The sequence below is a fragment of the Hippopotamus amphibius genome, chromosome 9 (genome assembly GCF_030028045.1).
Source record: "Hippopotamus amphibius kiboko isolate mHipAmp2 chromosome 9, mHipAmp2.hap2, whole genome shotgun sequence".
Lineage (NCBI taxonomy): Eukaryota > Metazoa > Chordata > Mammalia > Artiodactyla > Hippopotamidae > Hippopotamus > Hippopotamus amphibius.
This window is the reverse complement of record NC_080194.1, coordinates 22,234,528-22,522,885: the sequence shown is the minus strand read 5'-3', so window position 1 is coordinate 22,522,885 and position 288,358 is coordinate 22,234,528. Positions and strand designations below refer to the sequence as shown.

Below are 288,358 nucleotides of genomic sequence, written 5' to 3'. Positions count from 1 at the left end.
TTTGATGAATCTTCTATGGATTTTTACAAGAATGTTTTATGCATTTACAAGTAACTATACAACGCTCTGCACTTTAATTTTTACACAAACACATAGAGAGCTTTCTCATTATTTTTTACGACTTTATAGTTCCATTGTATAGATGTGACATAACTGATGGATATGTAGGTTGATTATAAAATTTTAAAAATTATATATAAGTTGTATCACATAGATGTGACTATATCTGCAACATAGTTCCTAGGAGTACAGTTGCTGGATCAAATGATATCTCTACATTTGTAAATGAGTATAATATTTTGAGGAGGAATTTTGGAGATAGCTTTAAAATTTTAAATTGTTATGCCATGGGGCCCAGATGCTATCTTGCAGAAATATTTTAATATTATAAAATAATGTCTGCAAAAGGATGCATACTAAAGTATTTTGATAGCACTAAACTGAAAATCTAAATGTCCTTACTATGGGAATATTTATATAATATATATATATAATGATATATTCACATTACACAATACCATGCAGTGATTAGAAGGAATGAGTAAGGTCCATATAAATAAAGATGGAAATACCTCCAAGATGTATATAATTAAGTGAAAAAAGCAAGTGACTGGACAATATGTATCACACGATTTATGTTTAAAAAAAAAAAAAAAGACATCTTTTCTGTATGAAAGGGTACACACCAAATTGTTAAAAGGGGTTGTCTCTGAAAAATGAAGAGAGACTGAGTATAAGTAATGGAGCAATGTGAAGGGGAATTTTATTATTTTTGCTGTTTGTATGGATTTAAATTATTTTTAAAATTTAAAAAATGAAAATATTAAGAACATCACCTGAGATGTGAGAGGCAGGGACATAGGTGAACTGGCTAGAAAAGGTCAGCCTCTGAAATCCCATGCATGGCCACACTCTGAGACCCTAAGGCAGAGAGTGCCTATTGCAGTGGATGAAAGGGTGTGTCAACAGGGATGACAGTCAGCCAAGGCCAGCATGAGCAGGAACACAGCCTACCTTCTCTGGGACATATGGTATCCCCATTGTGAAAGTGCCTTTTCAGCTAAAAGTAATAAATCTCATTTTAAACTAAAAAACAAAGAAAGCATAGCCACAATCTTTGCAATTTTTAAATGATAAAATGCGATAACTTTGGCAAAATATATAAAATGCATTTTATATAAAAAGGAAAATGTGGAACTAATATAAATAAATCATGTTTTATAAGTTATTTGCAATCGACTGCTTTTTATGGACCTACCATATGAGCCTACACTTACACCTTATAAACCTGAAAAGTAACTAAATCAGCGGGAGGGATTTCTCTCCCTCAATAAAGAACCATATGCCAGGTAAAAAATAAAATAATCACATCCACCAGTGTTGTTTCTGAATCATTGTCCCTGCTCAGTCACAGCTCTAGCCCAACCATACCAACTATTTTATGTAATGATATAGAGTGATCTTTACTTATGATGTGAGTCAGTGGAACTAAGCTAAGGACAGAGACTTTCTGTCACTGATTTGATCATCACAGAAATATTAGTGAAAATTTAGATGCAGCCCACGTTAAATACCTGTATACATGCTTCTACTCCGTCATCGCAGTGGAGTAATCAGCAAATACTGAGCCCCGAGGCAGTCTCAGAATCCTCAACTCAGCACTTCAGGCAGCAGTTATTGTCAAAGAGAATTATCACCAATCCAGGTGAAAGTCAAAAAATTCAGTTTTCTATTTCAATTTTTCCATTACAATACTTCCTATAGATCAAGATATTTGGTTCTGCTGTTGATTTTGAGAATTTAACAGTTTTGTTACTTTTGATAGTTTATGAGAGTAATGAGAGAATCACATTTAATAGAAAAATACTTTCATTGTAATCCTCACATGATTTTTTGTTCTCAGTATGAGTTAAATGGAATGTAAAGAATTTAATGATTCACCCAGTACTTTTTTAGCTTCTACATTAAAAAAAAGCTTATCTTAAAGTTAAATAAAAATTCTTTTGATTTATACTTTCAAAGCCAGAAAGATGTCTTTTTCTCACTATATTGAAACTAGTCATTAGTAAATATTTACCATATAAGATCATTTTCTTTCCAAGGCTCTTGACAGGAAAGCATCCTTTGTAAATACTTCAACACAAAAGGCAAAGTTTAACATGAAATTTCATCCTCTTCTGGCTTTTATCATTTTAGAGCTAGCTTTTAAGTTCTTCTCCTTTCTTTTTTGGTTTGCCTTTCTTTTATTTTCAGTACTTAGAGATAGGGAAAAATAACTTTATTGATATTTCCATGCATTCTATTTATTATTTATGCAATTAGAAATATATTAATAAATAGAATCTTAAGAAAAGAAATAATTTAAACAAGTAAAAGTTTACTTGACATAAAACTAAACACTTAGCAAATAGATAGCTTAGGGTCCTAGTTAAATTTCCATTGTCAAACTAATTATCTATTAATTTCTATTAACCTGCTTAGTTTTAAAACCTCATAGTTATGAATGGATGAAATTGCTTTTTATAACTTTCTATAACAAGAAACTCTAAATTTTATAATTTCATATTCCATTGTTGGAATTTAATGTAATTTAAGTGTTAGCATAGTTTTTATAAGTAAATGTCTTAACCTATACAATAAATGTGTTTATAGTAAACATTTGTTAATTTCTTTTTATGTTCAGAGCCTTATGTAGTAAGAGTTTTGGTAAGGTGTTGACCGACTGAATGAAGAACTAAGTGCATGAGTGACAAATGAATAAGGAAGACTGGGTTCTTTGGACAAATAGATGTTATGTATTGGTGTACTCATTTAATTTAAAGAAAGATTAATTGTAGCATATTATGCACTGACATAAAATTTATTGTGTGTACTTGTTGGGCCTATTTATAATGGACTCATACTCTGTTTTCATTCTGTGTTACCAGCGCAGACGCTCAACAGTTTAGAGACTCAACTGTTTTACAAGGGTGAGTCAAAAATTATCCGCACTCCAGTTGTACTAAAAGTCCTATAAATTCTACAGCCAGAGTGCAGATAATTTTTGACTCACCCTCATACTAGTGAAATATATACTATAATAAAGTTAATTATAAATATATTTTAGGAAATACGATTTCCTTGATTTAAAGTCACGTGTTTGCCGTGTTTAATGAGGTGGTAAACTTTTCAATAACTGGCTTCGTGTAGTTCAGGAAATAGAATAGTTGCAGAACCTGTATCTAACTTAAACAGTCCTCACAAATTCTTCTCTAGCCACCTCTTTATTCTAGAAACATGAAGATGTAGCCAGAATTACGTGTAAACAACACTCACATTCAGCATTGAATCATAGTGATGAATGATCTGCGTGGCTTTACCAAAAAGCTGTTTCAGCAGTTAAAATATGAAGAGATTTGACAAGTAGCATACAACACTGGAAATTTGGGACCAAAAAGTTTTCTTAAATCCTACACTCTGTATTACTCATACCTACTCAGTAAAAATATGTCATCTCTCACATAATCATTGTTCTTCCCTAGAAAAATAGATGTATTGACCAGAAAAATTACTCTAAAGCGAAATATATATAGAATAGAAAACACTTTTTGTGAATTATACCTTTAAAAATTAGAACCTGTAGTCCAAATGATCTATTATGTTGAGTATATTTTAATATGCCCTCAGGTTTTATTTTAACTGTTATTATTTGCATTGCTAAATGGCTTGGTGAGCTTTTCCCACTGATAGGTACATTAGGAGCACAATTAAACCAATGCTGTGGAAATTCACTGCCATTAATTTAAGTAAAAATGTTATCAAAAGTATAGTTTAAGAGATAATATATCAAGCTACAGAAATGTGCTTCATATATAATCTAGGATACTTACCATATTAAGATAAACAAATGTGTTAATTAACAAATATATATAATCACTAAAAGATTGGAGAATCAGTCATTCTTTCTCTTGAAAATGGCCTAGAGAAATGTGATTTGATTCAATTATGATTGAGTTAGTATTACATATTTATTATATTATATATAGTCTGCATAATAAAATATGTAATATATATTAATATATTCTAACAAAATTTTGCATTATGTTTCTTGTTGGAATTTACTCATGACTTCAGTAAAACTGTATTTTATTACAGCTAGAAACCAAAAAGCAAAAAACCTTATATCTCAAAGTTCTCAAGTTCATTACCGCAATTGTTTTATATGACCACAAAAATATCAGAGCACTCAGAACACAGAAATCTTTGCCCCATTAAGAAAGGAATTATATTTAAGAAGATGTTACTTATTAGTCACAAAAGGTAAATGTGTTGAATCACACAAAGAAAAAATGACCAGATTAGGAAATTTGTTATCCAAATCTACCCTTGTGTTCCTAAAAAAATGATTGTGTAGTCTTATTTGGGGGAAATCCCACATTTTCTTTTTGTGTATTGTTTGCGTCTATGTATGTTTACCTATGTATGTGTGTTTGTGTGTTCATTTCATATCTGTCTTCCCCATTAGTCCATAAATTTCATGATGATGGTATTCATGCTTATTATATTCAGCCGAACTGCTAAAGATTCTCTCCTTGCACAAATTTACTCAGGCTCCTCTAAACTCTCTTCTCAACTTGGCCCTGACTTTCAGGCCTTTTTGTTTGTCTCTGCATAGTTCAATTTGAGCAAGGGTCCTGTTAAGTCAGTTTAACCAGAATACCCCACTCTTGATATCTAATCACCCACAATATCTGGTTTGGGTCCTCATCTTCCTATCGTTGCTCAGGTGATGCATGGTCGCCCTGGCCTACATTCAGAAGCCTGCTGCTTGGTTAGCCAGAATCCCCCTTACCCCTGATATTTACTCAGTGATTTGCCATCTACCAACCATCGCCCCCCCAACCTGCTTCTTGACTATAAAATCCTCCCTTTTCCTTGTTGTATTCAGAGCTGAGTTCAATCTCTCTCCTACTACAAAAAGTCCATTGCAGTGGTCCCTACACCTGTCATGATGATGTTGAATAAAGCTTGCTGACTGTCTTTAACAAATGCCATGAATAACAAAGGGTAAGCCCTCCACAACACCTTTTTGTAAAAACTTTTAATAGAATTAAAGTGTTTTTCAGTTGGAAATCAATGATGTGTGCTAGCATATTAATAGTTCTAACTAGTTCTTCGTATAGGAAAATTAATTTTTAAACTTTAATATTTTGTAAGTTGTTGACCTCCTTTGAAATCAGTGTTCATGGAATTCATTTTGAGGAATTGAAATGCTAAACTAATTGCAGCTTTCCAACTCTGGTAACTAATGTAGTCAATATGAAATATAAAAGTAAAAGAAAAAAATGGCTACGAGAATAGATATCCAAATCAAATATATTTTTAGGGCAGAACTCATTTTGTAATCTGTGTAGGCATTAAGCAAGCTTTGCTGAATATGGTTATAACACTGGAGGATTTAACTTAGTTTTTAGTTACTTGACTCCCATACACATATTGCTACCTATAAATGAGTAAAGTACTGCCTTAACACTGTTCTTTACTTACATGTTTTTCTCATACGTATTTTAACCTAAGGTATATCTAAATTCTACACGAGCCACATTAAGTACTATGCTCTCCTTGATATTAGTAATATCTGTATGATTACTGATAAATAAGTATGATGCTAGCTTTCTTTTTTAAAGTTAACACATCCATATTATTAAAGCAAGTTACACTTATCACTTCACAAGTTATTTTTATGTAGATTTAGCTGCAGGTTTAATTGTCTAGATTTTGAGGTAAAGCCATTCCAAATAAATTATCTGTATATAATTTAAATATATTTTATAAAATGTGTGTAATGTATATGATATTTTGCTTTCTAATTTTCCACACCAGCATGTGCCTTTTATACATTTTTCTGTTATTGTTATAGCCCAAACTACCAATAGTAATAAATATATGTATTTGTGCTGCTTAAAGTATAAACTCTAGGAGCAAAATTCTTAGTGATAAAGCAAAGTATAATTTCAACATTTCATCAAAATCTATTCAGTGGATCAGTAAATCCTCCAAAAATGAGTCAATCATTTCCTCCCAAAATTGATATGTGTAAGTTAAGTAAAAGTGAATTTTAAAACATTCTCTTGTAACTGTCAAAAGTTTCCCACTTGCATGAAAAGTATTACAGATGCAGAAAATATGTATTTTGCATGTTGATAAGCTACTTATTTATGCATTGTGAAGCCTCTCATAAGAAATTACATCTTTGATTTTTTTCTTTTTGTGTAACTAAGAAATTGGAAGTTAATGGACTACTTAAATAGTCCTTGTGCATGTGAATCTCAGAAGATATGAATTCTTATTTCCCATATTTTATAATTCTAGCATAATAACTCATATAATACCTACGTGGTCAGGAACAGATCTTTCTGTCCATTACTTAAAATTTTATTAGGATGTCCCAGATTGAATTAATACTTTCATGTACCTCCTTTACTATTCTACCTTAAAATTGCTTATGCTATCTCTCTCATTTGATTGTGTATTTCTGAAAGCAGAGAAATCAGTCTCAAAGGTTGTAGTTGCATTTCTAGGTATACGAAACAGGATAGAAATATCTGAATAGTGTCCTCAGATCCCTGATATTTTATACTGGAACTACTCCTTAAACATTAATACATACTGTACAATTTTCAAAAAATATTATATATGTTTTAAATTTATCTTTTGTGATTATAATGGTTTTGATAATAGTTGTCTTCTTTAATTTAGAATTTAGAGATTTATTTTCCTTTCAGCTTAAACTGGAAATATGTGACAGCATTAGTATATGTGACAAAAATTAGTACTCCTTTTGCAAACAATTAAAACTATGAGGGTGAGTCAAAAATTATCTGCACTCTGGTTATAATAAAACTTCTATACATTCTACAGCCAGAGTGCGGGTAATTTTTGACTCACCCTCATATAATCAGATCCTAGCTATTTTAGCTGTTCTTGATTATTACCTATACCATCCATTTGGATTATTCTTGGATATCACATATATAATTTTAGAATATTGGTAGATGAATAAGATATGGTTTAGAGCTGTGCTGTTCAATACAGTAACCACTTAGTCACATGTGACTATTTAAATTTACCTTAATTATAATTAATTTTAACAAAATTAAAAATTCAGTATCTCAGGTACACTAGTATATTTCAAATACTCACTTGGCATATGTGGCTACCATATTGGATAGCACATGTTATATGTGTTACAATTACCTTTGTCATTATAAGACATTTCATCATCACAAAAGTTCTATTGCTCAGCTCTGGACTAGAAAGTTGAGACAAAATCAGCTACAAGAATTAAAAGATATTTTTCCTGGAGTCACAGTTTTGCATATAAATAATTCAAGTTTTTTCTTTTAATCTCTCAATATTTCAATGACAGAGGCTGCCATTAGGTAATAAATAATGTTTCCAGCACCTTTCTGACAGAAGTGACATGGATGTGATTATTTTTCTGTTTCTTTAGGGCACAACATGCTGTGAGTTCACTGTGGTACCATGCCACTAATTCAAAAGATTCCATCAGTCTTTTAGATGCATTTTACTGTAACTGAAAATCTAATTTTTCAACTTGTTTGATGTGAACTAATTACTTTTCATCATTACTTGCTGCTAAAGAACAAGGAACTTGGATTAGATAAGGCTTACGGATATTGGATGGTTTTATCATGAGAAAAAAATACATACATTTGCATATTCAGTGCTTTTTCCCCTGTAATTTATATGAATTTGTCCTGCCAACGCCTGAAAAATCCTTCTGGTTTTATGAGTTCTCTTTGAGGATGACCCCTCATTATGGTTATTTCATACCTTCTTTCTTCTTAAGGTCCCACTTCTTTCCCACAATCCTTACTTAGAGTGAATGACTATGTAACATTTTTCTTTCCTGGGATCAAAGCAATCTACCTGTGCTTTCACATATAAGTTCTCTAATACTTATTGCTTCAACATGTTCTTGTCTTCTGTTCTCTCTTCTTGTCTTCTGTCATTCTTCTCTCTGTGCTCTCCCCTCCCTGATGTTGTAATCTTAGATGAAAGAGAGCTTATCATCTATTCCAAAATAATTTTTTGAGAGAAAAGATGGCGGCGAAGTAGAGAGATGTGGAGTGCATCCCTCTCCACAGATGCATTGGGAATGCATGGAAGGACGCAGTCATTCCCACAGAGAACCAGCTGAACACCAGCAGACGGCCTTGGACACCAGAAAGGGCTGTCAAAAGGGCTGCGGGGAGCCCGACATAGCCAGTAGGGAGGCATCTACGAGGGCTCAAAGAGGGTGAAGCGGCGGAGCTGTGGCAGACGGGAGGGAGTGAGAAACATACGGAGGGTCCGCAGTGCAGCTCAGCGTTCCCGGACCCAGACATCGATCCGCGGCTGAACGGAGGGTCCAGGAGCGGGAGCGTGGGAACCGGAGAGCTGGCTCAGGGTGAGAAACATTGTTGCCGGTAGGGTGACGGACCGAGAGGACAGGAGGGAGGAGGTCCGCGCCCGTCCCTGAGAGCTGCCCGGCCATGATGGCGGCTGGAGGCTGCAGGCTCACAGGCAGCGGGGAGGAGCCCCGCACGTAGCCTCTCCCTCTCTTTCGGCGCCTCTGCAACAGGCAGTAGAGAGACGCCCTGTGGGCCACCTAAGGCGCTCAGGGATAACAAGCACCCTCAGGCACTCGGGCGGGGCTAGATTAAAACCCCTTGCAATGCCAGCAACAGGGAGGCTGCCGAGAGGAAAAAAAAAAAAAAAAAAACAACAGCATCAAAAAGAAAAAAACCCGGAGAGAGGCCCAACTCTAAGACTTTCTGTTTACGCCTGAGCCACCAGCGCCCTCTGCAACAGGCACCTCCAAGCCTGACTGAAACAACAGTGCGCCACTGCTCACTCACTCCCAGGAGAAGGAGCCACTATTGTACCCTCTCCCTCCCCACACACCGAGGCTTACAGAAGAACAATAAAGGAACCTCTGCTGGTCACAGAATAACGCAAAAAAAAAAAACCCAAGGCAAGGAGAAGGACACTTACAGCTGAGACGCTAAGGAAACAGAAATAGTAGTATCAATACCTATTGAACTGGTCCATTCGGGGATCAGTTCTGGATTTTTTTTTTTTCTTTCTCTCTCTCTCTCTCTTTTTTTTTTTTTTTTTTTTTTGATTTATTAAATACAATCTTAGCCCTAAGGGATCTACAAGTTTTACAACATAATTTTTTAATGATATTTTTTATCCTTTTTTTTTTTTTTTGCCTTTTTATATACTTCTATATCTAGCTAAGTTTTTGGTAGTACGGACAAAATACCTCTCATACTTTCCTTTCATCCCTATCTTTTATACATTTCTATTCCTTTCTTTTTATTTCCATATTTCCAACCACATTACACTCTTCTGTTCCCCTTTCTTCCAGCCTTTTTAAGTTTATTTTATCTTAACATACTTATAAGCAACACTATCGGTCTGCTCAGACTCCTTGCTCTATTCTCCAGATGACGCACTGCCTTGGTATTTAATATTAGGCTTTTGTCTTTATCTTAGTTCTTAATACAGTTATCTAATTACATTCTGAGAATCTCCATTCTCTCTGGTGGTACTCCAGCTCTTTTCTATATTTGATCCTAGCTTACAAAATCTCCCTGGATTAATGTTTGTATGTGTAGGGTGTTATTTGTTGTTTGTTTGCTTTTGCTTTTGTCTCTGATTTGTTCTGTTTCAGTTGTCAATTTCTGCTGGGTTTCTCTTTGAATATCTGATAGCACACTGGGGTTCTGTCAGGTCTTTCTAGAGCCTTATGTCCTAATGGATTCAGTAATTGTGTGTCTTATACATGTATGTGTTTCCTAGACTTAATATTCATTTAATCCAATACTTGGACATTAGTCTGAGGCTTGGACACTCTTCTGTGAACACCTCTATCACCAGGACAAGCAACCCCAAAAGTTTGGACAACCATGAGGAAACAAAGAAACACCATGCAGGCAAAGGAGCAGGAAAAAACCCACAAGACCAAATAAATGAGGAGGAAATAGGAAAAATGCCTGAAAAAGAATTCAGAGTAATGATGGTAAAAATGATACAAAATCTCGATAACAAAATAGAGAAAGTACAATAAACAGTTCATAAGAACTCAGAAAAACAAACATCAATGGATAACAAAATAACTGAAATTAAAAATACTCTAGATGCTATAACCAGCAGAATGACTGAGGTAGAAGAACGAATAAGTAAGTTGGAAGATAGAATGGGGGAAATAACTGCCACAGAGCAGGAAAAAGAAAAAAGAATAAAAAGATTAGAAGACAGTCTCAGAGACCTCAGTGATAACATTAAGCGTACCAACATTTGAATTATAGGCATCTCAGAAGAAGAAGAAAACAAGAAAGGGTCTGAGAAAATATTTGAAGAGGTTCTAGTGGAAAACTTCCCCAACGTGGGTAAGGAAATAATTAACCAAGTCCAAGAAGCACAGAGAGTCCCATACAGAATAAACCCAAGGAGAAATACACCAAGACACATATTAATCAAACTAACGACAATTAAACACAAAGAAAAAATATTAAAAGCAGCAAGAGAAAAGCAACAAACAACATATAAGGGAAAACCCATCAGGATAACAGCTGACCTTTCTACAGAAACTCTGCAGTCCAGAAGGGAATGGCAGGATATACTGAAAGTCCTGAAAGAGAGACACCTACAGCCAAGAATACTCTACCCAGCAAGAATCTCATTCAGATTTGAGGGAGAAATCAAAAGCTTTCCAGACAAGCAAAAGTTAAGAGAATTCAGCACCACCAAACCAGCCTTACAACAAGTGCTAAAGGAACTTCTCTAAGTAGCAAACACAAGAAAAGGAAAACACCTACAAATACAAACCCAAAACAATTCAGAAAATGGTCATTGGAACACACATGTCAATAATCACTTTAAATGTCAATAGATTAAATGCTCCAACCAAAAGACACAGACTGGCTGAATGGATACAAAAACAAGACCCTTCTATATGCTGCCTACAAGAAACCCACTTCAGACCACGGGATACATATAGACTGAAAGGAAAGGGATGGAAAAAGATATTCCATGCAAATGGAAGTCAAAAGAAAGCTGGAGTAGCAATCCTCATATCAGACAAATTAGACTTGAAAGTAAAGACTATTACAAGAGACAAGGAAGGACACTACATAATGATCAAGGGATCCATTCAAGAAGAACATATCACAATGGTAAATATCTATGCCCCCAATATAGGAGCACCTCAATACATAAGGCAAATGTTAACAGCTATAAAAGGGGACATCGACAGGAACACAATAATAGTGGGAGACTTGAACACCCCACTTACATCCATGGACAGATCATCCAAACAGAAAATAAATAAAGACACACAAGCTTTAAATGACACATTAGACTATCTCGACTTAATTGATATTTTTAGGACATTCCATCCAAAAACGACAGACTACACTTTCTTCTCAAGAACACACAGAACATTTTCCAGAATAGATCACATCTTGGGTCACAAATCAAACCTTGGCAAATTCAAGAAAATTGAAATCATATCAAGCATCTTCTCAGACCACAACGCCATGAGACTAGATATCAATTACAGGAAAAACACTGCAAAAAATACAAACACATGGAGGCTAAACAATTCACTATTAAACAACCAAGGAATCACTAAAGAAATCAAAGAGGAAATCAAAAAATATCTAGAAACAAATGACAATGAAAACACAACAACCCAAAACCTATGGGACGCAGCAAAAGCAGTTCTAAGAGGGAAGTTTATAGCAATACAGTCCTACCTTAAGAAACAAGAAAATGATCGAATAAACAACCTAACCTTACACCTAAAACAACTAGAGAAAGAAGAACAAAGAAACCCCAAAGTGAGCAGAAGGAAAGAAATCATAAAGATCAGAGCAGAAATAAATGAAAAAGAAAGGAAAGAAACCATAGCAAAAATAAATAAAACTAAAAGCTGGTTCTTTGAGAAGATTAACAAAATTGATAAACCATTAGCCAGACTCATCAAGAAAAAAAGGGAGAAGATGCAAATCAACAGAATTAGAAATGAAAAAGGAGAAGTCACAACGGACACCTCAGAAATACAAAACATCATGAGAGACTACTACAAGCAATTATATGCCAATCAATTGGATAACCTGGAAGAAATGGATACATTCTTAGAAAAATACAATCTTCCAAGACTGAACCAGGAAGAAATAGAAACCATGAACAGACCAATCACAAGTACGGAAATTGAGGCAGTGATTAAAAATCTCCCAACACACAAAAGCCCAGGACCAGATGGGTTCACGGGCGAATTCTATCAAACATTTAGAGAAGAGTTAACACCTATCCTTCTCAAACTCTTCCAAAATATTGCAGAAGGCGGAGCACTCCCAAACTCACTCTACGAGGCCACCATCACTCAGATACCAAAACCAGGCAAAGATGTCACAAAAAAAGAAAACTACAGACCAATATCACTGATGAATATAGAAGCAAAAATCCTCAACAAAATACTAGCTAACAGACTGCAACAGCACATTAAAAAAATCATACACCACGATCAAGTGGGGTTTATCCCTGGGATGCAAGGATTCTTCAATATATGCAAATCAATCAACGTCATACATCATATCAACAACTTGAAGGATAAAAACCATATGATCATTTCAATAGATGCAGAAAAAGCTTTTGACAAAGTTCAACATCCATTTATGATAAAAGCTCTCCAGAAAATGGGCATAGAAGGAAATTACCTCAACATAATAAAAGCCATATATGAAAAACCAAAAGCCAACATCGTTCTCAATGGGGAAAAACTGGAAGAATTCCCTCTAAGAACAGGAACAAGACAAGGGTGTCCACTCTCACCACTATTATTCAACATAGTTTTGGAAGTTTTAGCCACAGCAATTAGAGAAGAAAAAGAAATCAAAGGAATCCAAATTGGAAAAGAAGAAGTAAAATTGTCACTCTTTGCAGATGACATGATATTATATATAGAAAACCCTAAAGACTCTACCAGAAAACTGCTAGCACTCATTGATGAGTTTAGTCAAGTAGCAGGATACAAAATTAATGCACAGAAATCTCTTGCATTCCTATACACTAACAACAGAAGAGCAGAAAGAGAAATTAAGGAAACTCTCCCATTCACCATTGCAACAAAAAGAATAAAATACCTAGGAATAAACCTGCCTAAGGAGGCAAAAGATCTGTATGCAGAAAACTTTAAGACATTGATGAAAGAAATCCAAGACGACACAAACAGATGGAGGGACATACAATGTTCCTGGATTGGAAGAATCAACATCATGAAAATGTCTGTACTACCCAAAGCAATTTACAGATTCAATGCAATCCCGATCAAATTACCAATGGCATTTTTCACAGAACTAGAGCAAGAAATCTTATGATTTGTATGGAAACGCAAAAGACCCCGAATAGCCAAAGCAATCTTGAGAAGGAAAAATGGAGTTGGTGGCATCAGGCTTCCTGACTTCAAACTATACTACAAAGCCATAGTGATCAAGACAGTATGGGACTGGCACAAAAATAGAAAGGAAGATCAATGGAATAGAATAGAGAACTCAGAAGTAAGCCCAAACACATATGAGCACCTTATCTTTGACAAAGGAGGCACGAGTATACAATGGAAAAAAGACAGCCTCTTCAATAAGTGGTGCTGGGAAAATTGGACAGCAACATGTAAAAGAATGAAATGAGAACACTTCCTAACACCATACACAAAAATAAACTCCAAATGGATTCAAGACCTACATGTAAGCCCAGACACTCTAAAACTCCTAGAGGAAAACATAGGCAGAACACTCTTTGACATACATCAAAGCAACATCCTTTTTGACCCACCCCCTAGAATCATGGAAATAAAATCAAGAATAAATGAATGGGATCTCATGAAACTTAAAAGCTTTTGCACAGCAAAAGAAACCATAAACAAGACTAAAAGGCAACCCTCAGAATGGGAAAAAATAATTGCCTATGAAACAACGGACAAAGGATTAACCTCCAAAATATACAAGCAGCTCATGTTTTAATACCAAAACAGCAAATAACCCAATCCACAAATGGGCAGAAGACCTAAATAGACATTTCTCCAAAGAAGACATACAGATGGCCAACAAACACATGAAAAGATGCTCAACATCACTCATCATCAGAGAAATGCAAGTCAAAGCCACAATGAGGTATCACCTCACACCAGTCAGAATGGCCATCATCACAAAGTCTGGAAACAACAAATGTTGGAGAGGGTGTGGAGAAAAGGGAACTCTCCTGCACTGTTGGTGGGACTGTAAGTTGGTACAGCCACTATGGAAAACAATTTGGAGGTTCCTTAAAAAACTACACATAGAACTACCATATGATCCAGTAATCCCACTCCTGGGCATATACCCAAAGAAAACCATAATCCCAAAAGAAACTTGTACCATAATGTTTATTGCAGCACTATTTACAATAGCCAGGACATGGAAGCAACCTAAATGCCCATCAACAAATGAATGGATACAGAAGATGTGGCATATATATATACAATGGAATATTACTCAGCTATAAAAAGGGATGAGATGGAGCTATATGTAATGAGGTGGATAGAACTACAATCTGTCATACAGAGTGAAGTAAGTCAGAAAGAGAAGGACAAATATTGTATGCTAACTCACATATACGGAATCTAAAAATGGTACTGATGAACTCAGTGACAAGAACAAGGATGCAGATACAGAGAATGGACTGGAGAACTCGAGGTATGGGAGGGGGCGGGGGGTGAAGGGGAAACTGAGACGAAGCGAGAGAGTAGCACAGACATATATATACTACCAACTGTAAAATAGTCAGTGGGAAGTTGTTGTATAACAAAGGGAGTCCAACTCGAGGATGGAAGATGCCTTAGAGGACTGGGGCGGGGAGGGTGGGGGGGACTCGAGGGGGGGGCGTCAAGGAAGGGAGGGAATATGGGGATATGTGTATAAAAACAGATGATTGAACCTGGTGTACCCCAAAAAAATAAAAAAAATAAAAAATAAAAAAAAAAAACCCGAAAAACAAACAAACAAAAAATAGGACTACCAAATGATCCAGCAATATCAATGCTGGGTGTATATCCAAAGAAAATGAAATCAGTATCTCAAAGAGATATTTGTACTCCCATATTCATTGCAGCATCATTCATAAAAATAGCCAAAATATGGATGTCCTTTGATGTATGAATCCATAAAAGAAATGTGGTACATACGTGTATAAAAACAGTTGATTGAACTTGGTGTACCCCCAAAAAAATAATAAATAAATAAATAAAATTAAAAAAATATATAATTTTTCATCCACAGCCTTGAATTCTCTCCACTCTTATTCTTTCCCTAACATCTTAAATCTCTAACTCCTTCCTGGTCCCTCTTCATATCAGATAGGATTATATGGTCACAAATAACAGAGATTGTCCTTGCTCAACCTATGAAAGAGAAAACACTGGAAGCTTATGAATTTCCCACAGACTTCAAGAAATAGTTGGAAAACAACAACAACAGCAACCAAAAAAAAAAAAAAACACACAAGGAAGGGCTAAAAACCAGGGAAGCTCTAAAGATGCAGGTGATGATCTCAAGTCTGTCAGGAGACTATAATTAAGGTGAATTGACTCCAACCACTTTTTTCATATTTTAGCCTAGAAGAGAGCAGAGTATCTTAACCAGAGCCCCACTAGACTTTGTACAAAATGAAAGTGTAATTTTCCTAAAGCAAAAAGAGGGTGCTGTTACTTGAAGAGATACTGCATTCTAGAAGGCATAAACTACAAATCTCCATTATACTCCCCCTTCAAATATACACAAAACCATTTTAAATGCACACATATACACAAACACACATGCTAAAATACTGTCACTTGCCTCCTACAACTATGGTTCCATGATAATATACATCATTCATTGAGCATTTATCATATGTAAACACTGTCCTAAATATTTTCTACACACTATACCATTTATCCTTACAAGGACTCAGTAGTTACTATTATAATCCTCATTTTTTTCAGATAAAGAATCGTCTGTTCCAGTAGGGTTCTAATCTGTTCCAATCTGCACCTGCCTGACTCGGAATACTAGGTTCTTATCAAGTAGTCTGTAATATTTCTGTTTTTAATAAGTCAGTCAGTGATCTGTGGTCTGTTTCCTACTTTTTTGATTCATTGACACATTCTCTTTTGTCTTCTAAAAACGGTCTTCTGTTCCTCTCAATCCCTGAGAAACTACTGCTTTTCAGTTTGTCAAAAACCTTCTTTTAGTCACATCCAAGGCAGTTCCATTCCTTTCAACCTTCTGTTTCCAGATGACACCATGGTCCATCCTCTTCTTAAAATACTCTTTCCAGTTTTCACGACATCATACCCCTTTTGTCCTCTCATCTTTCTATACATCAACTCCTAAGATCTTTCTTCTTTCATTCGTATCATAACTCTTATAGACTTTCTCAGCATATAACATATAAATGCTGAAGACCAAAATCCCAAATCCAAGACCAGAACTTTTATACCAACTTTCTTAGAGAACTAATCCAGTCTTACACCCATCATTTCTCAGTGCTAATTATGTCAAACACTATATATCTATTTCTAATGCTTTAAATTCTAATTTCATATTTTCAGCTGTCTGCAGAACATTAACCTCTTAAACTTATATATAAAATATATCTTAATTGACTGCCTTTTAGAACATATCTATTTCTATATTAGCACCATTAAGCCACTAAATCATGTCAACTATTTAAATTATTTCATGAATTTTACCTAGATCATTGAAATTGCTTTTTAAATAATGAAATGATGATTGTTTAATTAACATTAGTCCTAGATTTTCCCCAGTTACTTTGATCTCCAGGACTGAATATGTCTAAACAGCATACTTCACTCAGCTCACTCCCCCAGGAAATCCTTACCATTGAGTGGAGCCTAGAATTTAAGTCATAAGTCCAGTATCTGGTATGAACATCCACCTATATGCCAATAAAAACTCATCATCTTTAATCCCTGGTGAGAAAGTTGGTACCATGCAGTAACCATAGATGTATAACCTTGACTAAGTTTTTTAACTTTCTATTCCTCAGTTTTTTATCCATCATATGAAGAGGATAATGGCACCTACTTTATATAGTGCTGTGAAAAAATAAATAAGTGGATAATCAAATAAATGAATAAGTAATCTCAAATAATGATAAATGCTATTATTAAAGTAAAACAGACATGTAGCAGAGTAAATCTAGTGTGCAGAGGGTAGGTCACGGAGGGAGGTCTACTTCATACAATCAACAGACCCAATCAACAATCAACCAGCTCATATTCCTCTTTCTGGCACACAAAAATACTATGAAATATTTTGTCAAGTATCTTGCCCAAATCATACGTTTTGTTGATGGCATTGCCAAGAATATTACTCTAGTAAACCTCACATGAATCAGATAATCTTTTTTTCATGACTTGTTCTCAGTGAATCTTTGTTGGCTGCCACTGGTTACTTTGTCCTTTGGCAAGTGCTTACCAAACCATTTGTTCAGTGATTGGTTATGAACTTCAAAGTAGAAAGCATAATACTTGTTTTCTGTATTCTTCTACCTGTGCTCAGATTATATAGAAAACCCTGGAAAGCTACTTCTTTGAGTTTTATCTTGCTAGTATGATTCAAAGAAAACCTTATTCTGATATTTGTTAAAATGGTAAGGAATACTTTATTCAAGGCTATCACAATAGGGGTATTACATTGCGGAGAGAGATCGGATTCAACTTTGCATACAGCAAAGACAGCTGGGGATTCATGGGCAACTAGAAGAATGAGAGGGAAGTGAATGGAAAATTACTAAGAGGAGACATCAAAGACAGGGGGATTCTTGCTAAACTGGCCTTACAGGATTCTTGCTATAGGCAAGCCAAGGGCTTAGACATCAAAAGTGGGGGATGAAGAACTTGATCAGGTATCCAGGGTGATCAAATAGCAAGGGTGGGGCGATGACTTAGCAGGATTATTTGCTAAGACTGGGCTGAGCAGGCCAAAGACAGGACTGGGCAGGGGCAAGACTGAGGGTTGGTTGACAGGATTCAGAGGAACTTAACTAAAGTTTAGTCCAAGGGAGAGTCTTGGTCAACTTGAAGTCACCCATTTTAGGCTGTTAATTTCTATCTGACATGGTATGGGATCAAAATTAAAAACAAAAAGAAACCAAAAAGAATGATGACTGACTATGAACTGAATGAATGGCAGTATTGCCAAAGATTTCTTTTTTTTAATTCCTCCTTAGCAATTTCCAGACTCTGTTAAAGCTTAGCAGCATGCCTCCTTTGAAGAAATAGTTATGGGGACAAACACTCAAATAACATCATTTCTTCAAAGTGTTATGAGTGACCATTTCTTGAAAGCTATTCTGTAACTTATTGTTTAAATTATTCACTATATATAATTATATCTCCAAGAAGCCATTGTAAATCAGATATTTTTGTTTATATCAGGGTTTCAGAATATAATATTTAAGTGTATAAGATTTCTATGTATTTAATTTAATGCAAAATAGGACATTTTGGTAATTGTTACACTTTTATTTCTTCCTTCTAATCTTAACACTGTGTTTATGTATTTAACCAGAATTAGGACATCAAAAAAGGTAGAGATTTATTTGATAACTAATAGACATTGTTACCAATATGTAATCTTCAAAGACAAGCCAATAATTTACAACTGCCAGTTGCAGAAAGGCCACAGTCATTTCTACGCTGTCTCAGTCTTTCCTGACTCCAAAGAAAGTTTGAAAGGAACTTGGTTTGGTATCTCTATCTCAAAGTCACAGACAAATCATTTTCAATTAATAGATCTAATTATTAAAAAAATGTCATTCCTTTTAACTTTTTAAAAAGAAAAACAACTTCTAGCAAAATAAGTAAAAATATATGTGTGTGTAATGTATATGTATATATATAAAAGTTTGGTTGTCAATTATATATAATTGTTAATAGCAACATAAGCAGATTTTGTTTTCATCATTTATCTAATTGTCTTTTTTTTTTTTTGGCTCTTCTCATCTTTGTGCCTTCTGCTGTTATAATATATATGAGTGGTCCAGGGAGGAAATGTATCTGATTGCTGTGCAACTGCTCTCAAAGTAGACATAAATCAGTTCCGTAGGGGCTATAGATTCACATTTTAAATTAATCAAATGAATGCTGATGAGTATAAAAATTAATGTGTCTAGTCACCTTGACAGTAGTTACCAAATCAATTAAATGGTGGTGATATTGACATATTTTTATTTGTTTTATTTTGGGAAGATCCCAAAATAATTTGATACTCCAAGGACATCAAATACCCTTCTATTAAACTATCCTTATCCTCCACATTATCGTCTCTCTTATTTCATTAATGTTTTTATCTCACATCAAACCTTTCTCTGTATCAGTAAATTAAAATTTTCTTTATTATAATTTTATTTTCTTATTAATAGTAATCTATTATTACTTCTATAATAGTAGATTTATTTGGTTCACAAGTTATTTCTTTAGTTTTGCATCTCTCTTCATTTCCATCTTTTGTCTTTGAGCTCTGTTTTCATTGAATTCATCAGCTCATTATGTTTTCTACAGCATGAAGAATCACTGGAGAATTTTCACTTTTCCTTGAGTTAAGTTTTCTTCAAGAATAATTTTGTCCTTTTTTATTACATACCTTTCTCTCTTTCTTTCTTCTTTCTCCCTTCTTTCTTTCTTTCTTTCCCCTTTCTTCGTTTCTCTCTTTTTTTTCTTTCTTTCTTTTTGTTGTTTTGCCTTTGTATACTGTCCAAACCACTTCTTTTCATCTTATTCCTACTTAATATAGGCATCTCGGTCTAGACTTTCTGCTTGCTTTCATTAAGGAGTCTTATTATTAGAATCAATGAGTTAGGGATATGTATAAGGAAATATAAAATTCAAGGACTCTATAAATGTTTTTTTCATGAACTCTGGGTCATTGGCCCAAGTGTTATAAATCAGTGTAGTAGAGAAAAAAACTAAGTTTTGGAAAGAATGGAGTTATAATACTCTCTTACTTACTAACTTAATGACCTTGGAAAAGTGCTTTAACTTCCTTGAACTTCCATTTCATTATTTATAAAATTAACAAATAACAATGTTATTTATTTTGCAGGGCTATTTTGGTGATTAAATAAAATAATGTAAGTAAAAAGCCTAGAAAAGTATCTGGCAGAGAATAGATGCTCAGTAAAAGTTAATCTCTCTCCCTGCAGGTCCCAGAACTCCCTACTCAATACTCAAATGCTTTGTTCATTTAACTAGAAACTGCTATTTCCATAGAAGTATTGCCACTCTTTTAAGAAGTAATTGGTGAATGTATGAGGCACAAGAAGTTATGAAGAATGCTCATTTTTAATCTCAGTCCCAAGAATAACTGTACTTTCTTTCCCTTCTCTTCCCCTCCCCATCAAAAATAAAGGTAAATCTATATGGGCTTTTTCTGTTTTTAAAAGATACACTCTAAAACCTCTTTATTTGTGTTTTTTTTTTAACCTAACTCTATCCTACTGTGACACTATAATATTTTGACAGCCAATACTGCTTGTAACCTCATTTACCCTCTCCACCAGTGAGCAAGAAATGCTTGTTTCCTTAAGGAAAGGGAGGATACAACTTTGAACAATTATATAAAACGGGATCTGAGACATATTTTTCAAAGTGATTATTGTGGTTGTTTGTCTGTTTTTTAATTCTGAGAACATGCATATTAAGAGTGCACATCTGGAGGACTCAGACCATAGGATTATACAATGAGCTATATAATGAAGGAAGGTTATGCAATGTTAGACAAGTCTTTCCATAGAAAAGAGATGAAAATTATTTTCTGGGATAATAAGAAAGAATAAGGAAGACAGAATAAGGGAATTTAGATATGAGTGTAGAAGTTTGCTCCCAACTTTGCCTCCTTCCCTGCCCCTCCTTCCCCCACCCCGACCCCACTATCAAAACCATAGACAAATCATGGGAAGCTCTCAATAGATTTGGCTAAACAAAAGCTGAAGGAACTCGCAGACATTTGCAGCACCTCTCATTTTGAACTCTGGAGACAAATTTGAGACATTCTTGCAGAGTGAACCCATGTGACCATATAGATACAGCAGGTCCCAAAAGAATAAGGGCTTCAGAGTCCTCATCTCTCTCCCCTTTGAGTTTTACTTAGCTTCCACAGGACATTGACAAGGTGAGAAAATTATTTGCATGCCTGAGAACTGAAAACCTGTACCTAAACCTAATGAGGTGGCAGGTACATGTGGGACCACTAGTGTTAGCTGGGAAATGAACAGCCCAAACTGCAGTCTGTATGGAAAATGTGACTACTTTTCATGACATCAGTACTGCCAGAGGCAGCTGAGTTGTGGACATAGTCATCAAGAAGTGACCATGAAGTTCTCTACCCACTACCCAAGTGGAAAGAACAAAAAAGCTACATCAGTAGAGTGCACATGTCAGAAGCTCTTCTCTGAAGGATGCCAGGATGACATAAGAGGCCCTCCTGAGCTGAGATCAGCTACAGAATACAGGGACAGAAGGGGGAGTATCTATCCAAAGAAGACCGAGATTTAAATCACAAGAAATGTTATTATCTTAAACTGGAAAAATCAAAATTTCTGCCATTAGCAGAAATTAGGATTTGAGAGCTAAATTCAGTAGGAAAATAAAACAATCATCCTCAACATATTATGGTGTAATGTGAAATTTTAAAGGCTACACTACCAGAGCATTTCTCAAGAAAGAAAAGCTTCATAATTTCCATAGAAACTCTTAAAAAATGGAAAAATATTAGTAACCCACCTCAGAGAGTTGTTATGAAGATTGAATGCATTAGTATATGCAAAAGGAATAATTAAAGAAGATTAGCTATTTTATTATAATTGCTGATTATGTCCAGGATCGAGTTGATTTTGATACAGAAATTTGCTTTGTACATCCTGGTACTGCCTGGGACAGCATGAGTCAGAAAACTTTTGGTATCATTTACCCATTTGAGAATCTGATGATCTTCTCCATAAAATGAACATGTGGACACCAAATTTTGCATGTAATTTCAGGATCTCAAACATAACTCAGGGCCATTCTTTGAGGCTCTAAAGTATGGTGGACCCTATGCTGAAAGCCCCTGATCTTAACATTGGAAATAATGCTTTCTACTGTGGCAGTAAATCTTCAAGGAGCTAAGTTTTTCCTTCTCATTTTTGATTAAAAAAGATAAAATTGTCCCATCAAAATTTTTTCTTGGAGAATGAGAACAGACAATGAACAGACACTAACACCAAAACAACATGAATGTTGGAATTATCTGACAAGGATTTTAAAGCAACTATCACATAAATGATATAATGAGCAATTACAAACACACTTGAAACAAATGAAAAAGAAACGGAAAGTTTCAGTAAAGAAATAAAAGATGTAAAGAAGAACCAAGTGAAAATTTTAAAATTGAAAAACATAATAACAGAAATGAAAATTCAGTGGAAAGACACAACCATAGAATGGAGAGGACTGAGGCAGGAATCAGTGAACTCAAAGATAGGACAGTAGAAATGATCCAACATGAACAAAAGAGTGAAAATTGACTGGGGGAAAAACGTGACAGAAACTCAGTAACTTGTTGGACTAAAAAAAAATATTTAATGTCATCAGACTCTAAGAGAGAGAGCAGAAAGAGAGTGGGCTGAAAAATATTCTAGGAAGTAAGGCTGAAAATCTTCCAAATTTGGCAAAAGACATGTCTATTTCTCAAGAACTTGATCAGTTCCCAAATGGGATAAACCCAAAGAAATCTACACCAAGGTACATCATAATTAATCTTCTGGAAACTACAGACAAAGAAAAAAAAATCTTAAATCAGAAAGAGAAACGACTTTTTGCCTATAGAGAAAAAAAACATTCAAATGACAGATTTGTCATCATAAACCATGAATACCAGAGGGAAGTGGCATATTTTCAAATACTGAAAGAAAAGATATGTCAGCCCCAAATTCTATATTTGGCTGAATTATCCTTCAGGAATGAAGGGAGAAATGAAGACATTCTCAGAAGAAGGAAAATTAGGAGAATGTGGCACCAATAAACCTATTCTAAGACAACTAAAAGTTCTTGAATATTCATGCTCTAAATTATTTTACTAAAGAAGAATATAGTTATTATTCTCATCCAAATTGTATAAATAATGAGAGCTTAGAGCTATGAAAGAATTTATTCAAGGATATCCAGAGATAATATTGTATTATAAAAATTAGTTATAAAAGAAAGTTATTTAACAAGATTTTTTATTTATTTCCCTCCTTTTGTCTCCTCATTTAAACTTTAGTTCCCCCATCGTAAAAAAAAATTGTTTTTTAAAACATCTTTAACTGTTAAATGGAATTATAATGCCTTTTAATTGTAATATTATAATAGTAAGTATAATATTCCATTCACAGAACTAGACTATAAAATGGTATAATACCTTTAACAAATTGCAGAAACTGTATTCTTCAAATATCCTGCTTTTGCTAACGTCTATAATGACAAACAGTGAAATCATTTTGAATCCACCGGGACCAATTTGCTGGTACGGTGCACAAGGTCCAGTGCTTCTAGCTATAATTAGAAGACGGCGCCTGCTCTCCATTAGTTTTGGTTACTATAGTAATTCCATATGCCCGCTGACTAGTGAACTAGATCGTGTATCTTCTGTAAATTGCTCTTGTTAGTCACTTGTAATTTATTTTATGTTTCTAGCAACAATTTCAAAGCAGCAGTGTCAGGAACACATGTTTTTGCAATTATTGGAAAAACAAACCAGGGAACGTGTACCTCCAACTTCATCCCACTCTTGGCTATTAATGTTTACATAGACTACTGAATATTTCTGAAGATTATCAAAGATCGTCAGCATGATTTTTTTAAAATAAAAGATGAGAAAACATCCTCTCTTGCTGCCAAGAATATTTATTACAAAACTTTATCTCTAGGAAAGGCTATAAAATAATTTATAATTTGCATTGTTTTTCCTATCTGCATTTTAGTAGTCAATTTATTAGTGATAGATTATTTGAAATCAAATCTTGACATCCATTGTGGATTCAAATTCAGTTAACATTTTTTAAGGTACCTGATGTGTCTGAGATTAGCAAAGAACATTTATCCATTCTTGTCCATGGGTGCTTCTGTATTCAGTGAAAGCTAACAGTGTGCTATATTCTTATTCTGTTTTGGCACGTTGTCAATGCTCATAAATACATTCATAGCCTCAAACAGAATATCTTACCAAATAAGTATTGATAATGTGTTAAATGCTTGGTATAATAATGATTATTTCAACAGCTATCCCACAGAGCTTTGAGCAATTAAGGAGGGTAAAATATTGATCTACACATATATCTAGACCTCACGTATTGCTTTCCAGATGCATTTTTTTAAAGAAATAAGAGATGTTGTTCATAACATAAAAATATATATGTTAAATAAATTGGTTTGTGTCGTTTTAGTGCATTAAATCAGTCTGACATACAAATAGCTTATTGAATAAATAAGTAAAATTTTGCAACACAAATATCAAACTGAAGGGATATGTCAAATGAGCATTTTTGTAGTGATAAACAAATTTCCCTCTAGAATAAATTTATTTTAAATATTGATGTATAAAACCCAAATATCAAATATATGCCTGACATTGAGATTATCATAGACTTCATTTGGAATGTGATAATACTATTTGTATTATATGTATAAATATAAAATATAAACTGATTATTCACATTTTATACCCCATGTTTATACTTCTGAATACTGCATCTAAAAAATTTCTAAGACTTAAGTCCTGGTCATTCATGAAATGAAAGGGAAAAACCACAACAAGACTTTAAAACACTGCAAGCTCTTTTGAACTCAAACCTTTACCCCAATATTAAGAGTAATGAAGCTTCAAGAGACGGTTGTATACATATTAATGGTTGTAATTATTCAAGCTACTTTCCCTTAGGGATACCATATTTCTAAGCCAAAAGGGTATTCTTGGTCCACTATGACAATTAGCATCTAATAAGTGATGCTACTGCCACACTTCTAATATAGAGATTGATCATTTCCAATTAATTCCTGACAGAAATCAATGGTTGCTTCCTAGAGCATTTGCATTAACTAATTTATGTTAATATGAGTACCTTATATCCACAATTTGCTAGGGAAGATGGGCCATTCTATTTATAAACTGGTTATTACTTTAGAACTTTGGTATACTATTTCAGAGCTCAAAAAAAAAAATGCATAAAAGAGCTATAACTGGATAACTTAACCACAGCAACTAAATCTTGACATTGATGAATGTTAATCCGATTCAAATGCAGCAAGGAAGCTTTGGAAGATCTTTCCATTTGATTGGTTGTAGTTTGGAAATGTTACCATATATTGGGGACCCCACTCTCGTTCTTTGGATTTATATTGTACTTCTTGTTGCCACTACTAAAATGATTTATATTTCTTAATGATATGACCCAAAGGGTGATGCTCTAATCAAATGTTTGCTCCATTCCTATATATTCATAAATAGGTACCAACTACATAATATAGGCCACTACAGTGTGAGGGCCTTGGATGTTCAAGCAAAACAGCTTTATCCTTACTGAATTTATACTCTAGTAGAAAAGACAGACACACATGAACAGCACAGCTATATTTAATAGGAAAATGGGTGGTCTGAAGGAAAATAACAGGGTGAAACATATCTAGATAGAGGCATTATGGTGAGAGAATGAAATTAAGTTGAGAAGTGAAAGACTGGGTGAGAACATTCTTGGCTGAAGGAATAATGTAAGCAAAGTTTCTAAGACAGGCAAAAGCTCACCTATCTACTCCAAGAACTGAAAGAATTCCTGTATTGCTGGAGTGTATAGAAATTGGCTTAATATATCATAGCTTATCACTGAAAACAACAGAAGGTAAAGTATGTGGGTATAGATGTAAAATAGATATATGTAGTAGTAAAAGTCTGGGTAAGTTCTCTTCCATTGATTTTAAATTTCTCAGTGAACATAACTGACAGTTGACTGCTTGAGCTGTTAGGCGGAATATGGATTGTAAGAGGTGCAAAAAGGCAAGCAGAGAAACCAGCTAATGGCAGTGCTCTGGCAGAGATGTGATAGATGGGTGAACATATGAATTATCAGCCAAACCAGGGCATTTTAGAGAATGAAAAAGGATACTGTACTTGTGCCAGGACAACAGGCATAACCCAAATCGATCCTGGGAAAACAAGAATCTATGGTCGCCCTATCCCATATAGGGTAATGAGTAGAAATTTAGATAAGGGGAAATATATTGATGAATTGAGTATGAGGGTTAGGAGAGAGAAAGAATTCAATAATAACTCCTAGGTTTCTGGCTATTTACTGAGAAATATATGGGATAAGCAGGCTTTTGTGGATATGAAGAATTCTGTTTTGCATATATTTGGTTTGAGAGGTTTGTGAGATATTTAAGTGAGGATATTTGTCCTGAAGCTCTGATGAGAACTCTGGATTGCAGATGTAAATTGGGTGGTTGAAAGCATACAAGTAGTAGTTAAAGCTGTGGAAAAGGGATGAGATCACCTGGGATGAGAGCATACACAAAAGAGGAAATAGACTATTAAACTCTGAGAAATCCTAGGAAAGATTGATTATGGGAGGAAGAGCCAGAAAGTCAGACTGAGAAAAAATAGCTAGAAATGTAACAGGAAATCAGGGTAGAGTAGTGTCACACAAATTTTGAGACTAGAATTTCAAAAAGAAGAAAGTGGTCAAAATGTCTAATGCTACTGAGAGGTCAAGTAACTTGAGATCAGAAAGGTGTCCTTTGAATTTGGGATCAGAGAGATGATTGGTAACCTTGACAAGAGTTCTTTCAGAGGAATATTGAGGGCAAAAGTTAGGTCAGTATGGGTTAAAGGGAAAATGAGGACTTCCACTTTTGGCAAAGCCCCGACTGTATGTTCAGTAGGACCCAACTGCTATAAACATTTAGATTCTCAATAGTATATGCTTCTTTTTTTGTTTGTTTGTTTTTTGTTTTACTTTTTATTTTTTTTTTATTTTTTATTTTTTATTTTTTTTATTTTTTGGGGGTACACCAGGTTCAATCATCTGTTTTTATACACATATCCCCGTATTCCCTCCCTTCCTTGACTCCCCCTCCTCGAGTCCCCCCCACCCTCCCCGCCCCAGTCCTCTAAGGCATCTTCCATCCTCGAGTTGGACTCCCTTTGTTATACAACAACTTCCCACTGACTATTTTACAGTTGGTAGTATATATATGTCTGTGCTACTCTCTCGCTTCGTCTCAGTTTCCCCTTCACCCCCCGCCCCCTCCCATACCTCGAGTTCTCCAGTCCATTCTCTGTATCTGCATCCTTGTTCTTGTCACTGAGTTCATCAGTACCATTTTTAGATTCCGTATATGTGAGTTAGCATACAATATTTGTCCTTCTCTTTCTGACTTACTTCACTCTGTATGACAGATTGTAGTTCTATCCACCTCATTACATATAGCTCCATCTCATCCCTTTTTATAGCTGAGTAATATTCCATTGTATATATATGCCACATCTTCTATATCCATTCATTTGTTGATGGGCATTTAGGTTGCTTCCATGTCCTGGCTATTGTAAATAGTGCTGCAATAAACATGATGGTACAAGTTTCTTTTGGGATTATGGTTTTCTTTGGGTATATGCCCAGGAGTGGGATTACTGGATCATATGGTAGTTCTATGTGTAGTTTTTTAAGGAACCTCCAAATTGTTTTCCATAGTGGCTGTACCAACTTACAGTCCCACCAACAGTGCAGGAGAGTTCCCTTTTCTCCACACCCTCTCCAACATTTGTTGTTTCCAGACTTTGTGATGATGGCCATTCTGACTGGTGTGAGGTGATACCTCATTGTAGCTTTAACTTGCATTTCTCTGATGATGAGTGATGTTGAGCATCTTTTCATGTGTGTGTAATAGTATATGCTTCTAATGCTTTGTTGAAATTTAGGAAATAAAGGAAATTTCCAGGCTATCTCTCTCCACCAAACATACATATCTCCAGAAACAAAGAGGTGTGAGTAGTATGCAAGTCAGATTTGGAACCTATTTTTTGAGCAAGCCACAAGGTAGGGAAACTGAAGCCAAAGCTCTTGCATCCAACCAGGAACCTTGCCAAAGTGGCTTTAAGTTACAGGTGTTCACTATTTCTGACAGAAATTATTGAAAATGCCCTCATAGGAAAAGTATACCCTATTCAGATGCCTAGGTTTCCATAGACTAAATCAAATAAATGTGAGCTCACAATATACGTAAAGAAATATGTAAAGAAACAAATTGCTGTGCGTGAGAATCACAGAAACAACAAACAGGTTTAGATCCCCAGGGACTTCAGGTTTTGACATTATTACTACAGAATATATTGACAAAATAACAATGTAAAAAAAATAAAAATGGGATCACAAAAAATAAACATGTAATATGAGGCTATAAAAAATGACCAGGCAGAGTTGAGGGGGAAAAAAGCCAAATAAAACTTTTAGGAAAAAAAATATTGTTGAAATTTAAAACCCAGTGGATTGCTTAAACATCAGATAGATACGAGTGAATTAACAAGAATATACCAATATATTTACTAAGGATATAGGCAAAGTTGATGTGACAACTACACCTCAAAACAGTGATTTGGATCAGAGGGAAGGGTAAAGAGAAATGTATTTCCCTCCCACATAACAAGACAAATGGGGCAAGTGAGCTCTGCTCTGCTGTCCTGAACATTGGCCTGACGTTTCTCAGCAGTTGTTCTGATCTTTCTCAGCCATGTTGTTCAGGGTAGCTCACCAGCACCACAGTGACTTTCCAGCCATTTTGAAGTGACAAACAGAACATTAAGGGAAAATGATTTCACACTTCAGGAGGGTGAACCCTCAGTGGTGCATATCAACTCTGCTTAACACAAGTGGTCAAAATCTAGTGTTATGGCCACATGCAAGTAACTGCAAGAGAGACTGGGAAATATACTCTCTAGCTGGATGGCCACTTCTAGCTGAAACTTGGGGCTGAGATATTATTACTAAACTGAAGATAGGGAAATGTATCCTAGAAGGTAACAGCAGTTTCCATACCAGCATAGAGTGGTAAGGAAATAAAAACTATGAAAGAGAGGCTGTAGGATATAAGGGGTAGTATGAGAAGATCTAATATAGGCCTGATCAGAGTCACAGGAGACGTTAGAAAAAGTGGAGGAGACATTAGAAAAAAACTAAACAGAGAAAACCATAAATTCACAGGTAAATGAAATACAACACATAACAAGCAAGAAAAACAGAGAAATTCACAATTAGATATATTATAGTGACTGCAGATATTGAAGCAAGGATTATCTCCAAAGAAACCAGAAATCGATAACTTACAAAAAATCATGAGAAGACTGACAACACCTTTCTGAATATCAACAATGGAAAACAGAGAAGAGTGAATTACTATCTTTAACATGTTAACCTAGAATCCTGTACTCAGCAGCTCTCTAATAGATGCATATTTTATCTTTAAAGAATAAACCTAAAAATATTTGATAACGATAAAATCTGGAGATGTCATGTACATTTTTTATAGCTATGGAAATAGCAGACACGTGACCAAAAGATGGCTAGAAATACACAAAAATGAAAATAGTGCCAAGGTGATAGGATATTCCTTTAGTATTGTTACTGTAATATTTATCCAATAAAAATGTATTTAAAATATTAAACCCCTCATTTTATTTTAAATTGATTTTAATGGTCAAATCTTAATGATGAGTCTTGTTCTTAGTTCTTATTATACCTTCATGTATGGTGGTTTTTCATAAATACTAATTCATTAAGTGTGAATCATATTTTATATTTAGTTATATGTTTATCAATGTAAAGAACAGAAAATAGATTAATCTGCCTGTTTATAATTTCTGACATTGTTTTCAAATGCATTATCATTTTATCCTTTAATTATGCTAAGCAGTTCAAGGTGGAGTTCTTCCATTTTATAGATGAGTAAACTCCGATTCTGAGAGTGAAATAACCAGGTAAAAGTTATAGTAGTAGATAATAACCCAAACTTAAACAATATTTGATAAATACAAATATTGTATACACTGATGATACAGACCTTTTAAACTTTTTAATTTAGTATTGGTTTTCAAATCACCTTCTACCTCCCTAAAAAAAGATTTGTGGAGTGACTATAAGTTAGAAAAGATCCAGATCCTTGTTGACTTTACTATTTAAGAGTCATATAATACAGGACAAATCACTACCTGTAGTCTCAACTCCTTGATCAATAAAATTTGAAGTTCACAGCACATTACCCTGTCTTACTATTATATTAAGAGGTTCTGCTATGACGATTTAATTGTAGTACTTTGTATACTATACGACACCATCCAAATGCAAAGCCTTATTTATTTACTCAAAGTCAAATCTTACTTTTCCATTAGAATTAGAACTTTAATAAGTAGCCAGCACATAGACAACAGCATTTAGATTTAAAGCATTATAATACACCCAATAAATATACAACCAGCCCAAGGGAAGCTCTACAAGAGCACTGAGATACCTGTCCTTAACTAACACTAACAAGAAACAACAGACACATACAGTCAATTTATCTGCTGGCTCACATGAATCTTGAATTTATTTATTCAGTTTCCCATTCCTTCTCACTTTTTCTCCCTTCCTAGATATAGATTCTAGAGTGATAACAAGATTACTATATTCAATAACATCAAGTCTTTAACTTTGTTTAAAATAAGATAAAGAATACAGATTAAGGGAAATTCCCTGGCAGTCCAGTGGTTAGGACTCAAGAGCTTTCACTGACTGGGACCCTGGGTTCAATCCCTGAATCCCTGGTCTGGGAACTAAGATTCCACAAGTCATAGGGTGTGGCCAGGAATGAATGAATGAATAAATAAATAAATAAATAAATAAATAAATAAATAAAATTGTTGTTAAGAATACAGATTACGGTTCTAATTCTGGCTTCATTTATTCAAACATTTGGAGTACTTATCACATGCCAGGCACTGTGCTTAGCTCTGGGGGAAAAAAATAACAGATTGGCTTCTCCTCTCATGTTGTTTATTTTCTGTGTGCTCTTGGGCATTGTAGTCAATCTTCTTTGGACTATATCTGGATTTATAATAATACAGTCTTGATGTAAAGATTAAATATGGTTATCTACATAATGAACATAGCATGGAGCCTAAAATAAGATATGGTTAAGCATAAAAATATTGACAGATTTGGGCTTCCTAGGTGGTGCAGTGGTTAAGGATCCGCCTGCCAATGCAGGGGACACAGGTTTGACGAATGCCTGCTCCAGGAAGATCCCACATGCCGCGGAGCAACTAAGCCCATGCGCCACAACTATTGTGCCTGCAATTTAGAGCCCATGCGCCACAACAGTTGAGCCCATGTGCCACAACCACTGAAGCCCACAGACCTAGAGCCCGTGCTCTGCAATAAGAGAAGCCATGGTAATGAGGAGCCCGCACTACAAAGAAGAGCAGCCCCTGCTAGCCGCAACTAAAGAAAAGCCCGCGTGCAGCAACGAAGACCCCACACAGCCAATAAATAAATAAATAAATACGTTTATTTTAAAAAAACTGATAGATTAAAATTTTTTCTTTACTGAGGTCTGTAACAATTTTTATCATTTTATCTTAAATAAGTGTGCAATGTAGCAGCAGAAATAAGGAAATAAGTTTACAAACTGTCATTCTTTAACACTAAAGCTTAGGGTTATGGGACTTAGGGTTATGCGTCAATATTATGACTTATGTGGGTAGAACTCTTCATTGGATTATGTTTCCTGAAAAAAAGACTTTCAGGTAACTAACAGAAGGAATTGCCTTTCTTCTTGCATTAATGGCAAATTAAACCTAAAACATGGTCTACATGGATTAGAGCTAGAAAAAAGAATCAAACGAGGGGATATACAAACTTTCCAGGATCATCTGGAAAAATATACTTGCTAGTGGAACAGTAGTTTACTCCAGGTTTCACTACAGCATAAAAAATTCTACAAGATTATACACCTCCTTTCTCTCTAATTCCACTTCCGGAATTAGAAATCAACTTTGGGAATATCAGTTATGTTTCCTGAAGAATCTTGCAACTAATTTGGATAAAGGAAAAAACACCTTGATGAACAGAAAGTTATATTTCCACTAATAAAAATGAATAAATCATTCTTAAGTTTGGTGATTGGGAATCATACCGCTAGTTGTGGAGCATCTGGGTAAACTCACAAAATTAGGTTCCTACACACACTAAAAATACTCTAAAATGTCCCCATAGGGCAGCCACCAAGGGAAAAGTGGGAAAATTTAACTATTTTAGTCTCAACACTTCATTTAACATGAGTAAAACCAAGGCTGTGGTTTATTAACCTAGCCAGTGGCAGAAGCAGCACTAATTCAGAAGTTTGTTTTGATTCTTTTACCATCAAATGCTGTTAATCTACAAAGGCATACATTTGTATTTACTATGCTTTAAAAAATTTTTCTTGTCTTTAAGTCAATGCTTTGAAGTACTGTTTAGTCTTTCAATTTGCAGAAATGAAACAAACTTTCTGAGTAACAATTTTAATACATGTTGAGGCTGTTTAATTGGTTAGAAATGTGAGGTTAACAAGGTCAAAGTCCAGGGTTTAAAGTCCAACCAGGCCAGTTGGCTTTCCAAACCATTTCTGACAACAGATGCTATTGGTTAAAAAAATCTCTTCATTTCTGGAGATAAAAAAAAAACAAGAAAAACCTACAAAAGTAATGCATTAACAATATTCAAAAGGTGTCTTGTCACTTTAAAGCTGCTTTTTCTTTGACAAGAACAAATCTTTTCAGCATTATTAGAAATGTGCCTTCTAAAATGCGAACTATGGTTAATTTTATGGCTTTAGGTAGGATACTTCCACTGTTACCTCCTCTATCCAGAAAATCCATGGCAATACAAGCCAGTTACTATACATATTTGTAACTAAGTTACAATCACACCTATTATATATTAGGACTTAAAATAATATTTTGGACACATGAAAGTACAGGAGATTTGGTGAGAAGACTGGAATTTTAATTTTGTAAACCATATATTCAAGTAATCAATAACAGAATGTTGCCCATAGAGAATTGGGGCCTGGGCTGAGAACTTGTCTCTGCCCAAATGCAGTATCATGCACTACTCCCAAGAGCTAACAACAGGTCTGTCCAGATGCTAAGACCAGGGACTTCGAAGTCTCCATCTTGAGCCTTACAGGAAGTCAGGGCAGTTAGAATTTCATCTTTCAGAGGTGGAGGGGCCCGACAGAGGCTTTGAAACCGGCTGAACAACTCCTCCCAGGGCACAGCCTGGGACTCAGTTCCAATCCAAAGGCCTTTCTGAAGGTCGTAGTGCAGTTGTCGACCCCAGTCTGTTAGCAGAGCCAGATAGACCCGGGAGAGCTCTGGATGACGCCCCGCCACCAAAGTTAAAAGCCCGGCTGGGAGGCTGCGGCAAAAGGCAACCATGACATCCGATCTCCCCAGAAGCCAACGAAGCAGCTCTTCACCCCTCTTACTCGGTGTTTCGCGGCCGCCCCGTTCCAATTCCTTTTCTTGGAGCCGGGGAGACGACGGCGGCGGCAGCAACAGCGCGGCCGCTACCACCTCCAGGAAGTTGTTCTGGGACAAGCGCCCCCACAGGCTACTCAGAAGCCTGCCGGGGCCCTCGGCCTCGGCCTCCCCCACCTCCTGCAGACGCCTCAGCAGCAGCTCCGCCTGGGTCTTCCTCAGTGGGTCCTCCTGAACGTCCGAGTTCTCTCTACAGGCGTTGAAGTGCAGCAGGTGGATAGCGGCCCGCCGGCGGGAGAGGCGGGCCAGGCTGCCTTGGAGCATCTCCCCCTCGGCGTCCCGGACGCCAGGGCCGGGAAAGAGCTGCTGCAGCAGGTAGTGAAAGGAGGCATCCCCCAGGGCCGGGTTCGCCAGCAGTCGCAGAGACAGCAGCTGGTCGCAGTGCCCCAAGGCCTGGAAGTCCGCCAGCGCCGGGGCTGGAGAGGACCCAGCGTTGCCCTCCTGCTTCCACTGGTTTTGCAGTCGCCGCTCCAGAGCCTTGCGAATGAGGGCATGGCGGCCAAAGCGCCTGTGGATGTGGCGCAGGTAGGCAGCCCACTGTAAGGCCCTGCGCACGGTCGCGGGCTCCCAGGTGCGGACGTGAGTCGTGCGGGAGGCAGCCAGAACCTCAGAGAAACGGTCTAGGTGCTGCAGGAGCGACTCCATGGGGCGCGGTAGAGCCTTACTTCCGCCTTCACCCTGGAGACGGCGACTCTCTGCTTGCTGATTGGCGCGCCGATAAAAATGATACGCCTCTCTGCAATGCTATTGGGTAAAATCCATGTCAATCTGACAACGGCTTTAATCCGGGTACCTGCACTCCGGGACATTTAAGCCCAAGCAGAGACCTCTCGGTTTTACTTTCGCCATAGGTATAGAGGAGGCTCTTAAGCGAGAGAGAGTAATTGAAGGATCGGACAGTTCCCGGAGCTACGTGCGAGATGCTGGTAGTTACGGAGGTCTCCGTGCTTCCTTTCGCTTTAGAAATAATGTGGTAGAAATTTCCTGAGTTTTGTCTGAGTGAATCTGTGTTAAGGCTTATCATAATTGGGGAAAGTCAGTTGCATATAAGAAAATGTTATTAAATGAAATTTTTAGTTCAATTCAGTTTAGTAGAAAGGTATTTCCCTCCAGTTAGTTAATACCAGACGCTATGCCAAAGTCTGGGCCTTGAGCTTGTCCTTTCATTGTTAGAACTTGAATCCCAGGTTAAGTGAAACTTAAAGATTAATACTTGATTAAAATATTAAGGGAACTTGAAATTTTATTTCTAAGTTGCACTATTTTTTTGTTTGTTTTTTGTTTTGTTTTGTTTTTGTAATTTCCAGGGCAGAATAGCTTGACTCTTATTTCACACAAACAACTAATTGAACTAAGTGGCATTTAACAGCATATAACAAAAACAAACGCTTGTCTACAGGTTGTGGGAAGGGGGAGGGGGGAGAAGGACCCATTTCTGGAATGTCATCTGGATTATTCACTCATCTATGTGTTCTACAAATATTTATCTGCCAAGTTTAGGGGTTTTGTCCCAAAACCCACAACAATTTCTAATTACTGAAGTTGATGACATAATAAGTCATTTGAGCTGAATTTGTTTTCAGTCGTAAGACACCAAGTAAAATTATTCTAATAAGTAGTCAGAACTGATATTTTGTTTCCTTTTGCTTTAACAAACAGGAGAAAAGATACAAATTTAACAGAGGGAGAGTGATTTTTCATTTATTACATTTTTTAAAAAAATGAATAAATAAAGCAGTGGTGCCTATGCTGTTAATTCAGTTTTAGTATTTGATATTTATCAGTTAACCTAAACTCCTAGTTGGTCTGAAGTGGTCACTTGATTTTATCTTTGTCTTGGCTACTAGGAACTTTGAGGCAAAGGTGCAGTCTTCTTTTAGCAAATGCACAGGCTTCACTAGTTCATTTATTTATTCTTATATTGAGCACTTATGTCATGTAGCATAAGATACCAGGGATTTAGTGGTAAATGAATAAGTGTTGTCCTTGTCTTGGTGAAGGAGTTCATTTCCTAGAATTTAAGAGCGAAATTAAACAAATAACCTCCAATGTGATAGGAGGAAAGCCCAAAGATGAGTGTTGAAGAAAGTTTTCAGTGTCAAGGGAACAGTTAATTTGCAGGTACCTGAGTTGAGAGAGCCCAGTCCTTTCAAGGAGGTGAAAAAAGTCCAAAAAAACTGCCTTCAGTTAGGGATGGGAGTGAGACCTTATGCCAAGAACTGTGCAGATTAGCTTCAGATCTTTCCACTTATTTAAAATTCTATCTAAAATCCCTGCTTGGGCATTATTATATGTAAATCTATACATATTTCACATTTGCTTATTTTCATTAAATGAACACAACGTCTGTGAAATTTTCCCCTTTCGAAGAAAGAAAAGCCTAGGGTTTGCAGCTTCTCAGTGTTCCATTTAATCAACAAAATTCAATGATTATTTATTAAATCTACTACATGTAGATTGAAAGATGATTATAACAAGGTCCTTCACTTCAAGAAATCTACATTCTTGAGGCAGGTGGAAGGAGCACAAAAACACTGAACTATAATGTAAATCAGATTTTGTGTGTTTAAAAAATTCTAAGAATGATGCTATGAGAGACCAGATAAAAATTGACAGGAGAGTTTAAGGAAGGCTTTACAAAGGACTGATACTTTGTTTAGGCCTTAAACTGTTTGAACAGTCATGGAATATAGGAAAATGCAAGTAAGAAAAATAACATGAAGATGTTAACCTATATAGTGTGTGCTATAAATATCAGTACCAACCTCCCGTGTCTTCATTATGATTCCTAAATTTCTGGGATATGGTAAATTAGGACAGAGATTGAAAGGCCAAATTTGGGGGAAATTTCATTAAAATATGATAACAATCAAACCCTGGGAATTAAGCATCATAAACAACTAAGCATCGGGAAAAAGAGGCATTCACAAAAAGGCTACCTCATAGGGTCCTGGTGAGGAGTAAATGAAATAATAAATGTGAAATGCCATCCTTGGTATCTTGGCTGTCTTTTAATATCCATTCTATCATTACCCTCACCCTCTTTGCATAATAAAGATGCAATTTGGAGTACTGACTCCAGCTCAGCTCAACGGGTAGGCCAATTTGAGCCAATCATGTTAACCCACCCCTCTCTTAATTCAGTGATTGATTTAGGAACCCTGTCTTAAGCCTACCAATGTATAGCATTTCCTAATGATAAAAATTTGTTCAGAAATGGCCAGATGAATCAATTCCAATCAGTTAGGCCTAGATGATTACTTTTTACTTTTCAAAGTTGGTAAATCATGAACATTGACCAATATGTAGAGATAGTCCTGTTAGACAGTGTAGGTGTATACAAGCTGAATATCAAGCATGCTTGAGAGATTGTTTCTTCCTCTTGATGTTGTTGTATATTTATATAAAGCCCAAAGCTACCAGAGCCATATCCTTCCCTGAGCCAACAGAATCTCAGAATCACCAAGAATACATTGTATTAAGACAACTCTCAAACTAACTCTAAGATTGTAACTCTATATATATCCCCAGTTTTTTTTGTTGCCAATTTCATTTTCTATTGCTTTCAACTAAATGCACCCAACTAATACCAGCCCTTCAAAACATTGTGTGGTATGTGGTGCATATAAACATTCAATAAACATTGACTATTGTTGGTGGTGTTCATATTATATATGCCTCAGAAGTGTACATCTTCCCATGTCTTCTCCAAATTCCACTCCTCCCTAATATAAAAGAGCAACCACCAACAACCTATGGTCAGATGTAGAGAAAATTTTAACAAAGAAGCATGCAGCTTGATACTGCAATATTTAGTGTTGGTCCTGAGAGATTTCTAATAGTCTTTTCCGATGGACTATTAAGACTTGAAAAATCGAGTTGATTCCATGCTCTAGGTTAGGTGTAATTTTTTGGTTATTTTAAGATATGCACTGAGTCAAAAATTATAGGCACTATGGAACAGGGAAACCAATGAAAACAAAGTATTCTGATGTCCCTTTATATTACTCTGAACAATATTATATTCGCAAAGTGACACCCGTATTTCAGCTCTCTGATTGTTGAAATAATATTTTTCTGTATGAACAAGCAGACCTGAACTCTACATCTTCAGACGGGGCAGAGCTAGAGGGATTTTCGCTCATCCCAAAATCTGCTTCATGGAAGGAAAGTGCTTTGACTTTTTCACAATTACTCTGAGGGCAAATACTTTGGGCAATGATTACACCTGATCCTGACTCTGTCACCTTATTTAAGACTGGGGTATGGGTAGGTCTCTCTATGTTCTTTAGTAACAACAATAAATAGCAAGCTGGCACAACTTTTTTTTTTTTTAATTAATTAATTAATTAATTTATTTATTTATTTATTTTATTGGCTGTGTTGTGTCTTCGTTGCTGCACATGGGCTTTCTCTAGTTGCAGCAAGCGGGGGCTACTCTTCATTGTGGTGCACGGGCTCCTTACTGTGGTGGCCTCTCCTGTTGCTGAGCACGGCCTCCAGGCACGTGGGCTTCAATAGTTGTGGCACATGAGCTCAATAGTTGTGGCTCATGGACTCTAGAGCGCAGGCTCAATAGTTGTGGTACACGGGCAAGCTGGCACAACTTTTGAAGAGAGATTTCTTATAGAAAATTTGCAAATATATTTGCCATTTTTTTGTGACAATGCAAACTGTATTTCTCAAAGTTGACTATAGATCTTTGTGGGAGTTACTTCTGCAAAATCAAAATTTCTTTGTTTTACTTGTTTCCATTACAAAGGGGGAAATCATCAAATGGATTATAAAGAACAGAGGACATTAGACATGTATAGGGAAATTTTACAATTAAGTTTCCTGGAACAAATGGCCTTGTCTTGCATCCTATGTTATTATGACTAGTCCCTAATTAGACTGTAGAACCTCATACCAAATCTCAAAAATATTACATTTATATGCCAAATATAGGGAAAAAAAAGTGTTGATCTTTTTACACTTTAGAATTGTTTTCAGAAAGGTAACTGATTGTAACTAAGCAAATGTTTTTCTGGGTCTTGAGCTTCCCAATCAGTGTATAGTAGGAAAGGTTACAACTGTATGTCTGAAATGTAGATCTCCTTTGGCCTTGGGGCACATGAATGAAGTCTGGGAGGGTGGAGTCCTTACTGAAATAGTGAGAGATCTGATAACCCATTATTCAGTCCTTCTTTGGACACGCTCTGCCACCTGGGCATCTACTCAGTGTCCTACTCAGTGTCTAGAGTGAGTGCACATTGCAGCCCATCAAGAAGTTAATGGAGGAGTTCTAGGTGTCCAGAAGGATAGGGCAAAGCCTAGTGAGTTCAGAGGAAGGTGTTGGAGGAAGGATTAGAGGATGAGGTCTCCTTGTGTGCACAGATCTAGGTGATGGCTCCAAATGTTTCCACAAATTTGAGACACTCATTTCCATTTGCAGTGGATGTGACTTTAAGTGGCTTCAAGCCAGCAGCAGAAAGATTGCCCTGACAATGCGTGTGTATTCTGAAAATTAGAACTTCATTAAAACTTTGGAACACCTGATTTGAATTCTGGGGGGCTTGAAATTGAGTTCCATCGTCATAGTGTATGTTTAAGATTATATTGCCTTCATAAGAAAAGAGTTTTTCTTTAAATATAATCTCATTCCTTATAAATTTTAAAAGGCTATAAAAATAGTTTTACCTATTTTATCACCAACATTTCTAGTCACTGGTGACTGAAGAATATGAAGAGAACTTTGTTAAGGTCTCAATCAGGAACTGTGACTGACCATTTCAAGCATAAAAAACAATACTAAAAAAAATTATGAAAGCAAGCTTAATTTTCCTATTTAAAAAATTCAGTTTTAAACATTGTTGGGAAGTTTCATATAAATTTAGCATGTAGAATCATGTCTATTCATAGTATCATACAAAGAGTGCAAAAAAATATTTTTTTCACCAAACCTTTTACATATAGATCTTCCTCAGCTTACGATGGGGTTGTCCCATTAAACCCATCATAAGCTAAAAATATCATAAGTCAAAAATGGATTTAATACTTCTAACCTGCCAGACATTATGGCTTAGCCTCACTTACCTTAAATGTGCTCAGAACACTTACAGTAGCCTACAGTTGAGCAATATCATATAACACAAAGCCTATTTTATAATAAAGCGTTGACTATCTCAGGCCATTTATTGAACACTATACTAAAACAACAACAACAACAACAACAACAAAAACCCAAAATGGTTGAATGGATACAGAGTGGTTGTCAGTGCATTGGTGGCTGACCCTCGTGATCCCTTGGCTGACTGGGAGCTGTCACTCACTGCCCCTGCCAGCATCATAAGATGTATCAGACCACATACCTCTAGCCTGTGAAAAGATCAAAATTCAAAGTTCAAAGTATGAATCTACTGAATGCATACCACTTTTGCAGCCATTGTAAAGTCGAAAAATCATAAGTAGAACCATTGTAAATCGGGGAGTGTATGCACACCAAATCCCCTTTGGTTGACTGACGAGCCATAACGTAAAAAAGATTGGAAAGCGCTGCTCTAACATAAGCGTTTTAACACAATTAGCTAAAGAAAGGGGCAAAGTAAAAGGCACTGCAATTCAAATTAAGCTTGCCTTAAATTTCTGCAAATAGGACAGGAAGAAAATTAGTTGGCTAGTTATTCTCCATTTGTCCTTCCCAAGTTACCCCATCCATTTTCTCCTTTCTTTTCCCTGTGCTGCACAGAGGACTGGCCTGATTCTTATTGACTCTGTCAGCCTTATTCCCTTGCCCTCTGACTTGCTGCTGAATCAACCAATGAGAGGCGTTAGCAATCAGAAGAAGGAGAGGGATATAGGGTTTTCTTTCTCTGCTCTCTGCTAAGGCATCAGGATTCTGGTTCTTTCATTTGAAAATTCCATGAGGCCTCCCTGAGCTTCTGATACCACCTATTATTCCCTGCAGCTCTAGGGACTTCTTGCTGTTGCTAATCCCTGGATGTCCTAACATACCTTGTTGATTTCCTTAACCCTGGCCTTGCTTCTGCAAATATCACAAATTATCTTCAAAATCCCTGCTGACTGTGCTGGTTTCCTGCCAAAACCTTGACTGACATAGTCGTCTGAGTTTTCAACCATTCTCATAATTAATATGTCTGTGAGTCATAATATTATCAATCAGTATGTGTTTAGGGAACGTTGACTAGTCTAGTGCAGTGATTCCCAAATACCTGTCATTGCCAGACACTCTTGCCAATCTATGACCAAGTCATCCTTATTACAGTGATATATGAAAAATAGATGACAGAACAATGTGAAGTGTTTCATATTTAAGTGAAGGGAAGAAGTATTTTTTTAATAAAGTAAAGGTGATGTTAAATGACAATTTTGTGTTTTCTTAATTTGGAAAAATTTTAAAGTTTGCAATCATTATCTTAGATACCTACTTTAGAAAATATATGTGTTTATAGGTACACATATATAGATACATGCATATATCTATAGCTAGATAAAAGATAGATTATAAGTCTATGAAATCTATAATTCTGAAAACCTCCTGTCTCGTGTGGAAAATGGTAAAAGTGTTTGTAGATGGACCTAGATTGTGAAGACCTTGGAATACTATAGTGAGGAATAGGGTCTGTGTTCAGTTGACATGCAGATAGTATTGATAATTTTGGAGCACAAAAAATGACATGATCATCTTTGTTATAAAGCAGTGTGGAGAACGGGTTGCAGCCAGCTGAGACAAATGGCTAGAGATGGAGGTCCACTAGAGAAATGTTGTAATAGTCCAGGTGCACAGAATGACAGTTTCTCTAAGGAAGTGGCAGAGGAAGGGGTGGGGAGTGAGTGGTGCTCACACTTAAATTCCTTCTGAAGAAGAATCATTAGATCTTAATGGAGAAAAGAATCAAAATTACTCTGCATATTCTCATTGAAGGGATTGAGTGAAGTCTTTTTACCTTTGGAATGGGACGTAGATTGGTATTGATTTCAAGTAATGCCTGCAATTGGAAAAGAGGGAAAAAAATCTCAGAGCAAATCACGGCTCCATGGAAAGTCTTATGCATTTGTTTTTTAATCCCAAATTACTGTCTTTCCTCACACTCTTCAGGATCCCCTAGGTTAGCAAATGAGGTAATAAAATATTTTACGAGTAATTAGTTATTAGTGAATACGTGGTAACTACAGAAGACATCTTGGTTGCATCAGAATTATTAAAAATATGGGTTAAATTATTCAAAGGGAAGAATTTAAACAAGAATTTCTCCCCTTCCTTAAATAATCTCTAATTCAATTCCCAAAATCTTAACATTTAACTTAATACCTCTTGGATTGCTAATAATTAGAAACTGCTTAAATACTTGAATTTATCCCACTGAAGAAACTCCTGTGACTTATTTTTATATTTCTTCCACTGCTTGGGTACTTATGGAAAAAAAATCTCTATATAAGGGACAGTAAAGAGATTCATATTGACATAAATTGAATATATAATATATAGTTTTGACATTATATATCAATACACAGATTATATATCCTCATCTGTGTATATGTGTGTATTTGCATAAAAGTAAATGGGATGAAATTCCTAAGAAGATACTTGAACTAAATAATTGAACTAAATTTATTTTTAATATTTCATTGTTCTTTTACAATTGGTAATTTTTTTCTAATGTCTCAAACAGAAAGAAAAAATATGAATCAGAATCTCTCTTTACCTTTGAATTAGAAATTTGATTTCATGGAGGAGAACTCTGGGTACCTTTATTTTTATCCCACTTTTATCAGTATATTGCTGTATAAGTACCTGCCAGGAAGGCCTTTTTTTTTTTGGTTCAATAACTTTGTGTCTGCTGTTCCCATTTTCAAGTCTCCAAAACTTTTATATGAATTCTTTCAGCACATTTTTTTCATTATTTCCCGACCTTCTTTTTTTCTAGATGGCTGAAGTTTCCAGACATATAACCAGAAATGTCCTAAGAGAATTAATATATAAAAAAATAAAGCTAAGGAAATGGAAAGCAAAGAAAAATAGGCATGCATATGTGCATGTAAACTCATTTTAAACTTTCCTTAAAAAAGTGATAGGTGAATTGATTTTCCTAATATTCTCTCACTGAGTAGCAAATATGGTGGAAAAGTTATCAAGAAGCTTTTTTTGTTTTTAATAACTTCCAGACCTAATCTAAATTCTTAGATTGGGCTGGTCTGTTAATATCATTAATGTCATGGAGTATTTTCCCCAGAGATTCCTAGCATTTCAAACTAAATTGGCTGAAATACGCCAAATAAGTGATTAAAACAAAATTCACAATGTTACAGGACATTTTATGGATGTGTAAAAATTCTTTTTGGTAATGTTTTTATCAGTTAGTTACCAAATTTTAAGCATAAAGGAAGGCTTTAAAGGGAATATTCCATCAGGTTTGAGGGAAACACTCCACTTAAGGGGCGAGAGGGGTGTTTAAAGCAAAAGTGCCAGAGCTGATATTTCTGTTCCCTTTTTTCTTTTGAGTGGATTAATGAATTTTGTAATTTTCTAACAGTTTGCATATCCCTACTTAAAGAGATCCAGTGGGTAAAAACCCCTATTTCTGGTTATCTTAGAATATGATGTATCTTCACCTTTCCCCTAGTTTGTATAATTTTTATATTCATCTGTTTTATTGATGCTGGACATAGAGGAAGGACTGTACACAACCAAGCAACATCTCTGTTATCAGGATGTTGGTAGAACCTGGATCCATTTAAACACATTTCAGTATCCTGTGGCCAATTTGGCATGTTAGAAAATGCCAAGAGTTCAGAACAAGACAAAATTACAGGGAGGATTGTAGGGTAGAAAGAGGAAGCTAGTGATAATATTAAAGGCAAGATTAAAGTGTATATATACATATATATACATGTAGCAGATTAAATTTGACTGTGTAATGGGAAGTATTGAGAAAGTTCTCAGAGAAATATTTTTCTAAATAATAATGTTATTGGAATATTACAAAATTAGGGATGGCAATCAACAATATACTTTAAGCAAATCAAGAATGCCAAACTTTATAGTAAAAAATTCTGTTAGTAAAAATTATAATTTTTAAAGTGTAACACTCTTAACTTTTTCTAGTTCAAATAAAGTTTTCTGTTCCTGGTATTCTTGGTTGTTACAAACAGTATTCGTTCTATTTTGTTCATTTAGTGAGAAAAAACAGTTTAGTGTTCTTATCCTCTGCCCAACCAGAATATCAGTTAAAATCTGCAATTCTGCATAGTGAGAAATGATTAAAGTGGACATAATGTTCTTCTCTAGCTCTCTGATGTGATGATTTACTTTGTTTACAGATTTTAATAAAAGGTGGTGGTGGGCTTAATTTAATTTTAACAGGATGACTGAATACCTCTACAGTGTGCTTTAAGATCAATTTGCCTTTTATCGCCCGCACTAGCTGCCAAGTTTCCCCTTATTCTTCTCTACTTTTTATAGCCTAGAGGACACTAAATCTAGCACTCAACTGCTAGCAGTCCAAGTATTTCAACTTTAAATCTATGTATTCTTGAATTTTGTAATCTCATTAGGTATATGGTTGAGGAACATAAACTATGAATACTAATCTGATACCCAGATGACAGACCAGAGAAAGGACTGCCAGCACAGCATTAAAAACATAGGCAACCGAAACTGCCAGAAGAAAATTCTATTTTGAGGAAGGCGGGGTATTTGGAAGCAGGGGTCAAAAGACATTTGACTAACTATGCTAAATTGTTTTTGTATGGCATCTCTTTTAGACAATAACCCAGAAATCAAAAACCTACTTTATGCACCACCCATGGTAAATTAAGTAGTATTTGCATACTGCCAAGTTTGCTTTCTAATTCTAAAATTTCCCTCCCTTCCTTCCTTCTTTCTTCTTCCTTCCCTCCTTCCTTCCCTCCCTCCTTCCTTCCTTCCTTCCTTTTGTCTTCCTTCCTTCTTTCTTTCTCCGTTTCACTTCTGCTCACTCATTTGTTTCTATAAATGGCCAAAATAAGACTCACCATCTTCGCATAGTACAAAACACTCAGTGAAAAGGAGCTAATATTATTTTGTGTGGTATAGCAACTCAAAAATACTCAGAAGTATATTTAGGCTTTATTTTATGATGTTTCCTTAAAAAATGCACCTTACCTCTAATTTTAGTAAACTAGTCTTATTTCTAGCCCAGAATAGTCTTGTTCTTTTCTTGCCCAATTGCTGCGCCTAATGTTTCTTGCACCTGGAATCACTATCTTCCCTTCTGCTTCACATGAAACACTTCCTCCTATGCTACAAAACCCAAGTCAAATCCTACCTCTTTTATGAGCCTTTCCTAATCATTCCAGCTGAAAGTAATCTGTTTCACTTCCAGAATCTTTTAACACTTGTGATTAGATTAATTTATCATTTACTCTTTACTGCATTTCAGTAGAAGTTAGGCTCCTTTTATGATCCAAGTGTTTAATGAGATGAACCAACTGGACCCATCCCCAAGCTGGGCATATTGCTACCACAAGGATTGAATTCAATAGTCCAGGTTCACTGTTCAGGGTCCCTCCTCCATAAAAGGGGCAAGAATACACAGGCCAATTACATTTTCAAGTGGATTTCTGCATCTTAGCTCCAGCTTAATCTTTTTGAATGGAATGACTGTCTCTTTTTTTTTGTTTCTTTCCTTTTTATTTAATTTTTTATTGGGGTACAGTTGCTTTACAATGTTGTGTTAGTTTCTGTTGTGCAACGAAGTGAATCAGCTATATGTTTACATATATCCCTTCCCTGTTGGACCTCCCTCCCCGCTGCATCCCACCCATCTAGGTGACCATGGTGCACTGAGCTGAGCTCCCTGCACTGTACATCAGGTTCCCACTTGCTATCTGTTTTACACATGGTAATGTGTATATGTCAATGCCAATCTCCCAATTCATCCCATCGCATCCCCCCATATCTTTCCCACCCTGTGTCCACATGTTCATTCTCTACGTCTGCATCTCTATTCCTGCCCTGAAAATAGGTTCATCTGTACCATTTTTCTAGATTCCACATATACGCATTAATATACAATATTTGTTTTTCTTCTTTCTGACTTATTTCAGTCTGTATGACAGACAACTACCATATGACCCAGCAGTTCCACTACTGGGCATATACCCTGAGAAAACCATAATTCAAAAAGACACACGCACCATATACCCTGAGAAAACCATAATTCAAAAAGACACACGCACCCCTTATTGCGGAACTATTTACCATAGCCAGGACATGGAAGCAACCTAAATGTCCATCAACAGATGAATGGATAAAGAAGATATGGTATATATACACAAAGGAATATAACTCAGCCATAAAAAGGAATGAAATTGGGATGACTGTCTCTTAATGGTATTTTTAATGTACACAGTACTTTCTATAGTACCTTACAAGACAGAAGAATGCAAGGTGATGGAGTGGAAAAAAATACGCACTTTCTTTGATGGTGAGACTTCTTTTCATTAGGCTTTGAGCTCCTAAAAAGGAGGGGCTAATACACCATGAATACATGGTTGGTGTTCAGTAAATGTTTTTTAAGCTCAACAAAATTTTGGAATCAGACACACCTGGGATTAATACTTCAGTTGCTTTTAAGTTTACCTCAGGCAAGTTACTTAAACTTTTGAGTCTATTCCTTCATTCATAAATAGAAGATAATAATATTTGTCATAAAGTTGTTATGAGTACTCAATAAAATCATGTTTGCAGGGCACCTAGAACAGCTACTATATACAATTGATATTAGAGAGTTCTTCTTTCTCATTCAAATACTATATATATATATACACGAATTGGTAGATAGAGGAATGAAAAAGATATTCTACCTATCAGGACTGGCAAGACAAAAAAAAAAAGATGCCGGCAAGATACGTTTGGGAAATAGTTTATTCATTTTTTCAATTAATACTTTTTGAACCCATACTATGTACCATATTATGTCCTAGGGATAAAATAATGAATAAAATAGAATCTGCATCAGCAAGACCCAGTCTAAGAGAGAATAAAACTTCAGATAGCCAACAGTCTGAGTTAGGATTAAGAGACTAGGTATGGCAATTTTAAACATGGCCCAGAAATATTTGACACCCCTCCCACTGAAAAGATGGACTCATGGGCCAATTTGACTAATAATGCATGACAGAAGGGATGTTATGTGACTCCTGAGGCTAGGTCCTAAAAGGCCATGCATCTTCCATCTGGTTCTCTTGGACTGCTTGCTCTCAGGACATTTCTCTAACAGCACTCCCTCTAGGAATCTGATCATCATGCTGTGAGAAGGCCAGTTCACAAGGAGAAGCATTCATTCATCCAAGCCCAGGCACCAGATATGAGAGTGACAAAGCCTGCACATTATTCCAATCCTGAACTATTTGAGTTTTCCTACCTGAATCCCCAGACACTGTGGGACAGAGATGAGCCATCCCTGCAGTGCTCTGTCTAATATTTTCTATAGAGTTCATTAGCAAAATCACATGGTGATTGTTTTATATCACTAAATGTGGGGTGGTTTGTTATACAGCAGTTGTAACTGGAGCACTAGGTGATACCTGGGCGAAGGTGCTTAATTCAAAATCTGGCCAAACACTATGAGGTTATTATCGCTTAATGGTCCAATAATATTTTAAACCCCTCTAATTGAAATTATTTAAATAGTTTTCTAAGGACATGTGAAATAACCTGTAAGAACTTGTAGGTCTACATAATGAGAAGTAATTAATAAATAACATAAAATTTACCTATTTTTTTCTGGTAAAGGAGATTGCTTCCCAATGTAAAATGCATCCCTGAATCTTTATTATGGAGCTAAAATACAGACCATAAAGAGTTATGGTTAACGTAGAGCTAATCTCTAGTGGTTAGAAAATGAAAATTTTCATCAAAGGAAAAATGTAGCTGTGTGATGTTTACCCCCAAATTAATAACCTCATATGTTAGAAAGTTAATTGAATTCAAACTTGAGTTATGCTGTTTAGAGTCTAAACTTCTTCGTATGGTATTCAAGACCATCTCACATCTGCTCAGAGCCTCATCCCCATTACTACCCTCTATCATCTGAATCCCCAGCCTCTCCAAACTGCCTCTCATTCCCTGAAGACTGTACACTTTCACACCTCCATGCCTGGGCTCAACTTCCCTGCCTTATCCTGGGGTCACCCAGGTGGGTGGAGTCACCCCACAACTTCAGCTACCCGGTTCCAGAGACATGCTAATCTTGCTTCTGTTTGCTCTTCTCAACGTTGTTTGTATTAACTAATTCTTCATTTGTCTGTTTCCTTCACCAGTGGAAAATTCTTCAAGGGAAATGGTCTAATTCATCTTTGTATTTCCATGGTATCTAGCTTAGGTACTTAATAAAGATTTCCTAATAGTTAAAAAATGTATAGGAAACACTCTGAGTTAAGTTTGCGATGTGGCAAGAAGCATTCCAAAAACATTATCAGTCTCCATCCACTCTTTAATTCCAAAACTGAAAAACAAGAACAAAAACAAAAACTGCTGTACTTTGTTGAAATCATAAACTTCCCCAAACTGTGGAAATCAGCAGTTTGTTTTGGAAAAAATTAGTGTCTCTATTTGTGAGGACTTCTGTATAATTCCCATACATAATTTGGTTCCACTTGTAAACTCTGCTTCAGTGAAAAAAATTAATGTATGTTCTGGCAGCCCTCATAATGTCTCTTCTGCTGGCTCAGCAAAGAAATTAAACCAAACCAGAAGTTGTAAATCATTTACTTTCTTGTTACAGAGCCTAGCATAATTTCTTTACTTTCTATGTCTCTAGCTTATGTATTTAAGACTAAATATTAAAATTTAATTAGCAAAATTAGTGCAATATTTAAGACAGTATATGAGAGGATTTATAAATTATTTAGTAATTCTGAGGAAGAGTATTAAGCAAACATTATGTCTATTGCATATCTTTGTACTTCCAGTGCTTCTTGGATCATACTTTCTTCCTGTTTCATAAAAATATTCTTATTTACTAAAAAGTAAAAATATCTTTATGTGGTATCATATTATCTGAATAAAACTGAAGGTCAAAGTTATTTATGAACAAGGAAATAAACATGTTCCAAAACAAATAGGAAATTTTTTATTTCAATGACACCTATAATTTCTACAAACTATAAAACCATAGCATATACTAGTTGCTGATATCTCTTCTGATTCTTGGCTTAGATTTTTTGGGTCTTAAACTTGGCTGTATTTTCTGAAACTTGAAGCTTTTCATCATCTCCTTATGAGTTGCAGCAACACATGTCATTAATGAAGAGAGTTGAGTAACCTCCCTCGCTATTGTTCTTAATTAGGCACATGACAGACACCAGCACCAATTAGAAAGATTTGCCTAAGGCATAGAACATTGAAAATAATATCTGATGATGCAAAGAGGATTATGTGAAAAAAAAAAAGAAAGAAAAGACAGAACAGAATTGTGTAAAGGAGAAATTGAATGTAAAAAGAGTGTTTATATATTGGAGGAAATAAAGAACAATATGTAATCCAGGTAAACTATAAAGAATTACTGGGATTTAAAAAAACAAATAAAAAGCATCTAGAAGTAAACTTGATGCTTTGACAAATCCACAACCAAGTGGTAAAGCAGTATTAACAAATAAAAACCAGCTCCACACTTTATTCCTAAGCCATAAGATGAATGAGCTAGAGAAAAGTGCTGATGGTGGTAACAGTCAAAGGTAGTTCAAGTTATAATGGATATCATGCAAAGGTATTGCTTATTATTCTCCAATAATGGTATCTATCATTATTGTGTGTGTGTTATAGCACTTCCAAGCTTTTATACTCTATGCCTGACATTTTCATTTTTACTCTATTAAATATTGTTTTAATATTTTACTCATATCTTTTTTTTTTAGTTTTAACTTTTACAACGTATTTTGAGATGACTCACATAAATTAATGAGCACAGGGAATTATGATCATTGTATTTCTATAGAGAGAGAGAGTGAGAAGGAACATTTTAAGAGTGAAGGACAAGGAAGCAGAAAGAATCTAGAAATCATATAAAAGGAGAGGGAGTCTAGAAGTGCGGATGAGGTGAAGAAAGGGAAGTAGTCAGGATAAAAACAGAGTTCTCCATCCCTATCTTCCTGTTTTATAAAACGTAAGAATTCTTTTCATGGGAGGACACATCAAAACACACTGACACTTGGATGGATGAAAGTGAGAACTCTGTTGCAGCTCCAAATGAGAGAAGGTTGCCAGGCAGAGCCACGTAAGCAGTTTCACCCTGGGACTGGGTACCAGCAGGTTGGAGCTGCAGGGGGCAGCCTCTGTATGGCAAACTGCTGGGGATTAGTTAAGTTTTTGCTCCCTGTGAATTGGCTAATTTGAAATCTTTTGTGGACCCCCAGGGCATTGGGGGTTGGGGGGTTTCCCTGGTTCTGATTTCAGGCCCCATGGAGATTAGGGTAAGTGTACTGTGGTTCAGAGTATGAGAGCCCAATAAGGGAAGTGGTCAGGGTGCAGACTTAATTGATTGCTTCAGACTCTACCCAGGGCCTGAAAACTGGGTCAAGACAGCATAAAAACAAACAATCAAAGGCTGGTATATTATACTTACCTGGACCAGAAAGAGAAATATATATACACATATATATGTATATATATATTTATTTATATTTATACATTTATAAACATAAATACACACACACACACACACAAAGAGAGTGGATTAAACTCTAAATACGAGGAAGGCAAAGGAGAATGGAGAAAGTATTAATAGTAGGGAAGGGAAAAACAGTAGGTTGTCTCCTGAGCCAGAGATTCTTTATGAGCTTATATTCTTCCTCAACCGTTCAGGGTCCTGAGTACTGTTTCCTCATGGGTATTGGTTGTTAAACAGGGCAGCTCAATTATGTGAGCATCATATCTTGGCCCATAATCATCCATTGCTCCTCATACATTTTATTAGGATTTAAATTCACAATTTAGTAACGAGCTGGGTCTCCGCCAGAATTCCAAAGCAACCAGTAGCTGAACTACCCATCCATCAGTGATAAAATTTAAATCATAATTTAAAATAGTCATAGTGAAATATGTCATGGATGATGTTGTATTGTAGAGTAGGAGTTGATGCTCACATAATTCAACTGCCTCATTACAAAATGAATGAACTGGGGGGGAAAAAGTGTGACGCAAAGAGAAGACTAACCATTCAGAAGATATCCAGAGCCAATTCCTTACTCTAATTCCATTGCTAAACCTCTCATCCAAGTCACTGTCACCTCTCATCTGGATTATTACAACAGCCTTTGAACTGCTTTCCCTGCACTTAATCAGTGTCCTCCTGCAGTCTATTGTCTACCCAGGAGTCAGAGGGACAGCTTTAAACTATCAATCTGATCATGTCACCCCTCTGCTCAAACTAGAGAGAAAAGCAAGTTCTTACAAAGGTTTACAAGGCCCCATGGGATCTGGACTCTCCCCTCCCCCCAATCTCTCTGACTTTATCTCCTACTTCCCCTTTACTCACCTCTGCCATAGGAGCCTTTTTTATCCTCTGGAACATTTGATATGTGGCATTCCCCTGCCTCAGTGACTTTGCACTAGCTGTTCCTCTGTCTGCAGTGGTCCTTAGGGATCCTGCATAGTGCACTTACTTCCTTTGAATTTCTGCTCAGATGTCACTTTCTTGGCGAGGCCTTCCATGACCACCTATAACATCTGCCATCTCTCAGCACTTTCTATCACATTTACCCTTATTTTACTTTTCTGAAGAACCCATTTATTATCACTTGATATGTTGTGTATTAATTTTATTGGATTATTTGTTTACTTTCTGTCTCACTCCGGTAAAATATAAGTTCCATAAAGTTAGGGACTTTGCCTTGGAAAAAACAAGGCATGCCTCATTTTATTAATTTATTGCTAGCAGAATAAATTGTACTTTAAAAGGAAAGATGTTTCTAGAAAAAAGATTCTTCTTGATTTTCTATTTAATATATGTAAAGAGATAAAGATCCTATTCAACATATGTAAAGGAACAATTAGTGGCTACATTTGTCATACAAGATTAGTTGAACATTTACATTTATTGTGTATTCATAAGCAGCTTTTGATGCATAAGCGCTACTGTGGTCCTAAAGGAGCACATCGGAACCTCAGTTATATTTTATTTCAACTGGAATACAGTGCAAACCCTTCCTACTTTCATTTTTTCTTTTTCTTTTCAAGCTAATACATGTATATTTTCATCCTAGCATCTTAACTTGCATGGAACTTGATGAAACTTAGACAGCTGAAAAGTCATAAGGATTACTAACTGTTTAAGTCAGCACCAGTGCTTCCTTTCACCTATTTCCCATGCGATGATTAATTTTATGTGCCCCCCTCCTTTTTTTTCAAATGCAGCAACGAGCTTTATTTTAATAATTCAGCAAGTGTGAACAGGTAGTGCAATCATATGGCAAAAAACCAAAAGATCATGTGTTCCAGCACTGGTTCTCAGCCACCCAGTCGTGTCCCTGCCTCAGTTATGGTCACTTCTTACCAGAGTTTGACGGTCAAACTTTTAGGACAGCCTTGAATGCAGCTGTTGAGATTTACTAATCAATGGAAACAGCTAGGTTCTCACTAGCAAAGGCAAAGGCCCGCGCTTTGCTTTATAGCTTTTCAGGGGCGTGACGGTCCTACCAGATCTGTGGAGCGAATGCCTCCTGGGCTTTGAAGACGCAGGTTGTCATAGTATCATGTTAATTAAGTGTGGCTGTTTTAAAAATTGTTAAATTACATTTCCAGTTAAAATGTTGAACTGAGTTGGTAAGTGATAGCATTTGAAAGATTGTATCGCAAGAGCTCTTTCTCTTTTTTCCAGTAGAAGTAGAAATGGGGGAAACTATCTCGCCCTCACTGAGAAGTGAGCGGCCACCACAAACCCAGCAGCGGCTTGCAGGGCAGGCTCAGAACTGTACATTTAAAATCATTTCTGTAGTTCATTGGTAAAGAAGTGTCTCTGAATGTGTAGAGCATTGGGAACTACAAAATAAAAATTGCAGCGTTTTTTCTGAGCCTAAAGCCGATTTCTGGTGTTAATTTTGTGGTTATCGTTAGCCATTGATGATAGCTGTTTTCTTACTTTGTGAGATGAAGAGTGAGAGAATTCTACCTGAATGGATTTCTTTATACTAACGTTTTTCTGAAATTAGTGTGTGGGGAATTTTTGTGTTTCGAGGATTTGGTTGGTTTATGTTTGCTCACAGGTATGTTGATCGTGCAATCGTAGTATTATTTTATCACCGGAGAGAGAATTGTTTCCTACTAATTCTGTCAAAATCAGCTACATTTTAAAGTTTTTGCATAAATTCCGTGCATTACTTCTTACTTTCTCTTATTCTGCCTAATTTTCAAGTCTTTTTTTTTTTTTTTTAATTTTTGAGTGTCTGTACTCTCTTTGGGAGAATGAAAGGGAGACGATGCTGTCCGAGTGGTTTAGTTTATAATCACGTTTTGCCGAAAGTGTTTTTTATTATTTCAGTGGCTGAATTTCATCTTTCATTATTTAGAGTATTTTATCGTGTGTCATTTTGACTGGGCCACAGGATGCCCGGATGTTTTCTCAAAGCTTACTCTGTGTTTCTGTGGGAATGTTTCTGGATGAGGTTAACATTCAAGTTGGTAGACGGAGTGAAGCAAATTGACCTCCCTAATGTGGGTGGGCCTCATCCAATCAGTTGAAGACTTTCATAAAAAGGCTGAATTTCCCCAGAGTAAGAGAGAATTCCTCCTACCTGACTGACTTTGAACATGACCCTTTTCCTGCCTTCCGATTCAAACTGAAACCGTGGCTCTTGCTGGTTCTTGAACCTGCTGACCTTCAGAATGGAACTACATCACTGGATCTCCTGGGACTCCAGGTTGCCGACTTACCCTGCAGATCTTGGGACTGGTCAGCGTCCATAATCACTGGAGCCAATTCTGTATAATAAATGTCTTTCCGTCTCTGGGCTATTCAGTCTGCTCAGACTGCAGGAGCCAATTAAAAAGATGCCTTCCTTGACTCCCTTCTGTCCTCTCCTGCAGGTAAAGCCAGAAGAAAAGAGACAATTTTATGTGGAGTTTTAAACTTTTTCTTGACTTTTCCTGCTCAGAAGCTTTTTCTCAGTGTCTTCTGCCGTGTTCTTTGTGTGAGTTCTTTCTCATACAGCTGTAAGGGATTTAACTTAGTTTTGTGTGATGTGGAACCCTCAGCACCAGGGGCAGCTCATCCAGCTGAGTGAGGATATCTGACAGAAATAGTCTTCTCTTTTTGAAAATGATTCCACTTTTTTTCAGAGTATTTTATTATTACATTTAAACACTTGAACATACATTTATTTAACGTGTAGACTCTTCCTCCTCTTTAAAAAGAAAGAGAGAAGGAAAGAAGGAAGGAAGGATTGGTGGGAGGAAATGAACACAGACTTTCAAGTCAGTCAAACTCAGATGTGAATCTGACTTCTACTTGTGCAGTTTAACAGTTCATTTTTCCTATTAACCTATAATCTGGTCCTGCAACTTCATCTTTATATAAAAATTACACAAAGGAAGTAGGAGAATGAATGATTAAAGAATGAATGAAAAGAACATGGATTTCTAAAAGGGTATAAAATGGAATGTCATAAAGTCGGGAGGAGAAAAAGATTCAGAGAAAGGACACATAAAATTCTCTGATCTTCTGTATTTTTAATGATGAGAATTTCCTTATCCCAGGGAATTATTATAATGAGTCAGTAAGATGATTTAGATCCTCAATTAAAAATTAAATATCTTACCTTAATTTCACACTTGCTATATGTCAGAAAGTAAACTAAATATTTTACATGTATTATTTTATATAATGCTCTAGACATGCCTATGAGAGGGACTGTTTGTTAACCCTACTTCATAGGTGTGGAAACGTATAGTTAGAAAGGGTAACTAATTTGCCTATAATTTTCACCAAGTAAGTGAAGAAGCTAGAACTTGACCCTGGTTTTGTCTGTCTTCAGCTCTGGACTCTTAGTTATTATTTTAACTGCAGTGACTAAAACGAAATACAGACCGCCCCCCCCCGCCAAATAAAATCTAATATGTCATTCCTTGGCAGCTTGGGTGGGAATAATGATTGGTGAAATCTCTTTGCAAATGGCTCTAGAGTCCCAGTGGCTATGGTGACAGTAGCAGGATGGCAACATTTCCTTCTGCCAAGAGAAGGCCCCCTGACCCTGATCCCTCCCTGCACAGTTCTCTCACATTGAGTTAGGTGTGCTACCTTTCTTGGCACATTGCCTGGTCTACTACTTGGTACTGGAAAATCCCTTCGCTAAGTTTAAGAGCCATCTCTCTTGTGAACTAAGTTGTAGCTTCAATAATGGAAATTTCAGCAACTTTTCTCACCCTTTAACAAAATACAGATGGTCCTCAGCTTATGATGGATCAAATTATGATTTTTCAACTTTAAGATGGTGCCAAAGTGAAACGCATTCAGGTGAAACCAGACTTCAAACTTCGAATTTTTACCTTTTCCCAGGCTAGAGATACACAGTGTATTACTCTCTCATGATGCCGGGCAGCCACGTGATCACCAGTGTAAACAACTGATACATTTACAACCGCTCTGGACTCACACAGCCATTCTGTTTTTCACTTTCAGCATGGTATTCAATAAATGTCATGAGATATTTAATACTTTATTATAAAATAGGCTTTGTGTTAGATGATTTTGTCCACCTGTAGGCTAATGTAAGTGTTCTGAGCACGTTTAAGGTAGGTTAGGCTAAACTGTGATATTTGGTAGGTTAGATATATTCAATGTATTTTTGACTTATGATCTTTTCAACTTACAATGATGTATTTATTCAGGATGTAACCACATTGTAAGTGGAGGATGATCCATAATCCTAAATTTATCATTATCAAGGTTGAAAATAAATTGATAACTGGACCAAGGTCTACCTGCAATAGAGTCCCAAGAATTGTGACAGTAAAATTTCACTTCTAATGTAAATTCTTCTGTCCACAATGATGCAAAATTAATACCTGGTGGCATCTTTACAGAGGGATTTCCATTTAGTTCCCTTTTGATGGGCACAGTCCTTCCTTCCTGTATCTGTCCCATCACCCAGTGACACCTGCTTTTTCCCTTTCAGATATCCAGTGGTTATATGGTTCATTTATTTATTCATTCAATCATTTGACACCCTTAGCTTCAGTGCTGTTAGGTAACTAGTTCCTGCTCTCTAGGGACTCACAGTTTAGTAGAGGAGATACATGCATAAGAAAATAATCGTGATACTACATCCTAAATGACATATAAAAGAAATGGAAAAATTCCCAGAGCACTGGACCTGGAGGCACAGCAATATTCTGTCAGGGAGATCAAGAGAACAACAAAGAGGATGATGATTAAGCTGGTCCTGGAAGAATGAATCTGATTTCTTCAAAGGGAGAAAGTAAAAGGTAAAGATCATTCAAGTCAGCATGGGTAAAGACATGGAGGTGTGAGGTGTACAATGTTTGGGATATTGTGACGGACATTATGTCATGTCGTCTACCGCTGAGAATATATATGCACATCTGTTTTATTCTTTATAATGAAACCATCTGTTCATTGATGCCCTACCTCAATTTTGATTGATTTTCTCCCTAGCTTAGTTTCTAAGTCAGATTTTTTTTCCCAATGGTGGGTTGTGAAATAGATTTAGCTGTTCCTCAACAACATTTCTTTTCCACTGAATGGCATAGAAAAGATTAGAATAAAGCCAAACAGAAAAATAACAGAGCACATTAACTGAGGAAGGTAAGTACTGTTTTGTGAAACATGTTTTGGTTGTGTGTCAGAGTGTGTTTTTATGTGTCTGTTCCATAATGTATTTCTTATTGTGGGTCACAATTAAAAAAGTTTGAAAGCCACTGAAGTAGTAATATTTTCTATTACTTTTCATTGCACTCATAGTATTGGTTATGATTAAACCTTGAGTCCAAATCAACCTTGGTTTTTAATGAAGTGACAAGTGACACAGACTGACCTCATTTATAAGCCTGGCACACAGGCGAGCATCTGTTTTACTGAACTCTAGTTGCATTTAACCAGATGAAATGATTCTAACTTGGGAATGAAACCATCGTTTATAATGTTATTTTAACATTGTTTTTCTATTCCAAGTTCCAAACTGCTAAATTAAAGACAATATATAAAAATCTAACCAGTTAGTAGTAAGCTTCCTAAGAGATTGGCTTCTTCTATAATGGTCATTTATTCATTCAACAGTTATCTATTGAGTGCCTACTCTATGCTCCATGGTATTTTAGATGCTGGAGATGACAGTGGTGTAAAAGAAAGACAAGGTTCTAAAAATAAAAATACTTTATCTTAAACATTCATGTCAAATTTGAGCTTCTTGCAATTAGGATGGCATGATATTTTAATAAAAGACTTAGAAACAAACCACACAAATATTTGCAAAAATGACATAACAGTATATATTGCATAGCATATTTTAAAACTAGACAACTGGCATATTTCATGAAATGATTTCAGTCTGTCCCCTGTGTAAAAATTAGAAGACATATGCTCATATATAACACACATTTTGCAAAAATATGAGTCTTGCCCAGTAGGGAACGGATATCTGTGCTACTGTTGTGTGGTACTCATAAAGTTTAAAGTTCTCCATTGAGAGTAAAGCAACGGATTTTTTAAAGTTGCGTATCACACTGAGAGTAAATCTTGAACTTTTCCCATGAAATTTCTTCCATTTAATTTATTCTTTGTAGTTTTATATATGAATAGTGATGAAAAGGAATATCATTGACTTTTTAATCCCTAACAGTATTTGGAATTTCCATACTAGGACTTATAAAATCCATTTTGTTTGCCTTATGACATATAAAAACTTTTATTTCAATGTAAATCAATTGAAAACCTATATCATGGGCCAAGATGCTAGCTAGGTAGGGAAATATAAACAATTTTACATCACTGATAAACTATTTCAATAAAATATAAATGAATGTTTTCACTTATTACATTGCTTTATACATGTCTTCATACTGCTTTCTGTATCATTATTCTCACTCGCTTCTAAAGCTGTCCCTTGCCATCTTTAAGTGCCCTTTTGAAGCTATGTAGGGATATAAGAATGTATTAGTCACCTTTGGAAATTTATTTTACTTTAATCCAGTGTCTCTTCCCACATTATTTAATTTATTTCAAAATTTCCAGTAATCTCCATCATCTATTGAAGGTTTGTCCCACTTTTCAGAATAAATGAGTATATATTATTTCCATGAGTGGGGGTGAGGGGTAAGGAGTGAGGGGAGACTAACACATAGATAAGGAAAAAATTCATTTTATTACTCATTTTAACCACACACACACACACACACACACACACACACACACACACTTACATTTAGAGAAAAGGTGCAGTTCATATTCAATACAATGTTGAAGGTTTAGAACACCTGAAAAGCATAGTAACCCAGGAATTCTTAATATTAGTCTTCCAAACTGTGATAACTTAAAAAGGAAAACAAAACTATGTTTTCTTTAAATTTGGCTTGATTTTCCTTTTTTATGTCATTACGTTTCAAGAATGTATTTAGACATGTTTCATCCCATTAGGTGAGGCATTCGCTTCCTTCACCTTCACATCAGGGAGGTTATCATTGAGTCAGCTGCACTATGGTTTCCTAAGACAAATATGTTTAGGTTGAGACCAAGGCAAGAACACTTTTGGATGAAAGATTTTCTGACAAATTTTTATAAATGACTGATTGGAATACATAAGTAGAAATTTGATTTTCAAAAACACAAAATAAAGATCAAATGGAAATTGTTACACAGGCTGAAAAAAATGAAAACACTAGTTTGCTTCCTCTTCAGAAATGCTTTGTCTTACTTCTCTTTGTCACCCAAAGAATATTCAGCACAGCTCTTAGACGCTAAGGGAGAAAATACATATTTCTTCTAGTATTTTCCTTCTGGCTTTTGCTAAAAGGACAGAGGATCTGCTATAATGCAGAATTTAAAAATACCTGGAAGAAAGGGTCATGAAAGGGCATTATTTGAATGATTATGCTTTCCCAGTGCTTCTGAAAGCCTCCTTATTTTCCCAAACTGGGTTTAACATTGTTCATTAATCAACAAAAATATTGTCTTTACACTTTGCTTTTTATAATATCAATATTAAATGATGCAACAAGAATATTTATGTATAGAGAAGAAGAGAATATGAGCTTTTGAAAATCTAGGTGTTAAACTTTTTGAACTCTTATTATATACCCTGAAGACACTTAAATTAACATTTATTGGCTGATGATGTTTTGATCATGAAAAATTATCAAGGATGTTTGATTTTACTTAACTTTTATAGGTTCAGAAACAAACAGTTCTTTGTTGGGGCTCTAGCAACACTCAGATCTATCTCATTAAATTTTGAAAAAAATTATTATCAGAATTACTCAAATTCATTAGTAACCTGCTCTGTGTGTTCTGTTGTTCTGGTTGATGTATATCTAAGTAGTAAGATAGGGCTTTTTATAATGCTGTTTCTCCTTAAAATGAGGAATGGCCCTTTCCCCTTTCTTCTGGGAAGCCCAAGGAGGAATATGGAGCTAACTGCAATACCCAACTGAACTAAAATAAAAAGCTTGGAGTTCAATGCCACCAAACTTTTCCATCTGTTTTCTCCTCTTTCTTCATTATTTGTACTGCTACTACAACCAAAGAACTGATGCAGTTTCTAGACGTTTTAGAGCAAATAATCATTTCCAGATGAAAGCAATAATAAGTGCAAAATGCATTTTTCAATTATATCTAAAATTACCCACATCACTTTGCTAATGTCCATCTACAGGTAATTTCTTTCTTTCTTTCTTTCTTTCTTTCTTTCTTTCTTTCTTTCTTTCTTTTCTTTCTTTCTTCCTTTCTTTTTTTTTTTTTTTTTTGCGGGGCGGGTGGAAGGGTTTAGGGTGCTGGGTGGTGGTACATTACTCACCATTTTAAACATGTTATCTGAGAGAGAATTAGAATACCCGTGCCACACCATCATTGGATGGAGATGGCTTGTGAAACTGATGAACGTGGAAACGACAACAAAAAAGTGTGGTCCTTTTCAACTACACGGAAAGTAGTAACTTGAGGCGATTAGGACACTCAGCAAGAGGTCACATGTCTGTTAGAGGTGAAGCAGGCACTTGAACATCTGTCTGCTTCATAGGAAGACTTTTCATCTCTGAATACATGCCCTAATAAACAACAGTTGGAGAAAATGGTCTATGACATTCAACATAATACTGAGCTGAGGCTGAGAGAAGGAAGGGTGGAATTGTATTTCCTTTTGTAAAGCGAAAACAGCCATGAGTACAGCCTCTTCTAAAATCTGATATTTGAAAGGAATTGTAAGAAATCAAATTGTTCAATTTGGAACGAAGAGTGGCCGAAGTTACTGGAAAGCTCATGCCTCCGAGTCTGCAAAATCACTGGCCAGGAAAGCAAAACTTTTCCAACACCCAATTTTAATATTGTGCTAAAGCCATTGACTCTGTTAAAACCCCCGAGTTAAATATGATCCCCTCCCCATCCCCCCTCCCCCGCCCGTTCTCTCGTAGGTTAGTGTTTGGGGGACCAGGAGGGGGCTGGATCTTGGCCCCAACCTCGGAATCGCTGCCAAGGGCTTGTAACACAATCTCTCCCCGTTTGAAGGGTAAATCAGCGTCAATTGCGTTTGCTGTCCACCAGGAAAAGTAAGCATTTTACTTCCGCTCGGTCTATGTGGACTGATGAAATGTAGGAAATCTGTTTCTGGCAGGGGGAAAAAAATCGTTTTCCCAAACAGCACGGAGAGGAGCCATCAGAGAAGTATGAAGAGGGGCAGTGCGGCTGCAGCTGCCGCCGCCGCTGCTGCTGGGCTGGTGGGGTGCGGAGAGCGGCTGCTGCAGGACCCGCGCCGGGAGGGGGCCGGCCCCGAGACGCCGCGGGAGCCGAGCCGGGATCCCCGGCGCCCCTGAGAGCCGCCTGCAGCCCAGCTCCGGACGCGGGGGTGAGCCGGAGGGCGGGCCCCGCTCTCCGCCGCCGCTGCAGCCACGACGCGCGCGCCCTGCAGCCGGGCTGGCGGAGCCCAGCCTCTGCCGCACGGCCGGCGGCCGCGGTGGGGGAGGAGGGTGGGGGGGCGTCGTTGCAAATCACCTCGGGGACGCGGCTGGGGAGGCTGGAGACCGCGGACTGCGGGACGGGCTCTGGCGCTGGGTGGGTGGTCACGGCAGGGGGTGACTCTCTGACTCGCTGGAAGCGACCATGCGTTCCTCGTCCCTATTGTGGAACAGTCCAAATGACCGCCGCGACGAGAAGCCCGCTGCGGCGGCTCAGCCAACCAGGGACAGAAGGGAGGATTTCTAATTAGCACAACGATTGTCAATACGCACTTATGCATTCTTGCAGAAGGGTCTCTGTCTGCATGCTCCGCGTCGTGTCTGACGGAGGAGAGGAGCGCGGAGGGGGGATGGTCTTAATGGCTGGATGCCGAATGTTTTACTTGAGTCAGGGAGGCCGGGATGGGAGGAGAGAGCGCGACGCGCGTGATTTGGGGTGATGCTGTGTTCCACTGATGAGTTTGACAGAGTTGAGCTTTTTTTATCTGAATAAACAGACGCTAGGCTAGCTTATGAAGCAACCCCCTCGGGGAGATTTTTGCATGGTATTGTTCTCGTCCAAAGAGCAAGGTTTCAGAATCTGAAATTGTCTGGGGAGCAGAGGAGCCAACTTGGCTTTGGAGGCATTAACTATTCTGGCAAGATTAAATTCTATCAGCCTCATAAATTGCCATTAGCCTAGTTCAGACATCCGAAGTTTCTACTGTCTTGAATACAGAGGAAGCAAAGGCAGAGGTTAATAGATTCTGTTTTCTACCTTTCAATACAATTGGGGTGGGTGTGTGTGTGGCGGGGGGCGGTGAGGGGAATGTTATCCACTTTGCTGCAGTTAACCTTTTTGGAAATCAAAACCTTTCCTCTCTCCCACCTTCTTCATCTTCATCCTCTCAGCCCCTTCCTCTTCATCGACTTACAATCAATAGTTTGCAAAACTTTACTGTCTCTCTTGTAAACTCCTTCCTCTCCCCAAGAACCCTCTTCAACAAAGCTAGATCAACTGTGGGAGCTCTCATGCCCAGGAAATAAGATCTGAATGTGCACAGGAACACCCATTAGGCCTCCTAGTGTTAAATAATGGCTCAGACAGGTCGGAGGTGCCAGCCAGGCAGAGGAAGTCCACCTTTCCTCCTCACCTATCCCCTGAGATTCACAGAGGCAAGGCTGAGAACCAGCCCTCGTGCTCACTGCTTTTCTTCCCCAACATCTTAGCAGTGTGGACACTGATTAACTCCAGCTGGAATCTGGTTTGCCCAGCCTGTCTTTGAAATTGATCAATGAGTTCCTTCTCAAGGAATGCTCCCCCCTAACTGTGGAGGAGGAGGAGGTGGTGACTGTGGTGGTCCTCTCCAACATGGGCATCCTGGTTCTCAGTGCCTAAGACAAGGTAAGGGACAGATATCTGAGGCATGGGACAGGCAGCCTTTGCAGTGCACATTGTAACCTTCATACACGGCTCCCTGAGTGGGCTCCGAAGGGAAAGGTAGCTTGCATTTCAGCCTGTGCTGCTAAACTTGGGGCTTAGTTCTTCATTTTAGTGCTAAACACCATACTTCTGTGATGTGGACTGCTTTGCTGGGAAATAAATTCACAAGGCAAAATTTATTTCATCTGGTGCAAAAGGTCGTGTGATTGCCACTGAGTTTCCTAGTATCTTGATAAGAAATCTTAGTTAAACTTGCAGGTATGGCAGAATGTCAGGTCTTATATGAATCCTAAGTATGTTATGCATAATTTTAGAATTTTGCTTCAAGCTTGCAAGCCTGCTTTATATTTATAGATTTTTGGAGCCTTTGGAAGGCCAGAGTTACCTTGGTTGAAATCAAATAATGAGGCTCTAAAAATTTGTTTGCAGAGGGAGTTGTTAAAACTGGAGCTGATGTTAAGGGTTTTTTGTTGTTGTTATTTTTGTGGTTTTGATATGGTGGCACAGAGATCCCACTGTTTCTCTTACTTTCTCTGGGACAACTATGAAGATTTTCCACTCAGTGTTTTCTGACTAGAGAAAAGAACTGGAGTAAAAGTAGAAAATATCTCTTGGCAAAAAAAGTAAGGTGTTTGTGTAATTTTTCTCTCCTAAATGTTTTCAGAGTCAAATCAATTGGGTTTTTGCTAATGCTCTCCCCTTACATGAGACTACATATATATTCAACAGCATATAGAACTCTGCTAGCTCTCAACTACATTATAGTTACGTAAAACAGAAATCTTTTTATTGCAAACAACACATACACAGACACACAACAACATCTTCTTATGAATTAAGGTTTACTTAGATTAAATTTTGATGTAAGTCCTCAAATATCCTAATTGATTAATGACTTTTAGATGATCTATTCAAATGAAGTTTCAAGTTAATCTGGTAGAGATCCAAAAACCTGAGCTAAATTATTTGGAAGAAGAGTGGAATTAAAAAAAAAAAAAAACCTTAAAAAATCTCTAGTGCCAAGAAAATATAATTAGTTCCCATTCAGTCTTAATTTTTTGGTCATGATTTGAGAAGGAATTATTACTGTAGGTATACCATCATTTGGTTCAAGACAAATCATCATGGGGCTGCAAAATAGGAGAGAGAGTCCTGGAAGAAACTTAGCATTCCTTGAGTTTGGGCACCAGGACGACTGAGTAGGGTATTTTTAATGACTGTGACTAGACTTGTTACTTTGGCCAAAACGTCTTACTAATAACCAGGAATTTGGCTGGCAGATCTTCTTCTAAGGTCCATTTTAGTTTAAAGATTTTATTACAAAATTTGAAAAACTGGTAATGAGTGTCATTTTGCCTTTATGTTTGGCGCGTTTTAATTTCGGACAGATTGCTTCCCTCAACCAGAAACGAAGATCCATTTACAAGATCTAGAATTACCTTTTTGATTAAATTTTGGGCTTTTATTTTCTGTTTGGATACACAAGTTAAGATTTTGCATTCATGACATTGGTTGAGAATATATAGCTTTCTAGAGATATTATTGGTCAGCCAAAACGAATCACATAGGCGTAAAGAACTCAGAATGGTGAACGAGCCATCTAGAGCTATCCTTGTTGTTAATTCTTTGAGTCTAGCTTGAAAGATAGCATTTTCTCCTTCCAGATTATGGAATGGTGTTTGGCTTAAGGTGTTTTTATTTGTTTTAATTTTAAAAGAGAGTGTTATTGTTCTATAAAGTTTATTTTCTTCATTGTTTCACACCCATAGCACACAAACCTGACTAGATAGAAGGGAGGTCAATGCTCTAAATCAGAACAAAGTTCTGGCCTTTAGTGAAGGGACTGAACCTTGACTGTGGGTTCATTAGCACTCTGTTTTAAATGGCCACAGTTAGGTGTCTTTGTGGAGGGTGGAGGGGTGTGGTGACATCCTTTCACATTTATTTTGAGAGGCATGGCATTCTCCGATCTTAATAGCTTATGAGTCTTTGATGCCAAAATGAACTATAAAATGTTACCAAAATTTGTTTTTAAAAACATGTAAACTACTCATCTTTGAGCTCAACATTTCATTATCATCTTGGGAACTTCATCCCTCTCCATATGAAGAAAACTTGGGGTTTTCCATGATGTATGTGTTTATTTCATCAATTCTTTATCTGCTTTCATTTCTCCCCCTTGTCCCTTATCTTTTCTTAGTGACTTAGAGTTTTACAAAATACTCCAATTTTATTACAGAATTTCTTTTCTTTTTAAAATAAATCAGTGGAAGCTTTATGTTGGCATATTTCCTACGGTGATGATTTCAGTTTAGCTAGTATTTGTTGACTATAAAATATATGCTAAATACTGACACAAATAGTTCATCTTCACAAGTATATGTGAGGTGTCAGCCTCCATTATACGTACTGGAGAACTCAAGTACAAAGAGAAAAAGTCATATAACTAGAATAGCACAACTACTAAATTGCCAGGTAGTAGACAGTATTTGACCCCGGGACTTCTGATTCCAGCTCTAATATTCTATTAATCATGCTTCTTAGCAGAATTTCATCTCGGACAGTAGTGAGATAATGTTTATCATCTTATTCTTATTTTTCTTTCTTTCCAATTTATTTTCCAAGCGATATTGTGATACATTTTTTTTTCAGCTTCAATTCGGACTTTATTCAAAGAAGGGGTTCCAATGGTTTAAAGTTTGAAAACCACCCATCTAGCTCTATGGTTTTTATAACATGTCAACAAAGCCTAGAGATAAACCAGAAATCATCTTGGTCATAATCAAAGCACACCTCTAGGTGGCGAAAAAGAATACTTTTTCTTCAGAGTCAAACTGCGATGTCTTCAACTGGGATTCTGGAACAACAGACTAAACAGAGTCTTTAAACATGTGATATTTTACTTACGGAGTCATTAATTTTTTTCTTCTTCCCCTGGGCTAGTTCAAGTCTCATCATATTCATAATGGTTATTCCAGAATCGCTTCTATGGAAAGAAAGAAAAAAAATACACATACACACATTCTTTAATAATTCTGTATTAAGTTTCTGCATGTTTTTCCCTTTAAGTTTTATTTTTCTGAATTCCAAATCCTGAGGATTGAGTTATCCATTTTTAGATAGACCCATAAAACTTGGAGAAGCCACAGTTTGGAGAAGACATAGAAGTATTTGAATCCTTACTCCTTTTTCAAAGTGATTAGCTTTGCTTAGTAATTACCGACGTTACTTATCAAGCTTTTTAAATATTTAGGTTATATGAATTTTAACAGTAACATTTTTCAGTATTTAGGTATCTTATACAAAAAAAGTTTTTCTTTCTCCAAAGCCTTATTTTTTTTTTCTTTAAGTCAGTGTATCATTAATCATTTCATTTCCTGTCTTTTAATGCTACCCCTTAGCATCTCTGGTGGTTTTCAAAAACTTTTGAAAGAATTCAAAAGATCAGAAGTGACCTTTTTCTTATAATTTGTTCTTTGTGATCTAATTCAACTCATTCAGACAGATTAAACATTTGTTGAAAAATTATAAACAGTCTGTAATCCTGTAGTGATCTTTTTATCTGGGTAATATAAATTTAGTTGACCTTTCTTCACCCCAATTAAATCATTTCATTTGGAAACTGCTTCAACATGGGGTAATTCTTTCACACTCCAAATTTTGATCCTGCTAGCAGACCCCATTTCCATCTTTCCTGTTCATATCCAGCCATATTTAAATCCAAGACCACCATGTAGCGACTTTCAGCTAAACCATAGAGTCATGCCAAGTTTAATGGTGATTTAAAATGTGAAAAAAGAATTAGAAGAGTTGGAATCACAATCCTAAATTTTTTTCAAAACCTAAACAGAAGAGTCCCTTAAACAGAAGAGTCCCTCTCTATGACAGTGACTTTAGGTGTCTACGTATTTGGCATATGTTTAATTGTTTAACTTCTATCAGATGCCAAGTACCCACTAAGCCTTCTTTTTCCTACCTTTGCCTCCTGGGAAAATATAACTCTGCTCTTTCTTTTTTTTCACTTTGCATGTAATTTTGATGATACACAAGACAGCATAACAAACATTACTTAATTATTCTTATTGTTTTAACTTAATGATCATCTGTAAATATTAGAAGATAGTTTGAATTACATTTCTGGCAAAATACAGGACAGACTACATGAGAAATAAATGTGCCACTGTCAAGGAAAATAAAAACTTCACTGTTTAGAAGCATTGAGGGGACAGATTGTGTCCCTCTGGCTCATTGAAACTGTTACATGCCATTAGACTTACTGTAAACTATCCCTTGATGAATTCTTTGCTGGACAATGAGCTTAAGAATCTGAGGTGTCTTCTTGCTTTTACAAAGCAAAATAGGACTCTGATGCTTAAATGGAAGTTGCAGAGCACATAATAGGATGTAGGTAAAGTTACTGAACTACCACATCTCACTTTCAGGAAAGTAGTGGGAGAGATTGTGTCTTGAGAAGAAAGGCATTTTAGAGGTAACCCTTTTAAGATTTCAATTAGTTATTTAAATGTATGAATCATGTGCTTAAATGTATTATCACTTAAATGTTTGTTTCTGAGGCTAGCCAGCCTGTAGGAATCCTAACCAGCTACTGGGAGATGTTTTATTTTCCTGGGATTGGACCTATATTTTAAAGAACCGGGGCAAAAAATATTTTGGGCTTCTGGTTTAATCACAGGGTTTGGAGAAAACTTTAGGACTTTATATGAATAATGTCATGATTAATGCAAGAGAAAATAGATAATTGTGATCTTCTGGTCCCTGTAATGACAATTTAGTAGCATATGACAAAGTATATTAAAATATTTCACATTTTCCCTAGTTATTATTTTAGATAACTAGATTTGTAGAGATTTATAGAAGATGTTTCCAAAGGAAACTTACAGTATTTTTTTTTTGCAAAAATTACTTCAGAGCATAATTTCTTTGGCAATTAAATTGTCTGTGCTTTTAAATTATATATTTATGACACTTTTTAGGTGTTTACTCATGCTCCCAGCAGTCTCTGCTAATGCTACAGCAAAATGTTTGGGAGACTGTCACATTTTACATTTTTCTGAGCACCAATGTCTTATTTTTTTAAAAGCTGTCTTTAAAAGACAAAAATTAACCTAGGCTAAGAGAAGTAGAGTCTGAGATTAATTGGAAAAGAATGCTATGTAAGGTTTCAAATGATAAAACTGACAAGGGTATATACAACTTATATTGGTAAACTTAAAATACTGTTAGTAATAAATATAGCTGAAAACCCCATTACATCATATAAATCTTACTTCTTGCCTGTTGCAAACATTTTCATTTTCATTTCATTGAGTCATAACGCATTTGGTTATTTTATAGGCGCTATTTGCATTTAGAATGGAATTCTGCACATAAACTTATGAGTTTATTACCCTACTGTTCTAATATTACATCTGTAGTCTTAGGTCCTATAAGTAATGCATACAAAAGTGCTACATTCATGGCCAAGTATATATTCATACATAATTTCTGTAACCCACATAGAGGACTATGTTACTTATAGGTTAGTGAAATCATCCCTTATTGTGTAGGTATAAGATATGTAATCACTTCTGTGCTGAAGATGATTACAAACCCTAGTATGTAAAACATATAAAGTGGGAAGGTACAAAGTATGACAAAAGAAAACGTGTGATGATATTTATTAGAATTACAGTGTAATTCCTGGGTTGTAATATGGGATCTTGATGACACTATTTTGTAAAATGTGTCATTCTGAAAACAGTAATGGTCTTAGAGTATGAAGACCCAAGTTCAAGCGTGACTCTGCCGTGATCTAGCTATATGATCTTGGTTGAGTCACCCTTCCTTTTTGGTTTTGTTTTCATTAGCTGTAAAATAAGAGAAGTGTAGTAGGGACTCTTTAAAAGGACACTCCCCCACGTCCCACCCAATTCTCTGAAGTGTAAGTACATGAATGCTTGGCCATCTGCAGAGAACCAAGTGCTGTGCTTAATCTCATAGGTTTTAAGAGTAGTTTTAAGAGTAATGATTATATGTTTATAAGAAAACTTGCAAATACTGTCATTGCTAGTATTCAGTCCCCAAATTCTGTGGAAATCTATGCCTTCAAAAATTAACCCAAGCAATGGGAGTTTACAATTTGAACACCAAAATTTCAATCAACCGCTTTTCATTGTTTTTGAGTAAGTGGAATTTCTTGCCTTAGAAACTGACATTTTTCCAAATATGTTGTTTTGTACAAACTTAGAGCTTACTGTTTGATTTTCTGTTTGACCTTTGATTGCTGCTGTTGACTACCAAATAGTTGGTCAAAAGTGGCAGGGCCAGTACAGATAAAGTGAACAGAGTTTCATGGGGGTTTAATAATTAATAACCTGACTTGTCATCCAAATGTCCACAGATCCTGCTCCTTACTGTGTCATTAGCACCAACATTTTAACAAGAGAAGTCTGTGTAAAAAGCAGTTGCTCTTTTGTTTCCAAAACAGGTATTACAAGTGGCTGAATAATGTGCACTGCTCTGAGCCCAAAGGTACGCAGTGGACCTGGCCTCTCTGATATGCATCAGTATAGCCAGTGGCTGGCCAGCAGACATGAAGCTAATTTGCTACCGATGAAAGAAGATCTGGCCTTGTGGTTAACCAATCTGTTAGGTAAGGTTATAAGATCTCATTTCGTCAGCAAAGATAACAGGTTTATTCTGCCTGCTCATGTAGTGTCCTTCTCCTAAGCATATGACAACACTTTAGAAAGACTTTCATTATTTGCATTTTGCCTCTGAGAGACCTGAGGCATATGGAAAATTTAAATGAGTTTCTCAATGTCTCTCACATTAACTCTGCTTAGTAATTCCAATATCATGCATTGCAACCATGTGGTTGAATTGCTCTTTTCATCTATACATTTGCTGATCTGATTTATTTTGACTTTTCTTTCACGCAACTGACCAGTTTGGCCTATTCTTTTGACAATGCACTTGGGCCACATTCTGTGAAATCTGGCTTCTAAAACTAAACCTCTTTGCCCTACTTTTGTAGCATACCTTCTAAAATTGCTGAATACCTAGACTCTGGAACAATAATATCTATCCTTTGTCCAAATGAGCTGACTGGAGTTGTCCAATCTTGAACTAAAATTTTTCCTTTCATTACACTTTTGTTTTTAAGTACTCTTCCAAAAGGACAGTCTTTGAGAAAAATGCTACCTCACGCTGCGGCTGCCTCTTTTTTTGTTTCTATTGTGCTGTCGTATTCAGAGCTTGCAATTTTAACCATGTGCAAAATAGAATCATACATTCAAAGGATCATCATACAAAGCAATGCTTTTCTACCAGTAATTTTTCACAGAGAACAAAATTAAGACCTGAGAAAAGGATCCTTGTAGAGTTTATAAGATTTGAATATTGAGTAAACATAGAATTTGCGTGGTGCTTTATCATTTACAGAAAGGATTTCACCAACATTATTTTATTATTGAAAGGATTCCTTCAAGGTAAGTATTGTTATCCTCACTTTCCAGTTGCTGAAACTAAATAAAGAGTTTAGTGAAGAGCACCCTGTGCATCTGAAATTTTAGCAAGGTTTGACAAGGTTTTAGCACATTTTAGCAAGATTTTTGTTTTTGCCCACCATGGCTTTGGATTTTTTACATTGCTTTTGCATTTTTTAAGCCTTTATCTTAGAGTTAGATATTTCCTTTTTCTTCACTGTGTGCACATGCTTTTGACAATTCTGTGTAGTCTGACCAGGGCTGCCGCATATGGAAATGCAGGTGGTGCCCTTTGCAAGGGAGCCCAGTTAAAGGGTAGGGGAAGAAAGGCAGAAGGCATTCTTCATGTCCATCACTCCCCAGAAAGATCCTTTGCTGTGCTATAGAGTGGTATCCACCAGAAGGAAGGGCTACCTTTCATTTATGCCAAGGGAAGAGCATTTATCTCCATTATATAGAGGATGCCAATTTAGCCTAAAGAGATGGGTTTCCGCTCTCTTGGGTGTTCACTAATTATTGTTATATTAGTATTTTATTAGCATTGAGCTGTTTTCAGATATGGGCTATCACAAGCATGGCAGTATAGAAGTTAAGGCAAAAACTTGGAATACGCTGCCTGTGTTTGAACCCCAGATCTGCCACTTACTAGCAGTATGATCTTGGGCAAGGTATTTAACCTCTCTGTGCTTCAGTTTCCTTATCTGTGAAGTGGTAATGATAGTAGGGTTTGCTGTGAGGTTAAATAATTAAAATATTTATATTATTTAGTGCCTGACATATTATAAACTCTATATGTGGTGGTGTTATTCCATTTATATAGTTCGGTAATATGATTAATTTGATTTGTTGGGTAAGTTCATTTATTTATTCAACAAATACTTGAATGTACGGCAGCATAATGTATTATTTGACTAAAATGGACTCTGAAATCAGAATGCTTGAATTCAAATCTCAGTTCCATCACTTATGTTCCATCACTTGTGAGACTGGGCACGTGTCTGTATGCGCTGTGCCTGGGTTTCGTCATCTGTGAAATATGTATGATACTAGTACCAGCCTCATGGGATTGTTGGAGAGTCAAGTGAGATCATCAGCTTTAGAACAAGGTTTGGCACATAGTAATCAGCTAACTGTAGTAAATATACTAGCTATTGTGTTTATCGTGTTCCAGCACAGTCTGCTAAGTACTAGAGGGTAGAGTGGTGACTAAGAAGAGACAGAGTGCCTGTTCTTTTAGAGCTTGGAATAGACTGATCAAAAAATTAATATTAAATAAGTGACTGAGTAAATAATTCATTAATTGGACACTAAAAGACATAGGTTACATTAAGAATGTAAAAACAAGGAGGTGGAAATGGGGCAAATGATCAGAGGACTTGGGGAAATCCTTTTTAAGAGGTCTTATATTTAAAACTGAGATCTGAAGAATCATCGATAGCTAGCCAGACACAGCTGTGGGAAAAGAGCCTGAGTGGAAGGAATGGCATGTGTGGGATTGGAAGGAGTTTGGTGCCTTAGAAGAACTGAACAAAGGTAGTGTCAACAGTGTAGATCAAGAAGGGGAGACTTTCATAAGATTTGTTGGGGCTGGATCGTATACTGCTCTGAAGACCATGTTAAGGAACTTATAATTTATTGCATGCTCAACAAGGAGTCCTTGAGATGTTCTAGGCAAGGGGAAATCATGATTAATTAGAGTATAGCCTGATTACACAGGTGTGTTCCAGGGTCCCATGACTTGTCATCAAAAGCATTTTATTTGGTGAATGTGATCATTTAGAAAGTAGCTTTATCAGTGTGAGCAGCCCAAGACAGCCTCAAAGAATAGAGAGTCAGTGTATGTGTAATGGAAATATCCTTGGACTAAAAGTCAGGAGACCTGGCTCCTAACTGGGTGTCAGGAGACCTGGCTTCTGGTTCTGGCTCTGTCACTTGGTAGGAAACTTGCCCAAAGTCACTCAGCTATCTTTTCTGGGCTCAGTGTCCTCAACCATAAAACGAAGGGGTTGGAGTAGATGATCTCTAATGTCCATTCCAGTTCCAAAAGTCTAGGTTTCCAAGAAATCCATCTCTTGAGACCCAGTTCAAAATCATCTATATGTATAAACAAGAAGAAAACAGTTTACATAAATGAATAACCTTTATTTTAAAAATTAAGAAGGCTAATGTTTTTAATGCCAGTTGTTGGTAACACAAAAGCAACCTATGGTTTGTGAAATTTTCTCAGAAATCTTAAAAGAAACTCAAAATATAGTAAAGTGTCACCTTCTGTTAACTTGAATTCATAAAAGAAGGTAGATGATAGATTTCAAGTAAATATCCTTGTGGTAACTGGGAAAGTAGAACAATAGCTGGAGGTTATTTAAAGTGATAAAACATTCAGAGGTAAGAAAATATGTCATGTCCTAGAATGTATAGTAAGGAAGAGAGAAAAAATGTATTGCTGTGTTACAAGGTATTTTTATTACACATAATAGATACATTTAGTATTCACATATTTTAGAGATGTAATTATTAAAGTAAATTTTAAAAATCTTACTGGTCATTTTGTTGCCTCAGAAATATTTCCAAATTTATGATATACAGCTCTATTTCAATTCTCGATTTTTATCTACTTGAAGGTTAGAGATATCTTGAAGGTAGTTTCAAAGTTGATCTGGTCTCCAGATAAAGTATTTGAATTTTTTGGTGAGGTAGAAATTCGCATACTAAATTAAAGCTTTTAACTCGATTTTGCCATTGTGGTGTGGACCTTACTTATGGAAGGATTTCCTATTTCTTTCTAGCAATACTTGACTAAAATGTAACTTCTTTTCCTTTTTTTGTCTTTCAAAAAAAGTAGTAATGATATTCTAAATTCAGGTATTTATGGTCCTACATATAAAATGCCAATTGAAAGGTGGAATTTGTTAAAGTATGCTCACTTTGTATTCAGATTTCTTGGTGGATAAAAATTATTTGATAGAGAAGAAAACTATTTCATTGGTTCATAGACCAGTATTCACATTCATGCCAGATATGTAGGCATAATACTGTAATTTTCAAGTACTATATACTTACTTAATCAGTAACAATAACAATACCACTTTAGCTTCCTCAGCATAAAATTAAAGCAGCAATAGCAAATTTGCATGAGCAATTTTTTAGACTAAAATGTATATATTAGAATATAAAAGATATAAATTAACTAGTTAAATAAATTGTCATGATGGTTGGGATTTGTTTATGGGGTAGCATACCAGTCTGATTCATGAGAAAATCTTCATGTGATATTTACTGACTACTTGCATATCTTTGTAGTCCAAGTATGTTTTCTATTGACAATAGCTGACACTGTGGAGTTTTATGACCAACATTCAGAAAAGACAGCAAAAGAAATATGAATCAAAAGAATCTCACCTCTAAAACACTTCTCTGGCCATTGTCCCCTGCTATACATTAAATATATACCTTTCATTTTTATTAACAGTTCCAGATTATAACAACTACCCATCATTCAAATAGATGAGGCCCATTCTACAAATTTCAGGATTGTTGAAGGACTACGGAAGACTGTTGTTGGCTTAGTTTTAAAATGAATATACTAACATAAATGTTCTCAAGTTGTTTATTTATTTAATGTGTTTCGTAATCATTTGAAAATGACCTTTATCTTCAATTAGTATTTGTTAATAACACTGCATGAATCACACGGGAGCATAATTTTGAGAAAAGATTGTAGTTTTTAGGCATCACAGAAATTGATGTCGTTCTTAAGGATTTTAGATCATTAGGATGTAGGCATATGTGTTTGGATATATGCAGGGACTTTGAGTAAGTAAAAAAAATATCATAAATCAAGTTCAGCTAAATCGATTTTACTTATATTTAGAAACGCATTATGACAATTGATGCTAGGCAATTGTCCCTTTCTCTGACTTCCTACATATACATAAAAGAAAGTTCAGTTGTTATGTGCTTAATATGATCAATATGTAATGTTTTCATTATTTTAGTTATTTCTAAAAAACCTATTTTTAGCATTAAAAAGTTAAGCACCTGTTTATTGGAGTTGCTGCTGTCTAATGAGTTTGGAACAGCTCTCTTTTCTTTTTTCTTAAAGCCCTTTTTCTATACCTATCCTGCAGAGTTCTCATATTCTTGACGTAGTCAATAAAAATTCCTTAGGAAAAGGTGGTGTCTTATGCAAGTTCAAAAGTTTAAAGAATCAAGTTTATGTTCACAAGTTGACACCTTTCAGAGCAGTTACTCCCTAATTTTTTTACCCAGGTTTTTCCACAGAACCGACTTTGTTTTTTCTTGCTACAAATGCGGGGTAGACTCTGAATCAGTGCAGAGCAGGTGCTGGCCTAGGGTTTCTGGATATAATCAAGGTTATATTTAAGTCTCAAACACTGACTAATCTGAGGTAATATAGCAGATGAGTTGCTTTGAGTTTCTAATTGGAGTAATAGACTGTGATTGAGAGGTGCCGTGGAGATTGGAGTAGAGTTTGATCATATCTAGATCATCCTCGCAGATAAAATATACTAATTTTCTTATGCAATGAATGAGGCCACATTAACAGAGCATGCCTGAATGGTACTCTTGGTCATTCTCCAATCTGCTAGGTGGCTTGCTATTCATTTCTCAGCACTACTATCTTCAGCCCCACACTGGTTTTTTTCTGAAGGAGTTTCTAGAGAGAAAAATTCTGTAGACCTTCTACAAAGAAAAAGGCAACTGCATTCGAGAGGATAGATTGTTGTAGGAAATAATCATTTGTGTATCCAGCAAATATTTATGTAACTAACCAAGAGTGATGGCTAAGAATATAGACTCTAAACCTAGACTTCTTGGGTTAAAGAGCCAGATTCACTGTGCGAGCTTAAGCAAGTTATGTAACCTAAATACATCAGTTTCATCATCTGTAAAATGGATATAATAGAAGCACTCACTTCTCAGTTTTGTGAAAAGATTAAAAACATGAATACCTGTGAAGTTGTTGACATATAGTAAGAACTCAAATGTTAAATATCATTATTAGATGTTATATCTTTAGGAAACTGAGTGTAGTACTGCCTACTTACTAGGAGGAAAACAATCTTCCCTAGCAGAATGGAAGATGAAAGGGGTAATCTTTATGGAAATTATGGCAAGCACACATTTCTGGGAGGAATACACTTGTATGTACAAGTATGTGTGTCGGTTTTAGTTACCTGACAACATATTTCAGGTATATGATTATTTCATATCATTGTGCCCTCATATTTTAAGAGGAAGTGACTAATCACAATGTTTAATCAAACCCCCTTGTCTTTGTCTACTGGCAAGCTGTCATTCACATTCATGACTGAATTGATGATGTGAAGGTCAAAATTCACAATTATGAACCCAGGAAGTAAAGATATTCCTTCTAGACTTGGCTCTTTTGGGTGTAACCTTCCAGTCAATAATAGAGACCACCCAGTGTGGGTCGGTACTCCAAAGTGATTTAATTATATCTGTTCATTGCCCCTTCTTTCCCTAAATATACCAAAAATGTGGAAAGATGGGGTTGGGGAAGGAATGATTCTATGATACTAGAATCCTACTTTTTCTAGCATTTATAGTCTAATGTTTCAAACCAGCTATACAATTTATATTAAAGAAGATCTGTTTCTGTCTAACAGAGATTTAACTTTGTATAGCTTTTACTTGAGAAATTGTAATTAGTAATTCCTAACCTATTCTGATGGATTTGTCATGATTAAATTCAGCCAACTTTATATTCTGTTTTTATATACTTTTGGTAATATTAATGCAATAAAGAGTATGATATATCATCTCATAAGGATTATAACTGATTTCTTAAAATTATACAGTACATTTAAAATGTATATTTTATGATTCTTAATCATTGGATGGAAAATATGTTACATGTGAAGGTTTAAAAAAATTCTCTGTCTTGCATTTTTCCTTCATTCGAGTCAGTACATTTAAACTGTAAAGTATGTAATAGTGTCTGCTTTAGCCAAAAAAAAAAAATCCCACCTTTTGGAGCTATAAAATATACAGAATTGAAAGCTGACACCTAATATATTTTTCATTAGATACAGATGTTCAATGTAAAATTCCTCAAGTATTCATGAAAAGCAGGGTAGCAAAAATTTTTTCAGGTATAATGCAGAAAAAGTAAAAATCATTCCTTTTGGTAAATTGCTAATGACTTTTTAATGAAAGCCATTTTTCTTTTTATAAAAAAAATTTATGGTAATCATCTTGTCTCTTGATGTTAACAGAATCTTTAAATTTTCTATAGCTTAATGAAAAAGCAATACCTAAAGACCTCTTCCAAATGTAGAAAATCTTATAAGTAATTTATAAAGGAGTCATTTAACAATTTAGGTAAAGTTTACCTTCTTTACCTTGAAATGTAATTGATAATTTAAAAAATGTTTCTGTTATTTATTTTTATGCTTGCTTGTAACATATTGGGTTGGCCAAAAAGTTCGTTCGAACCCAAAACTTTCTTGCTATTGTTAGAAAATGCAAGCGCATATGGTGAAATCATAATACAAATTCTGTTGTGCTGGCTTTTTGTGTCTTGAGACTATTACTTACATTCCCTAATTGAGTTGAGCTGCATGCAATTTTGAAATCATAATAGTTCGGAATAGGCTACCTCTGCTGTGAGTACTTAGAGCTACTGATGTTTTGCCACCTGCAGAAGTCATTATCCTAACTAAGGGCTAAAATGTGAACTATCCAGTAGGGAAAAAGAACATAAAAAAAGTAATTCTTTTTCCTCCTTCACCTGCCCTTCCCCCCAAACTGTAAAAAAAAATCATTTCAAACAGATGTTTCTTAAAAACCAAATATATTAGATATTGCGAGTTTAAGCCAGTAGTTTATCTGCTGTTCCAGTTGGTTTATATTTATCTTAAGTGTTCATGGAATTGAGCTGCATGCATTTTTCTTAAGATAAAAGGTAATCCTATGACTCTCAGTATAAAACTTTAAAATACCTCCTTTTTTTTTGTTTTTTGCTTTAACTTGACTACTTCTTGCAAATAACACCCAACATTTTCTCAGTTTTCCTGGAGTTTGTGTCTTCATTTGTCAATTCACGTGCTCAATGAACACATGTACTAAGTGCCTTCTGTGTAAGTAACGTCATGCTTACCTGTGTAGTAACACACACAAAACAATATACCTCATGAGGTTTATAATGTACTGATGACGACAGGAACTTTATACAAAATGTTATTAGCCATAGAAGAAGTTTGATGAGTGCCACACTGAGTGATACTCATCAGTATGACCATATAGAAAGGAGATCGATGTACACTGGGAGAATCTCTTTCTGGATTTCTGATTAAAGGGAAAGTAGAACTTGGCCAGGCAGATAGAGGATAGGAGGAGGCTGTTGCAGGCAGGGGCCATGCCTAGAACAAGGGCATGAGAGTGGAAATGGGAAGATCTGCTAATGGAACTGGGAAGGCAGGGTGCAGACTAAGGAGCAGGGTATAAGGAAGTTACAATAGAAAGGTGGACTAGCGGCATATGAGAGGACTTTGGATACTGCGTTAAAGTGGATATGTTTCATCTTTTAGGTAGAGGAGAAGATTAGGGACTATGCAGTAAAGGTGACAATTGACTCAGTGAGGGTGGTGTTCAGCAGTGTTAATTTTAGCAGTGATTATGGTACGTCCTGGGGACAGAAGTTGAGGATATGAGCACTAGCCATTGTTCTTCTGCTAAAGTATAGGTATCAGATCATGCATTTTTTATTAAGATTATAGAAACAGAAGGAAGCATGAATCTATAGGACTGGTGACTAATAAGTTACAGGAAATTTAAGACAGGGAAATAATATATTCTGAAACTTAGAGAATTACAAAACCAGGAAAAGGAGAGAGCTTTGGGACAGGAGTTTGAGGAACGTATGAGAAAGAAATGAATGATTTTATAGAGCTGGGGGGATGGAGCAATCAGGAGTGATAGTTAAAGGGTACAGTTTCTTTGGGGGGTGGTAAAAATGTGCTAACATTGACTGTGGTGGTGATTGCACTACTCAGTGAATATACTAAAAGTCATTGAAGTATACACTTTAAAGGGGTGAATTGTAAGGGATGTGAATTATAGTCCAATAAAGCTGTTACAAAGTAAAAGAAAAAAAGAAGAAAGAAAATATACTTTGGGACCATATAAGAAAGAAAAAAGTAACTTTTAACCAGTAAAATCGTCAGGGATAGACAACTGCAAGTCATGTTCATAAGAGCAGAAGTTGAAGGTGTGAATGGTTGTGAGGAGAGAGAAAAAAGCAGAGATCTGAACCTAATAATTCCACAGTTCAAGCACTGAGTCAGGAAGGGGAAGAATGGGTAGTGTAGTATTTTCTTATAGAGAGTTTAGAGGGGTAGTGTTTCCTTATAGAGGGTTTATCACTTGCATTAATTTTACCCGTTATTATCTTAATCAGGAGAACAAACTCAATGGAATTTAGAGATGTGGCTTTATGCATTGGCCACACTCTTAAAATTGCCAGTGGTAGTTGATTTTTTATACACTTTGGCTTTATTTTTAATTAAAAGAGAGCTATGGAGTTCTTGCGATGAAGGATGCATACACAACACAAAATACCAGTTTTGCTTTACGCTCTTGCCTTGCAGCCCAAAGTGTTTGAAGAGGCCACTGAGGATGAGACTCAAACGAATCTGAGGCCAAATTGTATAATCATTGAAGGCTGGTTCTTTGAGTTTCACTGACTGGTCATTGCTAAGTGGTGGGATTCTTTCACCCAGGCCATTCTTTTGCTACTTTTAATGTCAAATAAAACGTCTATGCAGTTAAACCTATATTATGAAAAGATAAAATGTTGAGATTCTTGGGACCAAAGGAAAACATAAAATTCCCAAGGAAACCATTCTTTCCAGTGATTTCCTATCCTAGATATGTAATTCAGCCGGAATTGGAATTTTGGTGATAAAAACAGCATCAAATATCTTGGCATGAGTGTCACATTTGGGTTGGAGAATGATTGTGCTTTTATAATACTTTTTGTTATTGCAGGGAAGGAGATTACGGCAGACACTTTTATGGAGAAATTGGATAATGGTGCCTTGCTCTGTCAACTTGCGGAAACTGTGCAGGAGAAATTCAAAGAGAGCATGGATGCTAACAAGCCCGCCAAGGTAAAAGATCCCAAGGCAAAACCTCTCACTGTCAGATGGTGGATTACATTTGTAGTAGCTGATGAATTGAGTTTAATTTGAGGATTGTGTTGTGAATGGATGCATTAATTCCTCTATTAACAATGAAACACAGAGGGTGCTCTTTTTAATTAGGTAATGTGTTATTTGCACTCATTACATAAATTATATAATCCTTTCAGTAAGTCTAAATAGAAGGTTATGGAAATTGATGGTATTAACACAAAACAAATACTGTATTTAAACTGGTTGAATCTGATATATTGATTAAAATTTTAACAGAGAAATAACTTATGTCATCAGGCAATGAACAAAATCTGGCCAAGAAAGATTTACTGAATAGGGCTTTGTTTCCAAATAGATTATTATGGCTGAATACTGGAACAAAAAATCTGGAGTGTGTAAATTTTATGCTCATTTTTAAGTAGGTAGTATACTGAACTAAGTAACTTTGGACCAATTATTTTCTTTCTGACTTCTTAGGTAGAGGAGAAGTTCTTTCTGACTGCTCAGATTTCTTTCCTGCACATTGTTCTAATATTTTCCTGGTTATTATAAACACATAATAAAAGTGTGGTGTTCGATATGTTTTGAAAGAAACAAGGTAGATGACACTTTTCCTAATTTTAAACAGAGAAGAAAAAGAGGCAAGAAAAAATGAGGTTAAAATAATGTTGTAGACACTTAAAAGAAAAAGGAAAAACTGTTAACCTTCCTGCAACTCTGGCAAAAGAAAAAAAAGTAAAACTGATTACTTATGTAAAGTTTCTTTATGGTTATTGAACCAAAATCTAAACAAAAGATCAAGCTTCCTGAAACAATGGGTTTCTTTTTATAGTGCTGTAATTAGTTTGGGGATAATATTTTATATTGCTCTATAAATTACTACATAATACACAAAGCCTCTTAATTTTTTGTTTGTTTGTTTCATCTTAAAAGCAGCTCTGTGAAAATGTTCATTAATTCAGTGGCTCCCAGACCTTGCTGCGCAGAGGAATCTCCTGAAGATCTTTAAAAACCACAGGGCCCGGCTCCTTCACCTGAACATTCCAACCTAATCCCTGCGGAGTGGGACCTGGGGGTTGGGATGTCTGAAAAGCTCTGCAGGTGATTCTGATGTGCAGCAAAGTTTGGGAACCACTGAGATCATTTCCACCCCTGCATTTAGATGCAGACTTTTTGAAAGATCACCCAGCTAGTAAGTGACCAAGCAGGAACTTGACATAGACTTCCTCTTTCCAACCCTAGTACTCTCTCATTTTGGTTCACTATTTGTAGCTTAGACATGAAGAGATCACTTATGAAAATGCAAACTTAACGTTAGGACTGTTAAGAAACTGGTTTTTCTTCTGCTGTGTCTTCCATTGTAATGTGACTGGCCTTTACTTCAGTTCACTAATGAGAAAACATAATGTGTAGTAAGAGGACAATTTGTAGAGAAAATTCACTCGAAAATAATTAACGGAGGAAAAAGAAGCATTGTGTCCAGACTTCTTTGAAAGCATTATCTTAATATTGTATAGGCCCTGCAACCTCTGTTTGTATCATTTATTGCTGGGGAAAGAGAGCTCATTGCCTCCATATTAAGATCTTGAATCCTCCCTAGTAACAAAGAATAAAAAACTCTACAGTTTTCTGATTTTGTTTATTTTGTAAACTGTTGCTTTTTAAAACAGAAGCTAAGAACCCTGAATAGAATTATAACTGTCAGGTGTAAGACAGCCCCGAAAGCACTAGTCTATTGCATAAAGTCTTTGATGTTGAACATATTTTGCTTGGGTTCTAGTTTTATTGTTTGTTGAGTGGATGTGTCTGAGCCTTAGTTTTATTATCTATAAAATAGAATTAATAATTATGCATCTATGCCTGCCAAAGAGCATTATACACAAAAAGGCTCTTGATAACCATTACCTCTCTTCCCCGTTTGAGAGAGAGATCCTGATGAGAGTTTTAGATTAACTAGAGGAAACTAGAAGAAAAAAATAAGTACTTTGTAAAAGTTTATAGTGTGTGATAGCTACCATATGCAAATATATGTATTGATATATTTGCCCCAAATCTCCATAATAATATGTAATATTGAGGATGTCAGGAGTTTGCTAGCTGTTTGCTTTGAAACATTTATTTCAAATTATATTACTTTTATAATAAAACTATGCAATATAAAAAGAAACAAAGGAAATTTTCCTTTCAAAGTGAATAAACTACAGCAAGGTTTTTTGTTAAACTTGGAGTACTTTCTTGACCCTAAGCCATTTGTTTAATTGAGTAAAATACTCAAGTGTATTTTGATAATGATAAATACATTTTAGTAGAAAAATTCAACCATCATAATTAAACAAGTGTAGGTTTAAAAAAACCCATTATGACCTAACTTTCAGTGCTCAAAAAATCAAATTTACTCTGAGTTAGAAGTTGACACAATTACTCTTGACTGAAATGCCTTCTGTGTCCTTGGCAAAATTCATGTATTTCACAACTCACTTCCAATGCAGCTTAAATCAAAATAGCATGTGCTTAACTTTATGAAAAATGCAAAGACAGCTAGTTTTTCTTTTTTTGCATTTTATGAGAAATTTTTCAAAAGACGAAAAGCCAAATGGCTAATATCTTCCTGGCTATTATTGTTCATAAATATAATTTTGTCAAGATTCATGGTTTTCAATCCGTCTTTGTCTATAAATTGAAGTAGTTGTTATATGAGATTCTATAATATTTTTTATTATTAAATCTAAATTTAAACCAGAATAGATTTACTAAAATCCAGGTATTTGCGTTTGCATTGACTATTTATTTCCCTTAGGAAAAAAGGAGACTTTCAAATTGGAGGTTACAATATTAAGGTCACAATATTAAGTTTGCTTACGTGTGTGTGTATAATTATTTTCCACCTTGGCATTTTGAAATTTAGGGATAATAGTGGTGAAGATAGATGAGTTGGCCAATTGCTTTGCTGAATTAGTGAAACTGTTATGTTTAGAAACATGTTAAAACAAAATTACTTAAAAAAAAACAACAGACTTGATCTCATCTAAAGTCATGTTATAGGAAGTCCTTTGTAATTTTTTGCCAACTGCTTAAATCTCATGTTCTTGTTCTCATAGCAGTATTTTTACTTTTCCTGGTTGATAGTTAATTTGAGGCTATTACAGCTGTGTAAACACATTAGACTAAGTAAGTTATGTCTGGTATGTGTGAAGTATGTCTGTGTTAAGAATGATTTAAACACTATTAATATTTGCAAGTAAATTTAATAAATATGTTAGTTTACATATTTAATACTTTAGTTATAAATGCATGACTCATAGCTTATTCTGACTTGATAAAATACCCTGAATGAAAATAAATTATATCCTGTGATTCTTTCTCTCTAAGCATCAAGGGATCAACTTAAAAAATAGCCTCTCTGTGTTTTTAGCTTTAAGTGGTTAATCTTAGCCTGTGCATTTTCTCATTTTGCATGGAAACAATGTAGAGATTTCACAGAGTTAGGCCGTAGTTGGGTAGAAGCATTTGAGACCAGCGTGCAGCAATTTAATGTATAATTTGATTTTGATTACTTTATATGTATCATGATATGATCAATTCATTATAAATATAAATGTTAATATTCCAAGAGCTGAGGAACTTTAAAGGCCAAAATCTAAAGAATTAATCTTTCCAGTATCCTACTGGGATGAGAAAACCAAAACAAATGATAAGTCTAAGGTTAGGTTTTATGCCTTTTGATCCTGTTACCTGACTCAACTTGGCATCTCCGATGAAGACAAAATAATTGGTACATTGTTGTATGAACTTTCACATCCTGGGCTAGAGAGTTCAATTGCAGGAACCCATTCCTGTTGTGTATTTACTCTGTTCTTTTTCCCAGTCTTACTTGCTGATTTGTGTACATGATTCTCTGAACCACTGAGACATCAACGCGGTGCAAAATACTCAAAGGATTCAACCTCTCTTTTTCTCCTAACATCCCTTTCTGTTTGTCTCATTTATCTTTAGAGTCTCTAGCCCAGACATCAGAGTTTCCCAGGGTTCAAGAGTTTCCTTTGACTTCAAAGAGCCCTGGATGGTTAGATCAGGTTTGAAGTACATGAATACATGAAGGGAGAAAAAAAAAAAAAGAAGTTCTGTTACTTAGTAGAATGCTACATTATGCTCTAAGGAAGGAACTGAACATTCACCATCTAAATGTAGAATCCAGCCCTTGTTTGTGGGAAAGAACATCCTAGGCAGATAGAAGGCCTGTAGTACGGTTGCCCATCAAGAGTACCTAATTCTCTGAGCTGTGAGACAGAAATACCTCAGGATGTTGTGCCATCCAGGAGTTAAATAAGACATAAAGATTAGATTTTTTCCCCTCAAAAATCAATAGCACATTTTGTTTAGAGGACATCTTATCAAGATTGAATTCAGAGAAATCAGAAATTTGTGTATACTGCTGATATCTCTGACAGAACAAGAAAGTATGGTAGAAGTGGTAAAAGGTTTTTATTGAAAGGAAAATCTCAGCTGTGATTAATCTACAGGTATTTGTATCTAGCTATACAGCTAAAATAATTGTATATTCCTTAAGAAATCCATGATTTCAAAATGCAAATGGATTGTATGGATTAAATCAACAGAGTGAATCATGATGACAGGGAGGGAATGTAGGTGGAATGATATGAAAATAAATGATTTTTTTTGGTGGGTTATTTCTCTGCCTGGGATTGAGGAGAGAATAAAAAAATAGAAGAGTTAGTGATAAAGTCCAATTCCTTGGAATTAAAAGAAATAAATATAAATATCTTCAAGTTTTAAATATATTAAAGTAAATTATTTCCACTATAAAATTAAATTCTCTTATCCTTATTTCTCTAAGTCCTTGGTCACCTGGCGAATTTTGTATCTCTAGCTCAGAGAGAATGAAATGTCTTGCTTAATGTTTTTATTGTTGGGAGTTTTTTGTTTTATACCATCTTACAGGAATATACCTGAATGGGGCTTAAATGCTATAGCAGTGAGTATTGGTGTGTAATGTAATGTAATATGAAAAGGTTCTTAACTTTTTTTTTCACCCTTGGTAAACTAGTCATAGGGGACATGATGTGGACTATATGTGCAGGCTGAGAAAAAAAAGTAGTGTGAAAAGTGCACATGATAGGGAGTGAATGATGTGTTTATGGAATTTACCTGGATCTTCAGGCCTAATTGAACTAATTCCATAGGTGACACTTCTACTCCATGACAGAGCATTGCTGTGCACAACTAAAAATATGGTCAAGTTGATTATCTGGTGCTAAGTTCATTTTAAACCGTTCCAATTTCATGGTCATTAGTATCCTGAGACAGAGATTCAGCCTCCGTTAGACAACCATAGTAAGCTAGGAACAGTTACATGATGTCCTTTATAAAAAAGGCAATGTTTCTACATGGCCTCCACCACTGGACCCAGAAACTTTACTTAGTTGGCAAATTCCCCTTCCTGGATTCTCATGGGATTTATCTTACATCCTCTAGAATGCATGTATTTTATGAAATCATCTAGTTTGCCTACTTTTCCTGCTCCTCAATATCGAGTCAGCAAAATATCATGATATAGTAGAAGAGGTTGGTATCTTGTGAGATGCTGAAATCCCCATGTTCCCTATAGGTTATGTCACAGAGCTGGAGCTGATGTGCAGGATAGTAAGTGTTCTGTTATTTTTGTCAAGTATATGTACACTGGTTCTGGAGTTTTCTATTTATCAGGATTAAAAAAAATTACATTTTCCATACCAGTAGATGCATGCCAAGTACCAGGATATTTGTTCATATACTTCAGTGACAAGACCACATCTGGAACAACAACTATGATTGAAAGTGTTACTTTGTTATAATTTCCCCACTGTTCTTTGTGTCCCATCTGTCTTATGTATTGGCTTGAATGGAATGGAGATGTAATGGAAATCACTTTCTTTGCAAAGTTTGAGTCATTGATAGTAGTGTGAATCTCTGATTTTTTCAAAATTGTGATATTTTATTTGATCCTTCTATCAAATATGAATTTATTCCCTGTATCAAGGAATAAAAATTCTGATAGTGGCTGAGAATATCCATGCCAAATACACATTCAGGAGAAAATATAAAATTAACCTCTGATATGTTCAAAGGCACAATGGTCATAGTATAACATGGATTTAGGTCATATATCCATCTATCATCTGATCCCCACAAGGCATTTCCCTTTCCCTAATGCATAGTAAACAGTTGCGGTCTCTTTTATTAGAAGGAAGCTTTATAGTAAAGACTTGAGATCAGCACTCCTTTCATTCACTGGGTTCGGGGTCTACAAATTGGCTTTCATCTCTCAGAGCACCTGCAGTCTATCGTTATATTGAGTTGTTTTCTTGTCTTGTTCTTTCTTTATTCCTTTACTAGACTTTAAGATCCTTGAGGACATGATTTGTGTTTTATTCATATATAGGTCCATAATAATAGTGGCATATCGATGCTCAGTTGACATGTTTTGGATGAATGAATAAATGAATGAGTGAATAAATGGACCAATGCAGACATTTACTTGTAGATCCAGATATTATTATGAGATGATTTTTAATCTTGAAGACTTTTATTCTTACCAAGTTGGAAATTCTTCCCTCTGATGGTTTTGCTTAGCCCAAAAAGTCTTTGATGTGCAAAATCGTATGGAACAAAGTTGATTTTTTAAGTAATGGAGAAAACAGAAGATTAGAGAATTTTAGGGTGGTGCAAGGGAAGAACAAGGATCTGAGGGCATTAAAAGTACTGACAAGAGATTGGCTGAAGCAATAGACCATGGAGGTCTAAACTAGTTAGTAAGTGAATGCTGGAGGAGGTCGGTCATTTAGGTAATTGTAGATGTTATTATATAGTCACATGATACATTTATTATTTGAGTTCAGAGGACTATCTGAAGGTAAAAATGATGATAGAAACGAGCATATTAATATCCAAATGTTTTATTCAGTTTGGGGATTATTTTTCAAGGCCTGTTTATGATGTTTGCGGTAGTTCCTGTAAAATAAGGATGAGATGTGTGATAACCAGTAGTTTTATGAATTGGCTCATCATTGAGAAGTAGGAAGAAGAATTGTAATAGGTTCTCAAGAGATATTTTTGACCTGAAATAAAGTATTGTTACAGCAGTTAAGGGTTGTGTTTTTCAGTTACTGAAGGAGCCATAAAGACAAAATCACCACGTTTTTCTCTTTTTTCCCCTTTGCATCTTTTTCGCAATAATTGCCTCTTGTATCCAATCAAACAGTTGGTGAGTGAAATGGGAATATAAGAACTGTTGTTTCTTCTCAGCCCCTAATTAGCCACCTACCAAAACACTATTTAACAACCAAGGTAGAAGTACAGTTTCTGTAAAACTGCAGGAGAGAATCAGAGAATCCCAGTGTTTAGGAACAATGAACAATGAACAAAGAACAATAAGCTATTAACTTTTCAGAAAAGCTGTTATTTTATTCACCAATGGATAACTCAAAAAGAAAGAAAATAAAAATGATCATGAAGGATAGCAAGTTCATCATTTTATCAATCTTTAATAATATAGGATATTATGAACTACACATATTTCATGATGAGTCCTACTTATATATGTCATTTTGAAATTTGATAGATGATTGATGAGTATATGCTAGGAACAGGAGATGATGTTATTTACTGTGTATATTTATGTGCATATCTGTTGGTGGTGAGAAAGGGTATGACAAAAACATAGTCTACTCAAGGAATTTACTCCCTATCAGGGAGAATGTATGTATGTGGTAGTACACAGATTTTTAGATCAAGCTTACAAAATGATTTGGGAAAAAAAGGAATTTGAAGCAGTCACAGGTTAAGAGAAAGGCAATATTTTGTGATATGTCTGAATTTAGAGTAGAACTTAAAACATGTAGTAATATACACTGAAAAGTCCCATCTAATTCCTCGATCAGAAGGTATACCAATTAAAAAGTAATAATATCTGCTTTATAAAATAATGGCTGTGCACACGCTGGAATGCCCAATGTGCACTTATATGGGCCTATTGCAATGGTTTTTAAGTGGATTTCAGTACATTCATTTGACCATCTCTAGTACCCATACATTATTATGTTCTTTAATTTTACTTTTTATTACTACAGAGTCAGAATTGGAATTATTCTCATTTGATTGTTCTCAATGAATCATAGGAGAATTGCCAATCTTCTTCTTCTTGTATAATTCTTTTGGTGGGTGGCAAAGAAAGCCAGTGTCTAGGAAGGTGGGCTGAGATTCTTTGGGAAAATTACTGAAAACAATATGAAGTTTGTTCAATTATCTGTAGATGGAATTAGAAGTTCAACTACATTTTGGCTTTACATACTTGTGATTATTTAGACAAGTGTATAGATCCTAGCCAAATGGAAAATAACCTTGTGCAAAGCATGGAATTAACCTTTGTGACAAGCACTTGTGTTTGAGACAGCTTTCTTTTTGCATAAAAGAAGCAAATGACAAGAACCAGGATTATTTCAAAATTTCCCTCAAATTACAAAAGAGTAAAATATAATTTATTATTATTATGTTTACCTTCTTTTTTATTTGTTGTTGTTCACCAGTAGCTGCTGACCTTTTTATCTAAGCAAAAGCAAGCCATGTTTTCCCCAAGTTATAATGTTCTTTTCACATTGGAGTTTGCTTCTGATGAGCTCTTTGTGCTAAGAGATGTGAGAGAGGGTATTTCTAGCCCTGTCCTAATGCTCTGCTGAGAATCCCCAAAATCCAGAGTGAGGAGGAGGAGAAAGGCCAGGTGGCAGCATTTAACCTAGGAATTTGCCAAGTTTGAGAGCCTACAAGTTTATGTGGATCTGCTGATAAAGGACTCTACTTCAAAAGTGTTTTTGAAAACTGTTTCAAAAGTTCAAAGTGTAAGCTATTGTTCAGTAGTGTAAATGATGGCTGCATTAAAGACATATGAAACATAAGACTAAAAATAAAACGTTGAATTGAAATTCCAGAAAACGTGAAAAAAATTAAAACAAATTCTGCATTAGAAGAAGGAGGCACACACACACACACACACACACACACACACACATTTTTCATCTACATAATTTCATAGCACCAGCAGAACATTGCCGCCTGAGGGTAAAAGCAAACCTGATCAGATTTTTCCATGATGACATCATCTCTTCCACTTACACACTTACATCCTGCATTTAACTTCAGGCACGCACATGGGTAAGACAAGATTGTAAAAGGAGTATAATTGGGGAACTGTTTTCATGATATTTGATAGCACTAATTGTGGTCACTGTGTTTTCAAAGCACTGCGGATATAGAATATTATGTCAAGAAAAGTCACTCTCACCATATGGAAAATAGAAAATTAATTATTTTAAAATGAGCTGTTACTAAATGTTTTGGAGAAATTCAGGTCATTTAAACAAATCAATAATGATTATGCATGCCATTTCTTAATGGAAAACATTCACAGATTTTATAACGAGAGCCTTTTTTAAGGGACTGAAAATCAGGGGAAGAGTTTCTTTTTAATTTAAACATGTCTGGGGATTGCTAGGTGGTTTAAAATATAAGTACTCACCATATTGATGTGTGTGTGGTCCAAGGTATGTGGTACTGGTATATTACAGGCTAATGGCATAATGTTTTTTAGATGAGGTAATTGAGTTTACAGTATATAGAGCTTTCCAACTGTATCTTAAGCTTTTAAGGACTGACTACATGAATACCTTCCATTGTTTCAGTTACAGTTTGAAAATGCATTACATATCATGCATGAAGCTGTCTAGTATGTATTCGATGTTTATATTACTTTGCTAGTCATGTCTAATTTCACACCAGTGTAGGCTGCTTGTCTAATGAATGCCTTGCTGGCATCACTGCTCCCTATAAGAAATAATTTAACAATTCATGTACACATTTACATATGTATAAATATATGTATCAATTATATTATAAATTATAAAAGAGCAACAATACCACATTTTGTTCTATGTTGTCATATTTGCTATATTTAAGCATTGTTTAAAGATTGAAAAGTAGATGCCTGAACTTTTTTCTTAGACTCATTGAATACCATGTGATATGATAAAAAAGCAAACTTACTAAGTACTTACTATGGATCAGTAAGTAAGCTTTTTACATGGATTAAATCATCAGATAATTTAAAACTTAAGTCATATCATATCAACTCCTAGCTCAAAATTCTCCAATGGCACCTTGACTCACTTGGAGTAAAAGCCAAAATCTTTCTAACAGTCTATAAGGCACTGTGTACTCCATTCCCCAGCTATCTATCTGATATAATTTTCTACGACTTTCCCATCACCCCACTTTGATGCAGCCATATTAACTTCCTTTCTGTTCTTTGAACCCAACAGGCAGTTTCCACTCACCACAGGGCCTTTGCACTTGCTTTTCTATCTCCTTAGGGTAGTGCTTCCTCACATGTATGTATGACTTGTTCCTCACTCCCTTCACATCTCTGTTCAAACGTCACCCCTTGGCTGAAGCCATTCCTAACTACCCTATATAAAGTGTCTTTTAAGGTTGCTCTTCTAGATTTTTACAAACAGATATTTATTGAGTGGTAACTGTGTTCAAGATGCTGATAACTAAAAAGAAAGAGTAAAGTATTACTGTCGCCTCTCAAAAGGCTTGCAGTCTAGTTAAGAAAATAAAATATGAACATATAAAAATATATCAATGGTAAGTGCTCAATAGATTATATATAGCAATGGTTCTCAAACTTTGTATCACATATATTCCATTGATGACATTTTATTAATTATTCAATAAATATCTATTGAACACCTAAAATATGCAGGACAAGGTAACCTGTGGAGTAGCAGGGAAGGCAGGATAACGTTAAGCTAATAATTAAGCCAACAGTGAATTACAGCTGTGTTATGTCTAAGTATGGAAAAGTTCAAGTAAGTGAGCAAGTAAGAGGAAGACCTAACTTCGTTCTGTAGAAAGATTTTTCTATTATTCTGAAGTAAGAATGAGCATCAGCCAGAGAGAGAGGCAATACTGAGTATTTCGAATATAGACAATAGCACAAATGAAAGCCCTCAAATGTGGAGGTGCAGGATGACTTTGAGGAACTAAAGGAAAATGAGTGTCTGGATACTAGAATGTAATACTAGAGCATCAAGAGATGAGGCTAGAACTAAGTGTTGTTGGATGTTGTCATCTATTTTAAGGGCAAGATTATACCATTAAACTGTTTTAAGTAGGAGCATGCTCAAATCTTTCAAAAAGATAACATTAGCAGTGTGGAGAACAAATTAGAAGTGAAAATGGAACTGAGGACCCACTTAGGAAGCTATTGTCCAGGTCAGATGAGAGATTATGACCATTTAGCCTAGGATGGTAGCAGTGGGACTGGAAAGAAGTAGAAAATTTTGAGATATACCCTTGGCAGGCTTGGGTGATGAATTAGATAGAATGGGTAGGGAGATTGGTCCAGGATTTCGTACATGAAGAAATGGGTAGAGGATAGTGCTTCATTTTACCATTGAAAAGTCAGGGGAAGGGTCAGATTGAGGAAAGATCATGGGTTCCTACATACTGTGCAATATACTCCCTATGAGTACCCAAGGGTTATGGGCGCTATGGGCTCCCTGTCACACGAATCCTTTCATTTCTGTTCAAAAAATATATATAAGCAAATGAGTAAGATTGGGGGTGGGGCGGAACTCTACAGTTAACCTTGAATATGCCTTCATTGCCATAGTCCTTAAAAGATATTCAGTTTTAAACTGTTAGATCAGTAGTTTCGTCTTTTTTTTTTTTTAAATCAGAAACATCTATAGACAACTCTTAAGCAATTGAAACACATCATGGTACGTGGACATCTACTGATATAGATAGTAGTTTCTGTAGAGGTTCAGGAAACAAGTCAGTTTGTCAGAGTGCTTAGAGAAGTTTCCATGAAGCAGTAGAATTTGAATTGCTCAGACCTGGAGCAAATAGATAGACAGAAAAGGCAAATACAATGTAAATTCATAGTTAATGAACCACATATTGAAGTTGGAAACATATAAGCATATTCTAGGGATAGCGAGTAGACCGACTTGATTAATGTGAAGAGTTCATGGGGAGAACTTCTGGCACATGGACTGATTAAGTTGATGAGCCTTATAGCTGTGAGGCTTAAGCATTTGAATCCTTGTTTTGTAGGCAGTGAGCTGGAGACTGAAAATATTAGATTGAGAAAGATTAAGATGATGATGACGTGCAGAGCGTGTTAGAAAGATCTGAAGCTAAAGATAGGAAGGATATTTTATGAAGTGTCTGCATTTGTTCATACATGAGCTATTAAAGGATTTAAAGTAAGAGTATCAATACTACATTGAAAGGGGCAAGATATTTGAATACATATTTATGAGAAAATAAGTGAGCTGGATTGGTGACTTATTGGCCACAGTAGGAAGAGGTGAGGAAAGAATAAAAGCAATACTATGCTTTTTTTAAGCTCTTTATTGGAATATAATTTATACCATGCTTTTTGAAGTTTGAAAAACTACAATGATGAGGGGACAGAACTGAAAAAAAGAAAGTTCTGTTTGGGGGAGAAATATAATAAGTTGATAGTTATCCCAGAGGGCAAGATATGTAAGTGGAAATGAAGATTTTTGAGACTGTGCCTATGTGTTTCAGTGACCATTAAAATCCCCAACAGGTCATTGACGCCACAGACTGTACTTTATACCATTTTTTTAAAACTTCCCTTTGTTTCAGTTTTCTAACAAACATATATTTATACCTTGCTACATGCCAGGCATTATTTCAGGAACTTTCCATATAAATTCATACATCCCTTGCAGCAACCCTGTGATGTAGACACTGAAATTCATTTATGTGCCTGAAGTCACATAACTAGTAAATCAAGATCCAGGATTCAAACCCAGGCAGTCTGGCTCCAAAGTTTGTGCTTGTAACCACTCCATTCTGCTGCCGCTTGCTGGACCTATGCTTTAGCTACACTCAGAATTGAATTTATCCAACAAATATTCCCTAAATACTATTCGATATGTGCTGGGGATAAAATGGTGAACAAAACCAGACACTGTTCCATTCCTCATGGAACTAAACCGTCTGGAGGGATATAGTAGCTAATCAGTTCATCTCACACAGGAACATGGCAGCAGGAGCACTTGAACATTGTGGATTTTAAGCAATTATAAAGAAGTATTAAGGGGTGGTGATCTATCATCTGGGATTGGAAGGTAATAGGGCAAAGAGGTAAGGGAAGGGCAGAGAGAACAGTTCTGTATAAGGGCTGTGTGGTGGGATGGAGGATGGAGAGGGTGCAGGAGTGGGAAGCTACTGTAGCTACAGGAGAGAGTGTATGGCCATGGTGCTAGGTCAGTGAGTAGGAGTCAGGCCAATACAAACTGTGGAAGCCATGTTATAAGGCGTTTTGTCTTTATCCTAAAAGCATTGGGAAGCTAAATTGGCCTTTCAAAAAGTCCACTGTGATTAGAGTGTGGAGAACAAAGATGAACGCACAGCATGATGAACAAAATTAGAGGGTGGATAAATACAAATTGGAATTAAATCACCATATGAATATAAAGCATCTCTTTTAATTTTTTCCTATGTATTTGTGGGCTTATACTAATTACAGATGTGATGATGAAACTATTTTTCAACCCTTATCAGGTATTTCTTGTAAATAGACTGAAAGTAGGCATGTGTTTGAAAAAAATTAACATTAATTGGAGATAAGCTATGGTCTAGGATTGGTATTGGGCACTTTCCAAAACATCTTATTTAGTTTTCATGACAAGTTACAAATGATGGACCTGAGGTTCCAAAAGGTTAAATAAATTAAATAGCCATTCTTGGTCACCATCTTATTGCTAGTGATTTGCAGTTTCAAGGCTTAACCTTTCCTCTTTGAATTACTAAGAGTTTAACATCCCTACATTTCAAACTTACTGAGCATCTAGGGAGATATCATTAGTCAATTGGTGGACATTTACACTGTGCCCCAAATCTGTGGTCCTATGCAGTTACAAAAAAAAAAAAAAAAAAAGTCTGCTTAAAACATGTTTAGAAATCAGTTAACCACTAAAATAAATTGAGTTTCCTGGAATCCATCCATAAGGCAATCTTTGGACTTTTTTTTTTTTCTTCAATCTTTGAACTTTTGAAAATGCTTTTCTTTATTGGATATTATACAGATGGGTACTAAAAAGTAGTTTTAACTATAATATTAGAATCAGTGACCCAGTGAACTGAAAATTTGCTGCCAATAATCATAAATTATTATACCTTAGAATATACAAAATGTTGCAAAGGAAAAAAAAATTATGATACATTTTACATGAATTTTCCTGACTGTTTCCTTAGGTAATTTCTTGATTGTAGAAAGGTCGCAGAAAAAGGACATACACTCTCAAAAACATTGTTTTAAATTATCATCAATTTGTTTGAGTTCCTATAGTTAATTAATAATTAATAATTATTGTTAATTTTGTTGAGACTCTGAGGGGCTATCACACCTGCTATCCAACAATCCTTTCTCTAAGAAATGTTTCATATTCAGAGAATGAGTTTCTCTTCCTTCCATTCAAACCTCACTCTTTCAGTCTGTCTACTAGAGCTGTGATTTAGAGATGTTCCAATATGGAAGTAGCAGAAGAAAAAGAAATCACTGTTTTTTACTTCTGTAGAATTATCTAAAAAGATTTTTTTTTAATTCCTTCAATCCACCTTTGACAACAAAGACCTAGTTAATTTTCCAAAGTGCACGTATAATTGAGTTACTTCTTAGTTTAAAATGTTAAATATTTTTTATTACTCCCCATTGTGAACACTGAGATTGTAAACTGGCAACCATGTAGAGTTGCCTCTGATTGTTCAAATACAGGGGATTTTCACATTAAAATATCCAAATATCCAAATTCTTCTGAAAAATTGGAAGATCTAACAACATTGGGACTGCATTTCTTTATGGAAACAATGAGTTAGAACTAAATAAATATGGCTGCCCCTCCTGGACACGGCTTGAGCTCTTTGGTTTCCCACAACCTCCACCACTCCTTATAGTCCCCTAGAGCTAGCCACTTCATTCTGTTATTTAATCTGCCTGACTTCTTCTGGGCCTTTGAGTTTATAACTTCTGGTTGAGATTACAGTATTAGTAACTCTTGTTAGGCAAAAAAAATACCCTTTGTGATCCTGACCTAATTGACTTTCCTGGCCTCATTTTCTCCTCCACATGCATTCTGTACTCATCCATAACACCCATGCCTCTGTCAGATGTTTCAGTTTATGGAATGCACTGCTCTTCATTTTTTATGCTTGGTTAGCACTTAAGATCCTTCAGTTTTGTAAAGTGTCGCTCCTTTGTGAGGCTTTTTTATAATGATGCCCAATCAACCCCTCCCCAAAGTTAAAGACACACCCTTAAATTTTCCAAAGAACTAAATTTAAACTTCTGTTTAAATGCTTAAACTTCTATTGTAATTCTTACCATACAATATCATGATTTTTAAGCCTGTTCTCAAAGACACAGATGGTCTCCAGAAATGAACCCCGGCCTTGTCTGTCTCTGCTACCTAGAGTTAGAACTCATGTAGAGTTGGTATTTAATAATGATTGGTTGAATTGAATAAGATTAAATTTCTATTTAAAATTTTTAGAGAGCCTCACCAATTAACTGAATTTTCATGTGTAGGACAAGACTTCGGGAATTTTTAAGCTGATCTCTGTCTAGTCGTATGTAAACCATTAGTTGGGAGAACAGAAGCTTTTTATAGTAGCATAGCCTTTAGCTAATGATTCCCATGTGGATGTATGTGTAAAATTAGGCACAATGCATATAAAAATGGAAAGAATGCATTTGTTGTTGAACTTCCTACATTTTCTCCTTTGTAAAGCATTTGGTTCTTCTTAAACAACTATCAATGACATAATAACTTTTTCATAGAATTTAAGTTTTAGTTTTAGGTTCATAGCAAAATTGAGCAAAAAGTGTAGAAGAATGGTGCATTTGTTATAATCAGTGAACCTACACTGACATGTCATTATCACCTAAAGTGCATAGTTACTTTAGGTTTCACTCTTGGTATTGTACGTTTTATGGGGTTTGACAAATGTATGATGGCATGTATCTGCCATATAGTATTATTCGAAATTGTTTCACTGCCCTAAAAACCCTGTGTGATGAATCTTATGATGAATCACCTGTTCACACCTCCCTCCTCCTAAACCCCTAATTATTTTACTGTCTCTATATTTTTACCTTTTCCAGATTGTCATATAGTTGGAATCATACACTATATAACCTTTTTAGATTGGCTTCTTTCACTTAGTCATATACATTTAAGATTCGACTATGTCTTTTCATGGCTTGATAGCTCATTTCTTTTTAGCACTGAAAAATATTCCATTTTATGGATATTTAGCAGTTTATCCATTCCCCTGCTGAAAGACATCTTGGTTGCTTCCAAGTTCTGGCAGTTATGAATAAAGCTGCTGTAAATATCTGTGTGCAGGTTGTTGTTTGGACATACGTTTTCAACTCATTTACATCTTAATGTTTTATTGTCCATCTCATCTTTTAAGCCTGAAGTTTGAGTTCTAGACCTTCATTTCCAACATCTTTTTATATTATGCCAGAGATAATTTCAGATAATTCAAAATACTTAATGTATTTTCTAGCTTTACTATTTAAATAATTTCTTTATGATTTTATAGGGTATATCAGAATTCTACTGAGAAATCTTACTTTAATAATTGTTTTTTTATTTATGTAAATATGTTATTACAGCATGAAGATTACATCAATTTTTGCTATAGGACCGATTCTCTATAGAGTGGAATGTATCTTGGAGAGGGAAAGGATGGGAAAGGTTGATTTTGAATTCAATACCAGTGAGTTAAATTGCTACTGTACTAAACCATAGCTCACTCTACTGAGGCATGAGGTCTATTACAGAATCCCCAGAAGAGGTCGATGGTACAAGAAATAATTTTTCCCCTGTTTTTAATTTCAGTAATTTTGATCTTGAAGAATATATTTTCATCCTTTCTAAAGCTACTTGTTAGTTATCTTCAGATACTTTGATACTATGAATGTTCAATGAAATAATTCTATTGGGAGATATATTTTTCAATAAAATATATGGCAAAACTAAAAGGAGCAAGGGGATACAGTGGAAGCATTGATTCCATCATGGAAAGAGTGACTTCATTGCCTGTATATTTGAAAGTACATTCTATATACCCTTTGGAAAAGAAAAGATATTAATTCTTGGCAATTTCCATTTCTTCTTTTATATATCTCTTCTGTTTTATATCTGAAACGTCTACTTGATATAATCAAGGGGAATATTTTGTCTCCAGCCTTTGTGAAGAATGGATTATTTAAACTACTAGTAAAATAAAAAAATAAAATAAACTACTAGTACTACATTTCCAGTTCACTGCCTATGGAGAACTAAGATACCATTCTCTCCATTTTTTCTAGGTTTAATAGGTGAAAGAAAATACATAATTCTTTATTTTAATGTTCACTGGCTAAAACCTTGGGAAATAAATCAAATGCTGAAATATATTAAATTCCAGGCAATGGTGAGCTTTCATGGAACATTTAGAAGTGTGCGGGTATAAGAGACTGAATGATTTGATTTCAACTATGTATGAGCTCAGTTTTTTCGTCTTGAAAATGGAGACTATTATCTACCTAATTCATGGCATCATTTTTTGAATTAAAGAGGATAATCTAAATGAAATTGTATGTTTTGTGTACCTAGAGAGTGGTAGGCACTCACAATGTTAATTCATGCCTTCCCTACCTACCATATGATTCAGAAAACAAGAAGTCAGGACTGCTGATGAGTGAAGCACTGTATTTGGCACTGTGGCAGTATAATGATAAATTATATCCTGGTGCTCTAGGTATAGATCATTTTATGTATGACAAATAGAATAAGTTCCTCACTACTGCCTTTCTGAAGCTGTAATACCCACAACACCATAACTAGGACATACACACGTTGTACTCCGCAGCACATAAGTAATCTCTTTCTAAATGACCAACGTAGTTGTTTGTCTCAGTAACTATGTCCAGGGGAACTATTGGATTTGAGGGGACTTGAAAGACATGGGGAAAATTTTAGGTGGAGGGAAAGTAGAGTGGTCAAATATTGGATTCTCTAAACCCCCAAGTAATGGCTTTACTGTCCCTATTATGAATGCCCTGTCTAACATGATAGCTGCCACAGGTGGCTATGTAAGTGTAAATTGATTAAAAGGAAACAAAATTTCAAAATTAGTCTCCAGTCACACTCACCACAGTTCAAGTCCTCAATAGCCACGTGCCACTAGTGGTTACTATCAATATATAATGGGCAGCACAGACATAGAGCATTTCTAGACTCACAGAAAGTTCTATTGGAAACTATTTTAAAGGTGAGGTTCAAGTTTAGGACAAAGATAGAAATTAATTGTTTGCCATTTTTTCCTGAGTTCTTATATCCAAAAGCAGGAAAAAAATGTTTGTAAGAAAATGTAAGAGAAAGAAATCATAGGTAAGTCAATATATTTTTACTTGCGTTGATGGCAGTAATAATAACCTTTATTGAACACTTACTTCTACACTTGAATTATATTATTTAATTTGCATTCACACACACGTAGTCAATGAGATGCATTTTTTTTCTCTGTGTATTAAATAGCAGAGGAGACTGAGGCACAGAAACATTAAGTAATCTGTCCAAAGTATCATAGCAAGAAGGTGACCTAGCTGAGTTTGAGCTCAGGTAGTTGGACTCCAAAGCCCTAGTAGGTGATTAACCTAAGAGGTAGTGGATTGAATTAAGAGACTTTAGAAGTAAATTAAAAAAAAAAATTTTGTTGCAAACTAACTTGGTTGTTGCTCTGAGGGAATGAGGAGGACACTTTTGGAATTCAAACCATCCATTATCTTTTGTGTTTATTATTCAATACTTAAGTATTATAGAGGCTGAGAATATATAACTTGGGTTAATCCCATTGAGAGATAAAAGGATAAACATTAGACTATCAATATTAGAAAAATCAACATAAAATCTAAAAATACTGATACAAGTGAACTTGTTTGCAAGTCAGAAATAGACCCACAGACAAACTTGTGATTACCAGCAGGGAAGAGGGGAAAGGGATGAATTGGGAATTTGGGATTAACATTTACACACTGCTATACATAGACTAGGTAACCAACAGGTTACCTAGTCTATGTATAGCACCGGGAACTATACTCAATATTTTGTAATAACCTATAAGGGAAAAGAGTCTGAAAAAGAAATGTGTGTGTGTGTGTGTATGTGTGTGTGTAACTGAATCACCTGAAACTAACAACATTGTAAATCAACTACATTTCAATTAAAAAGAAAGAAAAATTAACATACATCCTACTTGCATATGATCCCAATGTTTTATTGGTAGTCATTTCTCCTTTTGCTACCACAAAATATTGAAACCTATACCATAGAGGCTGGAGGACAGTAGCATGACTCTTGCTAGTGAGTAAGTGAGCCTAAATTTCTACCCTGTCTCAGCTCAGCTTGGCTACAATTCTCAACTCATTCTATATTCAGTAACTTTCAAAAAATGTTCAAAGGTTTTACTTATATTTTTCAGTTATACTTTTCTTAGTTTATGGGAAGCATTTTATGTATAGCTGTGCTATAAATTTAGTGAATTTTGAAGGCCCTGGAAACATATCCCTTGGGCTGTAAAATCTCGTTTGCTCCTGCCCTCACATTGATTACACTCTAGCGTGAGGAGTCAAGTCTAACCATTCATTCAAGTATTCATCAGTCACGTTTTGAGGACATGATGTAAAACAGCATTGTCTGGAAAAACTCAGTCTGAGTAAATAATTAGAGATGGTATATAATTTAAATGCCATAGGAGTTGTTTGGAGAATTAAGCAGTAAAGGGAAAACTAATATGGAAGATGAGCTGTGTGTGGAGGTTCTCTTTTGAATCCCCAGTTCTTTAGATCTGAAGTGTTCCTCTATCTGTGGTCAATTTTTTAACTATCAAGTAGACACGCTCATAATTACTCAACAGTTCTCTATTATAAACCTCTTCAAGAGTTTTTTGGCACGGTGAAAGTCAATTTTATTCAGTGCATCAATTTGTTTTTATTTTATTTATTGACAGTAAAGAAGAGATCCAGAGCTGTCATTTTTCCTAGGATTTTCATGAGAACCTAGAGAAATTAATAAATTTTTTTAAAAATAAAAGCACTCAGAGAGATATAATTGCTAAAGTTTTTGGAACCTTATGAATATTTTTGTGTAAAGAATGTCAAAAATATGTTTAAGTTCCAAAGGTATTGAGTACTGATATTACTGAATCATTTGTTCTTTAATTCAGGTGAAATAGGACATCTGCTCTAAGACTCTTATTTATAAATGGCACAGCAATCTTGGGAAGGCTGTTGACCCTTTGATTTTTTGGTTGGTATGCAGCCAGGAAGAATATTAGATTCTACAAGCTGTGAGCTACTGCTTTCCACTAATGAGCAGAGATACTCCTGTTTATATGTGATAGACTTTATAGGTGCTGTATGTGAAGGTTCATTAGTCATTTGGACTAATGAGGTTGACTTTTAAAAATTTTATCAAATAAAAGATTTCATCTGGATGAAGATTGGAAACTTTCATTCTCACTGTTTACAGTTTTCTAATCTGCTCATGTGGAAGCACTGAATCCGACAGCTCCAGAACAGAGACAGATATCCTAAGAATCACTTACAAGCCAGGTTGTAAGATAGATTGTTATTACCACTGAATTCCTCTTCATTGGGAATTCCCAAGTTATCAGATATCAATGGCTAGCTTCCAATTTATTTGTCCTAAAATAACTTTCATGTGAATGTTTTAAATAAATATTTAGACTTTGGTACATGATATGTAGATGACTTTATAAGGACCACAAGCTTGTAGGGGAAAAATGCTCTTTTCATTTATATGCCTAGTGCTTGTCCTTGTAAGTTCTCAAAGAGTAGGCTGAATGTATTTGGAGGGCTTGTCACTTGTGGTTATTCTCTCAAAATATGTCCCTTGGTGACTTAAGTGTCAAATCAATCTCTAGCTTCTCTGGTGCAGTCTGGATATTGTATTCCTTTTTGCTATACAAACCATGCACCTCATGTCCTTTGGCATGCCCTTATATATGTCAAGTATATTATAGTTCCTAGGTTATCGTTCCTGTGTGTAAACTCATACATTAGTTTGAAGTGATTTCACAAGTTTTTTTTTTTCCCACCCAGGGATAGAGGTGGTAGATTTTAAAATGGCTTAGTGTTTGACTCTTTATATTCTTTTCCTATTTGCATCATAAAGAAGCTTTACAGTCACCTCCTGAAGACTTTTTTTCAGCAGATCTTTTTTTTTATGTTTTGGCTGACATGGTTTACCTTATTTGATGATTTAATTGGAAAATATTGATAAAATGTAAAAGTCACAAAAAATCCTACTACATGTTTTGGAATAAGATGTAAATGATCCTTTATGAAGCAATCACCTTCCTCAAAGGTAATTGCTATCAATTTGATGGATGTCCTTCTTGAATTTTTTCTAAATTAATGTTATATAAATAAATAAAACATTGTATTTATAATATGACATATTTATATGTTATTTAACCTTATATACGGCCATCTGTACTGGGGGTGTGTGTGTGTGTGTGTTTACACACACATCATAAAATGAAATTGTGGTGTACATATGTGTTTGCAAAGTATTGGTTTCTGCCTACGAGTATGTACTGAACATCTTTATGGCTCAGTACATATACATTTATCTTATTCTTTTAAAATTATTGCACAGAGTTCCATTGTATTCGTGTACTATATATTGTACTCAACCAGCCCTTTCTTGACGCATTCTTGTGTCTGTTTTTTTCCTATTCAGTCAGTGTTGCAACAAATACACTTGTCCATATATTTTAAAGCACTAATACTATTATATTTGCAAGACATATTCTTAGGAGTAAATTGCCAGATTCAAAGATACATGTATTTTAATTTTAATAACTATTGACTAATTGTTCATGAATATTTTATAAAGGTGACATTGTACTATGCTATTGCTTATTGTTTTTAAAATTCATATAGGAAAGCATTTCTTTGAAAACCATTACTTAGCCAAATTGGTTAAGGGGTATTGTTATATGCATCTATATAAACATATGTGTATTCATGCAAAAATTTTATTATATCTAAACCTAAAACAAATTCAGTCAGCAACAAAGAGATGGATCTTTGATATTGGACAGACACAGTCTTTGAGTGATGTAGTAACTGAATATTTTAGCTATGTAGCCATAACATCCCTAGACAGGAAAAACTCTAGTAATAGTTTGAAGTTAGCAGGCTTCACCAATACGCTAAGACCACTATTTCCTTTTTTAATAACCATCTTTGTAAATGACCTCAACAATCAGCAACATTTTGTTTATATTTTCTTGTTCACGGAGAATAGAGGAAATAACCCTATTTGTGAATTGAAAGCACGAAGTGCTTCCCCCTTGATCTTTTTGCTCTCAGAGGCAAAGGTCTATCTAGCCCAGATATCCAAATACTTGTCTCAGTCTTTCACATCACATAGAATCACATTCTGTGACTTCATGGAATGCCGTGAAAACTGGTTATATTCTATTAAAGGAAAAAACCTCACACAACTCTTTATAACATTTGGTATGGTAAGGGAGATCTCCAGGGCTAAAATTTGTGAGGTTAATAATAGAAAAGTCTGTCCATGTTCGCACGCTCCCTTATCTTAAGTATTTTCTTATCCTGGAAGAGAAATGATGCAGAATATAAGTATGTTGCAAGGTCAGATAGCAGAAATCCAACCAGAATTATTTTTATATTACATAATAGAACAATAATCTATGGTTTAAAAGGAAATGTCTGGAAGAATGATGGTAGAATGTTGTTAAAAGAATAAGATTTTTAATGTTTCCTTTCCTTGGTATTGGTGATAGAGACAATGGATGTTAGATAATTCTGCAGCTTTCTTTTGACTTTATAATTCTTGTGTAATTTTTATTGCGTGTGCATATATATGTACATAAGAATGCAGGTGTGTGTGTGTTACATTTTATCTATATTCATATGCGGTATTTGTGTTTCATTCTTCTTTCACTAGTGAGAAATACATTTATATATACTTTCTGAGAAATAGTGACAGAATACTTAGATGAACGAGAAGGCCAAAAAAATAGGAGAAAAAGAAAAGAGGCAATCTGAGCCAGGGAAGGGATTTATGTATGTTTACTTCTAGATACGAAAAAGGCAAGTATGTGTTTACAGGCGCAGATTTTCACAGCCTCTTAATTACCAACTAAATTTCATTTGTGTTACATGTCCTTTCCTGTAGTTCTTCACAAACCTATTTATTGACATGGGGGCGTACCAAAGTGTTTTGTTGAAAATATAAATGTACATTTAATGTGTCGCTGTGATGACTGCCAGATATTCCACCAGAGTGAGATCTCTTTGTTTTTCAGAATCTGCCCTTGAAGAAGATTCCATGCAAAGCTAGTGCACCCTCAGGCTCCTTTTTTGCCAGAGACAATACAGCAAATTTCTTATCCTGGTGCCGAGATCTAGGGGTAGATGAAACATGTCTGTTTGAATCGGAAGGTTTGGGTATGTATATTTCCTTCAGAATTTTAGCTGATTTAATATTAAAATTATTGTTTGTCAGTGTAACTCTTAAGCCTAACTTTTTTGTGTGATGTCATTTCACAGTTTGTTGACTTTAAAAAAAACCTGTCATTTGTTGTAAACTTGTAGGTTTTTTGTAAACTTGAGTCTTTGAGGGTAGGAAAATCCACCCTCTTACTCTTGGCCACCTTGTGTGTAAAGTAATAGGAACATAAGTAGCAGAATCCTTTCCTGGTTAAAAAATAAGTATATACAATGCAAAATTGGCGAATATTTGGAAAATGCAGCGTTAAATTTTACCACCAGGCTCTTACCTGGATTAGAAGACTGGCTTATATATGTTCCAGCCATCCATCAGGAGCACTTTCATCGTTTCACCTCTACAAAAGTATGAAAACACCATCTCTCATAAGCTCTATCTTTGTTGAAACTGACTTTTTAGTTAGTTAAGCTTATTTTTAGTTAATGAAAGGTTTTTTAGCTAGTTAAAAATCAGGCAAGCAAGCGAGAGATTAGGATAATTGAAGATGGTGGAATAAAAGACAGATACCTTAGTGCCTAGGCCTACCCAAATAATTGTGGGGTTTTTGTTTTGTTTTATGATTGAATTTTGGCAAATCCACTTCCAGACCATAGAGCCTGGTTTTGTATTGTCTTGGGAGAAAACATACATTGGACCGTTCAGTGTTTTGACATTACTTGATACCCTTAAATATTCAAACCTTCTGTATAAAATCTACCCCAGTAGAACTCTACTATGGAAAATATTGGAATTAAATTCCAATTTTAGTAAGGTGGAACTAAGTGAAGAAAGGAGACATTTAGGGGGCAGATGCCTTGGTTCTTTTGCCTGGAGGCTTTAAAAAATCAATTCACAAAATCACGATACCAAATATTAACATCAAAGTAAGCTGAGCATCCTTCAGAGAGAACAAGTGTACAAATTGCCTTCTGAACAATGAGAATACCCTTTGCCCCAAAGCCTCTCAGAACACTGCTCCCCTCTTGAACCTAGGAAATTGATGGTATAGCTGCTAAAGTCTTACACATTTTCCGTGCTTAAAGAAATTTGTGTTTGTGCTAAAAAGAGTTGATGTGATACAGAAAAGACTGTGATCAAATTTCTAAGAAGTCTCTCAGCAGAGAAGAGAATAACAAGAACTTAGCCCAGGAGAACATTTTATACCTGAAAGAAAAAGTAAACCAGAAGAATTGCACAGTAGCATACTATAGACAGCAGTGTGCTTTATGAGTGCTCATTGTGTAAATGAGCTTTGAGTGTTCTCACCATTTCCTCATATCAAAGTTAAAAAAAAAAAAACACTTGGTGGAAGATATGTATGGGTATAATTCTTTTTCAGTGCAGTGGTAATTTTACAAATAGATTTTAACTTTCAGGTTTACAGGTTTATGCAAGTGGAGGATTATAGGAGGGGAGTGAGGCAAAATTATTTGTGGAAAAAACCCTTGAAAGATCTAGTAAATGTCTCTGTGTGTGAGACACACACACACACACACACACACACACACACACACTCATATATACACATTTTTAAAAATCAAATCTTAGTCACAAGAAGCACACTCTTTACGTGTGGACAAATAACATGATTTAAAATTCTGGAGTGTCCTTGCATTGCTAAAGAACTGCTACGTGGGGAAACTGCTTTATTGTTTGTTAATTTGTTCATTGCACAGGTTTCCATTAAAAAAAGCATTTTTCAGTGACTGCTGTAAGGCCAAGTGGTTTACTAGGAACTATGAATGTAAATATGATCTTTTCTCAATTTTCTTACTATCCATAAGTTCTTTTGTTAATTGAACTAATAAAACTTGCAGTTGGACTCCAAGAAGCTTGAATGGCTTTTTAAAACCCCATTCAGATACTAAATAATATATTTTGTCTTAAAACAATAAAGCATAAAGCAACTTATATAATAGTGGTCCTAGTATATAAATACATACTCTGTAGCATATAAAATTATGTCAAGAAGAATTTTTAGATGATCGAGTTCTTCACTCTGTTAGAAAAAAGCTGACTTTATAAAAAAGAAAATTTTATATAAAAATTAAATACACCATAATATATATGTAATAACTGTTGAGTATTTTGTTGGAATATCTTTGATTCTGATTATCTTCTATAGTATAACTTCACTTATACCTTGCAGTTAAAATGTATTTATATGGCCAAGAAAGTTTAATAAGACCAAATTTTCAAGGCTATAAATATTTTAAATAATTTTGAATCCTCTCAGTGCCAAAATAAATCAAATAGTTAAGCCTTCTAGTTTGCTACTCAGTGAAAAGATAAATCTGAAATTTCTGTTGCTCAGAATGGGACATGAGGTGATGTACAATAGACCCTGTGGAGGCTGAAGAAGGGAGCCAATACTGTAGCATTGACTTTAGGATTATTCAGAGAAAGGAAACAGCTGTGCCCATAGATGTTAATGATAATCAGGAGGAAAAACAATGAGAAATTCCATTTCCCCAAGTGGAACCCGTTCTCCTTGGGTTTTTCTTATTTATTCACTGTGGGTGAGGAAGTGATTGAGCTGCTGCTGATAGCCTTGGACTCTGCACTTGCAGAATTGACTTTCTTGCAACAATAACACTGTGTACTCTGCTTGATGTCTTTTCACACTTCACTTTTGAAAGGGAATTTAGGGCAAGGGTTTTTTCTTTTTTCCCTACCTCAAGATTTCATTTCAGTAGCACACAAGATGAAGAGCATCCTTTGTGTCCCAGTGTTTTGAACAGCAAATAAAATGAAAAGATGCCCTGATGAAGGGGAAAAATCTGTTTGAATGAATGATAAAGTAGATCACTGTACTGAGTGTGTATCAAGAGGCTTCTGTCTTTAGCTGTTCAAAGGTCTCCGCCTGCATAAAGCATTCTTATCTTTGTGGCAACTGATACGTTACCCTCTGTTGCAGTGCTTTTTTGTATGATTATTTGCGAGAGGATCTTAATTCACGACTCACTCTGTTCTCTTTTCACAACAGCTAATGACAAGAAATCTCAGTGGGTGGGGGAGGGATGCCAGGGATGAACTGGGGAGTATAGACAGCATCTTATTCCATATGCTTCTCTAGTGCTTGTCGTTTTGATTTTTGGCAGATAACTTTCTGTGCCACGTGATGCAATCACACACAGAGCATAACCTGCCATTTATCTTCTAAGACGTTCTTCAGAGAGAATTTTTCCTCTGTCAAATGTCAGTTCTCAGATTATAATTTTACAAATATCCCAGAATAGTGTTTCAGAAATGAGCCAATAGAAAATGGATAAATGTCATGAATAGCTTATTCATAAAAGACTTATAAAAGCCCAAAACAGAGATAAAAATGTTCGACACCTTAGTAATAAGGCAAATGCAAATAAAAACTATGGAAAATTAGTGAGGATTAAGAACTATACATTTAGTGTTGATAATAGAGGAAAATGGGATCTTCTACACATTGCTGAAAAAAATTGGAAATTGTCATGCCTTCTTTGGAGGGCAATTTGACATTATATATTAAAGACCTCAGAAGTGCTCATATTCTTTTATCACGTTGTTCTACTTCTAAAAGTTTATTTGAAGGAAGTAAGTAGAGATAGGCAATAGAATGTGCATTTTTTTATGAGTAAAAAAAAAATGGATGAACTGAATCTATTTGATGGTAGCTTAAACAAACTGTAGTCATTCATAGATACCAAGCAAAAATAATATTCATAATATTTTTGAGACTATTTAAGAATATGGGAAAATGATGATATAATATGAATATGAGGTTTCAGCATTTATATCTAGTAAATAACAATAAATACTATATTTAGAATTTGAAAGTAAGATAAACGGTAATTGGGTTGTAAGTAATATCATTTTCTTCTTCAATTCTCTGTTACCACTTCAGACAGTAAACAGGTATGGCATGTAATCTGAAACATGAACAATTTTATTTATATTAAGATAATTTGAACCCAGTTACATAGAGAACTATTTACTGACATCAGTATGTTATATATCAGTGTATTTTATACATCAGTATAGTGTAAGGGCTATTTTACATTAGGACCAGAAATCTATGACTTATTCTCAATTTAAAAAAAAATTTTGTCATGAGTCCTAAAATTAATGCTCTTATATGAATTTTTCTAAGGTATTTTAAGCAGAAACTATTTCCTTAAATTAGTGCTATTCTTACATGGAGGATTTATTATTTGTAATTTACTTTAGCCACTGATTTAGAAATTGTTAAGTTGGCTTAATTTTTTCCCCAGAGCTTTGTTTATTTTGCTTTACTTATGTACATTATGGTGAGCTGGAAGATAGAAAAGATAAAAGGATGGGGGAGGGAATATTTGAAAAATGCACAATTTTTTGCTTGCCGTGATTGTGTCAATATCATTATGTTATTGGATGATTATAGGATTTGGAGGCCAGTGACTATTCTTCATCTATTTCTCTGAGAAAGAATCTACTCAGCAAGAAAAGGGTTTGCTATCTGCTGTGCTAGCATGCAAATGTGTGTGATGTGTTTTTTATTTTTATTTTCTGTATTTGTGTTTGCTGTGTGGCACTGTCTTCTTTTGATGCATGACTCTGAAGAGTAGTTTTATACAATTCTTTGTTCTATTGAACATTGGTCAAGCACTGACCTACCTACAGTATTGGTTTGATGTTTCTGCACAAAAGTGAAAAGAATTGTGTGTGGATTTTTAAACATTAACATTTTCTGTTTTATACCTATTGCATCAGAAAAAGAATCTATGCCTGCCTTCCAGTGTTTGATAAATCATCCCTTGTGGTTGTGGTTGTTGCTGTCTGTACTGAGGGCTATAAAAGTATTTTTGTAGAAAAAGCTATATTACTTTTATTAATATTAATGTAGAATAACAATTGCAGGATACCACATCAGCTCTGAGTCTTCATTTTCACATTATTTCTCCCCCAAGAACAATATATTTTAGACTTGGGGTTTTTTTTGACACCTGTTCTTGACTTTATTAGCATCTTAATTCTGAGTTTGAGCTCAGAAACTCCAAATTGAGTTATTTGCCCATATGTCAGAAAAAATGTAGAAGACAGTACAGTGTGGAACCTGGTAGAGAGAACTAAATGTCTCCCAGTATCAAGGACTTGATGGAGTCAGGGTTGAATTAGGAAAGTGGACAGACTTCTAGCTTTTCCAAAATCAAATTTTCACTGTGCAATATTAAATAACAATAGATACATGCTCAATAATGGTAGCCAAGCAGTGCACGTGTGCTATTATATCTACTCTCCCAACAACCACCTTTTTACAATGAAAATCCAGATTAGGACCGAGAGAATTACATAACTTGCCCAATATTAAACAGCTTCTCAATGACCCAGCTAGGGTTTGAATTCAGTTTCATTACCTCCAAAGAGCATGTCCCTGTGCTACGGAATGTTATGCTTTGTATGAATTAATTTTAGAAGTTCATATGATAATTTCAAGTAAAAGGAAAAATGAAATGTAAATGAAAACCAAATTAGAAGAGTCTCTTGACTCCTATTGCTGATCTGAGCAACAGTGACTTAATCCATTAATTTCACAGAAGGTCTGGGTGCTTCAGAGAGACAAAGGGCACTTCTTGCTCTGGGACATTTTTTGACTTAGTGGCAAAGGCAATTAACTACATTTTATTCTATACATCTTTCATCACTGATGAGATTATGAACGAATTCTCCTTGTTTATATGAATTTTATGGATGCTGTATCCTGTTGTAACTGTGAACAGCGATTCTGAGAAATTCGGATACACACGCACACTAAGCATTCATGAGTTTGTGAGGTTTATTTGCGTTCGCCTTCTCTTCTCTTTAGCTTCCCTCAGATCCAGTTTTAAGGCACCTAAATGGCTTTGCTATTTCTAATTGCCTCCTACCTCTAAATGCAAAGATTTCTGCATATGACTTACTGGGAGTAACATGACGTGGAGAGCCATCCCTTCACTTTCGTGGGAGGCATCTTTTGTACCCTGTAGATTCTGGCAAGTAATAAATGCCTGTGATACTGATTAAGGGTTAACCCAATGCACAAATTATTTTTTCTACCATTCATCGTCATCACCACCATCATCACTGTTATCCTCAACATTTCTGGAGCATGTTCCTTATATCAAATCACATTTGAATATTTTAAACCAAAGTAGATATAGAATTATAACTAATATTTATTGTAATAATCACAACATTAATTAATATAATCATTCTCAAGCTTTAATGTGCACATTCATCACCTAGAGAGCTTGTCTAAATGTAAATTTTACTTGATACATCTGGGGTGGGACCCAATAATTTGCATTTTTATCAAGCTCCCAGCTGATACCAATGCTACTGGTCTGTGGGCCATCACTTAAGCAGCAGAGAAGTAAAATTGTTGAGTGCTTATCGTATACCAAATGCCCTTAACCATAAAATTACTTCATAAGAAAGAGCAAGTAGAAGGCAAGTTTTAGAGATGAGAAAATTATGTAACCTGGCCTAGAACCCAGTTCTTCTGATGTCTAGTTTACTGTATCTTCTACTATGTCACTCTTTCTGAGTCTGAGAAACTGTTCTCTGCTCTGGGAAGCTATTAATTTATGATATTTTCACAATTTAATATTCAGTCAAAGTACAGTTTTTTCAAATTTCTTTTAAAATATAAATTTAAAGTACAGTTTCCTTCAAAACCAACATGAATATTATTGCCTCTTATGTATATAAACCAAATAGGTAATGAAATGTTCATGTTTTCATTTTTTGTCCATCTGTTAAAACTTAATATATGTAGCTAAACTGTACATTCATGGTCTAATGCATTTTATCTTTGCAGATTCTATGACATTGAAACTCTACCCCTTGCTTTAGCGGAAGACCTCATTTTCTATTCCTGGAGCTAACAGCATTCCATCTGACATTTGATGCCCATGAGATTTTTATAGAATCTAGGTTATAAGATTGAGTCTCTTGCCACATATTTTTGAATAGGGATCTGTGTTGCTTTTCCCGGAGGTGTTCTGCCTTATACTTTTCTTCCAAACGGTTTTGATTATTTAAAAAGAAGCCTCCAATGATAAAACCTTTTACATAATAATCACCAGTGACTAGACAGCTGTTTATTTGTTTTAAAGAGAATTTGTTCAGAGGAAAGAAAGCAATAGTGATCCCCTCTTCTAACCATAACTCAAAGCAAAAGACCATATTAATGTTGCAATGATAGAGTGAAAAAAGTGTTTCCTACTGTAAACCTCAGTATAAGTAGAAATTTCCTTATATTTTTGAAAAGACAGATCAGTAAAATGTCTTTGAAGGGAGTAGTACATACGACTCAACATAAAGGCTTTAGTTCAAATGCAATACACTAAAAGTTGTCTTTCTAATCATCTTGACAAACACATGCATCCGTATGTGTAGTATATAATCAGCTTAGGTAATTTATTGAAAATGGGCTCATCTAAATTATTTTACTCCCAGAGATGCAGGAAAATTAATGGTAAGATGTTTAGTGTTTCATAAAGTGACATGTTCTAATGTAATTGTTACTTAAGTTTTATACTTAGTACCAACCCATAATAATGATGGGATATTTGCTTTATATCTATCTATATATGCTGGCCAAATTGACCTACTTAACCTTGAATTTGATTAAATTTAGAATTAACTATTTCCGATGTAATATAAATGACAAAATATTCAAAATGCACTCAATATAATTACTGCTTTAAATTATACACATCTATCAATACTAGTTTTTTTAAATTCTGAAATTTCTTCCACGCTTAGTATGGTGTCTTATACATGATAGGTGCACAGGATTAAAATGCTTATAGCAAAAAAAATGAATGTATTAATATTAACTAAGCCAAATGAAGAAAATCTTTAAGCAAATAATTCTCAACAAAAATAATAATAAAGAAAGAAAACTAACCTTGGGAAGTCTTTCCTATGTGCCAAGCACTGGCTAAGAATAACAGTGAATAATATGTTGTTAAATCCACATAAGAAAATTGCAAGATACACACCTTTATTATCCCTCAGAAAACTGAGATTTTATAATCTCCCAGAATAACAGGCTAGTAAATTTTAGAGCTCACACTCAGACATAGATCTTTGTGGCTCGAATCCCATGGCCACTATATTCTTTGCATCTGTTAACTTTAGTTTAGAACTTGCTTGAGTGCAGAAACCAAACACAGTCACCTCTTTTGTATAATGTAGATACTACTTAAAGACTCTTGAATTTAACTCTGTAATAAGGTAAGAGTGTTTGCTTTTACAATTAAATAAACTTTGACAATTTAAATTCTTGCCTTTTCTAAAGACAAGACTAGGTAAGATTTTAGCCTTTATTCAGTTTGTTTATTGTCACACCACTATCATCACAACACAATTGTCATCATCCTTGATATTTTGAGACGTAGTGTTTACTGAGTAATTACTCTGTTCTTGTCATTGTGCTAAGTTATACCCCTCTGCAGATTTAACGCATTCATTACTTACTGGTCATCAAACATGATATTTTTGGCCATTATGGACCAGGCACAATATGCCCAATATTAAAAATGCCATTAACATGTGAGACAATATTATAGGTGTGTTTTTAAGCAATAAAGCAATTGTTTTATTAAAGATAACATTTCCAAGACAACTGGGAAGTAAAACATCATCTTTCTATTATCATTTTCCTAAGAAATGTTTATCTGTCTTAAATTTTATAAGCTGGTTCTGTTAAGGATATAAAAAAGAATCATGCAGTTGCTTTTCAGTTTGCCAAATTGATTTTCTAATGGTTCACGGTAGATTCGATATTTGAGTTTTGGCATGCAAAGGCAGTTCTAAATTGATAGCTGAATACACAATAGCAATACACCTTACATATCACATTGTCTTTCTTATATTACCCACATTATTGTTTTTCTTCAGAATGAATTTTATCTTCCATTGAATCTATCAATATTTACTTCCAATTCTTACATAGTCCTTCCAATTCTTACATAGTATAAGTTGGCTAAAGAATTGTGATAGTTGAGTCAGGTGTTGATTTTTACAGTTGGTGTTGACTGCACATTGGCACAGTTTGGTCAGTTCACTAAAAAATTTCATATTTTAATACTGTTTCCATCACAAAATGCATGAGGTTATATGCAAATCTCCTGGCGCTTTAGCTACTTGCTTCACCCAGCTTTCACTGAAGATGAGAGTATTAGTAGGGCCTTAAACATCTTCCTCTCCTCAGCTTTCATGTACTCCTTTTTCCTGTTTGTTATTTTGTGCCATGGACAGGATTGAAAAAAAAAGTCCAAATCAGAAGAAATTGATCATCTAGACAGGAAGATTGATTTTCATTTGTTTGCTTTTGTTTTGTGATGTTTGTTATTGTTCTCTGAAATTGATGCCTATGTTATATTACTGTCCATAAGTTTCATTGCACTGAAGTTGATTTAATATATCAAAAGTTGTATCATTCAGCCAGAGTTGACTAATGGTACACTTGAAATTGGAGGTAGTAAATATCTTTGTTTTAAGTCCCTTTAGTTAGGAGTAATTTTAGACTTCCCCAACCTAGATTTTATGACAATTCACTAAGCGTTAGCTGAAACTCAAATTTATATTACCAAGAATGGAAATATTCTGTAATTCAGATTTCCCATAACCAATTCTATTTTAATGAGCATTGTCAATGATATTAGAACTTATTTTAAAAGCTTTAAAAGGACATTTTATAACAAGATAATACATTTTTGTTTGTTTAAAGCCAAGTGAAATCATATATTTTTACAATCCAAGTAAATGTATTTTTCTACTCACCACACACTCCCAACAAATTCCATTCTGGTGTCAGTGGCAAATATTGCCATTGCCATAACCTGTGGAGAGAAGGAATTAGATATTTAAGTGGGGGGATAGAATAATGCTGGGAAATTCAATTATTATAAAATTCTATGTTTAAGAATTGAAGCAATATTCCTATTTTTCTTAAAGTTTATCAATAAGCTAGTATTTTCTTTTCTCAGGATATTATATCTATGTAAAGACCATTCTCAATGCAATCTTTTTCCCCCAATATCTGTTGTCTTTATTAGGTACTATATATAATAACATTTTTAAAATTCTCTAATCTTAGTTTAAAAAGAAAAAAGTATAAGCAGTACATACTCTTCTGGTAGGCTCAACAAATGCAAGTATGATTTTCCAACGTTACTGAATGTGTCCAAAGCAACTGGTAATGCAGCTCTATTAAGTAATCAGGTTATATTAGAAAAGAAATGTCAATGCAAAAAACTGTCTTCTAATTCACTCATTTTATGGGCAAAACTGGCTGATGGTATTTATTTGTACATATTTACAAAATTCAGTCAGTTGAAAGTTTTCCTTTCTAAAGTATCATTTAATCAAATTTAATTAGGAGAAGATCAAGTTTCAGAGGGCTCACTTGACATTATTGTTTGGAGGATAACGAAGGACTGTGATGTGTAATTCTTCAATGCTTATTCATTGCATTATTTCTGCTAAAATCTCTGGTGAAGATAAAGTCAGGATTTTTAAAAGACCAGTCTTTGTTTCATAGTCTTATGTTTGCTGTCTGTTTTTAAGTATTCATGATTTATATTGTAATTATAGCTACATGTGTTTCCAGTATTGACTCACAAATATTAACTAATTGAAGAAAATATTTTCAGGGTGGGATGCCTGAGACTCATGGTTTTTGGGAGGGAAGCTGGGCAAAGAGTTTTGAAAACCGCATTAGGATTTTGGTAGAGCTAAGTGTGCTGTGTGATAGGATGGTTTCTGTAAATGTCAGAATGAAGACTAGCTTACTTACTGGGACCATAGAGGTTGAGGGGATCAAGCCTGTTCCCCACTGAGCTGCTTTACAATCCTTTCTATTGTAAAGGTGTCCACCTTTGTCTTGTCTTTCAGTCCTCCACAAGCAACCCAGAGAAGTGTGTCTCTGTTTGCTAGAGCTTGGCCGGATTGCAGCCAGGTAAGTGGTACTACTGCCACTATGTAATACGTGGGCCGTCTCAGCATCGAAGCAGCTGAGAAGCTTGCTGGCTTTTCACTGCTGATATTTAAGCTAGGTGTTGAGAAGCAACTCCTTCAAATATGATCAGTACGAGCATCTCAAGAGCAATTGTTCGAACTAAAAGTGGGCTACCAATATTCTTAACATCATGGCCTTATTGTCAAAGTCACTATGTTTAAGCATTTTCTAAATACCCCTCAGTTGAATACATTTTCCTTTCAACTCTTTCTTGAGAGGCTGGGGAGGACCTTGTACATGAAGTTGTATGTGACAATTACGCTTTCCTTAGGGGAAAGTCTATGCCCGTTACGCTCTCTCTTTCCCAACTCCTTCACTCCTCTCTTCCTGTTTAGTCTTTAATAATTTTCAGCCTCCTCTTTTGTTCCTTTTCCCTCATTTTCCCCCTTTAACAGCTCATTCCTCAACTGTTTAGGTTTCCACTCCTGAGTGGATGGCTAGTTTTAAAATTATTCTCCAAATAGTTATCCAAAATTTAAAATTATTGGAAAAAGACATAGAATATTGTCCTTCATATGTAGAGACATCTTTAGAATCTTCTTGTAGAAAAGAAAAACAAGTAATCATAGAAATCATAATCGTAGCTAAATAAGCAGGCGAAGGGACTTTATTAGCTCAGCTGACTTGATTTGGTGTCATGTCTTCTTTATTATATTGGAAATCATCAGACAAGGCTTCTGACAGTTTTATAAAGCCCAAAGAATTATAAATGAAGATATAAATGTTTGAATAAGTCTTGATGCAAAATAAAACTTTGTAATTAATTAGAAGATGTTTTCTCATCCAGATCTAGGTTTACTTCTAGCATTGAGAGCAGATGAATCAATAAGATAAAGTACGAGCTTGCTCTGAATGTTAATTCTCAAAGGGAAAGCTATAAAGAAAATTAAAAGAAAATACAAGGTGTGCATATCAGCAAATTATAGCAATGGGTAGAAAACTTGCTGCCAATGAACAGGCCTTTTTTTGATCCAATGGAAAATTAACCGTAATAAGAAGAAGTAACCCCAAGCTTTTTAAACATCATAGTCAACATAATCTTAACATATTGTTCATCAGGTGTGAATTTTATTTTATCGTAATAATTGGATGAGGGAAAGATTGTTTTAATTTAAAAAATGGAATTAAATAAGGATGAGGCTCCACTCAATAAGGAGTAAAAAAATCAATTTGAGACGTTTAGGGATGTCGCCACTTTCTCCCACACCTTTCCCAGATGTATTGTGTGAGAGCCGCTAGAGAGGGTCCCCTCGTCTTCTGACCACTCGGGTCTGTGCTACTCAGGCATAGTTCCTAGTATCTGCCTGTTTCTTAGGACCCTGTTCCCCTTCAATGCTGTCACTTTCTTGGGGTTCTGAGAGGGAGCAAGACACAGGTACCTGTTGCTTCTAGGACTCTGCTAAGCCACTCCTCTACCATGCTCACACCATCTGGCCTGCAGGACAAACAGCTCTGAGTCAAAGGACTCAGCCTTAAGTCCTTGGGTTCAGCAGATACGCCCTAAGACAGGTGGCATTTAAAATACAAGAGGGAGGAATACACACAAAGTAAAATCTCTGTAAATGAGCTGCTGCCCCTGAAATGCTAGAGTAGAAGAAAGATTGTCTAGAGTTCCCACGTAATAGAAGATTAGGCAGAAGACTTTTTGTTTACTTGTTTATTTTAATTATATCATTAGAATATTTTGAAATGCCAGATTCCATTTTGGTGCTTTGATAACCTAAATATGTGGATCAAATAGGCATCATGATTCTGATCGTGATTCTGAAAGTTGTGATACAGAGAAAAAGAAGGAGGAGCACTATCTACAGAATTAGCTGGAGCTGTCATTTTCCTCTTGTTTAGTGTACATTATTTGCCTATTTTCTGGATTTATTTTATTTTTTGTGATCATACTCTCTATTACCTGAACACCCTGTTAGGAATCCTGCTGAACTAAACATTTTAACTATGACCGAGTCATCAAAGGAGAAGGCATGCTACCCAATGACAAAATCCCCTTAGAATCACCTTTCCTCCAGCTCTGAGTCTGGCATGAATTGCCCTTTGCCATGGTATATGAAATAAATTAATGTCTTGGTTAATGAAGGGGAATCATAATGCCCTGGTCAATTTGCAGGTGAAGGATTATATAAAGAGTTTTGTGTGTGTTTTTCCCAAAATGTTTTAAAATTGAGATTCTGGGTTGCTCCATTTCTTTTTTTCTTTAAGCCACTTTATTGAGATATGATTGACATACAAAAAGCTGTACATATTTAATGCAAACAACTTGATGAGTCTGGATATAAGTGTACATCTATGAAACCATCACCACGATCTGTAAACATATCTATCACGTCCAGAATTTTCCTCTGCCTTCTTCATTGCCATCATCATTATTATTGATAAGAATAGGTGGCTCTATTTCTGACCACGCTCTATGACCATGTGTACTGATAAAAGCAGAAATTATTCACATTACAAAAAGAAAATTGCTGATTTCACAAAGCAGTGATCTAAGGATTAAGACAACACATTACAATATTCAATTTGTAAATTTTGCTTTTTATCTTCTTCACCTACTTGAGTGATGTGAAGTGTGGCACACTTAACCACGAAAAAGAAAAAATATGCTAAGAGATTATTCATGGCATTACTTTTGTGTGCAGCATAAGGTGAAACAGGTGAATACCAAATGGATAGGTTGACCATTTATGTATAAATGTCTACTTAAGTTTCTCTCTGTACACAATTGAAGATTTTATTAAAATTTTAATGGAAGTTAAATTATACTTTAGAAACAGTAACCCAGTAAACCCAAACATCACTACCTTAACCCTGTGTTGAAGTGTAATTGGTGAAGGAAAGAAGAGAAATTCATCATTCCCATCTTATTTTACTCCTAAATTTTTCTTTAGATATGTTAAACCTTTATCTACATCATTGCATGTGTGCTTCCTCCTCCCTGTACTCTCCTATGGAGTTGAATTAAGACAGTGTTATTAAATTATTGAATTGACAGCATTAGCCAAAACCAGGAGTGACATTTGGAGAACTCTCAAGAATCACAACATTAATTTGTACACACAACAGATGAGGTTTGACCAAAACAAAATCCCAATACAACCTTGTGAATTTTGTGTTTTTCCCACTGATAGATGATGCTTCTTTATATTTGATTCTAAACACTTATTTCTCAAAATTACATAAATGTCATCTTAAAAGCATCAACATCACTTTAGAAATGACTCACTAAATGTTTCTAATTCTCTGCCATATTCTCTTGCCTGGGAACACTCTGTGAAGCTCCTTTGAGAGCTGTGGGCTTCTCTGAGTTCTGAGATGGGAGAAGGAGACCATTTATTTTTGTTCTCATGGGTAAAACTTCCTTTTATTTTCAACCAAATAGAGCCATCATCACTGGAGAGTGAAATCCCTCTGTTAACATTTCAGAAAGGATGTCAGTTTCTGTGTGTGAAATATGCATGTTTGCCTTCTGCAAAATAGAACACTTAGCAAAAACAGGTCAATAAAACCTCAAAGATCTTTTTTAATGAGAGTGCTTTGATATTCATTGTTTAAAAAAAAGTTACTATGAATTCAACCTTTTTTAAGACTGCAGAATTGATTAGCTTTATGATAAAAGTGAAAAAAAACCTTGATATTTTGCTTTGGGGCTATGGTGACTAGTCAACATCAGAGGGAAGCTTTTTATATTTTTATTTTTGAGTGCTTTCTTCATTTCAAACAAAATTTATGACCATTCTAAAGAAATAAACTTTGTGAATATTTTTGTTAGTCTCCTGTTTTAATCCATGCCCTAATGAAATGTTACTTAAAAGAAAATATTCTTATACAAAGCTTATTAATAACTCATTCTATTTAAAGAGCTTAACTCTGACTGCCAAGAATAAAATTTATTTTCATATGGGTGAAATTTCCATCCAAATTTAAATCTATCTTTAAATAACTTTAAAACAGAATTAAAAATGGCACAAAATCTATCTTTCAAGAATCTGTAAGCTATCTGTTATATGCCTTAACAAGAGGGAATTTCTAACCTTATCCCTCCAACTCTAGTAAAATAGGCCCCAGATGTCTTTCTTTGAAAATTATAGTCTAGTAAATAGTTTGAGTAAATTTTCTAGTTCAGGGCTTAGTTTGGGGGCTCAATTATTTCATCTAGACCAATCTCAAAAGTTACCTCCTGTGCTAGAAAAATGAAAAGTCCATTTCTAAGATCTCATCATAAAGTTATTAACCATAAGACCCTTTCCCTAGCACTTTGCATTTTTTAAATGAGACCAAAAAAAAAATGATAATCTGACATTGTCCTTTCAGTGTTCTCCCTACTTTCATATTACTGGGGTATGCAGATGCAAAGATTTGGTTTTAGCAGATTCAACTTTCTTCCTACATTTAGTTGACCCTTATTTAGTCTGAAAACAGCAGTTGCCCCTTCTCTCGCAAAGCTTTGAAATCTTGTAGTTGGACAAGAAGAGAAAACAGTATAATTTTTTGAAAACCTCAGAGACAAAATCAAAGTGTAGAGTAGTATAGAGTTAATCATGGAAACCAGAATGAAGCAGCCTTTTGGAGAGCAGAAAAAAAGACCTATTGGTGACTAAGTTGGCTTTAGGTGCCAGCCCCCAACTCAAGGGGAATTTCATGATTTACAGCCTGTTGACATCTCCAGACAGACAGGAAACCAATGAATCGTATTTAAGTGTGTATTTCAGGATTGGCTGACTGTACCTTAGGCAGCTTGAAGTATTCAAAAGCCAATGTAAGCAGAGATTTGGGGCTTAGTGTTGATTTTCTATGTTCAGTGGCATAGCTAATTTTCAGCATTCCCAGATAAAGAAAAATCTCCAGGGCAAAATTTTCCACGAATGACTTTGTTACTAACTTCATTCAAACTTTGTTTTGTATCAGACGTGGAGTGGAGCCTGTTGTTACCTTAATAACGTACTTATTATTATTTCACTTTGTTAAAAAAACAAGAAAAAAATTGTGCAACTCAACCAACCTGTTCCTGAAAGGTGGCATGAATCCAGCTACCATTACAAATGAAGTCATATTTTCCATTTCACCTAATTTATACTTTCAAATATGATGTTTTCATTTATGATTGACTTTTAATTGGCTGTGAATTTTAGTGTGTTAAATTCCTCTAGCTGTACTTCCCAGTTTATGTTATTCTCTTAAGAATATTAAATGTAACAAAATGTTATACCTTGTTGGAACTAAGAATTTAAATAAATCTAGAGGGATTAAAAAGGGTTGCCTGTTGAAATTCATCCAGCAAGTTAGTAGCAAAGGTGATTTTATAACCTGTTCTGCTATGCTCTAACACTGAGATATTCCTGCCATCCTACAATTCTAGGAAAATTAATTAAAGAAAGCCTATAGTGAGTTTTTTGTAAAGGGTACAAACAATAGTAATAATATAACAGTAGTAATAAATAAGACTACATATTAATTTTGAGGCTGTTTCATTATTTCATTGAGTGGTATAATGTATTTTAAAAAATTAAAACTTTGGCAAAAGGACCTCAGTGCTGCAGTTCCCTGGTTGTGTAAGCTTTGTTACATCAGTTATCAACAACCATCTCAGAGGTGGTGCCCTGTGACAGACACTGTACTGGGTGTGTGACGGATACTGTTTTGGGTTTTCTTTTTAAACATTTAGTTAATTAATTAATTAATTTTTGGCTGTGTTGGGTCTTCGTTGCTGCACATGAGCTTTCTCTAGTTGCGGTGAGCAGGGGATACTCTTCACTGCGATGTACGGACTTCTCATGGCGGTGGCTTCTCTGGTTGCAGAGCATGGGCTCTAGGCGCGACGGCTTCAGTAGTTGTGGCACGTGGGCTCAGTAGTTGTGGCGCACGGGCTTAGTTGCTCCATGGCTTGTAGGATCTTTCCGGACCAGGGCTCGAACCCATGTCCCCTGCATTGGCAGGCGAATTCTTAACCACTGCGCCACCAGGGAAGTCTCAGATACTGTTTTAATTCCTTCTAACTATATTAAAACACAGGGATCAGAATTTCCATTTTACAGTGAAATAAAACTGCAGCTCAGAAATAATGTACATCAAGATGTGCAAATGTTCCAGACACATGGAAGACGTTCAGTAACAGTTGCCCTTTTAACTTTCTTCTTCCTCCTTCCTTCCCTCCCTCCCTCTCTCTCTCTCCCTCGCCTGCTCCATCAGGCCTCTAGGGCAGGCCACTTTCATCTCTGTTTTCCTGATAGAAAACAGACTCGTAGAGGTTAAGTGATTTGTTAAATTTAAAGAGTAGGTTAATGGCATAGTTAGCTGTCTGCCTCAAGGAAGAATGATACCCAAATCTCCAGGTGAATATTGTTGGTACTTGTCAACAGTAATGAGATGCTGGGTTAAGTGTAATTAATGAGTACTAGAAAGTTAAAAATGTATTTTAGTTTTGAATAGGGTTTAAAGTCTTCTAGAAAACCATTTTTGGGGGGTAAAGGATTTATTTACATTAAATGTTGATATGTTTTGTTAAAGTGATATGCATTGAAAGATCCAAAACACTGAAATCTAATTTATCTTTGGAACTGGAATTCATTGTTATATGAGAATACAGAAATTTTTATTTTCTTTCAAACAGTAGCTATTAAGTATCTGTTGTGTACCAGGATCTACACTAGCTGCTGGAGTTGCTGTGAATCAAACAGTGGTCCCTACTGTTGTAGAATCTGCAGTCTATTGCATGTTTCTACAAATGTCCTGTTAACTGGCTAATCTGTATAAAAGGTTTGAAATGTGACAAATAGCGCCTAAAGTCTTTTAGCTAATGATTTATGTCACTAAAAATTACTCTGTTCACTAGAGGCAGTTATCAAAACAGCAATTATTATTTGAGTTGTGCCAGCTTAAACTGTTTTGTACTGAATTCTGATATAAATTTTCCAGCTCGCAAAGGGTGCCTGACGTGTGTGACAGTGTCAGTTAAAATAAGAAACCATTAGGACAGGATGACTACAATCTAAGCATTTACATTTAATGATGTTTTAATATACTATCCACTCACTCTAAAGTAGTAGACATATTGCCAACATATTTATTCTCTCTATATAGATTGTGTACTTTGTAGGTAATCCATAGCCTATTTTTTTAAATTTCCAAGTGACTTTTCCTCTTCTTTCTAACATGATCACCTGATTAAAATGGCAGAGAAAATCTGAAGTCAGAAAACCTTTATTTGCATCTTTGTCCTATTCCTAGCTAATTCTATATTTCCTCTGGATCTGTTTTATTTATTCTGTAAAAATGAAAGGGTATAACTACATGAACCCAAAGATCCTTCCCAATTCTCAAATTCTGGAATTATCTTTGGCCTCCTTCACCTAGGTACAATTGATATACATCTAGGAAATCAAACCAAACTTAAATTTAGCCTAAGAAAAATATGGGAGATTAGAATGCTCTTAACAACTACATCTCTGTCTTTGAACTGCTGTGGCTTTTATAATTTACAACACAATTTTTAACATATTGTCATTCTAAATTATTTTTGTTTATTCATTTTCTTTCTCAGTAATACTGTGCATGCTTTCATTATGTTGTTCTTAAGAGAATAACCTATGATACTGTATTACCCATTCTACATTTTTTCTGGGTCCATAAAGATATACGGTTGAGTGAATTTCTTCTCTGTTAATTCATTTAAGGATATTTATTTGGGGAAATTGCTGTTTTCAACTTGACTCTGACTCTCTGATTTTATTTCCATTTTTAACAAGCTTATATTCAAAATAGGAGCTCAATTACAGCACTGATATCATTAAAGCTAGTAAATCTGAAAGCTGAAGATGAAATTAACATGGTAATTCATGTTATTGACTCTAATATATTACATGGAGTATTTTAATTTATTTTTAGTATGTTATTATGTATCTATTCATTTATATGTTCTTTTAGAGATATAAACATATATGTGTCTACGTATGTAACTGTATATATTTATATGTATGGGGGTATGTGTGTGTGTGTGTGTGTGTGTTTCCCTGCTTAAAAGCATGCCAGTTTAAGAACATACTATTTCAATGCCAGAAAAAAGTTAATGTTTTTTTGAAAAGTTAGCAGTTTTGTCCTATGGCGTTCATAATTGAATGCAACATATGGCAAGTGTATCATTATTACAACTTATGTATATGTATTGACCTGGTGTCTTTTAAAAAGGTATGGTGTGGAGCCTCCTGGTTTGATAAAATTGGAAAAAGAAATTGAACAAGAAGAAACACTCTCTGCCCCTTCTCCTTCACCTTCTCCTTCATCAAAGTCTTCTGGAAAAAAGAGTACGGGCAACTTACTGGATGATGCGGTAAGTAAAATTGGTCAGGTTTCTTATCAGCACTTGGTCTTTTTTGAACTTCAAAACTCATACTGTACAATCTCCTATCAGTCTAACATTTACCTATTCCAATATTATTGAAATTTATTTTAAAATCCTATGAGGAATTTTATAGTCCTGCAATTCATTTTGAGATTCAGAACCGAGTCACTTACTTAAAATGTGTCACTGAATTCTGCTGAGTAGTATCTAAAACTTTAGGATAATAAGTCCACCTCCTAAGAACTGTCTTCGAAAACACTTAAGCCTTGATAATATTGGTTCCTGTTTCCTTATTCATTAGTAAGGAGCCTGAGGCATGGGACTTGAGGGCTTTTAAGGACAGAAAAGCAAAATACCATGGAGAAGATAGCTGCCCTTTACTGACTGCCTGCTCTGGGCTGGGGTCTACCAGTATTGTTCAAGTTCTCTTGTTATCTGTAGGGCAGGTTTCTTATTCAGGAAGCTGAGACTTGAAGTTGAATTACCTGCTGAGAGGACTAGAGGAACTTAGATTCCAACCTAATTTTGTCTAACTCTCTGAGGTCACCATCCCTCAGAGTCCTTGAGTCACTGTCTTTGGCAGATTAGGACATATTTTCATTATACCCTCATAATTACAGAAAGTGGATTCTGGGTATAACAGCACACAGGATGAAATAAAATTCTCTGGCTACTTCTGTTCTCTCTTAAGTAGTTCTTGGTTATAAGTACTGTGCTATGTGTGTGCATTTACTTCCCAGGACATATGTTTTGAGTGTAAATGTCAAAACTGCCTATGGATTTAAAAAAAATGGAAACCTTGGGGATGTCAGACTGAAGTATGTCTCACACACACAGGGAGAGTTCTTAGAAACTAACACCAACCATAGTACCATTTACAAGGAACAGGCCAGACTGAAAAGGACAGCTGGACTGTAGCTGAGAGTTTCTTTCCCAAAGGTCTGAGCTGAAAAGAGTGAGGGAAATGGCCGATTGGTACTGTAGGATGCAGAAAGAAAGATTCCTCCATCTTTTGCTTTCTTCCATGTGACATTATAACCTATATTGCAAATTTAGAAGATCAGAAATATAACAATTTGTCTGACAGATTGAGAATTCCCATTTCTCTAAGGGCAACACATAAATTTAGCCCATCAAGATATCTTATTTAATACCAATTTAATTTATTTTCATAAATTTAATTTATTTCTGAGTTCAATCCACTCAGAAATAAAAGGATAGGCAGGGCATTTTAATATAATGCACCTAAAAGGATTTTAAAGTCACAGGAACGTTTTTAAGTGTTGTCACATGCCTTATGTCCTACAATTTTATTTTTATTTTGTAAGAAAATTGAATAACACTGTATTAATATTATAGTAGATAATGGTGCATTATTTATATATTGATGAGAACAATTTTTTCTTCTCTCTCAATTATACTTTTTTGATTAGGCTTACTTTAGAGTAAGAACTTCCTTTTAGTCTTTCTCTTCAAAAAGTGTTTTTCTGGGGCTACTGTGCTTGATCTTAGTCCTTGTTCTCTCAGCTGTTACCTCCATTCACTTTCTTTAATGCATTAGAATCAGAGGTCTGGCCAGCGTCCCCTTAACCTCCTAATGAATGAAGTACTGAATCAAATTAATTTCTTTAGTCCTCAAATTATGAGACCACTTTCTGGTGTTTGACACCATTGACCACTCTGTTCTTGAAATTCTTCTCCACGAACATTATTGCTACCAGAATGATCAACCCAAATGCAACTCAGAACTGATTAAAGTTACACAGGGTCTCTCTATAACATCCAGGGTAAAGCCCAAACTCATGTATGTGTCACCTAAGCCCTCCATGTTCTGGTCCATTTTGTCTTTCCCATCCTTTTTGCCCTCTGGATTCATTCTTGTATTGTGATATATCTATTGTAAATCTGTCCTCTAATCCCAGACCCCCAAGGATATTTTATATCATGTTTTTCCTCGCTTGCTTTCCTTACCCTACCTCTGCCTACTCATCTTGAAATCTGCTTTTAGACACCTGTTCATCTTCTAAAATTCAGGTTGTGTGGCCTTCTATAGAAAGCTTTTCTTGGCATCTCTCATCCCAGGTAAAATTGACAAATTTGTCCTTGGTACCTCAAGTATTTTTATATATTTAATGAAGTGTTTACTGTATTGGGCAAAAATACCTTTTCTTCTCTAGGTACTGTCCTTGTTCTCAAAGACAAGGACCATGTTTTATTCAGCTGTATCTAGTGCCATGCTTATTGGATAATTATTAATGTGGGTAATCAAAGTTTTAAAAAGAGTCTCCTTTTTTCTCTTTATCTGGAATGTCCATGTGCTCTGGAAATATGTGCACTTCTCAACTCTGCTATAGCTTTGCAGAGAGTGGAGACATTGCCCCTTGAAGCCTGGGAAAAGTAGCTAGAATGGTTCCCTTTCTTCACCAGCTTGTCTTGCATATGGCCATCCCTCATCCTTGAGAAGGGGAGGAAAAGGACAGGAGGGAGAAGGTGGTGAAACAACTATGAATGGGATTTTGGAAAAGTTTTACCAATACTCCGGTTCAGAAGAGGTAGATGAGATAGGGACTCTCTTCAAAATGGCAAGACTGTCACTCTGTGGTTGCTCTTCCCTACTCCAAGTTCTGTTCTCTCAGCTGGAAACAATGAAGGGGATTTCAGAGAAGCTTGAAACTCCCTTTAAAGTTAATCAGAGTTTGGGAACATAACCATCTGTATAGGGAAGGGGTTTTCATTGAATGCAGGAAATGTGCTAAGTGGATATTTCTGTACTGCTGCCAGCTAGAGTACTATGTTCACAGTCTTCAAAGCAGCGTTTCTCAAAGAATGTTTAATCAAACACTCACATCACCAGATGGCCCACGGGAAAAAGAATTCCACGGTTAGGCTAGTTTGAGAAATACAGCTTACTGCAGTCCCTACCTAGAGTTTGGCAATGCATTCTGGCATACCAAAGGCACTAGTGAGTTCCATAAAAAAATTGTGTTTAGCCTGGAATTTTCCATACTTATTTGGCCACAGAAGCCTCTTACAGTCGCCTTCATTCTACATTGGGGAAATTGCACTGAAATATTTGCATTCTGTTTAAGTGATAGTTTTTCACTGAGTGTTTTATTTCAGGGGCAGTGGAACAGAGAGAAAAACCATTTGAACCTCACTAATGGTTTACATCAGAGCTTCATATGTCAAATATAAAAGGAAATAGTTCCTATGGCAACAGCTTTACTGCATATGAGGCCTATACAGCCGTTAGGGAGTTGAAATTCATATACTCCAACATGTGCTTTAGAATAGGGATATAAAATATTGCTTGCAAAGTGCTTGTGTTTAGTTAATACCATTGGCAATTTCTACTCTAGCAAAGTTATTATTTATATCACAAAAAAACAGAAAAGAAAAGAAGGAGAATAAAGAAGAGGAGTAAAGAAGAAAAAGAAAAAATGGAGAATAAAGAAAAAAGAAAGAGATGCAGACCTATGCTAAGATGTCACATTTGAGTGAACAGTTTCAGCAGTAACTGCCAGTTCTGAAACTTTCAATGCATCCTCACATTTCTTTGTTTGCTAGTTAGGAGAACTGTGGAAAATTGAAAAAAATAGGTGACCTTTTATGTGGATAATACATCCCACCTTCTTTTATCAAGCAAGACACCATAAGAGAAACACAGTGGAGTCCATTCGGATTAACTTATTCCCCAGATGTCCTGATGGAGTGATTCAGCTGTGATAAAATGGTGGGGTCAGCTTTAGTTCCCTCGTGTTGAGCCTGTTCCCACACAATGAGTTGAATACAGTTCTAAGAAACCATTCTTACTTTCTTCCTCTTCTCCATCAACTTCCTCAGTCTGAGGATGAGCGATAGTATAATTCTGAGTAATCAGGCTCCTCTTGAAATCCCATTTTAGCAGAAAGCTGGCTGGGTTCCTGGCCAAAAAACAGAACACCTGCCAGACTGACTTATCCCAAGGTAATGTAAGAAGCACAGATGTCATCAGTCTCTGTTTACTTAACAATATATTTCCACTACCCACAGTCTGGCCTTGTCTCTTCCATTTCGGCCTCCACCTCTCACACAACTACACAAAAGCCCTTGATTTTAAAAAACAGGTATATTTTTAAAGCTTAGGGAGGCATTAGAGAAGGACAGGCCACTTGAGAAAGTGTTTCTTGTATTTTATTTCATTTGATACCAGTAGTTTCTGTATTTTGTCTAAAAACACTTCAAGATGGAAATACTTTCCATACATACTTGTGATTGTCATTTCTTAGCAGAGGAACCACTTGAACACCAATTTACCGTCTGCTCAATGACTATGTCACGGTAAAGCTGTGCCAGGCACGACTCTCCTAAAGTTTGGGCCATGTGCTTTTATGATGTTGATTGATGAATTCATCTTCAGCATAACCAAAGTCCTTCTCCCTCCTTCCCTCCCTCCTTCCTTCATTCCTTCTTTTCTCATGCGATTGTTGTGGTATTAAGGAAGACTGTATAGCTTCTAGCAATGATATGCAATAAACACAATTTATATATGTACACATTTATATTTTTAAAATATATTTATAAATACATATAGAAAGAGACACACAAAGGAATACTTACAACACTTTTTTTTTTTTAATTGGCTGCACTGGGCCTTTGTTGCTGCATGTGGGCTTTCTCTAGCTGCGGCAAGCGGGGTCTACTCTTTGTTGCAGTGTGCAGGCTTCACTTGTTGCGGGAGCACAGGCTCTAGGCACATGGGCTTCAGTAGTTGTGGCTCGTGGGCTCTAGAGAATAGGCTCAATAGTTGTGGCGCATGGGCTTAGTTGCTCCGTGGCATGCAGAATCTTCATGGAGCAGGGATCAAACCCATGTCCCCTGCACTGGCAGGCGGATTCTTAACCACTGCACCACCAGGGAAGTCCCAACACCTTTAACACTTAAAATAGCACACCTTCATTGGTCCTGTGACGTCCCCCCCACCCCAGAATGTGGTTCTGCATTATGGAAGGGAATTTTATACTTCTATTATCACCATCTTGTTCAAGAATATCCCTTCAAAAAATTCCTAGGTATAGAATCCTATTAATACTGGGGGGTGGGTGGATATATCTATGGCCCAAATGTCATATGGTAGGAAAAATTCAGAATTCAAAGACATGGGCCTAATCACTAATGTAACGATGTTAGGCATTTTCCTCACTTTTTCAATGGAAGCCATCTCTAAAATTCTTTAAATCCGGTCTTAATCTGTCACACTAATTCCCTCCTGTGTTCTGTTTAGGCCCCTGTGCTTATTTATCCATTTATTTATTCAATGTATGTTTATCGAACACATTATATGACATTAAGGCATTGTGTTTAATTTCAAGGCTTTAAAACTGTAATGAAGTACTATCTTAATACTTAAGTATTGATAATTCACATTCTAGCAAAGAGACATTAACGTTGACCAACAACTGAGATACAGTGTGCTATGACACAAATAAGTAGCAAGAATTACAGGCTTATATGTTGGCAGAATTGGGAATTCTAGAGGGGACGGATGAAAATATGTATCCTGAAATTGGTTCTCTTTTTCCCAGCAATAGTACTGGTTATCCTTTCTAGTCTTCACTGAGGCATAATTGTATAATTCTTAATATAAGTTTTGCTTCAGGATTCCCCCACTCTTTCTAGCTTTCCTCTCTAGTGTCTTATGCTTCTTTACTTTCTGGAACCTTACTTATTCCAGGGAAACCAAGCTGTTTCAGTCCTTTACTCCAAAATGCAAGTGAGTTCCGTGTTACTCTTCCCACAGTTTTTGCTTAGTGGAAGGCTTATTGAAGTCAGACATTGACTTATTTGAAGAAATGATTGAATTTCTCTGATGACAAAACTCTAGGAATCATATCTTTGTGCAAGAAAGAATTAGGGTGAAGGGTGTTCAAGCCAATCCCTTCAGCATCTAACAGTCTATCTAGCTTCTCAGATGTAGGCTGTACATTATTTAGATCTGTCTTCCATGGAAACTTTGACTCAAAATACAAGATATTATTCTTCTGGGTTGTTTGGCTGGTTAGTTGAAAAGAGGACAGTTATGAGATGCAGCATGCCAAGTTCCCAACCAAGGAAAACATAAATAAACCTTATTCCTAAACTCATGGACTATACATTGTCTTTAATAGTCACAACTTTATAAGCATTAGTCACTTATCATTTAGTGTATGTATTTTTTAAAAAGTAGAGAGATAGATACAATAGTGAGAATCTGATATTCAGAAATGGATTCTATAAAATACATATAAATTGTAAGGTACCGCTTCAGAAGTAGATTTTGGCAGGTGGGAATTATTGAGGAGTGAATTGCTGAATTAGTCTGGGTGAATTAGAGATGACTCATAAAAGAAAGCCTCTGAGTTCAAACTGAAGTTAAACAGTAGTCTCATTTTAAGATAATACTAATTTTGAAATTCTCATTTATTTTGAAAATGGGTAAAATTAATATTGAAATTTTGATGAGGAAACATATACAGTATGTTAACATAGATGCTGCTCTAGTTTTCAGTATACTTATCTTGACCATCCAGTGTACACGATCTTTTTAACCCTCCAGACATGAGAACCCAGCTAATCATCCCTGTGCTGCCGGTTGATTTGCTCGTGACTGTCCTCCAGCATCGTTATCATTGTCAGTATCTAGCCGGTGCCTTAGTGCAGTTACTGGCCTTCACAAAGTGCTGCCAGGGCCTGACCTTTACGTAGTTGAGATTTAATGCGATGTGTCTGTGCTCACATCATGTCCGTAGTCTGATACAGAACAAATTTAAAAGCATTTAATGGTTGAGGAGCCTTTGAACCCGTGGAACAAGTTAATCTAAATGGAACTTGATTAAGGAGAATGAACTTGCCTGCTCTTCTCTTTCAGGTGAAACGGATTTCTGAAGATCCTCCTTGTAAATGCCCCAGCAAGTTCTGTGTGGAGAGGCTGTCTCAAGGAAGATACCGAGTGGGAGAAAAGATCCTCTTCATTAGGGTAACGTTTTACTTTTCACTTGACAGCTTGTCCTTTCAGAGCACATACTGGACTTAAGTTGCAGGTTACAGGGAAAATATGACCAGTATCTAAGCAGGAACTTCTCTTATGGTGCTTACAATTGGATTTGAAGACATGAGGTATGAAAATTTTTATTATCATACATAACTACTACTGAGGGCTAAATAAACAGAACTTTATCTTTTTACCTATATACAAATGTACACCAAACAGATCATAGAAATCACATAGAATGAGGAAAAGGAGAGAAAACAAATCCCTTTTTTGTCTATGCATTTAGTTTTAAAGGAAGTAAATCTTCCTCCATGGGTAATAAAAACAGTACTCTGCCCTGGTTTTCCATACTTCAAGTTTGGGAAATGATCAACCCATAGATCCTGAATGCTTTCAAATTATTTGAACATGATTTTTGAAAAAGTTTGGACTGTGAACCAAGGTGAGGAGAGTCAAAGCTCATTACAACATTGTGGTTAAGTGATGATTACCATTTTTTTTTTTTTTTTACTAGTTTTCTGGGTTAGGATAAAGAAATGTGGGCCTGTGCTGATGAATGATTTGGTGGTCTCTATCCATTTTTACAATCATCCTAAATAAAAATCTGACTAGATGTCATGAAAAATTTTGGGTTGTAATGATTTGCTCAATAAAGTAACAGTGCAGGCTGTGACATATTTTGTTAATAATCAAGAGAATTTAGTCTCAAAATAAGTTTGTGGCTTTTCCTAAGACCCAGAATTCTTTTCAAAAATAAGAAAGTGAAAAATAAAGCACTGATATACTCCTAGAAATCTGTGGTAAATAAGTATAATTATTTTTCTACCTTATTTGTAGTCATTTCCTAAAGAACGGAGGTTATGATTCAGAGGTGCTGTATTCTCTTCTCATTTGAATAAGTTAAAATTTTGTCTTTTTATTTTCTTTTGTAGAGCTGAATAATTTGCATGTGTACATCTAGTGCAATCAATGAACATTCTTAACATACTCAGATCGGTGATGACCCAGTAGAAATTTTGTCCAGTGTAAAGTTTTAATTTCCACTTTTGACTGAACATTTTTTGTATAACAAATTTTTAAGATTCTGAGATGTACTTTAAAGAAAATTTTAATCATAATTATCCTTCAAAATAATGTCAGTCATCTTGTATTTCAATCTAACATTAGGTCAATGTTTATTGATTTTTTAAAAAAATGTCCAGGTAATGATTGCTATTTTGCTTTGGAATGGCAATGAAAGAGATATAATGAGATGTTATTATGAGGGGCTTGAGAACAAATTTAGAATGTCCTCACTAGCGTAGACAGTTGCCTCAATGATCACTTATTGTTCTTTGTTGTAAGGATAATATATATGTTTATTTTAGCCAACCAGCCTGCTTTCACTTTAACACATTAAAAAATAGTGATTTAATAGTACCTCCACAGATGTGTTTAAATTTTACTAAGTTGGCCTTTCTCAATTGAGATTCAGGCTCCTTGAGAATATTAAGCCCAAGAGCCTAGCATCACAACATAGGGTTTATTTGTTTAAACAATTATTCATTTTTATAATGGAAGTGTTGACAAAACACATGATTAATAAATTAGATGGTTTCCCTCTAATGTAACCTAATATCTTTAGGCAAAAATATATATTACATACATTTATTTGTAGCTGGTCTTCCATATTTAGTCAACTGTCAAAGAACTTGATGTCTATTTGTGAATAACATAAATATATTTAACATTTAAAATACTTTTTGATGTTCCATTTTTCTTTTCAGAAAATGGTTTCTTTTTGGTGAAGTCTATGCATGTATTGTTTATAGAGGAATTGAGACTTACTTTATTGAAAAAAAGTGCGTCAGATTCCTTAGTGATAACATTTGAATTTAATGTCAGTTACCACAGTAGAAAACAGTATGCAGCATAGAGTGCTTCTAACATTCCAGGCAAGCCTGCCATAAGAGAACTAACGGTAATGTGGTTATTCACTCTTTGGTCCAACAAGTTATAACATCATGTTGCTGTGACACATATTTTAAAATAGTGTTTTAATGAATTTTAGTCATTCATTTTTTCTCATTTGCACCGTCCACATATAATTTGCACTATATTTTACAACAGATTTCACTTTAAAATTGACCCATTTTTTCAAATCTTAATTTTTTGAAAAGAAACTATTACTTTCTAAATTGCAACCAAAAGTATTTGTCAAAATAGGAAAATATCCATTAGTATATATTCAATGAAATGCTTATCTTTTGGCTTGCCGGGGGTCCATTTCCACCTTGATGAAGACAAGGGATTCTACCAAAACTTTTCTTGTATCTGGTTATTCCTAGAGACTTTTTACCTCTCATTCCCTGGAGTTCAGGAATTGAAATTTCACAGGCAGGCCATGTGCACCTTTCAGCACACATTTTCTCCCTATTTCCTTCTGTACACGGAATGGATGGACTAGAAGCATCTCATTGATGTGTGCACATTTTGGTTAGTACTTTTTGATTTGTGGCAGGGACTATATTTAATTAATTGTCATTCTGCACTAACATAGTAAGGAATTGGCACTTATTACTCAAAAAAACTCAGAGGTATTGATTTTCAAATGATGGTTAGATGGTTGTTACTGCTAATATCTTAATGTTAAGTTTCTTTGAACACCTGAATGTAACTTTGCCTTTGGTCAAATTCTTAGACACACTAGGGGAATGATCACCTCACAGGGTCTGCATTGCTGTTCTGGGTTTCTTATGTTTGCATTTTTAACACTGGCATATTTTAAGCTTTGTCCTCTGTTTTGAGGCTGCCAAATATAGTCACATTTACTACATAGTACCTAATAAGTAGATACATTTATGCATATTATTTTATAAAATGAAATATACATGGTATCTTAGCATCTGTCTCCTAGCTTTCCATCCATCCTGAAAGCAACCATGTCCTCATATGGCCATAATGAACCTATCCATGCAGAAACCAAATTAGGGTCTTTTCAGGCTGTTAAGACTGTTGAGTTACTTGAGAGCACAATCACCAAAATACTGACATAGAAAATGCTGTTCCTTAGAAAGTCATAAATACATGATTCTCTTAATAAGTCGGTATCTAACACATTTACTTCGGATTTACTCTTCTCAACGTAAGCCATAGTTAACCGTTTTATGGCTAACCAAAGTCCAAGTGTTCCCAACTCCAAGCTCGCTCTGCTCACTGCACAACAGACCAATAAATTGGAGATGAGGTGTTGAGGCAAGGAATACCACTTGATTTGGAAAGCCAGCAGATGGAGAAGATGGCAGACTAGTGTCTCCAAAAACCATCTTATCAGGGTTTGGATGCTGGTTTCTTTTATAGCATGGAAAGGGGGAGTAGATGAGGAAGTAACATAAAAAGGCCATAAGTTTTGCAGATATCCCCTGGAATGGCCAGCCTCAGGGAGGGGATATGTTAATTTCTTTTTCCTTGCAACCATCCACACGTGGACAGGGTCTGGATATTTCCTTGAACAAAGGCACTTTGGTTTAACATTCAGGCAGAGGGGCAGGGTTCCCCAGGGCAGGCCTTTGTGTATAGACAGTATTCTTTTAGTGAACGAATGTAATGGGAAGCAAAGCTTAAAGTAAAAGAAACAGATCCAACATATAGTCGGATTTGGCTCTTCCCTGTTACGCAAGGTTTGTTGACAACACCCAATGTCTTGACTTATATATGGTTTTGCAGTTATTATGTATATGAACACATCTCGTTATGCATTCAAGTTGATACAATAACAACAAATAAGAATGAAAAAATTAAGAATGTGTGCAGATTACAGAGAAAGAGCCCAGAGGACATTTCTTCTGAGGATATCTTTGCTAAGCATATGTTTTATCTCTGAGTTTCTAGAAACCAATGTATGAATAACTACTTTGCATTCATGCCTATCTGATGCTTACTTGTGTAGATGCATCTATATGCTTATGTAGACATGTTGGTTTATGTGCACAGGTCTCCATTTAAAGATGAGGGATTAATCTCTACCCAATATAAAGAATCCTTTAGTACAAGGGGAAACCTCCCCCAGGTTTTTCCTGTGGCTTTTAGGCAAATATGCTAATTTATCTAAAACAATTTCTCTACGCCAGATTTTTATTCTACACCTTCCAATGAGAAATGTTGTTTTTGAACTATCTAGTGGACAAACAAAGCTAAATGCAGCTAATTTCAATCTGTGTGGTACAGATACAAATTTATTCTCTTCCAAGTTTTAAATATCAGTTATTTTTCACTGACTTCTGAGTGATGATAAAACCTGCTCACTAATTTCTATAGTAACAGAGGTTTAGATATTACCATTTAGCCATGCTGTGTATGTTTGAAATGTAAATAGGTGGATCTCAGGCCTAATGTTATGATTTTGAGGAGGAGAGAAGTAAGAATTTTCCTTTGTTCTTTTGTTCATTCAGTTACTTGGTATCTACTCAGGCTTCAGCTATCAAGAAGTCAGTTGGCAATATAAAGCTGTATAAGCTTGTGGGAAAGTTTTCAGAAATATGTCTTAGATTGGGATTGCCGTATATACATTACCAGTAAGAAAAAATCAAATTGTACACTCTAAATATATGAAGTTTATTGTATGTCAATTATATCTCAATAAAAGTCCTTAAAAAATAAAATGACAAAAAAAAGAAATGTCTTAGATGCCATAAAAATATCTATAGTATTTGATTTGTCAACCCCAATGCAACAATAATATTCTATTTAAATAATCTAATAGTAATTTTTAAAAGTGGTCCTCAGAGAAGCAGCATCAGCATCACCTGGGAACTTGTTAGAAATGCAGATTCTTGGACCTCACCCCAAACCTATTGAATCAGACGCTCTGAGGGTGGGGCCTAGGCACCTATGCTTTAAGCCTTCCAAGTGATTCTGATGTATACTAAAGTTTGAAATCACTAACCTAAAAGAAAGAACTAATTTTTTTTAAATTTTCAAAGGGCATTAGATTATTATGAGTGAATTATTTTTTTCCTCTTCTGCATTTATTTCTGATGATGACATTAAAGATATGAACTCTTTAAAAGAAAAGTCAGCAACCTGATACAGTTGCAAATGTGAGAATAAATAAAAGGACTTCTAAAAGGTGTCAGATTAATTAGTTGGCTGCTCATTTTTCTATTTTTTTGCCTAAGCTTCTGATCTTTTGGAAAAGGGATGTTCATTGAAGCCATGGTGTTGTTTAGACCAGGGAAGTCTTTGCATTTTAATGTGAACTTGTAGCCTATTTTTCCTTGGATGAAGCTCTCACCATTCCTTATCACCCTTTAATATTTTATTTCCCCATTTTGAAAACTCACTCAAATTGTTTTGGGTTAGCACTAGGAAATATATAAACTTCTTAATAGTGTCCCTTCCCTTTGCAGACCCCATCAGTAAGCCATATGCTGTGTTCTCTCCCCTGGTCATTAAGGCTTTAATCAATTGATATTGCTTTCCTTTAAGGCTCAATTTTCTGTGACAGGCAAATAATCTAATACAGTAAACTGATCTGTGCTAATGCATGAAATGGATGTAAATGGCTCTAGTGAATAGAACATCCGTGGGGGTAAGCTCTTTACACTTAACACAGTTGCTCTTGTGTTCTGAGAGTAGAACATGAGAGCGAGTCAGTGGGGTCACATGTGAGGTAGCTGACATTTTTGGTGCTACTTGATTTGGGTGCTAATATGATGAATGATTTTTTCCTTAATTACAGTTTACCACTGCCCTAACTTTAGCGTTGTTCAGAGTGTGTTCCAAAAAATTATAGTTCCAAAAGATATTCAAAACTATTATTCATAAAGAAGAAGCATCATGATAATGGGTTTAAACAGGCTTCTTTAATAATTCATATTGTTGGTAACTGACTCTGTTAGCCTCTGTCTGAGCACGTGATATGCCTCGCTTTAATCTCTCATTCCAATGTGGGAAACACTGCTGCCATTCCCATTTTACAGCTGAGAAACATAAAGATTGAGTAATTTCCCAGGTTGTAAGTGAATAAGTGATGAAAGTGGGATTCACAGGCCTAACTCCTGAATTTATACTCTTTATCACGAAGCAATACTGATTTATTTATCTGGGATTATCTGGGATTCCTTGAAAAATATGATCTATTCATCACTAGAGTGAAATGTACTATGTAGCATTTTCCAAATGTATCTGACTGTAGAAATGGTCCCTCACACCTTTTTTCCCCCAGAGCATTATCCTGGGCTAGGTCATGAAAATCTACTTTGGGAAAGACATTATCAATCAAATCAATTAAAAAATAATTTGTAATGTAGAATTATGTGGAAATGAAAGTTTTCCACATTTTGCCAGAGTTAAAATCCATATATATCAAATACTGCTAAGAAATATTGAATTTATACTCACTTTTACCTATAAGTTTCATTTGGAAATTATGATTCAAGGAAATTGCTGGAAAACTTTAAAGGAAAGGTAGCTAAAATTGAATAAGTATCATCTGTGCCAGGCATTGTAACAGGTGCTTTATACATATTGTCTCACTGAATCCTCTACCACTCAGCTGGGAAAATGTATTTATGCTTTCGTTACAGGTGAAAAGACAAAGACAGGTTAAGGTCTCAAGTAAACAGTATGATACACAAAATCTAGGTCCTGGCTCCTGAACCCATAACACACTCCATTTCAAACTGCCTCCCTATGGCATGTCCATTAGATGCAGATTTTTATTCACAAGGTTAGTCTTCTAAAAAGGACTCGCACCTTTTTACAATATAGTTAAAGCTCAACTATATAGTAGTGTATTCCTTATACCATTTTTATTTTACAGATATTCAGAATACGAAGGGCATTGCAATTGAATCATCAATAGTGCTATGTAATATAAGGAAAAGAATATAATTTGTTTGCTTGACTGTATTTTGATAGTAATAAAAATTATAACAACATTTATTAGGTGTTTACCTCTATGTCAAGCACTATTCAGAATGGTTTATATGGCCTATATAAGAAAATAAGATACATTATTTTCTGTCCTGATATTGTTTTAGTAGAAGTCAGAAGATAATTTTTTATATTGCCAGTATGGTCTTCTTGAATCTTCTTACTAATTGTTGATATTTTTAAGTGGATTAAAGTTACTTCAAGACATTTAAATGGCAGATTTTCATAGTTGGGTAAAACCATATGAGGTTCCATGCTAACACTCTAAAGGGTATGGATATTTTTTTTCCTTCACGTTTTAAGAAATCTGACTACTTAAGAACCTAAAGAAGAGGCAATGAATAATTTAATTAGAAATCAGCAAAGGGATTTGAAATGTTATGGAGTCACCTTCTTTATACTAGTTTTGAATTAAATCATCACAGATCAATGGAAAGGTCACACACATTGTTATTGATTCTTTGTAATTTCTTCTTTACCTTAAAAATTCTTCAGGGTTATACCTGTATGGTAAAAATCAACTCACTGTAACAAGCCAAGCAAGAGAGGTACCAGAGCTCTGTTGCTATAGCAACCCAACCTGGCAATGTCTTCTGGGACTTGCTCTAAGGGAAGGTCCAATGATAGTGAGTAATATGACTTTCTTTTCTGCTTTTATGACACACATTGATTTACTGCGAATAAAAAGTAGCATGGTTCAAATTGCATACCTTTCCTGGTAATGAAAAATGGGCTCTTGTGTAAAAATGCAAAGGAGTCTTAAACAAGTAGCAAGGAGTAAAACTTTCATTTATCTTAGTGGAAACATAGCACAAATAGCCATTCCTCAGCAGTTGGATGTTGAAAATTCATTTTTTTGAATAACAAGGATATAAATATTTCATCTAATTTAGCATTTTATGAGAGCAGTGATTATGATTTCAAAACTATCTAATGGCTTATATTCATTTCTAGGAAAAAAATGTGGCCCTGTATGCCTCTGATTTACGTAAAATCTCAAAACATTTATAGTGCTCTAATCCATGATGAGAGAAACATGGCTATAATTAGCACATGAACATTTCCAAACTGGAGTACCTTGCTTTGCCCAACTGCCTCAAAACTGAACACTTATTCAGGAAAGCAAGCAAGAACATTATAAATGTATTCAAACACTTGAATTTCAGATTTCTTTTTAATAATATCTCTGCTCCATTAGTGACACTCCCATTTCTTTGTAATTTATTCATGTTCAATAAGGCTGGGCTAATAGGATATAATTTACACCTTGGTAACACATCTCTCAAAGGACTTTGCAAATGTTAATGTCTTCTTAACCTCTTCTTTCCGGAGAAAGGTATATATCTTGGATGAATGTAAAATAAACAAATAGTGATTAACCAAAGTGAGACAGTAGCATTGACATATATGCACTACCAAATGTAAAATAGATAGCTAGTGGGAAGCTGCTGCATAACACAGGGAGATCAACTCGATGATGGGTGATGACTTAGAGGGCTGGGATAGGGAGGGTGGGAAGGAATCGCAGGAGGGAGGGGATATGGGGATATATGTATAAATACAGCTGTCTCACTTTGTTGTACAGCAGAAACTGGCACAACAGTGTAAAGCAATTATCTTCCAATAAAGAGCTTAAAAAAAGACAGAGACATATCCCTGCCCCCCCAAAAAATCAGCTGATGGGATATTGTCCTTTCTGAGATTTATTCCTTGAGAATGAAAACCTTTAAACATAGAAAAGTTAAAACTAGACTTTGTCCAAGATTGCACCCAACACTACATTTGACACCAAACTTGAAAGCAAGAAAAAAATGCAATTTGATATCTCTTGCAAGAATGGAAAGACTAATGTATCTGGGCCATTCTCTATATTCCTATTTAAGTTAGAGGATTCACTTATTCTCTTTCCATTGAATTTGTTAGGAAATATATCAAGTGTGAAGAACAATAAATAAATGAGAGCTCAAAACTAAAGATCCTTTTTTGCTGAGAATTTGCCCCTATTGGCCATTTAGCAATGAGTAGATTTTTTAATATTGTGTCTGCTTTTTACCTGAACTGATAAGCATTCTTACTCCTCTCCAACTGGATTAGCAAGGTTTATCTGCCTTTAAGTTGTGCAATACATGTGTGACTCTATTTCACCTTGAATCATTTTCGTTTGCCATTCCACTGCATCTAGAATAAAAGGACAATTTTTTTCACTAGCCACAAATCAAAATTATTTAAACTTACAAAAGCATTGAAAATTAAATGGCTTCATTGAGAAAATGCACAGCTTCTATGATCTGCATTCCCAATTTCTGCATTGCTATACCCTTCGTGCCATTGAGATAAATTTGTTGCATATATATATGTGTTTTATATAGTGGTATATGCATGTATGTGTGTATGTACACGTGCGTGTGTATGTGTGTGTAGTGAAAAGGCACAATTTAGAGAGTTGAATTAGTTCAATGATTTGGCATTTTTGGTTTTAAAAGAGAGCTCAAGTTGATTTTTCTGTGCCAGAAATTTAAATTCCTTATCAAGAATTTTATGAGAAAAATAAATCTTTTATCTTGTTTACATTTCTTTACGTGTATGATTTAACACTCACAGAATGTTTTCTGTGTGTCAGGTGCTTTTCTAAGTACTTTCCTTGGATTCTTTTATTTAGCCCTCACAATTCTTTGAGATAGATACAATTATTATCTCTATTTTAACAATCAGGAAACCAAGTATTAGGAAGTTAATTACTTGCCAAACATCACACAGCTGTAGGAGTCAAAACCTTTCTTTGAATTCAACATATCTGATTTCAGAACCCATGATTTTAACTATATGCTATTCATTCTATTTCAGACTGTCTAGTCTTTGGCATGTCGTGTTGTGAGTATTGCTGTTCAACCTTTCAACGTCCGCTAATAATTGACCTGTACTTAATATGCAGCTCCTAATTTGCTTATTCCTTTGCTGCTATGGGTTTGGTAAAACATGGAATGTAATAGCCAATCCCTGTTAGAGAGCCAGAAGAAAGTACCCAGGAAACAGTCTTATAAAACAATAACAACCTCCCCCCCCAAAAAAAAATTGAGAAAAACGAGGATGGTTTTCACGTTGTTTGACATAGTTATTGATTTTTTTTCAATATATTGACCAGACTTGAAAAGTTTTCCTGAAGCAACAATTTTTTTTGGCGAATGAACAAACAAAGGAATATTCTCAATTTACTGCAATTATATATTTCCATTTCCCGTTTGCTTTTATGTTATTCAGATTGAATCCCCTTATTTTGATTATATATGAAAGGATTTTCTGAACATGCTATGGTGGGGTGCGGAGGTGAAATTGCCTTCTGTACCTTTTAGTATTTTTATTAAAAGGTCTAAATTAGATTTGTGACCAAGTATGAACTGAAAACTTTTGGGATAGCAATTAATGCTTTTGAAAGCAAGTTCCCTAAAAATAATTTTTTAGTAATTTTTAAATAACATTTTTTCCCTATCATGTTACTTGATGGAGGGTAGAGTATTTCTTACTTTTATATGTTTTGTAAAGTATACTTACTTATACATTATGTCATTTTTTTATCACTAGTTTTTGAAAAAAATCAGTGTGATTGTTAATTTACACATCTTATTGATGAGGAAACTGCAGATAATAGAGATTTAACAACTTTCCCAAGATAATCCAGCTAGTAAGTGGTTAACCCAGGATTAAATCATATTATAATTTTTAATATTTTAAATTCCATATATTTAAAATGTCACACAATGAAATTTCCCTTTGAAATATTTTTTTAAATTTTAGCATAAATGAAAACCCTTTGTTTTTCCTTATGGTTTTGATTTAAGGATCATTTGCCTTGCATTACATAATAATGTGAAATTGTAAGGTTTATAAAATTTTTCTTTCTTTCTTTTGTAGTCTTCCCAACAAGAACATTTCTTGGTTTATGTGTTCTATGCTGATATAAATATGAATGATTTTTTAATGATTGAAATCTGAATGATTGCAAAAAGAACAGAAATGAAACAATTATACAGAAAGGGTGTTGTGTTCTTGAATTATTGATGAGTCTTCTAACAGCCAAAGAACAAACCTGTGAAATATCTGTCATTATAAATTGTATGTAATCCTTCCGAGGGCTCAAGTTGCATAAACAGGATGCAGCCAGATTCATTAAAGAAATATACGTTGCTACTGTGGCCATCTTGAGTTTGTACTGAATGTAGTCAAGCATGGTAGCAATTTTGTCATTACCACATTGACTATAAGAAATTAGAGTTTATTTATTTAGTGGTATCTTTTTCATAAAATCAGTGAGTTAAGTTTCTGCAGACTTGGTCACGTTAGACCTTGCCTTGTCTTTCTCTTCTAATACCTGACGTTTTGAATTTCAGTTCCTGAGTAGAAACATGGAATCTTGGTTCTGGACCTAGCAGGTGCCTTTATCACCTAACTGTCAAGACTGATTCATGTCAAATTTTCATTTGCTGGAATGGTGTGTTCCACTTTTATTAGTATTAACATTTTCATTTGAAGCTTGGTTGTATGTTGTTTAGGATATATTCTGTCATTTCCTGCCATCTTGTTAGAAGCATACTAAGAGCTTGAGGAAAGCTTTGGGTAGATTTTGGGAGGAAGAAGGTATAAGAGTTTGGGTTTAATATTAGCCTTAGGATATATACTCAATCTGCCTTACTCTAATGAAAATCCTGATATTATTAAAAAAATCAAATTCACAGTGAGTTATTTAGATATATTTGCCCTGTTTCCCTAAAAGAACAAGAGCAAGAGATCACTACATTATATGACTTTTCTCCTAGCTGCATTCATCCCCTTTTACGTACTAGCTTCTCTTGCCAACTTCTAATCTTCCTGCACTATACTCACATCTTGTCTTTCCAACACTCTTGGCTGTTATGGAGAAATGCCTTCTCTCTAGTCCTGAGGTTTTGTGATCTAGCTTGTATTACAGCCACACTTTAGGGCACTATAAACTCCATGTAAAAATCATAATTATTTGAGATATCACCATGTAAAGGGCTTTCTCATTCTCTCTCTCTTTTTAAACTAACTCTACAATTTTTTTTGTTGTTTCATATTCACAGAAACTGACACCTAAGTTAACAGTCTTTAACTTTCACTCTAAACATGGTCATTTTTCCTATTTTTCTTGAAATTCAGCCTCATAGAACATGTGGGGCAGAGATGATTGGATAGTCTCTCTGAGGCCTCCTTTGAAGGCAGGTAATGGGCAGACCTGGGATTTCAAATTCTCTTCTAACTTTGGCATTAGGCATAAGGTCTCCAAGTATCCCATTCCCAAACGGCAAAACCCAGACAAATAGTAACACATTAATTTGTCATCATCCACCAGTGTATTAGCTGTGATCATGTTACCCAGTCTGGGCCTCTTCTTTTGATAATCATGGTCTCTTGAAGTCCTGGGTTAATAGGAAAATTATGGGAAGTCAAATGGCACACAGAACCTTTGGAGTTTTATTGGCCTATCCACCTAAGGCTAAGGTAGGCTTCAGCTTTGCACAGAGGCACTTTGGACCACAATGTATATGTCACAAAGTCCCTCTTCCCATGGTGATGTTTACAAAATATCTTTCTACCTTCTTCTAAGTTCCCTAACAATCTACAGCCAACATGATGAAGAGTTGAAAGTGTTCTCAGAAGCCAAGAGGAATGTGTCTTAGATACAACCTTGGATAGCTCATCTATCTCCCGTATTTACTTAACATCTTATAACAAAAAGAAATCCTCCAATGAGCACTGAAAGAATCCCAAAGAAGCCTGAGTTTTTTTAATTGACATCTTGGCACCAAGGATTGAGTAGGATCTTTCTTCACACACAGCACCCATAGATCTGGTGGATATTAATATTATCAGCTAGCGGAAAGGTAAAGATGAAATATTCTAAGGATAAAATGGAAGATAGCCTTGAATAGTGAGAAGTTACAGCCATAATAGTATCTAATCATGGGAAGGGAAACAAATGTTTCCCGAGGATAACTTTTCTTTGGAATCCTGATGCTTAGGCAGAGAATCTGGGATATGTCCTTCAATTCTGATTGAAGGACTTTCAACCAATCACCTTTCAGGTAAACTAGGCATCTCCCTGTGGGTATGTGAGCATTGTGAGATTAGAACACTGTATAAATACATTTTTAATTACAACAGAAGGAAGTAGTGTACCCATGTGTCACACAGTTTTCTGAGTGGAAATATAATGGTAAGGCCTTAAATAAAAGCAAGAGGTCAAGTATGTGAGGGAAGTCAGAACAAGATGGCAGGATATTCTCCTAAAAGAGGAAGTTTCATGCAACTTCATTTACTTAACAATTTTCTCTACAGTTTCACGAAACATTCTCTAGAGCCTGGTGTATTTCACTTGTGGAATCAAGACACAGATGTCTATTTTTAGAGAAAAATTATTTCCTTACATGTATCTCTTATTGTTATAGTAAGAAGTCAGCAAGGAAGAGGAGACCAAAGGACCCCAGAAAATGAATAGTTTTAAACATTTGTGTTTTAAAATGTGAACAACCAACACAGTCTACAATTCTCAGACTATGTATGCTTTAGTTATCACTTAATGTAGATAACTAAACAATAAAACTTCCCTTGACTATAGGATATGAAGAAATATAGAAATAGTCATAACTTGAAAATAAAGGTTTTCTTTAATCTCATCACAAAAGATCACAGTTTGCATTTTCAGGTATCATTCGTGTTCCTTTCTGCAGTGGAGATGGAGGACGTTTTATGAACTTCATATCTTCTTGTTTCAGTAGGGTCTTCATGGTTGTTACTATGTCTCCACAGCCAAAGCAAAGCAGACGTTTAAGGTAATTACTTAGATCACTTAAGTAACGATTTAGTAATTTAAAAACTTAGGGGAAAATCTCTCCACTTTGCTTTCCCTGTGGAGCCTTGGCCTCCCATCAAATGAGGGAAGTTGGACATCGAAAAGTGAATCTTTTACTTGTTTTTTTCTTTCTTCTTTCTCCTTCTTTCTTTCCTTCTTTCTTTCTTTCTTTCTTTCTTTCTTTCTTTCTTTCTTTCTTTCTTTCTTTCTTTCTTTTTCTTCTCTTTCTTTCTTCTTTCTTTCTTTCTCTTTTTCAGGGAGGTATTAAAATGCTGCTTCTCCTTTGGTGTTCGCAAAACAGTGTAAAAATGGCAATCTGGGGCTTCTTGTGGATGGGCGGCAGGCAGTAACCCAGTAACGTTTGTCTTTTCTTAGCGCAGTTCCCATGCTGCAGTGTGTTCCTTCATTGAACTTATTATTAAAATTATTTGAAAGTATAAACCTGGATTTAGCTTTTGTAAGCAATATCATTTTAGCCTTTGCCTTGCACTACTTAAAATAATACACTTGTGGAATAAAAATGAAACACCATGTAATTTCAGAATATTTCCATTCTACTCCCATAGCACCAATTGCCCTTTGTGGTTGAACACATGGAATCCACGGACCTTTGCCAAATTTCTGCTCCTGACACTATCTCATCTCCAGATATATCATCAGTACTTTAACGAACATGTGTGATTTATTACTTTAGTACAACAAAAGTTACAGAGGATGGCAATGGGATAGGACTCGAATTTGAGGCCCTGAGGTTGCCAGTGTAGATAGAATTATTAGCTCATTTTTAGTTTTTAAGTATTAACAATTATGATCTAGAAAGAATAGCTTACTTGAGTAAGTCTTGTCTATTTCACATAAATAATAATTATTAGAAAAGACCCATTTTGTAATTCTTCCTTAAACTGAATGAATATAGCTTGAAACTACATTATGAGAACTAGCTTAAATTTCAAAAAAAAAGTGTTGTTAAATGTATTTATTTATCCATGACCTATTCCTGCACTCATTCGCCAAATACATGTGTGTGGCATATACAAAGAACTTTTCGAAATCTCAAGGATATAGTTTCTCTGTAAGCTGTGTTTCTTCATCAAGATCATGCTTAACTATATAAATAATTGATCACACACTACTGATAATTCTGACAATGAAATATAACTTAATTGGTTATCCACATTAATAATTGACAAGGTGGAGAAGGAGATGAGTTCCCTTAGAACCACTTCCAAAATCTCCTCAACGAACCTGAAAATGTTATAGAACATCAGAGTGCATGACTGTGCCGGGTGGCAGAAAGACACCAGACATAACTTTCCTTGGACCTGTTGAAAGTTGTTGCATAATGACTTATGAAGCAAGTTACTGCTAAATGAATGTGAAACCTAAATCCATTGCTCTGATCTGGCTATGACAGCCTTGACCCCCATCTATCACCAAAATTGATTGAACCACTCCTGCTAGCTGAATGTGAAGTTTCCCTTTTCACTCTTCAGATGTCACTTAGTTCAAGAAGAAGACGTTGCCTGACAGGTTTTCTTTGCTCAAAGAGTATGAATGTCTGTGTTCTTTTCACAGCTTAAATTACCACACCTCTCTTTGCTTTTCTCTCTTTTTTAAAAAATTTTTCATAAGTGTCTTTTAAAAGGGCAGGGGTATTGAACTAGAAAGTCAGGAATGTAGTTATCTGATAACCCTAGTCACAGTACTGCACATTTTAGACTGAGTCTCTATAGAAAATATTTGAAGTTGGTTTGATTTCAGTAGGCGTTGTGGATTTTATAAGAGAGGTTTGCGGTGGAGCTGGCAGGCTAGTTCTTTTGGGGGCAGTTCACGTCTCCTTTGGGAAGGCTAAAAACAGTTCAGAAGTCTCTTCTCTCCTTTTTCTTTACCTTCCCTCTTTCCCCTAAGAAGATGCGCAGAGGAAGGGAGCATAGTTTGCTAAGCTTTGGGGGGGTGGGATCACCATTCTGGTCTCTTGTTTTTCTTTCAAATACAGACATAGAATGACAACAGGGACATTGTCTTAATTGAAGTGAAATGCACTAAAATTAAGATCAAGACTTGCTTCCTGGAGGCATTTCTCAGAGACCCCCCACCATAATGCCCAAAGTTTAGAGCTGAGCTTTATCATTTGGTGGGTATAGCCCCTCTTGGGAGTTCTCTCCTTTCACCCTTGAATGCAGGAGATTCTGGAAGAACAGTAAGAACGTCCTCGGCTATGACCAGCACAGTTTAGAAAGCTTTGCTGTACCTTGGACCTGTGGGCTGAAATACTTGGAGGCCAGCAGAGGCCAAGCCCCTAGTCCTTCCTCCTCCTGGGGGCTGCAGTCTGGGCTTGTGGTCCCACTCTGCTCTCACACTGTTCCCTGCAGGAATCCCAGCCCTGTGGCCCCTCCACTTCTTGCCAGGGAGGCTTGTCAAGCTGTCTTCGTTCCGGAGTCTCATCACCCAATTCTGTTCCCAGTTTTCAGTTCTCCCTGCCTCATCCAAACCCCTCTCCACAGGTGGGACTCACGCTCTCGTCATCTTTGCTCCTTATACCCAATGCCACACCTCAATCTTAGTTTCTCAAATCTACATCCCCTTTGGATCTGGCCAGGTCTGTACAGGCGTGGCGTTGGGCGCCTGCTTTGGGACGTGTTTGGTATGAACTATTGTTCTCTCTGAAGCAAGATTACCTCTTCTGCTTACTGTCGTTGGCACTTCTGAGATCAATTCTCTTCCCTCTCAAGATACCACTTTTTGACCTTCTGCCCACAGGAGGTTATAAAAAAAGGTGGCAAGCATCATTTTAAACACTGAGATTACAGCAATACCCACATAACCAGAGGCTAGTGAGGCAGGTGTTGTACTTAAAATGCTTCCACCCAGTGTTTGCCGCCCAGACATTTCCAGTTAAAAATACAACGCGCCATTTTTATTTCACATGGAACTTCATGTTGTTATCTGCAAGCCTGTTTGCTCTGTTACAAGTATTTCTCCAGAATAACAGGTGTTTTCTCATATTACTAGGCGTTGGAGCTATTTATTACAAGTGGCTTGCCTTCATCCATGTGCTGTCTTTGATTTCCATAAAGTGAAGGGCTTTCAAAAAAAGTCTTATTATGTCTTTGATTAAAATACATTTAGTGTGGGCTTCCTAGGTGGCGCAGTGGTTAAGAATCCACCTGCCAATGCAGAGGTCACAGGTTCGATTCCAGCTCCAGGAAGATCCCACATGCCGCGGAGCAACTAAGCTCGTGTGCCAAAAAAAAAAAATTAAAACAAAACAAAACAAAAAATACATTTAGTGTGTCATTTTAAACACAGCACTTTTTCCATAGTTTAAAAGAACAATTCCTGGTTTTTGTTTTTTTGATAGTAAAGCATTTAAAGATTTCTCCAAGTTAAATTGCTTGGGAGAGCTGAGAGAGTACTTAAAGCTGTACTTAGTACATTGATTTGAAGAATTTAGATCTTGTTGGGGGAGACATCACAATTAAGTTAGAGCTCTGCCTTTCATTACTCTGTCCTTTTGGGGAGTTAGATTTGGGGGTGGTGTTCCAAGTAGAATGTCACCTATCATAGGGTTTCTCTATTAATGTGGACTTCAGGAATAAAGAAAAGCAATCAGGAGAAAGAAGAGTCTGAGATGAGACTCAAATAATAAGCAGAGGTTAGCCAAAAAAGAATAGAAAAGAAAGTGTTTTAATCAGAATCAGGAAGGAAACAGCATGCACAAAGGCTCAGAAGCACCAGAGAAAAGGGATAGGGAGAAAGATAGAGAGGGATGAAGGGGAGCCAGAGATAGAATGAGACATTATCAAAACTCTTAGAAGTGCAGTCTTCAGAGCAGAGGGCAAGGGGGGAGGGGTGATGAGAGGCTTGTGGCAAGGGGAGACAGGCAGGCAGAAGTAGAGACAACTCATCAACCACTGGTATGATGAGTGCTTTAGCTCCTGAAGGCAGTGTGGAGATAATGAATTCTTCAAAGCAGAGAGATGTGAGTAGACTCCACTTTCAATCGCTAAGGCTATAGGGTAGAGAACGAATTGAAATGATGTACAATTGGAAGAATACCATCCAGTCATATTGGCCTGAGGGTGGGTATGGGTCATGACAGCGGCAGCTCAACCTGGAGACCTGTCTGATAAAATGACCAGATATAGTACACAGTATGATCTGCTGGGCAAGGCTCTCTGTCTTGCTGTGTGGGTTAGTTAACACTGAGACACTGTGAAGTTCCTCTTTGTCCCTTAAACAGAATATTGAAAAACCGTCACGTTGGTGTTGGCTTGTTCTGACACATCTGCTTGGCAGAGAGGAATTGGCTGTTCTTCAATAGTTCAGAATTTCCACTTGTTAATACGGACTTTCTTTGGTGAGAATTTTACATAGAATAAAATCGTAAGTTACTCATAGAAACTAGAAAAGAATGATGGGAAATGGTGTTTTTTATATTTTACAGCTGTTTGTGTGTGTGTGTGTGTGTCTTAAAACCTCTGGGTAATATCAATTGACAAGAGTCAAATAAATTAATTAAAAGGCACAGGCTGGTACTCCTATCAATAAGTTTTTAGAAATGTGTTACCCTAAACTCTTATTCTCCAAATGTTACCCAGATTCTCAGTTCTAGGCCTGCCTGGTGATTTAGTACATGTTTCGTTTAACATAGCAGGGGTATAAAAAATACAGTGTTCTGCTCACAGTAAGCCCAGCAGTGAGACCAAGGCATTTTCTATAAAAACTGTTTCTTGGGCCAAGAATCCTCCCCGGAGTATTCTTTGGCCATTTACAAATTTCTTTACATGAGTTCATTACATATATACCTAGAAAGCAGTGATTCCAGATGTGCAGCTGAGTTCAGAGCTTTGGGTCCATGTTAATACAATTTACCCTCCTCCCATTAAGCCTCCAAGAGTGGTCAGCAAGAGGCATGAAGTACCTGTATGTTCCAGGTACAAATGTCATGGTCAATGCAGTAAACAAAAAAGTCTCTTTTCATGTTCTGGGAGTGAGGAGACAGGCCAGAAACTCATAGGCCAAGGGTAAGATAGTAAAAAGCCAGATATAAATATTTTAGGCTTTGTGAGCCATACAGTTTCTGTCACAACTACTTAACTCTGTTGTGTTAGCACAAAAGCAGCCTTAGACAGTATGTAATGAGTGAACATGACTGTGTCCCAATACAACTTTATTTATGAAAGTAGAATGAGGGTCATATTTGTTTTATGTGCTATATTTTGGCAACCCCTGACATAGGTCAGTAAATAAATTAGCTGTTCTCATGGACTAAAAAGAAATGGGGCAGAATAGGATAATGTGGAAGAGAGGTACTGGGTGGGTGTAGCTGCTTTGGCTACAGTGGTTGGGAAGACCTCTTTGTGATTGGGTTAAATCAATGTCCAAGTGATTAAAGAGCAAGTTGTCAATATCGCCTACTTGTCTTTCTCTTAAAAACATATGTAAAGCTATTAAAGTTAAATTGTAGATTACATATTTATAGGAGGTAGGAACCATATAGAAAAGGATGACATGTACATGGACTCAATAATTATTGCACTGTTGTTGAAGAGGGTTTCAGGTATCTTTCTGTAATGCCCCAGCATTCATTGATTCATACTTCCTTTGAATTTCCATGACGTTTATTAACTGACAATACTCACATGGTGTTGAGAAGAAGTAACATTGGTCAGTATGTCTTTTGTGTTTGCTGTCTTTTGTGTGTGCTGCTCTGAACTATATGGACCTGGTGTTATATGAGTTTCTGTCTTGGGTGTCCAGTTTGGTGTCCTTACATTGTTGATACACCATAACTATTAGGTTATCATTTCGTGAGGATCAGAAAAGTTAAAAAAAAAAAAGAATGCAGCTAGAATTCCAACAAGAAATGGCTCAGATTGATCATTTCTTTCATAATGCATCAGTGATGGTAAAATATTCACTGAAGAAAAAGGAGGGTATACTTTGAATCTCAAGTGTCTCTCTGATAAGATCTGTAGGGTCAGTTCTTTTATGTGTAGCAGTTATTAAATCCTGAGCCATAAAACAAATCAGAGTGTGTAAGTTTATCAAGAACACAGTGTGACATTTGGCTCACTTGGTTAAAGCACGTGGGATAATCTGTCAAACAAGACACGTTACTTCCTGTGTGTAAGGAGCTGAATAGGAACCATGGCCTCAGATCTCAAAGATCCAGTTGGAAAGGGACCTGAGAGTTAATAACATGGATAAAATAAAATGCTACAAAGTAAAAGCTGCCATAAGACAGAGCATGATTTCAACTACAGATTCAGTAATTCACTGGACAGAGATTTGCTGAGCACCTACAATGAGCTGGGCACTGTTGTAGGCACTGATGAATGTAGAGACAGGTACATTGGAGTTATCTGGAAAACTTTCCAAGAGAAGGTGGGAATTCTCCAGTGTCTTGAGAAATAAATGCAATTGGAATGTGGCAAAGCATTTTTTTTGGAGAATAATAGGGTAAGTGTGGTTGAAGAATAGGAAGAACTCGAGATGTTTGAATAGTGAGTGGACCAGTTTGGCTGGGGATCATGTAGAGAGTTGAAGGAGAGGATAATGTGAGAAAGGTAGGTTGGCGGCAGCTGTGGAGGGCCTTGAATATAAAGCAAAAAAATGTACATTTTAACCTGATGGCAACAGACAGCAACTGGAGATGCTGATTGATAGCATGATAACATTGAAGTTTAGGGCAATTAATCTGGGAGAGACATGTATAGAATTATAGATTGGAGCAGGGAGAAACTAAAGGCAATAGAACTAATTAGGAGGCTGTTCCAATTTTTCATAGGATGTGACCATTGATTAAAATGGTTGGTGGGAGAGAGAATAGAGAGAAAAAGGATGGACAACATAAACAGTAGTTTGAGAGTAGACTTGATCAGATATTAATAGAATAGAGGGAAGAGGCAAAGAAGAAACTAGAATTTTGAAAATGATGATTTTCTTAAGGTGCATTACTTTTTTCCCCAAAATATTTAAGAGAAGAAACATTTATAGCTTAAAATAGTCCCTGAGGTCAAGTGATGCTGCCATCAACTTGCTGTATAACCTTGATTGAGGTATTTAAAATCTCTGTGAGTCATCTGTAATGTGAATTATGATAATACTCACTTTAAAGGACTGACCATTCTTTCATTCATTCACCAGATACTCTACAAATTCTTTTCTAGCTCCTGAGAGTAGAGTAGTGAGTAAGACAAGTTCACTGCCTTTAAGGAGTATACTTTCTCGAAGAGACAGATACATTTTAAGTAAGCAAATATAACAAGGCAATTTTGGGTTTGGTAAACGTTAGAAAGAAACATTTGATGTAACATAAAGCAGTGAGATTCAGGAGGGGTTATTTTAGGAGAAGCTCTAAGGGATGGCCTCTCCTAGGAGGTGAGAGTCTCCTAGGAAGTGAGACTTAAATGCTGAGAAGGAGCCAGGATTGAGAAATGCAGGGAAAGGAGTTTAGAGGTGACAGGAAGAGCAAGTGCAAAGCTTGGCTTATTTGAGAAGCAGAGTAGCAAAGTTTATACCTTATATTTGAAAAATTCTGGGAAAATGGGACCCCTCTAGGTGTGCCTGCCTACAATGGTAGCAGTTGACTGTTAGTCTATGGGTGGACATAGCAGCGGATTTAAAAGAGACACCTGCCCTCTAGTGTCCTCTGTGGATTATTTAATCCTTTTAATAGGCTTTCCCAACTCTTCTCAGTACCATGGAGGATGTTAAAAGGGTGTACGCATACATTGGTTCAGTGAAATGCATTAATATTTTCTTACATGGAAAACAAAAAATCCTGAGAAGCCAGCTTCTGTCAAAGAGGAGAGTTGCATTTATTTATTTATTTATTTTTGTAAATGAGAAGGACTGGAAACAGAGGGGAACAAGCAGGGTTCTGTTGAGAGGGATGACTTGCATATTTGAGTTTGGTCTGTTCATTCTTATATAAACTAGGGCAAAACAATGATCCCATTAAGTGTTATCTTTTCTTACTTCAGTGTTTTTCCTTTTGGGGAAAAAAAATCAAAAAACTAGAATCAGGGAATACTTTGATTCTATGGTGTGGGTTTAAATTCTGTCTCCTCACCCACAAGAAAATTCTGAAAAACAGGCCCTAGAATTTTCTTCTTTATGAATTGTAGTCATTTTTTTCATTTTCTTGGGTCCATCCTTGTAGTTTAGAAGGTGATGGAGAGACAGAAAGGAATAGAGTGAGAAGTTTTAGACCTTGCCTCCCTCTACACTTGCATCTGGTGTCTTCCTTATTCTGCTCTAACTATATTGGCCTCTCTTCTTCAACACACTATGCTGTTTCCTGCTCAAAGGCCCTTGGAAATACAATTCCTTTTTCTGGAATGCACCTCCTCTCACTGCCCGTTGCCTAACATCTCCTTTTTTAGTTGTCACTTCTAATGTCTCATCCTCCAACAAACCTTCCCTCCTTCCCACACTGGGCCCCTGATAGATTAGATTTCCCTGTTGAGAGGTACTGATGCTGAGCTCCCTGTAACTTCTCCTTCTTTCACCCTTAAGGATTTTAGGGGTGTGACGTGTGTTGGAGTTGCTCACTGATTCTCTCAGTACAACATACTCTCCAGCACTGAGCCTTGCCTATGAAAATTACATAACAAATATTTGTCAAATGTATTGCACTAAAGGAAATACTGTTAAGGCACAGTGTAGGATTTTTGACAGTCGAGGGACTCTGGAAACAAAGCTATGGAGACATAATTTCATAAGTTTGCTGTGAGTGACAGAAACAAGCAAAACATCAATGACTTAAAGAATATAGATGTTTATTTCTCCATCATGAAAGTCCAGTGCTGCTTTGATGACTCTGATCCTCAGAGTTCTCAGGGACTCAGTTTCTCCAGCTCAGCACTCTGCTATCACTAGTGGTAGGTCTCAGACATGTGGTCCAAGGTGGCTCTGTGTCCCAGGCAGAAACACAGAGGGAAGGAGGAAGATGGGACCCTTAAGGAAAGTTCCTGACTCACTTGACTCTTCTGCCTGCATCTCATTGGCTATAACTTAGATATGTGGCCATATCTACCTGCACGGGAGGCTAGGAAAATAGCCTTTATTCTCATTAGCTGTCTGCCCAACTAAGATTTCTACTGCTTTGGAGGTAAATAAGAGATTCTAGGGGTCTTCCGTGTCCTTCCCAGGAGGTCAGGGTACACATCACAGAGATCAGGCATATCTGAATGACCACTTAGCAGATCATCATGTGGCCTTGGGTTTAAGGCTCTGATTATATAATTTGTAATAAAAATTAAAGGCACAAGAGTTACTTTTTACTGATACTAAAAATGATCTGTTATTTTGAGTAGTGGTTCTTGTTTTTGTTTTGCTACTTTGGTGAAATCCATACAGGAGACTAACAGCTAGGGTGGTTGTAATGAGGAATAGCATGCTTTTCTCATGAAATGTATTGACTTGTAAGCAGTTTAATTCTAACAAAATCAAAGTTAAACTCAATCATCCATATAAGTCTTTAACTTTCAGTAAGTATGGTAAAAGAGAGTAAGTGTGATTTAGAAATAAAAGGGAAAATAGTCACAGCATCTTATATTTATTTAATGCTTGACTATTTACCAAGCACTTTGAATTAAGGGCATTTGACTTATAATAAATAGCCCCCAAGCCTAGCTGGATTTGTAGATGAGAACCTGAGAAATTAACAGACCAGAGTCAGACAATTTATAAGTGCTGGAGTCAAGATGGAACCATGTTCATGTCGTATTAAGTTCGAGTTCTTCCTCCTATCCCCCAAAGCATGTCAAAACCTGGTGAGTGAACATGTGAAGCGTGGATAAGAAAAGATGCATCTCCTAGATGGGTAGCTGGTATTCTTTAATCCTAGTTCTTAGAGAGGTTTCATACGGAATTTTCCATGGTCAGGGCTTTTAGTTACTGAATTACTGCAGCAAGCAGTGCAGCATGTCAGGGCATACTGTCCTTTGACAAGCAAGGGACAACACACACACACACACACACACATACACGAAAGACATGCTATGGTCTACACTCTGGTGTCACTAAGCAACCAAGAGTCAATTTCTTTGTTTTCTGACTTATTCTCTGAGCTATGGAGGTCTCCCAAAAGGCCCTTCAGAGCTAGACCTTATGGAGAGCCAGATGAAATGAAATTCAAGGATAGTATGGCTGTTCTCACAGGATATCTATTTCCTGACACGTGTCCCCGCCTCTGCTGTTGTAGCAGGTCATGTCTGAGTGCAGCTGCTACTGGCCTGATTCAGAATTTTTCACTCACAGGTTTAATTAAAATTTCTAGCAAGCCCCATCTATCATTTCTCTTTTGTAATTTTTCTCAGAGATAAAGCTCTTGCGGATTTATAGTGCCTTTGTTTCTACAGGAAGAGATTTGTAACCCTTTAGTAACTCATAGATTTTCATTGGGAACCTTAGTGGAAAGCAAATCATAATTGTTGGTCTATGCTTTTAGCTAAAAATGTGCGAGTAAAGTCCTTGAAGTTTATAATTTAATGCAATGTAATATAAAGTCCAAAAATATAAAATCAGCTGGAATTATTTTTAATAATAATATGTAACAAAGTGGTTCTCAACTTGAGATATCGAGATTCCTCAAGTCTTGTACTTACAGAAATGGGGGTTCATAGGCTAATTTCAGTACTCAGAGAGCAAAATGGAACTTGTACCTTCACCAATGGCAAGGGTGCATGAGCTCACCAAAATATTAGGCTTTAGGTCAAATTAGTATAATAATTGTTTCTTTATACTAATCAATGGATGTTCTACATAACATTTTTGGTTTGTTTTTGATTAGTTAAAATGGGGAATAAGTTATTTCTTAATGAATAAGTTTTTCAGACAAATTGTCGCAGCATGACATGTAAAAAGAATGCAGATTTTAGAATAAAATATAAGCTGGAGCCCTGATGCTGTTTGGTCACTTTGAGTAAGTCATGCAACTACTGTGAGAATGAATTTTCTCCTCTACATGTAGGGGATTAATGAGATCTCTGGCAGATTCATTGTGAGAGCTAGAGAGGATAGCTAGCTCAGTAACAGGCACATAATCACTTACAGGATGGTTATCAAAAGTTATCTCATTCCATGAAAACATGAGGGTTTAAAAGAAGAATAAAGTAAGACAGTTCCTTAGTTGAAAACCAATTGGGTAGCACTGTTTGAAGATCCAAAAGAGATAAGACTTAACTGATCTGGGCAAAACCAGCTTGAGTAAGTCATGGTCTTGTTAAAGGGTCCTCGTCACCATCTGTGAAAAGGAAGGTATTGGATGCTGATCTGTAAGGTACCTTGTAGCTTAGATCATTTGTACTCCTCACCACCAAACCAAGACTTCCCCTCGCCGGCTCTGCCTTACACGGACAGTGCTGTCTTGCAAGTCACTGCCTTTCAGTGAACCTAAGCTTCCTTATCTACAGAATGGATATAGAAATGTCCGTCTTCTGTATTGTTGCATGAAGAGCCTGGAATATAGTAGAAATTGCTTAAAATGTAAGCGGCAGCTGATCGCTCGGAGGAGTCCATTCAGCCCTTCTCACAGCTGGGGCTTGCTAGGCTCTTCACCACCTTGGCCTCACTCTCTGGGTGCACTTGAGACTGGCTCTGCCCTTCCTCCACTAGGCCTGGGCATCAAACCCAGCCCTGCACACATATTCTCATAAGGGCTCTAGGTCCTCTGCCTATCTTCCATCTCTACTCTGCCAGGAGGGCATTTAACCTTCATTTCTGAGACATCTGTCTTGACACTCCTTCTCAACTAGTTGTGGGCTCTGACTGTAAGGTCTGAGATCACGGGTCAGTCATTTGCAGACCATATGTCTTATCTGGCCTGGCCACTGAAGCCTCTAGGTAATCCGACCCAGGCAAAAAGCCTGTGGCTAAATTGCGAGGACATCCTCACTCTTGGAGAACAGAAAGGGGGGGGGGGGGAGGGGGGGCGGGGGGCGGGGATAGAAAAAACTCTAAAATTCTTCTATCACACTCTAAATGCTTCCTCTTCATAATTCTGAATGCCAAGGACAGCTTGTTTGGCCTGCGTGAGTTGTGGCTGTTTCATCGTCTAAGTCCAACCTACGCTGTGTATCACAGACTCACACTTCACAACATCCTTGCTGATGGGGAGAAAAGAAAAAGCCAAACGAGCCACACACTCAGAAAGGACATCCTTGCAGGCTGTGTGGACAAAGAAGGTCAGTGGCACAAGGCATCTAGTGCCCTCCCACCCCCTCTTTTCCTGTTAATCCTGGGTGGGTGGGTATTCTGTCCTCTCTCACATACGCAGCCTCTCTGATTCACCCTGACATGGTATCCTCGTTGGAAACTGTCTTTCCTTACTCCTGACACATTCCTGCTGATTCAGAGCTGCCAGATGGCACTGAATCACCAGCTGCTTAATATTTAAGAACAATATTACATACAGAACAGAACAATATTCATGCTGATTAAGGGACTTCACTGATGTCTTGGGAATCAGGGAATGAATGCCCCAGTCTCCTCCACCGCTGTGCCTTGACACTTTCTATGGATTAGAAGGTTCTTTGGGGACTCTGCTAAGTGTGTCTCCACCTTTACTTTTGTTGCTTCATTGCAGCACTTGAAGTTTTTGCTCTGAGCTCTCTGCCATTCAAAGTACTGGCTGTTATGCCACCTTCATTGGAAGAGTGGTTAGCCTCCTGAGCGCCACTCTTCAGGATGATGAGTCTACGGGAATATAAATGGCAATACAGAGAAGCAGACAATTAACATAGATGGTTTTACCTTTATGTGGGAATTGGCATTATAATTCTGGAATATGTCAACATGTTAGCACATCCAGGAATTGCTTTCATGATGAAATTGGCTATGAGTTATATGCAGTGATCTGAATGGATTCTGAAGATAATGAGTACATAAGAGTCAGACTTCTTGAATAAGTCTCGCAGAATGACTTAGTATTTCATGGGAAGCTTTGGTTAAAAACGGAGGCAAACCAGAACAACAACAAAAACCCCACTCATCTTCCCAAAGGCAAGCCACTTCAGAATAGTTTAAAGTGTTCCTAATTAGACTTCATAGTTATGTTAAAACAATCACAAAGCTCGTCAGACCTGCATTTCTGAATTCAGATCTGTATTTACATCTGTTGAGTTTTTTAAAAAATGGAAAAAGGGGACTTTATCTGAACTGTCAATGTCCATCTTTATTTTTTAAACAGTTGGCTAGATAGAAATACTGGTAGAGATAACTAAGTAGCATTGAGGGGGGTTTTTGAAGATTAACCAATAAGATCAGCCACGGATCTCATCGCTTAATAAGTCACTCTAAGTCCACTTGTACACTTACTCATACAGGAAAAGGTTATCATTTGTTCATTATGTGCAAGGATCTGTGTTCAATTACAGTAATTCAGAGTTAGTGTTAATAATAAATCTCATCTCGAGATGTATCTTGGACATTTTGCTGAGACCCTAGATGATTATCAGTGATGTAGGACAGAAATGATTCTAACTGTATTGACCACTAGCTTCTATGAATGTTGGCCTTGCATGGAAATGCTGTTTGTGGAAATAGACAAAAATATCAATAGGTTCCTGCCTCTGTCACTGAAGTCACAAAATTGATCACAAAAGGAACAGAACACAATTGAGTGGGACATTAATGGCATTGGTGGGCTGCGAACTTGTGTCTCCTTCAGTGGCAAACATCACCTTCATAACTTTCTCCATAGCTATTCTGGCATTTTCAGTTCTTTGAGGACTTATCAAAAAGTAAGAAAAGGCCTCGCCAACTACTCAAAATTTGACTCTCGTGGTCACTACCCTGTGAATTCTCAACAATAGCTGTATATTAGTATCACCTGAAGACCTTTAAGAAAAATACCCTTCATGAGAAATTCTGATTTAATTAGTCTGGGGTAGGGCCTAGTAATCTGCATTTTAACATGCATCCCAGTAATTGCCTTCATTTTCCCATATGAATTATTTTTCCTTAACACCATGAAATGGGCACATGTTCTTACAACTGATACATTTGTAGCATTTATCTGTGTTTGGTAAGGAAGAATAGAAATTGAGAAGCTCCTTGGTCTCAAAAAGCTAGCTGACTTTGGGCTCTCTGAAATGTATAACATGAAATCCCACTTCTGTAGCTCATGAGGCTGTGTTACTGTGGCCAAGCTGTTTGATCCCTCTGATCCTTGGCAATTAAACTACAAAAGGAAAAAGCTAATACTTTCCTCATAAGATTGTTAAAAGTATTGAGTGTGATGAAATGCTCAACAGAAAGTGACAAATATTGTTGGATTATGTTCACCATCAGTATTATTATAAATGGCATATGTGTAATTTATATAATTACATAGAATATATGCAATTTATGTTCATATAATATACATAATTGCACATATACGTACACACATGCACACTAAATATTTGTTACACAGAGAAACAAATATTCAAGAAAAAGATTTACTCAGAAAAAAAAAGCAGCTTAATAATTTTAAGTCCAATAAAAGAGATACAAGGCAATAGTGAGAAATGTTGGGGAAAAGCATGTTTACTTCTTTTGTTCCAAGAGAATTTAAACAATGCAGCACAATTTTTCTTCAGGGATGAACCCACGCACTTATGTGCTGCTGCCACCTAGTGCCTAGATTTAACAACTGCAATTTTGCTATGTGTTCCTTTCATTTACCGGTATTCAGGGTTGGAAAACAGCTTGGTGCCTTGTTAATCATTTTGAAACAAATGTTAAATAATGTTGAGATGTGTCTGTGGGAATTTGTTTCCCTTCCCTTTTCAAGTATGTAGTAGTTGATAGCTGCTGGCCCAAGTGGAATCGGTTACCGGTCCTGGGGCTTTGTCTGTCTCTAAGGTGTACCTTTCTCTATGGTGTACATTTCCTCCTCAGCTCTGTATTTTAGCAAGGCACTGCTGACCTACAAGAAAAAGGAATGTTGCCACCACGTGTCCTCTATTATCACTCTTATTATTCCTATAGGAAAGTGTTTTGTTTGTTTTTTTTAACAAGGGTGGTTTCAGTATGATTTCAATATGACTTCATATGAACAGTCATGTGATATAGAACAAGGTTTCTCAAATTTGGCACAATTGACATAGTGGGCCAGCCAATTTCCTGTTGTGGGGGGCCGTCCTGTGCATTGTAGGTTTAGAAGCATCTGTGGCCTCTACCCACTAGATGCCAGGGCAACTCCCCTTCCTAGTTGTGAAAAGCAAAAATATCTCCAGAAATTGCCAAATGTCCCCTGGGTTGAGAAACATGAATGTGAAAGCACGTGATGGTAATTACATATGAATAGGTGTTTTTCATACTTTTTAGTTAAGTCTAGGGTTTGTACTAGTTGGAAACAGATGGTATGATGCCTGGCGAACTGTCAGAAAATTCAATCAATCTAGTCATTGATTTATTCACTCACTCATATATTCAAGAAAGGCAATATCATATATTAATAAGTGGTCTGAGTTTGAATCCAGCTCTGCCACATCCTAAATTTTGTGATTAAATAACTTAACATCTCTAGGTTCTGTTTTCTTCAACTCTAAACTGGAGAGAGTAGTTATATCTACTTCATAAGATTAATATGAAAATAGATGTTGCGTTTAAAGTTCTTAGCACAGTGTCTATTAATTAGTAATTGCTCAATAATTATTGGTTAATGTTTAATAGATATTTTTAGTAAATTCTCTGTGCTGGGATCATGCTAGTCACTAGAGAGAGAATGCTGGTTAGCCTGTTTTCCCAAAATAGATTAAAGTCGTGGTGGAGAAACAAGTTAAATAAAGGTTTATGTAGTTATTTTGATGATTATTGTGATAGATGGAGAAGAACATGGCCCTTTTGGGTATCATTTTATTGGGAATGACACTAATGTGACAGAGATGCTTTTAGAAAATCAACTGCTAGTCAATAATCGATCAGCCAAAGTAGAGAAAAATTCTACGTCCGGAGCTATATGATGGCCCCTAGACTAAAAAAACTATACCTTCTTACATACTATGAAATTAAATAGCAGAAAAGATATGTTGTACCTCTGAAATATGTTTTACCTATATTTATAACTCAGTTTTATGCTGAGTTACAAAATGAGAGACAGTTTAGAGTGAAGGTTGATGATAACACATTAATTATGACAAAGTGTTTTCTAACTTGGCGTGATATACAAGCATGGACCTCAGAGCCTGTCCTGGAAGTTGCTCTAAAGGGATGAAAGGTTTGGCAGGACAGTTTGCCTTCTGTCTCACTTTTCTCCTCTGCCAGATGGGGAATGTATACCCTCCCCATTTCACCTCCCTTACATCATGTCATGATTCCCACCTGTGAATCCATGGTGCATTCTGGGAAGAAGACAACATCAATCCTGGGGCAGCGGGGAGTGAGGTGAGAATGAGGTATCTGGGACACTATGAGAAATATTCTAGCAGGCACACCCCACTAACGCAGGCAACCATCTTCAACCCGGACCACTGCAGCAGCTTCCAAACTGGTCTGTGACATCTATTCTGTCCTCCTTTCTAGGTAGTCATCACAGCACAGCTAGAGTGAGCTTGTAAAAATGCAAACACATTATTTCCCCCTCAGAGTTTGTAAAAGCCTCTTCACTGAAGTTAGAGACCAGAATCCTTAAATGGCTCTACAGGGCTCCTGCCCGGTTCTTCAGGCTAGTATAATGACGCTATTCCCTTTGTTTTCTGCACTGTCATCACCACATACACTGTAACATCTTCAGTGAGTCGAGTGCCCCACATTAGGGACCAACTTGATTCCTATATCTAAAATGTTCTCTGTCTACTGCTGCCCCCAGCTTCCTTTGACAGATTAACGCATACACATCTTTCAAGGGTTAGCACAAAGGGTTCATCTTCCAGGCAGCCTTCTTGGACTTTCCAATACTGTTAGTTTTCCTTTGGATGCATTTGGATTGCATTTGATGACATGTAACAACAGAAATGTGTTGATGGTGGCTTAACTTTCATAGACAGTGAGGTTCAGAGATTACCACGGCTGCTCATTCACCGACATAATGATCCCACTAAGGACATGGGCTTTTTCCATCTTCTGCTCTGCTGCCCTAAGTGTGTTGGCTTCCATGTTCACGTTTCTTCCCTGTGGTTGTAAGATGGATGGGGACATTGGGTCTGAGTTTAAGACAGGAGGAAGGTGAAGTAAGCCAGAAAGAGAAAAACAAATACCATATGCTAACTCATATATATGGAATCTAAAAAATATGGTACTGATGAACCCAGTGACAGGGCAAGAATAAAGATGCAGATGTAGAAAATGGACTTGAGGACATGGGGGAGGGTGGTGAAGGGGAAGCTGGGATGAAATGAGAGAGTAGCATTGACATATACACACTACCAAATGTAAAATAGCTAGCTAGTAGGAAGCTGCTGCATAACACAGGGAAAGCAACTCGATGATGGGCGATGACTTAGAGGGCTGGGATAGGGAGGGGATATTGGGATATATGTATAAATACAGCTGATACACTTTGTTGTACAGCAAAAATTGGCACAACAGTGTAAAGCAATTATATTCCAATAAAGAGCTTAAAAAAAAAAAGGAGGAAGGTGGAAGAAGTGGTGCTGATCATGGCTTCCTTTTGGAGATATTCTCACCACTTGCTGGCCAGTAGGGTTATATAGTCACCCTCACTGCAAGAAAAGCTGAGAAAGTGGGTTTTTCTATTTCTCAGTCTCTAGCAAAGAAGGAAAAACAAAGAAGGGGATTGAGAATGGCTGCTGAGTTCGTTAACCTAAATTGACTTTCAGAACATAATTTTTGATCCCTTAGCTCCCTAGAAGGATCCTTTTTTATTTTTAAGATTTTTTTTCTTTTTGATGTGGACCATTTTTGAAGTCTTTTTGAATTTGTTACAATATTGCTTCTATTGTTTATGTTTCTTGGCTGCGAGGCATGTGGGATCTTAGCACCCTAGCCAGGGATGGAACCCACAGCCCCTGCACTGGAAGGTGAAGTCTTAACCGCAGAACCACTGGGGAAATCGCCCCCTGGAATGATCCTTCATGGCACTCATCATATTTACGTTTATTGGTTCAATGTCTGTTTCCTCAGTAGACTCTAAGCTTCATGCAGGCAGGGATGTGTTGGATTTATTCCATATGCTCTCCCCAGTGGTTAATATATTATTTGCCACACAGTAGTTGCTTAGTATATATCTTTTGAAAGGAAGAATAAAGAGTGCAAAGGATCTAGTTGGCGATGTGAAAGATAAAATGTTGAGTGAGATTCTGTTCACATTAAGCACTGTACAATAGATAAGGCAAATAAGTCATTATAACTTAAAAAAATTTCAAGAGGGCAATTCAAAGGAGGGACAAATGACATCTGATTTGGAGATAGGAAAGTATGAAAGCCATGAAAGCATCCAGTTAAGAAGCAGATTTGGGATGATTTTCTATTATGTCATCAGGGAGAACGTATCCTATTCAAAGAAAATGACAGTATTCAGGAAACAGTAAGTGATATAGTTTGGCTAATGCCTATGTAAGGTAAGTATATATGGGGAGAAGCCTAAAAAGTTGAGCTCAGGCCATGTTTTAAATAAACTAGAATGTGTGTATTAAAGATTTCTTAGTGCACAGTAGGTTTGATCTCGTACTAGTGTGTGCAGTGGCCCTGAGAACAAGGGCAGAGCTACTAAAAGCAATTATTGTGTATTCAAGAAAGAGAACAAAGATCTGATAATGGTTGCTGGGAGTGAGAAAGTATGGAACTGATTTGAGAGATAACAGAAATTAAAGCCTATTGAGCTTGGCAACTTCCTAACTTCTTAGTGTGGGCTGGCTTATCAGCTATCTGTCTTGTTTTGAGTCTGTTCTGCTTGTTCCCTGTCCAAAGCCATGTGCTCTGAGACATTCCCCAAAGTTTCCTTTACTCCTCACTGAGGTTTCTTCTAGCTCATTCCAAAGAACAAACCCTTTCAAATCCTAAAATCCCATGACCTCCTGGTGTCCTAACCCCAGGCTAGCAGAGATTTCAAGATAAGGAGTTGAAACATAATGCTCATAGTTTCATGTTGTCTCTTATAAAGCGAAATTAACATCCAAGGATGGAACAGATAACTTAGGAAGTTACTCGGAGGTGAGAAGGCACCAGAAAGATCAATCATGCTGTCCCTTTCTCTTCGTCTCAATCCAAGTCTCAGTCATTTCACCTCTTTCCTAAATACTGTAAAAACCTCTTATCCAATCTCTCTTGCTTCAATCCTTGACTTTTGTATGGATCTGCAGAGATGTCTGAGCAATAGAAATCTTGTCATGCCAATCCCTTGCTTTAAACCCATCAGTGGCCCTCCCTGTCTGGTGTCTATAGAGTTCAAGGTCATCTTACTCCTGGTCATGCTTTACCTCACTAGCTGCATCTCCTAACAGTGTCTCCTCATCCCTCTCACATTGTAGCCATGGTAACAGTGAACTACTCAGCTTTCAGATGGTGCTGCTTTATGTTTCTGTCCCTTTGCATTTGCTTTTCCCTCAGCCTGAGATGCCCTTATAGCCCTTCTTTATCCAGCAAAATCCTACTTTTTTTTTGAGACTCAGATCATTTCCTCCAAGAAATGTTCAAGTACCCTTACCCCTCAAGACTAGGCTGAAGGTATCTCCAATACCTCCGCTTTCATAACATCCTTTGCAAACCTTTATCAGAACAAGCTCGACAAAGTTATGTGTGAGATAATTAAAATTGTGTTAGAATAAAAAACTCAAATAGACAGAAAAAAATGATAGGTCAGGCAAGATTAAATCCCCTTCCTGAAGACCTCTTAGGGTATAGGAGAGACAGGGAGACAGGGTGGTAGGTTTGAGAGTTAAGAATGAATAGATGGTGAAGGTGCTGAGACTGGTTTATGGAGTTTTATGAAGTTGCACAAAGAGCTTGTAAAGGTATAGAGGGCAGGGAGAGTTCTCTAATTGGAGAACTAGGCAAAGAGGGGAGAGGAGGGCCTTATTTGAAGACGTCACACTTCAAAGACCGCTGCCAGGTTGATGTAGATGGAAAGTGCATCTCAGCTTGTAGCCCTCAGTGCTAAGGTCTTCAAGCCCTCAGTCATGCTTTTAATAACTACTTAATGGGCAAAATATGGAGTATCCATTTCTGAAGGCCACCGATGTGACTAACATTAATTACAAAATTTTTGGTTTTGATGTTGCTACATAAGCTGGTTAGATGCCAGGGGGCATGAATCACAAAGTGACAAAAAAGAGCTCTGAGTGACCTTAAAAGATACTAGAACAAACAGAAGAGAACATTTAAGACAGAAGAAGGAAGGAGCAGGATCAGAGTGAATTACAGCATTGATGGCTTTGCCTCTCTTAGACCTACACTGCAGAGAAGGGGATGGCTTCAAGCTGTCTGCAGCAATGATATTTTTATTAGCAAGCTAGGGACAGAGCCTGTATCTCAGGCCCTTGCATTAGCACACACATTACTGGAGGCTTAGTTGAATTTAAAACACGTCGTTAGGAAGACTAGTCACTGAGAAGTGGATATCGTTGTTTCTTCAACATCATAATTTGACTTAGAATAAAAGGACACAGGAATGTGTTTATCAGAAAAACCACGATTTCTCATTGACGTGAAGAGGTATAGCCATGCAGGTAGGTTCCTGAAATATGTGAGGATACTTGTACAAACACGAACATGTCATCATGTGCAGTGAGTTGCTGAGGAGAGGAAAGGAAGTGGCCAAGGAACCCACATGACTGAGGAATTGTTCTGTGGATTTTGTGATGAGAAAATTCACATTATTTAAGAGAGATGGACTAAACCAGAAGGAAAGTATGAAGGTGAGTCAAAAATTACCTGCACTCTGGCTATACTTTTAACCGAAGTTTTACTATAACCAGAGTGCGGATAATTTTTGCCCCACCCTCGTATTTCACTGCTCCAGCCAGGCCCTAGTTAGACAAACAACATACCTCTAACAATGATTAAAGGAAGAAAAGACATGGTAATGGGGATAGAGGTGTAAAATTATGGAAATATAAAAAGAAAAGATGGATGGGTGAAAACTTTCATGTAAAGTTTGATAGAAAAAGAGATTCCTGAATTCTTGCAGTCAAAAGTGAACTTAAGAGCAAAGAAAATCAACATACAAGCTTTAGAAGTTCTTGTCTGAAAACGGTGAATGTGAGCTGTTTCAGGTGATTATTTCCTTGGGTATTAGTTATGTATGGCTTTTATCAAGAGGCTGTGTGTCATCCTCCCTGTGGGGACTTTTGGGTGGCCCCATGGAACAGTAGTCTCATTTATAAGTGAACATGTGACCAGTCCCTGAAGCAAGGATGGATAGACACAGTGAGTGATGAATTGTTTAACTGTTCTGCAGTTGGTCTTTAGGAAGACTGACTAATTTGGAAGTGAGCTCCAAACTTCACCTCCTCATATTGGAAAATGAAGTCTGGAAAGAGAATATTCAGTAAAGAGAAATTTTTGAGTTTAGAATAGCATAATCTATTTAAAAGATGGAGCAAAGAGTGTAACTGTGTGGGAGATAAAGACAAGTTTTTTTTTAAAGCCATATACAAAAGTAATATTTTTACATATATATTGATTAGTGAGATTGGTGTATATTTTTCTTCTATGCTCTTGAACTGTTTAAATAGCATGAAAAACTGAGAGGAAAAGCAACACTTTGTGCTTCAGAGAAGGCTTTTGGAGCCAATGAGGGTTACAGCAAACACAGTGACTGGCATTTCTTTAGAGTGGAGGGAGAAATAGGAAGAACTAGGAATCATGATCCTGGAAAGAAAGTTTCTAGAAGAGAAGTGCTGAGGCTTCTAATTGCACAGTTATAATTGTTTAACAGTCAGAAAGAAAAGGGGAGGATAAAACAAACTATAGGGAAACACTGCAAATAGCAAAGCTTTGCCTTCCAAAGTTCATATCACCATCTTATCTGAGGATATGGTGATGTTTTTGTTTAAAGTTGGGAGAAATCCAAATATGTATAATATTAAAATAACTTTTAACATAACATTCGGGGATCAAATGAAATGGTGGTATAAAGAATTTTGTAAACCAAAAAGTCCTATTAAAATGTTAGTAAATATTTGAGATTAGGTAGCCAGGTTGGACCTCAGGTCTGAATACTCTTCCATTATCTACTGCTCCTGAAGTATGCCAAAGGGGAAGAAAGATCATCATTACATTTGCAGTGATTTCAAGTAAAATTGCATCCTTATAGAGTGAAGTATATCAGAGCCTGCCAGTGAGTTTGGAAAAGAAGAATAAAGTTTTCATAACAATAAAATAATTTTGTGGATAATGAAATATATATTTTTCTTATGTTTATGTTTTAGAAATTCTATTTTTCCTTTTTAGTTTTGTTTCCTTAAGTAGCAGAACTGAGGGTTTTAAATTAAATTTTAATTTTTGTAAGCATAGTTAATAAAATGGTGCTGTAAGATTTATGACCAAAAACAGTAAACCTGCCCCATTCGTTTGTACCCTTTACCACTCTTTCTTCTGAATTCTCCCTAGAAGCAGCTCGTTTCACCTCTGGAAGCTGTTTCTTCTTTCATTTGTCTCCAAATTTCTAAGTTACGTCATTATGCTCCTCTTCCTTAGTTTTTAAATTTTAGACATTTTCTATGGTCTACTTATACACCCAAGGTAGCAAGAACAGAAAGATGACGATTTAGCAATCTTATGCTTCCTCCTGACCCCATCACACTTATACATTTCCCTTCCTCCTATTCACCAAGCATCATCAGTGGTACCATAATGTTGGTCAAATCAGTACTGTATTCAGTATTTACTTTCTAATGGTCATGTAAATATTGCAGTGTGCCACGGTTACCTTTCCCTTTTGCAACCACTTTTGCTTCCCTTAAAGTCAATACCGTCCTACTTTTTGTCCTAAGTATGACTGAGAACCCCTACCAGATCCCCTGAGAGAACTGTGAAGCCCGTCACAATGATGGTGTCCCAGGCAGCAGTACCAGTTCATCTGCCGGTTTCATTTCTGGCCCCTCCACGTGTGTCCCCCTCCCCCAGACTGGCCTCACAGTGTCATCTGAGACTTTTTAAACTTGCTTTCATGTTGGGTTCCCTATTTCTTGGATCACGTGTCTTCTGGGGATCACTCCCTTTTCTTAGAGCGCATCCTGAGAAAATGTAATCATTCGTTCATCCAACACATATTTACTCAACATACACTCCAAAACATGCAGTGTTCTGGGAGTTGAGGATACATCAGAGAACAAAACAGATAATACCTGGCTTCCTTGAGGACTTTATATTCCTGTAAGTGTGCTTGTGTGTGTGCAGGGTTGCCAGATTAAATGCAGGATGCTCAGTTCCATTTGAATTTCAGATAAATAACAGATACCTTTTAGTATGACTATGTTCTAAATATTACAGGGGACATACTTATACTGAAAGAGTGTTCGTTGCTTATTTGAAATTCAGACTTACCTGGGTGTCCTGTATGTTTATATGATAAACCTGGCAACCCTAGTTGGGATAGATTCTACTGTCTAAACAATAAACATAATAAATATATAAATTATAGAGCTTGCTAGAACAATAAACATAATAAACATGTAAGTTATAGAGCTTGCTAGAAAGTGATAAATGTCCTGCTGGGGTGGGAAAGGAAAACTAATGCAGTGTAAGGCAGGCTGGGAGTGCCGGGATCACAGACTGCAGTTTTAAGACTGGTTAGGGTAGGCTCATTGAGGAGACGGGAGATGAGCAAGGGTATGAAAGAGGTGCAGAGTTAGCTCTCCAGCTGTCTAGGAGAAAATTTTTCTAGACAGAAGGAATACCAAGTCAAGAGCATGCCTGGAGTGGCCCTAGAGTGGCTGTGAAATAGCAAGGAGGCCAACATGGCTTCATCAGAGCATATAAAGGACTCAGTGGTAGCATGTAAAGTCAGAGAGGTTAACAGGAGTCCAGGTCACGCAGGAACTTGGAGGCCGCTGGAAGGACTCTGTAGTGTGTTTCCGGTGAAATGGGGAGCCAGGCAGGGTTTTGAGTGGGGTTGTGGCCCAAGGTGACTTCTGTTTGACCAAGACCTCTTTAGTTTCTCTGTTGAGGCCGTACCGAGGGGCAGAGCAGGAGCAGGAAAAGCAGTTGGAAGGTTATTGCGGTAATCCAGGTGAGATGAAGGAACCTTGGGACGAGGGAGATAGCAGTGCAGATGGTGAGAACACACTAGATTTGGATCTGGGATGAATTTTTCCTCTAACATTTTACTGTGAAAAAATTTCAAACAGAGAGAAGTCAACACCCATAGGACCACCATCTGGTTCTCCAATGAACACTTTGCTGGATTTGCCTTATCATGTATCTCTCCATCTCTGCATCCTGGGCCTGAGTCATCTCCTAGTCTGAAGCATCTCTGATTCCACTTCTACAAAAAGAAACCTTCAGTCTCCTGCTGTGATGATGTGGGCGTTGGTACCATGGGGATGGTCACAGGCATAGCAAGTCTGGAGTGCGGTGCAGTAAATGTGGGGGCTAACTGATCCTCATACTGATTTTCGGCCATTTCTCCTTTTTCTCAGCTACGTTTCTCCCCCACCCGATGATTTTAAAACCTGAGTTTCCTGTAGTTTCGAGGCATGATCTGACTTGCTTCCTTTTGTCAGCTGTCACTGCAGGTTTTCAGTTTCAGCTCTCTCTACCTTTAGTCAGTTATGACTCATTTACCTTTTTTCCATCCTCTAAAAATGCCTTTGACCTTTCTTGTCTACTTTTATATCCTCTCAATTTCCCTTTGCCCTGGTGGCTTTATAACATCTTTATTCCTTGCCTTTCATTTGAAGGGAGCTTTGAGAGAAAGGAAGCTCATGTTTTCAAATATTTTGTCAGTATAAAAGATCTGAATATATTTAGTAATACTTTGTTTTCCATTTTAATGAGTCTAGCAATATACTAAAGATACAGTAGAAACAGTGGCAAAGTAGTCATTTTTTCCAGTGTCTGGATTCCAGACACTGTTGTTACTTTCAGGACCTGGAAGACACTAGGTTGGAAACCATTGGTGTGCATCACTGCCAGGAAATGTTAACCTCTGGCTCTCCCAGTATTGATTCCAGGCTGCTGGGTTTTGTTATCAGTACTTAGAAGAGAATGGAGTTCAGATTGAGTCAGACAAACATAGCCTTGTTTGATTAGTGGAAGGGCTGGGCTTTCGTTGCCTCTTGGAGCTCAGCTCCCCTTCTTGAATAGTTGTTGCATCTTTGAGGTGGATGAATTCTAGCTTCAGTCGGGTATATACCAGCTACAAATCCTTCCTCTAGACAACTGTTCTCTTTCCAGCACCAGCATTTTCCAGCTCGTTGCTTTCACTATGCTGAGTGTTCTGTTAAATATTTATCATAACTTCGCCTTCCCTGTCTGAAATGGTGCCATGGACTGGTAATTAGATTGCGGCTAAGGCTTCTTAATTTCATTTGGTGCAGAACTGGGAAAACGGAGGCCTTACATAACGAGGAGATGAGAACTGACAGACCGTTGGCAGTAAGGACTCCTACACATATTTCCAGGCAGATGCAAAGGGAAGTTTTTGCCAGTCAATGGTTACATTCATCTGCTAGCTGCTCTTCTCATGTCTGCTTCCAGAAAGAAGCTACTGAGAGTCATTTGTCTACATTGAGCATGGGAATTAAACTTTTTACTCCTCCAGAGGGAAACAACAGAGCAGGCCAGGAATTGTTTTCTGGCCAGCCTGCCTCAACAGCCAGAAGGTTTCGGATTCAAGGCCCTGTTCATGCTGGAGGACTGGCTCTCACCATTTAGGACACTGCGACAGTTCACCCTTCAAGTGAGGGTTTGAGGGTTACATTCCCCCTGCTGTATTATTTATTGTTGAAGACAAGTCAAAACTGGGGATCAGGAGACTAGGTTTGTGTTCTTGCTGTGTGTCCGTGAGCTACCCACCTAACCTCTCTTTTTCTCCATTCATGCAACGGGAACAGTAATATTAACCTGCCAAACCACTGGACAGGTGTGATAACAAAATGAAATGATTTAAGTGAAAGTATTTTGTAGGCTGTCAGAGATGTCTGCTCTACAGCTTCCTTTCAGAGTATGGGGCCCAGAGTGAAGCACTCTGGGTGTACCTAATTTTCAGTATTTTTGTATGGGTTAAACAATCAGGTTCAAATTTAAATAAGTTCTTCCAAGCATGTATTAAGTAACTTTTTTTGTTCTGGGTCTGGGTACGTTGAGAGCAGGGTGATATGATCATCAATGGAGACATCATAAAATGACAACATGTATTCCTAAAGAAAAGCGGTGGTGTCCATGGGAAGAGTGTAGGTAAGAACTCGGACAGCCATGACTGCTGGTGAAACCCCTTAGGATGTATGGTTAAGTGGTACTGAGTATTGCCTTTGAGGTCAGAGAAACTCAAGTTCAAATCTAAACTCTGTCACTTCCTAGCTAAGTGACTTTGGGCAATTTACTTCACCTTTGTGAGGTATCATTTTCTCATCTGTAAATGTTGATAATAATGCAAGCCACTTAGAGTGGCTACAAGAAGTAACTGAAATAAAATCCATAAGAAGTGTAGCATCATCACTGCAATGACAGTGTTATTCTTTTAGTAATAATTACAGTAATGTCAGGTTGCTATTGAGTAGGACACCCCAGGCAACGTGGCTAAACCCTTACCTGTATTCATATCTTTATCCAAAAAACTCTAAATTATAATCATTTTACAGATGAGAAACTGAAGCACAGAGAGACTAAATAAACGTCTCAGGGTTGTACAGCTGGTTAGTGGTAACCATACCTAGGCAGTGTGATAAAGACAAAACAGATGGTAGATTCTGCTCTGGTGACTATTGTTCAAATCTCTGAAGTGTTATCTCAGAAAAGGGCATAAGAAACAAAAGGACAATTAGTTTGATGAAAACAAGACAATAAATATGAAAAATTCTTTGTAAACAATAAAGCAATGATTCCAGGAGCTTGTTTATTTAGGTAGTATTTAACCCTTTATAATTTCAAATAGCTAGAGGTTGAGATGAATCCCTAACCTGTGACAAAAAGGAGCCTTCACATGTCACCTGTGATCACCAGAGCCTCCGTTGCCCTATTCAGAGGTGACCTCATCGCTTATCTTGAAAATGCAGGTTTCAGCCTTTCAACTAGGGAATTGAACACCTGCCATCGTACTCCTCCAGGTGCCAGGGTACCTTAGGCAGAGAGCTGAATTCCCAGTTGCCCAATTTTCAGCGTATGCCATTTCAGTATAATAGTGGATGATGACAGAGTCTGTTGTCCTATAAATTAATTTAACACTTTCTCTGGAGAGCAGATGACTGCATTCTAAAAACAATATTTTCACTCAAGTTATGATGGCTTATAAAAACACACTGTGAATAGGGTTGACAAGGACATGTTAGGAAGCATATGATGTCCCTGGAAGCCAAACTGATCTAAATTTGGGTGGGTGGTCTCCTCCCGTCAGTCAGTGTCAGAGATGCCTCTTAGACGGATGGCTCCAGTGGAGGGCAGTTCACAGATTGGGCAGAAATAGGAGCCCCTGTGGTCAGTTAAGTGGGGAAGGGCTTCACGAGAGTGACCCCAAACACAAGCATTGAAAGAGGAAGAGGAGAGGGTGAAAATTTTCTCAAGTGGTTTGTTACTATCGTGAACAATATTTTTAAAAATATGCATTCCTGATGTTATGAGAATTTGTGAAGGGAGATAATGAAGAGAATAATATACTTACTTCTGGATTCATTCAGGATACTTTTTTTAAATTGTTTAAAGTTTTTAATTTCTAGTAGGAAAACATTATCTGAATGAATACCCTAATGGCAAACCACTGTAAAATGTTTCAGCTGCATCTGGGGCAGAGGGGTAGGGCTCATCTTCAAAGCACCCCAGCTTTCTTCATGAGAAGGTCAGAGCTACCCTGGTTTGTATTACTGCAACATCCATTAGGTGATCTAGGTTGCTTTTCCTTCAGCAGGGGCTTTATTTGTCAGAAGGGCTTTATGCTTGACCTCCAAATGTGGCCGACAATTTACTGATGAGATTCATAACCTTTGGGTTGCTCTGATATTTTGACTTACTTGCCAGGTTCTGGGCCACATGCTGGAAGGCCTGGATCCTGCATGGCTGCAAGAACCTCTGGCATTTCATTGAGCCCAGGCATTCCTGCCATTCCAGCCATGCCCCCTCCCATTCCAGGCATTCCTCCAGGAAAGCCGCCTGGAAAAGAGCCATACTGAGCTCCAGATTGTCCTCTGGCTTCTTCCTCCCTCAGGGCTCTCTCCTGTTCTGCCCGAGCCTTCTTAACCTTTTCTAGTCTTTCTTTGATCTCTCGCTCTTCACGTTTTTGCTCATACTTTCTCCAGTGTCCAGCAGTTTTCTGGGCCCTTGGCTGAGCTTCTTGCAGCATCGCACTAGCATCTTCATCATAATCCAGCTTACAGGCAAGGGCAAGGTCACGGGCAGCTTCTTCCCAATGGCCCAGCAGTCTGTGTGCTTTCCCTCGCCACTTGTATGGCTGAGCTGAATCAGGATTTATTTCAGTAGCTCTGTCACAGTCTCGAGTGGCAGCCTTTGGCTTCTGTAATTTGATGAAGACACTGGCCCTCTTGGCACACAGAATGGCCAAACGAGGCTTTAGCTTGATGGTGTCTGTGAACAAGTGAGTGGCTTTCTGGAGTTCACCATCATTTAGGGCATCAGTGGCAGCCACTTTTTTATCATTTGCCTGATCCATCATCTCCTGAGTTACCTCTACATTTTCATCTCCTATTTCTTGAGGGGCGTCACTGTCTGGTTCAATCACACCTTCATTGTCAATTTCTAGATCACTTTCCTCACTTGATGGTTTTTATGTTTTCCTCCGCCTTCTTACTGTTTTTCCTTCCTTGGTATTTTCTTCCAATTTAGTTTTATGAGTAGCAGGTGGTATTTTAGCCCCCATGCTCTCCACCCACTCCCTCAGGAAGCGTGTTTCCTCGGTGTGCAGAATGCTCGGGTCCTGCTTGCACATTTTCATGAAGGCTTGAAGCTCACTCACTTTGCCGGGGTCCATGGTCCGGAGGCGGCGGGAGGTGGTGGGCGCGGCACTAGCTCAGTGTGACCGTGGACGACAATTTCTTCTCTCCTTCTTTCCCCCTCTCCTTTCTCTCTCTCCTGTCCATTGCTCTATTGATTCGCAGTATAATCTCCCCTTTTAAAATATGATCCCTGTTGAAGCTTCATTCTCTGACCCAAAATCTGTCTCTCTCAAAAGAATTCTTTAAGCAATGGTTGATGTGGGTTATCATTCACATCTTGGTTTTTGCTTGTTTGTTTTTGGTTTTTGTTTGTTTTTAAGACTCTTCCTGGGGCTTCCTAGGTGGCGCAGTGGTTAAGAATCCGCCTGACAATGCAGAGGTCACGGGTTCGATCCCAGCTCCAGGAAAATCCCACATGCCGCGGAGCAACTAAGCCCGTGTGCCAAAAAAAAAAAAAAAAGACTCTTCCTTCTAAAGACAAAGCATTTCATCTTTTCCCTTTTCTTATCTTTCTATATGTGATATTTTACATACAAAGCTGAATAGGATGTGACCCTTTAGAGAGGTCAGAAAGATGGACAAGAAATAAGGCAACTTAGTATTGTAGGTACTTTGCTTGAGGTCTGTACAGGAAGATCTCAAGGTCCAAAGAAGGTAATCTAAAGATCAGAGTGTGTAAAAATATTCCATAAAGGCAGTGATGCCTGGGTGGAGCATTAGTAGGTGTACATTCTTCATTCATCCATTTAACAATCATTTACTGAGTGCCTACTGCGTACTTTCCACTGTCCTAGGCTCTCAGGGCATAAAATTTAGCAAGGAATAACCTTGTCTGGCACTCAACAAATATTTGTTGAATGGGCAATGGAAGAGACTCGCTTTAATTCACCTGGTAGAATGTGGAATAATTCTCTGCATGCAGAAAGGCATGAAACTTTCAGGGGATTCTAAGGAGTACAGAATATTTGTTGGGTAAATAATTTGAAAGGTGGTCATGGGCACAGAGAAGTAAGGCCACAGTATAGCTGCATAGTTGTGCAGTGTACAACGTGCACAACAGTATGTGGTCATTAAGGCATAACAAGAAAGAAAATGGGAAAGGAATAATAACTGGACTGTAAAATGTCTTGGTGTCTCAGGCTAGTTGTTCTCATGGGGGCAGGAGAGGGACAGAGGTAGGGGATGAGATATCAGAATCACTGGCAAATTGTTTCTTTCAATTATGTATGCTTTTGCTCACCCTAGAGATGCAGATTCTGCCCCATCCCTACACACACAAGCACACGTGCCTATGCATGCTTGCACGCTCACACCCTTGCTTTCCCAGAATCTCTGCCATGGACTTTTGTGCTGATGAGAATGTCATATTCCTCAGGTGGACCGGAACTAAAAATGGCTGAGAAACACTGCAGACAATGGAGAACCTCTCACAGGTCCATTGCAAGGCAGTAGTCTGATCAGATTTTCCTCTTACAAAGATCACTCTGGCACTGGAGTGGAGGGTGGATTAGTGAAGTGTGAGAGATGATGAGGGCATCCTGCTGGAAAGCTTTCACATCTCCGGGTCTAATGACATTGGCATTCAGAGCACTCGACAGACACTCCTGCTTCCCTGGGTTTTCAAGTTCACAGACACAAGACCCAACTCAGAATGAAAGAGATGTGTCAGTGTTTTCCTGACACATCTGGTGACACCTGAAGCATTTCATAGGAATTATGATTTAGGACAGATGTGAACATGCAAGGAGATCTGTGCTGGGGAATTAATGAAATGACGCTATCAAATATGGACATGAAGCACTTAACTTTAAATTCTGCTTATCTAAAAAACATTTCCTGTTAGTTAGTTATTTTTGTTGGTGGTACTTTGCTTGTTTTTTGGTATGTATAATATAGCTCCACACAGCCTGGTCACCTTAAAAACAAATACATTACCAATAAATCCATAGTATTTTCTGGCTCTCCTATGTGACCATTTTCTTTCATTTAGTAAAACATATGATTTTCTGTGATCCATACATAAATATTAGCTGTGCCTTGTCAACAAAAAGTGAGTTGATGTAATTCTGATTTTAATGACTAATTAATGTGCCCAAGAAGAAAAATACATACTTTTTCTTGCATTAAATTCTTAATAACTACACATAATGTGATTCCAGTCTGTCTCTCCAATAACTGGAAAGAAAAAAAAAAAATTTTCTTCCTTAAGTCCTATTATCACGTATCATAAGAGCCAGACCACTAGACCCCCTGACACCACAGTGACCTCAAAATTTGAAGGAAGCTGTTAATTAATAATTTCTACAACTTTTGGATTTTCCATTATGTTGTAAGTTGATATAGGAGAATTAACTTATTTCCTTTCAATGCATTTTTTTTTCTTTAATTAAGCATCTGGATGAGCTACAGAATTTGTTGTTTATGGGATAGTTTATTACCTTACTGTGTCAGGAAAATAAGATTGGCAGGTGGTACCAGACAGTGCGCTTTAGGTAAACATATGGTAGCCTAACAAGCTGTGCACTGAATCCAATAAATCAAGTTATCTGACATGTTATAAACCACTGCTGGGTCAATATATTAAGTGATTTCCCTACCTTTAAAGATTAGATTCATTTTTAGAATAATAAGTTTTGGAAGAATATAGCTTTTTAATTGTAAGGCCATGTACTAGATTGGGAGTAAAGGAGATGCGATTTCTAGCCTGGCTCTGGGAACCCTCTGTGTGACCCTCTCTCTGCCAGTTTTCATACATCTGTGAAATGAGAGCATTGCCAATGACCTCAGTTTTTTTTATTCACCTTATTTCAAGAAGGTATATTTGTAGATTACCTGGCACATAGTAGGTGCTCTAAATTATGACTCTGTGTCATCTAAGGAAAAAGGTTCCCTTTTGCTGGCACATGGGAAGAGACCTCCTAAGAAAACAACACATAATTAAACATCATAAGAGGACAAAGGCATACAGCAAAATGCCCTTGATAAGAATGGGAGTTTTTCTCATCACTGAAAGAAATTATTAAAAAACAGAAACATAACTTTGAGACCCACTGTTTCTTTTCCCTGGGCAAGGTATGTATGTCACTCATAGACATCAAAAAAGAAAATGTTTACGAAAACCCAGATCTGCTTATAAAACTTCATTAAGGCCTTTGGTAGAAACATTGAGACAAGATTTTTGTTGTTTAGGACTGAGAGATGGTGCTAAGTTGGTAATGCATCTTCTTCCCTGTGTTAGAATCAGGGGCACAGTGAGGAATGAGGCTGATTGTAGAAAACAGCAATGTTAGAATAGGCCTAATGTGCAAAAGCTACTGCTTTGCAACATGCAGTGTTGGGGGATATTTGTAGTAATTCTAACTTATTTTTCTTTACCAAAGAGAAATGCAACAACATAGAAAACTATTCTGAATACTCAATTCATGTGTACGTCAGCACTATTAGTCAAAAGGAGTTATCTTCTGGAGTGAAGGACACAAAATTGTTCAACGTCGTGAAGCATCAAAAATAAAGGAGCCGTAAAATGTACACTGAACAGAGAATCAAAGCCCAGCTCTTATGCCAAAGGATACCTATCTATAAACATATTTATCCTACTACCTGCACTTAACACATATTTATTTCTGAAATACGTAGGGCCACTGGAGGATAATCTTCTGAAATTAAACAAGTAGGGAGTTTCAAGGAAGGAGTGTCAATATTGTCAGATACCTTATTGGAATGATTAATGAAGACAGGGATTAAGGACCACTCATTAGATTTGACAATTCCAGAAGCCATCTGGTTTTCTTTCTTGTGCAGTCAGTTAAGCAGAAGCAATGCTTACTGTTGGTTGGACAGTAAATGGGAAATGAGAAGTGAAGACACTGAGTGTAAAATTAGCTGTCAGGAAGCTCAAGTGTAAAGAGAAGGTATGAGAGCAAAGTAGACTGAGATGGAAGAAGAAGAGTTTTCTTTGTACAAGAGTGGGAGGGGCTTGCATACGTTTATTTCCTGAAGGGTAAGGACCATCATACACTAAGTTGGAGAGAGAGAAGAGGGATGAGATGTTGATGTAGCTGGGTTCTTCATGAGTGAAAATGGGAATTAGGATAGAGAGGAGGACCTGATCTTGAACAGAGGACATATTTCTGTGACAAGAAAGGCAGGGTAAAGGATAAATGTAGATTGGAGTGAATTAGCCAGTGGACGTATCAAGAGAGAGGAAGCCATGCCTGACAGGGTCATAGTAGACTGATGAGAATGAAGTGGGTACTGTGTTTGAGAATAATAAGAGGAATAAGAAATGGAATTGACCAAAAAAAAAAATAAAAGACTCAATTAATTGCAATTGCTCTACTATCACTAACCTCTGATGTAGAAGTTCTTCCAGCAGAGCTCAGCAGCTCAGCCTTGATTTAGTAAGAAGATTACATGCTTTATCCAAGGTTGGGGTTTTGTATGGCAAGTGCTGTGAGGGGAAGGGAGATTTGAGAGTAATTTGATTTATAGCAGGTTGATTTGCTTCTAGGTTAAACAATAGGTATTTTGTTTATGGACATGAGATGGGCCTTCATTTCTTTCTTTTTTTTTTTTTTCTTGAGACTGAGGATGTTCTAAGAAAAGGCACGGAATTTAAATTTCTACAATCAGGCTGTAAACACCTATAGTTCTGATATCTTAATCCCGTGCTTGAAACTTGTCCAGTTTGACCACTGGTTTTCTTTGGGAAATTGTAGGTTGCTGATGAGCTATAGGAAGATTGTGGAAGACAAGATGGGCAGAAATTTAATTCCTGTGTTATTCACATTCAGAATGGCTCTGTCTCATGTTGGATCCACTTTGCATGGTCATATGCATTCATTAAAGAATCTGCAAGCAGAGTTTGTACCTAAATGATCATATACTCCATAGTAAAAAGCATTTATGTCACTGTTTCCCAGAGTTCACTAATTGTTTAAAAACTCTTCTGGCTGGTGGTTCTTTCTGGTTGAAATAGCCTGCTCACAGTCAAGTGAACTTGGGCATTCGGCCAGGGGCATTCATACCAACGATGTTTACAGGCAATTCTTAAATGTAGTTTGCAGGGCCAAGAGGTGCCAGAACTTCAACAATAGGTAAAAGCAGCACTCTTGGAACAATGGGAGAAAGGGTCAAAGTGCTATTTTGACACTGGCCTTTGCAGTTTTTGTCCAGTAACTCCAAGTTTTGAAAACAGGAAGTAGAGGCACACCCAGGAACTTGTGGGAATGAAAATAGGCCAGTAAAATTATAAAAGCCTTGATGGATTTTTATAAGGAGGAACCATTGTGGGAAGAGTACTAGACTGGGAGTCAGGAAATCACATCAAAGACCTGGGCCTCAGTATCTTCACCCTAAACAATAGGAACATGGTACCACTGGCAGGACCTGGGGAGGCAGAACGGTTGTAAGCTAAATCCCAAATCCTCTTATCTGCTTTATATTTCAGGGGTTCCCACTGAGATTTTATTTAATGAGTAGGTGCTGATGCTAAAATAAGTTTGAAGACTTCTTATTAGAAGATGTTTCCCCATGTCCTTTCTATTCTAAAATTATAATATTCTAAGTGAGAATAACCAGTATAGTTACACTTAATTCTCACGAGTCTAATAGTTTTAATTAGTTATTTAGCACGTTTTTATTACTTCTCATGATATTTGATTTTGAAAACTGCGTTATGTCAACGCCGTGTTTCAGTATTTCTTACCTTGAGCCTATGGATGGATTTCTGGGAGTCTGTGAAAGGGCTAAACATACACGGAATATTTTGTGGGTACAGGCATACAGAAAGAGAGTCCAAAATTTCATCAGAATCTCAACAGCTAAGAACAGTCTTCCTCCACCGGATGAGAGTCAAAAAATCCAGATCTGAAGGTGACACAGAGTGAGAGACATTCAGAGAGATTTTATAGGCACTACCATGAAAACTATTTACCGAACCCCTCCCAAAACTATACCCCCTTCCCAAGATTACATTGCCATTGTGTGTTCACCATATTTCGGGCAGGGGAGAGGTCAGCAGGGTCTTCGGTGAAGGTGCAACATTCCCCCTTATTCTTGCATTTTGTGGTATTTGAAAGAAGCCAAGATCAAATCTTTGGCTCTCTGTGCCAATCCTCCACAACTCGGACATGTTTTTACTAGATAGAAAGAACCACGTATTCTTCACCTTTTCAGTCTATAGCCTCATTAACCTGGAGCTCTAGATGGTTCATGGCCCTGAAGGTAAGGGGTGTTTTGTTTTGTTTTTAGAGAAGTATTCTATAGTAATTTGGAAGAATGAGAGTAAAGACAAACATAAATGTTTGGCTATTCCCTAATATCTTTCCTCGAAAGCCTCAGACAGTGACTAGGGAAGATTTCAGTTTTTCTGAGTGCATTTTCAGTTCTATTTTGCACTGAGTATTTGTGTGATTATTAACTTCATATTCCAAAAATAGATAAACAACAAGGAGTTACTCTATAGCACAGGGAACTATGTTCAATATCTTATGATAAACTATAATGGAATAGAATTGAAAAGAATATATATACATACATACGTATAACCGAATCACTTTGCTGTACACCTGAAACTAACAATACTGTAAATCAACTATACTTCAAAAACAAACAAACTATATTCCATAGCAGGCATTTCCATGGCCTTTCAAGTCTTGGTTCAGAGGGGAATAACCCAGTGGGGAGGACTGCACTCTGATCTGAGGCAGCAAGCAGGACACGGGGCAGTGATGAGGCTGTGATGCAAAGTCAGGTGTCAGCGTCAGCGAGGACCCTCCAGACTCGCTGAATCAAGCGAGAGATTGTACCTGCATCCTGATTCCCACAGTAGGCAAAGCTGGATCCCGGGGATGTGTACCATGCATGCTCCACTTGCATGGGAAAAACAAAGCTTCTCTCATCATGTTGAAACATGCTCAAAACTATACGCTAACTCAGACACTGTGCAAGAAGTAGAAGGACCATGGGGGCTTGAAAAACAAAACAGAAAACAGTAACAATGCTAGAGCTGAAGTTGATTTGAGATAGTGCAAGAATTCTCAGAATTTAACTCTTTTGCTCTCTTTTCGTTCCAGATGCTGCACAACAAGCACGTCATGGTTCGTGTGGGAGGAGGATGGGAAACTTTCGCAGGGTATTTGTTGAAACACGACCCCTGCCGGATGCTGCAGATCTCCCGTGTGGATGGCAAGACATCCCCCATCCAGAGCAAATCTCCAACCCTTAAGGACATGAATCCAGATAATTACCTGGTGGTCTCTGCCAATTATAAGGCTAAGAAGGAACTTAAATGAAACTAGTTGGTCACTACAAGGGGACTCTCATAATGGCCTGTATCCACCTCTCCAGTAGTCAGTTTAGTTCACATGCTCTGAAAATTACTTTGGAAAAAGACATAACAGACAGAAAGATGGCATCATGTTGAAACATACTCAAAGAGTAGCACTATTTATTTTGAATGCTTCTGTAGAAAATGATCTATTAAAAGAAACTGTCAACTCAGATCTAAATTAGACAAATTATAGGCAAATTGTTATTTCTCAATATATGAACATGGTATTTAGGACACAATATTAGCAATACAATTCTAGCTACAGATAAAAATTATTAGAAGAACATAGTTAGGATTTACAGTTAAGTCAACAGAAAGTGCCTGCCTAATGTCTACAGAATAAAAGCACCCCAGACATTTTTTGTAATTGCAGCATTTTTAAGCTGATTTTCAAAATGTGACAATTAGTGTGATGATGTGCTACTAAAAATATTCCAACAGCACTATAAATAAGTACAGAGTATTCAGGACAGTAATATTTTATACTGGAAAGGCCACTTCAGAGAAGTTTACATTCACTTGGAAGATTGCCTTAAAGTTTATCCCTTATCTCTGACCAAATATCCAGGGTACTTTCAGAAGTTTTCACTACACCCCTTAGAGTACGGCTTATGAGTTGTTTCACACATTCCTAGGCACGTGGCTGTGTTGAGACTGACAGTGTAATTCACACACATAAGCTGACATACGTTTATATTTTGACAAAGTAAATTGTACAGTCAAATGTCCACTGACTTCATGTTATTTCAAAGCATTTTCTTATTAAAACATATCTTTAGTTAACCCTACTTTGCTGTGCTGTCTAGTAAAATAATTTTACTGTAGCTGATGATGTTACAGACTTATGTATACCCTTGTATACCTAGGACAGGGCTGTTTTGTACCCATAAACAGCAAAATATTGTCCTCACTGATTCAAGAATTAAAAAGATAAATGTTAAAAAATTTTATCAGTCTCTATAGCAATGCTTCATTCTGAAATAAAGATCATCTTCAAATGGCAACTTCCCTTCTGGGAGTTACAGGAAAAGTCAAATTATGGTTACCTAGCACGTCTTCACTTTGGGCAGCTGAGTGGTGGTGGTGTTTGTTCTCCTTAGCAGAGAGCCTAGATTTAATCATAAACAGTCCTTTAAGTGCTGCCCTGAATATAAAAAAGTACAGGCAGAGTTAATTTGTCATTTCCTCATTTTTCAACGATGACAAAATCCACCTTTCTTGCTCTAGAAAATCAGGCAGGAAGTATCTCAGTTTGCCACATGAATGATTTAATGAAAGCAGACACAATCTTTTTAAAACAACAGGCCTGCTACAATTTGGTGGTGTTGTAAGTGGCGATAATCATTATAGAAAAAGAAAAAAATTAAAGTCTTGTAGAGAATAAAATCATCTTGGAATGGTGATTATTGTAATATCTTAAAATACGAGTGATTTGATTTTTATGTTCCTCAACTAATATTAACACTGAATTTCTCTGTAATCAGCAATATTTCCATCAAAACTTTTACTGTGCATAAATTTTTCTCATAAACATGTATGTCTTTAATAATTAAAGTTAATTTCATTAACTTAGTTACTATTTTATTAGTTTTCTATTCCTGATGTAGCAAATTACCAGAAACTTAGTAGCTTAAACAACACAAATTTATTATGTTATAGTTTTGTAGGTCAGAAGTTTGAGATGGTCTCAATGGGGTAAAATCAAGATGTCAGCAGGGCTGTGTTCCTTTCTGAGGAGTCTAGGAGAGAATCTGTTTCTTTGCCTTTTCTACCTTCTAGAGGCTGCCTGCTCTCCTTGGTACAGGTCCTCCCTTCCTCTATCTTCAAAGTCAGCAATAGGGTACTTCAGTGATGCTGCTTCTTTGTTTACATTTCTTTGACCACAGGTTGGTAAGGTTCTCTGCTTTTAAAGATCCATATGGTTAGATTGGGTCCACCTGGATAATCCAATATAATCTTCCCATTTTAATGTCATTAACTGAATCACATTGCAAAATACCTTTTGCTGTGTTATGTAACATATTCCCGGATTCCAGGGATTAGGATGGAACCACCTTTTGGGGAGGGTGGAGTTTTTCTTTCTGCCTACACATCTATGGTGGTCTTTTTAAGTGGAGATAAGAACATGGTCACGATTTACATTGGGGTCTAGCTACTGGCTGAATGTCACTGAAAAAGATTATGGAAAAACAAGACTATATTCAGAAGGAGATGACTAAATGTAGATGGCTCTTACTCATTGACTCTGTAGGGAAAATCACTAGGTTATTTTTTCAAAATTGTTTTGGCTATCGTATGTCTTATATTTCCCACATAAATTTTAGATCATGTCAATTTCTCTGAAAGAGCTTGCTGGGATGTTTCATTTAATTTATTGATCAATTTGAGAATGCCACCTTGACAACACTGTGTCCTCCAATCTATGAACATGTAATATCTTGCCATTCATATATTTAAAGAAAAATTTCTCAGGAGTGTTTCGTAGTTTTTAATTCAGATCTTTTACTTCTTTTTCTTTCTCCTAAGTATTTTATCCTATGTGATGATACGGTATGACTGACATTGCTTTAAGTTTCAGATTGTTCATTACTTGCATACAAAGGCAGAATTGACTTTTTCCATATAATGATCTGGTATTCTGCAACCTTGCTAATAAACACATGAGTTTCAAAGTCTGCTAATATGCAAATGGACTGTGCCAGTGGCTTTTGAGAAGGAGAAAAAAGAGAAAACTGTACCACATCTCAATCAACTTAAAGCACACATCGCCATCATTGGAATTCGAGATGCCTGACTGGAGACATTAAAGGAACACACCTTAAATATCAACCCAGACAGGCATGCTTATCTACCTACCTCTTACTGCTCTGTTTACGCAGATATTATTCAAATCTGAAACTGACAAGGGTTACCTTTTCTTCTAAGGCATAGCATACTTCTTATCAGTGAAAATAAACAAGTTGAACTATTGGAGCAGAAAATGAAAACTCACAGCTTATGTCAATTCTTCTGAGGTACTAAGGATGATAGCTAGAACCTTTATTATAGTATTTCCCTAAAAAGAAAAAACAAAAAACAGGAGACTAATAATAGCATTTCTTTATAGGAAAAGAAACATGCTTACCTATAAATTATTTAAGATGTAGTAAAGATAAAATGTTGTTAAACAGACAGCCAAAGCCAGTTTCCTACATAGGAAAATGTATATTTGTACCCTGTAAGGCAATACAGCATTTATAACAAAACCATGTGTGGAAAAACTATTAATTACATTCCAAGTACAATCAGTGGAGCAAAAGTATCACACACAGATATTTTAAAAAACATGCGGCATGTCAACAAAGGGGCTGTGTGGTAATATACAACTTTTTGTTACCAGCCATAGCAATGGTTTGATGATTAGAATGAAGAAGCCGTGATGTAAGCATCTTATAGCTCATCATGATAATTACCTATAAGCATTTTAGTGTTTGGTTTTATTTTAGTAATTTTGTTGCGGAGTTTGGGTGGCATATAAAACATTATAATGCTTTCCTCTTTTAATTATGAATACAGGAAACTGGCTCTAAGCTAAGGTTTCATCAGGAACTGATTCATAACTTTGAGGAAGACTCCTGGAGCATGTGTATGTGTGTTAAGTAGTCACTTACTGATCTCCTATCAGGCATCCAGCCTCTCCCTTTTCCTTCCCCTTCCTAACACTATTCCTAACATGTGAGTATCACCCCTTAGCCCACGCAACCCACGTGGTTCTGGGGAAAGCCGATCACACCCATGGAGGCAGGCTATGGTTGGCGGGAATGGTATATCCCACTGTTCCTGGAAAGCAATTCACTAGCACAGCATTCTTGGTTCAAAAGTAAATAAGGATGGTATTTGGATATAAACTGCTATTAGAAATAGGGCATTATCTGCTAGATGTAAACCTTTTGTTTACACCAATCCAAGCTGTAATTCTCTGTAATACAGATAAAATTGTTCTTTCTATATTGAGAGAGAAGGAAGGATGTCAGTTCTAGGATGGTATGCTCTGGTTCTATACCCATTCATGTATTAATGTTCCTTTCTCCTTTCTGCCTTGGAAAAATTAATCATGTTCATAAAGTCAAAAGTTTTATTTCTAAAATGTAATTCAATGACTTCACTATCCTTTATGAACAAACATACCACTAATTCTCTAAAACTGAAAACTGAACATGTCTGTAACTACATATCTTGCCTCAACAGCCACAGAATATTTCATTCTGTAATAGAATAAACTTATTTTTCCAATGAGTCAAGAGATCTATATTATAGTTCAAATGCTTTAAAATTAACATATATAATACACTGCAATATAACACAAGATTTGTGGGAAGGATGAGCGAGATAGTGCTTCAGTTTCCTTTTTGTAAATCAAAAGAGCTGGTCTATTTAATTTATAGTCCCTATTGCACGTAATATCTGAAAATTCTAATTTAGGGCTCAGACTGTGGCCTTGTCATCCAAAAGAGCAACCAAATTAAAAGACACAGCAATTCTTCTATTTTAGCTTATTATATATTAAAAAACTCAAAAAACCAAAAACGCTATAATACATGTTACAAATGAACAAAAATCTAAAAAGTTTATGGCGATGCATCACATAGAATTACCTCGCAACAGTTTTATGTTTAAAGTTTTTTTAAATACAGTACTTACATATTTCTCTTTCATATGCTCATACTTGCCTTGGCAATTTCACATCTGTATAAATCTTATGATCATTCTTTAATAAATACAAAAGAATAAAGACACCTATAAAATTTAACAAACATATTATCACTATACTTAGTTTTACTCAACCCATCCAGATTCTTAGTTTAACTCATTCAATTACCACAAAGATCTTTAAAGAGCTGCATCTGATACTGTAATAATAGTACGTCACTGCCCTCTGATGGCATCATTAACATATAATTTTAAACTAAGCAAGCAAAAAAAAAGAAAAAAATTATTATAGTGTAAAACACAGTATGTTAATTTTATAAGCTGCAGAAGTAGAAAATAAATTAGGAGAAATTCAGTGTTTTCTATAAATATTAATTTCTTAGTAATTATAAAAATTTACAGTGTTCCTTCATATAAGCCCTTCAAATGATTTTTCAAGATTTTCCCTGATGATCAGTTTAAAGGCACTAAGTCCATAAGTTTAAGCAAAAGTCTTTACATATAATGAAATAAAGAGATATAAGGTTAATTATAATTAGCACACTATAAATAACTAGATCATTTTATAAAGGAGGGAAAATACAAGTGCAAACTTTAATATCTGAGCTGTATGCAGAATTTTTCCATGCAATATATAAATATATATTCACTATTTAGGTCCATGTTTTAGCTAGTAAAAAACGGCAAATCACCCACGGTTGGCAGAAGAGCAAATGTAGGGAAAATAAGTATTTAATGAAAGGTCTGACCATTTTCTAAGTCTAACAATCAAAAGCATTTGCAATATTCAATTTTGAAAAAGCACTGCATTTAAGAGCACTAAAATTACAAAGTCTGAATCTTCATTTATTCAAAGAGAAGAAATTAAATTGAGGATGTCCACTTGATTGCAGGTATTAGTTACTGGCAGTAGACTCTTCCACGCATGTTATGCTTTACGAAACTGTCCACTAAAAAAGATAAAAATACAGAGAGAGTATTTTTTGTTTAAGATTATGTTACTATACTCTGATAAACAAACAGGTAAGAGAGAAATATGGGCTATACAAATGTAAAATGATCCTTGTGAGTAGCAGCGATTAGTAAAATTTTACACTATAATAAGATATATGACAATATAAAAATATCAAGAAATAAAACAAAATATCTGGGCAGTTTAATGAGTGGTAGCTAGATCCCAAATACCTGATAATCAGTAAAAGAAAAACAAAACATCACAAAAGAAAAACAACAGTGAAACTACAAAACAAAAATAAAGGAATTCTTGTTTGAGGCAGGGGAACGAAGGAATGGTAGAAATTATTAAATAATGGTCTGGCCAAGGCTTTTCCTTTGTAACTTGAGAAACTATTCCAGTTGGTATTCTTGTTTAATCAAGTTTATTAAATCTGCAATAGTAAGTTCTGAAAATGCCATTGGGATAGTACCAAAGATATTTGCCAGTGTCTAGAGTAGTGTTTTCCAAGTGCATTCAAGGAATAGTATTGGATGTAACATTTTTAAAAAATCTTTATTTAAATAAAGTTTGAAAATTAAGGATTAATCCAAGTAAACTTGCTTTTCTTTATTTTAGGACTTCTTGCAGACCTAAATACGGTGCCTTTTTTAATCTCTAAGAAAGGAATTCAATATATAACACAATATTCGGGGTTTTAAAACATTTTTTTTTACCATGGGACTATATTTTCCACAAAATATCTCTTAGAACTAGTGTTGCAAACACTAGAGCAGTGATTCTCAATCTGGTTTGACATCAGACTCCTTAGGGAGCTAAACATTCTGATGCCTAAGTCCCACTCTCAGAGATTCTGACTGGTATAAGGTCGGATCCAAGGTGCAGCCTTTTTTGAAAGCTTCTCACGAGCCACTGCTCTAGAGGTCTGCCACTACTCTTCTACTGGTATATCCTGAATTGACGCTACTTTATGTCCGGATGCTATCACCACATTGACCTCGTAAAATAAGGCTGCCTTTCCAGAACACAGTGAGTGTTGCCAATGCCAATTCTTCCAGAAAGAGGCAGCTAGTCAGGAGGTGATTATGTGGAGGGCATGAAGACAGGAGAGGACATGTTTTCCTCATACTATGGAGTCTGGTTGGGAAGAGTCTAGACATACCACAGAACACTCAAGGCCAGCCTGCAGAACAGCCCCGACAGCAGCCCCTAGAGGACTCCAGGCCAAAGGGTTTGAGGATTAAAGTTACCCTCTATCTTGTATTTTCCTTTCTGTTAGCCCTGAGCCTCCAAAAATTTATTTCGAACTTCACTGTATGCTCTCGATGAGCAATGCAGGTGGTCAAAAGAAAAAAGGTACTAAATTTAACACGGATATATTTTTCATTTTGAGCATTTCTGAAAGGACTAGAAAAAATATAGGGCCTAATTTGCTTTTAACTGACAGGCTTCAGGGCATGGAAGCTTCAGGTTTAATTAAGAAAGCCCCTTTTTCTCTTAAGGGTTCAAAAGCTCATGTTAAATGTGATAGAACATGTAAAATAAGTACTGTACCTTCTGACTATACATAAAGTACCCTTTTTTGTAACATTATATGTGACTTCAAGTCATTCAGAACTTCTATTTCTTCTACTATGAAACAGTTGATCTCAGCATCATTTCCAGTCCAATAATTTAATTTTCACAAATATTTTGTCTTTGAGAACACTGTATGAAGTAAACCTGGTGATACAGATCTTTATCTCAACAGAATATCGCAAGGAGGCATCTGTACTTCTGATAAATATTTGACCTTGTATCTTCCACCTGTTTTACTTTACATTTATTCTGTTCTATTATGGGAGTATATTAAAAAATTAAATTAAATAAATAAATAAATAAAAGAATGGTCACAGCTATTTACCCTAACATTGAAACCAATTACTTTATATTGTTAAACGTTAACAATAAAAAATTATTTTCTTTTAATTTCATTTACTGAATGCAATTAGATGAAGTACCATGATCAAATGCACACAGATAAATCTTACACCTATGTGACATCCCTGAGTCAGAATCATGTCGCTTTGGATGCTCCTGAGTTGCCTGACTCACAAGGTAGGCTTGTATACACATACAGATGGTTTTGGGAGCAAAAACCACACTGAATTAACTAGACAAAGAATCAGCTAAACAAGTGCTCATAAATCACTGACAAATTAAACATAAATGACACAAGACACAGTCCTTTTCACAAATACACTTGAGAAATTATTTCCTTTAAAAATGGAAAAGTATCTGAATGATTACTTTCCTGAGCTTTAACATGTAAAAGAAAACCTTTATAATCCTGCTAGACTGTAAAGATCCCCAAGTTCAGGGACCTTGTTTAACTTGTCCATCATTATACTTCCAGTGGCAAGAGCTACAATTGCTACAATTGGGATGGGCATGTGTCAGACTCACCCCTGTGCACCCTATTGTCCAAATGAACGTTTATGTAACTGTGATAACGAGTAACAACGGGAAGCTCAAAAATCTCAAATCACTGAGTGAAAAAAACTCTAAAGAGTTTGAGGTAGTTTATAGTAAGATTTTGTAAGACTGACATATAAAATGAGATTAGAAATTATGTCTGTCAAAATGACACTGAATTTGGGTGATTTTTACTTTCTTCTTTATATCTTTCCATTTTGCTTAAGTTTCCTACACATTTAAGATTGCTATTATGGACTTTCCTGGTGGCGCAGTGGTTAAGAGTTTGCCTGCCAATACAGGGGACATGGGTTCGAGCCCTGGTCCGGGAGGATCCCACATACCACAGAGCAACTAAGCCTGTGAGCCACAACTACTGAGCCCATGAGCCACAACTACTGAAGCCCCGTGCACCTAGAGCCTGTGCTCCGCAACGGGAGAAGCCACCGCAGTGAGAAGCCTGCGCACTGCAAGCCTGCGCACTGCAACGAAGGGCAGTCCCTTCTCGTTGCAACTAGAGAGAACCCATGCACAGCAACCAAGACCCAACACAGCCAATAAATAAATAAATAAGTAAATAAATAAATAGATAACAAGCTAAGAGAGAAAAAAAAGATTGCCATTAATTGTATAAGTATGATGTATTAAGATACAGGGTTAAGATAATTAGGAAAAATCTATTTTCATTTTGGGAAAAAGAAAGGAAATCTATTCCAATGAATGTTGGAATGTCCAAATAAATCGACACGTCTTGCAATCTATATTGTTCACGCTTTTAAATTAATTCACAATTTCCTGATAATCCATTTCCTGAGGAAATTACTGAACGGACTGCTACCTGAGTTTTTAAAAATTTCAGGTAAATCAAACCTTAAGTAAATTTTAATACTTACTCTAAGTCCGCCTTCTGGTGGGCGTCCAGATGTAGCCATTTCTTTTTCTATTTTTTCTTTTTTCTTTCTCTTTTCTTCCACAGACTGAACATTCAGAATGCCCCGAGATGCAGCCTTCAGGAAAATTGTTAAGGAGTGTAGAAAAATAATAAAAATTGGTTTCCCGTGTCCAGAAGGATTTTTTGTTTGTTTTTTGCCTTTTAGGTTTTTCTTTGGAGGTGGAGGCATGGGAGGGGGGTTGGTCTATTTTTGGTAACAGAGAATTGGACTGTTTCTACAACAGCTTTACATAAAATGCACTATAATTTCTTCATTGGCTATTTTGCAACCATACACATTTCCCCGCTAAAGTTACTTCACATCTGTCAGTGTTGTATAAGGCACAGTCATTTCATCCCAAGGAAGAATGTTATTAAAGGGGCATCTCACTTAACAGAGGACATGTGTATGGAAAATTTCATACATTAAACGACATAAATGCATTAAACTAATTTATAGGAACACTAATCATTTTGAAAAATGTTTACCTTTAATTTAAATTTATAAGATGTCAGATGTCATTTTCATTAAAGAATACTTCTAGTAACAGACATCTATAGAGAACAAAGTGTAAATTTAATTATCTAAGGTAGAATTTTATTTTTCTCTCACCTCCTTCTGTCTTCTCTCTGCAGCCTCTGCAAGTTTTGCTCTTTTTTCTTCCTAGGAAAAATGTGTAAGAAATATGGTTTAAAACAAAACCAAACATTATCCTTGACATTTTATACTTTTATAGGTAATATAACAGTTTACAAAAATAGTACTGGCCCCAAATGTCCCACTAAGAATGCCATTATTTATAACATTCATAAAATATTCAACTTTCTGAATTTCATTCTCCCAATCAATAAACCTTCAAATAAGCACATGAGAGACATCTATATCTATATCAGACATACACATTATATAGGTCATACACACATATACAAACACACAGATCGGCCTTTAAAATAATCTATTTGCTTTTTTTAAAAAAAAGCGCTTAGGGCTGCCTAGGTGGCGCAGTGGTTGAGAATCCGCCTGCCAATGCAGAGGTCACGGGTTCGATCCCAGCTCCAGGAAGATCCCACATGCCGAGGAGCAACTAAGCCCGCGTGCCCCAAAAAAAAAAATAAAAAAAAAAAAAAGCGCTTACAAGCTAGTCAGGGCAATAATAAAGCAAATGACATTTAACAATGCAAGCAGGGAAATACATGGTTCGGTACTGCCAATTAAACAGGAGTTTGAAGCAGGCTGGTATTTTCAGAAAAAGTTCATGAATGAAGTGAGTGAACCTCACTGTGTAGCAGGGGAAGGACTGGAGGAAATTTATGAGATGTACTGTTCCATGTTGGGAAGCCATGAAGCCATTATTTTTCTATATCTATATTATTCATAATCATAAGTTATAAATTATTTAAATATATAAGACAGTAAGTAGCATTCTCCTGGAAGCTGCGTTAATAATTCCCCCGTTTTCTATACCACGATACATACACTCATTCATTTATTCATTCACTGGGTAAATACTTATTAAGCAACTATCATGCCTCAGGAACTTCTCCAGGTGCGGAGAATACAGCAGTGAAATAATACAGATAAATGTTTCTACCCACATGAAATTTACATTCCAATGAGGACAAACAGTCACATATAACCAAATAAACACACATCTATCAGACTGAAGTAACTTTTCAGGAAATATAAAGAAGAGTATGGTCAATAAGAAATGGAAGGATGGGTGGATGGTAGAGTGGAGGATCTATGTTATTTAGGGTGGTGAAGAAAAGCCTCAAAGATAAAGTAACATTCAAGTAGCGAGCCATGTGGTTATCTCTGGGGAGGTGGGGTGGCAGGGAGAGGGATTAACAAATACTGGCAGATTGGTATTTTATCAACAGCCAGATATACAAAAATTAAGAACATTTAAAAGCAACAGTAGCAAGAAAGACAAGGTGAACTTTCACATATCAACCTCCAGGTCATTTTTTGTACTTATGATCAAATACTTGAAGAGTTAGTGTACTTCCCTAAACAACTCATTTCCTTCAACGAATTTTTAGCCAGATACATGAGAGGAATTTAGGTTTTCTGTTATCAACTTCCTGTAAGTATTATTAAGGTAAAAATGCTATTAAAAAATAGAAAGCTACAAAAAGTATAAATGTTTTATACCACAAACCACCTAGTTAAATCTGAAATTATTCAGGTAAATAAAGAGTATGTCCCAAATATTACATGGGACAAATCTACATGTTTTTTAAATGTATTTCTTGTTGGTCTGAAAATTCAAATTTAACTGGGAGCCCTGGATTTTTATTTGCTCAACGTGGCAACTTTACAAACGGTACACTCTGTACTACATAAAATACTTTTTTAAAAAAGACCTTAAAAGGGATCAATACTAAAGGGAAATCATCAATACGATATCCAATAAAGCACAGAAATACACGAGACTTTATGGAGCACCTTCTTTAAACAGCTGGTACAGACACAGGAAAACGCACATCTCCCACAAAATCAAACACGTCCGTTCACGGAGAAAGAGGGATCTCTTCCCGCATCCTCACTCCATCTGCCGCCTCGCCGGGCCACGGCCCCCGCACCGCGCCGTCCGCGCGCGCCTGCGTCCTACGATCTCGCATCTCTGCCAACCGGCCACAGGCAAAGGGACCCCGGAGCCGCCTCTGGAGGCGCGCCGGCGCGGGGGCGGCAACCCAGGTCCCGCAGGCAGGACCTCCAGGCCCCTCGGAGCACGGCCACCCGTCTCCGCCACCAAGGTCCCCGCCGATGGGCTCCACGGCCCGCGCTGCCGCTTCCAACGGCCCGTCCCGGGGCCGCAGCTCGGGGCCTCCGGGGCCGCAGCTCGGGGCCTCCGGGGCCACAGCTCCGAGCCTCCGGCGCGCCCCTCCGGGAACAGGTGCGCGCCGCGCGGGCGGGCGGACGCCGCGTCCCGGAGACGCTGGGAGGCGGCCTTACTCACCAGGTCCGGCGAGGGAGGCGCGGCCTCCGTGGGACAGGGAAGACACAGCCCCATCGGGGTCGCGGCTGGGGGTCCCCTCCCGGGTTGTCCCCAGACCAGGCCGTGCGAACTGCGCGGTCAGACCCGGCTCCCAGTGCTGCGGGGCTGTTTCGGTGACCGGGCGTCTCGGCTCCGCCCCGCCCCTCTGCCGCAGCGCCCCGCCCCCGCCCCCGCGGCTCCACCCCCTCCCCGCCATTCCTCGGGACTCGGCTCCGCCCACTGAGGCAGCGCCCCACCTCCAGAGGCTCTGGTGGCAGCGGGCCTTGGTCCCAGAAAACACCTGCTGAGGGCAGCTTGCAGAGGAGGGATGGAAAAGCCTGCCTATGGCCTCCAAGGCTCTTCGCGGCTCCCGGTTGGCTGCCTCTGTGTGAATGAGTGGCAAGACTCTGGATACTTTATGCTCCCGTTTTTGTGAGAAGGGACTCTGATCACCGAGAAATTGAAGCCAAGAGTCAAGTTGATGTCAGCACCGTTTTCTGTAAGTGCCTCTTAGTACTACTCCAGTTGAGAGGGCAGAACATGAAATCCATCACTATGGTTCAGAATTGAGCCCGTGAATGCAGCATTCGTTGAGATCCCTATTGGTTTCTGGTGCTTTGGATTCATTTATCCATCCAGGAGTAATAATAATGTTTGATATGTTCAGAAATATTTAAATTGAATGCTTCTCAAATGTTAATGGGCATAAGAATCACCTGGGCGTCTGCTTAAATGAATTAACATAGGAGTTAACAAATTTCACAGCCAAATGGACCTATCACTGGAAAATTGATGCAAGCACACTGGGTTCTTGATCTTAATCTTCTGTTAACAGTTTTATGAAGCCATAAAATTTTCCTTTAGAATTCTTTAATTTCTTACCCAGTTCAGTGCTATGGTCTAAAACTTATCAGGAATTGCTCTTGTCAAAAAATCCTTTTTATGACTCCTCTTGAAGATGAAGCATTTTTTTGCAAAGGCATCAGAGTGAAACAGTGACTGTCTGTAAATGACAAGAGACTTAAAAAGACATGATTGAAGATCTGATTACACTGCAATTGACAAACTTGGTACTGCTGTGACATACAACAATTCAAGATAATTACTGGCATTATAGCGGTTAACAGTTTATTAAGACATACCAGATTTTTAGGAGCTCCATGTAATTTCCAGAATATCTTTATTAATGACATTTACCCATACAATATAAATTAAGAAGACTTATTACCACTCATTTATTAATGCTTCTTATGTAATTTAACATACAAAATAAGCCTAATTTGTTTAATATTCCAGTTTCTCAGATGCTTCTTCTATGAAGCATCCCAAAGTTAGCTAGAGGTCAAAAGAACTTTGATTAGAATTTGATATTTGGGAAGTTTGTCAAAAATATCAAACAGGTTTCAAAATACTTGGTCAAATAGGATCATATGTCACTGTGGAACAATACTTACTCACTTAACCGAAGTGACAATAAAATATTTCAAAAGCAAATATCAAAAGTTGTACAGATTACTGGTTAAAGGTAAAGAAACTTTACAATCAGTTATCAAAAGCAGATCAATATTTTAAGAAAACTTTGTCTTCTTAATAGAGAGAAAGCCAAATTCAGGTTTTGTACCACTTTATCTTTCAAAATAAAATTTATTTACTCAATTAAATTTATTCTAATCTTTATCAGTCCTGACCACACATAGAATGCCTTTCTAAAGATTCATTTTCTTTTCCTCACAATTTTCTACAGCTTTCTACATTCACATTAATTTGTGCCTTATTTTCTTTCCCATTTAGGAATAACCAGCTTTAGGACAAGTTACTTTCTTTTCCCTTAATAAAACGATTTCTATTCCTTATAGCTTTTTTCCCCTTGCATACAAAGATGTTTTCCTTATTGATTTTAAGTAGTTTTAATTATATATTTTAATTTTAATTCTTAAAAACCCTAGGTTCTAGTGAAAACTAAGGAGTTTTTATGCTTTCATAAGGAATTATGAAGTTGTACATCAGCATTTTGTAGATAGGCAAACTTGTGAATACTATTTGTAATTTCTAAAAATAGGTGATTCCTTAAAGAAAACATCTCAGTTTGGCACCAAGCATATTTATTAATAGTCCTAAATATCTTTAGTTTCTCCATAAAAGTAGGCCTATGTTCAGTAATTAATGTTCCAGTATCTTATTTGGAAATGATCTGGATATTCACTGAATTCCCAGCAGTGAACTTAATTTAGCAGTTTCAAGTTACCAAAAAAAAAAAAAAAAATCTGGAGGAACTATTTTCGATGGTTATACTTAAACGTAATTATTCCTAAAGAGTTTGCTCAAAACTCTTATCTCATTTACATTTAATTTACTTAAAAGTTTCATCATAACATTCTTGCTGACAAATTTTGTAACAGGAGTAATATCTTATTTGATTTCTAGTAAACCTAGGTACAACAAAAATATTATACTTAATGTTGTTGACCCTAAAGAAATGTCTAATTAAAATACCAAACTGAAACTTGTTTTCATTCATTTAAATTAAATCTATTTCATTTAATCTATTAATTCTAGATCATGTGGTCCTGAAGTTCATTTGGGTTACTTTCTTCTATATTTCTGAGTATTTGTATAAGCATTTAATTTCCTTTAAGCCAATTAAATAGAGTTCTTTTACAAATTAATATTGGCAATACCACACCTCTACAACACACATATATAAATACATACAAACACACAGACACATAGTTTCCATTCTAAAATTTCAGCCATGAATAAGTTACAATAATATAAAAAGAGTTTGGATCTAAATTGTGTTTCTGGCAGATGGAACAAATCGAGGTCACCTGTTGAGATGGCTAAACCCTTTTTACTGATATTTATAGAGAAGACAAGATTTGTATTTGTCCTTGACAAGTTAAGTTCCAAATTACCTTTCCCTGTTTTGTTTTTTCTTTTAGGTAATGAGAGTTACCTTCCTGAAATTTAAAAAGACGACTGTGATTAGAGTAACTGAAAAAGACCAGGTAGACTATTTAAATCTCGAAAGTATAGGAGGAGAAATGGAATTTCCACCTAGAAGGAACTTTGGCCCCTTTGTTATTGTTGTCATACATTTTAACCCTGTGTGTTATTAATACCACAATACATTAATTTTCCTTAAAAGTCAGTTTTTTTAATAAAAAAATTTAAATGATTTTATATTCACTCATATGTATCATTTCCAGAGCTCTTTATTTTTTTTGGTGAAGATCCAAGAATCTGATAATTTTTTTCTACTTAAAAAATTTTCTCCTGCAAGTCTGCTAGTGATAAATTTCTTGGGGCTTTTCTTTCCTGGAAAAAAAAAATCTGCATTTTGCTTTCAGTTTTGAAGGATATTTTTGCTTCAAATAAAACTTAAGCTTGACAGGTTTTTTTTTTTTTTTTTTAAATCAGTTCTGTAAAGATGACATTTTGGTTACCTGATTTCTAATGACATTTGTGGTTTTCTTATGCTTATTTCTCAGTATTTATGTGCCCCATTCCCTGCTGTTTTCTTTTTTCAATGTTTTTCAGCAATTTGATTATGACATAGTTTGGTAAGATTTGGACTTCATCTTGCTTGATGTTCATTAAACTTTTTGGATATGTGGGGTTAGTTTTCCTCCAATTTGAAAACATCGGGAATTTTTTTCTTTTTAACTTCCATCCTTACCCACTCAGACATCTCTAGTTATTCATGTCTTAGACCATGTGATATTGTCTTACAGATCAGTGAGGAGCTAATCAGTTTCCCAGTCTTCGTCTCTTTGCCTTAGTTTGAATTATTTCTATTGCTATATCTGCTGTATCTTCAATTTCAGTGTCTTCTTTTTTTTTTACATCTAATATACTGTTAATATCATTTAGTGAATTTTTAAAATTTCAGGTATTTTCAGTACTAAAAGTTCCATCTAATCATTTTAATATTTCATTCCTCTTGCTGTGTTCACATTTTTTCTTTAAATTGCCGAGCACAGTCAACATATTTATAATAGATGTTTAAATTCTTCTGATTCCATCCTCTCTTCATTTCCGTTTCTCTTTCTATTGACTTGATTCCCCCGGTTATGTTTTTTAATGTTTTTGCTTCTTGACATGCCTAGTAATTTTGATTGGACACTAGGCATTGGACACTGATGCTAGATAAAGAGTAAACAGATCTGACCTTGTTGAGTTTACCCTATGCACATGCAGCTTAGCATTCAACACAGACTAAGTGCAAGCCATAGTGCAGATCTACAAACTACTTTCAATGGTTCCCTACTTCCTGGGTTTCTGCTGTACAAGTTCCTTACCCCAGACTCCCTGAATTCTTATCTGTGTTCCTCAACTCGGGAAAACTGTGCTCTGCTTACGGTCCTCTTCCCTGCATCAAGATCTGGAATGCTTCTCTAGGCAGTAAATGGGGTTCACTTCGTTTCTCTTTTCTTAGGGATCACAGCCCTTTTTCCACTTTTGTTTATTTTCTGAAAACCATTGTTTTTAGTATTTTCTCCTATTTTTTAGTTGCTTACCATGGGAGCATAATTCTAGTACTTCCATCATGCCGAGAATCATGCAGAATTTCCTGAACTTCACTTTAAATTTTATTTTGGAGACTGCAAATCAGTCACTGAATATAAGGTTCTTGTTAATTCACTAGTTGGTTATTCTTTAATCAGGAAATAATTGTGATAATTCCTTTTGCATGTTAGAAATTACTTATATATTTGTCAGCATTTTACAGAGATAGATATGATTATCATTTATTTCACACACAAAAGTAAAAATTCTGCATTCAAATTTTACCTTAAATGAAAATTTTAATTACACTATAGCTTATTTTCAGTATCAACAAATAACACAAACGTTAGTTATATTAAAACTCTTTCCTAGGTACAAACTGTAAAGTATAAAATAAATAAGATGCAGGGATATAATGTACAGCACAGGGAATATTGCCAATATAGTATAGTACCTTTAAATGGAGTATAATGTTTAAAAATATTAAATCACTACATTGTACACCCGCAACTAATATTGTTAATCAACTATACTTCAATAAAAAACAAAACAGAACAAAACAAAACTCTCTCCCAGGATTGTTCAAAGATTTTAAACATTTTGTTTAAACACAGGTCATTATAAATATACAGCAAAGGAAGTTTATTTCCCCCTATTATTAAAGCATAATTCTAAGTCTCTAAAGTTGTAAATCCAATTGCAAAAATGTAAACATGAATACGTTATTTTCAAAGGCCTATGCATATTATTATTTGTTGAAGAGAAGCAAATCTCAGATTACCACTGAAAAGAAAGTGGCAGCAAGACATGGTATTGAATAAAATTCTAGACCCTGTAGCTTGGATGTTAAATGGTTGCATTGTGTTTATTTTGCTGAAATGCCAGAGCATTGTCTTTTTGAAGTCGAATCACAAAATGCCGCTTGATGTTAGAAATCTGCATATTTTGGTCTGACATGATTTCTTCCATACAGCCTTCAACTTTATGTCCACTAGAAGAGAATAAAATACACATAGAAAAATAAATTCAATCAAAATGTACATATGGAAAAGTTTATACAAACTATAAGTTCTCTGGGGAAAGTCTCAGAGGGAGAAGCCTTTCTTATACAAAAAGAATTGTGTAAAGAGCTAGATATGCTGTTCTAAATTAAAACAAGGTCACATTCAGATAGAAGCCAGATATGGGAAGCACTATTATCAAATCACATCTGGGGATAAATATGATATAAATATTTTTTTTCTATGAGTCAAGCAACAAATGCTACAAGTAGAAAGAATTTGTAGAAACCAAAAATAACAATTTGGGGAAAGGCTAAAGGCATTTATGAACATAATGGATGTGACAGAGATATTAAACATAAGGATTTTTCTTTCCAATCTTATGGTGGGATTGACTGAAAAAGTCAATCCCACCATAAGACTGAAAAAGTATATCATATGCTTCTGTTGAGTGTTTTAAGTCTTGAAATGACCCAAAATGTAGTGAACAAGAGGGACAGATAAGTGGAAATGGAAAGTTTATGTGTATCAGCATCAGCAGGAATTTAACCTTAAAATATTTCAGGATAATTTAAATATGCATGAATATGATAATTAATGATATAATTAGGAGAACACTTTTGTTACAGAGACTTTAAACAGGCAATATGAAAACAAAAAATACTTTTTCAAACTTTTCACAACTGGGTGCTCTAGCCTCATCTTGCATCTTCTGTTCTATGTGTTAATAAATTAAATATATGGACTCAGACCTTTATTTTCATCCCAAACCATTTAAGTTGTACAAAGTAGTGTTATTCTGTGTGGTCTGGTTTTGGTGCTAGCCTTACATTCATTACTGCTTTGCAACAAGATTAGTAGAGAAATCGAGAGTGAACATTTATGTTCATTTATAATAATTTGATATTGCTATAACACTTTGATTGCATGTTACAGAAAGATCAGTCCACAATGGTTTGGAAATTAAACCAAACAAAAGTTATCGTAGCCCACCTATGAGAAGCGGGGAGGACTTGAGCTTAAATAGGAGGTACTATATGTATTTTGGTCAATATATAGATGAAACACTGGGATAGGGTTTTCACAGTAGCTCCTTGCTATTCTTACCCTTTGGTGAGTGGGGAGAAGCCCTTCAGCATAGTGTATACTTTGGACCTTTGAGCCCCTAACATTCTTTTTTTGGGAAAGGGTTTATGTTTTTCTTTTACAGGATATCCGAACTTTCATGACTGCCTAGTACTGCCAAAAGAACATATCTGGATGTTCTGAAGATAATTCCAGAATTTTTGTATTAACAACAATGAATACTAAGTACCAGGCTGAGCTCAGGCTTTTCATGGATCATGCATTTTATTTTTTATATCTGTATCTATTTGAGAGACATTTCAGTTGTCTATGACAGCTCAAGTGAGTTGGTGGGATAATTGATGAAGAAGATTTTGTAGATATTTCTATAAGACACACCTGGTAACTCAAAAAAGAAAAGGGAGCTTTTTAATGGAAAACCCTAAATGGTTTGGTATTGAGGGCAAGTCACAAAGGGAGGAGATCAATGGTACAAGATATCAGCACTGGAAAAGGATAGAAAGAGTAACCAAACTAACTGCGTGAAAATGAATCAAGAGTTAAAGGGTTCAGAAGTGGTGGCAATTGCCATACCCTGTAGAAAGGTGGTCTCAGGAATCTCTTCTTCCCACACCCCACATTATTAAACTTTGTTAAAGGATAGCTGTGCGGATGTAACATATGTGGTGCAGGCATATTTTAATACATATCAGAGAGACCATGATTATGGAGATGGAATTACAAACACTGGTGCATCAGCAAGGGAGGAGCTATGTAGATATTTAAGACAGTACAATAACTCTGTAAAGTTGTGGATTCTGGGTTTCTATGTGGCAATGCATAAGCTCCCTTGAATACACAAAAACAAAGGAAAACAAAGTTAAACTAAACCAAACTAAACATTTATTCATAATATGCGTTTACTCCAGAAACTCTGGGAGGAAGATGAATTACAGAAGGATGATGGTCACAGCCTGAAAAGGAAAGGAAGATACCTTCTTTCACACTAATATAACCTCAGTTCTCTTTAGAGCAGCAAGAAAGCCACTTCAACTTTTTTTTACTGTTCTAAACATACTTGCAGCTAGGGGTGGCCAGTGACTCAGTTTTAATCAAAGAAAAATAAATGGGGGTTCCCAGTTTGACAGGTAAAGAGCTTGGAAATCATCACTCCCATTCTCACAGCAAGAAAAATGCTGACCAGACTAAAAATCAACAACTTTTCTCAGATCCATCAGGGAACTGAGGTCACAGGGCAAACTGCTGTGCTGAAAACTGAAGAGACGAACAGTGCTGCTGGAGCCAATACTGGGAGGAACACAAACTTTAATGGACAAGTTGCTGAGGCTCAGTATGAATTAGCTTGAAAGTTAAAAATCTCCAGCTTGGTGGGGAGTCTTAGGGAGGCCCTCTTAGGGAAACCTTCATATTTCCTTGAATGAAGATCAGAAGTTTAGTTGGATATTTTCCATACCTTATGTAGAAGGGTCTGGATTTGGGCAATTCCCTCTCCCCAGGTCAGTTAAGAATTTGATAAAATCCAAGTTGTTTAGGTCCTGATAAAACAGTTTCCCTTGAGGGCATGCCCTATTAGGAGAACAGAGAACTCTAAGTATTTCAAAATTTTTCCCCTCCCACTGCTGGAAGCAAAGATTTTTCTCTGATCTTCACTCATGTGATCATATCACTAGAAGTAGAAAAAGCATTTGACAAAATCCAACACCCATTTATGATTAAAAAAAAAAACTCTCAGCAAAGTAGCAATAGAGAGGAACTCTCTCAACTTGAAGAACGTCTATTAAACACCTACAGCTAACATCACATTTTTTTTAAGATATTTTTTTGACGTGGACCATTTTTAAAGTCTTTATTAAATTTGTTAAAATATTGCTTCTGCTTTACGTTTTGGTTTTTTGGCCACGAGACATGTGGGATCTCAGCTCCCCAGCTAGGTAGGGGTCAAACCCACACCCCCTGCATTGGAAGGTGAATTCTTAACCACTGGACCGCTAGGGAAGTCCCTAACATATTTAGTGATGAGTAACTAGATGTTTTCCAACTAAGGTCAGGAACTCTTATGAAAAAAAAAATCAAATATGATCTAAAAAATATGAGAAACAATGTTCATTTATAGAAAGACAATAGTATTAAGGTGTCAGTTCTTTTCAAATTAATCTATAGATCTAGCACAATACAATCAAAATTCTAGCAACTTACTTTGTGGACTTTGACAAACTGATTCTAAATTTTATATGGAAAAACAAAAAGACCCAGGGTTGCTGACACAACATTGAAGGAGAAGAACAAAATTAGAAGACTGACACTACCTAACATCAGGATTTACTATAAAGCTACAGTAATCAAGACAGTGTGGTATCGGCAAAAGAACAGATAAATACTCTATTTAATGGAACAGAATAGATAGCCCAGAAATAGACCCACACAGATAGTCAACAGATCTTTGATACAACATAGAAAAGATAGTTTTATCAACAAATGGTGCTGGAACAACCGGAGCAACAGCCACATGGAAAAAAAAAAAGGAAAAATAAAAGTCCAGACACTTAGCTTACACCCTTCATTAAAATGAACTCAAAATGTATCATAGACTGTAAAGTGCAAAACTGTAAAACTTCTAGAAGATAACACAGGAGAAAATCTATGTAACCTCGGATTTGGGAATGATTTTTTAAATACACAGAAAGCATGATCCATGAAAGAAATAATGGATAAGTTAAGCTTAATTAAAATTAAAAACTTCTGCTCTGGGAAAGATACTACTAGAAGAATGAAAACGCAGAGCACAAGGAAGGTAATACACTCTTTCTGCACTTCTGCCCTGCAGTGCAGCAATTGTTGCTGTTGGGACTCATCGTACTAATTCTCAGGTCATTTTTCCATTTAGCTGTTCTGATTAACGCCAAGGACTACATGACCACCCATTTCTCTAACTGGAAAAAGCACAGCCCCAATTCTGTGCAGGAGGATGCAAAACAGAGTTTATTAACAATCAAGTTTATTAACAAGAATTGGAAGAACCAAGGGTGGGGGTGGGGGTGGGATGGGAAACTGCTTCTGATGGCCATAGAGGTGCTGGATTTGAATGCTGTGCAGAGAACGCTCTCATCGTCCACTGGACCGGGTTCTACGGAGTGCAGCAGCCTGACCTTCGGTCATCTATGGGGCACAGAGAACACTCTCATAGTCCACTGGACCAGGTCCCAGCGAACACGGCAACCTGACCTCCTTTGGTCATCCATGGGGTTTATTTACATGGGCTTAACTTTGTTGGAATGCTTCCTGCTGGGCAGCCTGCAGCAGAGATGTGTTAAGATGCAGTTCCATATTCTCTGAGCCACCCCCTTCTTCTGTTTCTGGCTGTGGCCAGAGGGAGTGGCTGGGGACACATTCTCAGGCTGCCCAGCATGGGAGGAGCTTCCGGTGTTGGCCACACCCGGGGGGCAGTTGCTTCCCTCTGGGGCTCCAGTCGTGCTGCCAGTGCAGCTGGTGGAGGAGGAGGCCCCAGGGACCACACTGAGGCGCTGGGCTGGGGGTGGCAGTCCTCTCCTCCAGGCCGGGTGGGGGACTGGCAGGCCTGCTGGTCTTCTGCCCTGACTCCTGGTCTTTGTGCCGCAGCACCTTTTCTGTATGGTAGAACCTCGTGGGTATCAGGATGGACACCTCAGGGCTTGCGGAAGGCTCACCATCACAGCTACTGAGCTCAGCTGAAGAGCAGAGCCTCAGAGTGATGACAGAGATGGTACAGCCCCCACCTCAGGTTTATCAGAACTCTCGCTGCCTGTGCTTGACTCCTGCATCTGGTCCCACCTGGAGCCCAGTGTCTTCACCACTGTCACCCCCGGGTTCTCTTCACAGACTGGCCAGAGTGGCTCCTCCTGGCCCATTTCACCCATGGATGACTCAGGAGGTCCACGGTGTCGCTTCTGTCACTGGGGTTGATGACAATCATTTTTTCAGATTTCTGATTCCTGGTGACGGGTAAAGCGGGATGCGGTATCGCCCGCGTAGGATTTGCTGCTTCAGCTCCCCAAACTGTCTTCCCTTGAAGGGCAGGGACCCGGTTACCACGGTGTGCAGGACGACTCCCAGGCTCCACATGTCCACCGCTGGGCCATAGTAGCTCTCGCCCAGGAACATTTCCAGGGCAGCATAAGCAAGGGTGCCACACAATGTATCAAGCTTCCCCCCTTCTCACACTTGTTGCTGAGGCCAAAGTCACTGATTTTCACATTCATGTGGGCATCTAAGAGGAGGTTCTCTGGCTTTAGGTCCTGCTGTACGATGCCCCTCTGGTGACAGTGCTGCAGGGTGGAGACCAGCTGCCGGAATAGGCTTTGGGCCTCTGCCTCTGTCATGCTGCTGTGGTCCTTCAAATAGCTGAACATGTCCCCTCCACTGAGGTACTCCATCACTAGGCACAATGTCTCCTCAGTGTCAATCACCTCCAGGAGTTTAACGCTATTCGGGTGATCAAGAGCCTTCATGCAATCAACTTCCCAGTAAGGGTCCCAAATCCCGGAGGACCTCAGACCCCTTTCCTTAATGACCTTGACGGCCACCTCTGTCCCGGTCAGGATGTGCCGGGCCAACCTCACCTTCGTGTACATACCTTCACCAATGGTGTGGAGGATCTCGAAGTTCTCAATATGAGCCTCCTTGTCAGCAGAGATGGCCGTGAGGCCCTGCATCATGGTGAACTGCTAACTACACTGACTGACAGAACTAACTAGCAATGCTAAGTATGCCAACTAACAATGCTAACTATACTAACTGTACTAATATTAACTATGCTAATAAACTATTAACTATACCAACTATGCTAACTATTCCAATGATACTAACTATGCTAACTGTACTAATACTAGCAATACTAACTAAAAAAAAACTAAAATAAAATCAGAAAAGAACAAAGGAAAAAAAGAAAAACAAAACAAAAAAAATGGGAAAAATTGAGAAGAATAAAACAAAGAAAATGATAAAAAGACAAAAATAAAGAAAAATGAGAAAAAAGCAAAAAAAAGAGGAAAAATGAGAAAAACAAAAAAGAGTGGAGAAAAAAAGAAGAAAATCAACAAAATGGCAAGAACAAGGCAAAAACATGCTAGCTGGAGGGCCAATGCCATCAGGTCACCAAAAGCAGCTTCCTGGACTCTAAGGACCAAAAACCTGGGCCCAGCTGGGGTATTTTATAGGGTGAATTTCATCACAGTGGTGCTCTGTGAGCAAGGGCAAGAAATGGACCAATCAGGGCTGGGGATAAGCCGCAGTGGTTTTCTCACTTTTTGAGTTCAAGTCCCCTTTACGCTTAGGAAAAAGGATCCCAAAGAGATTTTTCTTTACATGTGTTAATAGAGATTGGTATTTGCTTTGTTAGAAATTAAAATCTGTAGGATGCTTCAATGGCCTTTTCATTTCTAGTTTGAAAATCTGTTAATAATTTTAAAGACCTCATAACATCTACACTTGAAGTATTCAATTCCTTTTCCTTAAACTCTGGTATCAAAATAAATGTTACAACCTAACTGACTTCACGATATAATAGGAGAACATTCTGGTGCATAAGACACTGATAAGGTACATTGTTCATGTCTGTGAACCTGAGGGGAGATTTGCCAGGAGGGTCATGAGCAGATTTCTCACCAGGAGTCTCGGAGGCCAGATGGCAGGGGTGGCTGTATTTGAAGTGTTAAAGGAAAGAAGCTGTTGACCGAGAATCCTATATCTAGCAAAGCTGTCCTTCAAAAAACAAGGGCAAAATTAAGACATCCCCAGCTAATCAAGAGTTTAGAGAGTTCTTAACCACAGACCTGCCTGCAGCAGAGAGATCTTCAGGTTGGAGTGAAGGACCCTGGACAGTAATACAAAGCCTTATGAGGAAATAAATATCTCTGGTAAAAGCAGATAGCTGGGTGATTTGAAAAACTAGCCCTAATATTACTTTGGTTTCTATTTGATTTAAAGGACTAATATAGAACTATAAACACACAAACACACACAAATCATCACCTTGTTTCTAATCCTTTTCTTTTGCGGGGGGTGGTGGATCTGATTTTTCTCTAAAATGAATGTATGTGTCTGACCTCAAGGATTGTGTTTAGAAATCATAGTGTCTCTGTCTTCCGATACAAAAGTAAACCAAGGTCAGGTCCCTTTGAATGCAGCAGCTCAAGAACAGAAGCAACAAGATAGATGGATTTGATCAGTCCCTCCCATCAGGAAGCACCCACAAGCCTCCTAGATAACTTCCTCCACAAGAGGGCAGACAGCAGTATCAAGCAATATCAGCAGTATTTCGTCTTGTGGAACTGAAAACCACAGCCACAGAAAGATAGAGAAAATGAAAAAGCAGAGGATTTTGTACCAGATGAAGGGACAGGATAAAACCTCAGAAAAACAACTAAATGAAGAGGAGATAGGCACCCTTACAGAAAAAGAATTCAGAATAATGATGGTGAAGATGATCCAGGACTTTGAAAAAAGATTGGATGCAAAGATCAAAAAGTTTACCAAAGACCTAGAAGAATTAAAAAGCAAACAGAGATATGCAACACAATAACTGAAATGAAAAATACACTAGAAGGAGCCAATAGCAGATTAACTGAGGCAGAAGGATGAATAAGTGACCTGGAAGACAGAATGGTGATAATCACTGATGAGGAAAAGAATAAGGATAAAAGAATGAAAAGAACTGAAGACAGCCTAAGAGACCTCTGGGACAATGTTAAACATGCCAACATTCACATTATAGGGGTCCCAGAAGGAGACGAGAGAGAGAAAGGACCTGAGAAAATATTGGAAGAGATTCTAGTGGAAAACTTCCCTAACATGGGAAAGGAAATAGCTACCCAAGTCCAGGAAGCGCAGAGAGTCCCAGGCAGGATAAACCCAAGGAGAAACATGCCAAGACATATAGCAGTCAAATTGACAAAAATTAAAGACAGAGAAAAGTTATTAAAAGCAACAAAGGAAAAAAGACAAATAACATACAAGGGAACTCCCATAAGGTTAACAGCTGATTTCTCAGCAGAAATTCTGCAAGCCAGAAGGGAGTGGCATGATATATTTAAAGTGATGAAAGGGAAGAACCTACAACCAAGAATACTCTACCCAGCAAGGATCTCATTCAGATTTGATGGAGAAATCAAAAGCTTTGCAGACAAGCAACAGCTAAGAGAATTCAGCACCACCAAACCAGCCCTACAACAAATGCTAAAGGAACTTCTCTAAGTGGGAAACGTAAGAGAAGGAAAGGACCTACAAAAACAAAAACAAAACAGTTAAGAAAATGGTAATAGGAACATACATATCGATAATTACCTTGAATGTAAATGGACTAAATGCACCAACCAAAAGACACAGACTGGCTGAATGGATACAAAAACAAGACCCTTATATATGCTGTCTCCAAGAGACCCACTTCAGACCTAGGGACACATACAGACGGAAAACGAGGGGGTGGAAAAAGATATTCCAAGCAAATGGCAATCAAAAGAAAGCTGGAGTAGCAATACTCGTATCAGATAAAATAGACTTTAAAATAAGAAATGTTACGAGACAAGAAACGACATTAATCCAAGGGATTAATCCAAGAAGAGGAGATAGCAATTATAAATATATATGCACCCAATATAGGAGCACCTCAATACATAAGGCAAATGCTAACAACTATGAAAAAGGAAATGCAAGGCAGAAACAGAGACACAGGTGTAGAGAACAAACACATGGACACCAAGCGGGGAAAGCGGTCAGGGTTGGGGGGAAATGAATTGGGAGATTGGGATACCAAATCGTACACTCTAAATATATGCTGTTTATTGTCTGTTAAAAAAAAAAAGATAGACAGTTTTGAGGCAATAGGAATAAGAGCAGGCTTCAAGTAAAGGAGCAGAGGAATACTAGTAATATGTGCACAAAAGTCTCAGAACCTGTATTCCAAATACCACATTGAATAATATCATAATAAAAAATATTTGAGAAAAAAAATACAAAGCACAGACTGGGAGAAAATATTTGCAAAACACATATAAAGAACTGGTATCCAAAATATACAAATGACTCTTAAAACTCAACAATAAAAAATAAATAAATAAAAAAGTGGCTTAAAGATCTGAACAGACCCCTGACCAAAGAAGTTATACAGATGCAGATAAACATATGGAAAGATTGTCAATAGTAGATGTCATCAGGGAATTGCAAATTAAAACAGGGAGATATGTGGACACAACAGTCTAAATGGTTAAAATCCCCAAACACTGATAGCATCAAATGCTGGCAAGGATGAGGAGAAACAGAGAACTTTTATTCATTGCTGGTGGGAATGCAAAATGATACTACTTTGGAAGACAGTTTTGCCAGTTTTCTCCAAATCTAAACATAGTTTTACCATATGACCCAACATTTGTGCTCTAGGTACTTCCCCAAATGAGTTGAAAGCTTATGTCCGCACAAAAACCTGCCCATGAATGTTTATAGCAGCTTTATTGATGACTGCCCCAAACTGGAAGCGACCCAGATGTTTTTCAACAGGTGAATGATCCATACAATGGATAAAAAGAAATGAGTTATCAAACCATGAAAAGATATGAAGGAAGTTTACATATTACTAAGTGAAAGAAGCCAGTCTGAAAGACTACATACTGTATGATTCCAACCATACGACATGCTGGAAAAAGTGAAATTATAGAGGTAGCAAAAAGATCAGTGATTGCCAGGGGCTTGAGAGGGGTGAGGGAAGAGAGGAGGGATAAATGTGTAGTTCACAGGAGATTTTTAGGGCAGTAAAAAAGTCTCCTGTATGATACTGTTAATAGTGTAGAAAATGTATGTTTGTGTGTGTGGGAGTGTCTATCAGCTTTATTGAAGTGTAGTTGACATGCACTAAACTGCACATATTTATTTGAAGTGTACATGTTTAAATGTTTTGACACACGTACACCCATGGAACCATCACCACAAGCAAGATAATACATACATGCATATAAAGAGGCTACTTTCCTGATCAAAAAGAACTGATTCAGCAGGTATATACTTTTTGCCCTTTGTCCTGTAACTTTTTCTCTTGGAATGTGGACACAATCTCTACCTATGTAGAAGCTTTTCTGAGATCATGAGAATAAAAGTGAAAAGTGTGAAGGATCAAAAAGACAGCAGGAACCTGAGACTTCTTCAGTGACTTTTGAAACCACCATATCAATCCTAGACTGCCTAGGTCAGGAGTTCTCCTTTGGAGGAAAAAATACTCCTATTTGGTTAAACCATTGCAGTTGAGTTTCTCTCATAAGAAGCTGAAGTTAGAAATTCCTAACTGACATAGCTATTCATTAGTTGGGCTTATAAAATATTTTCTTTCAAAAAGAAAACCAAGGTCTTCCCTGGTGGTGCAATGGTTAAGAATCCACCTGCCAATGCACAGAACACGGGTTTGATCCCTGGTGCAGGAAGATCCCACATGCCTCCGAGCAACTAAGCCCGTGTGCCACAACTACTGAGCCTGCTCTCTAGAGCCCACGAGCCACAACTACTGAGCCCGAGTGCCACAACTACTGAAGCCCACGTGCCTAGGGCCCATGCTCCACAACAAGAGAAGCCACGGCAATGAGAAGCCTGCCCACTGCAATTAAGAGTAGCCCCCACTCACTGCAACTAGAGAAAGCCCTTGAGCAGCAACAAAAACCCAATGCAGCCAATAAATAAATAAATACATTAATAAAAAAAAACTGTAAGAAAACCAGCAGAAAAAAAATCCTTATGATCAGAAATATAACTTTTCACAAATCTCTCTGTAATGAAATATAATCCTGATCCTGGAGACTGCCTGAATAAGGCAAGGGCTCACTACTAAGGTGAAAGTGGAATGGATGAGGAAATTGGGGGATTTTCACCCTGAAGAAAAGTCTGCATATGAAGGGAGGTAAGTTTTCTTCAAATATCTGAAGGACTTTCCAGTAGAAGGGCTATTGGATTTATGACTGGCTGTTAGACATATAATTGGTACCACATGTAAAAGGCTCATGGAGGCAGTATAACGTGGTATATGGAAGAACTTTTAAACCCATGTCAAAGGTATGCAAAGATGGAATAAGCTGGGTTTGGTGTAGAGTTTTCTGATGTTGCCAAGTGTTCAAGCCTAGGCTGAAAAACTATTTGGCAGGAGATTTTGTGATTTATTCCCCAAATAATACAATCCAGAAGATTTAAATGAATAACTTTAGGTAGTCAGATAATATATGCAAAGGAAAAACTGGAATCCAGAACACTGAGATTTCAAAGATCACACTCTTTCCATTAAACCACATCATCTCCAGGAGATAACTACAAAGGAGATTTAAATAACAGATAAGAATTTGATTGGAGGAGTTTTAAGCTACCTTCCCAGATTACAGTTACTGATTTCTCAAAGGAAAGGGGAAAAAAATATTTTAGAGTGTTACAAAAATGAAAAAAAAAAAAAAAAAAAAGGATGTCTTTTGCATTTAAGGATCTGTTAATTTCAGTGGCGCCTCTACACTTACTAGAAGTCCTGGTTCTGGAACAGGGGCAGGCCTTGAAAACCGCTTACTAAATTTCCTCTTCTGTTTCCTTAGGTTTTGCATACGTTCAACACGTTTATCTGTGGACTTTGGGAAAATTAAAAGGAAAGAAAACTTTTTACAGTGTAAATAACATAGCATGCTGACAACAGTTTTGCTTTCTGTTCATAAAAATAGATAAACACAATCAGTGCATACGGCTTTCACAGCTACACAGAAGTAGAAAAAAATACTTTTTGCATATGCTGATTTATAGATGAAGAAAACACTTTGGAGCCTCAGTAGAGTTTTTAAATGAAACTATTTACTCTTGATTTCTGCCTCACTGTGCACAACATGGACAAATAGAAAACAACATTAAAAGGGAAGAATAAATCATACAATGAATTTTGTGTGATTCTATGGTTATAAAGTTCAAAACCAAGAAAAACAAACAATATCCTTTTAGAAGCACGTAGGTGATAAACTGTTAAAGAAAAAGATCTGATTTATAAAAATAAAAGTCAAGATAGTGGTTACCTCTGGAAGAGACATAGGGAGGTGGAATAGGGAAGCAGCCCCTAGGGGAGTCCAAGGATACTCATGTGTTTTCTTAAATTGGAGGTATATTTTGTTACCCTGCTTTAAAATTATGTATGCTACATATATCCTTGTGTGTGCATCACATGTTACATTAAAAAAGGAGAATATAAACCACTTAAGTTATCCTAGTTAAGACTCATTCTGATACTAGTCACAAGATTCTAGAGTCTCAAGAAAGATAACACAGAAGTGTCTAGTTAATAAAACTTCTGTCATATCGGGGAAAACCACACGTAAAGAAACAAGATAAAATCACACCTTTGAAATAACCAGAATTATTTATTTAAACATTACCTGCCTTTCAGTGACGTCTGAAGGATGATGCCATTTTGAGCCTTCCTACATAACACGTAAAATTAAAAAATAAAAATCATGAACAAACAGAAAAATCAGCTATTATTATAGGAAGGCTATGCTACTGTTTTCTACTTATGTAATAAATGCTAATTATCTCAACTGCAAGAGGCTGGATCAGAATAAGAACACCAAAGTAAACACTGGGGTGGAAGATGAGATACTATTATGAGAAAAAATCTGCTGTGAACCATATTACAGGGACTACTGAGATTTATTCTGGAAGGAAAGGGTGTACAAGAAATCCAAAAATTCATGTTTCTGTTGGTACTGAATGTTGTCATGCTGGGTCAATAAGTCATTCAACAAACAGATGACTGTACGTGCCTGGCCCCCAGAAGGCGCGGGGTGGGGCTTTTCCTCCTCCAGGTGGGTCCTGACGCCCAGGATCTAGTCTGCCTCCTTCACCCGGGATTTCCCAACCCCAAAGCACCAACCCTCGTGTAAAGGCCAGCAGTGCGAGTGGCCGAGGCGGCCGCCTAGCGGGGAGGCCGGGCCGGGGCGGCAGAGGCGGCGTTGAGGGCCCGGGAGGACTCACGGGGTTGACTTGGACAGCATCGTCCTCCCCACAGCACAGACACATGCTGCAGAGCCTCGCAGCGCCTCCGCGCCCGCTGCTGGATCCCCGCCCCCGCCAAGTCCTCGCCAGCGCGCCACCTACTGCCCGCGAGCCCCGCCCGGTCCCATCACAATTCTCTTTATCCTGCGGTGGGCCCCGCCCTTTCCCTTAGCCGTGTTCCAATCCCAGTGCACTTAGCGGTGTTCCAATCCCAGTGCAGGGAAGGTGAAGTCCCTAGCCTCGCGGAGCATCTGTGGAATTAGGGATGTCCAGTCACCACAATCCCCTATCTTCTGGTTCTCTTGCTCAGACACCCACATAACATCAATTTTCTATCTTTTCCGGTCCAAATCTCTCTCCTATCTCTCCAGGGAGTCCCCTTCCCTTCTTAATACATTTAGTTTAGATTCCATGGTCCCTCACTTTAGCCTATCCTCGGGATTCTCAATTCTATTGCCTCATTGTTCTTGCCTCACAGTTTCCAGTTGGATCCATCCAACGACCTGTCTTCAGATCAATAACTGGGCTGAAAGAGCGTGGGGGTTGAGGGCAAGAATCTTGAAGATGGTTGCACATATTCACGACTTCCAACTTAACCTGAGTCCTCACCACTGCTTTTATGTTGCACTAGCTCTTTCTTTTTTGTACTCTTCAGCATTTCCTTCAAACATTCTTCCCTCTATTAAAATCTGAATCCACCATCTCCCCATCACTTTTGGCAGAAGTAGGACAATTCTTGCTTTACACACTGATAGTGGCCAACACTTCTATAGAGCTTATGCTCAGCATATTAACTCATTAACTCCTTATAGCATCCCAAGAGGGTAAATGTGTGATGATTGTCTGCTGGGAAACAAGGGACTAGCATGTTTAATAACTTGTCCAAGGTTATACAGTTGGAGAGTGAGATGGGATTTAAATCCACAGTCTGTCTCCAGAGCCTGTGCTCTTGATACTGTGCTATGCCACCAACTGCTTTTAAAAGCCCAGACTGCACAATAAAACCAATTCTGGGCATGCAGAAAGAGTTTAGAACCTGAGAATAACTGCTGCTGGGATCGATTGCTACTGCCAGGTGAAGTGTCAATGCTAGAGTGACCCTGAGAGCAAGAGAACAGGTCTGAGTCTGATCCTTCTCCACTCCACCTGCTTTCCAATCTTCCTCCCGCACCCACTATTGGCTAAATCTACAAGGACTCCAGCTGGCTAAATTTCCAGCTCTTTTATTTCTAAAGAGAAATAAAATATGCAGAGTCCCAGCCCTGGCTTCACAAAGCAGAATATGGAAGAGTGAGTTTAGAGCTGAAAGACAACAGGTCAATAAGTGGCACAGCAACCATCATACCCTAAATCGCTTTGCAGTCCTTCAGCTATACATCTTTGAGAATGGTTTCAAATCTCCCCACTATCCATACTGAGAACCTGTATCACACTACAGTCAGCCAATGTCCTGCACCAGACACAAATCTCAAAGTGTGATATGGCCAAGAGTAAAGGGGCAAGAATATTAACTTTCTGATTCTGGACAGTATATTTGCATAAAAATTGCCTTTGCAAAAAAATGCAATTTAACTGTAACATAAATTATGAAAACTACTGAATACTAAATGTAAGCAGAATCAATATTCCTGCTTATTCATGTTTGATTGGTACAGAGCTGCAATTCTCAAAGTAAACCCCAGGAAATACCACCATCCCAAAGTTTTTGTAATTTTCCATGAAAAAAACAAGTAAACAAGCCGCACTTCCCTCCTACCTAAAAATGGGTACTGAGTTCAAATAAGTTTTGGACATTATGGGTTAAACAAAGTTAAATACGTATCTTTACTATAGGACTACTCAAAACCTATAACATGCTAAAGTGATTATGAATTTCCAAAAGGGTATATATTATACGTTTGTCTAATTTGTTACTTGTGGGACCTCTTTTCATTGTGCCATCTATAATCTCTCTCACTTACATGTGGAGGATTCTAGATTAAAGACAGTAGTTATTTCTGGATATCTAAATATTATCTTATATTACTTAAAGCATGACCTCACAATGTCATAAATTATATTAATAACTCCTTTAATATCAATATTTAAATCAGACTTTTCCAGCATGGAATTATTTGTCTCATTTTCTGTCTAAGCAAAATTTGCTGATCTTTGTTTTGTATCTTAAGTGGCTGTTTAATAACGCAAATAAGATTAGCTTGTTAGAGTGTTTCTGCACTGCAGCTGGTATTTTTATTATCTTTCTCTGGGTATTTGATAAATATATACTGATGAAATCAGTTAAAGTAACATTACACTAATCAATGCTATATCTATATCTTGTAAAACAGGATAAGATTTATCCAATAGAGTATCTACATGGTTCTCCTTAGTTTAAATATTAAGTATTTTCTTTCACTTTTTGCAAATGAAATCATTTCAGGTTTGTGTCTCTTTGGCTTTCTTTTCTATCATCCCTACTATTTCAAAACTTGGTTATTTAGCAATTGAATTTACAGAAACATTTAAATATTTCATTCACATTTTTTTAAAAGCTTCTCATGTTTGATATTTCCATAATTCGATTTTACTTTGTGAGATTATACAAATACAGTGCAAGTTCTTAAAAAATTAACCTGTAAGCTTTTCCACATAAATGAAACAACTTATGCAGAAATACAAATGGAATGTCAAGGTTGATCTATCTTGTACTGTTATTCACAGATTTTCTGTTTTGTTAGTTTGTTTTCTTGGTTTCCAACAGGAATCTATTTTGGGACATTAAGAAACTTTACTTATTTGCTTTGATTTTAATATAACTTTTTTGATTTGAAACTAGTTTCCAAGGTACATAGGAGAATATTGTCTAATTCATATGCTTAGAATTTTCCTATGACTTTATTTTTAAAAATAACTTTGAGGGAGTAAAACATTTTTAGATCCTGAGTTTTTTTAAACATTGAAAATTTTTCTTACACTTAAAGTCTGTTCGCCTTCCAGGATAAAATGCTTTTTGTCTACTTAGTAAATAAGATGTTGACAGATTCATCACTCTTTCTTTCTGGGCATTCTTTCATTCTACAAATGTCTATATCTACTGAATGCCTCTTCTGTTCCAGACTCTGTGCCTTGTGCTGGAGTTTTAGTACTAAACAAAGCAGATTCATATATGAATGGGTACCATGTAAAATCATACCAACGTAGGGCTGACTCCATTCGTATACAATCTGTGTAATCACACCGGGAGGCACACTTAGAAAGATTGATGCTCTGCTCTTGTTGTCTTAAAATTCTTAATTTTTAAGCAAGTGGCTCTGCATTTTCATTTGGCACTAGGACCTGCAAGTTGTACAGGTTGTCTTGAGCCTACCCTACAAAGTTTGTGAGAAATATCTTTCTATCTATCATCTCTCTATCTATCATCAAACCTCTGGGACACAGTAGCATTTAATATCATTTTTTATTATTGTTTTATGTATGGAGTTTATAGCATATTTTTCGTTTTCTGTACCTGTGCAGTTAAATTGTGAAATCTGGGTTAGAGACTTTTAATGTGTCTATATCAAGTTACATCTTTTAAAATTCAACCTATCATTTCATTCTCACGAGTCTTTTTTTGTTCTTTATAGCATAGCTGCTCCATGTCATCTGCTGACTAGATCAGCATGTTATCATTCAAATTTGTGATGAAAATCTTGTGTGGAACAGAGCTGAGGAGAACGCTCTGCATCTCAGCACAGAAAGCTGCACTAAAGTTTCTTCAGTAAATATTTACCAGTACCTTTTGGTATAATTGTTTATTCAGTTGTAAATTCACTCAAATTTGATATCTGCTAGATCAGATTATATCCATCTTGTCCACATCAGTATCGTGAAATACTTTTTGAAATATATTATTGGAATTTGGATGTGCTTTACACTACTAGTCCATATGGAAGCTTGTTCAGTAAACTTCTCCCTAACTTAGAAATTGACTTAGATGAAATTCTAGAGTTAATATTGCATAAAGAAATCAATAAAGGAGTTAAACTAGGGAGGAAAAAACCACAGCATTTTTGTTAGACTGTTTTATATTTATTTCGTGGATTAGTATATTAGTTTTCTATGGCTGCTGTAACAAATTACCACAAACTTGGTGGCTTAGAACAATAGATGTTTATTCTGGAGGCCAGAAGTCTGAAATCAAGGTGTCAGCAGGGCTTTACTCTCTCCAGGAGCTCTAGGGTAGAATCTGTTTCTTGGCTTTTCCAGCTTCTAGTGGCTGCCTGCATTCATTTGCTTGAAGCCACATCATCCCAATCTTTATTTTCATCTTCACACATCTTTCTCTTCTATGTGTGTCTAATCTCTCTGCTTCTTATAAAGATATTTGTGGATTACCCAGGATAGTCTCATCTCAAAATCCTTAATTTAATCACATCTGCAAAGACCCCTTTTCCAAATAAGGGATCATTCATTAGGTTTCAAGGATTAGGACATGGGCATATCTTTGAGAACAATTGTTAACCTACCACAGATAATTTTGCCTTTTAATTTTGAATTACATATATCTTAACCTAGCCCTGGTAGGGGTTAGTGTCACCTGTTTCTCCTTCATCTCACAAGGACCTGCTTGTTCTTTCCACCACCTAGAGCTGTAGCTTCTCTCCTCTGTGGTGTAGAGCTAGGGTCGCACTTAATGTGTCTCTAGGTCACTGGGCCATTGCAAGGAAAGCAGTTAAGCAGCTGCTGCAGTTATAGTGCTGGAAGTAACAAGTGGCATCTTTTGTCATTATTAATTGTGAGAAATTCTTTGACAGTTTCTTTATGGCACTTTTAATCACACATCCCTTTTGGTATGACACAGATCATATGTCACTGTTTCTGGTCTCTGAATTCCTTCTGGACAAGCAGATGAGTCAGGTCTCTTGATTGAGGCTGGGCACAGGAATGAGCTGGCAGAGTTAGTGAGCTGCTAGCTGGTGATGGTGCTGAATGAATCTTGGGCCTGGCAGAACAAGCACTTACAGGAGAGGAGATAAAGGGCTTGGACTAGAGAAATTCCACAAGGCACGGGAAGTCAGAGGCTGGCATGGACCTTCTCCTAATTTACCTTTGTGTAGCTAATGAGTGAACAAAGGAGAGATAAGAGGGAAGTCAAAATCCACATGGCATGCTCTATAGCCAGGGAGGGACCCTATAAGGAGTCACCATTACATTAGCCTGGGTGACATGCAGCAATTTTAAAAGGTGAGGTTAAACGAAGATAGATGGAATTGAGAATTGAGGTTAGAAAAAAGGAAGTAAATCAACTGGAAGACCCCAAACCAATGGTGACTGCTCCTTTTCTCACCGTTTCTCGGCGCCTTTCTCCACTCAACTCTCCAACTTCTAGAGCTTTCGGGAGGTGACACACCATGGACCCTGCTTCCATCCAGTTAAACTTTCTCCTAAGTTGTTTTGCACTTGCTCTGCAGTTCAGTCTCTTCACCTTTGCTGATTCTCAGCTCCTCTTACGCCTGCCCCAATGTAAGGTAAGAAAGAATGAGTTACCTTATGTCAGAAAATCTATTATGAAGTCTATTTCAGAGCTCTTTCTCAATAACTTTATTTTGAAAAACAAAGTTTTCCAGGAAAATGCATTAGCTAGAAATTGGCATTAATGGATTCCAGCTTTGGATACTTATTGAGGTCACCTAGCCAAATCAATAAAAACACAAAGAAATTTAGTGATTATCTTTTGAAGTGCAGCTTCATATTTGGTAGTTCTGAAAATCTTGTAAACAAGGTTTTTAAAAAATCATTTTAAAAACTAACAATAAATCAGTAGCTCTATTTTGGAGATTTTTAATACACACACAAAGGAAAACTGAAAAGAATAAACAACTATTCTAACGTTATGTGAAAGAGTACTTAGGCTTTGGATAAATTTCCAGTAACATGTAATAGATCAAACTAGAGTTTTAAAAGTGCTGTATTTTGAGGTACTGAGATGGAAGTGAAAATGAAAGTTGTTGAAAAACTGCTCAAAAAAAGTTTCTTGTGACAATTAGGCAGTGATGTTGAAAATGCATAGGAAGAGGTTGAATAAAACTGTTTAATGAAATGTGGGTATGGAAATAAGCAATATTTCTAAACTAATATATTTTTATATAATGTGGTTTTATACACAGATGTATAAGAAAATTCATAAGTTAAATATTGCAAGTAAATGTTTGGTTATTACAGTATCTCTCTAAATGTTTAAATGGTCAAGTTAAAAAAAAAGAACCTTGGGGATATTTGCCCTCCTAAATGATCTTTTTCCTTCTTAATTGTACTGCTTTACTTTTTATCAATTGTATATTACAATTTAAAATGTTTGGAAAGGACTGCAAACACAATTCCTTACCAGAAAGAACCCAGTCTTACTATTAAATCATCAGACACACATGCACCTGCGTGCACACACACACACACACACACACTTCAAAGGATGGTGCTGTTAAATTATAAACTGAGGCATATTGAAATTTTTATCAGTTTATTCAAGGAATTGATTTGAACGGGCCAGTGCCAGACCAGAGGTGTTTAGGAGCCCTGGCTAACAGAAGCCAGGGGCTAGACTTATATAGAGAAAATGCAGAAGCAAAGAAAGATTATTTGATTGTCTATAACTTAAAGCCTAGTTGGCTGTTTGAGAGTGGTTGTCATTAGCCTCTTGATTTTGTAAACTTGATATATTTTCAAGCTTAGATTTTGGGTTGCTTACATAGGCTACGGTGGCATTAGAGCTTCATCCACCTAACGGCCTTCTTGTTTGATTAATTTAACATTGCAAAACATTTTCTTATCTCTCAAATCACTGCTTTTCATTACATACAGTCAGCCTAGAGAAACATGTAGGGACTGGCTTTTCTCAGTTTCTCATTTATTTTCTGATTTATGGAGGTCTAAGTTATAGGATCCTTTGTTCTTGCTTGATCCTAAAAAGCAGATCTTCACACATAAGCGTATTCTGGATCTTCAGAGCATCAACAACACAAAAAAGAACTGTCATGCTGATGTGATCAACTTTCACAGCAAAACTTTAATGATTCTCTCCCCAACATGGGTGACCTTCACAGACTGAGAAAAAAACTTCTGTTGCTGTCTCTCAGGCTACATCTCTCAGGCTACAGCTCTCGGTAAGACACTGAATAAAACTCAACTCGTAGCTGTCATATTGTGTGCTTATCTTTCAGTTGACATAGTCATTGGAAAAAAGCACAATGCAATTTAATTTTAGAACAAAATTAATTAACAGTTAAGTTTTACAGATGGAGAGAGCTCCTGTTAAGTACTTAAAAGTCCTAAAATCTCAAATCATGGGGAAGGTGGGATGGGAAAGATGAAAGTGCTAAAACTGTCATCCTGTGTAATAACAGAAAATTGTATTCATATTCATGGGGATTACAAGTCTCTTCCTTCATGTATTCTCTAGTTTTGACTATCATGTAATTTTCTATACCAAACTGATATTTTGAGAACACAAATAAAAACACATAGTATAGAATTGGAGATTTGAAAATATATCCAAATAGCGCACAGATCTATTTGTTACATAAGAAAAATAAAGACATTAAGACACAATAATTTTAAGAATCTGATTCCATCTTGTCTTAAATCTTTAAACCTACCTAAGGAGGCAAAAGACCTGTATGCACAAAACTAGAAGACACTGATAAAAGAAATCAAAGACAATACAAACAGATGGATTGGAAGAATCAACACTGTGAAAATGACTATACTACCCAAAGCAATCCACAGATTCAGTGCAATCCCTATCAAATTACCAATGGCATTTTTCACAGAACTAGAACATGAAAGCTTACAATTTGTATGGAAACAGAAAAGGCCCAGAATAGCCAAAGCAATCTTGAGAAGGAAAAATGGAGCTGGAGGAATCAGGGTCCCTGACTTCAGATTATACTATAAGGCTACAGTAATCAAGACAGTATGGTACTGGCACAAAAACAGAAATATAGGTCAATGGAACAGGATAGAGAGCCCAGAGATAAACCCACACACATATGGTCACCTTACCTTTGATAAAGGAGGCAAGAAAATATAATGGAGAAAGACAGCCCCTTTCAATAAGTGGTGCTGGGAAAACTGGACAGCTACATGTAAAAGAATGAAATTAGAACATGCCCTAGCACCATACACAAAAGTAAACTCAAAATGGGTTAAAGATCTAAATGTAAGGCCAGACACTGTAAAACTCTTAGAGGAAAACATAGGCAGAACACTCTATGACATAAATCACAGCAAGATCCTTTTTGATCCACCTTCTAGAGTAATGGAAAAAATAAACAAATGGGACCAATGAAACTTAAAAGCTTTTTTCACAGTGAAAGAAACCATAAACAAGGCAAAAAAAGAACCCTCAGAATCGGGGAAAATATTTGTCAACAAAGCAACTGACAAAGGATTAACCTCCAAAATATATAAGCAGCTCATGCAGCTCAAAAAAAAAAAAAAAAAAAAAAAAAAACTAACCCAATCCAAAAATGGGTGGAAGACTTAAATAGACATGTCTCCAAAGAAGACATAGAGATGGCCAACAGACACATGAAAAGATGCTCAACATCACTAATCATTAGAGCAATGCAAATCAAAACCTCAATGAGGTACCACCTCACACCAGTCAGAATGGCCGTTATCAAAAAATCTAGAAACAATAAATGCTGGAGAAGGTGTGGAGAAAAGGAAACCCTCCCACACTGTTGATGGGAATCTAAATTGATACAGCAACTATGGAGAACAGTGTGGAGTTTCCTTAAAAAACTAAAAATAGAACTACCATATGACCCAGCAATTCCACTACTGGGCGTATACCCTGAGAAAACCATAATTCAAAAAAATGCATGTACCACAATGTTCATTGCAGCACTATTTACAATAGCCAGGACATGGAAGCAACCTAAATGTCCATCAACAGATGAATGGATAAAGAAGATATGGCATATATACACAGTGGAATATTACTCAGCTAAAAAAAAGGATGAAATTAAGTTATTTGAAGTGAGGTGGATGGACCTAGGGTCTGTCATACAGAGTGAAGTAAGCCAAAAAAAACACACATGTGCTAACACACATATATGAAATCTAAAAAAACAGTACTGATGAACCTAGTGGCAGGGCAAAAATAAAGACTCAGATGTAGAGAACGGACTTGAGGACACAGAGCGGGAAGGGGAAGCTGGGATGAAGTGAGAAAATAGCATTGACACATATACACTACTAAATGTAGAATAGATGGCTAGTGAGAAGCTGCTGCATAGCACAGGGAGATCAACTTGATGCTTGGTGATGACCTAGAGGGCTGGGATAGGGAGGGTGGGAGGGAGGGTCAAGAGGGAGGGGATATGGGAATATATGTATAAATACAGTTGATTCACTTTGATGTACAGCGGAAACTGGCACAACATTGTAAAGCAGTTTTACTCCAGTAAAGATTGGAAGAAATACAAATGTCTATCAAAACTGCACTGAGTATTGAACATCACAGAAATAAATACGAACTTCTCTTCTGATTCTTTATACAATCATAGGAACATTAAGAGTTGGATCAGTATTCCACAGAAGACATTTTTCGGGTACCAGGAACTGCAAAACCAGTGTGGGAAATATCTCACTTTACCCTGACAGATATGATGACTTCACTTTTTTACAAAAACAAAAAAATTAAATGCAATGTTGTTTCTTATAAAGTATTGTCTTTCAAGCATCTATTGTATGACAAATAAAAATGTCAGTGATCAACAACAACAAAAAGTCAGTGATCATTATATTGATACTTTAACTTATTTGTCATAACATTAAATTACACTGCTGATTAAATAATAAAACCCTTGCAAAGCTCCTCATTCCTACCTTTATGTAGAACTGACACCACAAAATAGATGAAACTACCGAACCGATGCCATTTTTAAGGAGCACCATGCTGGTCACATGGGTTGATTTGCTCAATAACATGGCAAGTTTGGTCAACATGATTTTTGACATTTATATAGCACGTTTACATAAGTTTCTAAATCTTTCGCTTATAAATCATTTATTTCATATGGTACTCATTTCATTTGAATTCCATAAACCTTGGGAGGAAGGTAAAGTACATGTAATTCCCTTTATTGTAAAATTAAATTTTAAAAAAGGTGAAGCTCAGAGAACTTATAATTAATCCAAATGAATTCATTTACCATTTATTACGTCAATACATATTTTTTGAATACTGTATTAGTTGTACCTTTAGTTGCAAGAAGAGAAAGACTTATGAAAGTAACAAACTGAAGCATTTTATTATTTTGGTTTACCTGGCTGGGAAATACAGGAGGAAATTTGGTTCAGTCAGATAATAATTATTCATGTCCATTAGCTTTGTTTCCCTCTATAGGTTGGCCTTGCTTTGTCTTGCTGTGGATAGATTTTTCTGTGGATAAGAGGGACCTCTTCTCCTACCCCCGTCCTGCTTCAATTTGACCCACTATCTAATAGAGAGTCCTCCTCACTCTTAGCTTTTGGGGAGGATTCTAATCAGTATATAGGACCACTTAAGAAAACACTTAACATGTACCATTAAACAGCTCAGATTAAATCACATTAAATATGATTAGTCTTAATAAATTAATGGAGCATCTGTTCTTTAACTCAGAATTTTTAGCATTCTTATTTTTAGGTTGAATCTGAGCAACGCTTTAGAACATTGACAAATTATTATTCCTTTCTTTGGACTTTTTTCTGTCCAAGTACAAATGAGTGAAATTTGAATGTCATGGCTGGTTTTAGAGACACCCACGCAGAAAGAAACCCAGGATGACAAACAGGAAGTGTGGCATTCAGTCTGTAGACAATTAATAAAGGAAAGTGAGCTCGGCTAAGAACTGTAAAGTTCTGACAAGGAAACATATTAATGGAGATTAGAAAATCTTTTTATTAGGCTTTAAAAATCAGATTTATATACAATCTGCATTTACTCAAACCCCATTAAGTAGCAATGAAAATAGCTAAGGTGGAAAAAGTGGGGATTTCAGTGTAAAAAATATCTTGGTTCAAAATTTTCTTTGCTCCATTTTGGTATAAGCTACCTCAGAGGCAGATAAACTACATCTCTGTTTTCCAGTCAGTAAGATGGGGCTAACCTATTTCTTAGCGTTGTAAGATTTAAGAAATAGTATAAATCTTGCTCAAATGTTATTTTACTTTTCTTTAAAACTAATTGGGGATAATTTTTCATGTGGCTTAAGTTTGCACAGGGGCAGTAAAAGAGGAAATAGGGAATGAGTTACCAAAGGGACATATAGCTTCTTTCTCCATAAAAATCAATAAAAGACATAATTCTTTATAATATTAAAATAATATGTTGAGTAATTTAGAATAATTCTTAGAATCAGGAGGTCTAGCTACTTTGCAAATATTATTATTATTATTTTCTAGAGTGGTTAGAAGTCATACTCATGAAGTGTCAGCATCTAATTTCCCAGCACAGCTCTTTTTTAGAAAAAAATCCAGCAGGTGGCACCACAATCATAATATTTACACAGTAACAAGTTTGTAGTGAGGGAGAAAATAAAAGTTATTGTGTAGCCAGAAGATGGTGCTAGAAGACCAATCTTTAAAAACCAAGTCTGCATTTGAAATAGGCAACTTCAATTTTAGTGAATTCCAAGATTTATAATTAGGGTGTTGTTGACACCACTGTTTGAAATTCTTCAATTTTAAACTTCAAATTTAATATGTCTACAATAAAAGATCCCTGACCAGCTCATGCAAGCAAGAAATACTTTTGCACTCTACTTTTATAACTCACAGTTGTGGCAAAGAGAAAAGACTACATTTAAAATTTTCTTTTACTGTTTCTCTAGTTTCATATGTTTCAACATTATACTTTCTAAAAAAATATAAGGACTTATCATCCACCTCTAGATTCCTTACTCTTTTCCTTCTATTCTTCCACTAAGATTCTGCTAGGAAGATGAAACACTGAATTAGAAGATCTAGAACCTGTAGATATACCTTCTGACATGTCCAAATCAGAAAAAAAGTTTTGAAACATTTCTTCTGACTTTCTGGACTTTTCTAAAATACTGTTTAACATTTTTGTATATTCTGTTGTTAATGTTCAAGTCTTTAATCACTTTAAAATAATAGAAAATAAAAAAATAAACTGCTTTAGAACTTTGTTTTACACTTTCATATAAACAAAAATTGTATTCTAAAAATTGGTGCTGGTTCATTTGGAATTCTCAACACTTGCCTATAACAAATATCTCTTAAATGTGTCCATTTCTCACAAGTCATCCCAACTCCTTCACCCCCTAGCCCCAGCCACTGGACCATTCCAAGAGCCTCTTAGTAATTGACTTAATTTTCTCCTGCCCCCCACTCTAACCTGTTTTCTCTCATGAGATCAAAGTGATATATTGTAAATGCAAATTTGTTCATTTTACTCCTGTTCTTAAAACTCTTCATTGAGCTTTGTAAACAACCAAACCTCAAAATGCCCAAAATTCATTTCTCCAGGTCAATCTCATGCAATTCTTCCCAGTCATTTTCTATGTGTTTGCAACATGACCTTTCTCAGACAATTCTCCCTCCTCCCACAGGTCTTGTACTTGTCCTTTTTTCAGTTAATAAATCTGTTCTCCTAGGTCTCCATCTAGATGTTTCATACATATTCTTTGGATCACAACTCAAACATCACTTTCTCAGGAAAGCTTACCCTATTACTCAGGGCATCAGAGCTTTCTTTTATGTGCTCCCACAGCACGGGGTAACTCTCCTCTATGGCGCTCCCCTCTGTAATTGGACATGGTTTATGGAAGGTAAATTGATTAATGTCTTTTTTGCCCTAACTGTAACATAAGCTTCATAAGGACAGAGGGTGTTCACTTTTCTTACTATTGTATTCCCAGTGAGTGAAATTGTCATACTTGACATGTGGGAAGCTCTTAATAAATATTAGTCAATTGATGGAGTGGATGCTCAAAGAAAAAAATTATAGGACTCTGGAAAGTGTAACTGATTTTATGAGTTCAGAATATCTTCCATTGGTAAGATGTTTGCCCTTAAGAGAAAGCTTACGATGCAGATGAGAGCTGTCTTCAGATATCTATAAGGCTGTCACGCAAAAGAAGGGTGAAGCTTATTCTTTGTGGCTCCAAAGGGTTGATATAAAACCAAAAGTTTACAGAAAGAATAAAATCCAAGATTTAAAAAACTGAGTATCTGAAAAATAGGACAAAGTTCTGCAATAGGTGGAGAAATGCCTATAACTTACACATATTTGATTGTAAGCTAGCAGTCCATTTGGCGAAAGGCAGGAAAGGGAATTGAAGGATCAGCAGGGCAATTAAGTGGCCTTTGAAGTCCCTTTGAGCTTTGAGATGCTATGGAGATATGATTTGTTCAAAAGATTATCTCTGTCTTTGCCTTGCTAATTGCACTCAGACATCAGTGCTGAATGGAGTGTGGGTTCCTCCTTAGAGTTTCGGGGGACAAGTTTCATTGTGATTAGCACGTGAAAGAACATGTAATTTCCTAGCATGATCTGTACCACTAATTTCAGCTTAGATTTATATTGTCAACCTCTTCTTGGGATACACCTGAAATGAAATGTAACTAGAACTTGCTTCAGATATATTATTTTGTCTGATAACTGAAATTGTCTATTTCCAATTACATTTTTTTATTTAACTTTTACTGAATCACTGATAACATTTACTGATAAATTTTTGAGAATACATTAGATTTGGGGAACAATAAAACTTGTGTAATTTGTATTTTGGGGGTGATCTAAATTCTGCATTTCACATATCTTCTCAGCTTCATCCATAAACATAAGCGGTTAATGAGTGCTTTGTTCCATGAACCTAGTTTCAGTCTACTGCAGGGAAAAGGGTCAAGATTTTTATACCTAATATACAAGCTCCTACCTTTTATGCCTCACCCAGATTTTATGTTAAAATACAAACAAAAATATTAATTTACCCTCAGACCTCATGATATTATATAAATTAAGTAGTTCTTAGCTGTTTTTTGGTAGATTGAAAACAAAATCTGCATTTGAAAACCTTTGTATCAACTTAATTCCCAAGTACACTGAGATATACATTGTACCGTTTTCATAAGCCAAAATGAGAAAGCCATCTTAAAGTTGATTAATAGGATAAAGGTTAAATAAACTACATATGTAAAGTGGGCCACAATACAGCCTTTTAAAAGAATGAAGTAGTGTAATGCATACTGACATGGAACTACATCCACGATATATTGTTAAGAAAAATATCAATTACAAACAGTATGGACAGCATGTTCCCAATTTTAAAAATGATGTAAAATATTGAAAGATGTCAGAAAATCTTTATCCAATCCAGAAGCAGTGGTTATCTGTGGGCAGTGGGATTGCATATTGGAATGGGTGCAAATAGGAAAATTAGAATCTCCTTTTTTACACATTTGATACACTTTATTGTGGGTCAAATTTTTTCCACATGCATTTATCTTTAAAATGAAAACCTAAGAAGAACACAAAATAATGCAATCTATTGTTCACTTTCTTCTATAAGAATAAAGAGGAGGAAATGAATCATAGCCAAACAGAGACTAAGGTGATATTCATTTCCAGCATATACTGTCAAAATTCAGAGGTCTGTTGTGAGAAGAATAATAATGAAATCACACATAGGGATCAGAATAAATAAACATGTACAGTACTTCCCAATCATCCTTGCTCTTGCTCTTACCAGCTCAAGGAGAAACTGTAGCCTTATGCAAAGTTTCTTTCTACCTAAAACTTTCTTTAGGCCCAGGGGATTTCTCACAGCTCCATCTCTCCATGTTTCTGTCCTGCCGTGTTGGACACCACCATTTCCCTACAGGACTGCTGTTGCTTTACTGGGCATAGTGAACATGGTAGGAATGTTAGAACTCTTTGTTACTGCATATGTAACGTGGTTTCTTTCACTAGGCTTGAGCAGACAGACGGGAGCATACATATAACAATAAACAAATGGCATTTCTGGGAATCGTAAAGAGACCAGCTTAATTTAAATCAAGAATTTGTGTTTGAAGAGAAATGGCATGAGACTTAAAAAGAGTATTTCTGTTACACAAGATGTAATATTTACAGTCACCATATAATAAAATATAGGTGAATCAGTAAGGCTGAGAGCAGGAAACAGAAACTACTCTAAGTATTTTAAGCAGAAAGGAATTTAATTAGGTGCTTACACAATCATTGGAAGGGCAAAAAAATAACGAAACAGGTTGTGGGCTAGACATTCTGGACGGGTTCCCAGAAGAAGGCAGCACTGAACCACAAGGGGAGCTGCCATCTTCAGAGGCAGCCACTTCTCCTTGCTGTGACAACTGCCTCTCACTCTGGAGGAAGAGCAAGCGGAATCTGTGACACGGATATTAGAAATCCAGACTAGGAAGTCACTCTGTGTTTTCATAACACTCCGTGTGTTCCACGAAAATGGAACACGAGGACTGGAGTGCAGCGGTAGGAAAATCTCACATTTCTAAATTGTCTGCAGCAAGAGCCAAGAGTGGTAGGGAAATGGCCATTGCTTCATTCTGTTTTCCAAATCTCTCCCAAGTACTGGCACTATGTAATTTGCATCCAGAACACTAACTACATGAGTATTGGCGGGATTTAGATGATAGCTTTCTAAACCCTCCAAAGTGAAGAATAGAGGCTGCGAATCAACGTATCTACCACGTACAGGGAAGTTCCAAGTAGGAAAAACAACTACTAACAATATGGCAATCCAGATAAAGTGCTATTAACATTCTGTCACATATCTATTTTCTTTCCATGTGTTAGCCTCCCTCCCCATCTATCTATATATCTCATCTACTCAATTGGAAATAGTTATTATTTTTCTTTTTTTTTTGGGTGTTAGCTACATATTTAATTAATATTTTTTGTCCTCTATTTTATAAAATGCACTTAGACTCCATTGTGACTAGGACTAATAGACAAAATTAATTTTATGCCTTTAAGAAGACTCATGCCTATAAGTTAGCCTAATGAAACACAAGATGCCCTGATGCCTTGAAAAAAAAATGTGTATAAACATATAAGATCTAATGAAAGTAGGAAAATAAGTAGCAAAAGTAGGCTCTATAAATTCAGATAAACATTTGAATACAGTATCAGGAGGGAAATGAATGGTCGGTTAAATGATTTTCCTTAAAGTGACACATCTATGACCAAGCCATGAATAAGGGGGTAAATTACAGATTCTTGTACTACTCTTTTGACTACAGTACCCTCCTCTTTCTCAACCACCTTCACCATTGCGACCACACCCTTTTTCTAGGGGAAGGGAACTTTCCACGGTATATCAGAAAACCACATTACACAATGTGATAGTTTGGTCTTTCTTCTCTGCATCATCTATCTTGTCTTCTGTTTAATTCTAGGGCAAGAAAGAACTGTTAAAGGTTTCATTTCACCTTGAATCAAAGGAATCAAAGATGAAGTTGCTGCACATTTTGAGGGCACTATAAACCTACAGTATAAATTTCCTTTAGGCTTTTCTAAAGGGAAGAAATTATAGTAAAATTAACAACTGCAATTTTCCAGTTAAATTTCAAATCCATATTTTTTTTCAGAAAGCAAAATCACATTCTTAAGTTTTAAAGGCAAGCATGTTGCAACTCTACTTTTTTTTTCTTTTTTTTATTTATTTATTTATTTATTTTTTTTTTAAATTTATTTTTTGGGGGGGTACACCAGGTTCAATCATCCGTTTTTATACACATATCCCCATCTTCCCTCCCTTCCTTGACGCCCCCCCCCAAGCCCCCCCCACCCTCCCCGCCCCAGTCCTCTAAGGCATCTTCCATCCTCGAGTTGGACTCCCTTTGTTATACAACAACTTCCCACTGACTATTTTACAGTTGGTAGTATATATATGTCTGTGCTACTCTCTCGCTGCGTCTCAGTTTCCCCTTCACCCCCCGCCCCCTCCCATACCTCGAGTTCTCCAGTCCATTCTCTGTATCTGCATCCTTGTTCTGGTCACTGAGTCCAACAGTACCATTTTTAGATTCCGTATATGTGAGTTAGCATACAATATTTGTCCTTCTCTTTCTGACTTACTTCACTCTGTATGACAGATTGTAGTTCTATCCACCTCATTACATATAGCTCCATCTCATCCCTTTTTATAGCTGAGTAATATTCCATTGTATATATATGCCACATCTTCTGTATCCATTCATTTGTTGATGGGCATTTAGGTTGCTTCCATGTACTGGCTATTGTAAACAGTGCTGCAATAAACATTATGGTACAAGTTTCTTTTGGGATTATGGTTTTCTTTGGGTATATGCCCAGTAGTGGGATTACTGGATCATATGGTAGTTCTATTTGTAGTTTTTTAAGGAACCTCCAAATTGTTTTCCATAGTGGCTGTACCAATTTACAGTCCCACCAACAGTGCAGGAGAGTTCCTTTTTCTCCACACCCTCTCCAACATTTGTTGTTTCCAGACTTTGTGATGATGGCCATTCTGACTGGTGTGAGGTGATACCTCATTGTGGCTTTGACTTGCATTTCTCTGATGATTAGTGATGTGGAGCATCTTTTCATGTGTTTGTTGGCCATCTGTATGTCTTCTTTGGAGAAATGTCTATTTAGGTCTTCTGCCCATTTGTGGATTGGGTTATTTGCTTTTTTGGTATGAAGCTGCATGAGCTGCTTGTATATTTTGGAGGTTAATCCTTTGTCCATTGTTTCATAGGCAATTATTTTTTCCCACTCTGAGGGTTGCCTTTTAGTCTTGTTTATGGTTTCTTTTGCTGTGCAAAAGCTTTTAAGTTTCATGAGGTCCCATTCATTTATTCTTGATTTTATTTCCATGATTCTAGGAGGTGGGTCAAAAAGGATGGCGCTTTGATGGATGTCATATAGTGTTCTGCCTATGATTTCCTCTAGGAGTTTGATAGTGTCTGGCCTTACATGCAGGTCTTTAATCCATTTGGAGTTTACTTTTGAGTATGGTGTTAGGAAGTGTTCTAATTTCATTCTTTTGCATGTTGCTTCCCAGTTCTCCCAGCACCACTTATGGAAGAGGCTGTCTTTTTTCCATTGTATATTCTTGCCTCCTTTGTCAAAGATAAGGTGCCCATATGTGTTTGGGCTTACTTCTGAGTTCTCTATTCTATTCCATTGATCGTCCTTTCTATTTTTGTGCCAGTACCATACTGTCTTGATCACTATGGCCTTGTAGTATAGTTTGAAGTCAGGAAGCCTGATTCCACCTACTCCATTTTTCCTTCTCAAGATTGCTTTGGCTATTCGGGGTCTTTTGCATTTCCATACAAATCGTAAGATTTCTTGCTCTAGTTCTGTGAAAAATGCCATTGGTAATTTGATTGGGATTGCATTGAATCTGTAAATTGCTTTGGGTAGTACAGACATTTTCACAATGTTGATTCTTCCAATCCAGGAACATGGTATGTCCCTCCATCTGTTTGTGTCGTCTTTGATTTCTTTCATCAATGTCTTAAAGTTTTCTGCATACAGATCTTTTGCCTCCTTAGGCAGGTTTATTCCTAGGTATTTGATTCTTTTTGTTGCAATGGTGAATGGGAGAGTTTCCTTAATTTCTCTTTCTGCTCTTCCGTTGTTAGTGTATAGGAATGCAAGAGATTTCTGTGCATTAATTTTGTATCCTGCTACTTTACTAAACTCATCAATTAGTGCTAGCAGTTTTCTGGTAGAGTCTTTAGGGTTTTCTATATATAATATCATGTCATCTGCAAAGAGTGACAATTTTACTTCTTCTTTTCCAATTTGGATTCCTTTTATTTCTTTTTCTTCTCTGATGGCTGTGGCTAACACTTCCAAAACTGTGTTGAATAATAGTGGTGAGAGTGGACACCCTTGTCTTGTTCCTGTTCTTAGAGGGAATTCTTCCAGTTTTTCCCCATTGAGAACGATGTTGGCTTTTGGTTTTTCATATATGGCTTTTATTATGTTGAGGTACTTTCCTTCTATGCCCATTTTCTGGAGAGCTTTTATCATAAATGGATGTTGAACTTTGTCAAAAGCTTTTTCTGCATCTATTGAAATGATCATATGGTTTTTATCCTTCAATTTGTTGATATGATGTATCACGTTGATTGATTTGCGTATATTGAAGAATCCTTGCATCCCAGGGATAAACCCCACTTGATCATGGTGTATGATTTTTTTAATGTGCTGTTGCAGTCTGTTAGCTAGTATTTTGTTGAGGATTTTTGCATCTATATTCATCAGTGATATTGGTCTGTAGTTTTCTTTTTTTGTGACATCTTTGCCTGGTTTTGGTATCAGGGTGATGGTAGCCTCGTAGAATGAGTTTGGGAGTGTTCCGCCTTCTGCAATATTTTGGAAGAGTTTGAGAAGGATAGGTGTTAGCTCTTCTCTAAATGTTTGATAGAATTCGCCTGTGAACCCATCTGGTCCTGGGCTTTTGTGTGTTGGGAGATTTTTAATCACTGCCTCAATTTCCGTACTTGTGATTGGTCTGTTCATGGTTTCTATTTCTTCCTGGTTCAGTCTTGGAAGATTGTATTTTTCTAAGAATGTATCCATTTCTTCCAGGTTATCCAATTGATTGGCATATAGTTGCTTGTAGTAGTCTCTCACGATCTTTTGTATTTCTGAGGTGTCCGTTGTTACTTCTCCTTTTTCATTTCTAATTCTGTTGATTTGCATCTTCTCCCTTTTTTTCTTGATGAGTCTGGCTAACGGTTTATCAATTTTGTTAATCTTCTCAAAGAACCAGCTTTTAGTTTTATTTATTTTTCTTTTGGTTTCTTTCCTTTCTTTTTCATTTATTTCTGCTCTGATCTTTATGATTTCTTTTCTTTTGCTCACTTTAGGGTTTCTTTGTTCTTCTTTCTCTAGTTGTTTTAGGTGTAAGGTTAGGTTGTTTATTCGATCATTTTCTTGTTTCTTAAGGTAGGACTGTATTGCTATAAACTTCCCCCTTAGAACTGCTTTTGCTGCATCCCATAGGTTTTGGGTTGTTGTGTTTTCGTTGTCATTTGTTTCTAGATATTTTTGGATTTCCTCTTTGATTTCTTTAGTGATTCCTTGGTTGTTTAAGAGTGAATTGTTTAGCCTCCATGTGTTTGTCTTTTTTGCAGTGTTTTTCCTGTAATTGATATCTAGTCTCATGGCGTTGTGGTCTGAGAAGATGCTTGATATGATTTCAATTTTCTTGAATTTGCTGAGGTTTGATTTGTGACCCAAGATGTGATCTATCCTGGAAAATGTTCCGTGTGCTCTTGAGAAGAACGTGTATTCTGTCGTTTTTGGATAGAATGTCCTATAAATATCAATTAAGTCGAGATGGTCTAATGTGTCATTTAAAGCTTGTGTGTCTTTATTGATTTTCTGTTTGGATGATCTGTCCATTGATGTAAGTGGGGTGTTCAAGTCTCCCACTATTATTGTGTTCCTGTCGATGTCCCCTTTTATAGCTGTTAGCATTTGCCTTATGTATTGAGGTGCTCCTATATTGGGGGCATAGATATTTACCATTGTGATATGTTCTTCTTGGATGGATCCCTTGATCATTATGTAGTGTCCTTCCTTGTCTCTTGTAATAGTCTTTACTTTCAAGTCTAATTTGTCTGATATGAGTATTGCTACTCCAGCTTTCTTTTGACTTCCATTTGCATGGAATATCTTTTTCCATCCCTTCACTTTCAGTCTATATGTATCCCTTGGTCTGAAGTGGGTTTCTTGTAGGCAGCATATAGAAGGGTCTTGTTTTTGTATCCATTCAGCCAGTCTGTGTCTTTTGGTTGGAGCATTTAATCCATTTACATTTAAGGTGATTATTGACATGTGTGTTCCAATTACCATTTTCTTAATTGTTTTGAGTTTGTATTTGTAGGTGTTTTCCTTTTCTTGTGTTTGCTACTTAGAGAAGTTCCTTTAGCACTTGTTGTAAGGCTGGTTTGGTGGTGCTGAATTCTCTGAACTTTTGCTTGTCTGGAAAGCTTTTGATTTCTCCCTCAAATCTGAATGAGATTCTTGCTGGGTAGAGTATTCTTGGCTGTAGGTTTCTCTCTTTCAGGACTTTCAGGATATCCTGCCATTCCCTTCTGGCCTGCAGAGTTTCTGTGGAAAGGTCAGCTGTTATCCTGATGGGTTTTCCCTTATATGTTGTTTGTTGCTTTTCTCTTGCTGCTTTTAATATTTTTTCTTTGTGTTTAATTGTCGTTAGTTTGATTAATATGTGTCTCGGTGTATTTCTCCTTGGGTTTATTCTGTATGGGACTCTCTGTGCTTCTTGGACTTGGTGAATTATTTCCTTTCCCATGTTGGGGAAGTTTTCCACTATAACCTCTTCAAATATTTTCTCAGACCCTTTCTTGTTTTCTTCTTCTTCTGGGATGCCTATAATTCGAATGTTGGTACGCTTAATGTTATCAGTGAGGTCTCTGAGACTGTCTTCTAATCTTTTTATTATTTTTTCTTTTTCCTGCTATGTGGCAGTTATTTCCCCCATTCTATCTTCCAACTCACTTATTCGTTCTTCTGCCTCCGTCATTCTGCTGGTTATAGCATCTAGAGTATTTTTAATTTCAGTTATTTTGTTGTCCATTGCTGTTTGTTTTTCTGAGTTCTTATGAACTGTTTCTTGTACTTTCTCTATTTTGTTATCGAGATTTTGTATCATTTTTACTATCATGACTCTAAATTCCTTTTCAGGCATTTTTCCTATTTCCTCCTCATTTATTTGGTCTTGTGGGTTTTTTTCCTGCTCCTTTGCCTGCATGGTGTTTCTTTGTTTCCTCATGGTTGTCCAAACTTTTGGGGTTGCTTGTCCTTGGGTTTTTTTGTGTTATTCTGTGACCAGCAGAGGTTCCTTTATTGTTCGTCTGTAAGCGTCGCTGTGTGGGGAGGGAGAGGGTACAACAGTGGCTCCTTCTCCTGGGAGGGAGTGAGCAGTGGCGCACTGATGTCTCAGTCAGGCTTGGAGGTGCCTGTTGCAGAGGGCGCCGGTGGCTCAGGCATAAACAGAAAGTCTTAGAGTTGGGCCTCTCTCGGGGGTTTTTTTCTTTTCTTTTTTTTTTTTTTTTTTTTCTCTCGGCAGCCTCCCTGCTGCTGGCGTTGCAAGGGGTTTTAATCTAGCCCCACCCGAGTGCCTGAGGGTACTTGTTATCCCTGAGCGCCTTAGGTGGCCCGCAGGGCGTCTCTCCACTGCCTGTTGCAGAGGCACGGAAAGAGAGAGAGAGGCTATGCGCGTGGCTCCTCCCAGCCACCAGTGAGCCTGCAGCCTCCAGCCGCCATCATGGCCGGGCAGCTCTCAGGAACGGGCACTCCTCTCCGCGGGCCTCCTCCCTCCTGTCCTCTTGGTCTGGCAACAATGTTTCCCACACTGAACCAGCTCTCCTGCTCCCACACTCCCGCTCCTGGACCCTCCGTTCAGCCGCGGATCGATGTCTTGGTCCGGGAACGCTGAGCTGCGCTGCGGACCCTCTGAATGTTTCTCACTCCCTCCCGTCTGCCACAGCTCCGCCGCTTTACCCTCTTTGAGCCCTCGTAGATGCCTCCCTACCGGCTATGTCGGGCTCCCCGCAGTCCCATCCGGTGTCCGAGGCCGTCTGCTGGTTCTCTCCAGAGCTTCTGAATGGGTCGGCCTGGAGTAGGTCCAAGAATTTGCACTGTTTCAGGCTCCCAGGTGACACAGACACGTTGCAAACCGCTGGGCTGGACTGTGCTGTGCAAACTGAGGCAGAAGATCCACAGGAAAACGCCCAGAGGCTGCTGCAGGGTCCCTGCTGAAGCTCACGCACCCGCCTCCTGCTGCCCAGAGAACAAGGAGATGGCGTCCGCCTAGTTATTATTTTTCTAGCTTGTTCAGCAGACCTTTATACCCTTCTTCATGTAAAAACAGTATTCATTTTCCTTTAAAGAAATTCTCTCTCAACGTGTATCCACAGGACTGCATGGGGCTAACAAAGTTTCTCCCCTCCAACCTTCGCACCTCAGAGTGCCACTTACAGGTTACATGAACCAACAACTTCATTTTCTTTCTAATCATTATTAACTTCAGTTTTTATCAGTGGTATCTGGGTCACAGACTAGGAAATACTTTATAACCTTTGATTTTCCTGGATCAACATGGAAGAGAGAGATGAGACAGAGAAAGAAAGAGAAAGGTTTATTACAAAGAATTCTCTCACAGGATGAAGGAAGTTGAGAAGTTCCACAATCTGTGGTCTGTAGCTGTAAACCCAGGAAAGTCAGTGGTATAAATCAGTCTAAGTCTGAAGGCCTCAGAATCAGGGGAGTGATGGTTTACATCCCAGACCGAGGGCCAGATGAGATGTGATGAGATGTTCCAAGTGAAGCAAGCAGGCAGGAAGCAAGAAAGGGGGAATTCCAACCTCTTCTACCTTCTGTTCTATTCACCCCTCAACAGATTGGATGGTACCCTTCTGTGTGGGGAGGGCAATCTACTTTACTGGGTCCATGGATTCAAATGTTAATCTCATCTGAAAAACACCCTTACAGACACGTCCAAAAGTATTTTTAAAGTATTTCTATTAGTTAATTGGATTGAGGAAAATTTAGAAATTCAGTGTAATGCTATGAATCATGTTATGAACGTTGCCAATGTTAAGATTCAGCAGCAAAAATATTAGATGCTGTTTTAATTCCCTTGATTTACTTTTTCCCAGTATTTAGGGCAGCATTTCTCAATGGTTAGTCCTCATGTTATAGAGACAACTTTTTATCAGCCTTTTGCCCCATCCCATTCTGTGCCTTTCATAAGACAAGATGCAACTCCTCTTCTCTGTAGATCTTCCCTCTATTCTTACTCCTCACGTTTGGCTTATTTATTTATTTATTTTTAAATTTTTAAAAATTTATTTATTTACTTGGCTGCGTTGGGTCTCAGTTGCAGCATGTGGGATCTTCATTGCAGCGTGCAGCCTCTTCCTTGTGGCACACTGGCTTCTCTAGTTGCGGTGTGCAGGCTTCTCTCTAGTTGTAGGGCTTAGATTCCAGAGGGCGTGGGCTCAGCAGTTGCTGCATGCAGGCTTAGTTGCTCTGCAGCATGTAGGATCTTATTTCTCTGATCAGGGATCGAATCCATGTCCCCTGCATTGCAAGGTGGATTCTTAACCACTGAACCACCAGAGGAGTCCCGTGTTTGGCATTTTTAGATGGCCTGAAGTATAACTGGTTTTGTGGGGAAGACTAGGACATATGAAACAGTATATTAGGAAATAGCAAACATGAGGGCTTTAGAGTCAGACAGACTTGGATTTGAAGACCAGCTCCATCTCTTATTAGGTGCATAGTCCTGGGAAAATCACCGGGAGCCTCAGTTTAGTTATTTCTAAGATAAGATTTTTAAAACCATTAGAGATAAAGCATAAAAGCGAGGTGTTCAGCACACAAGATGTTAATGTTCAAGAAACAAGTGATCAATATTATTATTATCTATTTTATGTAGTCTAATGAATAAAACATTAATGAGAGTGTTTCCTGTACATTTTTATATTGTTACAACTGCTATCCTTATCTATTTAAAAAGAAACAATCACTACCAACAGTGTTGTGCTTTTTTTTTTAGCATCAATATGTATAAAAGAAACTTATTCGGGATGAAATAAGGTTGATGACTCAGGTTCAAGACTGTTTTCTCGAGCAGTTGATACCAAGAAAGTAAAACTTCACCAAGAAGTTTCTCCGGTGTGGGGATTATTTCAACCCAACCCAGACCATTCACAGGGGAAATGCAAAGTATATTATACAGCCACAGGTATTGACTGAAGATTTTGTGTGCTGTGATAAATTCTGCTTTAGATGTCTATGCTAAAGCCTTCTATTTTAGCAAATATCCCAGAAAGTCAGCAGTGTTTTCTGTGGGGCAGTCAGAATACTTTTCAGCTGAATCCCTCTTTCTTTTTTAACATTTATCAGCAGGGCTCCTCTGGTCGCACAACTCATATGAAACAAGGTTTCCATTGCCTGTGGCTCATTCCTCTCCAGCGCGGTGCTCACCCCATAGTGTGCTGTGCTCCAGGGTCCTGCAGAAAAAAGCGGTGGTGTGATTCATCTCCTTCATGTGGACGCCCAGTTCTGCTGCCGCTACTGTCACTCCTGCCTTATATTGTGGCACAAATATGATGAAAGGATACAAGAGTAGAGATGTTGGTCTTAGTAGCTAAAGACAGTTTCTCATGAGACTTTAACCAAAGGGATCCTCTTACAAGCAAGAGATTCCAATCTTGGACTGCATACTACAATTTACACAGGCACGAATACTGAATATCCCTCTTTGAATAAAACTCAAATTCTGTTTCCAAACCTCTGATTCTTTTCTGGTTATTTTTTGAGAAAAATGTTCAAAGAACAAGGATAGCACTCGCACTGCCATGACTTTCTCTACTTCTGCCCAATGCGAGGCTGTCAGGCAGTTTTGGGTGCACATTCAAATACATCTCTTTCTTTCTTGCTAATAGAATTCCAAATGGGTTTGGGTGATAAGATGTCTGGCCACATGATACTTACTGGTCTGGGAATGGGAGGGCAATGAGATGTAAGCAAGTTTGAGAGGGATATCCCGAGAGTAACTTCCCTTCCTGATAAACGGGAACCACGTAAGTAGAAATGCATTTCGCCCACGCCTTTTTATTTTTCTCTGATCGGAATGCTATCGTGCCCCAGCCGTGGCAGCAATCTCACAGCTACGTCGAGAGGCGCGGCCAGCACAGCCACCGCGACAGAAAAGTCGGGAGGGGTCTCCGGTAGCACTGCTGAGTGGCCACTTCAACACTGGCCCCTCCTACCTCTAGACTTATGATTTGGTGAGATGGTAAGTACCTGTGTTGTTTAGGTCACTTTTATTTTTTTATTTTTTTAAAAAACAACAGAAATTTATTTCTCACAATTCTGGAGCCCAAAGTCTGAGATCAGGGTGCCAGCATGGTCAAATGAGGGCCCTCATCTGGGTCGAAGACTTCTCACTGTATCTTTACATGGTGGAAGGGGCTGGAGAGGTCTGTGGGGTCTCTTATAAGAATACTAATCCCATTCATGAGGGCTCCACCCTCAAGACCTAAAGCATCTATCAAAAGCCTTACCTCCTAATATCATCACATTGGACATTAGGTTTTATTTTTTATTTTTTTAGCTTTTCATTTTATATTGGAATACAATTCATTAACATTGTTGTATTTGTTTCGGGTGTACAGTCAAGTTATTGAAGATTTTGCTTTTTCAGGAGCAGGTCTTCTCACTGATATACTTGGTGTTCGATAACCTTTTTGATTTTGCAGGTGGGCTGGGGCATCATTTTGGTGGTTTTGTGCCAGGATGTAGTGAGATAGAGCTGGATTAAGGAAAGATGGGCATCTGAAGCATCCAGATGAGAAAAAAAAAATCTCTGCATGAGTGCAAGTTAATTTCCAGGAAGCTTAGGGATTCAAAGACAAGGAAAAACCATAACGTTCAAGTACACCTGAGGCTGAGAATGAAAGATAAAACCTGAAAGATCAGCAGTTCCTGATGGGGGGGCAGAATCAAGAGTATGGGTCAAGTGAGAGAATTAAGTATATTTCCATGAAAAGGATAGGGTGACCCAAACTGGTAGTTATTGGATGCCTTCTGGCCAGCTAAGGAGTGTGTGATCCTGGCTTAAAAGCACAACTTCAGAGAGATAAATGAGTCCTTTTTCTAACATCCCAGCATCTTTTCAATTCACCTTTCCCTAAGCTCTGAACCACAGAAAGCATCTTGTGTTAAGAAGCAGATTTGTAGGTCTGTGAATAAAAAGTTCTATGTGATTTTCTACAGAATAATTCCCATTCTAAAATCACCAGCTAAAGCAACATTCTGTTCAGAAAGTGGTAAAAATATGATTAGGGATTTTTTGTATATGGTGCTTCATATAGTCAAGTTAAGAAGCCTTTCCTGAGAACCTTTTAAGAGCTTGGCACTGGACCAGTTATCATCTTTCAGGAATAACAGTGTCATATTGTACAGGAACCTTGCAAAATCCTGCAAAAAATATAGCAAAGGGCACACTTTCTCTTTCTTTCAAGCTAGCTTTTCTCTTTAAAAACAATCTTAATCTATCAGAATCAGTAGCATCTGTTTCTCTAATACGTCATGAAATACCTATCTATGATGTTTCTTCCAGCATACAGACATCAATAACGGGTTGGCCAGCTTCTCTAAAGGAGGGACAGGATTATTAAGTGGAAGCAACAGTAATAACTCTAATTTGAGCAGAAAATTTGTTGAAATGTTATTGAGCAGCTCTCAGAATCTTTGAAAATGGTTAGAATCTATGTAGCCCAAGACAGTGCCCTAAATGACACTGAAGAACTTGTCTGGTCTAGATATCACTGCGCTCTCTTGGTCATGGGCACCACCCTATACTATGCATCAACACTGGTCCATGGCATTATCTTTGGATACATGGTGTAGCTTACCACTGATTCAGCCTTACCACTGGATGCCACCCTCTGCAGAACAGACTCTATGCAGTTACCGCTTTTTGCATTACTAACATATGATTCAAAGACCGGCATGGGTGCCTGTGACTGGAGGAGACTGGATTACATCCTTGAGCTTCAAATGCAAAGAAAGCCAGGAAAATGAGAATTTGGAATTTTCTATTTATTTAGTAGGAAATTATATGTGTCTCATTAGGTAGGAATTTCTGAAACAAGTATATAGGGAAGCATTTGGTCATGTCTATAGACAATTTTTTGCTGTTATTCTCTGGCTGGAGTGTGAGATTTCTACTGGTATTCAGTGGGTAGAGGCCAGAGATGTTGCTAAACATCCTACAGTGCACAGGACAGGTCATGACAACAGAGAATTGTCAGTAGTGTCTTAGTTGAGAAATACTGCTCTTAACAGAAAAGGATTGCAAATACATGTGGCCAAATGAATGACAAATAGTCAGGCAGCTGATGGTTTGCAACCTTGGGAGTTTGGTTCGAAACCTGGGTAAAATTTGCAACTGGCCCCTGTACAGGGAGGGGAAGGAGAGATCGAACAGAGGCAGACCACTCCAGATTGGTAGGTGGCACGTTTAATAAGCAAGGGAACTTACATTCAAGACTTGTCTTGGATGGCCATAAGATGAGTAGATCTCTGCATCCACCTGCTAGAATCTTGAACGTGTATACAGAGGCCTTGATAGGGTTCAGTCACATATTCAGTCCAGATGCTTTCAACCACAATTTGCTCTCTCAAGGCTGAGTCCTAGAAATGGCTCCCACTATGGGAACAGTGGGCAGAATGTACACTTCAAGGAAAGGAGAGGGGATAAAGAGCTTCTGATTGCCCAGGTCCAGCTTGTGGGTCAACCAGCGGCCACGTTCTCTGGGTGAGCTCCTCTGACAGCAGTGAACAAAGATTTTTTTCTTTCTTCATTTGGTTTGTTTTTGCAGTTTCCAAAAACACTTTGCTTCAATTATACTTTTCTATATTTTGTGAGAGAAGACATATATGAAGATGTAATGGATTTACTATCAACAAGGAAACATTTCAGAGAAGTCAGTAACTTACCCAGGATAACACAGATAGTACGTGACAGAATCATGACTGAAACCCACAGAGAATTTCAAAGCTTATGCCCTTTCCACTCTGCCACGCTTTTTTCTATTGTTATCTGGGACCACAGAAAACATTTATGACATTATTTTTATGCTTTTGTAGAAAGTGTAGATATAGCACACAACAAATTGGGAATGAGTCCTAATTTCACTGATGTGCTATAACCACCCGGGTTGATAGTGTACTCAACCTCCATCCCACTCCTCCAGATCACTCAGGGATCTTTACAACCTGCTTCCAGAATAACTCAAGCCAAATGGAACTGGCAATGATATATGTAGAATTAAATGAGTAGTTTTTACCGTCTCCTTAGGACAGGGCCCAGAAAGCAGAAGGATGCTAAAACAGCAGTGGCATTCCTGAATGGGGGTGTAGGAATATTATCCTTTCTTCTCTCTCCACATTAAGCTGCATCCACTCCATACTGGCCTCCAAGGAAGTAATATTTTCTGCTGAGCACAGCACTGCGGGTAAAGGATGTTCTCCCCAGCTGCAGAGAAATCCACTGTAGCCTGGGGCAAGCACTTGCATCAGTCCTAGTTGCAAGGTCTGGGACAGGGGATTCAGATCTAGCCACACACTTCAGATGTGCCTGCAGAAACAAGCAGAGAATCCCTTTGGAAACTCTTGTCTTATATAATTTGTGTCAATTAGCCTTCTGCTTTGACACTAGCTATGAAGTCCATATAACATAGAGTATTGTTTGGGAGCAATAATTTTCAGGTGGCAGAAGCAATTTTCCAACTCCCCAGCCTCCAGGGGGTATATCTGAGCTTTGGCTCCAGAGACAAGGAAAGAGAACATAATCTTTGGACAAGAGTGAGCACTTGGATTTTTGGTCATATCTGGGGAAGGCTTCAGTGAGTTACGGACACTGGACTCTTAGATGAGCTGAGAATGTATGAATGCAAAAATTGTGTTTTAAGAAATGTATTTATATACAAAATTATACAGCAGTTCTTATATGTTAATGCACTTAATTATCAAAAAATCCAATGAGAAAAATAGTGTTATTCTGATTTCCAGTTTATAGAAGATATGACTGAGGACTGAAGATATTAAATAATATGGCATTATTACATAGTAAGTAGTAGATTTGTACCCAGGCCCATATAACTTCAAATCCTGGGGTCTCCAATACAACATTTATGCCACAAATCAGCCTTTGTTCTTCTTCTTATAGATGAGAGCATCACCAATTTTTTGTCTTTACACATTTTGCCATTTCACCTGTGCATTTTGGAAATGATTAATAGCATGGTCTTCACAGTGTCTTTGGCCACAAGGGGACACCCTTAAAACTCTGGAAGAGGACCTAATAAATTAATAGAGGGAGAAAATTCAGACTCCCCATCCCCCATCCTCCCCACTCCCACCAAAACTAATGTTTTTTAAAAGTAAGGGTCCTGACCTTTGAAAGGATCTTGAAATCAAATTAGTGATCCAAAACCAGCCTTAAAAAAGGAATTGGCTAAAACACAAGATATGAGAGCACATCAATCGCATCCAGTAAGGGCAATATTATGTGAAAAACATTTTCCATCTTAGTAATATATAATGAGGGTTATTGTAAATATAAAATGTGTTTCTTACTGTGGGCCACATGGGCCACAAGTCTCTGAATGGGCTTATAAGCTGCTGTGAGACCCACTCTAGAACAGCACAAATCACTACCACATTACTGGAGCTCAGGAGGGTAGGATGGGTGGAGTGAAGAAACTTTGTCATGGAGTCCAATACTGCAGAAGTAGAGTGGTTGGGAAAAATAAACACATACACGTACACACACACACACACGCACACACACACACACTCCTTCTCATCTAGTTCTTCTTATCCTTTACCAGCTCTTTCCAGGACTTGGAGGAGGGGCTCTATAACTTGAGTAACCTAATATTTATTTAGCATCTATTGTACTCCAGTTGCTTTACAAGCATTACTCAGTTTATGCTTTATAAGCCAATAGGGTGAATAGAATTGCCTGATAATAACCTGAGTGCCTGTGGTAACTATGGTTTTCATCTACTTGGTAAATTCTCACTATTCCCATTCTTCTCTTGGCAGGCCTCCCTGTGTGGGAGCAGGAGTGCACCTCCTTGGTCACAGCGACTGGGTGATTGGATAGCAAGGGAGGGAGGTGGTCCAGTTTGGGCAACTGGAGTCACTCTCCTGGATTTTGTGCTAGAGCTGGCAGTGAAAATTCCTCCTTTATCATTGACCTTGAGTGCTATGAGTGTAATCCCAGAGCTGAGGGCAGTCTGGAGGAATGCAGGGAAAGAATATGAGAAGGAGAACAAGAAAGTTCTTTTGATAGTGAGTTCTCTGTCCTAATCCTCAAGCTTTCTTTACTGGTATTGTTCTAGATTATATGAGACACCCAATATCTTTCCAATCAATCCCCGAATCCTTATGCCAGCAAAAAGTTAAGTTTTTGTCAATTTCCACCTTGAAAGTCCTGACAGAGAATATGCAGCCACTTGAATTTGAACCAGGTCTGCCTGACTTTAAAGTTTATGGCTTTGCATTGGAATCATTCATAGTATCTTACATGTATTTAGGCTCTTGGAAATATTTTTTGGCCACCGTGGTCTGTTCCTGGACCTGTTCCTGTTTCAAGTCTTTTATTGCCAGTCCATATCCCATTTTAGACAATGAAGTGAATGATGTTATCCTTCCCTTCAAAACACTAGAGAGAAAGAGGAATTTAGGGTTTATAGAGAATGACTTATACTCAGAAAGACAGGCTAGTGGTGGGGCTGAGTGTGTGGGCTTTGCTGGTGGTGTTCCTAGTTCAAGGTCCTGGCACTTCAGGTTATTAGGTGGATAGACTTGATCAAATTACCTTGCTTCTCTGTGCCTCATTTTGCTCTTCTATAAAGTGTAGGTAATTATACCTATCAAGCATGTGCTATGAAAATTAAATAATTAGTGTACAGAGATCACTCAGAATCTCAAAGAATGTCTGTTATTATTACTTTCTTGACGTATTCATTTTCATCATTCTGTCTTTTACAAAGTGAAAAACTCCCTGCAGATAGAATCTTACCTAAAGTTCCAAAATGGAGACTAGATAATAACAGAGCTGCTTTGAGAGGTAGGATGGGTCTCCTAGGTTTCACTCACTCTCAGCTCTCCTTTTACGGCAACTCTGATAGACTGTGTCCATGGTCAGTTACATTTTATCGAACTTTGGCTAAGTGCCGTATTTTGTGCTGTTTGCCTGAATTTTTTCATGCAATTGGTACAACAACGCTGTGGGGTAGGTATTATTGTCTCCGTATAGAGATTTACTTATTTACAGGTGATGAAACTGAGGTTTTTTGAGGATGAGTAACTAGCCAAGAGTCACAGAGTCAGTAACTGTCAAAGTCAAGACTGGAGCTGGATCTGCCTGGCAGCCCTGAACCAAATGTTCTCAACCATCCCATCATACTGCCTACCTGCAGAGCTCAGGAGCTTGACTTTAAAACCACTTTTTTAGGTGAGCTGGGTCATCCTTGCATCTTGAAATGATGAATTGGTTGTACTCCTGGGTTTTACCCAGGAATTAGTTTTAGAACACTTATTTTTATGTGAGTTTGGGAATCTCTGCAGCATTAAATTATATAAGGTGTGAATCCAAAGAAACTGGATCCATTGGGATGGGTGTAGATATTAGGCCATGGAAGCCAGACTAACACAGGCATAATTATAAAAAAGACTTAATTAACAAGGAAGCAGTAAAATGCTCAGATTAATTTAGAAGACTAAAATTTTATTGAATACTTATATTCTTCATTTCAATGTTCAGCATCATAAAAATCACAGGAAGCTACTGGAAAATCTTCTTGTAAGGAAATTTCTACTTCCCTGAAAGGCAAAACTCTTGTGATATTTGATGTCGGGCAATCCTCTTCTCAGAGTAGATGTTTTCATGGCACTCCCTTCGATAACAATTTATCTCCTTCCTGTAATGAATCCTTCAGCAGGAAGGAACTCCCTTAATCCCAGGTGCTGCTATCTTGTCGTCTCTTTCCAACTTGACATCTGGAAACTTGTCAAAAGGAAGGCTCTGTTTTTCCCTTTATGTCTCCTTCCACTGCTACTTAGGTGGCAATAAAAAACTTCCAGACTGTGCATTTTAAAGATCATAAACCCTATGACTATCTCCCCATCTCCCTGACCAAGGCCTAAAAGGATAAAAGAAATAGTTACAAGACCATGGACAGAGTCAAATAAGATCCTTATCTTGATTGGAACAAATGTCTTTGACCAAGAGACACAGATGACTTGAAAAGAGACAGCTAGTAGAATCAATACCACGATCTTATGTTCTTGCTCCTTTTGAGCAACGGCTGGGGCTGCCCCTTGGGTGAATCCAAATGGAAGCCAGAGGGTGCTAAAAGCTCTGATTTAGTCCATACAAGTCAGCTTCTAAAGGCAGAGATCAAGAAGGAGATGGGTGGAGAGTAGCCTGGATGAAGAAATGGTGACTGTCCAGTGGGGATGTGACTACACCCCCCCCCCACACACACACACACAAACTTAATGAAAATTCACTCCCTGCCAGTCATTAGTGCAAAATTGACTCCTTGGTTACAATAAAGGAATTTTTCTTTTTCTTATTGTTTGTGGAGCTAGGCTAGGTGAAAAGTTTCTTTTGTTAATACTTTAGACTCATTGCAATTAGTTGTAGCTCTCAATCTGCCAGGTAAGCTAAAAATTGATAGGTAAGCTAATTTACTTCTAGAAGTTTGCAAATAATTGTCTCAGATGAGCTTGCAGAACAAAAATCCTAGTAGTCTCCCAGGAGACAATTTTTGTAATGACATTATTAGGGCTGGCAGTCACTGAGACCAAGGGACTGGAGGAAATGATCAGAAATATAATAGCTCTCTAGCCTGTCAGCTTAGATGCTTTTCAGCACAAATCATACCTTTTGCAGAGGCTGACACTACATTTCTATTCCACATATTAATTTCAATGATCTACAGTGGGTCTAGCTGTATAGTGAACCATTGAATTCTTATGAGGAGCAGTCCAGCTGATTTAAATGCACTTCTAAGGAATTCAAGCACATAATCTCTAAGGCTGGAAGAAAGGTGCTCCTTTAATGGACATCATGTATATATAGCTGCAGGTTTGTATTGCAGAAGATTTTCTAGGTTTTTGCTAAAGGGACCTACATTTCAGAATTTACATAATTGCAGTGAATTTTATTTCATCCCTGAAAGTTTTGACATTTTCAAATTTTGAAAATCCCCATTAATAGATGCACGAATAACAAGTGGATTGTGAAAAAAGTGAAATAACTGACATTGCCCCTGTGTTTTAGGATATTAGGGGCATCTTGGTGGTTTGCTTGTTTGAGGTGGTGTAATGTAGTGTGAAACCATGCCCTGGGATCTCTTGGGGGGAGACTGCACCTAGGAGAAAAAGGACTTTCAGCTCTCCCTTCTAGCACAGACTCCTAGCTCTCAGGTAACATGAACATCTCTCCTGACACCCGTCCCTGAAGGATATAACCCTTTTTGTTAAAACTGAGAGCACAATATCTGGTCAGAGACAGGGAAGAATTGTTTGACCCTAAAGGACCTGATAGGAAATTTCAAAAGGGAGGAAACAGGTATTGGTTAGAATAGCACCCAAACTTCCTAAGATCAATTTTCTTAGTCCACTCAGGCTGACATAACAAAATAACACAGACTGGATAGCTTAGAAACAACACAGACTTATTTCTCACAGTTCTGGGGGCTGGACGTCTGAGATCAAACACCTATTACGTTGTCATTACTTGTTGGGGTTTCAGTTGTTTATAGCTAAATAAATTCTTAACTTTGCATCAGTCTCTAAAGAGAGCAAGATCAGTATTCCTTTTAATAAATGTATTTATTTATTTATTGACTGAGTTGGATCTTTGTTGCTGCAGGCGGGCTTTCTCTAGTTGCAGCGAGTGGGGGCTACTCTTCTTTGCAGTGAGCAGGCTTCTCACTGCGGTGGCTTCTCTTGTTGTGGAGCATGGGCTCTAGGTGTGTGGGCTTCAGTAGTTGCAGCACATGGGCTGAATAGTTGTGGCTTGTGGGCTGTAGAGCGCAGGCTCAGTAGTTGTGGCACACGGACTTAGTTGCTCCACGGCATGTGGGATCTTCCTGGACCAGGGCTCGAAACTGTGTCCTCTGCATTGGCAGGCAGATTCTTAACTACTGTACCACCAGGGAGGCCCCAACAAGATCATTCTTTAAGTGATTATTTGATTTAAAAAAATTATGAAAGGATGATCACATACCCAAATGGTCACTTCTGCTAACTGAAAGAAATGTTTCATTGATAAATATCGGTGTAATTGACAGATTCCTATTAAAGAGGTGTGTGTGTGTGTGTGTGTGTGTGTGTGTGTGTACATGCATATTGAAGACTGTTTCAACCCCTCCCAGTTGATAAAAGATGACTATAGGAAAGTCCTTGCCCAGGCATATTTTGGAAATTTCATTGATATGTGCACCTTTATAAATTAATGAAATGGTGATAGATATAACTAGAATTTACCAAAACAAGTTAGAAATATCTAAGAAAGCAGTTGGATCCTTGATGAGGAAATGAGTAGAGGCATAATCCCTAGGTTTCAGGGAATGGAGAGAGAAAATCTAAAAAAAATCTAATATTAGCCATGGATTTGTGGGTTACTCTTTTGAAAACCCATCTACCATGCACTTGGCCATTGTGATATATAATACAGTGAGGGACTTGGTCTGCTTGGGCTATAGAGTCATTTGCATAATGTAATTTTAATTAATTGGATATGAAAATATATAATTTAATTATGCCATTTTATTGACTTGTACTAATAACAAAAGCATCATTTCCCAAATAATAAATTAATAGTAAAATGAATGATTAGACTATTTCAATCTTTAGCATATTTCAAATTATTTCTCTATTTCAAATTATTTCTCTTTATTTACATTTTGTTTATTAATTAACAAACAGGGAATAGCATATCTGCCAAGCATGTCTTAATTTTGTGTAGCCCAGATATTTCTGAAAGATATGGGGAAAAGAATGACTCTCCTTAAGTATAGTTTACGCCTTTTGCTTTGCTTTCTATCTCTAAACATGAATATGTTCACAGGTAAGTATGCTTTTTCTATAGAATGAGTATGTTGAAATCTATATTCCATGGCTCATGCCATCTTTCTTTAAAATTTTTATTTCATATTGGAGTATAGTGATTTACAATGTTGTGTTAGTTTCAAGTGTACAGAAAAGTGATTCAGTTTTACGTATACATATACCTATTCTTTTCCAGATTCTTTTCCCATATAGGTTATTACAGAATACTGGGTAGATTTGTCTACCAAAGCTATAATGTAAGGCTGCATTTTTGGTTTTACCCATTAGAAACTTAGGTATAGTATTCTGGTATTTATTGGTATTCTGGTAACAAATGACTAATGGAAATTGAATGCTTGAATGATAGTATTCCATTCCTTTAAATGGTTTTAGTTGTTCACATCTATAGTGTCTTAATGTAAAGCACGAAAAAAAAAATAGAGGGAGAGAAAAGTGACTTAATTGGAAGGGAGAGAGCCAAGTTTATTCCTTCATGAGTAAGTAAACTTGGGAAACATGAGAAAGTGAGCTTCAGGGACTTCCCAGGCAGTCCACTGGTTAAGACTCTGCGCTCCTAATGCAGGGGATATGGATTCAATCCCTGGCTGGGGAACTAAGGTCCTATATGTCCCATGGAGTGGCCAAAAACAAAACAAAACAAAACAAAATCCCCCCCAAAACAAAAAACTGAGCTTCAATATCCTCATCTGAGAAATGGGGAATATAATACTTACTTCAAATAGAGTAGTTGTTTAGAAAAATTGATATCATATGTGCAAGATGGAAAACTCTCACAATGGGCACTCAATAATTATTCATGTCCTTTCTCTCTGTTATGAGGGGATCAAAGCTAACACAGGAAGGGGACTTCCCCGGTAGTCCACTGGCTAAGATTCCGTGCTCCCAGTGCAGGGGCCCGGGTTCGATCCCTGGTCAGGGAACTAGATCCCACATGCCACAACTAAAGGTCCCACACTGGCAATGAAGATCCTGCATGCTTTGACTAAGAACCGGCACAGCCAAATAAATGAATAAATAAATAAATAATAAAAAAAAGAAAAGAAAAGAAAAAAGACAATCTCCAAAAAAAAAAAAAGAAAGTCACATTCTGTATGATTATATTTGAAAAAAAAAAAAAAAAAGCTAACACAGGCAGACAGTACTTAACCTTAAACCTTTGGTTTCAGCTTCCTCAATTATAGGAGAGCATATTCTAGGTGACCTAAAGTGACTCTTTGCTTAGACTCACCAGGCAGTATATGATCAGGCCTGAGACTGTGGGGCTACTTCTATTCTAGACCTAAAGTTTCTTTTAAAGCTTTACCATTTCTTGGTTTGCATGACTAATACAGCTTCTGGGAATATAAATGATTAAAGTATAAGTCATTGTGATAACCTATGTCAGCAGCTATAGCAGTAATAGCTAGAGCAAAAGAGAAAGAGAGGGAGAGAGGGAAAGAAAATGAGTATAACTGGACCTTTAGAAGGGGGATTCTGTAAAGATGCAGATGTAGAGAACAGACTTGAGGACACAGGGTTGGGAGAGGGGAGCAAAGGGGAAGCTGGGACTAAGTGAGAGAGTAGCATTGACATACATACACTACCAAATGTAAAATAGATAGCTCATGGGAAATTTCTGCATAGCACAGGAAGATAAACTGGGTGATGGGTGATGACTTAGAGGGCCAGGATAGGGAGGGTGGGAGGGAGTCGCGGGAGGGAGGGGATATGGGGGTATATGTATAAATACAGCTGATTCGCTTTGGTGTACCTCAAAAACTGGCACAACAGTGTAAAGCAATTATATGCCAATAAAGAGCTTTAAAAAAATTTAAAAAAAGGGGATTCTGAAATTTTCTTTTTCTCATGTTCTTTCCCCATGAATGTACAGATATATTTCATTGCAGTCTTATATGTATTGTAATCTTTTATTTCAGAAAGCTCAGCTAATCTTTGTATATCATTTTCTACTTCCACAAGTATAAATTTGTTTCTTCACAAAGCTGTAGGAATGTATATTCTTTAATCTCAGTTTGTAGTATATCGAGACAGAGTTTTGAATAAAAGTAGCTAAAATCAAATTTTATTTATTCATTCGTTCATTTATCATTTATTGAGGCTAGTTAGCATTTCATTGCCTACTTTATTTTGTTGTCAGACACTGTTGACTGTATACTATCATGGGCAAATGTTTCTTTAAACTAAATCTATTTTGTATAAATTGCATTATATAAATTTATTTTCTTTGTACTAAAAATGACTGTTTTAGAGTGAAGTGAGTCAGAAAGAGAAAAACAAATATCATATATTAACACGTATATGCAGAATATAGAAAAATGGTACAAATCAACCGGTTTGCAAGGCAGAAATAGAGTTGCTTTAGTAGGCAACTCACCCAGTTGGGTTTGGGCTGCAAGTTCCAACCAGCTTCCTATGAGTTTCAGTGTCAATATCAAGCTACATTTTCAAAGCTTTTGTAGAATTGTTCTAATCTATTCCATGTATGCACTACCCAATGGCTATTTGGGACCTTGGCATGATCTATCCTGTAGTTTAATTTTTCATGTCTTTGGTGTGCTATTTAGTGTCAGATCCATGCACACACACTTCACAACTTTATGAGGTTCCTTTCCTGAGCACTCCCTCTCAGTAATTTCTCCAGTCTTTTCTGGTTCCTTTTGAGGCAGGAGACACATGGGCCCCCAGGGCAGTCTGAGTTTGTTCCCTATGGACCGATACTCTGAGACAGGGATAACAGGACAATTGGGAGAGAATGCTGGGCCCTGCCCAGATAGAAAATAAGAGACCACATATGCCTCATTCTTGAAGTCAGTAGACCTCCCCTGACTACACATGCACAGAAACCTCCTTGGAGGTCAAAAGGGGAGTGATGCCAAGTAGCCAAACCTACCCACAGGCCTCTTCGGTGGAATCCACCTCAGATAAGAGATGCGTGCGCACACATGGGGAAATCCTGAGATACACCAAATATGGACTTTGAACCAGGCAAATCAAGATGATTGGTCAAAGGAAACACGAAATAAATACCCCATATAAGTGATTCAAACTGTCATGAGGGCGCGACTCTCTCTCTGAGTCTGCCTGTGTGTCTATCCACACGTATTTTTTTTTTCCTAATAAATACTTTACTTGTTTCACTACTTTCCGCCTTTGTGGGAATTCTTTTCTGCAAAGCTGTCACTGACCACTGGTCCAGTGGCTAGGATGCAGTCCTCCCACCGCCGTGACCCAACCTCAGTCACTGGCCGGGCACTGAAACCCTGCTTCAAGCCGTTGAGGGCGAAGGCCACCCGAGATCACTTTGGGCTTTCCTTTTCTGTCCTCTGGCCAGAAATTTGGATTTTGTTTACCTTACCGAAGTTGTACACTTCCCACGACTATTCCCCTATCTAGGGCCAAATAGGGGAAAGCCAGAAAGAGAGAAAAAAGCAGTTAGGTTTTATCCCACTTTGTTGGGGCCTTTGATCAGAGAAGAAGTTTCCTTTTCCTCAAAAATTTAGTCCTGGAAACCCCAGTGTCACCAGTGTTGCTTCAGGATTGTCTGGATGTTGAGACACTAAAGGATGAGAAAACAAACAAACAAACAAAAAAACAGAGGGATTTGTCTCCCCAGTCCCCAAGCATGAAGAAACCAGCTTCCAGCTCCTAGTGTCAGAACCAGAGGACTATATCAAAGGGGGAGTAAAGGTAAACTCACTCATGGTTTAGAGGTACTTCACATACTGATCTTCTTCCTCAATCTGCCTGCTGCTGTTTACTTTTCAGAGTCCCCAAATAGCTGCTCCCTGAATTCTGTGCATGTTTTGTAACTACAATCAGTGTGAGACAGAGGGTGTGGTGTGTTTACTCCATTTTACTGAGAATAAGAGCATGTGTTATCTCAGTAATTTTGATGAAATGTAAATATTTCTGAAAGAGCGTTTTAGAGTAGACTGGTTACCGAATGCATACCTGTCAGATAAATTTCAATATCCTTCTGACAGAAAATAAAGGCCTTGGCACTGTAGTCCTTTATTCACATTGGAGTGATTCCAGATGTCTAAACCTGTAGTAGCTTTTCTTGTAGAAATGTTTAGGACTTAACAAATGAACTTAATGATCTCCTTTATTTATATTAGTGCCTCATTAATATCTTATTAATCTTTATCTACACGAAGGATGGCAAACAAATTCTATCCCACATTCTACTTAGCTCACCTGGCTGTGGTTACCTGGTGTATGGAACTGAGAATAACAAAGAGGGCCTATATTGCTTAGCAGGAAAATGTTCTGGGATTAAATAGTTTGTCACATCTTCCATGGGAAGAGTCCTGCCTTCTTTTATCTACATGACTTCATGGGAGTCAATATAGATGAGCTGGTGAAGCAATAATAATAGTAATTAATGAATCATTTGTACTTTTGTAATCTCACTGAAGATGAAGTTCTGAAGAGGAAAGCATGCCACAGCACTGATCACCAACAGCTCCTTTGTTGTACGAAAGTGTTGATAACTATCTCTGCCATTCTAAGAGGTGTAACTCAAATGTTATTTTTTACTAGCTTAAGTTTAATTGAAGCCATATTAACATGTGTCAATTTTAATAGTTTTTAACTCACTCTAGGACAGTACTTTCCAATGTAGATTATAAAACTGAGTGAGAATATTTAGAAAATCTGTGGGAGTCTGTACTGTGGCCCAAGTGATTGGTAGTGCCACTGGCATTGGGTCGGCAGGGGTTAGGAATTCTAGAAGGTCTGCAATGTGAAGGAGAGACCCGGATAAGAAAGAACATTCTTATGCTCCCTAGGACCCTAATATCCAGTTAAAGAAAATTTGCAGACACTCTTAGATTGCAACAAGAGGTGTTCAGTCACCAGACACTGGTGAATAACCATATCTGAGCCCTAGGGAAATATTTATCTGTATCATTTGCCTTATGTCTTTCGAATAAGATAACAGCATTCACGCTGTGAAGATACACAGCTTGTGCCACTGTTGATGTTAAGGACACATTGTTTTAGAGGGCAAGGATGATTTCAGGGGCAGAAATGCTTGCTTAAGAGAAACAATAAATTCATTAATCTGTTAAATTACTTATCTAAGATAGGATGAATGCAAATGACTCGTACACATTCATACACTTTTATAGTAGTGCTGTGTCCATTTTTTTTTTGCTTCTCTCTGTTAGTGTATGATTACTCACAATCTAGCACAGTGTTTACAACCATAGTACATGGAAAATAAGAAATATTTTACAATGTTATACAGTTCATATCACTCTTAAATTTGCATATAGGTAGATATAAAATAAAGTGAGATATATGTATTCTTTACATTGGCAACAAGACAGTGAACACTAAAATTGTGAATAGCTTTATTTTTAAAAGAAATTTTAGTGACTTACTTAATTAAAAAATTTAAAAAGTTCACCTATACTCAGGTGATTTTTGTTTGAAAATTTGGTTGTTAATTATGGTTGGTGTTACTTCAAATTCAATAGTTAGTTTGAAAATTTTAGAAAAATAATTTTTTATTCTGTTTGGTGTCCTTCTTCATAATGATTTTTTTCCAAATAACTGGCTTTTCAAGTAAATTCTTATAAAAACTCTTTGGTGTTCTTATATACCACAGTATTAAAGTTTATATTTGTAGTCAGACCTCACAAAGAAACAGAACAAAACAATGTGCCTGCTATAATAATGCAACTTCAAGACTTCTCTTCTAGTTCTCCATCTTCTAAGTCTAAGCAGATTGCCACCCCAAAGCCTCTCTGACAAGGAAATTCTGAGGCTACCAATAAACCCTGAACTATTACAAATGACTGTAGCAAATTATCAGGAGCACTCTGATTTGAACAACCCAGCAAGAAAATAATTTGAATCGAGATCTCTGTATGAGCTTTCGTTTTGTGAAATTTTGGAAATGGACTTATATATTTGGGGGGTTTGGAATATTTAAGTAGAGATAAGTGAAGAAAATTCACTATAATAAACATTCATTGAGCTCGAACACCACGTTGGTCTTGGAAACACTCAGAAATCAGATAAGATTCCTTGCCCTTGAAGATCATATGGTCAAGAGTTTGCATCTAAAATTTTTCTGCCTAAATTTTTTTTTTCTGTAGAGAAGAACAAATTTGTGACCCCAGAAATTCTAGGAGCAGGGTCTTTTCCCGAATGTCAATGTATGAAGTGGGGCTTAGGGAAACGATCTAGTTGGCAAAGGGGCTGGAAGATATTTCTTGTTTTTACTTCAGTTGTATGTTAAAGACAAGAAAAATAGAAGTTTCCAATTTATCCTTAATCTATGATTTTTCATGTGTAGGAACATTAATTATTTTTATTTCTTCTGACTGGTGGTGAGGGGAAAAGCACATTATGCCATATGGAAAGATCTCAAGTCCTGGAGGGTTATTCCTCAAGGCGGTCCCTTTCTGAGTTGCCCCATCAATGGCATTGTCATACTTTGAAGTCTAGAATTTTACTTAAAAGATCATGCAGATTTTTTAATTCTACTTTAAAACATACCTTGTTTTAATATAACGTTAACTGTTCTAAAATCTTCCAAGGAAGTCTATACCCCAGGTATATTTTATGGTTATCTTGTTGCTTCATGTATTGTGTATCTTGCAGGGTGTTTGTGCACTAACTTAAGACACTCAGGCAGTGGAACATGGAAATAAAGGGTATTCAATGATATAAGTAAATGTGAAATTATCTTTCCTTTCTTCCTTAAATATATTAAAAATATTCTTATTACAATTGTTGTTGGGACTTCCCTGGTGGCGCAGTGGTTAAGAATCCTCTTGACATGGGACGTCCCTGGTGGTCCAGTGGCTAAGACTCCATGCTCCTAATGCAGGGGGCCTGGGTTCAATCCCTGGTCAGGGAACTAGATCCCATATGCATGTTGCAACTAAGAGTTTGCATGCCACAACTAAGCAGCCGGCCTGCCGCAACTAAGACCCAATACAATCAAATAAATAAATAAAATATTAAAAAAAAAAAAAAAAAGAATCCTCTTGACAATGCAGGGGACACAAATTCAAGCCCTGGTCCGGGAAGATCCCACATGCTGCAGAGCAACTAAGCCCATGCGCCGCAGCTACTGAGCCCATGTGCCACAACTACTGAAGCCCACATGCCTAGAGCCTGTGCTCCACAACAAGAGAAGCCACTGCAATGAGAAGCCCGCACACTGCAACAAAGAGTAGCCAAGCTCGCTGCAACTAGAGAAAGCCTGCACAGCAACGAAGACCCAATGCAGCCAATGAATGAATGAGTGAATGAATAAATAAATAAATTTATTAAAAAAAACCCAAACAATTGTTGTTGATGTAAAACAACCACAGAAAGTACTTTTTTCAGGCATTTTAATATTTTATATTATACAAAGTTTTAATAACCACTTAGTAAATACTTTTACCAAAGGAGGATGGGATGGCCGAGCCTTATAGAATTTTTTCATTGTAATACAATTTAACTAATTAGCTTCACTTTCTATCTACACTAGTGATCTCAACTGTCTGCATCTCAGATATATTAAAAACAAACAAACAAACAAAAATCCTGACTTTAGCAAAGTTTTTTTTTTTTTTTTTGAAAAATAAAAAGAGAATAGGAAGCCTTAAAATCTATATGGACGTCTCCCAACTTATTGAATCTGTAAGTAGTGCTCATAGATATTTCAAATGATAGAAGCTAAATACTTATGCCAAAAATAATTTTATATACATGCAATTCTTAACATTAATTATAAAATAATAAAAATTTCCAAACTCTGTCAGTGAATCTTACCTTATTTCCCTGAAAACATAGTTATATCTATAACTTTTGTCATGATTACTTGGAAGGTCATGGTTAAATTTTTGCACTCAATTTATCCTTTCTTAGAGGAAAGAAATGAAAATTGTTTTTCTCCATATGTCCCCACTCCCAGTTTTATACTCTTTATTCTTTATGTCTATTGTTTAGGTCTAACATGACTGTGATTTTATTTTGAGCATCAATCTCTTTTGGAATAGAGCAGGATAAAAGTCACCGTGTTAAGTAATTTTCTAAATATACATAGTATTGCACATCTTATACTTATAAAATAGGGGGCATATTCATACGGGAAATCTGGCAGGACCCTAGGCAGCACCCGTTACAATTGTGCCCGCGAAGCCTGCCTACACTGGAATTAGAGGTTTAGCTGCAGAATTGAGAAGGGTTCTGCAGGAATGAAATAAATATAAACATTCTTCAACTCAGGCTTCATTGATGAGTCACTCAACTTCACTATATTATGTTAGTTACTAGAGAGTTAAGTTAGAAATATTCATATGTTCAAAATTATATCATATAGAAGAGATTAGTGCTTTTAATTTCCAATCATTTTTCTCCTCTGAAACACTGATGAAATCTATTCACCAAAGTGATTAAGAAAATTATTTCTCCATTAGTTTTCTAGATTTTGCTTATTGTCTTGCAAGCATCCTTCGCTATTTTCAGGGAGGAAGAAATTTTCCTCTATCCTTCTAGGTTCTTCTGACTGGCCTAAGAATTAAATTGACATGAGACAGATTAACAGGAGAAAGTCAAACAAAAGTTTAATAATGTGTAGACATGGGAGAGACCCAGGAAAACTGAGCGACTCACCAAAATGGCAGAAATCCTCACCTTAAAAACTATCTCAGCTAAAGATAAAGGAGGATGTTGGTGGTAGTGGTTTAGGACATCAAAGGGGAGGAAGGCAGTTCATATGAAGGTGGAAAAACAAATATTTGGCAAATAAATGTTTGATGGTACTTGAGGTGACAATGGAACACAGAAATTTAACAAATAGACTTTGCTAGTTTCCTCCCTGTCTACACACCTAGTTAATTTCTGGGATAGGTCTTCTATCTGCACTCTTTTAGGCAGTTAGAGGGGAAGGTCAAAGTTTCTTCTTGAGTCTTTTGGGCCTTGATAGTTTTCAGCTCGAAATAATTCACATGCCAAAGAGATATTTTTGGTCGGCAAGTGTTGCTCCCTCACACTATGTTAATCCCAAACCACTGTGTGCACTTGCTAAGAGTATCTTTAAGAAGAAAAACAATCTCTTTCAACTTTATTGACAAGGAGGTTTAAGCTTCTTCCAGTGTGTAAATAGTTACTTCTTGTAGGAGAACGACTTTATTTTCTATTTACACGGTCCTGAGATTTCCTATATCTCTGTAACTTGTGTTCTGTGTTTTATGGTCAGCCAGTTAAGTATTCTGTCTCAAGGTGGTATGTGTTCACGAGCCCATATCCACAATTTTGAAATGTAGCATAAGATTTATTTAAAAAGTGTCAGAATATTAAAAGATTTCATAAATTATTTTGTGGTGAAATCTGAAATGGACTGATCTGAATCTATTAGTGGCCTTTATTTCTCCCACTTACTGTGAATAGTCACACATTTCATTGCAGTAATATTAATGTGTTAGATTAGAAGATACTGCCTCGGATCCCTCTGGGGTATAATGTAATACTCCTTTTCTAAAAATCATAAAATTCTGAACTCCAAAACAATCTGCCTTCAAGGATTTCAGATAAGGGATTATGAATCTATAAAAGCAAGAACTTCCATTTTTCAAATTGGATTATACTTTTGTTTAGAAGCAGTAGAGCTATTAAACGTCTTAATGGCTATAGTTTTATGGCTTAACTGTTTCAGTGCCACTATTATGTGATTTATGATTACTTTAAATAACATAGACTACTCTTCACTAGAAACTATTATAAGACAATCTTAACAAAACTATAATTAGAGGAAAAAGATGGTTTGCTAGTTCTCTTCCTGATCTATGATTTTCCTATAAATATGCTTTTGCTTTATAAATTTTTCATTCAGTTGACTTCAAACAATTACCTTGGGTAGTTTTCCATTTTACCGGGTACAAAAAGGGGTCTAGAACCAACTGCTGATATTTAAAGGATACCTTCTGAAAAATGCTTTATTTTCCTAATTTTAATATTATTTGAATAATATAACAATGTCAAATATTTCTGAAAGAAACGTTTAAGTTAATAGTGTTTGGATTTAATATCCAATTTTATGTAATAACATGTTAGAAAGGGTAGGCTTAGTTTTAGATATTTTGAGGCTACAAAGTGAGTGTGAGATAGAATACAACCCCTGCATCCATATTTATTTAGCAAAGGGAATGAAGACAAACTATTCTGCAACACATGAACCACTTCACCCAACTCTAAGATTTTAAAAGATCAAAAGGGGAGAGGTTATTTGTGAGGAGCTTCTTCTCTGGAGAGCCATGGTTGTACTCTAAGAGTGCCCATTGGTGATGGGTGAGAGTGGGCTGTTTTCTGGACCCCAGTGTGAATAAAGCTTCTTCACGGAGAACTTTAAAATGTGTTTCCTGCCGTAAGAGTCATGGAGAATGAATGTCAGACTGACCTGACCTCAGTCTTGGTAAAGAGAGCAAGAGGGAGGGTTACCAAAAGTGTTGTGTGTGTGGGAGGGGAGGGCAGGGGCTTGTGAAGAGGATGGCTGTGTTGAGATCAGCCTGTTCTCTCTGAGTGAGTGGGGCAAGGTCTCTCTGGCTGCAAGGCTCACAATCCTGTAGGCTGCATCATAGTAATATAACTAATACTACATGTGATACAATACTTGCCATAGATGAATTAATAAAAAATAACAAATTATTATACGAAGCAATCTTGTTTTGTCTGTTTAACTGTGGGGGCATATCTATACCAGCTGAGGGTAACAAGAGACAAGGAAAGAATAAATTTATTCAAACTAGAGCCAATTAGATCCTAACATGATAGCAAATTGGAGAAGAGAGTTTATACTCAACAAGAATCTTCAAAATGAGTGCATTGGAAGACCTTTATGTACTCCTCAATTCAGAAATAATTGCAAAGCTTCTTATCTTTCTCCAGAATCTATTTCTAAATCTCTCCCCATCTTTCCTCTTATATTTCTATGGAATATATTCACTAAATCCATAATCTTAACTTTTAACAATAAAAGTTGTCAAAAAATGTATTTTTATTGCATAGTGAAATTTATGATTAACTAGATAATTTATGATTAACTAGATAACTTTGAAACATGGCTGCTGGCCAGTAAGCTGGGCTCTGCCACTAGCTCAGTAACCCCAATTCCCAACTCCCCCCATCTCATCTAACGCCTCACCTTCCACTGCTGCTACCACCAGCTTTATGATTAAAAGTTTCATCTCATCAAAATTATATTTTGCCACAGGTCGAAATTTTGCTTACAAATAATCAAAATCATTGCTACACACATTGTTTCCTCTGCCTGGTATGCTACCTGCTACACACACACACACACACACACACACACACACACACACACAGAGTCCATCAAAAAACATTTTTCTCTAACTCCTACTTGGTCATTCTAAATTTAGTTTCTGTTTCTTATACAAGAAAGTCTTCTAAGACACACCTGGTCTCATACAAATGGCCCCATTTGTGACCCTAAGAGTGTATATATTTGCTGTTGTTCCTTCCATGCCCAGTACAGTGCCTTGCACAGAGCAGAAGCTCAATAAGCATCTGCTGAATGTATACATAATTGAATTAAATGTGATGGAGGTGATTACTGAATAAAAGAACAAAAACTCATCTGTAAAAATAAATAAGGAGAATAATACTTACCTCATAGAGTTCTTACAATATTTAAAGTTGTTAAAATGCTTAAGTAGTGCTTTGCCTTTGGTAAGCTTTATGTAAGTGTTAGCTGTTACTGTTAGTAGTAAATTTAGTGATTTGGGACACTTAGAAACATCACAGCACCCACATTTAGGTATATTAATTGGGGAATTAGAGTTGAGGATGCTGATGGGTGGCAGGGGCTGAATTTAGAGAACAGAGCTAAGAATATAACCTGCTTTCTACTTCTGTGATCTTTGTATCAAGCTTAGTCCAAGGTGCTTTGGAATCAATGGAGTGCTAATATTGGATACTATGGTAAAGCTGTTAACTTTAATAAATGTGATTATAAAAGCAAAATTGGAATCAGTGGGCCCAGGTCCAGGGATCACTCTCAAACTCAATAACCTGAACTTTCCCATAGAATAGAAATGAGCCGTGGTCCTTTGCTGCAAAGACTGAGAATTAGGAAGACAGGTGTTGTCCAATATCAATGCAACTGTCTCTAACTAGGCAGTTGAACTGGACCATGAAATAGCAGCATGCCAGAAAAGTAGACTGTAAAGAGAGAAAAAGCTGAAATCTGGTTTAACATTCTATCTAGTTTGACCTCTCTCCATATAATTTGGAACATTTTTAAAGAACAAGATGTGACTAGCATTTAATTTCACCATCATAAAATAAAAATCTTCCAATAGAAAATCTATTAAAAATGATCAGATAGAAAACTTTGAAATGGAACACTAAAAGTTTTTGAACTTTTTCAATAATCACGCTTTCCTTTTCCAATGTGCTTGGCTTTAATATACTGGGTTGGCTATGAATATCATTTTTACTCATGTGTGACTTTTCAAAATCCATTTTTCAAAATAGTGGTATATTAACTTTTAATGAAAAGATTTTTTTTTGTTGTTGGAAAGTCTACCTCTAATAAGAAAGCTTGACCTTTTGTAATTGTCTTTTCTTCTGAACTCTTTGTGGCTAGTCTTGGTATGTTTGATGATTTCATGTATTCTTGCTAAACTCTGAGCTAATATAATATTGATTTTTCTCTGAAGCTACTTTTTGTTGCAAATTGTAAGCATTTTTCAAATCAAATGATATACTGTTTCTTTACCATTACTCAAAATTTTTGAAGAAGATGGATTGCTAACATAATGGAATATCTAGGAAAAGTTCTGATGCTGTCTATGAAAACAGAAATTTGTAGGCATTCAGGTTGCCAAATTTCACAAGTAATATATTGTGAAAAAGTGTGGAAGAAGTGGAATAGCATAGGAATTAGAAATGAGTGTTTATTGGAATTAGATGGACAGGTCCACTCCTAACATCTGTGGGGTCCTGGCAAGAGTTCAAATGGAGGCCAGAGATCTAAATAGATGAATGTTGCAAAAATTTAAAAAAAAAAAACTGATAAAATATGTTCCATTTTCTTACTTTCCTAAATAGTCTTCATAATGACCTGGAAGGCCATATTCAAATTTAGAATGCTCAAACTCTTTGGAGTTTTGCACTGAGATGTGGCATCCTGAAGAGAGGAGGCTGCTGCCCTCTGGACCATGGCCCGCCCTCTTTTCTTCTTATCCCTGATGGGTCCTGAACCCCATGGTGATTCTTGTACACATGTATGGAAGTCCTGAGCTTGCATGTTCAAGCTCTACCCAGATTCTTCTCACACTTGGGGAGTCACATCTAGCGGTGTGGTAAGATCTTAGGAGACACCTAGGCAGCAGAAGCAGGAGCCGGACTGATGGCCAGAAAGGACAATTGTGGGTGATAGTTGTTAGTGGTATGGTTCTGAAAGCAGGGATATGGTCCAGGTGCATGGAATGGGTGTGTCTGAGAGTAGACCTAGAGAGGGGCCCTCTAAAGAAATGGACCTGGGACAGAGGCTCCTCTTACTTGAGTCTAATGGTGATACTGCAGTTAGACTTTGGTTTAGATCTTGTCCATCAATTTTTAGCTGTGCATTCTTAGACAACTAACTGAACCGCTGCAAGTGTTGGTTTGGCCCAGAATTTCTTGGTTTAAATTCCTGCTCCACCAGTAACTAACAGTAGGACTTTGTGTGAAGTAGTTAACCTCCCTGCTTCTCAGTTTCCTCATCTGAAAATTATGGATAATCATAGCACCTATCTCAGAGGGTAGATATGAAGGCTGAGCAAGTTAATATTTCTAAAATGCTTAGGGTGATTCCTAGAACTAATAAGCACTGTGTATTTGTTTAAAAAGTAAAATAAATAGTGTCCTCATTTGCAAAAATGGGGCTAATAATAGTGTCTATGCATAGAATTGTTGCAACGACTAAATAGGATAATGGCTACAAAGTACTTATTTAGTGTCTGGTACCTGGTAATAGTAAGTGTACCAAAGTGCTTAAATAATAAGAAAAAGTAATGGAAATGGAAGAACTGGATATCCACAAGCGAAAAAATGAATCTAGAGACAAACATTACACCTTTCATAAAAATTAACATAAAATGGATCACAAAACTAAACATAAAAAGCAAAACTATAGATGTCTTAGAAGATAACATAGGAGAACACCTACATGACCTTAGGTATGGAAATAACTTTTTAGATACAATAAAATTGGCATGATAAATAAAAGAAAGAATTGATAAACTGGATTTCAATAATGTTAAAAACTTCTGCTCTGTAAAAGACAATGCAGCAGAATGGGAAGACAAGCCACAGATTGGGAGAAAACATTTGCATAAGATACATATGATAAAGAACTGCCATCCAAAAATATACAAAGAATACTTAAAAATCAACAATAAGAAAACAAACACCCAAAGACTTTATTAGATACCTCACCAAAGAAGATATACAGATGGTAAATAAACACATGAAAAAATGATCCACCTTCACACAGATCTTTATAGTAGCTTTATTCATAACTGCCAAAACCTGGAAGCAACGAAGATATCTTTCAGTAGGTGAATGGATAAATAAACTACGGTACTTACAGACAATAGAGTGTTATTTAGCACTAAACAGAAATGAGCTGTCAAACCCTGAAAAGATAGGAAGGAAACAAATGCATATTATTACTAAGTGAGAGAAGGCAATGTGAAAAGTTTACATAATGTATGATTCCCACTGTATGACTTTCTGGGAAAGGTAAAACCATGTACATAGTAAAAAGATCAGTGGTTGCTAGAGATTAGTGGAGAGGGAGGTATGAATAGGTTGAGCACAAAGGATTTTTTAGGGCAGTGAAACTATTCTGTATGATATTATATTGATGGACACATGTCATCAAACATTTGTCCAGACTCACAGACTGTATAACACTGAGTGAACCCTAGTGTAAACTATGGACTTTGAGTGATTATAGCGTGTTAATGAGGGCTTACAATTGTAACAAACGTACTACTCGGTGGGAGATGTTAGCAGTGGGTAAGGTTATAAATGAGTAGGGGCAAGGGTTATATAGGAAATTTTTACCTTTCACTCAATTTTGCTGTGAAACTAAAACTGCTCTAAAAAATAAAGCCTATCAAAATCAATGAGAACATAGCCCCAGAAATATGTATCTATGTATTAAAATTATATTTGCAGACTTTCACTAGGTATTATATGTGTATATGTTGCCTTTCTATCAATAAGCAGTATTACTGCAGGCAAGTTTGCCTGGTTTTGCTTAAAAGTTTAAACAATAGAATTTCTCCTTTTAAGATTGATATGATTTCTCATCAACAATAATCTTAACAACTGTAAAGTCTCATTGTATTCTTGCTGCCGGGAACTAATCCATTCAATTAGTCCATAGACATTTGCTGTTATGTCCAGGGTGCTGAGAAAGTACCAGGTGTGTTGCTTGATAATGAAATTCAATGGGCTAGTAAGTGAACACCAGTGAAACAAATGAGCCCATACTGTTTCCCTCCAAAGCAGTCTTTCACTCAGTAGGACAAATACACTAAGATTTAAAACAAAGAATAACGATAGAATTTGACATACATTTGATGTCCAAAAATGGCAGATGATGACAGATGTGATTTTAATTTTAGATAATGGAAATTGGCAATCTGTCTTTCTAAAGTTTCCAACATATCTTTACACCAGCAACATGTATATGACAGTTCATTAAGTCATTCTCAGTCTTGAAAATACTATTCTTATATTGTGGACATGTTTAGGTTAAAATAGCATTCATAATTTATTACATGGAGTTAGAAATACTATGCAATCTTTTAAAAGCTATTTTTTTTTTTTTTGGAAAAGCCCAATTGTGGAAGTAAATTATTCAGATTTGCAGTATATGCTGATGTGTTTAAATGATTCAAGCTGTTAGCTTTCTAAGACATTAATAAGGTCATTTAAAATTATATATCTACATCTGTATCTATATCTATGTCTCTAAGCATTTAAATTTCTAATTCTTCTGAATTTAATAGTCTTGTTGGCAACTATTTTCTGTAGATTATTACCTCTCTGTCTTTAAAACAGAAAATGTCTATATATTTCAAACTAAACTCCAGCTTTTTCAAAATGCCATCACATCCTCAGCACATTAAAGTACAAAGGTCTATAAAGCTGAGATAAATCCACTTGAGACAAAGGATCTATTTCTCCAAGGGGTAACTTGAGGTTAAATCCTATAATATATGAAAATTTAATCTTTCAAAGATTCACAAAGCATTTGAACATATAATTTTTAAATTTTAACTTTTTTTTTGGCATTCTGAGACTTTAAATAGCTCCCAAATTTTCAGTTTTGTATTGCATAATGTTTCAGGCTAGAACAGAATCAACATTTGACATTGCCTGTTAAGAAAAATCACTGCTCTCATTTGTAATAACATGTACCGCAAAAGATGTTGATTGTTTTTTTCTTTCCTTGTTTTTTTTTTTTTTTTTTTTTTACCTGAATTGATCAAGCTAATTGTCTTGATGACTTCAGGAAACAGAACATTGAAGCTATACTTGATATTCTGTATTTACAAATCCCTGTTAGGAATAACACACATACAGGAGATATTTAATAATTTTATTTGTTTTTCTTTAACTGAAAAAAGTTACATGACAAGAATGGGGTTGGCAGGTTAGAGTATGACAAATATTTGAAACATTTGGGAAATACTTACACTAAAAAATTACTCATTGTTGATCAAATCTTTATCGAAAGAGATAGGATTAAGATGGCAGAGTAGGAGAACGTGTGCTCACTCCCTCTTGCAAGAGCACCGGAATTACAACTAACTGCTGAACAATCATTGACAGAAAGACACTGGAACTCACCAAAAAAGACGCCCCACATCCAGAGGCAAAGGAGAAGCCGCAGTGAGACTGTAGGAGGGGCGCAATCGCATTAAAATCAAATCCCATAAATGCTGGGTGGGTGTCTCACAAACTGGGGAACAGTTATACCACAGAAGTCCTGAGGGTTCTGAGCCCCACGTCAGGCTTCCTAACCTGGGGGTCCAGCAAAGGGAGGAGGAATCCCCAGAGAATCAGACTTTGAAAGCCAGAGGGATTTGATTGCAGGACCTCCACAGGACTGGGGGAAACAGAGACTCCACTCTTGGAGGGCACACAAAAAAGTGTGCTCACCAGGACCCAGGGGGAAGGAGCAGTGACCCCATAGGAGACAGAACCAGACCTACCTGCTGGTGTTGGAGGGTTGCCTGCAGAGGTGGGGGCAGCTGTGGCTCACCGAGGAGACAGGGGCACTGGCAGCAGGGGTTCTGGGATGTGCTCATTGGCATGAACCCTCCCAGAGTCCACCATTAGCCCCACCAAAGAGCCTGTACACTCCAGTGCTAAGTAGCCACAGGCCAAACAACCAATAAGGTGTGAACACAGCCCCACCCATTGGCAGACAAGCAGATTAAAGTGTCACTGAGCTCTGCCCACCAAATCAGATTAAAGTCTTACTGAGCTCTGCCCAGCCAGCCCAACCCACCATCAGTCCCTCCCATAAGGAAGCACTGCACGAGCCTCCTAGATTGCTTCCTCCACAAGAGGGCAGACAGCAGTATCAAGCAATATCAGCAGTATTTCGTCTTGTGGAACTGAAAACCACAGCCACAGAAAGAGAGAGAAAATGAAAAAGCAGAGGACTTTGTACCAGATGAAGGGACAGGATAAAACCTCAGAAAAACAACTAAATGAAGAGGAGATAGGCACCCTTACAGAAAAAGAATTCAGAATAATGATGGTGAAGATGAACCAGGACTTTGAAAAAAGGCTGGATGCAAAGATCGAAGTTTACCAAAGACCTAGAAGAATTAAAGAGCAAACAAACAGAGATATGTAACACAATAACTGAAATGAAAAATACACTAGAAGGAACCAATAGCAGATTAACTGAGGTAGAAGGGCAAATAAGTGACCTGGAAGAGAGAAGGATGTAGAAAAGAATAAGAAAAAAAGAATGAAAAGAACTGAAGACAGCCTAAGAGACCTCTGGGACAATGTTAAATGTACCAACATTCGCATTACAGGGGTCCCAGAAGGAGGAGAGAGAGAGAAAGGACCCGAGAAAATACTGGAAGAGATTATAGTTGAAAACATCCCTAACATGGGAAAGGAAATAGCTACCCAAGTCCAGGAAGTGCAGAGAGTCCCAGGCAGGATAAACCCAAGGAGAAACATGCCAAGACATATAGTAGTCAAATTGACAAAAATTAAAGACAGAGAAATGTTATTAGAAGCAACAAGGGAAAAACGACAAATAACATACAAGGGAACTCCCATAAGGTTAACAGCTGATTTCTCAGCAGAAACTCTGCAAGCCAGAAGGGAGTAGCACGATATATTTCAAGTGATGAAAGGGAAGAACCTACAACCAAGAATACTCTACCCAGCAAGGATCTCATTCAGATTCGATGGAGAAATCAAAAGCTTACAGACAAGCAACAGCTAAGAGAATTCAGCACGACCAAACCAGTCCTACAGCAAATGCTAAAGGAACTTCTCTAAGCAGGAAACATAAGTGAAGAAAAGGACCTACAAAAACAAAAACAAAACAATTAAGAAAATGGTAATAGGAACATACATATCAATAATTACCTTGATGGTAAATGGACTAAATGCACCAACCAAAAGACACAGACTGGCTAAATGGATACAAAAACAAGACCCATATATATGCTGTCTCCAAGAGACCCACTTCAGACCTAGGGACACATACAGACGGAAAGTGAGGGGATGGAAAAAGATATTCCATGCAAACTAAAATCAAAAGAAAGCTGGAGTAGCAATAGTCACATCAGATAAAACAGACTTTAAAATAAAAAATGTTACAAGAGACAAGAAAGGACATTACATAAAGATCAAGGGATCCATCCAAGAAGAGGAGATAACAATTACAAATATGTATGCCCCCAATATAGGAGCACCTCAATACATAAGGCAAATGCTAACAACTATGAAAGAGGAAATGCAAGGCAGAAATAGAGACACAGATGTAGAGAACAAACACATGGACACCAAGTGGGGAAAGCGGGGAGGGTTGGGGGGGGATGAATTAGGAGATTGGGATACCAAATTGTACACTCTAAATATATGCTGTTTATTGTCTGTTAACTGTATCTCAACAGAAGTTCTAAAAAAAAAATCTTTACTGAAAAAAAAAATTACTCATTGTTAACTTTATTTGCTGAATCTGACAACCCTAGTCAAAAAGAAATTTGTGATCTTGAAATTAATGAATGAACAATCTCTTTTAGTAAACTCAGATATTTGAAATTTAAGTATGCAAATTAAACCAAGCATTCTATATTTTAATTATAATTTCTTAGGATTCTTCCTCCCTTCCCCCTACTGCTCAGTGAAAAGTTAAAAAAAAATTGTATTCAAGAAGAGCATTTTTTATGCATATTTAATAGTTAAGAAAAGGCAAATTTGAGGCCACGTGGCATTTACAATGTAAATATTAAACATCTGTGCAGTCCAGTGAATAGCAAATTATAGAATGTCTTCTAAAAATATGAAAAGTATTATTTTCTTTCACCTTTATTTTAAATACATGCATCTTTTCGGAAGCAATATGATGACATATTCAATTTCATTCTGTAATTTTGTAAATGTAAAGTATATTTACACTTCTTTTAAAATGTATCCTTTCACAACTTCTTCCTTTTTTTTTCCTCATTGCTCTAATCATGAATACTTCTTCTTTATTTGGATTGGCCTCCCTTCCTACCTTTATGCTTTTAGCCTCTTCTTTTTCAAGCATATGCTTTTAAGCTACTGTAGTAACCTTCCTAAAGACTTATACTCATCATTCTCCTCCTCCAACTCATAATCTTCAGTGGTTTCCTAGTTTCTTCTTAGCTTCTCTTCAAATCATGCCTTCCAAACAATTTTGACTTTTTAGTACCTGACCGATATTACTTCCAGTTGCTCCATGAGACAGATTATTCTCTTCCTTCCTGCAGTGCGGGTTTTAACTTCCATTCAGTTCCATATCTAGTGCAGGCCTTATGATTCAGGAACCCCTTGCTGAAGGACTGTTTGAGATCTTGCCTAATCTGCTGAACAGCACGAGTAAACAAACAACATTACACGCTAGGAGGAAGCTATGAGAACAGAATCTATTTCTGCTCTTTTTAGTCTACTTACTACAGCAGAAGAGACTCGTCTCTTTGTCTTCACTCAGGCTTTTGTTCATTTCTTCCACAACCACTCTCCTCACCTTTCAAGACTCTGCTGATAATGTCCTAGAACAAAGTTCAAATTTTCATTTTTCTTTTCCCAGTGTTCTTTCCTTTTCATTAAATTCTAACAAGATACTTCCTCTCTGTCTCAATCTACTCTATCTCTTGATAGTTTCCTTTTGTCCTTAGTTCCAGCTCCTACCACTTTTCTTGCTGTCCTTCAAAACAGAACAGTACTTTTTTTTTTTTCACTTTGTATGGAATCACTCTACAAAACCTAAAGAAAAATATTACAATTACATGAACTCTCAGTATAGAGTTGTGCTGTGGTCTCTGATGCACTGTTTTGAGATGTCTGAGATGGTAACTAGAAGGTAACTAGGTAACCAAACTTCTGGTGACAAACACTTTTATTTATTCTTTAAGAAATATTTATTGATGATCTTCTGTTGTCAGGCTCTTTGGACTTATCAGTGAAGAAAACAGACAACGGCATCTGTCCTTTGATTCTTAAAGGTAGTGTAGCTCACTTACCAGCTGAGGCTCTCCCTGGAGTACTCTCATCTCCAAATAGCAACACTTACTTGCTCAGGGAATACAATTGGAGCCCTGCTGATATAAATAAATTTGTGTATCTGAAGGTCACAAGTGTCGGTGATGCCAGCTTACCCTGTCTTGCTCTGTACACATCCATGCTCAGTGTGTATTTCAAGAGTCCAATGAAATATGCAGTAGTAACATTATCTTTTTTGTATCAAAGAGGAAACTGTGTACTCAGAGAGGTTAATTAGCCCAAGCTCATTTTGTCACTTTTGTCACATTGGATATTTAGATCCAGCTCTTCTAACCTAAAATTGCATAATGTTTTCCTCAGTTGTTTACCCTTTGCAAACAACTATGTTTTGAGCTGTTTATTTTTTGATTTAGCTATTTAGTTTTATCTTTCTAAATATATTATAAAGCTGGCAAGGACAGGGATTGTGTCTCTTATTTTTACACAATTCATATATACTTTTTGATGGATGAGAATACAGTAGCTCCTCATGAGTACATATGATTATCCTTTCTCAATTTTTAAAACAGAGAATTCTTTTAGGGGATAGATATTACGCTTAGCTGGCAGTGCAAGTTTGTGTATTGTGTGTTAAATATCAAAGGTAAATCTTCAAAAGACAGATGCTACCATTTCTCTGCTATCTCCTTTTCCATTAACCAGCACATTTGGATTGCAAACAGATGTTCACTGAACAAAAAGCCACTCACATGTACAATTACCAATTCTGTGTGCACCAATGAATGCTCCAACTACACAAAATGTTGGCTAAATTTGTTCGATTTCATTGAACCGTATTTTCTCTAAGAGACTGGATGCCTTGATCTTGCTGGTGTGTAGTAAGTAGACAAAGTGCTTCCAATTTGTCTCTTGGGTTGACCTAAAACTGTAACCTATTTACTAAAATAGGGGATAAATCTGCTGAAGACTCTTGGACATACGTTCACTGCCTCTCGTAGGTAGACATGGAACTTCCTCTCTATATTAGGAAGAGAGCACAGTTGTAGCCAGGAGTAATCTCATTTGTACTTCCTACCTACTATGATGTTTTTCCTTAATGAATAGAACAGTTTTAGGACACTAGGGGCAGGAAATGGAAAGCATCAATTCACCTATTAATTCTGAGTCTCTTAACCTAGTCAAAGAAACACTGGAAAACAATCAGGCTTTGGCAGTCATTTTAGAGCATTCGTGTAAAATCTAAAATTTAGTATAAATTATAATGTTTAACCATTTCTTATTAAATTTTGGATTTTAACAATTTAGAGAAAACCTAGTTATAACAATATACATTAGTAGGCTTCAGGAAGAAGTGAGCCTAAATTCAATAGTTTAAAAATTGGACTTATGTTTGTTAGTGTTAAATTACTTTATATCTAACAGTTAAAAAAATACTTTACAAAAGAGTTTTTTCAGAGCTGACCAACGTAAGCAGACATGAAAGAAATACTTTCAAAACACCTAGACTGAAAAAAGTTGAATATAAACATGGTTTTGGAGTCAGTTTTGATATTGACTTGGTATTTTTGAACCAATTTGCTTATAAGGGTGTGCCAGAATGTTACAACCTTTCAGAAAGAAAAGTAAGGCATTTCCCCTACATTCAGTGAAAGAACTAATGAATTTTGCTAGTTGCAATAACTGCAAAGTTATTACCTGAAAATAGCCAATTACTGTAAACTTTAAGCTCTCAGAAAACATTAAGCTCTGGTTGTATATTAGCTTGACACAAAACAATACACAGCCTGGTTGGTAATTGATAAGATCTAGAGAAAAATTCGGAATGTTCTAAATAAGGAATTGGCTAGTAGACCCATAGCTCTTTTAAACAGAGCCTCTGATAGAGTAGAATGGTGGTTATCAGGGGCTGAAGAGTAGGTTAAATGGGGAGACGTTGGTCAAAGAGTACAAACTTTCAGTTATAAGGTGAATAAGTTTTGGGAATATAATGCATAGCATGGTGTCCATAGTTAAAAATACCGTTATATACTTGAAACTATATATATACACACACACTACATATAACTGTATCTACTGTTACACGCTTGGAAGTTGCTAAAGGAGTAGATTTTAAATATTCTCACCACAAAAAAGAAATAGTAATTATGTGAAGTTACAGAGGTATTAGCTAATGTTATGGCAGTAATCAGTTCACAATATGTAAGTGTATCAAATTAACATGCTGTCTACTTTACAATAAATTAATAAATGAATGAATGAATGAATGATGAAAGAAGGAAAACCACTGATAAAAATGGTTTTTTTTTCTTTAAAAATGATAACACTAAGAAAAGAAATTTACCTATGAGATCAATTGCTTTTGTTTGGAAATATAGATTCAAATACCTTCCTTTAAAAAAAAAAAACTATTTTAGAAATATTTTGTATTTACAGAAAAATTGCAAAGACAGTACAGAGAGTTCCCATGTACCATATTTAGCTTCTTTTATTATTACGACTTTATATATGGTACATACTGTGAACCATAATATGGAACATTTGCTGAAATTAATGAACCAATTTGATACATAACTATTAACTAAATTCTATACATTATTTATATTTCTTTAGTGTTTACCTAATGTCCCTTTTATGTCTTAGGATGCTATCCAGGATACCACATTACATTTAGTTTTCATTTCTTCTTAGGCTCCTCTTGACTATGACAGTTTCTCAAACTTTCCTTGTTTTTAACGACCTTGATAATACTGAGGTGTATGGCCAGGTATATTGTAGAATGCCCATATTTGGAATTTGTTCACTGTTTCTCTCATAGTTAGACTAGGGTTATGTATTTTGGGGAGGAAGACCATGAGGTAAAGTGCCATTCTCATCACATCATATCAAAGGTATATGGTTTCAAAATGACGTATCATTATTGATATTAACCTAAATTATGTGGCTGAGGTAGTTGTCTATCAGCTTTCTTCCTTTTCCGTTCTATAATCTTTGGAAGGAAGCCTTTCTGCATAGCTCACACTCAAAGAGTGGGGAGTTATGTTATATATCTTTGACGGTGAAGGATCTACATGAATTATTTGTAATTTTTATGCACAGGAGATTTGTCTATTCTCACATACACATTTAGTTAATCATTGTCAAAATCCACAGGACAGTCAGCAGACTGGAGACCTAGGGAAGTGTTGATGTTGTAGCTTGAGTCTGGATGAAGTATACCCTCTTCTTGAGGACCTCAGTTTTTTTCCCTTAAAGTCTTCAACTGGTTGGATAATATCCACCCACATTATGGAGGGTAATCTGCTTTGCTCAGTGTACTAATTTAAATGTTAATCTCACCTAAAAAACATCAGCTTCATAGCGACATCTACACTCCCCTCCGCCCCAGGAGATACTCTCATGCTAGTTGACATTCAGCCTCCAGCAATTTCTCAGAATTACCCTTTAAGTGATCCTAGAAATTTAGGGTTCCACTGGCTTCTGTTCCATTTAGATACATACTGGTTGTGTCCCTGTGGATGAACTCATCTCTCTATATTTTGGGTGGCAATTTGTCCCATAATTCACTTCTCTGATGGGTCCAAGAAAACTCACTGATTTCCAGTTTGTTCAGATTTGTTGTTGTTGTTGTTGTTGTTATTGTTATTAAGAATAGTAAAGATAACTTCTAAACTCTTTATAAGTTAAAAATTAAACTGAATGCATAAGGCCATTTTTTTCTTTGCAAAACCCTTCAGATAGTTTGTAGTCACAGTTAGAAATATCAATTCTATTTTCATATTAGTTGATTCTTCAGAATGTCACATTATTTGCAGAAATGAAGTGGAAAAAAGGAAATAAAAAAGTGGTTGGGTTGTGTAAAACAGACAACTGTGCCTGAAGTTGAGAGTAAAAACATTACTGAATATCTCTGTAAATACTTAAATTAAATACACAATTAACAACAACAGCAACGATAAAAATCCTTGAGAATGCAAATCTCATAACAAAACAAAACAAATAAAAATGCTTTGCACTTGTATTTTGATCATACAAAGTAGAACTTAAGGCAGTAAGCATAATTAGGGGTAAAGAGGAATGCTGCATGAGGAGAAAATGGAAAAATAACAGTTTGAACTTGCATTTTATAAGCATACACAAAGTCTTGTGAGTGAGGGACAAGCAGGACTAGAAGCTCAGGATCAGGGCCAGCTTTGTGGATTTATGATCTGTGCAATTGCCCAAGGCCCCACATTCAGAAAAGCAGCATGAGTGATTTAACGCTCTGTTGTCACCGTTTTGAAATTCTTGTAATTCTTGAACTAAGAGCTTCCCATATACGTTTAGCATTAGGCCCTGCACGTTGTGTAGCCAGTCCTGCTCAGATGGCCCGGCCCAGGATCAAGGATATCTTCTTCCTCAGTGGGAGGGACTGTACTGAACTTAACCTCTCAAGGAACCTGGCAATAAATAACTTTTCCCCAACAACCTAAGCCCATTTTCTTTCAAAGTTACCAGCTGCTGTTACTGGTATTCTCATTCAGTTCCCTGCTTACTAGTCTTCCATACTCATGCAGCTTGGAACCTTACTCCTGTCTGTTTATATCTCACATCCAAGTCTGTTTCTCACTCGCATTTTACAAAGATAGAGTAAGAGAGGGACAAGATTCTTCACGTAGAGAACATCTGCTTCGTGTGTCCAGCAACACACTGACCCACACATCCCTCTCAAAGGAAAGATGAGAAATCTGAGTACCATTTGCCTCCTCATGCTGACCTTTGGCTTTTCCATTTTCCCAGTGGAGCTTCCTTCTGTACTCATTTCACGAGATATCATGAAATTCACTGTCTGATACCTCCCAACAATCTTGAAACTCTATAAAGTAAATATTGACAGAATTATGAGAAGAAAACTAGAAACCCACATCAAATATGTATTACGTCTCTTATTAATGGATAGATATAGCAGATTGAACGTTTGTTAATTGAACAGTCTAATTAACAGAACTTATCTATTGCACACACACAGCATTTCCCTAAAACAATTTATCTGCTCCTCTTTATGGAAAAAAAAGTACCTTTTCTAAATACTTGTCTATTTTTTTTTAATTTAAAAAATTGTTTTATTATCTCTGGCATTTTCATTTATAGTGACATTTATATACACATACATAGAGGAGGTGTCTGCATGTGAGATATATTCCCTGGAGCTTTTGATAAAACCCATTTTTGTATCACTAATTCATTTACAACTAAAGAAAGCAGCATACAGGTAAGTTTGAGACTTTCCTTTTGATAATAATTTACATTATTGTTTGGGAGAAATTCTCAAGAATTGTATTTAGGGTATAAATTTTGGTGCACTGCCATTTTGCACAATGTGTGATAATTTAATCACATATTTTAATAGTTATTGACAGTTTAATGGCATCAAAAATACTCTTAAGTCTATCTGAATTTTCATTGTTTTTTTCCCTCTGCACTCTTCTTTTTTCATAAAAGCATGAAAGACCCCCGTGTAAATACAGAGCCTTTGTTTTTACTTCCCTGTACTTTGGTGCATTGCTTTTCCTTAATCTAGCAGCATCCTTAATTTGTAGTATTTTACTTGGTGGCAGCTAAAAAAAAAAAGTCACTAGCTTGGGCTTTAACTGGGAACTTCTATTATCCAGAAAGTTATTGTGAACCTGTTAGGAAGGTGGTGAGAAACCAAAAGAGCTGTCTCACCGACTGTGAACCCAAAGCTCATCCAGCTCTTTAGACACTAAGCAGGCTTGGTTATCTCATGTCCCAGCTCATAACAGATGAACACAGCACATTAGAAGGAAGTGCGAAGGCTGTTAGAGGCAGGCATATTGATAGTGTGGTAGGAGATCACTATAGAAGCAAAACAAACTGCTTAGCAGATATAAAAGTTTTTAAATTAAAAAAAAATCACACCAGGGATCTGAGGCAAATGATTATACATACCTTGGGGCTAAGGGAATCACTTTATAGTAGTTAATATCAATTTGTTATAGCCCTTTACAATTTATGAAGTATTTTACATATATCAGAGTTCATTAGATATTTGTAATACAACATGAATATAACGTTTATTTTTCATCATGGAAAAGTGAATTGTACTGAGCATGCTGTTTAAGAAGAAGGCAGGTAGGTATACTGACATATCTGAAAGACTTGCACCAAAAATAATTACAAGTTTTAAATTTTGGCACTTAAGAGATATGCATTAATTATTCCCAAATTAACATATATGCTTTCCTTCATGACCAACATGGTGTTACTGAGTGAATTTTCATAGCTGTCTATTTATCCTCCCCTCTGCCCCATTTTTCATTCTCTCTTCAATTTAATTCATTATAACATCTCCACAGTCCACTAAAATGCTCTCTTCATTGTCAAAAAATAAACGACTGTGTTGTCCAACCTAATAGATTCCTTTCCTATGCCCATCTATCTGGACCTCCGAGCTGACCATACTTTCCTTCTTGATATGCTCTCCATTCATGGCTTCACTGATAGAGCTGGATCCTTGGCTATCTTTTCTTCTCTATCCATATTCTCTACTAAAGCAATCTCATTAATTCTTATGGCTTTAAAATCTGGCCATTTGGCTTCTCTATATTAATTAAGTATAGAAGTCAAAAAGAAAAAAACACGGAGCTGGATTGCCTGGATTGAAATCCCAGTATTGTCACTTAAAGCCCATTTGACCTTGGACAAGTTATTTCACCTCTTTGTGCCTCAGTTTCCTCATCTGTAAAATGGGAATAATATTAACTGCCTCATTGTATTGTTAAAATGATTAAACTTGTTAATAGATGTAAAGTGCTTAAAATAGGGCCCAACACATAATGAAGGATTTTTAAAAAGATATTTTAATTGTAAAATTATAATTCTAATACAAATAGAAAATGTCAAGTATTTTGTTCAACTCATCAGTCATTGAAGGAACTACTAGGATGTTATAATGATTCAAAGGAGAATTCAAAGAGAAAGAAAATATTTAAGCCAACTAATTAGTAGACCAGTAAAAATATTTCTCCAAAACCTAAATATTGAGAAGGAATTCAGCCATTTGAAAACCTAGGAAAATGATGTTTTCCAGGCACAGGGAACAGCAAATGCAAATGACCTGAGTGGGGAATGAGTTTAGAAGATTCAATGATCAGAAGAAAAGGTAGTATAGTTGGAGTTTAGTAAGTGATGAGAGAATGGGAAGGAGATAATGTCAAATACAGTCAAGCAATAGACCACTCAGAGCCATGGTGAGAGAGTCTGGGTTTTATCCAGAAAGAAATGGCAAGGTATTGGAAATTTTAAGGGGGTGGTGCGTGTGATGATTTTGAGAAAATAGACACTGTTATTTTAATTGCCTAGTTGTGAGACTTAAAAATCAAGTAGTCATCAACTCTGTTCACTCTTAATTATTAAGACATGATTTAAAAGGATTTTTATACGAATTAATGGAATGTGAAGAGATAGTTAACAAAAGCGTATATACATTAGTACTGAAGATCAGTGGTGCAATGGAAAATACATCTGACTGTGGATTAGAAGATCCTAGGTTAACTTACCTGGAATATTTTCATGGGCTAGAGGGACAGTATGTACTGTGATTAGGGGTTCCTGCTTTAAAGCAAAAAAACCTGGTTTAAGTTTCTGCTCTACTCCTTTTGGAGCAAGTTACTTAGCCTCTTTAAGCTTCACTTTTTTAACCTTTAAATATTAGTAATAACATCTATCCTAGAATGTTTTGTTAGTATTAAACTGAAGCCTAAATGACAAATATTCTGTGCTTTAACACAGTAACTAACGTTAAAAGACCTCAGTAAAAGTAGGTCACTATTCTTGAAACTCAGTCATCCCTGAGGTTACTTGTGCTTTAAACACCAGCCCAAATCATGTACTGAAGGCAGTGTCTGTCTAAATTACTCTAGGGAAAATTAAAGTGGCTTGCATTTCTCCTTGTCACCTTGGATGCCAAGGTACTGATTCTACTGACTGATTTCAGTTTATGGATGACTTTGCCATCTCAAGGGTCCTCTGGCTATTCTGCTTCCATTGTCTTCACTAGATATCACTTTAATCCCACCATTCCCCAATGTATTTACAGCATTAATCAAGTAGGACAGGGTATGCTGCATTAACAAATACACCCTCAAATCACCGTGTTTTAATACAATGAAGTCTTAAAGACAATTGTGGTTCAAGTAGCTCCTTTTTCCTGCAGCAACACTGTCTGGAGCATATGCTTTCCAGTGTTGCTGTGTAATTGGGAATGATAACTGGGGTATTGTATGGCCTGTTTCAAACAGTTAAGGCTTAAACTCATATTGTATCTCTACAGCATAAGAACATAAAATTGGATATGGGACATCCAAGTTCTTAAATGGCCTTCCGTATTCCACATTGAGATTCCCTACACCAGTCTCATCCTTAGCTTCTGCCAGAATCTTTGTCCCCTCTTTTGTCTCTCCATCCAGGCTTCCCAATATCCTTCTTCTTCTCCAACATACAAACATCCTTACATCCTTTAAAAAAAAAAAAAAAAATCTCTCACATCTCTGCCATACTGGCCATGCCTCGAGGTCTGCTTATGTGTTCTTTTCAAAAAAAGAAGCTATCTATACTCTGGAAAATACTAACCATTATTTCAGATGTAGAAGGTGACGCAATCAGAAGGATTGTCTTTTTTTCTCTTCCAAATATACTAATCTTTTAGAACCTCTTTCACTGATGTAGGAGTATAAAATCTAAAGGCAATTATTACTTTGATAAATCCCATTTCAACTGTGTAATTTTTTTTCAGAGACATTTTGCAATTCCAGATATACTAAATAATGATTCTAAAAGCAAAATATAATAGATGTTACAGCTGAAGTAAATTCTTGTTTATTCAGCAGCAAAAATATTAAAATATTTCACCTACTGTAAATTTAAGACTAGTCACAGATTTATTAACTAAGCTAATTTTGAATGTGTTAAAATAACTACAACTGAATGGAAATGAAGTAATTAAAATGTAAATTAAAAAAACAAGAAGCAATTCTGAAATCTAATTATGTTAATGTTCATATGTTATACATTGGTACCTAAAATCTACATATATTTTTGTGCTTACCCTTCTCTTACATTCATAACACGTTCTCATAAAATGCTAAAATAGCATTTTTTAAAAATTAAGACTATTTTTTAGAGCAGTTTTAGGTTCACAGCAAAGCTGCACGAGAAAGTACAGGGCTTTCTCATATACTCCCTATTCCCATACATGGATAGCTTTCTCCATTATCAACATCCCTCATCAGAGTGCTGTATTTGTTACAATTGATGAACCTATATTGATGCATCATAAAAGTCCATAGTTTATATTAGGGTTTGCTCGTGGCATGGTATATTCCATGAGTTTGGACAAATGTATAATGATATACATTCATCAGTATGGTTTTCACTGCCCTATAATTCCTCTGTGCTCCACTTATTCATTTCTGCCTTCCCTCACAACCCCTGGTAACCACTGGTTATTTTTACTCACTCCGTCGTTTTGTCTTCTCCAGAATGTAATATTATTGGAATCATACAGTGTGTAGCCTTTTCAGATTGTTTTTTTTTCATTTGGTAATATGCATGCAATATTCCTCTATGTATTTTCATAGCTTGTTAGCTCATTTCTTTTTAGTGCTGAATAATATTATGTTACCTAGATGTACTACAGTTTATTTTATGTTATTTTTTTATTATTATTTTTTAAAATTTTTTGGCACACGGGGTTAGTTGCTCCACAGCATGTGGGATCTTCCTGGAGCTAGGATCGAACCCGTGACCTCTGCATTGGCAGGCGGATTCTTAACCACTGCGCCACCTAGGAAGCCTATTTTTATTTTTTATACATTTATTTATTTATTTATTGGCTGTGTTGGGTCTTTGTTGCTGTGCGCAGGCTTCTCTTCATTGTGGTGCACAGGCTTCTCATTGTGGTGGCTTCTCTTGATGTGGAGCACGGGCCATAAGTGCACAGATTTCAGTAGCTGTGGCATGTGGGCTCAATAGTTGTGGCTTCTGGGTTCTAGAGCACAAGCTCAGTAGTTGTGGTGCATGGGCTTAGTTGCTCTGTGGCATGTGGGATCTTCCTAGACCAGGACTCAAACCCATGTCCCCTGCCTTGGCAGGTAGATTCTTAACCACTGCACCACCAGGGAAGTCCTGTACTACAGTTTATTTATCCATTAACCTGCTGAGGACATCTTGGTTGGTCCGAAGTTTTGGTAATTACAAGTGAAGCTGCTGTAAGTATCTGTGTGAAGGTTTTTGTGTGGACATAGTTTTCAACTCCTTTGGGTAAGTACCAATGAGCATGATTGCTGGATCATGTGGTAAGAGTAGATTTATTGTAAGAAACTGCTGAATTGTTTTCCAATTTGGCTGTACGATTTTCCGTTCCCACTAGCAATGAATGAGTGCTCCCGTTGCTTCACATCCTTGCCAGCATTTGGTGGTGTTAATCTTCTGGAATTTGGCCATTTTAATAGGTATTCAATAGTATCTCATTGCTGTTTTAGTTTGCACTTCTCTGATGACATATGATATGAATAATCTTTTTGTGTGCTTATTTGTCATCCACACCTCTTCTTTGGTGAGGTGTCTGTTAAAATCTTTGGCTCTCTTTTAATTGATTTGTTTGTTTTCTCATTGTTGAGTTTTAAGAGTTCTTTGTACATTTTGGATAATAATTCTTTACCAGATGATTCTTTTGAAAATATTTTATCTCAGTCTGTGGTTTATCTGCTCATTCTCTTTGACATCACCTTTCACAGAACAGAAACAATAACAGCAACAAAAGCAGAAAGAAAAAAAAAGAGAGTAAATGTTGACAAGGCAGTAGGGAAATTGGAACCCTTGTACACTGTTGATGGGAATGTAAAATGGTGTGGCCACTATAGAAAACAGTCAAAAAATTAAAAAATAGACCTACTGGGCTTCCCTGGTGGAGCAGTGGTTAAGAATCCTCCTGCCCATGCAGGGGACACGGGTTCGATCCCTGGTCCAGGAAGATCCCGCATGCCGCCAAGTAACTAAGCCCATGTGCCACAGCTACTGAGCCCGCATGCCACAATTACTGAAACCGTGGCCCTAGAGCCCATGCTCCACGACAAGAGAAGCCACTGCAATGAGAAGCCTGCATATCACAATGAAGAGAAATCTCGCTAGACGCAACTAGAGAAAGCCCGCATGCAGCAACAAAGACCCAATGCAGCCAATAAATAAATTAATTAATTAAAAAAATAGAACTCAAACCCCTTTTGGTTATATACTTCAAAGCTTTGAAATCAGGACCTCAAAGAGATATCTGTGCTCCCATGTTTATTGCAGCACTATTCACAATAGCTAAGTTATGGAAACAACCCCAATGTCCAAAGTCATATGGATAGATAAAGAAAACATGGTATAGGCATCCAATAAGATATTCCATTTTAAAAATAAGGAAATTCTGACATTTGTAACGGCATGAATGAAACTGGAGAACACTGTGCTAAGTGAAATAAGCAAGTCACAGAAGGACAAATATTGCATGATTCCACTTACATGAGGTACCTAAGATAGTCAAAATCATAGAACCAGAAAATAGGACAGTGGTCACTAGGGGTTGGTGGGAGGGGGAGACAGGGAGCTGTTCAGCTGGTGTAAGTTGCAGTTATGCAAATTGAATTAGTTCTATAGATCTGCTGTATACTATAAGGCCTATAGTCAACAATACTATATTGTGCACTTAAAAATTTTGTTAAAAGTGTAGATTTCATGTTACATATTCTTGTAACAAAATGAAACAAAAACAAAAAAAAGGAATGAGAAAGGATGAAAAAGGAATGGCTACAAGGAAACTTTTGAAGGTGATAAATATGTCTGTTATCTTAATTTTGGTGATGCTGTCACAGGTGTTTGCATGTGTCTAAACTCATCAAATTGCATGCATTCAATATGTGCAGATTTTTGTATATCAATTATACCTCAATAAAGCTGTTAAAAAAAAAGAATCCAAGAAAGAGAAAGATATTTGATCCAACAAGCAATATTCTTAGCCTGGGAGTTCAGGTGTTTAATATTTCTTGTGAGGATTTCTCCCTCTCTGAGGACACAATTATTATATGCACCTTCATTTTATTCTGCACTTGCAGAAAAATTCTTTCTTCTATAGTATTGATTGCATTTATTGTTGATTAGTATTTAAATTTTGATAGATTTATATCATGGGTTATCCAAGCTAAATATGTTTTTTTGAATGTAATTACATGGTCTTTTATGTATTTCTATTACAGAGAGTAAAAAGGAGTAATTGGTATTAAGTTAAAGAGATTTTTTTTTTGGATTAGATTTAAATGTTCTCAATTTATTCATTTTTAAAGCTCAAATCTGGATAAAACATTTGTTTTACAGTGAAAATCATCAGATTGTTTCATAGTAACCAGGTGCTAATGAGATTTCTTTCTCTTGATATAGAGCAAATATAAGACTGAATCAGAGATTTTCAACTCTTTTGTATTGTCCAGATTAATTAAAGGATTAATTCCTGAAGTAAAAGTGCCAATAGAAAGCAACATTACTAATGACAGTCCACAGCTCATTTTTTTGTAATGAAGAGATATTATCTTCCTAACACATTATTTAAAAACAAATAATAAATATTTATGCTCTATTTATGCTTCATTGTGTTGCTTTTAAATTATTTATTACAGCATTGCAAATGTACTCATATTTATTTTGGTACTTATGGCAAACATAATATTTGTTTAAGTAGGGATTTAATGATTTACAAATATTAATTTATATTAATCTCTAGGACTGATTTTAAAAAGATAACATTTTTCATCAGTGGCTCTGTCTAGAAATTTCCATAAGAAATGCATCAAAATTCCTAAAGGCTCTGGTATGAAAAATGAAATCAGAAAAGTTTACACAGATAGGTGGTGAGTAAATGTCCAAGTTATCCATACCTAGTGTTATTTCCTCAGAAGGAATGAATGAGAAGACTCATTTCCTTCACAGTTGCTGTTATTTTGGATTAGCAAAATCTGTAAATACCAAGATAAACACAAAAGCAGCAAAGTAGCACAATCTCCTTGCTCATAAACCAAGGAGGATAATCTGGTTCAAAACATGTGAGTGAATCTGAAATGTACCCAGTCAGTGGGAAAAGAAGTGATGGCATTATCAGAGTAGGTTTAAGGAGTGGGAGAAGAGAAACAAACTCCTTAAGTGGCTTTTAAGTCACATGATTAGGCAAGGTTCAGACCCTCTCCTGGTGGAATCAGAGCCAGAATTAAATAGTAATATTACTGGTAGGACATGGACTCCAGCTCTACCTTACCCGCTCCCATTCATTGTTGGCTCTTGACACCAGCTCCTCCCTTGGCCTCCAGCACGGAAGCTGAGGGTCAAGTCTTATAGGATCATGACTGCCTTAAACACTGATTTCCATGGAGCACTGTAGGAGGTAATTACTGTTTCTGGGATACCAGCCTTCAGGGAATCAATGTTGATAAGTTAATCCTACCCTTCATCTTTGTGAAATTTTATAAAATATCAATTATGTGGATCTCTTTACCCATTCATAACATTTTTTTGAGGAGCATGACATAGATTTAAGATTTTATTAATATAAAACATGATATTTGGCAGCATTGATTCAATGGATGGTTTCCAGATAAAACTGACAAGACTTCTTCCCTAGGCTATCAATTACCACGTTGCTTGAGGATGACTCTCCATCTTTACTTCTTTGTCTTTGGGTCAGGTTCTCCTCATGAGACAGGACTGGGACCTGGGACCCTTTGCTGCAGTGCTACAAAGCTTGCACCTAGACAAATGTCTCCTCAAGCTACAAAATACAAAGACATATAAGGGACTAAAAATAACTATGAGCATGTGCAGCTGGGGCAAATTCTGGACAAAAGATACAAAAAGACCAAATACACCCAAATGCCGCTTCTGAAGAGCCAGGAGCGTATATAGGGGCTCAGAAGCAAAGGCAGGGTACTGCACACGCCCCCTGCACACAACACCGTAAAGGGCTGGGCAAGCCACCTAAGCCACACCTCTGACCCGACCCCTGGACACACCCCTATCCTTACGCCCATATAAGGAACCAGCTCGCACCCACCCCCCAGCCCTGGGACCAAGCAAGCAAGGGAACCTGTTGTTTGTTCTCCCTCCCCTCCTGCTGCAGCAGGGGACCCAATAAAGCCTTGCCTGAATTTCTCTCTGGCCTCTGATCAATTTCTATTGATTAAGGAGGCCAAGAACCCTCATTGGTAATACTTATAACCGATGTTCTAACCACACACAGGGTCAAAATTATTTCCTGCTCCCATTCTTGACTTCAACTGATTTTTGGTTATTTTTCAGTTTCACTTATTTTTTCCCTAATTCTCAATAATGTAAAGAACATACACAAATTTTATATATTTAACTACTGGGAAAGTTGGAGGGCTTATTTATTTTCTCTGATTGTGACCACCTTCTTTCTTCTTTCTCAGGTGTCCTCTGTTGCCTGTGGACAGGTAGAAAGTCACTTCTTGCCTCCTCACAGTTTGGCCCCCTCTTTGTACCTGTGCAGCTGGTACTTCCCAGAGTGTCCCGAATCACTCACGGGTATGTGGGGCTGTACCTGCACAAAAACATGGTACACGTGAGCTCTGGAATGAATGAAACAGAAGCTCTGAAATCCACTAGTTATGTGATCTTGAACAAATCCCTTCACAGTTTTTGTAACAGAATTTCCTTTCGTATAAAATAGAGATAATAAAACGTATTTGGGGGAATTGCTGTGAGATTTATACGAGATACATAATATACAGACACTTCCTACCACAATGTTTGGCCTATAGTAGATACTGGGAAAACATGAATTCCTTCCTTACATTCACATTATAAATTTACCAGTATGATTATCTTTACATTTTCTGCAATGTACACAGCAAAGAAACAGTGAATGAAAGATTGTTAAGGTAAGTCTAGGAATATAGAGAGCCACAGCTGGAATTCCAAGAAGCAATGGGAATTTTTATTTTATGCTTATCAGAACTTGCCAGCTAGTCCTTAACAAATAATAGTCAAATTCAAGATGTCCAATAAACTACAGTTCTAGAAATCTATTTAAAAGAACTCATGTGTAACACGAATTTTAAACATATCAAAATAAAACAAGTGTTTACTTTGATTTTTCCTAAAAAGAAAAGACGTACATATACATTTCAAGGTGTAAACTCTTCAAGAGCAGGGAGTATGTCTTATTGACCTTTATTCCCTGCATAAATATGTCTGAAAGAATATATGACTCCCTGCTGATGTCTTTTATGTTCAGAAACTACTAGAGATAGAAAGTAAATGGTCCCCAGTCTCTATTGCTGGTGTTCTGGAGAATCACTATAACACCTCTTTTCTTCTGCAGTTTAAATAAAGCAAAGCCTCTGAAATCTAAGGTTTTTTTTTTTAAATCATTTGATCTCTTTTGAATCTTTTTAAAAATGTTCATGCCATCAATAAACTAGAGCACATCATTAGGAAGACGTCAAGGAGCTTTAAATGATAATTACTTTATCAACTTTTTTTTTGATATTTACATTTTAGAGAACAACATTTTCCTGAGAAATAGTAGTTGCTATTTGGAAATATAATATTTATTTCAATATAATTATTATATAATTAGATATAAAATATAATAATATTTAGAAAAAATTGTAAGTTTATTTTGACCCCTCAATCATTTTGTATACTGCTTACATATCTAACATACATTGAATCAAGATTTAAATTCCATTTTACACCTAGCTTTTCCTGCTAATACCTTAGCAAAACAGAACATACTAGAGAGACAGTATATAGTTTTATGCCTGGGGTGTGGGTTATCCAGATAGTACCATGCAAGAAATTAGTCGTTTTTCCCTTTTATGCCAAAACACTTCATTGGAGAAATAATTAGACCACTCCAACTGTTATATGAAAATACCTCCTGACAAAGATGGCACTAGAGTGAGGCCAGTGAGACGCTTGCCTCAGGCACGAGATTTAAGGGGAGCCAAAAAACTCAGTAACTGAGGTAGGATTTTAATGTACAATTTTAAAAAATAAAAATGATCGTGATAAGTACTGGTATTTCTGATTTGTCCTTTTGCCTCAGGCTCCAGTATGGCTGGAGTATTTATCATGTCTTCATTTAAAATTTTGATATTTTGTTCATCATTCTTTTTTTCTTTTAAAGAACTTTTACTGAGATACAGTATCATTGATTTTTGTTTTATAGAAATAGTGCATTAAAATACCATTTGTCTTGACAGAGTTTTTTGGTGCCCCTTACATTTTTTCTTCCCTAGGTGAGTGCCCCACTTGCCTCACTGTTTTTCTAGCTCTCCTACCTCCCATGGGCTTTGGAGCAACATTTGAGAGATCTTTCTACCTACTGCTGTACATTATGAGAGAAAGAAGAAATAAAAATGGGAAGAGTGTTACTGTCTTTTAAATATAGTATACATTTACTTATACAAAAAATGTGTAGAAAACTCTGAACATGAATGCCACCAGAATAAAAATTGAGTGAAGCACAAAGGAAACAAACTCAGAGTTGCACAAACCTGTCACAGAGGCAGGAAGTTGCTAGAGATTCCATAGCTAAGAAGAGAACTTAAAATAATTTAATTTGAAGTAATACATGAAAATGCATAGACTATACTTGGTGTACTGTAAGCTTCTTGTACTTTGCATAAGTGCATGTTAGCTATTACTATTACCATCTTTATTATTGTTATTAGTCATTTTATGGCTGATTTATAAGTTTCTGTTTATTAATAAACCTTCATTCTTTCTAACATGTGCAATAATCTTGGGCTGGGACAAATGATAACAATTCAGTGTTTTAATATTTATTTTACAAAATTGCTTATATAATTAATTTTGTCAAAATAGTTTTTCCTCCTCCTCCCATAGCCAACGTTCAATTCATCCTTTGCAGAAATGGCTGGTATCTGCATTTCAGTAAATTCCATTTAATTTAAGAATTATCAAAACTATCAGAAATAATACCTTAAAGGGATATAGTTTTGCTTTTCTTCTCAATGTTTAAAATACAAAGTAGATACTTAGTAAAATAAAATGAAAAAGTTTTTTTTTCAAAACAACTCGACAAAGTTGTTTTAAATTTAGAGTAAGGCTAGTTTAAGTTAAGTTTAAGTTAAATTTAAGTATCCACCATTAAAATAATTGGAAGCTGCTACAGAGTACAAGGAGATCAGCTTAATGCTTTGTGAAGACCTAAAGGAGTGGGGATAGGGAGGGCGGGAGGGAGGCTCAAGAGGGAGGGGATATGGGGATATATGTATACATATAGTTGATTCACTTTGTTGTACAGCAGAAACTAACACAATGCTGTAAAGCAATTATATTCCAATAAAGATACAAAAAATAATCAGAATTGGTATTTAATAATTAAAAGCATACGTTTTTAACATTATACTTTTTTCTATACATTAGAACTTTTTGTGTGTGCTGTACAGAATAATAGCTCTAGTACTATTGCACTTTTTGAAATTCACCTTTAAACTTGTGTTACTTATAAAATTGGGATCCTTGTCCAGAGATAGGTGACTGTGACAGAAAATCTATAACAGAAGAGAATTCATCCAACCTTTGAGCAGGTTTTTCTTAGATGATTAAATATCAACCAGAAAAAGTAGACACTAAATTGTCTGTTAATTAAATTGAGAGAGTAAACCTAGAGTGGGTCAATAAACCAATTTTTCTTCCTCTTCCAATATCGTCTCCTTTCAAAATTATATTCACTATGGAAGGCCCAACACAATATCCAATTTCCATGAATAAATGAAAAAATAAAAATATTTTGTTGATACTGAACAATGTGTAGTCACATGTTGCCAGGAGAAGGGCTAAGTACTTTCATGGCAGAACACTGAAGTGGGTGGTGTGTCCCCAGATATGCTTGCATCAAACTCTGGGGATCAAAAATGCTATATGTCTTATCCAAGCTAGGAAATAATAGAGGAGAAATTTAAACCTAGGTATCTGAAATTCATGCTTTCTTCCAATGGGATCATCACCCAGCTGAACTTAATTAATTCTCATTACTTGTTCTTAAGTAATTGGTCTCAAAACCTTTATTTAACCCACTTTGCATTAAAGCCAACAATTTGCATATAATGATACTCAACACAGTTTATTTCCACTACATATTTCACAGTGTCTTGTGTGTGCTCAGTTCACAATAAATACTCATTTTGGGAATAAATCATTAAAAAGAGAATTGTATTGTAAAGGTAACTTTAGAAATCCTTTCTGTTAGTAGTCAGCATTTTCATATAGAATGGTTTACCTCTTGGATCCAAAGGTGGTCTCAACCTCTTTCTCCACTAGGTGGAAACCTAACACAACCCATGATGACTTCCTGACAACACCAAAAAACAATAGCAATTGTTGACCCTTTTCAACAACTCCTCTTATATCTATCTTTTCTCCATGTCAGTGAAAAATTACTTCTTGAACTTTACATTAATGAGCTGGAGGTGCATTTCAAAAATACATACTCTTGCTATGCCATCTTGATCTTTTCCCATTTTTCTTCCCAAACTCTAAATAAATACATAAATAAAAAGCCCCGTTGAAAACTTAATGTCATATATAAATAACAAAAGCCCTCATCAAATTTTTAAATTTACTTCAATATATGCTAAAACTAATATACAAAGAGATCTGCTTTTGCTCTAAATATTAAGATAAATCTGTTTTAATATATAGGTGGTGATCTATGTTTTTTGAAGTAAATCACTTTTGTCAGTTTTATTCTTCAATAAGAATGAGAATAGACCTTGAATAGTACTTATTGATAATCCCAGGTTTCAAGCATTATTTCAAAAGAAAGACATGTGACTCATCATCTATTTTGATGATTATAATTTTACTATAATAATTATTATCGTAAAAGACTGGCGTTGCTAACCTATTACTTATATGTTACCATGATTCATTTTTAAGTTCAAAAAACTTTTATAGTATGATATATTTTACATCCTGACTATGAAAATCTAATTAAATAGGTCATGCCTCTCTTTTAAGTAATTTATTTAAATTCATTTTAAAATTGTGGAGCTTTGTCCCTTTACTTTCTTTTTAAAAAAGGATGTGGAAATTAGAAAGAATAGACATATAATCACCTTTATACACTTCAAAGGAAAAGGTTCCTTTGCTACCAAAAGAGCTGATGAAAGTTCTTCTCTGGCTTTAAATAGGCTTTTTGGCAGGTAATGGAATTAATTTGAGAGATCAGATAAGGAAAATTAGTTATTTCATGAATACTAAGGTGGACATCTAAAATTACTGTGAACTGACAAAACTTTTTACAAAGAAATTTCTTTTTAAAAATATTATTTCTTTTAAGGCTTATATTTCTTCACTAGAAGCATAGAAATATATGAAGTAAAAATAATGTCCTTGATATTCCTTTTTATATCAGACTATTTAGGTACTATGGTCTATTTTACCTCATAAGGTAACAAAAGGATACCCATCTAAGTGAAAGAAACTCAATTGCATATGTCTGATTTAAAACTATATTCATTTACTAAATACATTATTTGCTTCAAATCTCTTTATATGTGGTGGTATTAAAATGATAAATATTTTTAAATAATTGAAAAATTTCAATCATCAAGCTAATATTTTTGAGTTGTCAGTTTCAATAAAACTTATGAATTGAAACAGAATGGTTTTTTTCCTTTGTATTTTTACTTTGCCCATAAAAATTGACATTGAAAAATACTATAGAAGGAATTCAGATAGTTCTAGAAAATATACCTTGTGATTACTTTCAGAAACTGCCAATTACATGATGTGATGAAATGAATACTTTTATAGAGAAATATAAAACCTTTTATTTTGTTTATAAAAGAAAGAAAAATGAAGAGAAGGCCATGATGAAAACACATAGCAGTATAGAGAAGGTGTTTTTTCTTACTCAACTCATTAGAATTATTCCAATAGGCTACTATTCTCTAGTGCTTGATAATCTTCCAAAGGGAAAACTGACTCCCTATACAAAATGTGACAGGCTTTTCTGTAGTTAGACATACTGAATCCCACACAAAAATACCAGTTAATTAAGAAAATTAAAAATAAACCTTTAATTCTGAAAAATACTGACTTCTAAAAAATCTAAAAAAATTCTTCTTTTTTGAGCTCATAGACTTTTAAAGATATTTATAATTTTCCATGTCTTGAGTTATTTTTTTGTTCTTGAGACCTTTTGATCTCACACGAGCCTTAATACACATTGGAATAAATGCAGACCTCTGAAAGATATAAACAAAAGGAAAAATACTGAAGACATATAGATATAGATATAACGTATTATTATTATTTTAAAATATTATCATTTCTTATTGTAAAACAAAGTGAGTGGTTAAGAGCAAGTGCTTCTAGTCAGATGGACCTTATTTCACACCTCAGTCCCTCCATTTACCTAAGCTTAAGATCTTGGGAAAGTTATTTAATTTATCTATGGCTATGTTTCTTTGCAATTAAAAATGGAGAGAATAAAAACTACCTGACAGGTATTTGTAAAGATTGAGAGGCTACATATACAAACAGACACTGGCCAGACCATATATGATGATAGGACTTAGATCAACAACCTCTGTAGCAAACAGCCCTGGATGTCAAACCACAAGCTCTGTAGCAATAAGCCCAGGATGATCAGGACTCGGTCCATAATTGACAGCTTCCTTATTTTTTGCCCCTATTCCCAATGCAAGATCAAGCATACAAAGCCAAAGGTCTGTAAACCAATCATTGCTGCCAGTTATCCCACCTCAAGCTGCCCACCTCCCCCCCACCCCCTCCCCCAGTGACATCCCTCCAATCAGAGGATACTGGAAACCAGAAACCTTCCTTTTATTATTTTTCTTCACTAATGAAACCTAATAAATAATAAATAAAACCTTCCTTTTATTACTTTTCTTCACTACAAAGTTTCCCATTTCCCTGCTTACCTTTGGGTCTCTGCCAAATGCAAGCGGCAGTGGCTCGGTAAATAACAAACTGCATAAATCACCTCTGTTTGTTCTCATTTGGGTGGTCTTCATCTAGTTCCGCAAAATTCAATGAGAGAATGAATGTAAAGATCCCAGTCCCACGCTGGGTGTGAGTGCTCAAAAAATGGACAGAAACTCCTGTTGCATGGTTGGGTCTATATTCTCCTTAATTCTGCTGAAGGTAATGTTTCAAACATGTTTAACATTTCATATTGTGTTTGGAAGAGTTTAGCACATAGATGTCCTTGCTTTCTGTCAGCATGCATAATATCCAGAACTAGTAAAATAATTATTTTAATTTAAAAGTACATTATTTTGAAGAGTAGAGAGTCTCCTGTCATAGAAATCAAGCAAATGATGGCAAATGACCTCTCCAAGACACTGATGAATAGGAGAGGAGGTTGAGCTAAAAGAGGCACACCAGAATTCCCAGTGAGCATTTAAAGAATATAGATCACTTGGCCCGAATTAGAATCTAATGAATCTGAATACATAGGTGTGGGAACCAGGATTAGGAACATTAAAAATCACTCCAGGGGATTCCAGTGAGACTGGTGTATAGACAACATTGGCAGATACCACAACCAGATGACTTTTCCATTTTTTAAGATTAGAAATACAAAAAAAACCCCCCAAAACAAAAAACCCTTCATATTACTCTGTTAAAAAAAATCTAGGAAACAAGGCAAATTTCAGTCGTATCTCTTAGAGAATTTTGCATCATTAAGATTCACATAAAAATGTAGTTTCTCCATTCCAATCTTACATCTTCTGGACTGGAGAGGCAATTTGGATTCCAGCTGTCAGGGAAGACAACTTTTAATTTGAGTTCAGGTGGCAACTATGTTTTTATTCACACATACACTCATAATTATGCACAACTTAGAGAGAAAGGACCTGAGAAAATATTAGAAGAGATTATAGTTGAAAAATTCTCTAACATGGGAAAGGAAATAGCTACCCAAGTCCAGGAAGTGCAGAGAGTCCCAGGCAGGATAAATCCAAGGAGAAACACGCCAAGACATATAGTAGTCAAGTTGACAAAAATTAAAGACAGAGAA

At 36.6% G+C, this 288,358-nt stretch overlaps 4 protein-coding genes, 1 non-coding gene and 1 pseudogene across 6 annotated transcripts; 2 read left to right on the top strand and 4 right to left on the bottom strand.

Moving 5' to 3' along the window:
- Positions 1–32,680: 32,680 nt before the first annotated feature.
- On the bottom strand, positions 32,681–34,421 carry FANCF (FA complementation group F). The gene has a single exon (XM_057749931.1). It carries the CDS (start codon positions 34,359–34,361, stop codon positions 33,279–33,281), a length of 1,083 nt encoding a protein of 360 aa, XP_057605914.1. The 5' UTR covers positions 34,362–34,421; the 3' UTR covers positions 32,681–33,278.
- Positions 34,422–52,665: 18,244 nt separating this feature from the next.
- Positions 52,666–52,876, top strand: LOC130829599 (small nucleolar RNA U3). Its single transcript, XR_009047615.1, has one exon. It is a non-coding gene; the product is annotated as a small nucleolar RNA U3 (small nucleolar RNA).
- A 7,599-nt stretch (positions 52,877–60,475) lies between these two features.
- GAS2 (growth arrest specific 2) lies at positions 60,476–180,151 on the top strand. Of its 2 annotated transcripts, XM_057695955.1 has the most exons (9): positions 60,527–60,764; positions 68,784–68,948; positions 78,817–78,938; positions 102,474–102,615; positions 113,555–113,618; positions 121,869–122,010; positions 128,909–129,016; positions 142,738–142,791; positions 178,891–179,376. In XM_057695955.1, the coding sequence occupies exons 2-9, from the start codon at positions 68,804–68,806 to the stop codon at positions 179,107–179,109; spliced, it is 996 nt and encodes a 331-aa protein (XP_057551938.1). In that variant the 5' UTR covers positions 60,527–60,764; positions 68,784–68,803; the 3' UTR covers positions 179,110–179,376. The 2 variants fall into 2 exon arrangements, with proteins under 2 accessions (XP_057551939.1, XP_057551938.1); XM_057695956.1 differs by lacking the exon at positions 142,738–142,791 and having other exon boundaries at positions 60,476–60,764; positions 178,891–180,151.
- LOC130829429 (hsc70-interacting protein-like) lies at positions 170,796–172,049 on the bottom strand (annotated as a pseudogene).
- Positions 180,152–182,301: 2,150 nt separating the features above from the next.
- Positions 182,302–191,284, bottom strand: SVIP (small VCP interacting protein). The gene is made up of 4 exons (XM_057750093.1): positions 191,140–191,284; positions 188,790–188,840; positions 188,139–188,252; positions 182,302–184,786 (listed from the first exon to the last, which is right to left on the bottom strand). Exons 1-4 carry the CDS (start codon positions 191,191–191,193, stop codon positions 184,772–184,774), a joined length of 234 nt encoding a protein of 77 aa, XP_057606076.1. The 5' UTR covers positions 191,194–191,284; the 3' UTR covers positions 182,302–184,771.
- A 16,941-nt stretch (positions 191,285–208,225) lies between these two features.
- CCDC179 (coiled-coil domain containing 179) lies at positions 208,226–209,801 on the bottom strand. The gene is made up of 3 exons (XM_057749332.1): positions 209,757–209,801; positions 209,159–209,203; positions 208,226–208,369 (listed from the first exon to the last, which is right to left on the bottom strand). The coding sequence occupies exons 1-3, from the start codon at positions 209,799–209,801 to the stop codon at positions 208,226–208,228; spliced, it is 234 nt and encodes a 77-aa protein (XP_057605315.1).
- Positions 209,802–288,358: the final 78,557 nt, after the last annotated feature.

Coding starts and splice junctions, on each gene's coding strand:
- FANCF (XM_057749931.1), bottom strand. CDS start 34,361: ATGGAGTCGCTCCTGCAGCACCTAGACCGTTTCTCTGAGGTTCTGGCT.
- SVIP (XM_057750093.1), bottom strand. CDS start 191,193: ATGGGGCTGTGTCTTCCCTGTCCCACGGAGGCCGCGCCTCCCTCGCCG. Junction 188,841..191,139: donor CGCCTCCCTCGCCGGACCTG/GTGAGTAAGGCC, acceptor CATTTTTCCTAG/GAAGAAAAAAGAGCAAAACT. Junction 188,253..188,789: donor CAGAGAGAAGACAGAAGGAG/GTGAGAGAAAAA, acceptor ATTTTCCTGAAG/GCTGCATCTCGGGGCATTCT.
- CCDC179 (XM_057749332.1), bottom strand. CDS start 209,801: ATGTGTCTGTGCTGTGGGGAGGACGATGCTGTCCAAGTCAACCCC. Junction 209,204..209,756: donor ATGCTGTCCAAGTCAACCCC/GTGAGTCCTCCC, acceptor CGTGTTATGTAG/GAAGGCTCAAAATGGCATCA. Junction 208,370..209,158: donor CAGACGTCACTGAAAGGCAG/GTAATGTTTAAA, acceptor ATTTTCCCAAAG/TCCACAGATAAACGTGTTGA.
- GAS2 (XM_057695955.1), top strand. CDS start 68,804: ATGTGCACTGCTCTGAGCCCAAAGGTACGCAGTGGACCTGGCCTCTCT. Junction 68,949..78,816: donor GTGGTTAACCAATCTGTTAG/GTAAGGTTATAA, acceptor TTGTTATTGCAG/GGAAGGAGATTACGGCAGAC. Junction 113,619..121,868: donor CTTGGCCGGATTGCAGCCAG/GTAAGTGGTACT, acceptor TCTTTTAAAAAG/GTATGGTGTGGAGCCTCCTG.